At 40.7% G+C, this 272,398-nt stretch overlaps 13 protein-coding genes and 1 pseudogene across 19 annotated transcripts; 6 read left to right on the top strand and 8 right to left on the bottom strand.

Moving 5' to 3' along the window:
• The first annotated feature begins 14,015 nt into the window (after positions 1 to 14,015).
• Positions 14,016 to 20,015, top strand: LOC145442451 (uncharacterized). The gene is made up of 2 exons (XM_080320355.1): positions 14,016 to 19,269; positions 19,397 to 20,015. The coding sequence occupies exons 1-2, from the start codon at positions 18,862 to 18,864 to the stop codon at positions 19,403 to 19,405; spliced, it is 417 nt and encodes a 138-aa protein (XP_080176481.1). The 5' UTR covers positions 14,016 to 18,861; the 3' UTR covers positions 19,406 to 20,015.
• A 30,652-nt stretch (positions 20,016 to 50,667) lies between these two features.
• Positions 50,668 to 141,312, top strand: LOC145443853 (uncharacterized). Of its 6 annotated transcripts, XM_080321810.1 has the most exons (14): positions 50,668 to 50,825; positions 94,666 to 94,860; positions 94,927 to 95,002; positions 95,062 to 95,185; positions 95,487 to 95,610; positions 113,806 to 113,929; positions 117,187 to 117,264; positions 117,458 to 117,577; positions 117,819 to 117,887; positions 118,152 to 118,265; positions 122,388 to 122,492; positions 123,101 to 123,517; positions 125,391 to 125,468; positions 127,554 to 141,312. In XM_080321810.1, exons 1-14 carry the CDS (start codon positions 50,697 to 50,699, stop codon positions 127,661 to 127,663), a joined length of 1,863 nt encoding a protein of 620 aa, XP_080177936.1. In that variant the 5' UTR covers positions 50,668 to 50,696; the 3' UTR covers positions 127,664 to 141,312. The 6 variants fall into 6 exon arrangements, with proteins under 6 accessions (XP_080177936.1, XP_080177938.1, XP_080177939.1 ...); XM_080321812.1 differs by lacking the exon at positions 117,458 to 117,577; XM_080321813.1 differs by lacking the exon at positions 118,152 to 118,265 and having other exon boundaries at positions 122,406 to 122,492.
• Positions 51,536 to 53,651, bottom strand: LOC145443403 (uncharacterized; annotated as a pseudogene).
• LOC145443844 (uncharacterized) lies at positions 70,242 to 75,306 on the bottom strand. Its single transcript, XM_080321799.1, has 2 exons — positions 70,570 to 75,306; positions 70,242 to 70,489 (listed from the first exon to the last, which is right to left on the bottom strand). Exon 1 carries the CDS (start codon positions 74,862 to 74,864, stop codon positions 71,496 to 71,498), a length of 3,369 nt encoding a protein of 1,122 aa, XP_080177925.1. The 5' UTR covers positions 74,865 to 75,306; the 3' UTR covers positions 70,242 to 70,489; positions 70,570 to 71,495.
• LOC145443851 (galactocerebrosidase-like) lies at positions 129,080 to 143,019 on the bottom strand. Its single transcript, XM_080321807.1, has 7 exons — positions 140,508 to 143,019; positions 139,233 to 139,470; positions 138,947 to 139,172; positions 136,668 to 137,231; positions 135,214 to 135,383; positions 132,156 to 132,398; positions 129,080 to 129,565 (listed from the first exon to the last, which is right to left on the bottom strand). The coding sequence occupies exons 1-7, from the start codon at positions 141,014 to 141,016 to the stop codon at positions 129,323 to 129,325; spliced, it is 2,193 nt and encodes a 730-aa protein (XP_080177933.1). The 5' UTR covers positions 141,017 to 143,019; the 3' UTR covers positions 129,080 to 129,322.
• On the bottom strand, positions 140,741 to 145,522 carry LOC145443864 (solute carrier family 52, riboflavin transporter, member 3-B-like). Its single transcript, XM_080321826.1, has 4 exons — positions 145,188 to 145,522; positions 144,258 to 145,128; positions 144,117 to 144,199; positions 140,741 to 143,308 (listed from the first exon to the last, which is right to left on the bottom strand). The coding sequence occupies exons 1-4, from the start codon at positions 145,404 to 145,406 to the stop codon at positions 143,099 to 143,101; spliced, it is 1,383 nt and encodes a 460-aa protein (XP_080177952.1). The 5' UTR covers positions 145,407 to 145,522; the 3' UTR covers positions 140,741 to 143,098.
• A 1,911-nt stretch (positions 145,523 to 147,433) lies between these two features.
• On the top strand, positions 147,434 to 148,368 carry LOC145443885 (U6 snRNA-associated Sm-like protein LSm1). The gene has a single exon (XM_080321850.1). It carries the CDS (start codon positions 147,538 to 147,540, stop codon positions 147,949 to 147,951), a length of 414 nt encoding a protein of 137 aa, XP_080177976.1. The 5' UTR covers positions 147,434 to 147,537; the 3' UTR covers positions 147,952 to 148,368.
• LOC145443876 (translational activator of cytochrome c oxidase 1-like) lies at positions 148,340 to 155,597 on the top strand. Its single transcript, XM_080321841.1, has 5 exons — positions 148,340 to 148,622; positions 149,571 to 149,680; positions 149,742 to 149,866; positions 153,693 to 153,861; positions 155,273 to 155,597. Exons 1-5 carry the CDS (start codon positions 148,340 to 148,342, stop codon positions 155,501 to 155,503), a joined length of 918 nt encoding a protein of 305 aa, XP_080177967.1. The 3' UTR covers positions 155,504 to 155,597.
• Positions 155,402 to 161,038, bottom strand: LOC145443875 (oxidoreductase NAD-binding domain-containing protein 1-like). The gene is made up of 7 exons (XM_080321840.1): positions 160,883 to 161,038; positions 160,768 to 160,825; positions 160,555 to 160,704; positions 159,794 to 159,946; positions 159,338 to 159,477; positions 157,591 to 157,678; positions 155,402 to 157,533 (listed from the first exon to the last, which is right to left on the bottom strand). The coding sequence occupies exons 1-7, from the start codon at positions 160,942 to 160,944 to the stop codon at positions 157,267 to 157,269; spliced, it is 918 nt and encodes a 305-aa protein (XP_080177966.1). The 5' UTR covers positions 160,945 to 161,038; the 3' UTR covers positions 155,402 to 157,266.
• Positions 161,039 to 162,393: 1,355 nt separating this feature from the next.
• On the top strand, positions 162,394 to 175,977 carry LOC145443870 (RING finger protein 150-like). Its single transcript, XM_080321833.1, has 9 exons — positions 162,394 to 162,948; positions 164,358 to 164,552; positions 164,618 to 164,693; positions 164,753 to 164,876; positions 165,695 to 165,824; positions 167,656 to 167,801; positions 171,251 to 171,347; positions 172,310 to 172,372; positions 173,855 to 175,977. The coding sequence occupies exons 1-9, from the start codon at positions 162,805 to 162,807 to the stop codon at positions 174,023 to 174,025; spliced, it is 1,146 nt and encodes a 381-aa protein (XP_080177959.1). The 5' UTR covers positions 162,394 to 162,804; the 3' UTR covers positions 174,026 to 175,977.
• Positions 175,978 to 176,968: 991 nt separating this feature from the next.
• On the top strand, positions 176,969 to 187,287 carry LOC145443873 (uncharacterized). 2 transcript variants are annotated; one of them, XM_080321838.1, is made up of 4 exons: positions 176,969 to 177,104; positions 181,989 to 182,165; positions 183,520 to 183,873; positions 186,442 to 187,287. In XM_080321838.1, the coding sequence occupies exons 2-4, from the start codon at positions 182,101 to 182,103 to the stop codon at positions 186,641 to 186,643; spliced, it is 621 nt and encodes a 206-aa protein (XP_080177964.1). In that variant the 5' UTR covers positions 176,969 to 177,104; positions 181,989 to 182,100; the 3' UTR covers positions 186,644 to 187,287. The 2 variants fall into 2 exon arrangements, with proteins under 2 accessions (XP_080177964.1, XP_080177963.1); XM_080321837.1 differs by lacking the exon at positions 176,969 to 177,104 and adding an exon at positions 177,159 to 177,570.
• Positions 187,288 to 188,502: 1,215 nt separating this feature from the next.
• LOC145443858 (hemocyanin 2-c chain-like) lies at positions 188,503 to 196,939 on the bottom strand. The gene is made up of 9 exons (XM_080321820.1): positions 196,688 to 196,939; positions 194,308 to 194,424; positions 194,083 to 194,241; positions 192,353 to 192,459; positions 192,157 to 192,292; positions 191,836 to 192,013; positions 190,392 to 190,524; positions 189,699 to 189,911; positions 188,503 to 189,044 (listed from the first exon to the last, which is right to left on the bottom strand). Exons 1-9 carry the CDS (start codon positions 196,923 to 196,925, stop codon positions 188,661 to 188,663), a joined length of 1,665 nt encoding a protein of 554 aa, XP_080177946.1. The 5' UTR covers positions 196,926 to 196,939; the 3' UTR covers positions 188,503 to 188,660.
• A 6,873-nt stretch (positions 196,940 to 203,812) lies between these two features.
• On the bottom strand, positions 203,813 to 226,136 carry LOC145443860 (hemocyanin 2-c chain-like). The gene is made up of 9 exons (XM_080321823.1): positions 225,775 to 226,136; positions 224,672 to 224,788; positions 224,445 to 224,603; positions 222,852 to 222,958; positions 222,656 to 222,791; positions 222,329 to 222,506; positions 209,280 to 209,412; positions 208,613 to 208,825; positions 203,813 to 204,899 (listed from the first exon to the last, which is right to left on the bottom strand). Exons 1-9 carry the CDS (start codon positions 225,968 to 225,970, stop codon positions 204,516 to 204,518), a joined length of 1,623 nt encoding a protein of 540 aa, XP_080177949.1. The 5' UTR covers positions 225,971 to 226,136; the 3' UTR covers positions 203,813 to 204,515.
• A 3,693-nt stretch (positions 226,137 to 229,829) lies between these two features.
• LOC145443861 (hemocyanin type 2 unit a-like) lies at positions 229,830 to 253,153 on the bottom strand. The gene is made up of 9 exons (XM_080321824.1): positions 252,944 to 253,153; positions 249,702 to 249,818; positions 249,475 to 249,633; positions 242,935 to 243,041; positions 242,739 to 242,874; positions 242,413 to 242,590; positions 233,127 to 233,259; positions 231,468 to 231,677; positions 229,830 to 230,376 (listed from the first exon to the last, which is right to left on the bottom strand). Exons 1-9 carry the CDS (start codon positions 253,128 to 253,130, stop codon positions 229,993 to 229,995), a joined length of 1,611 nt encoding a protein of 536 aa, XP_080177950.1. The 5' UTR covers positions 253,131 to 253,153; the 3' UTR covers positions 229,830 to 229,992.
• Positions 253,154 to 272,398: the final 19,245 nt, after the last annotated feature.

The following is a 272,398-nucleotide window of genomic DNA, read 5'->3' as shown; positions in this document are numbered from 1 at the left end:
ACGAATCTATTTTCATTTCCTCACAAACTGTCACATACAGAAAAATAAATTTTATTCCGCCAAAACATACTTGTAACCAATCGCTTTCATTAACCACACAACACCATAAAAGTATTTACTTTCTACAACATAGACATTCCGATGTAGTCAAGAAATATTTTTATTAATCAAAATCATCGACTTCTGTTTACGGCGTTAGTGTGTGCATGTCATACATGCGGGATCCGTATTAAAATGGACACGACACGACTGAATGTAAGGAGATAGAAGTCTATCGCATAGATTTACATGTGGTCTTCGCTACGGTTTCAAAAAACGAATCATCTCTTTTGCATTGATCGAGACCGAGCAAGTTAGTTAATGGCCATGATTGTGTTTGTCATATGCGAATGATAGGGTTACTGTCAAATCTACATACAACAACCTTCTGGCACTCATAATAGCAATTTCATTCTCTCCCTTCGTAATTGTAGACTCACGACAAGTATATTGTACAACTCGACAGCTACGTTTAACAACACCAACGACACTAAACATACGATACCTACCCAAGTAAAATTACCATTTTCACCTGGAGGTCAGTCGTTACCTGAGTAAAAATACCATTATTCTTTGGAGATTTATCGTTTAATCAGAGTAACAAAACATTTTCACTTGGGGGTCTATCGTTTCCAAGAGTAACAAGCCCCCCTTTTCTTTGGAAATATATTTTTTCCCTGGGTAACAAACCTTTTTCACTTGGAAATATATTTTTTCTCTGGATAACAAACCTTTATCACTTGGAAATATATTTTTCCCTGAGCAACAAACCTTTTTCACTTGGGAATATATTTTTTCTCTGGATAACAAACCTTTTTCACTTGGAAATATATTTTTTCTCTGGGTAACAAACCTTTTGCACTTGGAAATATATTTTTTCCCTGAGCAACAAACCATTTCACTCGGTGGGTCGTCGTTTACCTGAGTAAAAATATCATTTTCCATTGGAGATCTGGCGTTTACCCATTGTAACAAACCTTTTTCGCTTGGAAATATATTTTTTCCTTGAGCAACATACCATTTTTACTTGGAAATATATTTTTTCCTTGAGCAACAGACCATTTTTACTTGGAAATATATTTTTTCCCTGAGCAACAAACCATTTTCACATGAAAATATATTTTTTCCCTGAGCAACAAACCATTTCACTCGGCGGGTCGTCGTTTACCTGAGTAAAAATATCATTTTCCTTTGGAGACCCATTGTAACAATACATTTTCACTTGGAAATCTGTCGTTTACCTGAGTACCAATACCGTTTTCACTTGGAAATCTATCTTTTCCCTGGGTAACAATACCATTTTCGTTTTGAAAACTGACAACCACACCGGTCAATTTGATATTTTTTGTATATTGTTACAACAGACAGCGACAAAATATACACCAACAACGACTCCGATACATTTGTCTAATCAAATATTCACTTGCTCTGATGCATCCCATCAAAATCATTGGATACTCGCATGCAATAACAATGTGCTGTTGTACATCGACATGTATGTTTTCGGAATTGGTGAATAAAGGGGTTTCCGATATGTCCGTGATGTCCGGGTTCGTGCTTTGGATTTTCCAGAGTCAAAATGTCTGAATAAAACACCTTCTCGACTTTGGTAACTGGTTGATACATGGATAATGGCGTTTGGAAAACGGATGAATTTATGTTCCCCATCGCGCTGACAACATCGGGTTACTTGTGAGTTTCCTCAGATCTGTTTACTATATTGTGTCTTTACTGGTCAATACATGTCGCTCCAGTCAGCTGAAACCGGATCACTAATATGAGAAAGTGTGTGGACCGGATCCGGATATTCACTCATGACCCAACGACCGATATTCAAGTAAACATGTTACAGACCGTGTTTTGTCTCCATTAAAAATACCAATGCATACACCATCACATCAAGTACGTCACGATTGTTCACAAGTATTCGCGTAAACCAGGTGTACATACAATGTGTCGGTGTACAAACATCACGGAAAACAAATTCACGTTCTCAAGTCTCATCATGCGCCGACTCTGTACATTTAATGTGGGTATAGATGACACATGGCATGATACAATGAACAGGGCATTGTGCATACCGATATATTCTCAGTCAAATATGCGAACCATACACAACCATATACCCTGATTTTCGCTGAATATCCACAACACCAACAAATCTGTACATTTCTTTTCCCCCGATCTCGACGATAGAGTTGTCCTCCCAATGTACCAATCGAGTGTATGGTTCATCAGGTGTAAAATCCAAATCAAATGTCACCAAGGTATCGTTTTTCATTTTCAATATTTTCACCGCTGCATCTTGTCTGTGTCGTAAAACCACGGTGTGGGGCCAGAGGAATCTATGGAACGTTACGCGTAGTCCCATAATTACTCGTGGATATGGTCAGGTAACGACAACGTTTTCTCAGTGGTCTGTGTGGGTGCACCGTTTCAATACGTAGCCGGATCAACTTGGCCAAAAGTTTCCAACTGCGTTTTATAACGACATGTGGAATTACGAGACAGCGCCCTCTTGCGGAGTGGTTAACACGAAATCAGTCTTCAAACCGCAAAGACACACCTTGGATTACATTAGCAAATCGTAATTGAACTCGAGATTCACACATACACAGAATACCTGTTTACGATTTTAATCCGAGTCACTGTTCACGATGTTTAGCTGGAGTCGTTATGTGGGAGTAGCGACATCCGATATACTCATCGCGTGAAAGATTGATAAGGATGGTGATCGCCAAATACATTAAACCAGGTGAAACACTGCGGTCTCAGTAAAAAAGTTCACAGGTTATGACCAAGAATACGCGGGGATTGAGTGAGTAATTGAACTACGCAACCCGATGATGAGACTTGAGAACGTGAATTTGTTTTCCGTGATGTTTGTACACCGACACATTGTATGTACACCTGGTTTACGCGAATACTTGTGAACAATCGTGACGTACTTGATGTGATGGTGTATGCATTGGTATTTTTCATGGAGACAAAACACGGTCTGTAACATGTTTACTTGAATATCGGTCGTTGGGTCATGAGTGAATATCCGGATCCGGTCCACACACTTTCTCATATTAGTGATCCGGTTTCAGCTGACTGGAGCGACATGTATTGACCAGTAAAGACACAATATAGTAAACAGATCTGAGGAAACTCACAAGTAACCCGATGTTGTCAGCGCGATGGGGAACATAAATTCATCCGTTTTCCAAACGCCATTATTCATGTATCAACCAGTTACCAAAGTCGAGAAGGTGTTTTATTCAGACATTTTGACTCTGGAAAATCCAAAGCACGAACCCGGACATCACGGACATATCGGAAACCCCTTTATTCACCAATTCCGAAAACATACATGTCGATGTACAACAGCACATTGTTATTGCATGCGAGTATCCAATGATTTTGATGGGATGCATCAGAGCAAGTGAATATTTGATTAGACAAATGTATCGGAGTCGTTGTTGGTGTATATTTTGTCGCTGTCTGTTGTAACAATATACAAAAAATATCAAATTGACCGGTGTGGTTGTCAGTTTTCAAAACGAAAATGGTATTGTTACCCAGGGAAAAGATAGATTTCCAAGTGAAAACGGTATTGGTACTCAGGTAAACGACAGATTTCCAAGTGAAAATGTATTGTTACAATGGGTCTCCAAAGGAAAATGATATTTTTACTCAGGTAAACGACGACCCGCCGAGTGAAATGGTTTGTTGCTCAGGGAAAAAATATATTTTCATGTGAAAATGGTTTGTTGCTCAGGGAAAAAATATATTTCCAAGTAAAAATGGTCTGTTGCTCAAGGAAAAAATATATTTCCAAGTAAAAATGGTATGTTGCTCAAGGAAAAAATATATTTCCAAGCGAAAAAGGTTTGTTACAATGGGTAAACGCCAGATCTCCAATGGAAAATGATATTTTTACTCAGGTAAACGACGACCCACCGAGTGAAATGGTTTGTTGCTCAGGGAAAAAATATATTTCCAAGTGCAAAAGGTTTGTTACCCAGAGAAAAAATATATTTCCAAGTGAAAAAGGTTTGTTATCCAGAGAAAAAATATATTCCCAAGTGAAAAAGGTTTGTTGCTCAGGGAAAAATATATTTCCAAGTGATAAAGGTTTGTTATCCAGAGAAAAAATATATTTCCAAGTGAAAAAGGTTTGTTACCCAGGGAAAAAATATATTTCCAAAGAAAAGGGGGGCTTGTTACTCTTGGAAACGATAGACCCCCAAGTGAAAATGTTTTGTTACTCTGATTAAACGATAAATCTCCAAAGAATAATGGTATTTTTACTCAGGTAACGACTGACCTCCAGGTGAAAATGGTAATTTTACTTGGGTAGGTATCGTATGTTTAGTGTCGTTGGTGTTGTTAAACGTAGCTGTCGAGTTGTACAATATACTTGTCGTGAGTCTACAATTACGAAGGGAGAGAATGAAATTGCTATTATGAGTGCCAGAAGGTTGTTGTATGTAGATTTGACAGTAACCCTATCATTCGCATATGACAAACACAATCATGGCCATTAACTAACTTGCTCGGTCTCGATCAATGCAAAAGAGATGATTCGTTTTTTGAAACCGTAGCGAAGACCACATGTAAATCTATGCGATAGACTTCTATCTCCTTACATTCAGTCGTGTCGTGTCCATTTTAATACGGATCCCGCATGTATGACATGCACACACTAACGCCGTAAACAGAAGTCGATGATTTTGATTAATAAAAATATTTCTTGACTACATCGGAATGTCTATGTTGTAGAAAGTAAATACTTTTATGGTGTTGTGTGGTTAATGAAAGCGATTGGTTACAAGTATGTTTTGGCGGAATAAAATTTATTTTTCTGTATGTGACAGTTTGTGAGGAAATGAAAATAGATTCGTGGTTTTAATTGAATTGCGCTGTTTTAATGTACGTTTCAACAGGTAGACTTGACACTGAACAACAATTCGACCCACAAAACATATTCGTTGTATGATCTGTCACTGGTGTGTAAAGGGTTAGGAATATTTTGAATGATAATATCTACTAGCTGTTTTGTTGTGAGGGCGATCATGTGATGACTCAGCACTTTTCGTTAGCAAAGTAGATTGATCTATGTGAAAGATGTAAGGATCGTGGCTAGAAACATATGGACTTTGTTGTTGGAGTAGCTGATTTACTGCTATGGTGTTGACATAACCCTCTGGAAGTGAGTATGCTTTTCTTTCACGAAAGTTTACGTGGCTCCGTTGTAATAAATTTGTGTTGACTAAACTCGGATGGATACTGCAATTGTGCTGGACTTACACATGGTATTCGCATACTGTACACATACAAACTTTTGTGTAAACAACTCTCTGATGTTTCTGTTAGTACTAGTTCTGTGTTGAACTATTTGATTATTAAGATACATGAACACCCATTCAGACAATAAAGTTCTTGTGATATCGAAACAGTTTGAAAGCACCACCAATCATTGCGTATGTTCGTAGCATGAGCGAATATTTTCATGTGTCGTGAATATCTTTCGTATACACTTAGTATGAAATGAGATGTGTGGAACAATAATTAGTGTCGTACAAAGTGTTGTGTTTGATTGCCTACTTTTTATCAATGCCTTTGTGATGTTAAAAGACGGCTGAGTTTGCATTTACATTAAGCGGAGAAACTCAAGTAATAAATTTTACTCGTTTGAAAATATCGATCAATGGAGTAACAGTATCAATATGAGTGGTATATTATTTTTCGCGATATGCAACCAATCTTCTAAGCATAACTTGTCAAAAATTTATCATATCGTAGAAACGCCGGTTGTTACGAATTCGAAAGAAATGTACTTCGATTATCACGATGATGGAAATTACGATCAATGCAGTATTTCGAAGTCGTATGTTCAACAATCACTAAATGTTGGTTAGTTAAACGATACATTTACAAGTTTACCGAAATCTTGATTTACAAATAACAGCTTGATGATGTAAACCTCAACCACTCAAATGTGATCATTGTAAAGTATTTGACACAAACAAAATATCGAATGGAGACCATCACATTGGTTTCATTTCGAGTGAAAATTGTTTTCTGGTGGCCGGGTAGGATACATTTGACAAACATCGTACACATTGTTTCTTCGTGATGGTAACGACTTCCAGTGGCTTGGTTTCATGTCGGGAATTATTATTTGAGGGTTCAAGAACAATCAATACTACAAATGAACAACAATGCAAAACACGTTTAGCAAATAACAGTGTAGCAAGTACTTTTTTGATATTACGATTGTTGTGCACCAGACATTTCTAACTGAATTGAATGCATCTAGCAAACATATTCCAATTTACTTTTGTAATGATCAAAGTATGTGAAATGGTGCGAACGGATTAAGCATTAATCAAGCGGCGATATGTCAATTCACCTAGTGTGATATCTTGACACCGGGAAATGTGCGAAAGTGTTTCAATTCCCACTGCAGATTACGACGATAAAGTATTGTACCGGTTATTGTTCAACAAAGAAAATTGTTGTTTCATCTTTAGTCTTGGTTACTGGAGACAATTACATTTGTAAATTATTTCCTGATTTCCACAATACGCTGCGTGGTTTTTACGAACACGGCTTAATCTTCCCAATCAAAACATTTCAGACATGTTAATCTAGTTTTACAAATCGATATGTCAATAACAATGTTTCTGAAAAGTTTGTTGGTATCGTAATAACCTTCAACACAACCCTGGTCTAATAATGTCATAATTTAATAATCAATTCATGATCGACTATTACAAAATCTCATATGTCAAAATCAATGTGTCAATTCGTGAAAATTTTGAATATAACACCATCGTTCGATTGTAAGAATTCTCAACTACGTTGGTCAGACATTCAAATCTCGTATACTCAAATGTAATGTGTTAATCTCAAACCGCGCGCCAAGTAGTAATTACTTCATCTTACAGTTGAATAAAAAATATGGGAAATGGATACAACTGAGTTGGTATGTTTGTGGGTTGTAGTGATTACTCGCGTAGTCTTGTCTACTTTTCATACGGACACTTTTTGTTTTGGTTTGGTGAGTTACTACAAACGGATTGACTTACCAAGGTTTTTGTATTTTACTCGTTTGTGCATGGCGAGATGTTAAAATGTTGAGTTGTCATAGTGATAGTATTTCTGAAACTCTATTTTACAAACGGAAACGCGGAGTCGTGAATAGAGTTGTCAGTTTCAAGGATTGTTTCAAAGTATAATCTTGAAATGTGACTGGGTGAAAGTTGGTAGTCATGTTTGTCAAACCTATTTCAATTCACGCAATGTCAAAGTCCAAATATTTCATTCTGGATTATTTGGATTTACCTTTAGTATATCCCGCGAATGGATTTAAAGTTGGTAAATTACCAAAATGATTGAATATTATCGGGTTAGAGATAGTTGGTATTGATTCTATAAGTGTTAAAACAGCGGCGTGGAATGTGTGAATGATCCGATGCGGGTGAATGTTGGCGTCAGTAATATTCAGGTTACGTTTGATTCAACAGATCGCGTTAATAGGATTTGTCAAAGGATTTGAGTAGGGTCGAATCAATACTTTCAAATACGATTCAACTTGATTTGTGTAGTGAGTTACATTTCAAGTTGACAAACTAACACATTGATTGAATATTTTCATGGATCTTATCACGCAACTAAAGTCAGCCACTATTCGGGAGGCGTGAAACGTATAGCGATCGCGGGAAAGTGACAAATTGTTGGTTTTCGAATCACCGTCTGCGACGGCTCTGGGACAAACTAATTACCGAAATATTACCTTGTGAGCGGGTATGAGGGATTGCTATGTCTGAAGCATTATCCGGTGAGTGGTCGTTGGATTTTAAAATGATATCACACCCTTTTGAATAAGCGTTCACTTCACAAAGGATTAGGGTTAGAGCGGAAATAAGTGACAATTTGTCGCTATTCAAGTTACCGACACTGGCGGTCTATTATTCGTTACTTGTTAAATCTTACCAGCGAAATCAAGTTCTGTGACAAACTGATTACTAAAATTTCATCGCGTGAGCGATCGGTATGGTTATGACACCAAGTCGTGAAAGATGGTTATGTCCGAGACATTATCTTGTCAGTGATCGCGGGGTTTTGTAAATATTTCACACCTTTTTGAATAAGCGTTAACTTCACAAAGGATTACGGCTAGAATAGAAATAAGTGACAATTTGTTGGTATTCAAGTCTCGCCGGTGGTGTATCTGTTATTCGGCACTTATTACACTTATCATGAAATTAGAGTGAGAACATAAAGCATCAAGTTGTTGTTTTCGAATTTTGATGTCGAGGTGATAAATTTATGCATTCAATTACAATTCAACTTCGGTTGTGTATTGAGTGATAGATTGATATGCGGAAGTGGTATCTTGTGAGCGATCGTAGGATTTTACAAATATTTCACATCTTTTTGAAGTGTTAGTTTGCGAACGCGACTATTGTTGATATTCGAATCGCCGTCTGTCGCACGCACTGCTTAATCCTCACAACAAGCCACGTTTCCGTTTGTGCGGTTATTGTTGGTGACTCGTACATATTCAACACCGCGCGAGAGATGTCTATACTCGAAAGTACGAATCACCGCCACACCCGTAAGAACACATGGTAAATCACCAGAGATCCCGTAAGAATACACGACAGGCGAATCGCCGCCACCGCCTATAGCAAAGAAGGTGAGTCACGACCCCGAGTTTTCACGGCGAATCACGACCACGCCCTATACCCGAAAAGGCGAATCACGACCGCACCCATAAGAACACATGACACCTCACCAGAGATCCCATAAGAACCAATGGTACACCACCAGAGATCCCGTAAGAAACAATGACACATCACGACCGATAGGGGGTCTGAAAGGGTTCCATCACCAACACGAGTTTTCACGGCACATCACCGACGAAGCCTATACCCGAAAGGGTACCATCACCAGAGATCCCATAAGAACACATGGCACCTCACCAGCGGAAGGGGGGGTCAAAAGGGTGCCATCACCAACACGAGTTTCGCGGCACCTCACCAGAGATCCCATAAGCCACAATGGCACATCACGACCGATCTACATAACTACTGGCATGATGTGAGCTAGACCCGCAATCACACAACAGCAAGATCGAAATACACTACATGTAGGTAGTCAGCGAACGATGCTTATTCAACCAATCAATGAAATTGATATCTGGTGTGAAAAATGTAGCAGCCGTACAGGGACAATATTGATTTCACGGGTTTTATTGTATCATAAAAACCAAATCCGTGCGATTGGGGTATTCGCTAGGCTACTGCTGTTGTGACTTGTTAATGGGGTAAATCGGTAGCAAGTATAGAAACAAGTTTTACATTGTGCTCAATATCAACGGAGCAATACTCAGAAGCCGAACACGGCCCGGTCCGGTCGGTTAGGCGTAAGCTTATATTCCCCTGCAAGTCCTCGTTGAAATTGTTGGCAAAGCGACGAAAGATATTGATTTTATGGGATTATTATATCATTCGATTGCCCCCGTTGCTATATTTGGCGACGTTTAAAACGTCAATATGTACTTCAGCATTGTAGTATTATGTGGCCCGAGTCGTCGCTAGGTATCGTGCACAATAATGTAGGCTATCACTTCACTGAAATCTAGGGTTGGAATCAGCAATATGACGTCACAAGGTTCACTCCATCCCAAATCGAAGTTTTCAGTCAACATGAAGCGTTCCTTTAATTCGGCGAAAATTTTCTCGCCGCCGGTCTTTATGGTAGGAAACATTCACGGAGTTCCATGTTGACCTAATAACATCATTGTGTTGTAGCGCGGTAATGGCAGAAATGCCTATTAATATAAATCGTACGTAGGCTACTTTGGTTCAGATGCAGTAAATACCTACTTTACACGGGGAACACTGAATGTAATTCGAGAGAATATGAGACAAAGAAGAGTAAAAAGTCTGAATATGACGAAGCATGAATTTTATGGAAGTACACTTGATCTCATATGGAACAAGTGCATTTAATACCAATAAGATTTGACGTATAAGTGTAAAGAAAATGGTGTAAATGTAGTGTAGAGTAATCTGAACTTGAGGGTATTAATTTAGAATACGTGTACCAATAATACTTGGCGGAAACAAACAAAAATGACGGTTGGAATAAGTCGTCGGCCATTTTGATTAAAGCAAAGTTTGAACTCGCCTGTTAGTAATTCACGGCAAACACATATTTCAAACTAACGTCTAAATGCTTAACGGGCGAGGCAAATTCAGGAAGATATCAGGGATCAAATTTCATAATAGAGGCCATATGGTAACTTGAATGGGATGCGACGAACTATCGTTACAGCAAAGTTCACATGATGGCGTTCGGGCGACTTTTAATTTACCGAGGTAATCTGACCTGGAGTTGCGTTTTGTCTCAATACGTACGGGAATACATGAATTTTGGAATTGCTGTAGAAATGAGTTCGATAAAATCGCGTGAGAAAAAACGACAATTGTACGAGATTCTAGATTAGCACTCGATTTGAATCTTCATTCACGCAGGTGAAAACGCCGTGTGCTGGCTATTGTGAGCGTACGTTGTCAAGGTTGTTTAACAAAGCGCGTAGGAAAATGTGAATTATGATTTCATTTTTATAAGGGAGATACAGTAATAGCCTGATCATCCGCGCAATATAATCTGTGCCCTCCCGTATACACCACATGATTGATGTTAATTCCGGTCTGCCTTGAACACTGGATCGATTGGTCAGTATGGTAAGCGTTTGCTCTGTAATTAATACTGTGCAGAAGTGCATTATGCGGTGCTTGGCGTTGGGTTGTGCTGTCAGGTGCTGATGAGGCGCGAAATTCGCGGCGGTGCGAGTTCTGAATTAGTTCAAGTAGTTTTGCTGAACGGACGTTTTCGACACTGGCTTGCTGGTTGGTGATGCAACATGATTACCATATGGATGGCCGCGTAGTGAAAACCCGCGTGAGCCTACCACCTTTTGATCATGAAACTCGAGAACAATCCATCTAAGGTAAACACCCAGCTACGTATCTCGTGCGGCCGATATAAATATACAAGCGAAGATATATCTGACGTGATACTGTATCTATACCAAAGTAATGTGACCTGTAGTTGTATTTTGACCCTTTTAAAACTCCGCAATTTTGCAACTATTCGGTGAAAGAAAACATAAAGTTAACTCGACGTTGAATTTCAATAAATTCACCTTAGGAAAATCAACAATAGTCCGGGATTCTAAACTCGCACTAAATTCGGGTGATCAACGCCGTGTGTTAACAATCGTTGGCATATGATGTCGCATGTATTTGACACAGCGCGCAAGAATATATGTATTCTGGTTTCGCCCGTACAAAGAAGATACAAATTATTCGTGCGGTACTCTCTATGCTATAATCCAGTTTAGGAGAACCTCGAATGAATTTCGTGTGCGCATAATGAAACAACAGCGCCCGCTGGCGACCTAAAGAAATATATGAACAAAAGTCGCCCTTTTAATAAAAAAGGGGGGCTATTTGTGATGCGCTAGGTCGTCGCTTCGACCAATTATGGGCCAGCCAAGCTAAGGTCGTACAGGGTATGCCTCTGACGCCTAAAAATACTAGGATCCCGGAGTTCAAGCTAGGCTTCGCATGAAAACCCGAATTGAAGAATTCTTGTTGTTAGACGTTGTTGTGTGTGGGTTGCTGAGTAAGCTTGTAAAAGGACTGACAACCCAAAGGTAATGTATTTCTCTGAGTGGGGGAAAGGTGATTGCAGCGAGCGAGGTACTGCAATGTATTGGGTTGGCACAAAATCAAAAAGGGCGACCGATGTTTCTATCCAAATAAGGAGCCGAGGCCGAATCGTGACACTTAGTCATTTCTGCTAGTGCACGAAGTCGTTATAATGGGTCATTTATAATGATGAGGGAGATTAACTCGCACACGAAGCTGTGCCATTTTGGTAGCTGATAGAGCCGAAAACAATTAGTTAATGGCCGCGGCTGGAGCACGAACTGTGATTCATAAAAAGATTAAAAAGAAAATAACTCATCACGAACTGGGCCCGAAACTTATAGCCAGCTCTTGGCAGGGAAGACCTTGTTTGTTTTTGAAACAGAAATGCATATAAGCAGCCTCGAATCACCATCTATCCAGTCCAATTCGGACTCCAACACGAAGCGGAGGAATTGAAGCTTATAGACAGACCGCATCTACGCACGGACGAGGCTGGCATTGTTGCACCGAGGTTACGTCATCGAAGATCAGAGCGTATGTAAATTTAAGTTTATTCAGTATTTGATTCAAGATAAATGACCAATTAATTTGTCCTACACCCAGTTGGCAAAGTGTAGTGACTTTGCATCATCATGCAATCATGCATACTTCGAAAATTCAATTTGACTTGAATGATGACTTGACGGTACTTGGCTGGGCTCGGGTCGAAATGTGTAATGTCTCAAGGTGACTCGTGACTCGAAGGTAGTGGTTTGATCTCCACACTGTTCTGAGGTCACAAGAGTTTATGGTTATAGCTATTCTGGAACACAGTGCAACTGTATAAAAAGTGCTAGTCGATTTGAATTCAAAGAAAGGGAACGCTGAAAGACAGAGAGGGTCCGAATTGTATGACAATTGCTAAAGAAAAGAAAAACTGACTTGTGGATGATATCAGCAGAGGTGGTCAAAGTAGTCAAGAAAGCTACTCAAGTAGAAGTAGGAGTAGCGACGGAAAAATCTACTCAAGTACAAGTAGAAGTACTTCTTCAATAAGCCACCTAAAACTACTAGAAGTAGAAGTAGAGAAAATCAGATCTACCTGAATAAGTACTAGAAGTAGAGGAAAACTACTTGAGTACTTCCAAAAAGTAGATGTACTTCGTGACTGACCACCTCTGGATATCAGTCATATTCTGTTGTAATTCGAATGGGTGATGACATATGAAATCCTTTGCAAATATTGCCGTTTGTTCTCAGACATGCGCGGTATATAGTCCTAGTTGCCATGGATGAAACAAAAAAGGCTACACCATATTAACACATTTTATCGATAGTATTCAAAACGGATCATGCTTGATGGTATTGATCCATGTCTGCGGAAACCCGCTCGAATAATCAATACGAAAAGTATGTAATTCATTTACGCGAAAATTTGAGTAGGACAGTTAGTATAGTTTAATTAAAGTCCAGAGATACTAATGTCTAGAGATATAAAAGCAGGAAATGACGAGTGCTTATGCCGCGTTTAGTCAATCAGTTTTAATAATATTTTCATCATTTCAAAACACCACGAAACTGCGATCCAGGGCAGTCGTACTAACTATCCTGCCGCGTGTAGTAATTGGCTGCGACAGATTTGGCGCGATGAAAGTGTCTAGTTGAAAGTGAGCCTGACTCCAGTCAAGATTTGAATTTGCCGAAAAACACTCTATTATTTCGTGTAAGCTTACATGGGCCGAACTAGGACCAAGAATTAGTGAGGATGAAAAATAATCACTAGCAGCGATAAAGTTTCCGTAGGGTATGTTGCGGCGTTGTAAATGTGTGGTATCGCAGTGCGTCAATAAATATGTGCCGTTCGCTGTGCATATTTATGCCGACAATAAGGCGGGTGCCTTTGTACCTAGATATTCCATGGTTTTGTCAGCATTTTAGAGCATTCTTGTTTAGTGTTTTTGAGGACAATTTACCTCGCTGACGTAAGATGAAACGCACTAACTCAAGAATAGCTTCAGAAATATACCCACTTGTCGCATTAAGTAATAACAAGGACAAAGTCAAATTGGATTTATTATTGGTACTGCAAGCAGGCGACTCGAACCAGGCTTGGACAACTAAATAATTCTAGTCGTCTAATCTCACGGAATTAGAGCGAAATGCCAGTAATATAATTCTAACATAATTTGAAAAAGCTGCGTAGCTCTAATTCTAATTTTAACATAATTTGAAAAAGCTGCGTAGCTCTAATTCTAATTTTGACATAATTTGAAAAAGCTGCGTAGCTCTAATTCTAATTTTAACATAATTTGAAAAAGCTGCGTAGCTCTAATTCTAATTTTAACATAATTTGAAAAAGCTGCGTAGCTCTAATTCTAATTTTAACATAATTTGAAAAAGCTGCGTAGCTCTAATTCTAATTTTAACATAATTTGGAAAAGCTGTGTAGCTCTAAATCTCACCAAATTCGGAAAAGCTGAAAATTTTCTAAAGTTGTCTGGGTATGACTCGAAATGAAAATATATTTACCTATATCTGAACGTCACAAGCGCTACTATTTCGGCAAGGTCAATACACTCAATACCATTCTGATCAGGACATCAATGCCCATGTGGAGACGCTGTAAATGGTCACGGAGCAGCGAGCCAGTTCGTTGGCTACTGTGTCCGTTTTGTGTTGTGATGTATATCGGGGCCTTGTGTTGATTTTACGACCTAGCGCTGAAGCGCCAGTATAGTTGCCGGCTATCTATCGCAAACATCACAAATCGCAAACAACAATATCAGCGGATTTCAAATTGCTAATTCGATACCTTTGGTGCTAGACCTTGGAGAAGATCGATTAATATTCCAAAAGTTTAGGGCTACTATTGTGATTAATAAACATCGATACCTTGGTCACTAACTAGGATTAATACAGAAATATTATACAACCGGAATTACTAGGCCTATAACATTAGGAATACTTCAGGCCAGTACTGCTAATATAAAGACCTTAGAAAAGTAACCCCTGGTTGAACTTATCCACACATTCGTTTTTCGAAACTGATGTGTCGATGATGGAATATGACACTAGCCTAAAACCCGCTTTGTCCGCGTATTCACTTTACGAAGTGAATGCGCCTGACGAGCGCCATTTTGTCGTATTGCAATCATGACGAGTATGAACTATGAAGTTTACTGTATTGGCAAAAATCAATCTGCAAAAGGGTATTTTCATGGGAGGGTTTACTATGACGTATTATTGCAACGTGACGCCTATCTTTCTTATATTGTTCAAGTACTGCATTTACCTAATCTTTGACATTTACCATCATATTGCTTTAAGATGACGCTAACATGTCTTAAATATAGGTATAAGTTATGAACATTTAATATGAGAATAGTTGGTTGTTACTGCAGTAATTTAATAGCGAGTACTGCAACTGTAGGTATTAATAAGGCGTCATAACAGACCCCGCCCCTATACTAGTGTCAGGACCCTTCACCCCAACGGGACAAAAGTTTGAAAATTTGATGTGTAATGGACCATAGGACAATAGAAACATGGGTATTTAAAGACCTCTCGGGGTAAGGCATTGGAGCATATGTGAGTTCGAAATTCGCGATAAGCCTAGTCTATTGCCTATGAAGCACGATATATACGAATGAATAAAAAAGCTTAAGCACACCAATACTGGAAATTAAGGAATATAGCATGATTACAATTAGGATATTGGTTCACATATGACTATTATAAGTGAGATGGTATCATTTTGTGCTTATCTGGGACTGTGTCGTATGCATGTTAAGTGTTAGCTATACCATCAGTTTGCTTAACCAAAAATGGCGCCACCATTTTTTCATGTATGCGAGCTTTTACAGTGAGCCGAAGTATGACTGATATATGTATGCATATCTATGCCATGTATGATGTCCACATGAATTGTACACTCAGTTGTAGTATCCAATTATTGCATATAAAGACGACATCGGTGCGTCCGCTAGTTTCGGCGAACTTGTGACTCTATGCCAAGTAAATCCGCCAGTCTGAAACAGAGCCCCAAACGAAGCATCCAGTAGCAGACTATATCCAGAAAACCGGACATTGACGGAGGCATTGTGGAAGGGTTTGACGTATTTTGAGATTGAAGGGTGATGTTCCGATGTCCCTCTAAAAAATCTTGACATGCTATTGATTGGGTCGGCTGCTTGCCGCAGTTGCAAAGTATACAGAAATAAAGCAGTGCGATGAAATGGGAGCGACTGCTAACCGAAATCGCAAAGTATACAGAGATGGAGAATCTCGATGAAATTTGCTGGAATCGCTCCATAAAGCCGATGAGCTAAAGATACAAAGAGCCAAGAACATAGAGGTATTGCATTCGGAATATCGTTACGACTAACCCTCAACAAACCCAGCGTTCTGTTGGACTTGGAATGCCCGATCTCCGAATCGACACGCAAGTACTTGATGATCCTAAGTAGTAACGACTCAAACAAGGGGTCAGTTCCTGGACTAATTGCAGTTTGATATCTTCATCTGGAAGACTGGGGAACTCTTATAAACAAGGTGGTCGGCAAATTGGTCAACTTGAACTCTGTGTGGTATTGTTTTTTTGTGGCATCGATTGGCATATTTCTTGTATATTATATGCATGTATATTGTCGGCAGGAAATACCGTCACATTTATGGTGTAAACACACCTTAGAGTATTGAACTGTTATTAATCGTGCATGAATATGAATAGGTTAAATCTTGACTCGTGTTGTGATTGAAGTATGTTCCGTGTGCTAACTTAACCGAGTTTGGCATAGATACTTCATTGCTGCCTGCATGATAATTATTGGAGTATGTTGGTTGTGTTAAGCCAAGGGGCTTGTCTATTGTATGAATAGTTTGAGCCGCTGGACCTTCCAAGGTCACTGCTTCGTTCGATCAATCTACAACCAATGCTTCAATCAACGTCGACAAAACCGGGTTGTATAAGGGGTGTGGAAAAATGTGGAAAAGCCAGGAGATGGGGTTGAGCTCTGTGAAGTAAATCGAACCAAGTGTGGAACACTTGCATGGCAAGCGCCATGAAGCTACACTATAATCAAATGGAGGCACCAACTGGTCTTCTGGGGCTCAGCGTCATTTCTTGGCAATTTCAGTGGACGGGGGAGAGTCTGAAGACGAACACATCGATTACCTCCTTACTATCTGCGAACGCCAATCTATGAAAAGAAAAGATCGTCGAAGGATCACAACTGGGGTTTTCTGCGCCGACACGGGAAGCGTCCTCAAATTGAAAAACGTCGTAGAAACCTAATACCCGCCAAGCTGGGAGGAGCGACAACCTATAGACATGAAACTACGTGATATAGGTGACTCCTCCCACGTTGACTCCTTAGTAATAATCAATTTCGACGGACTATCGGCTCCATTTGCGATCGAGGAAGGAGACCTCTCAATATTGTAGGTCTAAAATGGATTGATCATGTACAACAATTACCAAACATAGCGACTGAATTTGAATCTCCGCCTAATGCAAACGAAGGGTTGTCTTTAGTAACGCTTCATGACGGGATCTCGTGTGATCAACGGGACGGAACCAAAGTCGGAAGCAGTCTTCGCGACACTGTAACCGATGATGGGTTGATGGAAGCTGCAAACCAGATAAGCGTCGAGCCGGCACGTTGTCTGTGTCGCCGCAGGCCGTTGCCGCTGGCGCAAGTGTCGAGATGGTAATCACCACTGGCGCGAAATGTGTCGAGTTAGGAATCCCTGCTGGCACCAATCATAAATACGCCGATCTTACGACGGCAACTGTCTTACCTTCTTTCCCAAAAGGTCAAAAAAATATGGGAAATCCCTAGTGTTGGGTCAGGTAGCCCCTGCTGGCACTAGTCGAGAAAGTGTCGGGTCAGTTAGCACTGCTGGCACTAACTAAAGATGTGTCGAGTCAGGAATCCCTGACGGCACCAATAATGAAGACGTCGAGCGCGGAATCCCGGCTGACGTAAATAAGGACCTGCACGAGAAAACTGGTCCTGAAAGCTCTCGTGGATGCACTTGTCCGAATAACTGTAACAATTCGGCCCATAGATGCATGACGACAGCCACAGTTATGAGTAATTTCCCAAACAAAGCAGCTGTTACCGGCTAACCGGACACATGTCCGGTCATGACCGGCAAGGAGTCTGGGGATTTTAAGATGCACGTCTCCCCAGAAACGGGCCCCCGGCGGCGACTGAATCCGCCGGCGTGACGGTAGGCGTGGGCACACGCCGAGATCAGAGGTCAGATTGAATAGGTTGGGAATCCCCGCTGACAACGAAGAACCTCGCCCTTCTCTCCACCAACACCAAAACCCCGTTCATAACGAGATTCGCATTGGGCCAATAACTGGCCCAATTACTATGTAACCTTACAACAAGACACCAGTCCCAGCGTGAAGACGGAACTCGAAAGTCTCTGTGCACAATCGGTAGCACTGGCGAAACTGTCATACAAACCTCCTGACTTTTGACTGGCCTAGAAAAAATCGCCATTCCTGAAGGAGTCTTGACAGCCGTTTATGATCCATTTGCTTCCGAACTTGATAGCCTGCGGGGCCAACTCAGCGCCCCCCAATCCATGAAATACCAATGCGACATCGGACGTAAGGACCCATCGACTAAGCCTTTCGTTTCTGGCCCTTATAACCCGACGCGGGAGGGTCAGGCGAAGGCACTAAAGGAAGCAATAGATATAATACCTTATTTTGGTATTATTGAACAAGGTTTTGCCGAATGAAAATTGGCTATTTTTGTTGTTCATGAGAAAATAAATGAAAGACTACAAGACAAGGCGTGTCGCTTTCGATAGTAGCAAGACGGACGTCAGAGGTAAACCCCCATCCCAAGAAGTGTACATGATCGCTTACTACAGTCCGACGTGGGTAACTCCAGCGGCGAAAGACTATGATCCAAGCACTACAGCGCTGAAACATCTGCCTCCCCTAACAAAACAATGGCGGATGAAAGCGAGGCTGGTGCAAGGAAGACGATCGAAATCGATGGCTAACAAAAAGGGGGAGTATAAAACTGTCAAACCAACTGATGCGACTTATGGGAAGCAACAGTTGCAAACTCTTCGCGCGTGAAACCAAACCTACGGAATGAAGAAAATCATTGGTGAAACACCAACAACGACGCGAGTGCATCCGGTCACCACTGCGAAGGCTCTGCAGAACTCCACGGAAGACGGCAGGACCGACATCGGAACGGACTACCAAAACCCAGACCACAACCGCAAGGTAAGTACCGAAACAACTGTTTTGTATTCAACAGGAGACGACAAAGACGACTCGTCCTCGAAGAGTGTCGAACTAATGAATATTACCTTTGAGTCAACGATGGCTAACACATCGCCGCAGCCCGGGCAGAAAACCCGAAGTTTGGGAACACCCGCTCCTGAGTATTCCCGAATATCAAGAACCACCGTGGGGAAGACAACCACAGATTTCGTTGACCACAACTATACTCGATGGCTGCACGAACTGGTGATGATGGAAGGTGGATATAAGGTAAGTGGATTAAACTTGATCGATAGGATGATTATGGAAGGTGCGAAACTGATACCTACACTGAAACCGGTTGCTGTGATAATGATGGTAACCGGGTTGATAGCTCTGGTGATTGTGTTATGGGTAGGTTGTATAAGGTGTCGTCGACGTAGAACCTTAAGTCGTATGAGGAACACGAGGAGACGAAACGGAACAAGTCAATAGATGGCGATAAGAGTAATACGGAACACAACGGAGAATGACTAAATCTGAAGGTAAGAATGGGTGTTTAAGATTTAGATGTAAATACGGGATTTTCATAGATTGTTATAGGGAAGTAATGAAGTGTAACGTTATAATTTTGGTAAATCGTTAAGAAAAATGGTGATAGGTATCATGCGTATAAAACAAATCCTTTGGCGCATCGTTTATGATGAGTCCCAAGCACTCCGTGTTTCACGTAATGGGCGTTAAAGGAAAAAAACTGTGAGTCATGGTAAGATAGCTATGTAACGAAGCATAAATGAATGGCAGTGCATCGTTTATAATAGGTATCAAGTGAATTATTTTACGTAATGGGCGTAAACGGAAAAAACTGAAACCTCGCAACTAGAAATCTGTTGAGTAATGAAATATCAATTCGAGAGAGCAATAAAAGAAAAAGGTTGACGTGTGAAAAGATTGAGTCAATAAGGTGATTACCATGAACGGGTAATGTTGGTGTATAGTGCACCAGTTCCGCTACTTTTTTTCTTGGGTCGAGGTTACCCATTAATTCGTGCGAAGCGCAAAAAACATTTGAAGAAAAATTACATAAATCTCCAAAAAACAACCTCTATCACTTATGTCGATTCATTCGAGCTCGATCCTCCCAATTGCGGGGGTTTAGGGCATTGGCGTAGCCAGGGAGGGGCGAAAGGGGCGATCGCCCCCCAAAAAACTTTTGAAAAATTTTCGTAAAATCAACAAATATTGGAGTATTTTGGGGCAGATGAATGCAACCTGAAACTTTTTTTTCGCGCTTCGCGCGATTCAGCGTCCATAAGTCTTGATTTTATCGGTTTACCGAAAAAAAAAATTTCGAAAATAATCATAATTCAGTTTAGCTGCATTCTCAATTATGAGAATACAACAGTACCAGTAGATACACTTGAATAGCCCGAGGTCGTTGGGTTGATTGAGTCTAGGGGTTTCAGTTCAGTATGGGGGGACTATTAGTTTCGGCAATTTCCGTTCCGGGACAGACGAAGACATGAATACGACTTGCACAGGAAAATATCGCCTCCTCCCGTTGTTAAAAAGTGCTAATTTGAAATCGCACGAGTTTGATCCAAGGATTTTTTTAAATTTGGTCTGATATGTATCAGCGATTCCAATGTTTATAGTAGCGTCAATCTTTACCAGAGGTTACGAAATAACCCTGCTTCAACTAAGTAATTATTCAAAATGGACACCACTTGCTCATATACATGCACCGATATTATTGATCAAATTCATTCATTTATTCAAAACAATTTTGCGCTCCGCGCGACTAGGCCCGAAATTCACACTGATTTCTCATCACTTAATGTCAGCGATTTGGGCTCGTCCGTCAATCGATCTCCTATAATACAAGCTATACTTGGAACTGGAAGCTTCCATAGGGTGTAGGCTATGTGTGCGTCTAAGAATCGCATGTATAATGGGTAGTGATGAAATTGCGCATGGAAAGATGTACGGTCCCATGAGGTGTCCCCACGGGGAGCTCCCCTAAACTCATAGAAAATTTGCCCTCTCCCTCACAAAAAAAAACGACCTTGAGTGTGGGCGATCTTTTGAGTTGTGACAGCTTTCTCCGCAAGTCATGAAGTAACTACAGCAATAAATGAAAACTATCCCGCCCGGCGCATACCCTCTAGCAACTCATAAATGGTCATGCCATGTGCAGGACCGCAACTGTCGCACCCCAAATTCCCCAATGGGGGGGCGAGCTTGAGCCCAAGGGGAAATTTTTTTCGTAAATTAACATATATTATAGAGCAGTGCTTTTCAACCTGTGTGACGGTTCGCACTTGTGCGAATGAAAAAATTTGCAGTGCGAATGACGAGCATGGTGCGAACGGTGCTAATGAAAATCCCGGATGAGTGCGAATGACCAAGGTGGTGCGAATGAAAATCCCGGATGAGTGCGAATGAAAATCGTGAATAATAATTGCTTTTCAAATAAACATAATACGAAATTCAAGGGCAGTGTAACTTTAGTTGTTGCGACGCAATTGTAAAAACTTGTTTAACTTACGACGCACTACTAGTCGTAGCTCTCACAAGCCGCAATGACTTGATATTTTCGCACTATAATTATTACGTAACAAAAACCCTGGTTTGGAAGCTGGTGTAGCTAGTGACAGACATATGGCAGCCCGTCAGAGGCTGGGAAAATGACGTTAAATTCACTTTCTGCTTACTTTCGCTAAACAGTGATCAATACTTCCGTAATACCTGTTCGATTAGTGCTAGGCACGAGGACAGTAGTAAATATTATCATTACAGACTGCCATTTGCAAGTTACAGTAACGCAAATTTTGCCCTTTCATGGGTTATTAAAGTATAGACCGCAAAGAGTATAATTTTGGGTCGACACGGTGCCAGGACTATCTGTCTGTTCGGCGTAGCCAGCCGAAAAAAGGGGGGGTGGTTGAAATAAAAGGGCGGGTTCGATTTTTACCGAATTTAGTAATATACAGGGCCGTAACAGCACTTCGTCAGCCTCACAAAACGTTGGTCCTGGGCCCCCATATGGTGATAAACCGAACTTCAGTGAGCCAGCGCCTAGCGCGAAAATTTTCGATAATTCATGATAAAATCGGTCAATAAGATCGGGAATTGCATATATATTGCTATCAATGTCTTGTCCTCTCTGCTCACGCAATGAGTTTTACCGGTAGAGCTGAGTGAGGTGTCTTTGAAACTGTACAGTCCGTAAATAATGATTGAACATCTTCGGGCGGGCGGACCCGTTGGTATGACTTCGTTACATGATGTTATTTCGTGACCTCCTGTCTGCTATATCAAAAATATAGAATCGCTCAAACGTACTAGACTGAAAGATCATACGGTTTCGGATTGGTATTTCTTCAATGGCATATAATTTTTTCCTGCAGGATGGTATGGCCTAAAACGTTATATGTCTTTGTGCTTCGTGCCGCGGTAATGGCCAACGCCGATATGCCCATTTCTATAAATCTTGCGTAGTTTTTCTTGGGGGAAGAGCACCCAATAATCAAGATATTTCGCGACTTGAAATTGCGCTTAGCGCGAAATATTTTTGAAAATATTGCATAAATTGGGTTTGGGGTGCGGCAGTTACGGCCCTTGTAATACAGCATCAATTCATTAGGGTCAAGTACATGGGTAAATAACGATTATACAACATCCTCGTGTTGACGATTATACGCGTATGATAAGCTTGTCGACGAGTCCGAAAGAGCTGTTAATTAGCGACTCCCTGATCTGTCGTGAACAATTGAATACCCGCGCTTATCAAGGCATCGAACAATAAAATACGCGCGCTGACGAATGCGTCTTACGTACCCCGGCCAAAGTATGGTAGGCCCAAGACGCGGTAGTTAGGCTAGCGATATCTTTCGTATACTAGGCCTATTGCAGATGCGATTGTGCAGGCCAGCGATGATATCGTGCGCACCAAGCCAATGCAGATGCGATTGTGTAGACCAGCGATGATATCGTGCACACACGGCCAATTGCAGATGTGATTATTCAAGCCAGCGGAACTAGGCTTGTTGGAGACGCGATAAATCAGGCTAGCAACGATTGCCGAGCACGCGGGAATATATGACCTGATTTCGCAATTATCTCAGCGGGACGAATCTCGCTAAATGGTGAACTGATTTCGCAATTATCTCAGCGGGACGAATCTCGCTAATTGGTATCACGCCTTTCGTTATTTGGCCGCGCGCATCACTGATAATACGACTTATTGAATTGCAACCGATTATTAGGGTCTGAATGGATGGGGTTTCACGTTTAAGGAGGGGGTTTCGCGTTTCTAAAGGGAGAATAGCACATTTTGAACAACGTCGACAATATTTTTAAACAGCAATGAATTTCAGTACTGGGCGTTCTTCTGAAAACAGATCCCGGGCCGCAAAATATGACATCGCGGGCCTCATGCGACCCACGGGCCGCGTGTTGGTGACCCCTGCTTTAAGACCTGACCATCCAAGCACTAGTTAACTAGTAAAAGGGTTTTAGTGAAATAGCTGAAATCAAAACGAGCGAAAATAATAGCATTTTTCATGAGACACTTGATAGCTTAAGAAACATAGTAGCCAATTTGTTGCACATCTGAGCAAATAAATGTTGTATTTTCATCTTCTTTTATGTATATCAATATTCGGTTAGTTAGTGCGAATGAAATTTATTTTACAAAAAAAGTGCGAATGAAGCTCAAAAAGGTTGAAAAGCACTGTTATAGAGTATTTTTTTTAAATTTATGCAACTTTTTCAAAAAATTTCGCGCTATACGCGATTTCAATTTGCCAAATATCTTGATTTTTGGGTACTCTTCCCCCAAGAAAAAATACGCAACATTTATAGAAATGGTTATGTCGGCGTTGGCCATAACAGCACCACGATTTAGCAAGACATATAAAGTTTTAGGCCATGTAACATGCGACTCCAAGAAGTGTACCAGAACGATCAGCAGCGAGAAAACCTTAGCCGAAAAGTACTGCCCTCATGCTGACCGAAAACGTCGTTATATATACAAAATACATATAGGATTAATTGTCCACAGTCGCCTAAATGACTGGCTACGAATGTTCCTGTCTTGGCAATCTGAACCTCACAACACAAAGACCATCGCGCAGGGAAAAATTATATGCGGTGAAGAAATACCAATTTGAAATCGTGCGCGTCTTTTAGTTTAGTAGCCTGCGTTTGGGCGATTCTATATTTTCTGATATAGCAGATAGGAGGTCACGAAATAACATCATGTTACGGAGTCATACCAACGGGCCCTACAGTTTCCAAGACACCTCACTCAGTTCTACCTGTAAATCTGATTACGTGAGCAGAGAGAGGATAAAAATTGATAGCAATATATATGCAATTCCCGATCATATTGACCGATTCAATCATGAATTATGTAAATTTTTCGCGCTTCGCGCGACTAGGCGACAAGAGCTGCCTCAGTGAACGGCCCCCAATCTAGATGACAAGTTGCGGTAAACAGCGGATAGCCTGAGGGGAGCGAAGCCCCCCAGAAGTTCGGATTATCGTCATATGGGGGCCCAAGACCAACGTTTGGGGGGGCTGACGAAGTGCTGTTACGGCTCTGTATGAACATGAACATGCAGTTCCAGTTGCATAAATCTGATAATGGAAACGTATTTGCAATATGCAAGTAACAATATAATGAACCAATTTCATTCATTAACCTTGAAAAATCGGCGCGCTTCCCGCGAAAGTGTTGGCGCCCGAGTTTTCCACAATCGTATTATTATAACATCACTTTATATGTGTTAGTGGAATATATGTATAACGATCGCCCCGGATGTTGTGGTAATCATCCAATAAGGCCCCAAAACCATCGTTTTTTTACCTATTTTTCCCTTATCTTCAAGGGGGGGGGTTCTTTTACGTCATCGAAATTTTCGCCCCCCCCAAATATTTTTTCTGGCTACGCACTTGGTTTAGGGTACAGCAGTAACGACACAGATCGTATCTCATTCTCAGACTATATGCTGCTACTCGGATGGAAAACACGCTGCATATTAATCTATATCAAGTTAATTATTAGCCAACAGATGTCTTTTTTATCGTCTCACAATGACTTGACTTGACTTGACACATATAAGCCCGTGTATTTCAATTATGTGTAGTCTCAAAACCATCGTACTGTATATAAAATTGCGCTTATATTCTCAATCAATCAATCAATCAATCAATCAATCAATCAAGCGTCAGATTATATTTACATCTGCGCAAGGCACACACCAGAGATGAGCAATGAGCATGGATTAGGATTAGGTTTTGAAAAAATAGGATTTGTGAAATTTTGTCGGATTTGGATCGGATTAGGATTGGAGATTTTTTTCTGAATGGATTAGGATTTGGATTGGATTTACCGATTTTCTGGGAGATTGATATGTCGCGTGGCGAATGGCGACAAACTTTATTCAGATCAGTTAATAATCTACTTATGACACACTACACTATGGTACACTCGGTGCCAATGAGCATGAGAGGTGCAGCCATATGCCAAGTTATCGTAAATCAAGAGAATTGCTGGTTGTGAAAGAAAAAATCCCAATTCCTCCCTCGCATAAATTAGCATTTTTTCTGAATTTCAAGTTGGAATCGGATTAGGATTGGACATGGACTTGAATATACAAAATTTCTGGATTAGGATTTGTATTAGGATTTGAAGCTTCGGATTTGGATTGGATTAGGACATAGAAATTCCAAATTCGCTCATCTCTGACACACACACAATATATATGCAAGACACACAATGCGATGTAATGAAAAGATAGGGGGATGCCGAACGACCAACCAGTTGGGGTCTCTTGAACTGACATCCACCTCGACTTAGTGCCCGATGTGTCACTCTTCTTCGATGTTATTCTTTCTCCATCGGTCCTTTTTAGAAGTTATTTCTTGCTCTTTTTCTTTCTTTATCGTGTTTTTTCTGGGCCTTTTTTTGTCGCCGTAAGAACAGCGACACGGGTGACGATGAGCCCAGAATAACCTGGGCCGCCTACTTGGCTGGTGGCGACGCTCACCACTATGCTATCTCATTCTTATTCATTACGGCCAATATAACTATCCCACACTATACCGCGTCGTATATATCGCACTATCGTGGTATTCGACATTTACTATCGCAAAATATGTCAGACAAATCGACCTTTATGGTTTATCGCAACCGACAGCTCCCAAAATCCGTGTTATGCGGATCGCTATGGGTGAATTGCGTGTTCATTTTGTTTTTGGTACTTGCATCCAATCTTTATTCTGCCATTCTTTGCTCAATATTTGAATTTTGTGAGCATATGGTGTGTATATTGTACGAAAATCGGCGGGGCTGGTAAATCTTCAGTAATAACGTAGCTCAATGGATCAAACAAATGACGTCATAATTTCTCGCATGGTGTTATCTTATCCCAATACTTTGTCTTCGGACGTGTTTACATATAGAATGTGACCAATTTATTCACAGTTCAAGGCTCAAGTTCAAAGAACCAATCTTACTGTAATCGTGATTGCGTTCTCAATACAATCGTAATGGTAATAATCGACTACTGAGAGATTTGCTATAATCGTAAATCGTAATACGTAATATGTTCAAGGAATAGTCGAAATCACGGTCGATTTCATTGATGCAGTAAATCGCCACATCTGGATTTGCGAGAATAAAACAATAGAGCCCCGTCGTACAGGACTTGAAATATAGCGTGGTGTTATGCCACAGCTTCATTTATTGTATTCTGTGGAACCCAGCATTTTAGTTCATCAATTATAACCGTATAAAAACTGAAATGACCTCGAGAATGATGATTCTATACGTATACATCACGTGGGGTTTCGCACTTTTGCTCACTCTGAATATATATGAACTATATAAGACTGACACACGGTTACGTCGTCGCGACGTTTATAAGTTCCCTAATTATACATAAAGAGTTCATAGTCTGAACTTCAGACCCTATAAAGGCCTACATCAGGTGGATTTTAAAACACTGTGGCGAAACGTCTCCGCGAACTATATGCGACTGATGTGAGGTTACGTCATTGCGTCGTTTATGAGTTCCTCAATTATATACATCATAGATAGACCATAATAGGCAAACACCACGTGGATTTTACTCCGCCTTGTTGACATAGGACATTACGTCATCGCTTGGTCCATTCATTCATGGGGTATATATATAATGACCACTAAATGTAATCTATCACTGTGAGAGGGTCTTATAGTCGACACATCAAGGTCAGGGCGGCAGTTTAATTTTCAGAGCACGATATATATGCGGTACGTGATGATCTTTAATGGTTCAATATACTGTTGTTGACTGTGCCCCAATTTACATTGCCTCTAGTCATCACCTACGCCATAAATGACGCGAACTCTTAATTACGACGGCAAGGTCGACTAAAAAGGCCAAACATAATTAAGCGGATCTTTCGGGAGTTGAGATTAAAAATTACACGTTCCGTGAAATTTTTCAAAATTACCTGTTTTCTCGTCCACTTTTGTAGCTTGTAAAATGTGGCCTTTTCCGGATCTCAAAATATGGTAACCCTAAGTTATAGGGTTATTAACACGTATCAGTTTATCGAAATTTCATCAATTCAAAACGTCGCAACATTGCGATACAATGGAAAGTTTGGATGAAGTCGAAACGACTTGGAATCTTTTAATCAGACGACCACTGGCCTAAGATGTAAATCAAAGCCATGTTCAGTGCACAACTGTACAGTACATGCGCACCATGCGCACTAATGAAAAGCAACAGAAGATAGCAGGAGAGGACAAGTGGTGAAACTGGCGTTGGCGAGGTCGATATATCTCAGATCGTTGTCAGATTATATACTTTCATCTGATCAAGACACGCACAATGAACAATATTGCGATGTAGGCCTATTGAACTTAATTTAATATCGCTGGTTAATATCGCTGGTCAGCCCGTTTCCAACACATATAATGCCAAATATATCGGGGTTTTACTGGACTCGAACATGTCCTGGAAGAGTCATATTCAGTCCCTAGACACAAAATTATCACCGAAGTGCGGCCTGTTCTACAGCCTCAGACGCTTCATGCCAGCACGGTTTCTTCTGATACTTTTTAAATCCTTAATCCAATCGAAGTTACATTATGGCATCCTCTGTTGGGGGGCTGCCAGTAAAACTGCACTCAAGCCACTGCAAAAACTACAGCATAAAGTACTCCGAATCATAGCTAGGGCCCCAAAAGGGCCTGGCTGTCAATCCAACAAGTCGCTGCTGAAGAGATTCGGCGTCTAAACATAGAAGATATGCGGAAACTAGAAATCGCCAAGTTTATGTATCAGTTCCACTGCGGTCGTTGCCCCGAATATTTCAATGACTTCTTTATCTCGGAATCAAAAGCGCACAAGTAGCCTACAACACGCGCGCGTCCACGTCGTCCAAATATCATATATGATCGACCGAAAAGATCATCGCTCTATCAAATATGCCGGACCTGATATGTGGAACAGTATCCTGCTGGCCATCCGACAGTCGACGAGCATGTCCACATTCAAATCGAAATACAAGCAATTACTACTAAATAAATACAGTCCATCCTCAAGATTACCGGACCACGACTGACCTATCGATCTCGCTTTCCATGACATGCTGCCCTATTTCTGTCGCTTTTTTCTCTCTATAGTATCTTCTTTACTTTTATTCAGTGTGCATGCCTCCTCTTTACATCGCCTAGGCCGAGGTGGGTGTCTGATTCCCAGAGGTGGTCAGTAACGAAGTACTTCTACTTTTTCGAAGTACTCAAGTAGTTTTCCTCTGCTTCTGGTACTTACTCAAGTAGATATGATTTTCGCTACTTCTACTTCTACTTCGTAATATTTTGTGATCTATTTACTTACTTTTCGCTATTTTCAGTTTGTCAAGTAGAAGTAGTTCAATCCCCCAATAAGAAAGGTAGCCTGAGGAATTTCGGGTCTGTTTCACGGAGTCCCAACAATTAATTTTCATAAAAGTCTAGTAAAGCCCAGGACTTTCGTTGCGCTTCGCGCACAGTATAATTATAGAATGACCAATATGTTTTCACGAAAGCATCGATGAATATAATTTAGGTAGCGGGTTGCGTGGTTCCGTTCCCACCGCATTGTCGCCCATATGAAAGATTTCATCGCAGTATATATGGCTCATCATGTGTGAAACTGATGTTTCGCAATCTAACATTAACCTATCATATCGTGATCTAGCAGTCCATGGCGTGTCCTAATCTGGAAAAGTGGACTCTGACTTATTTTAGCTTTAGACCAGTTTTAGCATACTACCTTTGAAACTTTCTGGACTAAAGACATGAAATACATTTTCCGCTTTTAGAAGTAGTATTTATATTTTACTTTCAATCCCCAGTATCATACTTCGAGTTCTAATTAGTATGAGTTCCTTTGTCAGGAGAACATACATGTTGAAGGATACAAGCAAGTGTCTTGAATTTTCGGAATTTAGAGCTAACAATATGGCATTTTTACGATCCAGCATATTTTTTATTAACGTTTACTAATCGCCCAAAGTGTTTGCACCGTATCCGATACAACTTCTCTGTATTGCTCTTCGATTAATCCACGGGCCTTATAAGATGGGGGAGGGCGCCATATCATGATATTTTCTAAACGGGATGTTCGAGTAAACAGAGGATTAGTATCATATTTCCATATCAATACTATCTACTACTAATACTACTAATGTCGCTAAAGTGTTCTGCTGCATTTCCTCGAAATATATTCTTAGAACCTTATAGCTCTCACATATTTCTGGTACTAAACGAGTTGTATGTTACTTTTAAACAATTCAAATGGTTCAACGCTTGCAGCATGGTGGGCGAAATAGCGTAGTAGTAGTATAATCCACAGCTACAACACCAATGGGTTGTGCATGGGCTCGAGTCCGACCGAGGTCGACTCTGGAATTTCTATCTAAGTGTTGGAGGTTTATCTCGGCTCCTCCTCGCCATATCATCCGCGTAAGCGGTGCCTTACAAAAAGCCTAGAAGTGAGCCGTGCTACAAGTCGGCAGTTACGGAATAAAAAGATAACGAAACACCATGGTGTAAATGACCATTGTAGTCGACAAACACCATGAATATCACAAACAATAACAACTATCATTTTCATCCCATGATGCGGATGAATGGATACCTCCTGGTATGCATCAATATGAATCAAACTGTGTACCTTTCGCATAGCTCAATTTGCAGCTTTTGACTATCCATGCGAACGAATCACGATCGTTTTCACAACTACTTACTATTACTTGAGTAGATTTAAAGTCAGTCAATTCTACTTCTACTTCAAGTAGTTTTAGGTTGCTTATGGAAGAAGTACTTCTACTCTGCGACATCAGGTAATAGCCGTCAGTCAGTCTGCGATAAGTATACGGCAAGTCCGTGGTCAACGGATATCCGCTTATAGTTTATACTTAACTGGCACTTCCGCAGTAGCTGACACGAACGTCCTGTGTTCTGCGTAGTTCTTGACTGTAGTTCAATAGACACAAACAATTGCCTTTTCCAGATATATTGTACGGGTTGATAGTAATTTGGATAGTTTAAGCAGTAAGTACAGCGTACATGAGTCTCGTATAAAATCTGAGTCAATCTTTGATATGCACTGGGTTATAACTATGCGATAAGTCACGTGATATAGCATTATACCATAACAGATATAGGAGAGAGAAGGGGCCAGAGCTCCAGAACTCGTACTTGAGTAGATTTTTCCGTCCCTACTTCTACTTCTACTTGAGTAGCTTTCTTGACTACTTTGACCACCTCTGCTGATTCCACAGACTACTCCAAGTCGCTTCGACATCTTCCTGTCTTTTCATTGTATCGCATTTTTGTGGTGTATTGAACTGATAAAAATTGCTAATAAACCAATGATGATGAAGGAGGATGCTGAAACGATCAAGTAGCCTACTGCCTCTGCAATTAACACCCTCCTCAGTCTAGTGTCCGATGTAACCCACTTTAATCACGATCTCTTGGAAACTCACGCAAAACTGCTAATAAAATAAAATTGATGCTGAAATCTCATATTCTGGATTTAGTGGTGTATAACCCAACCAATGCTTGGTCTCTCGAAAACACTCTGAAATTACACGGAGAAGTCCCATGTACCCTTTATCTAGGGTTACCAAATTCTGGAATCGGGAAAGGAGGACACGGGTATATTTTTCCCGACTTTGTGGTTGGTTGACTAAAAAAAGAAGGTCGTCACTTACGTTCGAATCACGAATTTCCTGTTTAGCGTAATTTATGCCCATTTTCGCTCAAGGAGGACGTATGGTAACCCTATTTTATCACTATTTCAACAGTAGTTCATTCAGTTTTCCATGGTAGTGCGCTATAGTAGCAGTTTAGCTTTTCTCTCGAAAACACGCCGAAATTACCTGGGGATTTCCCGGTTATGTCGTAGTTCCGTTCCGTTCCGGGTGTTTCTGTAGGGTATATTACCACATACGTATCTCTCGTGTTTATTGCTACAGGGTTGGTGCGATGACATGCAAAATAAGGTCAAAAACATGCAAAATAAGGTCAGTCGCGACATGCAAAATAAGGTCAGTCACATGCAAAATAAGGTCAGTCGCGACATGCAAAATAAGGTCAGTCCGCGCATAAATCCAAATCTATATTTCAATTCCAAATCCAACTCTTTTTCTTATGAAAACGAAATTCAAAATATCTTTCCTGTATAGTAGCCTACGTTCAACAGTGAAATTTCTTATCTATATCCCAAGTCTTAGGATGTTTCAATCAAAAGATAACCATGATTATCTTGATTACGAAGTCAGTCGCATGTAAAATATTATTATCAGTCGGCGCGTAAATCCAAATTCATATTTCAATTTGAAGTCCAAGTCTTTCTCTTATTAAAAACAAATTAAAAATATCTTTCCTATATAGTAATTTCATGATTGAGATTCCTCATCTATATCCTAAAGGTGAATATGTTTAAATAAAACATGATCAGACGATTATTACGATTACGGGGTGATTATAGTCGCATCTAGAATATTAACAGTCCAGTCCGTGTATAAATCCAAATACTTACTTCAAATCCGACTTTTTTCTTGTGCCACTGACCTTACAGTCTGCAATCTGCATGTGGCGACTGACCGTATTTCGCATGCGACTGACCTTATTTTGCATGCGACTGACCTTATTTTGCATGTTTTTGACCTTATTTTGCATGTCATCGCACCAACCCTCCTCGACTGTAACGACCGCTGATATACCGATGGCTACAGTTGGCTATAGCGCAGGGCCGGCCAACCCGTGGCCCGCGGGCCACATGTGGCCCGCGAGAAGGTTTTAAGTGGCCCGCGAGGTAATTTCCGAAATTTCTAATATCATCAAAAATGGATTGCACAGATTTTGAACTTGTAAGGCCAACCAAAAATTTGATTAGTCTGGCCGCAACACTTGAGATGTTATGGCTAAAATATCAGTTCCGACGCATTGACAGATCCATCGGCCATTCACATATTGGTATATATCTTCTTACACTACGATAAAGCAGAATAATTTGCGATAGATGTATCAAAGGTAAAAAATTTCTACAAGCTTAGCGCAATATGTTGTCACTCGATTGCTTGTTTTTAATATTGTTGCCATTTTGTGAAAATGGAAGAGCACCTAATGTATCAGATTGAGTCTAACTATATTCGCGATTACGAGACAAAGTGTCGTTCACCTTGCGTTTGCGCTCGCGGTAAGACCGTAGACTTTGAAACCTAGGCACGAAATGCTTGACCCATCTTGGTCGCAGCTTTTGATATCGATATGTGCATGCGCCGAATATCCCAGTCCTCGCAAACTTAGCCGAGCGATATACAGCAGGCCCGCAGTATAATCAAATGACAACATTATTGATCTATGAAATTCAAAAATTTTTCGCGCTTCGCGCGGATAGTGGCCCGCGCAAAAGTTCGTAAATCGAATGTGGCCCTTTGGCCAAAAAGGTTGGCCAGCCCTGCTATAGCGCGATTGATGCCAGGCGTCTCGCATTCAGCGCACATACACGAGCCGCGTGTTATTGTAGTATTGACGACGTTCATTCAATGATTCAATTCACAGTGCCGGACGCCGATGTATGTAATCGCTTCGTACGAGTTACTAAGTACTATATAGTGCTTTATCGAAACACACCTTGCTCTTGTACAACAAGTAGAACTGAATATATATTGGTTGGATTGACAGGTAGTCATACCTGCAATATAAAATGCAGTGTTTCACTGCTATTTTACTGGGCATTTGAAGAAAGATTAGGTCATACTGGGCCTACGATAACTTATCGTAGGCCCCGGGTCATATTATGCAAGCCTTTCATCGACAATGGTGATGTAGACAATCGCTTTGAGACAAGGGCTGTCTATTGAACCAATAGGCATCCTGATAACCCAGCTATCACGACATGCGCATCGCAGCAATCAGTTTCGAAGTGCACAACTCGACCGCCGACTCTACATACCTATTTATTCGCTAATTTGACAATGGACATTGAACATTCCACCATATTTAGGTTTTGTTCTCTACCATGGGCCAGATCTGAAACATTTTCACCAGAAGTGAAGCCATTTACGGACATAAATTTTCTGTCATATCGATTGCGCTTTGGAGATCTTGTAGCTCGCTGAACTGAATACCATCATGTTGGTAATGCTGTATTAGTATGAAAAGCAGCAATCGATATGCGTAATTGGCAACAGCGAATCTTCGCTAATCACAACAGCAAATATATTACGGCACCGCGTGTTATTGTTTGGGTAATAACATAGTATCGCGGACGTTGAAATGATTCATTTCACAACGCCGGTATATGTAATCGCTTGTCCATCCTTTGTACGAGTTAGTGCCATGTGTTGAAACTAACATTGCTGTTGTACAACACGCGCATCGCAGCAATCAGTTTCGAAGTGCGTTCGTGACCGCAGACTCTACAGCAGTGGTTCCCAACCTGTGGTACGCGAAGGTCTTCCAGGTGGTACGCGAGTAGATTTCTATTTTCTTTTTTTTAATGAAGAGAGTTATTAGTTCAGGTGGGGTTGATTTTGAGTTTTTTGAAGCCGTCGTCGTCGTGGGATGGTACGTCCGTGGTAAGGTACGTTTTTTCTCACCACTGTGACATGTTGTGCCTACATGACCGGTATATTCTCTGTTGATCCAGCCGACCTGCCTGTCGGGACTGGGGAGCAAGAGGAGCTCATATATATCCAGGATGACCAGACACCAAAGACGAAACACTAAGATTTTTCTCGAATAAACTGCTGGCTTAGCATGGACTTCTCGTACTCGGCGCTAGCTTCTCACGCTATTATTACCCAGATGCTAATTTCCCCTTCTACGTGGGAGTGGGAGCAAGGATTTTCATCCCTGATGACTTATCAAGTCGAAGAAACGAAACCGACATGTTGCGCTCGTGCATGACTTTCGATGCGCTGTCAGTGTAGTGTCCTATATGGTGTGGACACAAGCAAATCTCAGGGCTCAGTGAAATTGGTCTCCGCCACATTTTCCATTTGGCAACAAAGGCAACTTTACGGCCATTTTTGACCGGATTGTCGAGCGCTAAATTCGATAAAACGGGTATCAATGGAAAGCTGTTGCTGTACTGATTACGAAAATATAAATTTTATTCTGTTCCTGGTCCTGGAATCCCGAAAACCAGCCTCGAATTTTGCATTGTAACCGAGTTTTGACATTCTGACACAACAATTCTGTCCGGCAAAACGAGAGTGAAGTTAAGAAAAAAAGAGCCGGGCAGCATTGTTGCGTCACAATTCGAAACTCGATCACAATGCAAAATTCGAGGCAGGTTTTGGGGGGTTCCGGGACTAGGAGCAAACTAAAATTTGTATTTTCGTGTTCACTACAGCAGCAGCTTTCCATTGGGCTCGAAAGTCACGTGACTTTTGGTTCGCTGGGGCCAAACAACTATCCTAGATAGCCGCTCCCTGTGTTAATTTGCGATATTGGTCTGTTTTCAAATCGTATTTTCTGTCTCAGTGAGGTTGTTTGAAGTACAGTTCTGGGTTTTATCTTATCTTCGATGACTTATTAGCTAGTTTCAGGACTTTTAGATACTAACTAGGTAGGTTTATGTTGTTTTGCAGCCGCGCAAAATGCCAGGGTATAACGTGCCAATTTGTTATAATGGATGAGAAAACAATTCGGAGTAGTCTTTCCATCGACTTCTGAATTGCCAGAAAACGACAGGAAAGTGACTGAAATTAATAAAGCTAGTGGGAATGATAAATATAATTAACATTTGAACTATGTTGACTTGTTTGTTTGGTGGTATCAAATGTCATACCGGTATCTTGTTGGCCCCAAGACAGCGTATTCGAGTCAGCTTCAATAGCAAATGATTTAAGATAAGCCACGATTATTAGATTTGTTTAAATGTGTTTATATAGTGAAAGGGTCCTTAGAATAGATGCATCAACTGCAGGCATCGGTTAGCTATTAAGATATCTGTGCCATTTATCGAAAAAGATAATCAAGAATTTCGGTCAGCCAAATTTAAGTTTAACCATGCCAATCAGAAGGAAGTTATTGATTGTTTCAAGGATAGTGCTGAGAAGACTGCTACTGCCGAACAAGGACAAGAGTACCGTACTTTCGACTTGGTTTTTGTGATGATGCAGCGATTTACAATTTGGTATCATTCTAACTGGAATGTAAATATTCTTTTAATGGGAGACCAGGTCTTGCTGTTACTCATGACACTACTTCGTATAATTTAGTACTGGCACTGTTGCCAATGTTTTTTCTAAATTTTGGTCAAGTTTCTATACATCGGTGTTGTTCGAAAATAACGTGTTTTTTTTCCAAATTTCACTGGCTCATGAACAAAATTGTTAGGTTGGCTTGAAAAAAGGTTGCACACTAGATTTGGCTCAATTCTAACATGCAGAAGTGAAGCTATCAGATTTGAAAAAAAAATTATTTATTGAAAAAAATAAAATAGTTTTATTAAATTTTACTGGCTATGCCATGAAATGGTTGAGTTTTCAAAAAAATGTATCGCAAATTTGGCTGTTAAGCCAAATTTAAAATTTTCTACCTTCAGTAGCTTTTGCATTGCTCTATACAAAATTTACACAAATTTCTTGAACAATAATCAGAGGGTAATTCATAACCATTTTATTCTCTTTATAGATACTTTTAGATGTTTAGCAAATCAATGCAAACATTGATGCTAGCCTCACTAATCTGTACCTGATTGCTATGCTAGTGAAGTTGCACTGTGCGCTATACGTAAACCATATCCGGGGCATCTCTGATCCCGGCATCTTGCATGATGCAATTGGTAACTCTGCCACAAACTGCTCTCCAGAAGACACCATCTCCTTTATCGCAAGAACGAGAAGCACACGCACGATATTTACCCCTTGAACCGTGAGAAAATGCAGCTCAACTGTCTATGGAATGACGTCACCGTAGGGAGGTGGAGCGAACACTTCAAGACGCTACCGGCCTTAAAAGTCGGGACCACATATACTTCCTGAACTTGGTAGAAATCCACCCAAAACGCTGGGAAGGAACTGACATTGTTGTCGACATACGGTACATCAACGCTTGTTTTGTATCCCTTACCGTCGTTCTCAGTGCCAGGGCCAGAGCACCCTAAATTTACACAGACGCCGTTCAGGATCTTGGCTTGTCAATGGAAGATACTGACGTCGACGCGATGCAGCAACGCAATAACTACAGATTGCCATGGAGTACTCACAGTTACACTGCTTGCTGTTACTCTCGTTTACGTGAATTTCGATATACCTGCTGCTGCTACCAACACAGTCCTCTCAATTGTATTGCTTATGCCTGCCCATTTTCAAGCCAACTCTGTGTTTAAGTGAGTCGTCAGTTTAAGACTACCTCCACAGTAGCAGTGTAGGCCTATAGCTTAAGTCAAAACTGCATCCGTCTATGGCAAGTTGGCAACATTAATCAGGAATACCTAATCTGTGACCAATACCTACATTCTATTTGTTTCATTCTCGGTACAAAGGAAATACATTCTCAAGTTGTGAATTTGTCGAATTTATTGGCCAGTTATTGATTTCGTCAGCACTCTTAGAATCAAGCGAGAGTATGCAAGATTAGGAAAGTATTGTTGTGGAAATATTATTATATCAGAATTAGGTAGTTTTTCGATTCAGAATCTTAGGGTATCATCGGATCCAAAACGAATAAATGGCATACGTTTTGAGTATGCAATGAACAAGCTGCCCTGCACTTGTCAAAGTACTTGTGATGCTGGGCAAGTACTATAGTATCACCAACTCATTTCAAAATGAAGACTTTCTTCTAAACGCTCGAGTCTATTAATGATCTTGATTTGGTAGAATAGGGACACTTGATATCTATCAATACACACATCACAAAAGTGCCGCAAACATGTCCTAAAACTACTTTCAAAAATATAACACTCTAGCAAGTATGCAATATTACATAGTACTCTGAAAAGGTGGAAATACTATCTTCTTTACTTTCATTCAGTGTGCATGCCTCCTCTTTACATCGCCTAGGCCAAGATGGGTGTCTGATTCCATAGGCTACTCCGAGTCGCTCGACATCTTCCTGTCTTTTCATTGTATCGCATTTTGTGGTGTATTGAACTGATAAAATTGCTAATAAACCAATGATGATGATGATGATCGTCTGTTTGCACCACAACATGAATGCTTTAAAGTTTAAAGGTCTCTTTGCTTTTTGATAAGCTTTTTCTGATGAGTTCCTGTCACCCATTCGTTCACCATCTTTCTTCTCTTGCTTGCTTCCATACGTCCTCGTCACTCGTCAGTGGTGCCGATTTTCGAGCCTCATCGGCTTTACTTAGCCATCTGGGCTTGATTACATGACGCTGCTCATGTAGTTAGGTAAGCAGTGGTGAGTCCAGATAAGCCTCCGACCCACTTGCATCAAGTAAGATTCGAACTCAATTTCAACGCTTCTCCAATCTTTCAGGTAATTTTGCAGTTACCAACCTCTACGTCATAAACTTTCTTTCTACTCATGGCTGAACTGAATATTTTCCAATTCTCTGCCATCACCACCATACATTGCTGATATTGGATGGTCGTTGTCTAAATCATTTTGACTTCTTCTGACCAGATTCGGATTAATTTTGAAGAACTCGTAATTCGTAAAAGTAGCTTAACCAAATCCATCTGAAATCAAATTTAACACGGTACAGTAATGTTACAATATTACTAATCTCCGATGTTGACTGATCACTGTCTCCGTGTCGATAAGTATACACTTGAAGCATAATAATGCTGCAGCCAAACGATGAATAGTTAGTAGGTCCAGTTGAAGGTACTAAACCATGGAATCATGTTAATTGAATACTATACATTGTCATCTATCTGCACGAAAAAAAAAATCAATCCTATTTTAGCCACAAACACATAATGTGACAGCAAAGACCAGCGCAGTAGCAGAAATTGCGACAAACAAATGCATTACTGTCGCAGAGAAGATGATACCAGAAACGCGCTTGGCCCCAGACGGTGGTTGCTATGATGAAAAGTCACGTGACTTTCGAGCCCAATTGATACACGTTTTATCCAATTTAGCGCTCGGCAAACCGGTCAAAAATGGCCGTAAAGTTGCCTTTGACCAAATGGAAAGTGTTACGTCGACCAATTTCACTGAGCCGTGAGAGATATGCTTGTGTCCACACCATATAGGACACTATATATGCTGTGAGTCACGCATCGACCAGCTAGTGCAGTGGTTCTCAACCTTTTTGTCTTCGCGGACCCCTTTCGTACCGTGGCGGACCCCGCGGACCCCCTCAAGTTTTATTTCAAATTTAGCTCAATTATCGTGCAACCGTCATCTGTCTTGTGCCAATATCAATTCAAGGCTATTGATAAACAGCAACGAAATGAACGTTCTTGAAAACAATATCATACTATATGTAGAAATACGGATAGCGACTTTGATTATTTCGAAGGGCCTTATGCAGCTGTATTTCTCATTTCTTGAAATATCTGGCCGTGTCTTGAAAATTCACGTCTTCGATTTGATATGAACGATTACCGAAAATCTATTTCTACAAAGGTAGCTGGCGGCGAATGTGATATTAACGCCTGACGCTTCCAACGACACCTTTGAGCATACATATGGCACCAAAATTGAGAAACTTTTTTTTCCAATGAAGTTATCACTTCCAGACTAGTCATTTCTATATAGCAGCTCATCTTCAAGATACTCTGAAATAGTGGTTATGTATATCACAGCATTAAATCGATTCCGTGATGAAGTTTTAATCCCTTTGTTGAGAAAGACTAGAAAAAACTATTTTTAACGAACCTTAACAAAACATCCTTAAACAGCAATATGTTTGTATCAGTAGGCTATTGGCAACCTGGAAAATAAAATGAGTTTACACCAGGAGTGTGAAACATACCGCCCGCCAGACGATTTTATCCTGCCCGCGAAGCCATTCCGAGAAGATCGAAAAATGCTTGTATTATCCAGCACATTTGTCACAAATGTTGATTTGTTTGGAAGAAAATACGTCCGGTAAATACTCCCGCAAGACTGCAAATGCCAAGTATGTTCGTAGGCCACATTATAATCACCAGACTACGGTGATTCAGTTTCACACTTGTTACCACTATAGGAACAAATCGGTGACATTGACACCCTATTTCGAAAAGGCAAAAAAGTGCACACTGAGTTGAGTTTTATGGAATAATGTGCCAAAAAGTAGTTATTCACACTAGCGAAAACGAAAATGCCGGACTGTTATATGAAGTTTACAGAGATAATATATCATTTACACAAAAACTTTAATTCAAATGTCAGTGCATGGTCGTGCTGCTGTATCATTTCTGACTCAAAAAGTACCCGGAATATAGAGAAATCTGAATCGTGATTTAGTAAGAACACAACAAATTCAAAAATCCGCGTTTACAGTTTAATCTCTTGTATTCCTCACAACGCATAAACACGGCGGACGCCAGATTACGACTTAAGCAAAGAAATAAGTGAACTTGTGTCGTCGTTACCACCACTGTTTTCGCAGCGGTTCATAAGTGTATTCAACCAGCCAATCATCATCGTCAATTCCATTGTTCGCGAATAAAGGTGTTGCTACTTGTTCGAATGAAGCCCCTATGATCCGTGATACAATTGTAGATACCATTGTCTATATATGCTCGGTAATAAGGTGTTCAAGTGAAAAGTAAAGCGTGCGGCCCGCGAGCGTTAGGAATGTTTGAATCCGACCCGCGACGTAATTTGAGTTTGACCCCCCTGGTCTACACAGTAGGATATTTAATCCCATACTGCCATTCTGTATGTGCTTACTGAAGCATTAGCAGTTTGAAGCGACACTGCTTCGTGATTTCTCTAATTTAAAAAAGTTACAAATTCGTTCCCAATCATTTTGCAAATTAAGAGGTCTCGCGGACCCCCTGAAAATGCTTCGCGGACCCCTAGGGGTCCGCGGACCCCCGGTTGAGAACCACTGAGCTAGTGAAAAATAAACAAATGCAGCCATCGCCTTAAATTTCATTATGTTGTTCTTCTTGTCACTGGTGGTGAATAAACAATGCCATGCACTCCATCAACCCTGGCTGATAATGCCTAGTTTAACAGAATTTGCGATTACACCTCGCATAGGTCAAATACGCGATTATGACATCAAAATTGTGGAACATATGTAGGTGGTACGCGAGCACTGCATAAAACCTCGAAATGGTACGTGGGCCGAAAAAGGTTGGGAACCACTGCTCTACAGTCTACATACCTCGATCCGCTAAATTGAAAATCGACATTCAACCATATTTTTGTAAAATAATTTATTGCGTGGCGCAATATATGCCATTGGCTTTGCTGGTCGTCAAATTTTCATGAATGACCTGCGCGATGTGGACGGAAATCTCGAGCAGACTCGAAAATACCTTTCAATACCAGAATCGCGACCGGAGCTTTGATGTGCCGGTGCATTTCGTTTTATTTGCTAGGCTACTACGGGAAAGACGTGAAACATTTTCACCAGAAGTGCAGCCATTTACGGACATAAATTTCCTGTCATATCAATAGCGGAGATCTTGTAGCTCGCTGCATGAACAACATCATGGCAGTGTTGGTGTATTAGTATGAAAAGCAAAAATATTCAATATGCGTAATCTTCAACAGCAACAGAAAATACATTGCTAAAACCCGCGCATGTTATTTCGTAACATATTTTTACTTCCAGTTCGAAGAATCTTCTGTGCGACTAATATTTGATTATAAGTATTCCAATAGATGGGCAATGGGCATAACCAACACATGTTAGGAGAAAAGATCTACAAATGAATTTGATGTCTCGGAGATGCGCTGATTTAGGTCACGGGCGCTGGTTTATCTCACGCGCGCACATTCACGCGAACGTCGTGGCGAATTGTATTTTGCGCAAAACGTTTTTATGTATTAAATCTGCATTTTGAACAGGCTATTCGATAGTATAAGATGTTATTTATGGCTCGGCGTATGCGTATTGATAATAGCTATCCATCTGTAATAGTTGTAATTGTCTACGACCAGAACAACCCAGGAAATTTTGGATTAAGTAAAGCGTGTTCGTGAAAATACGCTCAGTTATCATTAATGAGTGTGCCGTTTCGATCGGGTTAAATGACCTGTATGTCTGCGATTTTTGGTGATAGCTGCGATAGCTGTGATAGCTGAGTAGTGAGTATATCCACGGGGCCGCCTAGAGTGCCCGTTGTCACAGTTTTTTTCGCTGTTGATCTTATTTGAAGCCGCGGTCCTTTCTACTAGTTCTTTCCATTCCTTGTGATAGTGCTTTCCTTCTTCGGGTCTTTTCTCTGGGCCGGGGGAAGAGGAGCCCAGATGAACCTCCGATGGGAATCGAATCCGGTCCACCGGCTTAGTAGGCACTTATCGTTACCACTACGCTATCTCCCCCGCAACAGACAGCGTGTAATAGCGCGTCCTACCTGGTACGGCCTTATGTTAGGGTTACACTTTTTACCATGCGTCCTTCCTTAGGAGGATTTGTCCTCTTTCAGGAAATTGAAGATATTCTCCTTTTCAGTTTTAACAGCTAGGATAATGGACATAGGCAACTGAAAATTGACGTAAATGACGTGAAATAGGTAATTCAAGTGGGGCATTCAGGAGTCGAATGAAAGTTATGATCGACCTTTTTTAGTCAACACCGCGAGATTTAAAGTAAATATTGCAAAATCAGCTGTTTTCAGTTTCGGTCAAATATTTTTTATGGTTTAGTAAAAGTGTCCTCCTTTCCGTTTCCAAAATATGGTAATCCTTTATGTGAATTTGAAGATTAGCCTATAATTGTTACTGTATGGCTCGTCATTTTTCACCATAATCACTCATCGGGTCTCAACACGAAAAATGCCTACTACCTCGGGGTTTTACTAGACTCGGACATGTCCTGGAAGAGTCAGATTCAATCACTGGACAGTCTGGACACATCGAAGTGAGGCCTGTTCTACAGCCGTAGACGCTGCATGCCAGCCTGGGTTCTTCTGATACTCTTGGCAGAGGTGGTCAGTAACGAAGTACTTCTACTTTTTGAAGTACTTAAGTAGTTTTCCGCTACTTGAGTAGGCCTACTTACTAAAGTAGATCTAATTCCCCGTTAATTTTACTTCTAATACGTAATATTTTGTGATTTACTTACTTACTTTTCGCTATTTTAAGTTTGTCTTCGATGTGATGGATAACCGGCATTATATTCTTTGTGGATTGCATAAAAGGTACTTATGTGAACTTTGACTTATTACATTATGATGTGACGTCATAATGAGCGATACTCGACTCGAAGCATTTTACGTGATTCAGAATCGAATCACTCAGGTACTCGATTTTGCCCAGCCCTAGTCGCGACCCAAACCTCACAAACATCAATAAGAATGTATTGGTATGTTACTCTTTGTCGGGGATATGTGTGACTGTGACATATAGACCGCGCAGACAACAGTTGTATGGAACGCATCTCTACAAAACATGTCTGAAGCATGCGATTTCGCGGTGCATTATTTTACTCTGCGACTCGCATTTGTACGCCTTCTGTGTACTCAAAATCCAAGGTGCCAACCGTTTCGACGACCGGACATCTATCGAAGGTTTTAGCCAACCAGAGACGTTCATTTTTGGCCAAGGCTCTATAGCCCCCCATCTTTTTGGCATCGCAGTTTGCCCAGTCGTATATTGTCCAAAACTTCATGTCTTCATGTGTACCGGCGCGGGAGGGTTGGCCTTGAAATACCTGTGTCTCATTAGTACCGCACACGATCGTTAAGCTTCGCTAGGGAGATTTTTTTTGACATGTAAACAAAGTCAAAATTAGGTCAAAATTGTAGCGTTAGGTAAAAAAATGTCAAATTTCTTTACAAAGTTTAAAACATTTTTGCAACCTGCATTTCTTTGTATCGCAGCTTTTGCACTGTCGGTGAACTTATCATTTGACTTTTACAGCTTGTAGCCTACTTCGTAGGTCTACCGTTGTAGACGGTCCCTACTTCAGCTCATTGTGATATGGTGTTATGTACCGCAATATCCCAACTGCAGCAAGACGGCGTGGGCATTGCATGGTTCTTATATCAAGAGAGAGAGAGAGAGTCTTTATTTTCATCCAACCAAAATACATAACAAACTCCAGTGATGGTGGTACAGAAAATATGCAATTTATGCATGCACATTATTCAGTATTAGATAGGAATGATCGATAAGACCGTGAAGGTCATCTAGTCTGATCACACCAGCATCAAACAGGTACACTTGACTCTGAACAGTATGGCCGTAAAAAAATGTTTAGTTAAAAAAGGAAAATAGAATAAAAATCAAACGATAGTAGCAAATGATCAATGAAGCAATGTCTGGGCGAGGTAGGGCAACAGTGTTAGTGTAATGACAAGAGGTGATCAAGTAGGGCTTTTTTGAATCTATTATAAGGCAATTCACCGATATGTGTTGGTAATGCATTCCAGATGATAGGTCCCGAGTAGTCGATAGATCTCTTCGTTAGGTTGCTATTGGGTGGGGGTAAGTAGATATTTCCTTTAGACGAGGATCTCGTGTAGTGGGAGTGGACATTTTAGCAGGCATGAAAAAGTCATCAAACACAGGAGGCAAACTATTAGAAAAATATTTGTGAATGACTTTTGATACTTCGACGCGATACAGTTTGTCAACTTGCAAAATTCGGTGCTTACGGTAGTAAGGCGATAGTTTGGTACATAAAGGTACTGATGAGATCAGCCGTATCGCACGGTTTTGCAGGGTTCATGCACTTCCCCATACTACGATTCCATATTGCAGGTAAGAGTGGAAAAGAGAGAAATAGATGATTTGTAGTATTGATATGGAAACCAAAGATTGCAGACGGGTCATTATTCCCATGCGCCGAGCTAGTTTTGATATTGTCGCAGCTATGTAGCGGCTTTGTGCATGTCGACTATGTCGGCTATGTCGCAGTTATGTAACGGTTATTTCGGCTATGTCGCAGCTATGTAGGCTATGTCGACTATGTCACAGATATGTCGGAGTCATTTGGACTTTGTCGCAGATATAGTTCGACTATGTGACAGATGTCGCAGATATATGTCGACTATGTCGCAGCTATGTTGCGCGGCTATGTCGCAGCTATGTCGGCTATGTAGCAGCTAGGCCTATGTCGACTACGTAATCAACTCCGGGCATGCAGAAGTGGATTTTGCAATAATTTTAATTTTGACATTGGCTTACATATGTTTCAGGTAAAGTATTAAGTGCCGAAGTCTGATCCAGAAACAGATGCTAGTTGTCTTTATACGTTGCAATGTCATAACATTTGTAATGCAAATACAATAGACGAAAAAAGATTGGGTTCCTGTGTTGTCTAGCTTTCCTGGTGGTCAGTTATAAGTATTTGAATATAAAGTATATTCTACGGTATAAGTTCGTATATGTACCTACATTAGGTCTGTTCAAAAATAACTTTTTCGGATTCCAGCCATTAACTGATTAAATGGTCAGGTTACCCTAAAAAACGCTGCACACCAAATTTGGTTCAATTCTAACAAGTATAAGACTCCGCAGATCCGATTAAAATTTTTAATTTATTAGGGAATATTAAAAAAATAATTCAAATTTTTCTGTCAACCCCATGAAATTGTTGAAATGTCTTCAAAGACGATGCAAAATAAATTTGAGTCAATTTCAGCTAGTAGAAGCGGAGTTATTTGAGTTTTTCGTCGATATTCTCGGATTATCTACCAGTCAAGGATCAAGGAAACATAGCTGCGACATAGCCGACTTACTCGACATATATCTGCGACATCTGTCATATAGTCGACCTACAGCTGCAACAAAGTCCAAATAGCTCCGACATATCTGTGACATAGTCGACATGCACAAAATAGACGGACCCGTCGCGGGGTATCGGTTGCGCGAACTGGTCGTGTTTATATAGCTCAGTGGCCGTGTTAGAGACGTCATAACTTCTGGTGGAGGGGGTTGATGACGTCATATTTGGTGTGACGTCGGATGAGATTGTAAATCATACGTATGTTAAGTTTGGTGCCTATAGGTTGTATAATAAGGTAGTAAATAAGGTGTGGAAAAGAAAGTAGACTAGACCCCACCTCTGTGATATTATTTCATGAACTTGAGGTAAGAACAGAGAACAGAAATATATATTTTGCTATTGAATTATTTTACTACTAGTTTACAACAACATAAGCCGTAAGCTTCGATCACTTCATTTGAGGTCAATTTATTTGTGAGACTACAATGGAGGCTCTGTAAAACGCACGATCAGTGAATGATTGGTCGCTCTCACGGGGGTTACACCAGCGTTTCCGATCCGAACAATCCGAACATATGCAAGAAACAGTGATTTATATCGACACAGATTACTTGATGATTCGAAATTGACTCGTGAATTTTGCTCCGAGTCACGAGTCAATCCACATTTCTGATACGCCGAGCCAAGTCAAGTCATTTTAGCAAAGTGACTCAAGTCAAGTCATATGCAAAAGGTGACTCGAGTCATCCCAACACTGACGCCTACCGTTGTAATACAATACAATACATTGGGGTTATAATTTTCATCTGAACAAGCTACACACAATGTACAAGGCGATAAGACACAATGCAATGTAACAAATGGATAGTTCTTTCCATTCCTTGTGAGTGCTTTCTTTCTTCGGGTCTTTTTTGTCGCTGTAAGAACGGCGACAGCGGGGGAAGAGGAGCCCAAATGAACCTCCGACGGGAATCGAACCGGGTCCGCCTGCTTGGTAGGCGCTTATCGTCACCACTACGCTATCTCCCCCGCCCCTCCCCCTCCGTAAACAGCTAATTGTCTGCTCATTGTGAATCATAAACGGTCAAATAATAAAACAAATAGGTAGACATGGTATTATGGTCAACATACCGCAATAGCCTAACTGAAAAAAGATTTCTTGTGCATCTTATATTGAGAATCGCATGATGAAAAATTGCGATGTACACATCATTGTCAGAATGAAGCAACACGGTGTGTCACCAGCAGTGTACGCACAACTTGAGTGTTGTCAACCAACAACTGCTGCTGTTGAATGTCCTTGGCAAGTTTCTTAGTAAGGACATGTACTTTCTACCCAAAAATATGGGAAAGGATTTCTTGTACTACAAATTTTTTTAAATATTTTCACCATAATACACATTGTAGCCACTGGAATTCTTCATAGGGCCAGATTTCTTTGAATTATTGGTTTTTTTCATGTAAAAAGTTGCCCGTTTCTAAGCCAAAAACGTTTTTTCAGGCCAAAGTACTTCGTTAGGACAGCCAGTTCCAACCAGAAATGAAGATAAGCGGTACAATTTTAACATTATGTGGGAAAACACCTAATTTACATACGTTAGGTCAAAATTCAGTTTGTTTAGGTCAAAAAAAGTCAAAATTTCAATTTTTTAGGTCAAAATTTTCTATTTTTTAGGTAAAAAACCCCCGCCCTAGTGATTGTAACACGAGAAATGGTCAAGTGATTGTGAGCCTCACAGCTCAGTAGTGCCCTCTCTGGTTGGATTTTCCCCTCGTGTCTTGATAGTCACTTGTTGAAGTTTAGTCGCTTTGTTGCTTGTAATATCATTGGATCAGTGATTGAAGTTAGGCTAAATTTGGGGATATAATGTACCATAGGGCATTATTTGTATTGTGTAAGTATTGTATAAGTTTAGGCTATCATTCAGGTGATTGTATTTTGTTTAGATTGTAAGTTTAGAGCCTAGAGAGTTAACTGTTGTTAACCGCTATTGTGACTATTGCCTCGACGTTGACGTGATCTTTCTATGTAGTAAATTTGTTATCCTATTCTGTAATTTGTTGAGTTACATTTGACCGGGTCTCAGGGGAAGGCTCGGATTATAGGAAGCAAAGAAAGTGAGGTGGTAGTCTCAATTCGAGTTGGCAAGCTACTCGACAAGCCTAAAATTGTTACAGCCAAAACTCTAATCAAGTAAATATAACGAACTATCGTTTGAGCTAGGCAACGACCAAAACGTCCGTTATATTTAAGTTAACAACAATCTCAGAAATAATTTGAAGACTATCAAAACGGCAACCTTTGATAGAAACGGTCGTCCACAATTTGATATATCCAAGTCTATTGTATAGACTTGGCCATTGTTGAATATCAATTGCTGCAAGTGGAGTACCGGTATTGTACCATTGACAACTGCTAGTTGCATTCGAAGAGCTGACATTAAATTGATTGTTAGAATCAGCTTTAGTAGCAGTTGATACAAATTTGTGAGACTATTGCGGCTGGTGTTCCCAATAGAAAATTTGACTGCTAAGCCAAGGGTTCTCAGCAGAAGTATTTTGCATTTGAATGAGATATAGGTTCTCATATGAGGCTAGTGTCCTCCATACATGAAATTGTCCTCGTTGTAATTGAAAGTAGAAGCAAGTTCAGGAGTTGTTGATTGGCCCAGCCCTAGGTAAGCAAATAGTTAGTTCACGTCAGTCAAAACGGTAATGTGCAACTGAGGTTTCCAACGTCTCTCCAATTCGTAACTGATGAAAAACAACAATGACCATGGCAAGAATTAAGTGTGTGTCTGAAGAAGAATTGATTCAGAAGTTGGCCGGACTCCATAGAAGATATGAAAGCATTGAACACGAAATCTCGACCCAAGACGTAAATATCAATCTTCTGAGACATCAAAGTGATCTACAGTGTATGTTTCAAGAATATTCTACACTCTGGAGTTTATATCTCCTCGGAGTCGAAGATGATCTAGAAAAGATTGCATGTCATAAAGATCATGATAAACAAGTGAGATTTTATCATGAATTCCAAACCAAGTTGGAGAGATGCATGCAAGAAAGATCGAAACATACACGTTCGAATTGTATTGGAAGCAGTCGTCATGTGTCTCGGCGATTTGGAAATGCTTATTCTGCCAGCATACATGATAGTGTAAACGTGAAGAGAAAAGAAGCAATCATCCAAAAGAAAATGGCTCATTTGAAATTGGCTCATCAGTTCAATCGCGAAGTTTTGGAAGATGAGAAAGTAATGATTGAACGTAAAACATCACGATTACGATTGAAGCAAGACTTTGAACTTGCTTGTGTTGAAGCAAGTATTTGGAAATCCTCAGCTAACGTGCACAAGCTACATTCATACTCGCTAAAGAATACGGAAGAAATGGCTGTTTGTCAAAGTACTGCTCTGAAGCAAAGCAGTGTAAATACAGAGAATCCAGTTTCTCCTGCCCTCGTTGGACTTGCTGTGAAAGGCCTTGGCAACACTGCGCAAGTATTTGTCAATGGGACAAGCAAAGACAAATGTGATGCGAAAGGTCAGGATGTGGAATGTCCAAGTAATTCTGAAGCTGCAGTATTCAATTCCACTGAAGTCGATGTTATCGTCGATCCTGTCCATGCGCCACACCCTATTGAAGATTGCATCAATGCAAATACTTGTGTTCAGGACCTTGGTATTTTGAAAGGAAACTATGACAACGTTGAGGACTGTGACACAGAATGTTCTCAAACCACAATGGTTAAATTTGACAGTGCTAGGTCTTGTAAATTTCCTGATATTGGAAAGGCGCTGAAATGTATTCCGGAAGACGTTCTCCATGTGAACAGAGTTGATAATTATATTCCGGAACATACATTGTTGTGTGAACACTCGGGTTGTTCACGTGATGCAAAGTTTGAAGGTGAAACCGAATCACCTAATGCGCATGATGAAGTATCAATACTTCACAAGTCAAGCCATCCTGATCCAACTGGTGATGGTCAGGTAGCAAAGATGCCTGTGCAATTTGTGCATAGAGTAGTGACAGGAGATCAATTCACATTTGAGAAACGATATTTTCTTGATGCCAATATTGAAAAGTTGATGACACAGGTGTCAATGGATTGCGCATTGGATTCAAAGATTGAGGCATGCTCTCGTTCCATAACTGGTGACGATGGGATTCGCAATGTGAGTGCTAATTTTCCATCGCAATTGTTGAAGGATCCACAAGGGTATTCTGACAGCACTGAGTTTGATGAAGAAGCATCTCTTTATAATGTGCCTTGTCTTCAAGAGCTTGCTCGGTTTGGTAGCATGGACAAATCAATGTTGGAGTTGGCTGCCATTTGGATTGGCACTGACATATTGTCATTATCCTTCTTCTATAAGGAGGTGCAAACCGAAACAGCTTTGGAGACCTTGAAGAAGATCGAGTGTCTGGTGAATGCCATTGTGCGATGTGGATCGAACTCCGATGTCTCCCAAAGAAGAAGAGTGGAACCTTTCCTCATGGAGTTCCAGTTTTTCGTTCGTACTTGGTTGATTGTACAGCCAGTAAACAGATGGTTGTTCGAAAATGTTACTTGAAGAATGTTGATATATTTGAGAGATTTACTGAAGTCTCACCAACCTTTTGAAGAACATTTGACCTATATTGATAGTGACATTGTGGCATGAGTTGATTGGTAATTTGAATTACTTTTCTTTGGCTTGATAATATCTCGTGCTATTAGGTTAAGTCGATGTATTCTCGTAATTCCTACATCTGTGGGGGGGAATGTAACACGAGAAATGGTCAAGTGATTGTGAGCCTCACAGCTCAGTAGTGCCCTCTCTGGTTGGATTTTCCCCTCGTGTCTTGATAGTCACTTGTTGAAGTTTAGTCGCTTTGTTGCTTGTAATATCATTGGATCAGTGATTGAAGTTAGGCTAAATTTGGGGATATAATGTACCATAGGGCATTATTTGTATTGTGTAAGTATTGTATAAGTTTAGGCTATCATTCAGGTGATTGTATTTTGTTTAGATTGTAAGTTTAGAGCCTAGAGAGTTAACTGTTGTTAACCGCTATTGTGACTATTGCCTCGACGTTGACGTGATCTTTCTATGTAGTAAATTTGTTATCCTATTCTGTAATTTGTTGAGTTACATTTGACCGGGTCTCAGGGGAAGGCTCGGATTATAGGAAGCAAAGAAAGTGAGGTGGTAGTCTCAATTCGAGTTGGCAAGCTACTCGACAAGCCTAAAATTGTTACAGCCAAAACTCTAATCAAGTAAATATAACGAACTATCGTTTGAGCTAGGCAACGACCAAAACGTCCGTTATAGTGATCACTGATCACAGACCAAAGATACATTGTGATTTTGCTCCGTTTAGATATTTAGCAAAATATGATACAATGCGATTTTATATTTTTTGCTGTCTTCTCTCAATCATGGGATGTGTATATCTGCACCCTAAGGATTATTCTGCGAGTGCAACTATTGTCTTCAACTTTACCAATCCAAGGACAAACGAAAAAACATATGTAAGTACTAATGCAGTGTAATTTTTATCTAGAAACAGAATCAAATTATTCTGCTTTTATCCTGAATTACACCATGTTACACGAGTAAAATTTTTTATTTATTGTGTTTTGCTATTCCAAACCAATCACTAAAATACCAATATTTCTTCTGAAGTGTCCCTAGTCTTTGAAAAATGTCACTTTTTCTGATTTCTCGTTTTACTCAAAATTGCCATGTAATAATCCGCTATCAGCACAATTCCTTATTACAAAAACACTAGGCTAACAAAAAGGAGTATGCACAAATATTGGCTACCATCGATTATGAAAGGATGCAAACACTTAAAAAATCTTCAGAAGCGGTTTTGTTTCCATGGTTCGCGTCTATAAACTGGGAAATCGGTTAGTATTATGGACCGCTAATAATCCCCCATTATGATGCAACTCCACCTCCATTAGAAACTTCTTTCCAAATCATAAATATCCTGCTGAAACACTTCACTATGCTCCTTGCTTACACTTACATCACCTATATTTCAATTAAAAAGATCAAGGTGACAGTGCAGGTAATACGTTTTCAAGGACATGCTCTCATCTCGATCATATTGTTTAGCCTACCAGAGGTATATTTATTCATTGCTTCGTTTATTTTCAAGAAAATTTTCAACTACTTATCAAAATGCTTTGAATATGCTCTTGCTTCTCTTTCAGAAATTTTATTGTCAAGTTCTTTACAAAAGATTGTCAACATTACCGCATAAGCAAAGAGAACATGCCATGCCACAGAAAAATACCGTGAAAATCGTTCATGCCCTTTTCTCGACAAAGAACATTGACACGATGAATCTAACAAGTGCCCTAGTTTCAACCTCAAAGTCGGAAGTTCCACATTTGATTTAGGGAGTCCTAACTAAATCATAAAGTTCGTGTTGGTTCGGGATATATATCAGTATATATGAGAGATGTTGAAATCTTCATCGGAGTCATTTTCTGCATCTTTAAACCCTGTCGAGTCTTCTGGAGCTTTTTTGCCTGGTAGTTTGGACAGTGACAACTTACTGCAATACGTAACAGGTGCTTAAGCGGTTGACATAGAAGGATATGCAATGTCAAGTCATTTGTTAGTTATTCGGAACCTTGGAATGTCACTCATACAGAAATATCAGTTATCTTCAAGGTTTCGAGTTTCCCTTCAGATTCTTTAATAGCAAATGACATTGAATGGCGATCTCCATTAAGCCAACCATCCATATTTCATTGGCCTGTTTCGCAGATTACATGAAATGCCCAGTGCTATAGATCTTGGTTTCCAATTTTCATGCCAAAGTAAAGTTAATATGCATAAAAAAACCTTACTTCTATCAATATTTTGTACTTGACTTGTTTCAAACTGATATACAGACCACAGATATAGCAAAACAGCCACCAGGCAGGATACATTTGTGATGTTCACGGTAATGACGAGACTATACTCACTATATCCACAATCAATGCATTAACCGAACAAAACAAAAAGGAATTTGAGATTTCTTGCTGTAGTTAATACTGACTAACTGAGACTGAGGATTACCAGAGAACCCGTCCCTTGGAGAACCCGTCCCTACCAACTCGGCCCTCGGAGAACCCGGCCCTTGGAGAACCCGGCCCTCGGGAAATTTTGCATATCAAGCACGCGTGGTCTACTTGCTGTGGTATTCACGGTGTTTTTCGACTACTCTGGACCTCGGAGAATGCGGCCCTCGAACAATTTTGAATTAAAAATGCATTAAATGTGAAGCCGGCCCTCGGGAAATTTTGTATTCACCAGCAACCCTAATATCCCACCTCCGGCAACCCTAATATCCCACCTCCCCCAACCCTAATATCCCCCTTCCCCAACCCTAATATCCCACCTCCCCCAACCCTAACCCACCCCGGCAACCCTAATATCCCACCTCCCCCAACCCTAATATCCCACCTCCACCAACCCTAATATCCCACCTCTGGCAACCCTAATATCCCACCTCCACCAACCCTAATATCCCACCTCTGGCAACCCTAATATCCCACCTCTGGCAACCCTAATATCCCACCTCCCCCAACCCTAATATCCCCCTCCCCCAACCCTAATATCCCACCTCCACCAACCCTAATATCCCACCTCTGGCAACCCTAATATCCCACCTCTGGCAACCCTAATATCCCACCTCCGGCAACCCTAATATCCCACCTCCGGCAACCCTAATATCCCACCTCCACCAACCCTAATATCCCACCTCTGGCAACCCTAATATCCCACGCCGTGACTGCGTGACCTACGCATGCCCTGAGCTCCTTACAAGACCGACAAATCAGTTGATAATACCATTATTACTTTATTAATTCATATTAATACTTGTGAATACACTTAATTTCTAAATTTCCCGAGGAATTCACCGAGGGCCGGGTTCTCCGAGGGCCGAGTTGGTAGGGACGGGTTCTCCGGCAACCAGACTGAGAGGATGATTGTTACTACCAACTAACTATTATGAATTGAATGATGGCTCAATGCGACGTCACAGTTGAATGGGAATTCAATAAATGAGACTGAAAACATGGTGCGCGAAGTTAAAAAAGCGTAAAATGACATTTTCAAACGACACTCGTGGCAAAAAATGCCAGAAACATGTTTTATCAAAGAATATGGTATAGGTGATATCAAAAAATCGGCTCAACCAAATTTTAGTTACATGATGTTACATATGCAAGGATCATAATTCAGGCCTATTTTGGACTATAAATTAACACTGAAATATATAATTGACCACATAGAGCTAATATTGCAACATTGCTCATTTTCTTCCCCAGACTACTTACTGCCACTAGCATCTCCACTAGCTCTGACCGAAAAATCATCAAAACAGTGATCATGTCATTAGCCCTGACGAATATTCATCAAATTGCAGTAAATAATATGCCCATGGCGCCAGTGACTGACTGCTTGAGAAAAGATGTACTTAGGCTACATTATACATATATAGAGGCCTACATTATAAATATCCTACACCAGTGGTTCTCGACCTTTTTGTCTTCGCGGACCTCTTTTTAACCATCATGGACCCCACGCGGACCCCCAAGGTTTAGTTCAATTATCGTGCAAACGTCATCTGTGTTTTGTGAATATTACCTGCAGGCTAGTGACAAACAGGAACAAAATGACTTTTCTTGAAAATAACATCACACTATTTATGTGGAATTTGGATAGACGGTAGCGATTTCTGCAGCTGCATTTCTTGAAATACGTGGTCGTGTCTTGGAAACTCGCGCCTGCGATTTGATATGAACGGGTGCCGAATATTTATTTCCACAGATATGGGTGGTGGCAAATGGTAAAATAACGAGCAACGCTTCCGACGTCCCTTTTGGGTACGATCGCAACATATATACCACCAAAATTGAGACACAGCTTTTTAATTGAACATATAATGTTAATCCTAGTCATTTCTATCTAGTAGTGAATCGTTATGTTGTTCTGCAATAGTGGATATGTATATAACAGAAAAAAATGGATTTTTGCAAACATTTGAAACATTTGATTGACCGTACTATTCCAACTTTTTTATTTTTTCCACAAACCACAACAAAGCATCTCTAAACAGCATTATGTTTGTATCAGTAGGCTATTGGCAATTAAAATGAGTTTGCATAGTAGGATATTTCATCTGAGACGGCCATTCTATTCTGTTAATGCGAGTCATGAAGTTATAGCAGTAATGAAGCGAAACTGCCTCGTAATTATCAATCCTGTTGCAAATTTAGAGGCTTCGTGGACCGCTAGGGGTATGCGAACCCCCAGTTGAGAACCACTGTCCTACACTATATTGTAGAAAGTGTTCTGTTCAGGGCTTGGTATGCCTGGTATGGTATGGAAATTTCTCAAGTGTGGTATGGAATATCCTTTCCATACTTCCATACTTTTTCCATACTTTGACAGTTTTGCCAGAATCATGATAATGATCATTTTCTTTCGATTTGTCAAATTGATTGCATACCTCAGAAAATCGCTCACCGTCAATGTTTATATCTCAAGTTGTGATTCATGACTCACCCATCCCAGTCGACATCTATTTGAAGACAACAAAGTTACGCAACGCGCATATGAAGTAAAATAATATTAATTGTTTCGATCTAAATATCATAAAAATGAATGATATTCGACCACTGTAACATTACAACTTGCATTTCGCTTATCGTAACTTCCACTACGTAAACTACCAAGGGAGTTTTAAAATCGTAGACTCTGTGAATGTAGAAGTCACAGGAATATTTTTATCAGTTTGTTGAACTTGGAAATAATTTTCTGCGCTTTGGTAGGATGATCATCCTTCAGAGGTTGGACAAGTTGCGAAAGTATGGAAAAAGTATCAAATATGGTATGGAAGAATATTGCTATGGCCTGGAAAATTGTTAATTATGGTATGGAACGATTTGGGCGGGTATGGAGTATGGAAAATTCCATTCCATACCATACCATGCCCTGGTTCTGTTGGCATCAAATGTGATATGCACTTCAGAAAGTTATTCTTGTCTAGGTTCAATTGGGCTACTGGTATCTATCAGTGTTAATTTACAGTTTCTGCATCGTCCAGTCACTAATAGATACTGGACTTGTCGCTTCAGACCATATTATTCTATACAAACAATGAGGGCTTTTCACTCATTGTCGAAAATGTGATCAAAATCTAAAAGCTAAAAGTTTCAGTATCGACCATTCACTAACAGGTAGTGCACTTTGTTATATCCCGATTCTCGCTACAGCGAACACACAAGATTTGCCTCACAACTTGCTGTTGTGAAGACCGCTTATATGCGTTGCCGCTCGCACTTACATTAGTGCAGTAATCTTACGAAACGCGTACAGCGTGGCCCCGAAGAGCGCAATCGAAGCTCTAACAAGCCCAGATGCAAATCGATCTCATCAAGAGAAATTTCCGCCTCTAACAGTGACTCAAAGTCACAAGCATCACCCAGGCAGAGACCTGTCTGGAGAATGAATCAGGAGCCTCAACCGGAACACAAGAATATGTCCGAGAAGCCTGATTGCAGCAAATCACCCAAATCAAAACGGGTGCACAAAGTGCAAAACAAAAAAAGGAATGCCTCCGACAGACTCTCGTCACAAAGCGCACAGAAAGCGGTCAGCACTCCAGCCAGCAAATCCGCCCAACTGGCCTGTTATTCAGTGCACCACAAAACCGAAATACACAGTCAAGGTCATCGTTGCTGAAAAATGACTGACTGTCTTTGCTGACACAGGCGCCGATCTGAATGTCGGAAAGGAAAGCGGAGAAGCTAGGACAGACGCTGCGCAAAACAGCAACGAGGATTCAGCCGTATGGTTCTAAGCCTGTAAAATGCGTTGGCTACTACAACGGGGTCGTCACCTACAATGAGCACAGCTGCCAGACACGCCTCTACATAGTACCACTGAAAGTTGAAACTTTAATGAGTGGGAAACTCTACAAATGGGAAAAGACGGAATTATTGAGGAACATCACGGCCCGGCTCCATGGGTCTCAAACGTGGTCCTCACTCCAAAGGACGACGGCAACATCCAGGTCACCTTTGACATGCGAGAAGTAACCAAGTGCGTAAAGCCAACCAACATACACATCCCACGTGTCGAAGACATCAAAGCCAAACTTTCAGGTTGCAAAACCTTCAGTTAGCTGGATTTTCCAGTCTGTATTCCACCAGCTTGAACTCGATGAAGAATCCCGCACACTCGCAGTGTTCCATGCAGGGCACCGCCTGATGCGTTACCGAAGGCTTACAATTAGACATGGGGTGATTACTTCATCAATGTAATCGATTGCGATTGCGATTACTTCTCAATGACGCGATAACAATTACAGGAAAGGTGACATGAAATGGTGACATGACATGAGAAAATACATTTTGGATCTTTGCCTTATCATCTGGTGAAATTGTGTATTCGAAGGCAGATCGCCGTGTAGTGTTTGTAGCGTCATATTCTCGTCATCACTCGATTCGGTCTCAGATTTCATCTGCTTCAGACATGTATAGCACACTTTCAAAGCTGGTATAATTGCTTCATATTTCTTTCTTAATTAAATCGCCAGATCCAAACTAATAATGTATGTTCCTTTCGAGGGTTTTGACATTTTTCTTAAATAAATTCCAAGTAAATCGCAACATTGTTTAGACGAAACTTTTGTAAATTTTTGAAGGTAATAGACTTCATGATGAAGGCATGTGTTCACACCAACCTTTCCAGTTGTGCTACCTATGCCTTATCGCCATAAAAGCAATTTTTTTTCCGTTGCCGAAAGCTCGTTCAGAGGCTCGAGCAATTTTTTCCTGCAATAGGTCGGTGAATGACAATGGACAATGCTATTTGTGAGTGAGCCAATTGTACATGGGCCAAGTTCCGTCTCTTCTTTGTTTTCTTGCAACATAGTGTAGTGTTTTGATTAGGTATGTTGCCTAGCCTATAAAAATCAAAGAAGCACATTAGTTGCCATTGTAGCAGCACTCGGAACCATGTTTCTAGGTGGCGCCAAAGAAACACCAAGTTCCAAATATTGTGAAACTGTCTAATTCATGGTGGAATAAAGATGAAATTTAAAATCAAACTTATTATCAACCATACTGCTCTAAGTACATTTTGCACCAATTTTTTGGCACTTCTTCGATAGTAGGTAGACATCGAACAATGTGCACCATGATCACCAATGAATGTTTCTCATGAACACGTCAAACTTTATAAACGTCGAAATATATTGTTTTTGCGTTTGGAGAGACGGATATTTGGGTTGGGAAGGGGCTAGGGCCAAAGTTTGGTTTATGGTATCCCAAGATTAGGGTTGGAAGAGGTGGGGTAGTAGGGTTCGGGGAGGGGGATATTAGGGTTGGAGGTGGGATGTTAGGGTTCGGGGGAATATTAGGGTTGGAGGTGGGCGATATTAGGGTTGTGGGAGGGGGATATTAGGGTTGGAGGTGGGTTAGGGTCAAAGTTGGGGTTATGGCAGGGGTGGGCAACATACGGCCCGCGGGCCGGATCCGTCCCGCGAAGGGATTTTGTCCGGCACGCGGACAGTTTTTCGTCTTGCATGATAATGTGGCCCGCCGGCCCCAGTCTTCCGAGATTCCCCGCTACTTGCTCACATACATTTTAGTGATGTTTTTATACACATGTATGCACACTGCACAGCGAGCGAGGGTGGAGCTTACGCGTAAGTTCGTCGAAGCGAGAACACTTGCATTATCGGCATTTACGATGTACTGAACCCTAATGTCATTTGTGGTAATAATGGTGTTTGTCGACCACAATGGTCATTTACACCAGGCCGATATTTCTTATTTTTGATTCCGTAACTGTCGACTTGTAGCACGGCGCACACTTCTAGGCTTTTGTAAGACACCGATTATGCCAAGTGTCGCCAACTGAAAACGGGTTGCGGGCCAATTTCAAATTTCGAGGTCGCGGCCCGCATGAATTCAATATCGAGATAGACAGGCCGTACAGTTTAACAACCACGCTATCTCGTCACCTACTTAATCCTAATGCATTGATATCTTGGTAAATTTGGGGTACCAGACGCCCCATCGACCACAATCAATTCACCATCAGATTCGGACCAGGCACCATCCAAGCCAAGACCTGCGTACGTAACCTAGGTATTCACTTTGACGGCATGCTCTCAATGGAAAAACATATCGACTATACATCAAAGATCTGTTTCATGTATATCCACAAGATCAGTCGAATCAGGAACTACCTATCTGAAGATGCATGCAAAGCCATAATACTGTCGCTGGTGATATCACGGCTTGACTATGGAAATGCTCTGCTTTACGGGGTAAACCAAAATTGCATCGACAAGCTACAAAAGATCCAAAACATCGCTGCTCGTTTGGTAACTCGGTCAAGGAAGCGTGATCACGTAACACCGATTCTTAGATCCCTTCATTGGTTACCCGTGAAATTTAGGTCTGAATACAAGCTTCTTCTGTACGTCTTCAAATGCATGGAGGGAAGTGCACCAGCGTATCTTCGTGAGCTAGTGTCAATGTATAATCCCGGAAGAGCGCTACGTTCTCAGTCGCAAAAGCTCTTGTCCGTTCCAAGAGTCAGAACATCGACCTACGGCGAGAGAACCTTTTCTTCCTCGGCCGCCATTCTGTGGAACAATCTTCCAATTTCTATCAGACTATGTGACTCGCTATATGTTTTCAAACGCAAAATCAAGACCGTTTTATTCACACGAGCGTTCGAACTAGAGTAGTGTTCATTCCGCCCTACAACTATGCACTTCGTCTTTTATACATATCGTTTACTTTTATATTTTATTGCCTTTTATGTACAGCGCCCTAGTGTAGTAATGATATATTGTTATATTCGGCGCTCTATAAATTATTATATTATTAATATTATTATTATTATTGAACGCCTTGAAATCTTAATGATGAATTGCACCGTGTGTTGATTGATCAGAGAGAAGCAGACATGGTGGTACCTGTATGACAGGGGCGACCAACCTGCGGCCGTAGAAGCAAATTTGTGCGGCCGTGGACACGTAATTCAATTAGTAGGTTTTGGCGGCCGTCGACGTGGAATTTGAATTTACGAATTGACTCCCGATTTCTTGAAAGATTTTAATTATTCTTGAAAGTTTCTTCGCGCAGCGCACGATTCAATGCGACTTCATTTTTCAATTTTAATATAGTTGCGCACTTTGCAATCAGAGCCCCACAGTACAGTTGCGAACAGATGCGCCACATATAGAAATACCAACTCGGAATCGTGTGCTCCTCACTATACCGACAATCCTGACGGGAGGGCAAGTCATGCAAAGAACAGCATGCAACAAAGTGACTAATATTAATTGGCCTGCCCTGACCGACCCTCCACCAACTCTACCGGTGAATCTGATCACATGGGATGAGAAATAATATGTAGAACTACTAATTTTAATGACGAAATTCATGAATGAATCTGAAAAAATTTTCGCGCTTGCTGCGACTATGAACAGCCTACATTATTTAATAGATTAGTACGGAGTTCGCCGGAAATGGACATAGACACTTTAACGTGAGTATTTGGCGTCCTGCTAGTTCATTACGACTAGGCCTATTCCCTGGAATGCAGCCGTAGGCTACATGAGTAGTCGAAATGCGGCCGTGACTGGCAAAAAGATTGGCCACCCCTGCTGTATGACAGTGCTGTTCTCAAATCCACATTGTCTTCGTCATTATTGGCGAGAAATGGCTTTGAAGTTGCATCGCTGTCGTTAAAATACATTCATTAAATACGATTTCTTCCTTGTATACGTGGATAAATGGGCGAATAATGTATCGATTCAGCAATCTGGCCCGCCAAGTACTTAATTTTCTTATATCCGGCCCGCCGACTTGGAGAAGTTGCCCGCCCCTGGGTTATGGTATCCTAGGATTAGGGTTGGAGGATATTAGGGTTCGGGGATGGGGAATATTAGGATTGGTGGTGGAGGATATTAGGGTTGGAGGTGGGTTAGGGTATCCCAAGATTAGGGAGGGGCATATTACGGTTGGGAGAGGGGATATTTGGGTTGGATATCGTCTCTCCCCACAATAATCTTGGGATACCCTAACCCTAACTTTGACCCTGACCCACCTCTGACCCTAATATCCCCCAACCCTGATACCCCCTCCAGCCCTCCTCCAAACCTAATTTCACCCCTCCCCAATCGTAATATCCCCCTCCTTCAACCCTAATATTGGGATGCCCTAACCCCAATTTTGACCCTAACCCACCTTCAACCCTAATATTCCCCAAACACTAATATCCCCACCATAGACGCCGACTTTTGTTTTTGCATGGGGTGGCGGCAGGCGCGTAGCCAGGGGGGTGTCGAAACCCCTTCCTTTTGAAACGCAAAACCACGTCGTCCTTTTGAACTGACCATTCTGACGCTAATATTCAGTTGCAATTCAACAAGTCGTATTATCAGTGTTACGTGGGGCCGCGACCAATTTGCGGGATTCGTCTGTGCACTAGGGTTGTTCAGATTTGAAAAATTGTCAGGAAACTTTGACCATTGTGATCCAAACGATGGTTTAGTACTTATGAGCAATTTTGGTCATCTTGACATCTTCATCGTTATCTTCCTTTTCCTCAAAGATCCCGAGGTCATTTCTCCTTACTACAGCTGATACACCAGAGTGCTTACGTTGACGTAGTGCTCTGTAGTGTTGACCGTGTAACCAGTTAGCTTTTCTGATGTTATCAGTTGAAAACGGTTGTGCAGAAGTAAGGAATTGCAAGGTAGTATATTTGTTTTCAAAATTGTACCTAAATGTTGTCTTATAAATATCAGATGTATCTCCGTTTTCCTGTTCAAAACCTGTCTATCGTGTTCACGGGAAGCATTTATTAGTTGCACGGGTGACACTGGTTTGTTATGGATCGTACTTCGAAGGAGCGCCGTTGGGTTGCAAAGTCGTGAACAAATGCAGAGATTTGCAGCTACTTTTTAGGCAGTAAATGTATTGAAAGGTGTATGATATGTAATGTCATTAATATGTACCTCAATTTTAGTTTATCTGTAACATAACGAGTAATTCTATTTGATGGTAGAGTGCAATTTAGTAGAAGAAGAATGCCTGACACAAAGCGGAGAAAGGTATTGCCGGATTCACCAAGAACAAGATCGAAGTCTGGTTACTATTCGAGCGGATAGTCATCTGATTGTATCAGTCACTCCCAGTTCTAAAATATCTGCTATATCTGAAAGAAAACTGCCCTAAGATTACCAAAACACAGGAATTTCTTCATCAAACTGTGGGAAGAGGTTGCCAAACTTCATGCCGCTTGAACTTAATAATCTTCAAAAGAACATGTCAATTGTGATGAACTCGATAAGTTGGGAGACCTTGGACATTGCGACGCAGTTGTCGCCATCTCAGAAAAATGAAGACATCGCATTTTATGAGGACCAATAGTATTATCGCAGTGCACGACTCGCAGGAAAACATGAGACCTTTGAAAGAAGCCAGGCTGAGATCAGTGAGGAACCTGTTTCAGCATCTGCGAGCATAAGTTCCAGTGATGAATTTGTTACATTAATGTCCTCGTCACCTGGGAAGGAAACCAGTACACCACCCTCTGATTATGATGCTGCAATCAAATATCCTTCATTTATTGAACTTCAAGCTCCTCGAAACCTGTTAAGAAAGAAACATATTACTGATGAGCTGGACCGCCTAAAATTGACTGATAACCAAGCAACTATGGTACTTAGTGCTTTCATGCAGGCATGCGGAGGGAATATTGAAGCCTTTGTGCTATCCATATCAAGTATAAAAGAGACATATAAAGGCTAATCGCCGTAAGGTTCCACATAATATATATTTGAATCATTCCAACAAGACCTACCCAATCATGCTGCTATACACTGGGATGGAAAGTTGACAAAAGACAGATTTGGAACAAATTATGAAGCATTGGCTGCAATATTGTCTTCTTATCCTCAGCATACAGATAGAAAATTACGTGGAATTCTCAACATCTTTTCAATGATAATACCAATTGTCGCAAGCCACGAAAATGTTATAACATGCTGATTATTTTTTGCCATAATCTGCTTCATAAAGTTTGATTATTCAAAATGTTCTCACAATAAATTCATTGAGTTTCAGAAACATACATTGCCTTCACTTGACTCTCTTGTTGTTACAAGAGCAAGTCTTGTATCATGCACTTGTTGGATTTTCACAATGTTGCTCAGTAGGTACCCTTGTCATATTCCTCACTATGGCAACCTCTTAGACTGTTTGAACAGGACAGTCCTGCGTTTTGGTCGTCTTCGGGCAATGAGCGAACGGGAATATTGAGTAGTGGACTTGTGTCTTGTTCTTTGCAGTACAGGTATAACCCTTCTCCGCTTTGTTTCAGACATTCTTTAACTAAACTCCAGTCCTCCATCAAATTAGACAACTCAGTATTTTACAAATGAGCTGAAATTGTCCGGAGGCACTGGCATTGCACATTATATTCCTACTTAATAGATCTTTCACCAACGCTAACAAAATAAAAGCAACCTGGAAATGCATGCAATTGTCTCATTCATATAGCCTGACTAGCTGTAGCAGTGGGCCTATAGAGATAACGACACATGTACCAGAAGGTCGCGCTGGCATATGTAGTTCAATACGATAGTAGTATATACGATCGCTCGCGAACGGCTATGGGGCTCTTATGGCGGGGTGGCACGGTGCCGAGAAAACCGGGGGTGGCACGGTGACCCTTATCTCTTATGGCGGGGTGGCACGGTGCCATTGTGTCTTATGGCGGGGGTGGCACGGTTACTTTTTCGGGTATAGGCTGCGGCGGTACGGTGCCGTGAAAACTCGTGGTGGCATGGATACCTTTTCAGGTATAGGCGCGGTGACATGGTGACCTTTCAGGAGAGATGATTTGACTAACGTTGTGGGTATAGGCGCGGCGGCACGGTGTTGAATATGTATCAAGTAAATAGTCATGTGATTGGTCTTTAGTTAATGTGTATATTCTAAATTACGGTGAGTGCGACAATGATATATCGTTATTCTTATGGACGCGGCGATGATTCGTACTTTCGAGTATAGACATCTCTCGCGTGGTGTTGAATATGTACGAGTCACCATTCTCATTTCGTAGTTTAGTCGTGACAAATGACCGATCGTGTTCTCTTTCGTCGCTATTGATTGCTAGCTGAATAGTACTTTCAGATCGGATTATTCGCACCTTCCATACCGCTGTTTCGCACCTACAGAATAGTCTGCTGTTCACAGTCGCAACAAGAATCACAAGTATACACATTTACACATTCGTTTATTACTCTGAAATCAAACTCTTCACAAAAGCACGCACAATCGTATCATTCACTTTTTTATCATCACCAAAATTATCCAAGTATTCCTCGGTTGAAAACCCTTGAGCTCTTTTTATCAAGAATGCGATAGCATGATCTCCACACACATCCGAAGTTTTACTCTGTAGCTGTTTCCCAGTCACGGAAAATTCATCCGGCTCCAGGAATTCGATTATCTGAGGTTTTAGCGGTCCGAAACCTAGCGAATCATGAAAATGAGTATCGTCATCTCTGTATATACACACCCAGTGAGACCCAGGCAAACTCGACTCGTCGTAATTAATGATGATAGCGAATTTTCCGCTAGTTGGTTTCTTTGGTAATTGGTCTACTGGATAAGTTCCTAGATATAGACTTCGCGTATCGGGATGGTTATAGAGAATATCATTGATCTCAGACGTATTCATATTTCGACGACTTGTCTTTTTTGATTCAACTGTAGAAGATGTTGAAACTCCTTCAAACATAACAAGGTTACGGAGGTTGGTAAAGGCTTCGACGTAGTCAAAACCAGATGCACAGTTCCTGTCTTATGAAGTTGATAACATCCCAAACTATTATCGGGTGTCAAATCAAACACAAAAAGAGTGTATCCGTTGACATAATCTTTGCGTGAAATATTTAAAGGTGCCTCGGATTCCCAGCGACCTGTCTGAGAGAATAGTGTCATATAACCTTCGAGTCCGCCATGTTTATCAAAATCGAAATGAAATTCGCGTCCGTTAATTTGACGCCCATCCACACTTAACGAAAGATTTTGAACATCAAAGTGTTTAAAGTTGAATGGGTTTTTGGTCCGAACACCGTTAAATGTCGTGGTCTCGACTAAACCAATTACGATCTTCTTTGGCATGATGCCGCTAACTAACTCTCTATCAATTTTCGACAAGCCCGCCGCGAATGTATGAGTCGACATTTGTAAGCGTATCCAGGGATACTTTGCAGTATTCTTCTGTAATACAGACTTGTGTGCTAAGCTTACACTTTCGGCGATCTTCATCTGTTTGACATACACTTCCATTTCGAGTAAAACAATTTGCACATCCTCCACATCACCGAGCAGACAGAAATTATCTTCGTTACGTGTAAACTTTAATTTCATGTCGACATTATCCAACATACATCTAGACTGTTCAAAAAGACCCATTCGAATTTTTCCGATCAACTCTAGCGGAGTGCTGTTTTTTGTAAGGTCTTTTCGTTTAACATATCCAGTATTCGCTGCACCAAGAACATCCATAGATCCAGCGACATCTTTATAAAAACCTTGACCTTGCACAAAACTCTCCGAGGCACCATGTGTATCATTCAACAACCGAGAGATATAAGCTTTGTAGGCATGACAATTATCCGAATTTGTGATAACCTCATTTGAAATAGTTACATCGATTTGTTTGAAAAGAGAATCCAACATGTTATTGACCAGGCCCACTTGTGTATCGTTTGCTAAATCAGTTCCATCGCGTTTAGTGAGCTTCAAACGTAATCTCAAGAACGTGTTTTGTAGATCCATATATCGATCCGTCCTTGGTAATTGTACTTCCATGACATTACCTAAACTATGGGGTTTGACGACGACATATTGCGATTCCTCAATACTGGTTTGTGTGTGGGGTATACTAAATATGTTTAACCCCGAGTTATGACATTCTCGGGAACCCGCATGCATCAACATATTTCTTAGTCGAATATATCCTGTTGTTTACGACGACGTTTGGATGAAGTGTTCTTTGACTTTGTTTTTTTCCTTTTTATAGCTTTTGGGGTTAAAATTTTATCAATCACTCGACCACCAGCTTGTTTACTTCTCTTGACAACACTAGACTTGATTGAGTTACCCCGTAATAGATCTCTCGCTATTTCACCGCCAGTCCGTAACAATTGACCACCGGCGTATTTCGCAATAGGTGTCACTAAACGACCGAGTGATTTAAACAAACTCCCGATACCGGAACCGGCTTGAACTCCACCACTGAAATATCCATAACCATCACCTGTCTGGTTATAATGACGATGGACAGAATGATGATCACACATGAAAACAACTTTCATAATCGCTTCCTAATGTTAAATGTAGCTTGCAATGAACGACTTATTATATTTATAGGTTCCCCAAACTCATCCCTGAGGTAAAGACATACAGAATCTACAACATCTTTTGAAACAGGGGAATAATACGGATTTGTCGCTACCCAATTATGTGTGACATCACCAGGTGTCAGCGGTATAACTCGTAATAAACGCGCTAACGTATCTCCAAGTAAGTGAGGGTGAATAATATCGCAATACACAAACAAATATTGACCAATCGCCGGTTCGGTTAAAGTGAAATCGATCTCCATGAGGGCTAATTCGCAATATCTCGTCGGGATGTTGTTGATGGTGAGTAGTCTGTGTTCAAAATCAGCACCAAGCATAGAGGTGGTTAACGTCACTATTTTCATCGTGCGTGGAGTGTCAATGTGGTCTCTATATCATGTACTAACTGACCGTATTGGTCTCGGATGGTGATTTTTATATCTCGGATGTGGTTAATCGACACTGGGAAATAAAACGGTTTTTCATATACAACTTCTTGTCTCATACACGTCTCGTTATTTACTTGGATCACGCGAAGCAATTGACTCATGTAATCACCCACCGGATGATGTCGTAGTACATTGATATACACAAAAAGATATCTGAGGTGGGGTTGAGTTGGTTTAGGTTTGATCGACGTGACATTACATACCGGTGTCGACACTTGATCAACTACACTGAAATAATTCGTGAATATATCCGTGGGGTGGAGTGTGATACGTTTCGAGTAACGAATTCGGAAAAGTTCATCGTTGATTCTTTCGGTGAAACAGTGTTTGAAACTTTCAGATAATATTCTTCGCGTCAACTCGAGGTTGTTTGCATAATTCCCAAGTGGTGCTAGGTACGCATCTACTATTCGGTCTTTCTCATTATGTAGCTCCCAGAGTGCTTGATCGTGATTGATTATAATTCGAGCAAGAGATTCACTGACAAAACTCATATCCATCAACGCGAGTTCATTACAAATAATTTCATTCGGTAACACCGCTGAGAATTCGCCCTGGGTGCCAGACAACGTGATGTAACTCATATTGAATCAACAGCTCTACGACGGAAGCGTAGGGTCACTGTCACTGGTGCTTTTCGAAATTTAATGGGGTTGCCAGCCGCATCACGTAGATAAATTCGTATTGTTCTAAAATTGTTTTTCGCTAAAGCAAAGAAGTATGGTTTTGGGAATATGTTGATTTGGTTTTCATTCGGTTTAGCGGTTACAGTAACCACCCGTAAAAGTTGTTGCAGCTTGTCACCGTGTGGTCTTGGTTGTATCAGATCACAATACACATAAACCTTATCAATCCGTTCCAACTTTATCGCGGGTGTGAAGATAAATTCTACCACTCCACGGCGACGAGATACAACACGTCTAAATGTTATTGTATCCAACACAGAACCAAGTGGTATCAATCCGTAAGGCTCGGGTGAATCATGCGTGGTACGGGGTATGTGTTTGGCGCTAGAGTCTGCGGTATCGGTATTTATGGGTACACCCCGCTTGTGTCTTTTTTTACTCGTGACTAATCTTCTGAATGTGATTCTAAAGTCTCCGAATCCTTGTAAAATGAAAATGTCCCCCATGTAATATTTCTCGTACGATTCTAACATTTCACCGATGCTGTAATACGAGCCTTCGGGAATATAATACCGATCGGTGTATCCATTCGCATCGACAAATCCAAAACCGATACTTTTCGCTGTCACTTCAATTCGCGGTTGAAAATCATGGGGGAAGGTCAGCTCACACAATCCCAGCTCATGGCGATTCATTTCTAATTCTTTGTAAAGTTCCGTTTGAAAATCTGTGCTAGTATTCGGAAATTTATCCAAACTCGCATTCGAAGGTAGAGTCAACAACATTTTATTGTTTCTTTCAACATATACGGTGAGGTGATGGATTCGGTAATAAATACCCAAGTGAAGAAGACAGTAGCGTTAAATATATTTCACGATCCACCCCGACAGAAATTTGATATAACGAAAACACGATTACACACACTAACATACAAATCTGTACAATAAACACAATCTGGTTTTTCAGACTGTTCGAGACTTGACCCATGCGAGATGAGACGGAATCAGAATCCATAGTTTGGTTGAACAACATTTTCGGTGTCTATTTATACAAATCCGAAACCCAGGAATTAAATTTAGACGGGTAACCCAACCATTTTACAAGATATTGTGTTTTCTTTCCTTTCCCGCGAGTAGACAGGATTTTTTCGATATTGTAAATATTATTATTTTTAGTTATTGGTTGTAATTCTTCACGTTGGAAGCGACCGTCTATAACTTCACCATGGTAGTCTTTCAATTGATAAGTAGGAGGGTCACCTTTACGACATTGAGATACGAAAAAGATTTCTTCGGTCCAACTCGCCAAGGCACTTTTCACAAAATTACCACGTGATTTCGAAATCCTGACGGGTGTGCCGATAGTTAGTTTGGGTTTTTTAGGGGTCATGTCACCGTATAACCTATGGAAAATTTGTTCTTGATTTGAATAATTAACATCCACTGGAGGGCACCCTATAGCCACGTGAAAAGTAGTGTTGTACCCCTGACATATCTCGGACAGGACACTGACATAATTCAAAGTCTTATTATGCGTGAAATAACGGTATAACACTTGCTTCACAGTACGAATAACACGCTCGCATATCGATGCTTTCAGTTCACTATTTGTATGAAAATGTCGCACATTGTTATCTTTCAAGAAAGTCTGAAACGCACGGTTAGTAAACTCAGAACCCTGATCACTTTGAATAACATGAGGTATACGATCCTTAAATATCTCCTTGAATCCGCGAATAATACCTTGCGAGGTTTTGTTTTTGAGTGGATACAGATATAAAAATCGGCTGAAACAATCGATCGTCACCAAAACATATTTAAAATTATCGTTTTCTTTTGAAAGATTTTGCATATGCATGAGATCGGTTTGATACTGAACACCAAGACCGGACGTAATCACTCTAGGTCTCTTAAATTTCTTTCGGTAGGGAAAATGTTTTGTGTACGCGTCCTTGCTCGAAAGAAACTCCTTGACTTTGGCTCTATTCCGCCCTCTAGAGAATACGTATGCACCGCGATAACTACCGGGTAGCCCTGGCGTGAAATACTTAGTATGGCTCCCATCCGTATCGTCTCGGGGTCTTGGGTGTACGACCGCTTTTCGTCTTGGCATGCTGAGTCTTTACTTTGCTTCGTTGGCTACTCGATGATGGTGTAGGAATCCTTGATGGTTCACCCTTGATCAGACGTCGCAGTGCGTCCAACTCACTAGCCGAAAATAGATTCCTTTGTTCTGATATATCGATTTTCATCGGTTGATTCAATGTGTCGTGTTTTATTTGATAACGATTTAGCGCGTCGTTATATAAGGCTAATTTTCGTTCTTGGGGTATGTTCATCTGTAATATGTCGCTCATACATTTGTCGATATCCAAATTCAATTTCTGAACGTCAGCTCCGTTGATCGGGCTCGGATTTATGAAGATTTTTTTAAAAGAAGTCATTTTTTGAAAAGATTACCGAGTAAACCAGTGACGACGGGTAGGATGCTTGATAATAGAGTCATAAACATACCCCCATGCTGGTTAACCATACGTTTTTTATGTCGAATGGGGATGTCTTTCCTGACAAGTCGACGTAAACTACATTTATGAGCTGATAGTCGCTTTCTTTTATACTTTGAAAGAGGGATGTTGCCGTTTAAAATGTTCTTTGTACAATCGCATATACACTCGATCAATTCTTTGCTGGCTCCCGATATAATTTGCTTGCGTATCTCGGGTTTACTTTTATGTAGGAACTCTAGTGTGGGTATATGCCGCCGTGTCCGAGCTGGTACCTTGGTCATTTTGAGTTTAAAGTCGTCTCTGTGCCTGGCTATTTATACCATCGGGCTATAAACCACCATGGTTTCACCAGGAAATATATTGGTCATAACTCGTCGATTTTCAGGCGCTTCTTGCGTGACATCAAGAAATAAATAACCATGAGGTCGTCTAGCAGCGTCACGATAAGCCTCTGTTAAAAATCTAGAGTTTGGGTACATTTGTCGACCAAGAAAACTGATCTGCTGTTGGTCGCGCGGATTCTTGAAAATCACCATATACGAGCTTGAAAGACTCAAGTCACGTGCTCCTTTACCCTTGTGATACAGGTTCTGTGTGATATAGCAAATTGACTTTGCCGAATGATGAGAAAATCTTGTGAAGTAGTCTGCAATTTTCGCTGTCTCAGTCATGAAATCATCCACTATAATCAAGGTGTCTTCAGAGCAAACCTTCAACTCTTCTAAAATATCTAGACCGGCGTGGAATTCTACGTTATGCATCGTCTTGAAAACCTCCTGATAATTATTGTAACAATACACGACCCTGGATACACTTGGTTTAATCATGGATGTCGCATGCTGAATCAGCTTTGCAACAAAAGTAGTCTTCCCACTTCTCGAAGGACCACTCACAATACACGCGAATGGGTGGATCAATTCCATCGTTTGTTGTTTATTGAAAACTCGATAAGTGCATTTGTTTATATATCAACAAGATTGGGAATATCCACTGTTGTAGTCATCTTGTTCTAGCGGAATATACAATCCCAGTAAAGTTCGATTCAACAATTTTCCCCGGGTTATGAAATCCTCATCTGTCCCTCGTAATTTCGTCAGTGGAAGTCGTAGTGTTACGAATGCTTTATTCAAGTCGTCAAGCAGCTGATCCCAATCTGCAAAATAATAAATCACATAAGAGGATTCATAGCGCTTTAAAATCTAACAGTGTTTCTATAACAACTATAGACCTCACCTTTTGAACACTCTTTTAAATCTTTATGTTGTCTCGATACGCGTTGTTCGTATAATTCATGCGATATCTCTCGTTTCAAATACAGCTCCACGAAGTGTACATGATCGCGGCGTTGTACAAGTGTCTTTTCGTGTAACCGAGTCAGACCTGCTTGTTCTAGAACAGATATTATGTAATTACTAGCCATCTGTAAAAACAAGACACAGATACCAGGAAATGTTGTTACTAAAATGTTATAGTTACATCATTTCGAAAACACCCACAGATTGTAAACAAAGTTTCACCTAAAACTATCAGGGTTCACCACAAGATTATGTTCACAATGACCAAACGCATCATGTTCGCAAAAATCATCGGTTGTAGCATCGCTACTTTCAGAGTCAGAACGAGTTCGTTTCAAACTGTTTGCGACTCTATGTTGATCAAGGAAAAATTGGAATTTTCGATGTCGCTTGCGGGTTCTCAAGTAGGCTTGTCTCTCTTCGTGACCGAAAAGCGGTATCCACGAACAATTTTTTCCCAAGACCACATAATTTGTCAGCTTTGCTCTGTTGAATAGGATGTGGTTATCACTCGGCGTCTTTCGATCAGGAAATTGTAGTTGAAGTAGCGCTTCTATGCAGACACTTCGGACACGGGTCCATTTCTCGTCTAGTTCCCGACGGCGCGCCTTGGATCGATCGGGTATCGTGCGGTCTTGTGAGTTGTCGTCGGTACCGTGAATCGAGAGCTGTGTTAATTCCTGCTCCAGTTCAAGCGTCTCTTTGTGCAAACTATTTAAATCCAATTCTGACATTACTGACTCAATATATGAAATAGCGTTATCCATCTGGAAAACAAATGACGCATTAGCACATAATAAATACAAGTAAATCAAAATAAAATCAAACACACAGATAAAATACAATAGCACACAAAATATACAATTACACATTTAATGGTAGGGTTGACACACCATCCTCGAGCACTCGGCGTTTGGCATAGAAATAGGAAAATGTTTTACGCTGTTGTTTGTACGTATAGACACCCCTATCTCTGCACCGAAACCCCTTGTTCACACCCCCCGCGGTCTCCTTAGATGTCAAGACATCCAGAAAAGTTTCGAAATCGACTGGGTTGGATTTCTGGAGACCTTTGGAAGCCAATTTTTTCTTTGGACCATCGCAAAAGTAATTTTTGGATTGGAGACCGCAGAAAGATGTACCACCTTCATACTCCACTTTCATCAAACCCGGTTGACGAAGGTAATACGCATACGTGTCTTTGCAACACTGCCTCGAGCGATCAAAAGAAACCGGATCATCCAAAAACTCAGTTCGGTGCTCATCACAAAAATAGCGTGGAAACCAGTTCTCGTATTCAAGATAAAATTCATCCCTTTTCTCGGGGATAAGAATATCATCGAATGAGGCTGAATGCGAAAGATAGAGGGAGTCTGTGTCCATCATTAATAGCATGAAGCACTCGTCACGGAAATATTTACACAAGCAGTCATAAAAAAACGAGAGCATCTTGAGCTTAGCATTGTTATACACCCAGAATCCCACTTGAATACAGTTACCCCACTTGATCGTTTTAGGTCGCTTCGTTATTTCAAATAGATCGGCGTTCAATTCGTCACATTTCACAAAAAAACGATCCTTCACATTGACACCCAATTCGCTTTTATCACAGTAGGAGGTTCGTTTGAATTTACGTGGGTTCATCAAGACGCGGCCATAGCTGCTATTTCCGGCTAATTTTTGGGTCAGGGCAATGATCTCTAGGCTAGGGTCGCGGTCCCCAGCTCGTCGACAATCTGAGACATTTTTCGCAAAGTTGTCAAAACAGGTCTTTTTTGTGAATTCGACCGCCTCATGAATTTTGGATATAATCAACCCGTGCTCTACATACCACTTGATCAAGTCAGAGGTCAACAAGATTTTCTTGCCCCAGTATGAAGCAACTAACATGCGCGTGGGTTTGGTGAGTAATTTACGGTCAATGGCAAACTGCTTCATGTGACCTGTCAAATGCTCGCGAGACACCATCGTATTTTTGAATATCGGACATAGTTCAACAAACTTCCTTTGCAAATGTTTTGGCGTAAAAATATCAACTGATAAACATCCGAAGAATGTACCAGTCATTACCATCTCCATCAATTTTTGTGCGGTGACAGACTTGGTTCGAGTCAATTGTGGTTGAATACCATTAAGATATCGCACAATATCAGGATTTTCCTGTTTCTCCGTGCGCCAGTCGCATTCCCATTTACATACGACTTGATAATTGAGGCTTTTGTAATAATCATGAACACGTTTAGTCCGTTCTCGACGTTCCAAATCATCACAGCCAAATCTGCACTGATGTGCATGGAAATGACATCCAAGAAAAGACAAGATTACCCCTTGACCAGCTGAATTACGATAGAACCCATCAGCAGGATAATTACGAGCTCCTACGCGGATTTCAGGTCCATTCAAACCATGGTGGACATGCACATTATTGATATACGAATACCAGTTTAGCCATTGAGCTGCTGTCTCCCCCCATTTCGGTGTGGTCTTTACAGGTTTGAATTTAGTACACTCAGCATCAAGTGGTTGCCAATGTACCGGGAAACCAGTTGGACTAGGTTCACTCAAAGCAAAAAGGTATAACGAATTGCTGTCCAGCCCTGTTACATGTTGGGTAATCTGAGCGTTTTCCTTATAAAAAAATTCTTTGATTCGAGTTTCACCCTGTTTTTGATATCGATGAAAAATGACCGACGGTCCGCCCACTAAATTGTCTCTGAATAGCGAAACCAGATCCCGGTGTTCATCATTGAACAAGGTGAAATCACGTGGGATACTATTGAAAAGATGTCTTGATACAACCCCGGGTAGGGAGACAGCTTCCTTGAATATATCCACACTGAATTGACTTTTGAAAGATTGAAATTGTTTTTCTAACCCCTCAATGAAGTAATGAGTATCGATTGCGTTGTACCATTTGAGATAATCACGTAAAGTCGTCATTTTGTTATCGTTCCAAACCTTCAAACAGTTTTCATATTCAGCTGTGGATATATTACGACCTTTTAGCGAGCTGTAAAACTCATCGTGGCTAGGTAGACTCGTATAATCCAACTTTTCCAAACTAGTCAGAAACTCATACGGAAAATGACCTTTAGCGGCGCTACATTTGAAGGCTTTCAAATAAGCATCGTACGAGAACCCGGGTGCCAAGTAATTTACAATGTCCAAAAATTTAAGTCTGTTAGTTGTCAACGAGAGGAAGTTGTTACCACGCTTCAATACACTCAGATTTTCATCAACGAGTAAACCCATCAAGTACTCTTTGAGACAGTTCAAGTCATACCGACCGCCATTGAACGACAAAACAGGGATTTGTTTTAAATATCGCATAAACTCCTCTTGTAAGCGTTCAAGTGGTATTTTTCTCTCGGCGGGGTCGAGTGCCTTCATTTCGGTAATTTTACATTCGAGCATGTCCAAGTAGTGTTGATATTCCATCTGTAACAACCTAAATGACTCACTTTGAATATCATGAAAATGATCAACCATTTCCGCACACAAGTCGTTTGGGTCACCGTTCGAGACAATTACATACGGTTCCAAGAACCCTTCCACATTAGATGATATGCTAACAGAAATGGGAATATGTTTGCACTCCCACGAAGTTTTGGAGGAATCCGGAATATCACACTTTTCAAACATGCTCTCTATATCGAACGCGATACGGTATTTGAAATAACGAAGCTGATGAGGAACAAACACCCCTTCTAGATCAAGTTTTTCAAATATATTAAGAGGAGGGCTATACACGCCGCCGGGAAACACTTCAACAGGTTCTGTTGTACATTTATGTCTGGTCAATTCATACTGCAAATTGAAAAATCTTTCGCAAACATCACATTGATAGCTCTCAGCGTAACGGAATATATCAGTAATCAGACAGAAATGGTTGCTTTCTAAATGTAAATACACAGGTTTCGCTTCAAACGTACTACGACGGAGTGCGACAGCTTTACCCTCAGTTTTTGTGTACACAAATACGGCCACATTAAACAAGTCCTCGATATCGTCCAGCATGTCGAGAGTCACACCAGATTCTACATTTACACTATACACCGAAGTAAACTGCTGAGCCAGTGCTTTTGTATCTTTTCCTAGTGAGTGCGCGATACAGCGAAAAGCGCATAAATTATCCTTGTACCTCGTGCCGTTTTTTCGACGTGTAAATGCCATGATACATCTCGCTCTCGCAAGCCATATCGGTAGCTTAATACCAGCACAACCAATCAACATGCCGTCGGTAGGATATACATAAAACTGTACATTAGTCAGACAGACCGGCAGTGACTTTGTGTTTGGTCGAGAATTTCGTAATAAATCGAGTGCCGTTTCCAACCTTATAGACTCAACAAATTCATTGAATTTAGCTAGTGTTGAAATCGCCGCCGGTGTTTCTAATACACTATCAACATTCGCCGATGCATGAAAATAACGAAATCTCAAAGTCTCGATGTGGTACAAAATAAATGCATACGCGAAATTGATTTTGAAACGAGTCGACTCTGAGAAAAATATAGCTTGTATATCACGGAAAACATCCGCTAGCTCCCGACCGATGACTCGAATATTATACACATGGTTAGTCTTGTTCACTACATACGATTTTATCGCTTGCCAGTTCTGATTTAGAACTTCTTGGCGTTCGTCCCCAATCTCTGGTGGTGCATTCGGTTCTTCACGAACACGATTTCTCCGTCGTCGACTCATCTGTAAAATTGATAACACGCGGTCAAATTCAGCACTTGAGGAACATTAAACTAGTTTTACTTACAATCTAGTTTCTTCACCGGTGTCTTCCTTGATTCTTTATGCTTAATAAAACAAGTAACACATCAAACTATGTTCGCTAACGTAGTGATGCGGCAGATAACTCACCAGTAGACTCGTGTTTTCAACTTGAGTTGCTCTGTCTGTTCAACAACAAAATCATTACATCATGTTCACTAGTTCTGAACAGTAATAACTCACCTATGTAATTCTTTACTTCAATTCCGACGCTTGTTTTGTCTGTAGGATACACGAATAACATATTACGTTCATAAATCAAAGTAATCGTACCGAATAACTTACTAATTAACTCCTTATCCACCAATTCGCGATCGAATATACCCAGACAGTAAGCCACGTTGTTCGCCGCTCGACACCGGGAGAGAAAGACCTAAACCACTGATTCGAGATTACACGAGCGCCGGCACCACTAGTGGTTGAATTTCGGAAGCTATGATTTATGGCTCTAATGTAAAATCTGAAACGGTAAACAGAAATTGAGAATACACACGCACAACAACGAAAATCATACAGCACAATCACAAATTATACTTCAATTTCGTTCTAATTTCTAGAAGTCGATGCAAGTACTCATCGGTTGCGGTATTTAATTCAAGCTGAATCTCATCAAGACTCCAACGCTGACCCTTGACAGTAAGCAATCGTTTGATGTCAGTCATGAGCTTTGTGACTGTCAAATTTTTTTTCTCCGTCAACGAATCAACATAGCATAGTATTGAACCTAAATGCGGCTTAACAACATCAATAGTCTGGAGGTAGGTGACCATCTTGTCAACTGTGTATTGACATAACTTTTCTTCCTGCTTCTTTTTTCCCTTCACGTCGTCGCGAAAATCATCGTCACTCACGGTTTTAGACTTCGCCGGTTTCTTGCCGGCCTTCTGTCTGGGTTCAGTACGAGTCGAATTTTTCAATTTATCATTACGAAGCTGTTTAGCTGGTGGTATGCCTACCCCCACAGTTGTCGATATGGTTCTTTTTCGAGCCAGTTTCCTGTTTGATGCAGATTTAGGAGTATCAACCACCGATAGCGACTCAGCAGAGCGTGGTAGCGTCACTCCGGAAGTCGACGACTTCTCGGTACTCAGTAATTCGGGGTTAACGGCCGCCTCATCGATCGGTACACACGGTGTCGTCACCAAGTTCGTGAGATCATTAATCACGCTTTCTCTAGCTAGTTGACCCGACTTCAGCCACGCCTGGTGCGCTATATCTGTATGGTTTGGTCGCATTTCGATCGTTGTCGTAGAGTCGCGTTCTGCGGCTTCAACCCTTAAATCAGGCGTCATCAGATCACCAGGATTAATCGCATCAAAGATATCCGCATTCTCTTCAAATTGCGATTCAAATGCGTTTGGTTCATAACCAAATTTATCAAGATTATCTATCTGAGCCTCGGCCATTGTATAATAATTAATCTAACTGCTCCAACGTTTATGTCTGCGACAGTGAAGTATAACAACCGAATCTCGGTGGTGTCTATTTATAGATTTAATTTTTCACACGCTAACACAGACCCCTTCTTTCTAGGTGATCGAGCGGTATATTTCACCATTTTAACACCTCGCGGTGTCATGGTTTACTTTTTCAGTTGATAGTTACTCGTTATGACGACTAGTGTGATCATTGAGAATTACCTTCTGTATTATCATAACTTAACAACCCCCACCTTGAGCGAAACGGAAAAATTCATCCACAGAGTGCTAGATTTCTATGTACATGGAGAAAACGTGAATCGTGTTCGAAAGTGTGATTTCGCTGCCTTGGTTAACTCGATTCGATCATATGGCATCGACTGGAATGGTGTTTTTAGTGTCATAAGCATTGCAGCGATGAAAAGCGACATTCATAACATCGCGGTGTACAGAGATTTAACAACAGACATCTTGAATACTCACTACAGTACATTGATAAGTGACTGGGTAAGAAGAAAATTCATTCGTGTCCTTTACCACTTGTGAATGGTGTAATTTCCTACAGAATTCCTGTAAAGTCTACTTCAAACCAAGTCTATTCGCACGGATCATCAGCGTTATACAAAGGCTGTTAACCTGTTTTATAACACGTGGTTAATTCTATAAATGACGATTGATTTGTTGAGGACTCTCACTTTACCAAACGATATGACATCGAACAGCGTCAACAACATGCAAGTCGGATCAACTTCAAATTTTCACGTCGGCGTCAAATTCGTTTCATCGCCCAAAAGAGGCGGTGTTTGTCAATATCTCAAAGGTATATTCATCGACGGTAATAATGAAGAGATATCTTTCACGTGTTTCAATCGTGAATTGTTCGGGGCCATTGAGAAAGCATTCAACAAACGAAAAAAACTTATGGTCAAATCCGGTTGGGTCCAAATTGACAAATTTACTGGAAAACCTGCTGTATTACTGGGACGGGCTTCGTCAGTAACCCCGCATGGAAAATCGAGACATACGACTGAAGAATACCCATTATTGACCTGTGAATCGGTATACGGGAATAAAGATGAATACGTGTCGATCGCCGCTACGTGTGTTTCTCGAGAGGAGAAGATGGTCAATTCTGACACCGGAAAGGAGTTGAAATTATACAGTTTTACGTTGAAGGATGATACTGGCGAGGTGGTTTTGGATCAATGGAACAAAGCCTCGCTCGTATCCGGGAAGAAATATCAACTCACTCGTGTTAAAAACTGTGTCGACAGATTGAGAATCGATCAGTTAACTAGACTTGTTGAATTGAAAGAATAGTTTGCGTATTTGTACTCTGTAATACAATATTTCATCCACAAGAAATGTTTGATCTATGTGATTCGACAACTGGGTTAGCGCGGTGTTGTTTTACTGATCGCGGTGCGAAAATTGCGCTATCGCGGCGAAGTCACGGCTGTGAACAGCAGACTATTCTGTAGGTGCGAAACAGCGGTATACAGGGTGCGAATAATCCGATCTGAAGTATTATTCAGCTAGCGATCAATAGCGACGAAAGAGAACACGATCGGTCATTTGTCACGACTAAACTACGAAATGAGAATGGTGACTCGTACATATTCAACACCACGCGAGAGATGTCTATACTCGAAAGTACGAATCATCGCCGCGTCCATAAGAATAACGATATATCATTGTCGCACTCACCGTAATTTGGAATATACACATTAACTAAAGACCAATCACATGACTATTTACTTGATACATATTCAACACCGTGCCGCCGCGCCTATACCCACAACGTTAGTCAAATCATCTCTCCTGAAAGGTCACCATGTCACCGCGCCTATACCTGAAAAGGTATCCATGCCACCACGAGTTTTCACGGCACCGTACCGCCGCAGCCTATACCCGAAAAAGTAACCGTGCCACCCCCGCCATAAGACACAATGGCACCGTGCCACCCCGCCATAAGAGATAAGGGTCACCGTGCCACCCCCGGTTTTCTCGGCACCGTGCCACCCCGCCATAAGAGCCCCATAGCCGTTCGCGAGCGATCGTATATACTACTTACGATTGCCAAAAAGATATATTACCATGATATTTATTACCTATAGACGGTCGTTTCCAACTGCAAAATCCACTAAAGGTACAATCATCACCTCAGAGCACTGCTTTACAATAAGAGCTAGGTAAAAAGTCTGGGGAATCCCCAATAATTATGGGAATTGGCCCCTGATCTATGGGAGCTTTGAGGAAAAGGAAGATCACGATGAAGATGTCCAAAATTGCTCATGAAATTGTTTTTGTGTACTAAACCATCATTTGGATCACAATGGCCGAAGTTTCCGGACAATTTTTCAAATCTTAACAACCCTACTGTACACGCATATCGCATCGCACAATGTAACGCGACGCAATTTCCCCCTGAGGTGATTGCGAAATTAGGTCAGCTCAGCATTCGTCGCTGGACTGAGAAGTAACGAGGCGCGACAATTCTGTAACACGAAAGACAGACAAACGCTCGCGGCCAATCAGTAATTTAATTATGTCTTTCCGCCAACACGACGGGTTTTTACTTGGTATTGAGTAGCTCGCACCGCGAGAATCGGTTGCTGATTAAGACATCGATTTTGACTGCATTGCTGCATTTCTCGATTTACGTTCGCAAAGCATAATTGGATTAATATTATGTGCACTGGAATAAATTCCAACTAGTAGGCACACACAATAAAACACTTCAACTTTGCGCTAGCTAACTTGATGAAATCAGTCTTAGTACACTGTGCGAAATACATAGTATTGATCAATTTTATCAGACTGTACAATCGGCCGGCAAGGTTGCGCTGATAACGAAATTGCAGATGTGGTGACCTTTCGAGGAAAGCGTAGGTAGACGAAGACGAAACTGCTTGACAGCTTTCTAGGTTTTTATTAACTGAAATTCGGCTACAATCAACTTCACGAAACTAGGACATGCACTCGACAACACAGATATAAGCAACTGAGGTACGAAAGGAATGAACAGAGCAAAGTAAACTAATTACAGTAATCAGCACTTATACAATCACAACAATCACCACATTCACCCCCACCAAGAAAAATAGGGACTAGCTTTTACGAGGTCCCTTGCCCGTAACGTTCGGGAGCGCGCCTTATGCGCGTGGATCGGCGCAGTGGAGGTTCTTCGACATCTACACTGCTACTGGGCTGCACTACTTCGTCGCGACGCGGAGAAAATGTTTTACAAGCAACGCCATCTTTTTCGCTGCTGGACGACGTGGTATGTTCATCGGAAGACGGCTCCGTTGTGTCGCAGACAGAGGAAAACTCTTTTTCCTTTCCTTCAAGCGCCTCAGAAGACTTTGTAGAAACAGGGTAGGGTGCGAGATCTTTAACGGAAACCGTAGATTCTACGCCGTTTCTGTAACGTATTGAGGCGTATTTAGGATTGGCATCCAATAGTTCTACCTCATTAACGAGGGGGTCGCCTTTGTTCCGCACAAAATTTCGTAGAAGTACGGTGCCGCCATGAAGAAGCCAGTCGGGAATGGAGTCGCCCAGCATGGATCTCCTTTCAAACTTGAAGAACCTGTCATGAGGAGAACAATTAGTTGCCGTGCATAAGAGCGACCGGATGGAATGCAGAGCATCCGGCAAAACCGATTCCCAAAGTTTCTCCGGCAATCTCCGACTTTCCAAAAGCAACTTGACGGATTTCCACAAAGTCTGATTAAGCCTCTCGCATTGCGAATTGCCTGTGGGGTGATAAGGAGTCGACTTGCTGGTGGCAATACGCTTGCGTGTCAGGAAATCGGTGATTTCCTTAGATAGAAATGAGGCACCCCTGTCACTGTGTACATATTCCGGTACACCGACAAGCGAAAACAAGGATGAGAGACAATTGACGACCGTTGACGACGTCATGTCGCGACAAGGATAAGCAAATGGGAAGCGACTGTATTCGTCAATAATAACAAGTACGAACTTTCTGGGTCCATCAACGGGACCTTTGAAATCGATGCTAATTCGTTCCCATGGTCGAGTAGCTTTTATCAACTTGTTCGTTTCATTAGACATGAAGAACCGAGGTTTCAATTTAGCACATATTTGACAATTAGCACAAGTTCTTTTAACGTCCTCCATGGAAAAAGGTAGATTCTTGGATCGGACAAAGTGATCAAGTCGTCGAATCCCAGGGTGACTCAGCGCTTCATGGATCTCTTGAAGGCTCATGTGTGGCTGGCCTGGGGACGAACAACAAACACGAGACAAAGTATCAGGCCCGATATTCTCGGATCCAGGGCGGTGAATTATTTGATACTTTAGCGGACTTAACTCGAGTTTCCACAGAGTGAGCTTTGCATTTTTAATCTTACTCGGATGGTCTTTTCTGAATATGAAAGATAATGCCTTTTGGTCCGTTATCAATTTAAATTCGTTTCGGTTCAAGAGATAATCCCATTTTCGAAGAGACTCGACAATGGCCAAAGCTTCCTTTTCTACAGCGGGGTATTTCATTTCACATTTTGATAGCGTTCGAGACATGAACGCAACAGGCCGGCCCTTTTGGCTTAAAATAGAGGCGATCGCAACTTCGGAAGCATCGCATTCAACTTGAAACGGTTCGTCATCATAGATGCAGCTCAAACAGGCGCGAAGTAGATTCTGTTTTAACGTTTCAAACGCGTTTCTCTGTTTTTCAAGCAATGGGAACACGACATTTTCACAGAGGGGCTTCACTTTGTCGGAAAAGGACGGAATCCATTTTGAATAGTACGAAAACATGCCCAAACAGCGCTTCAGACTACGAGTATCGCTTGGAGCCGGCATTTGCGTTAAGGGTCGCAAATGATCCGGATCAGGTCGAATATCATTATGGGATATCAGATGGCCGAGCAGTGAGAGCTTCGAAACCCCAAACGCACATTTATTTTTATTTAGAGTCAGACCTGTTGAATCAGCTGCGGACATGAACGAAGAGAGCCTCTCATTGTGCTCTTTCTGATTCCTTCCGTATATAGTTACATTATCCAAGTAAGCTACTGTGCCTTTCAAGTGGTTGTCTGCTATGAATTTATCAATGAACCGCTGAAATGCAGCGACCCCATTGGTGATGCCGAAGGGTAGGCGACGAAATTGATGCAGACAGCCATCAGCTTCAAAAGCTGTGAAAGGTCGGTCGGCCGCAGAGAGAGACACCTGGTGATATGCAGACTTGAGATCGATCGTGCTATAAACAACACCTTTTGCAACTTCATTGACAATATCATCAATTTTTGGTAGCGGATAAGCATCCAAAGGGGTGTATCGATTTATCGTCCGCGAGTAATCAATCACTAACCTTTTCTTATGTCGAGGGCCCTTGGTTACCAAAACTTGAGCTCGCCAGGGAGATACCAACTTCTCTATAACGCCTTCATCCAGGAGCTTCGACACCTCGCTCCGTACGAAAGATCGATCCTCTGAGCTGTACTTTCTCGACTTCACAGCTACAGGCTTTACAGCTGGATCAACAAATTTGAATATCTCAGGCGGATCACTCACTTTAGCGGCAGCTACGGCACAATGCTTGCGTCCTATTACGAGATCTCCCTTCGGCCCACCGAATTCAAATATAACTCTCTTATGCTGTTTGAGGAATTCCAAGCCGATAATTACGTCGGCGCACAATTCATCAACGACGCAAAATTGAGTTGCACCGTAATCTTTATCTTCAATGCGAAGTGTCGCGTATGCGTGACCAATAACTCGAGCAGAAGATGACTTTGATGCAAGGGTAATAGTGTAATCCCGAGGAGTAAGAACGAGATTGAGAATTTTGGCGAACGATGAGCTAATGTAGCATTCGTATGCTCCCGAATCTACAAGTACTTTGACCAACCTCTCAGCAACAAAAACTTCCAGCGTCGAACGCCTCAAGGAACCGGGTACACCGGCTAGCGAAGCCAAATTGAATTTGCAAACTTTGGCAAAGTGACCCCGTCGGCCACATCTCGAGCATTCGCTGTTTCGGGCTGGACAAAACTTGCGAAGCATCGTATGGAAACCGCCACAAAATACGCACTTATTTTTTTCAGGAGACTTCTGTAATGCGCCTGCGTGTCAGGAAATCGGTGATTTCCTTAGATAGAAATGAGGCACCCCTGTCACTGTGTACATATAAAATTGTGGTGACCTTTCGAGGAAAGCGTAGGTAGACGAAGACGAAACTGCTTGACAGCTTTCTAGGTTTTTATTAACTGAAATTCGGCTACAATCAACTTCACGAAACTAGGACATGCACTCGACAACACAGATATAAGCAACTGAGGTACGAAAGGAATGAACAGAGCAAAGTAAACTAATTACAGTAATCAGCACTTATACAATCACAACAATCACCACAGCAGACATGCCGCAAACCTGCAATAATTACAATTACAGGGTGCGCTAGTCATACTAAATACCCAGATTCGGCAATGGCAACGAGCACAATTGGTTCAGACGTGGGCATAAGTTTTAATCAAAAAGATACATGAACACAAACAATATTACTTTCCGAAAATGTTACTGTCTGGTGAAAGTGTTTCTGCGGACGGCAGCAGGCCCGCATGCGGATGAGCTAAACCAAACCATCGCCGATAGTGAACTTGAGATATCGATAACCCATTTCGCATACAAATGATTCTCGCTAAGTTGCAGTACGCAGCATCGATAATACGAATTAGTTAATTGGCATTTCAAAGGGACGGGATTTCTAGTTATAAATGAGAAACTCTCTGGCAACGCACCTGGGGTTGTAATGCTGGCCAGTCGAATTTGATCGTAAAATGGTGCGCTTTGAATTATCCACGTGTTATTGCAGTAAGAGCAATATGGGCGTATGCCGCGACTTTATCAATAGAAATACATATCCCAAAGGTTTCAAATTCGATCCGCGATATGGTTGCGCTCGATAGAGTCCGTCCAGTAATGAAGTTTATTGGAACATAGAAGGTTCCCGTTCAAACTAATCGAAATAAATTCAGAATTTGCGGCACCGACAATCTCGTGTTGCATCAATATTTGACAACGTAATTCAACGCCGTGCACTGCACAATGCACAGTATAAATAACAACTCAAACACTGACAAGCTCGAAGCCTCTAATTAAAGAGACTATCACGGAACTAACTCAAGAATTATTCTGTAAACGAATATGGGTGCAAATACAATTTATTTAGGAGAAAGGGAACGTGAATTCGCTCCTCTGGCCGAGAGAGAAAATGGTGTTTCTCAGCGCAAGCGTGTCGAAATCTACGTCGTAAACGTGGTTGCTTCAATTGTCCGATTACTTTATCACGGATTACAATTTATTGGGGCATTTCAAGCACTAGTTCGTCGTCGCCGACGAAGCTGCGTATTCAATTATTCGCACGCGTATCGGTTAATGGTAAATAGTTGGCATTTACGCGTTATCACGGACTCGCTAATTGACAGCGCTGATGATTTTAAATCGCAGACGGCGGGCGTTTATTCTTATTGTATGGGGTGGCCGCCACCCCATAAATGTGTCATGGGGTGGCTGTGCCACCCCACCACCCCGTAACTCGGCGCCTATGTCCCCCACCCAACTCTAATATCCCTCTTCCCCAACCCTAATACCAAAGCGAAAAAAAAATTATTTTGATGTGTAGAAATTTTACCGTGGCCATGAGAAACATTTATTGGTGATCGTGGTGAACATTGTTCAATGTCTACCTACTATCGAAGAAGCGCCAATTTTTTTCATTCGTAACTTTTTTTCTTCGAGTTTGGAGCGAAACAGTTGATGTTTTTGAATTCCTTGGCCCCAGAATTGCTTAATTAGACATTTTAATTGGTACTCAACCGTCATTAAAGTGAAAAATATCGATTTTAAAGATTTTTGCATGTAGCGCCACCTAGTGACAAGGGGATTTAGAATCGCATTATTTTTTAACTGCTGAATATTTTTCAATTTTTTTTTAATTCACTCAGAATTAAAAATATTTGTGATGTAATAATGAACAAAGAAGTTAGAAAACTCGAAGTTTCTGCTATCAATAACCTGATATAATATCGCATTATTAGCCTACTTCTTCGCAGATGTTCAGTTTGTGTCATAGTCGTTGCCGTAGTAAAACGTAATCGTTATTTTACAAAGAAATTGATTACACTGGTCAACAAAATGAAAACAAATTTTTTTAGGCAGAACATCTGAGAGCCGTTTCTGGGGTTTTTGAGGTTGCTGATTACGAATATCACATTAGTTTTGTCGGATTGGCTCTTTGACAGAAGATATTTATACCCCTAAAAAAGGCCAAAATTACTGTATTTGTCCCTAAATATTTCACTTGGTAGGAAATCGTAGTTTTTTCTAATTTTATACTGCGTATAAATAACTAATTGACTATGAAGTACCCTCATGTCATTCTCAGTCATTCGATCATCGGTCATCGACATGATGCGAAATATTTGTTTGTCAAAAAAGCAGTTTGTCAAGCCTAAAATTTGTACTTCTGCACGATAGAAATACATATACTCCTGTATCAATTGGTCATACTACCAAGATTAAAGATGAGTATAAAACTATAAAATTTGTCCTTTGAAGGCTTAACTACAATACTCATAGCCGTCTCCTTTCATTTGAATGGTTAATGGATATTTTCCTGCTGAGTGGGTATACCTAGTAACCCTATCAAAGAAGCTTAAATCTGGTATCTGGTATATTCGAATACCGATGAAAGATTCCAATTTCACTTTAGGAAGGAGTTCACTACATGTAATTCCTCCTAAGATGTAGTAAATGAAACTTTCAGATGATCATAAAGCACCCAACCACAAACAGTTGGTCCGAAAATTCGTATCTACATATCGAACACATGAGCACAAACATGAGCATAAAAGTTCACTTCCTGTTCAGAAATCTTGATATATCTCCTGATCGTATTGTTGAATAGCATGGGGAGAGGTTCAACCAAGACATCAGAACAACAAAAGAAAGATATCAGGGCAGATGAGATGAACAATTGAACTTATTATGTCAGACCATTGCCGCAAACTTTCAAAAAACTGCACTAATTATCTTACAGGCGAAAATCTTACAAAATAACAATTGTGATTAAAATATATCAATAATATTGTATTCCAACTGATCATTAAAATTTACAATAGCTGGTTGACGTAAAACTGATTGAATTAATGCCACATTATTTGAGTATCAAGGTCAATACTTACGTACATGACTGGAGTTTATTTATGTACTTGTACATGTACATGATATCAGTGAAAATCTGTAACTATGGTAAATCTATTACCCCTAAATATAGTCCTGTTGCTGTATTTTGATTTAAAAGAGTCTTCTGTGTGTAAAAATAACCAGTAGATTGATTTTCGAAACTTTATAGTACGACTGAGCCGATTTTATATCTAGTCATTACCGCGAAAATGGGAGATTTTGCTCAAAATAGCCCCATGGGTTATCTCCACAAGAGCCAATTTGAAAAAACTAAGGTCATATTCGGAATCAGTGCCCTTCAGAACCCCCAAACCACTCTTACTTTGTATGCCTAAAAAAATGTGTTGACCAGTGTCAGGTATGTGAAATAATCGATTAAGATTACTTCGATTTTTTCCGAATGTGATCGATTGCGATTACGGTTACTAATCACGATTACCCCATGTCTGCTTACAATGGGTGTAGAACCCGCCCCCGGCAAGCTCACCAAAGCTCTCATCCCCATCTTCAACAACATATCAGGTGTCCATGTCATCCATGACGACATCATAATAGCTGGCAAAAGCAAGGAAGAGCATGATGAATCCCTCTATACAGCTCTCCGGAAAATCGCGGCCGCTGGTATGACTCTAAATCCTGACAGGTGCATCTTCAGCCAGAAAGAAATCCCGTTCTGGGGGATGATTGTAACTAAGCATGGGGTGAAACCCGATCCAGTCAAGATTGACGCTCTCCGATACGCGTCGTCACCAAAATCAAAGGATGAAGTCATGTTCTTTGTGCAGTCATTTGGGGAATTCATACCCCTGTTATCTCGCAAGACATCAGCCCTACGCCAGCTCACAAATCACAAAGATTTCAGATGGTCAGACAAATGAGATTGAAGCAATTCAACGACCTTCAAAATTGCCTGCAGGAAGGCACTGTCCTGCGCTCCTCAACACACATCTGGGCACATATATTTTTGTGGATGCTCATATCGCTCATTGCTCACGTATCAGGAATATCAGCAATTCTTGCCCAAGGCAACAGCTCTTCGGATTGCAAACTAATCATGTTTGCCAGTCGAGCCACAAGACAAGAGGAACAAGGTTACCCACAGCTAGACCTGGAGGCCATCGACTTCGGCTTCAGACGCTTCCGCAACTTCATTGTGGGCAGTCCTCAAGTACATGTGTGATAACGAACCACAAGCCTCTTGTGAGCATCTTAAGTAACACACGAAAAGGATCGATTCGGACAGATAGAATCAGACTCCTTCATCAAGATATCTCATTTGAAGTCATATAGGAGGCAGGAAAACAACCCAGCCGACTACCTCTCCCGCCATGCGCAGCCACTGGATCAAGTTCCTTCGTCGTGGCAAGATGTAGTTGACAAACTCTAGCGCACAGTGTTCTGGCTCCGAATTAGCCCATACACAGAGGCTATATCTTTGGACAATATTCGGGAAGAAACCAGAAAGGATCTAGTGCTCCGCAAGCTCACTAAATACATCAGAAAGGGTTACATACCCAAATCAGAGCTCTCCAGCTGTACCGTTAATTTCAGGATCAGCTCACCCTGTTAAAAGGCTTCGTCTTAAAATAGGACAAAATCATACTGCCTGAATCTCTGTGGAGCAAAGCCATAGATAATGCTCACCAAGGCCATCACCCGGGTATAACGATACTGAAAGCCTGTATCCGAGAGCACTTTTGGATGCCAAACCTCGACAAAATGGCTGAAAATAGGTGAAACAATGCAAGATGTGCTAGCTCTTCACCAACCCATTGTCGAATCAACCGCAAAAGATCCTGACACCGCCCGAGCGCCCCTGGGTGTCAGTGTCGATCTTTTTGGCCCAATACTAGACGGAAGACATATTGTGGGGGTTCAAGATATGATGACCTGGTTCCCCGATGCCAACATATTGAAAAGTACTGCAGCGAGATATGTCATTCCAGCAATGATTGACATCTACAGACAATATGGACGGCCAAAATCGCATAAAACTGACCACGGACCACCATTCAATGGAGTCAAATTCAAGGAATTCTCAGAGCCGTACTACATTCAATACGAGACTGCCTACCCCAGCTATCCGCAAGCCAATCCAGTAGAAACCTACATGAAAATTCTTGAAAAATCGATGGAGATCTGTCATGAACAGGGGCAAAACAAACATGAAGCCTTGAATCAACTACTCAGCAACTACCGGTCCTCACCACAAGCCGCAACCGGCCAATCCCCGGGTAATGTTTCATGGGGCTACCGACAAGAATTTCCATAGAAAATCTTGACAACACAGCATGTCATGGCGGCCAGAGATCTAGACACAGAAACTAAGATCACCCGTCAAACATTCGTGAATAGCTTTCTTCTTCGACAGCTATCAAGCATTAGAGAAGGTGACTACATCATAATCAGAAACTACCACAACAATAGGAAATTACCGATCTTTGGACCGGAAGAGTACGAGGTAGTTGCTGTGCTTGATGATGGTGTGAAACTGCGTAAATTAATTGATGGCAGGCACACCACCTGTCACATGAACGACGTCAAAGTAGGAACGTACGAGTGACAGAAGTCATGTGCAACTGATCAAGCAAATAAATTTAGACAATGATGACTGGGACTTCGACATGATAACAACAACTACTACTAGCAATACCAACTATTCTGCAGCAGAACCTCTACAACACGACGAGGACAACGCCCCCCATGCACAGGAGAATGTCTCCAACACGTTGCCCAGAATCCCGCTATCCTTGAGTCGCCTAGCGGACTATAACCAGGCTACTCAGAACTTGGACTGAGAACTTTTTGAAATCCAAAAAGGGGGGATTGTTGTTATATCCTGATTCTCACTACAGGGAATTCAGAAGATGTGCCTCACAACGTGCAGTTGTGAAGACCGCTTACATTAGTGTAGTAATCTTGCTTCCTCGCATAGTTTCTTTCTACAGGTGTAGTTGGAATTATTTACTTATAATCTAATAAATCTTCAGCCGGAATAGTCCGTCTATAATCTCTCATCAGCATCAGAAGACGAGACTTATCCCCACAAACCATGTTATTCTATGCAAACACCGAGGGCTTTCAACTAATCGTTGTAAATGGAAAAAAGCGAAGAGCGATTATACATAAGGTACAACAAGCATTGAAAAAATCTCCCTAGATGAAGAACTTGAAATCACACCTTTCTTCATGTTTGTTTCCAATCGCACATCACTTTCAGCCATCAGAAATTTGTATTATCAGTGTTACGTGCTGCCAATCAGCGATAAGCGTGTTGCCAATTAACAAGAGTCGTCAGTACAGCACGCGATCTCCTGCTGAGTTGGTTTGCCGTTTGTACAGCGAGTGAAATTAGGTCATTGATCCAATCCTCGCCAATTTGTCGCGTCAACGACAGGCCTGAACAATCGCATATACAACAGGCCATGTGCGTAAGATATCATCGCCAGCCTAAACAGTCACATCCTCTCCATCAGGCCTGGTACGCACGATATAATCGTTGGCCAGAGCAATTGCATCTGTACTAGGCCTCGTGCGCAAGATACCGTCGCTGTTCTGAACTATCGCTGGCTATCGCTTGGATGATATCAACAATCGTTCAGAGACAACGCCGTTAACTGTATAATGATTAGCGATTGTTATGTCGTTATTGCTCAACATTGTCATCGCAAAACAGAATGACATCGAATACTAAAACATACCATAAACATCGCTGGTTAGTTATCATACGCGCAAGTTTGTCAACATGAGAAGCTTTTATAATCGGCATTTGCGCCGATTTGCGCCATTTAAGGGTGCGTGTTTTAGGCTACATGGGAAATTACGGTATATTCCTGGATCCTCAAATTAAACTTTTCCGAGATTATCATCATTTTGTATTATAGATGTTGATGAAAAACTGCAAGTGTTTTGTCTAAATATAAACTTCATATTCAGTGGTATTTCCCATGCCATTAGTTTAGTTCAGTGGTTCCCAACGTGGGCGATATCGCCCCCCAGGGGGCGATTTGTCCGTCCAGGGGGGCGAAAATAGCCAAGGGGGCGATAGGGGGGCGAAAACGGACGAAGGGGGCGATAGGGGGCGATGGAGCGTTGAAATAGCTATATTGGCGTTCATGACCATAACTGGCATACCCAAACTCGCAATTGGGATGGGGGGCCCGAGCTCCAAGGGAGCCCACATTTTTTTCGGGGATAAACATTAATTATGAAGTATTCTTTTGGAAATTAAGGCAACTTTTTCGAAAAATTTACGCGCTGCGCGTCATTTTGTGGTCGCATTTTTATTGCCTAATGCAGGGGTCGGCAACCTTTTGCTAGTCGCGGGCCAAATTTCGGGTGTACAACCTTTCGACGGGCCGGATTTTTTCTTAGTACTATATTTTACGCTCACTTCGGTATATTATCCTACATTGCTGCAATCTCAATCATACCAATCCGAAGAGACATGTATTTACACTTCAACGACACAGAATAATTGTGACAATTGACGCAGCTTGCTTTGTGAAAGGTTTTCAACTTCTGGTAACAAGTCAAATAAAACAAGAATCAGACCCTTTTCAAAATGGACGTCCGAAATACGTGATCTTAGCTTGCTCTTCGAGAATTTCATTGTTCAAAACTATTGCTCACATGCGTACGTGCTACCAAAAATCGATACAATTTCTTTTTCATTGCTGGTCAAGCTGGGATAAAGACCAATTTCAAGAACGGACTCTTTCTCAAAGTCATGCAGCGATATGCTCTTTGTATGAAATTTGTTATTCAATTCAACTGCATCGCATTTCAGAAAGGCCATTTGAAATTTTCAGGCAATGGTATTGGCGTTCACATTAAACAGAGTACTGAATAGTCGGAATTCATTTTGTAGAGAAGGAATGTCGGAAAAGAGGGTGAATATTCAGTAGTTAAATTTCGTATCACAGTTACAAATGTAGTGTTGGTACCAGGTTTTCTCTCCTCCAGTATAGGAAAGTGAGCATAATTTTCTTCGTACTGTTGACATTTCCAGAGTCAGAGATTTGTTTTGAATGCGCCTCAACATCTCGTGTATGTAGTTGTTTTCCCCCTGAAGTTGCAAGTTCAATTTGTTCAGATGTGACGTTAAATGTACCAGCAAAGCAAGATGAGATACCCATCTTTGATTACAAGATTATGGATGGGCGATATTTTTATTTTCGAGGAAAGTTGCTATTTCCTTTCTCAGTTCATACACTCGTGTAAGCAAGCATAGCTGCTCGACTCAATGAGCGAACATGACAGATATAGGCCTACATGACATCGCCATATTGATTCTCTGGTTCTAGTAATATCTGGCGTCACTGATTCAGTTGATGAGACAAAAATCATATTAACAGTTTTCACTATTGTGGCCAAAACACTATTCAGGTTTTTTGTCTTGGCACACAATGCCTTCTGGAAAATCAAACTATAGATAGGCTAACTAACAGGCTAGTTATCTATAATTGAATAGTTTGAAATCCCGTCATTTCGTCCGAGATGCTCCAAGCGTTTTTGGAGCAAAGGAAGAACACATTTATAACTCCGTTAGAGTGATTAACCCTTTAAAAAAGCATGGAACACCTTCGGTTGCGAGATACACCCGATTGATAAGCACTGATCCAGTCTAGTCTATCTGCATCTCCTACTTCAACCACCTTCGTTTTATGGCGTAACAATAGACTAATACGATGTAGGCTACTATTATATTGGAGCAATGTCGCATTATTTTTCATGCAGCGCTGCACTGCAGATTAAAACTCACTATGAAGCGGCGGGCCATATTCTTGTGATAACTAATTATTATGTCGCGGGCCGGACGATTTCGCTTGGCGGGCCGGATCCGGCCCGCAGGCCGTAGGTTGCCGACCCTTGACCTAATGGTTACCTTTCCTCCAAGAAATAATACACATGAGTTATAGAAATGGGCATCTCGGCGTCAGCCATTATCGCACCAAGACATATGAAGTTTCAGGCAATGTAACATGCGACTCCGAGAAATGTGCCAGAATGAGAAAACCTTGGCAGAAAAAGACTGCCTTTATGCTGACCGACTTCGATATATATACTATATACAATACATATATATATTTAATTGTCCCATGGGTGCGTAAATGGCTGGCGCCAAATGTTTCTGTCCTGGCAATCAAAACCCCACAAAAAATGCCATCTCGCAGAGAAATATTAATTGCCAGTGCAGAAATACCAATTTGAAATCGTGTGCGTCTTTTAGTTTAGTACGTATGGGCGATTTGAATATCTTTTGACATAGCAGACAGGCCACGAAATGTCATTACGTAAAGAAGTCATTATTTACGGGCCCTACATTTTCCAAGACACCTCACTCAGCTTTACCGGTAAATCTGAATACATGAGCAGAGAGAGGATAAAAAAATTGACAGCAATATATATGTAATTCCCGATCATATTGACCGATTCGATCATGAATGATAGAAATTTTCGGAGCTTCGCGCGAATTAAGCCGACTAACTAACGCAGGGGTTCTCAACCTGCGGGATGCGCCCCCTTTGGGGGGGGGCGTGAAACATCTGAAGGGGGCGCGAATAAGGGGTCACCTGACAAAAAATTCTGCTTCGCGCGATTCACCTCCAACGCACGTGTGTTTCTTTCTATATAGACCCACTTTCATATTTTTTGTTCTCTCATGAACATTTATAACCGACCATACCACCAACAAATCTTTTGGGGTTGCTAGCATCCCAGTTGGATTTTGTGATATGACGATAAGGGGGGGCGCGAAATTTTTCACTATCAAGAAGGGAGGCGTGACTAAAAAAGGTTGACAACCACTGAACTAAAGAGTCCAAAAATTTGTGCTGAGAAGTAGCGGTAAAGAGGTATCGGGAGAGTTGGGTCTGAGGGGTGCATGAGTTTGCTTTATCGCCCTATGAAGGAGGGTCAAGACCAACGTATTGGGTAGGGGGGGGGGGGGGGGTGACGAAGTGCTGTTACGGTCCTTTGGCAATCAAGTCGAGTAAATCACCTTTTTTGTTAGTCAACTCTCCAAAATTAGCTGGAAAAGTGTAATTTCTAGGTCCAGCCGAAAAGTTGACCTTTTTTCTTAGTCAACTCGCCGGTGATTTCAATCTGTAAGGCCATTTTTCGGTTCCCAATATTTTGGGGGGCGATGACCGGTGTGGAGTTTGAAAAGGGGGCGATGAGTCGAAAAAGGTTGGGAACCACTGGTTTAGTTTCTTGTTTCGTATAGTTAGATTGACAGCAGAGATATGTCAAATCATATATTATGTATACAGATACACATATATGTGATAGATGGAAATGATGTTGCATAAGTGGCGTATCCAGCCGAGATTAAAGAGGGAGTGTTCACATTGAGTAGCATGTTTTGTCTTTATGATGTCACAGAGAATTCGCGGTGCGTGTAATAACACACATAATTAACCATCGCATAGAAGAGGATGACTGTGAGCGCCACGGAGAATTGTGCACGAATGTGTGCTTTTCGATGGCTTTACTAGTCTTACGACCGAGCGTGCTGCACGTGCGAAGATAACCAGACCTTGATTGCTAGCACGCGCGTCAGTCAGTTAGTCTACTATATAGTATAGGCCTACCCACACACCCGGATAATCACTTGAGCAACAGAGAATATTTTCAGCTGATATCATTAGGTCAACTTTTCTAGGCTACTAGACCTACTAAATTCTCTAGTTCAGCGCCAACACCCGACATAGGCCTGTATTTCAACGACATCAAGCCACCTAACAATCGGGAATGTGGATCGATAGGCTTGTAATTTGAAATGTAAATGTCAATTCGTAAGTCATTTCTCGCCGATAAACATGAAGACAATGGGGATTTAGAATAGCAACGTCATACCGGTGCCTCCATGTCTGCGTATCGTTGATCAATCAACACAATCAGCACGTCTGCAATAATTAGGATTCCAAGGCGAGCGAGAAGTCAGGTACAGCGAATTCGCTGTGATGTTGATTGCCGACATCTTAGTTTATGAATGCAATTGGATATCGCGCCATGAAATGCGTCTCTCGCAAGGCGAGAGAGAAATCAAGGGAAGAAAGTCTGCAATTGCCACAGTTGAAATGTAGCTGACCTTGAGATTTTGAAAAGGGGGCTCCTACGCCCTGAACCCCCCCCCCTTGGATACGCCACTGTGTTGTATATATAGAGAGAGATATGGTATTCTTTTTCGCCTGCACCATTGAGATGCTTTGACGACGGAGTTGCGATACAGCCTTTATAGTAAGGTCATCTAGTCTGCACCCCCGTTTTTTTTCTCCTCCATGCTATCCGTGATTGCCGAGCGCCTAGCAGGATAGCCGCGGATACCAGTTTTCTAGTCTTTGGTCTGACCCGGCCGGGGATCGAACCCACGACCTACCGACCGAGAAGCCGGACGCACAACCATTACACTATCTCGCTCGGCCTACAATATATAGGCCTATATATGATTATATAGTGTATAAGGCGGCCAGATGACCTGATTGATGTGTCGCTGGCCACCATTTCACCGCATTATTTTCATGCATTCTAGAAATAAACTTCTGTCTGTATGTCTGTCTGTTTGTCTGTCTGTCGATCTTTCATCACGCCTAAACCTTTCATTTCAGAAATCCATCGGCATTATTTATTATGTAAGCCATTTTCTCCATTCGAACGTAAGCGGTCGCGTCGTTCTTACTGCATTGGAGAACGGTAATTATTTCGGTTGCCTGCCCAATGCCTATGCTGGACGTGCATTGCAAGATCCTTGGATTGCGTTAGTGGAGCAGGGCAACTGCACATACGTGGAAAAAATATATCAGGTTAGAAGCAGACAGTCTGCAAATAGGATAGGATATTTATAAATATATATGTGTTGCAAATTGCAGGCTGCTCTTGCAAATGCATCAGGAATCATAATGTACGACTCCGTGACGGGTAGCATTCTCATATTGGGTATTGCGGGTAGGTCTGGTTTGTGAGATGCAATTAGATTGAAAATGACATATGAAAGTGTCTTTCAGACCAAAATGACTTCGTTGCTGTGAATGTTCCTTGCGATAATGGCCTGCAAGTTAAAAATGAGATATTGTCCGGATCCCTTGTTACTGTGGATATAACAACTGGCGATTCTATCTTATCCTTCAGGTGCGTGCCACTTTACGGATCACAACTTTTTCCATAGTTAACCTGAAATTTATTTCAGATTATGTGCTACAATCTTACCATTATGTGTCGTCGTTACTGCATTTCCTAAAATTGCTGTGTGGATTGGCCGGGCACTATTAATCTCTATTCTTTGTGTGTTATGGTTCAGTGCTGCAGTGTCTTATCTTGATTGAAGCACATTTTGGCAGTTATGGACAACAAGTGTATTTTTGAACGGCCGCAGTAAAATTAGTGAAGGATCAACGCTTCGACATCATCTATATTTTTAAATTTCTTTCAGCACAAGATACCACCCAATGACCTCTGTCATATTTGTGTCGTCATCAGTCGTCATCATTTATTGGCTATTGGTCACTTATTTCATGCATCGATTTCTAATATTGAAGACTTCAAATTCGGCACAGGTGATAAATCTATTTACTTTTAATCATCTAAATATTCAGAATCATGTCGGACAATATCTGACTTCCATGCAAACCCCTTCCCAGGCATTGTGTAGAGCTCTTAAATGTAAACATGGCTTTGGCTTGGTTTCGACTTAGTTCGCTATGGTCTGCATATTCAAGAAAGCAACAATCCATTTCATTGGTATAATTCTGTCCACTTTATGTCCTACCGGTATTTAAACATTGTTTGCTGTCTAAGAATTTAGTGACTGGGTTGGTTCAAAATTTGGATCGTTGGTAACATCATCCTTGATGCCAATCGCTGGTTCCATTTGTCATGATAAAAAGCCGCAATATCACTTTACCGGGATTCCGATATTTTTTTACATGGTGGGGAAGTCTTGTGACGTCATCATTGTTTCATATCGATGATGACGTCATCGTTGCACTAAACCGCACTCTACTACTTGCTGCTGGTGTACGTGCAGCGTTAAACCATTTGTGTGACGTTTTAATACCGGCCCTGCACTCATTAATATCAAGCCATGCAATCAAGGTATTAAATGGAATCTTAACACGGCAAGATCATTCGAAAGTGTAACTGCGCTGCCAGTCCGTCTGACGGTATGCATGAACCAAAAAAAAGAATTTACGTCACTGAGAATTTGGAGCTGCATCAATGTCATTCACACCCAATGCGCATTGCACATGCACCATGTGAGTAATGAAATACACTACGCACTGGCACGACAACTCTCGCATATGAGGTTTCAAGCAGAAAATAATGATGATTACAAACGCGAAATCGCGCAGCCAATTAGTAATTGTCCCTTGCGGCTTCTGGCTTCGCGTTGAGTAGCTCGCATCGCGACAATTGTTTTCCAGGGTTGGTTCGATTTGTTTGAAATAAAGATAGTCATGTTTGAAATAAGGTCAGTCTCATGTTTGAAATAAGGTCAGTCGCTATATTCACTATAAGGTCAGTTGCAGTACCAACATATCCAAGGCACGATGTCCCAGTGGTAAGCCAGTCCCAGACATGATGTCCGAACACGCTTCAGACACGATGTCCGAATGGCAGCACAGGCCGAACACATCCTAGACATGATGTCCAAACACGCCCCAGACACGATGTTCGAGTGTTAACTCGGTCCGAACACACCCGAGACACCATGTCTGAATGGCAGCACAGGCCGAACACATCCCAGACATGATGTCCGAACATGCCCCAGACACGATGTCCGAGTGCCAACGCAGTCCGAACACACCCCAGACACCATGTCTAAACGGCAATACAGACCGAACACGCCCCACACACCATGTCCGAATGGCAGCACAGTCTGAACACACCTCAGACATGATGTTCGAACACGCCCCAGACACGATGTCCGAATGGCAGCACATGCCGAATACATCCCAGACATGATGTCCGAACACGCCCCAGACACGATGTCCGAGTGCCAACACAGTCCGAACACATTCCAGACACCATGTCTGAACGGCAATACAGACCGAACACATCCCAGACATGATGTCCGAACACGCCCCAGACACGATGTCCGAGTGTCAACACCAGGGTTGTTATGACTCGAGTCATGACTCGACTCGAGTCCGACTCGAGTCAAGATTTTCTGATGACTCGACTTGAATCGAGTCATTTTCGCAAAATTCAGAAATGACTCGACTCGACTCGAGTCAATTTGTGTATTGACTCGACTTGGACTCGAGTCATTGCGCATGACTCGAACCAAGTCATATGACTCGAGACTCAGACTTCGAAGACCGACAATTCATTGTAATTTCGAAGAATAGTAAAGTTACCACGCAATTGGGATCTCAATTACTGGTACTGGTACTTGAAAATGGCGACCACGAACTGCTAAAAGTGAGGGAAATTAGTATATTATAAATGCGAACCATTCGATATCATCAAACTGAGTTATAAAGGGTTGGTTTAACAAGTCATTGACAGGAATCTGAGCAGTCAACACAATGACTTGGACCCGACTCGAGTCATAATACCGTGACTCGGACTCGAGCCCATTTTCGCTGACTCGGACTCGGACTTGACTGAATTGAAAATGACTCGACTTGACTCGAGTCAAAACTATAAAACTGAGATTGACTTGTGACTCGGTGCCTTGTGACTTGGTTACAACCCTGGTCAACACAGTCCGAACACACCCGAGACACCATGTTCGAATGGCGGCACAAGCCGAACACATCCCAGACATGATGTCCAAACAAGCCCCAAACACGAGGTCCGAGTGTCAACACAGGCCGAACACACCCCGGACACCATGTCCTAATGGCAGCACAGGCCGAACTCACCTTAGACATCAATCAATCAGTCATGTTTATTAATATTTTCATCGTTTCAAAACATCACAAGACTGCGATAGGAAGGTATCGAAACAACTTGGAGCAGCCTTCAAGATCAGACAGCCACCTTAGTCGAAAATGCCCCACACACGATATCCGAGTGTCAACACAGGCCGAACACGCCCGAATGGCAGCACAGGCCGAACACGCCCCTCACCAAGACACGATGTAAATAAGGTTAGTCATGTTTGAAATACGGTCAGTCTCATGTTTGAAATAAGGATAGTCATGTTTGAAATAAGGTCAGTCTCATGTTTGAAATAAGGATAGTCATGTTTGAAATAAGGATAATCATGTTTGAAACAAGGTCAGTCTCATGTTTGAAATAAGAAAAGTCATGTTTGAAACAAGGTCAGTCGCTATATTGACTATAAAGTCAGTTGCATATCAACATATCCTAGGCACGATTTCCCAGTGGTAAACCCAGTCCTAACACATCCCAGACATGATGTCATAATGGCAACGTATAGTCCGAATATGCCCGCGACCACACCTATTGGTCACAGGGTTGTACGACTCGAGTCATTTTGTCAGAATATACGGATATGACTCGACTCGAACTCGGCTCGAGTCATTGTGATTGACTCGAGACTCAGACGGCCAAGACCGACATTTTATTGTAATTTTGAAGAATAGTAAAGTATCCACACTGTTGGGATTTCGTGTATTGGTAGTGGTACTTGAAAATGCCACAGAAACTGCTAAAAGTGAGGAAAATTAGTGTATAAAAATGCGAACCATGCGATATCACCAAACAGAATTATAAAAAGTGGGTTTGACAAGACTTTAACAGGAAACTGGATGAGCTGTCAACACAATGGCTTGGACTCGGACTCGATTCATAATACCATGACTTGGAATGGACCCTCTGTCCGCTGACTTGAACTCGGACTCGACTCGTTTGTGAATTGAAAATGACTTGACTCGAGCCGAAACTATAACCCTGATTGGTCACGACACGCCGCAAACTTGTCCCGGGCGTTATGTCCGAGTGGAAAAGCAATACCAACACACACAAATTTTTATGACATCAGTAAACCAGCTGCTACTGATTTGTCAGTCATTGTTTCAACACAATTGGCCAAAGCATTTGACTTTTGTAGTAAAACGGATTGACAAAAAAATTTGAATCGTATCACTGCTTGCCGCCGCTATAACAACATAACTGAATTTCTGACCTTTTGTTTCGTTAAAATTTTTAAGAAAAACCTGCTTCTTGGGTCAGTTGTGTGCATGTGCATTTGTGCATGCAACTAGTAGTTCGCACCTGTAGGAAGCATATTGATGGGTCAATGCAGGAGAACTAATCAGTTGTTCAAATCCTTCTCTTGTTGCAAGTATCTGGCTTAGAGAAGGAACAGCGGACTTGGTCAGTAACAAAGTACTTGTACTATTTTAGAGTACTCTATAGATTTTGCTTACATTATCCACTTACTCAAGTATAGTTCATTTCAAACCACTTCTGTTTGAAGGGCGTTTTTGGCAAAATGGTTCACTACTTTACATTTAGAAAAGTAGAAAGTAGTTATTTTGTGAGTCTGCAATACTTTTCTCAGCGAAATTGCCACCAGCACCGCGTGGGATAGCTCCCGTATTGTGGTAAATGAATTGATGTTCAAAAACGGTACCTACTTTTAACATGTAACTAACATGTATCTTCTCCATACAAAAGAACTGAAACTATTCAGAACTCGAAGTATGATACTTGGAATTGAAAGAGAAACATAATTACTATTCTAAAAGCGGAAAATGAATTTCATGTCTTCAGTCCAGAAAGTTTCGGAGGTGGGATGATAAAACAGGTCTAAAGATAAAAAAAAGTCAGAGTCCAATTTTCCAGATTAGGACACGCCATGGAATGCTAGATTACGATTTGATAAGTAAATGCTAGATTGCAAAACGTCAGTTTTAAAGTTATGATGGGCCATATATACTGCTAATGAAATATTTCATATGGGCGACAATACGTGTGTGAACGGAGCCACGCAACCCGCTACCTAAAGTATATTCACGGATACTTTCGTGAAATCATATTATTCGCTCCATATCCATTATCCAATGTGCGCGGCGAAAATTCTGGGCTTTACTAAACTTATATGAAAATTAAATGTTTGATACTCCGTGAAAACATCTTCCTGATCGCAGGATTAAACTACTTCTACTTGACAAACTGAAAATAGCGAAAAGTAAGTATGTAGATCACAAATATTGCGAAGTAGAAGTAGCGGGAAATTAGATCTACTTGAGTAAGTACCCAAGTAGCGGAAAACTACTTTAATACTCCAAAAAAGTGGAAGTACTTCTTTAATGACCACCTCTGCTTATTTCAAACATGAGACTGACCGTATTTCAAACGTTAACAACCTTATTTAGCATTTACATCGTAACTTGGGTGTGTGTTCGGCCTATGTTGCCATTCAAACATGGGGCCTGGGGTGGGTTCGGACGGTGTTGACACTCGGACATCATGTCTGGGATGTGTTCGGGCTGAGCTGCCATTCGGACATCGTGTCAGGGGCGTGTTCGGTCTGTATTGCCGTTTAGACATGGTGTCTGGGGTGTGTTCGGACATCATGTCTGGGACTGGGTTACCACTGGGACATCGTGCCTCGGATATGTTGGTACTGCAGCTGACCTTATAGTGAATATAGCGACTGACCTTATTTCAAACATGAGACTGACCTTATTTCAAACATGACTATCCTCATATCAAACACGAGACTGACCTTATTTCAAACAAAACTGACCTTATTTCAAACAAATCGAACCAACCCTCCAATTGTTTGCAGATTTAATCAGTGATTTGGGCGGCATTGGTGCATTTCCCGATATACATTCGCGAAGCATTTTTGTAGTACATCGCAGTGTTGCCAATTTAGCGATTTTGTATCTAGTGATTTTTCATTCGGTTTAGCAACAAAAAATATCGATCTAGCGTATGTTGAAAAATATTAAGCAATATTCTAGCGATTTTTTTCAAAAATATCTGATATCAATCAGTTTTGAGCAGCAAACATCATGCAGCACGCTCAGCGTTCACCATATCATATATGCGCGTCACATCCTCAGCACGCATCGCCGATCTGCATTCAGGTCGCGTTTAGGGCTGGGCATAATGATTCGAGTACCTGAATCTGGTTGCAGTATTAATTTTAACGATTTGAGTAGAGTAGTTGAAGATGATTTTTTCGAGTACTCAAATTATGCGCTACTCGCAACTGAAAGTTAATTTATCAACGAGAATTGTAGTTTTGATACTATTTTCCGCAGTGGAATCCTTGATTGGCCGTATCGCAGCATACGAAACATATAGTAGAGCTACGAACGTTACGGGAAATAACATATTTCCGAAGTCATGATCATCTCAATATTGTCACAAGTGCAATGATATCGGTATAGTTGGAAAATGCATAAGTATCATAAATGTGCTGGATAACAGGCACTGTATTCTTTGTGGTGGCATGAAAGTGCATATTTGATCTTTGACACATTAAATTATGTCATGGCGTCATAATGAGTGTTACTCGAATACTCGACTCGAATCAAATCACTCAGGTACTCGATTTTGCCCAGCCCTACTGTCGTGTTTGCGTGCATGGACAGGGACGTCAACTGACTTGTGAAAGAGTGAAGTTGGCCATAACTTTTCCAGCCATAAAAATCCCCAAATTCGCCGAACTCGTCCAGATTCCAGATCCTGCCCATCTGACCCCCAATACATTATTAGTAATCACAATCATGCTCACTCAATGAAATTTGCTATACAAGGTCCGATATCTGAATTAATTCTTCACGCCTACACCGGACGAAAATAGGGTTTCCCATCACTCTAAAACTGAAATTGCAAGTTACAAGATAACTGATAAAACTATTTTGCATCGGACCTTTGACACCTGCATTAGTCCAGTAATTTCTAATTCTAGATATCCCTGACGAGACGTATCCGTACTATAACACTATTCGTACCAATATCGAGATCCAACGAACGGGTTGATATCGCCCTCCCCCAAATTGCTTGAATACAGTTTTACGTCAGATTCATGTCAGATAAATCAAAACAATGACCGGTTACGTTACTTTCGACTTCAAGATCAGATGGATGACAGGGAATTAAAATAATAATTAGATGGTCAGCCGCTAGTATTATTGTCTGAAGTGCACATCGCTACTTATAGTGGCAGGCAAACCCGGTGCGAGTCATGTCGTGTTCAAGTACTCCCATCCAGTTAAGGGATGGCAAGCACGTTTCCGCAGTTATCAGTATATCGCATCAATGTATATTATATATCATTGAAAGCATTTCGCGTATTCACGGACGCATCGAGCAAGGCACTTGTATGTCTACGATGCTTTTCACTTCAACTTCCCTTCAGCTAGGGCAGTAGTTCTCACCCTTTTGTCTTCGCAGACCCCTTTCGGACCCCCGCGAAGCTCAATTATATCGTGCAATCGTCATCTGTATTGTGCAAATAATAACTGTAGGCTTAGTGATGAACATCAACAAGATGACTCTTCTTGAAAATAAGATAATATCATTCAAGTAAAAATTGGGTTGGCTTCTATTACTTCAAAGCATATTCTACAACCGCATTTCTTGAAATACGTGGTCGTGTCTTGAAAATCCGCACCTTCGATTTGATATTAATGAGTGCCGAAAATCCATTTCCACAAATATAGGTGGTAGCGAATGTAATAATAACGCGCAACGCTTCCGACGACACCTTAAGGGTATGATTGCGATGAATATGGCACCAAAATTGACTAACAATTTTTTTCAATGAACATATAACCTCAAGCCTGGTCATTTCTATCTAGCAGCTTATCTTGAAGTTATTATGGAAAAATGGTTTCATATATCACAGGACAAAATTGATTTTTGTATACATTTTGAAGTCGCTGTGATTGACCTTACTCATCGAACATATTTCTCCACAATCCTAAACAAAACATCTCTAAACAGCAAAATGTTTGTATCAGTGGGCTATTGGCAATTTAGCAATTAAAATGAGTCTGTACAGTGGGATATTTCATTTCACACTGCCATTCTGTTCATGTGAGCTCTGAAGTTTTACTGGCAATGAAGCAAAACTGTTTCGTGATTTTCCGAGTTTTAAATAATACAAATAAACTATTTTGAACTTTCGTGGACCCCCGGTTGAGAACCACTGAGCTAGGGTTACCATATTTTGGAATCGGGAAAAGAAGGACACTTCAAAATTTTTCATACTTAGAATTGTGGTGTAAAATTTGGAAAAATGGTAGATTTTCCCGAACTTTGTGGTTGGTTTACTAACGTCACTTACGTTTAAACCACGAATTTCCTGTTTAGCGTCATTTATCCTCATTTTCGCTAGAATCTATTCATGAACTTCGCTCAAAATGCTGTAAAGGAGGACGAATTGACAGAAAGGAGGACATTTAGGCGTCCTTGAGGACATTTTCAAAAACCAGATAAAGGAGTACAAATCCTCATAAAAGAGGCCGTCTGGTGACCTCAATTCAGCAGCAATTTGTGTCACTATTATACAGTGAGTGATGACTGGCAACCTGGTCAGTGTTCACGCAGAGCGATATGGTTTGTTGAAATGTACCGCACATTTTGTCCCGTTTTGAGATGACTGACATGTATCTGGCGCATTATAAACTAGCTAGAAATATGATAAGAAATATAGCTAACAAAAATGTATGGAATATATGGATAGTCTGGTTAAATTTAACAACTTCAGGAATTAAATCAGATTTAGCGACTTTTTCTAGCGATTTGGTTTCAAGATTTAGCGACATCTAGCGATTTTCGAGACCAGTTTTTGCGACGGCCGCATTTCGATTGCTTGTGCAGCCTACGGCCGCATTCCTGGCATAGTCGTAATATGCTAAGTAGACGCCAAATATCCATATAAAACTGTCCTTGCCCATTACCGGTGAATTTCGGACTAATATATGTTTTCATATCGGATTATTATACACACCTATCTCTCAAAAATTCAGGAGTCAATTCATAAATTCAATTTGCATGTCGACGGCCGCCAACACATACTTATTGAATTACGTGTTAACGGCCTCACAAATTTCCTTCTACGGCTGCAGGTTGACCACCCCTGAGCTAGAATTAATTCCACTTCCGGGCGCACGCAGCGATCTTGTCAATAGAAATCCACTGTCTACCAAATGCCCAAAGTTTAAAATTTGATACCGTATTGTTGTTCTCGTTACGAGTACGTCCAGCAATCAAGTTTATCGGAATCGAATAAATTCATAATTTGTGCCACCCAGAATCTCGTGATGCATCGATATTTGACAATGACATGGCCTACTGCGCGTTAATAACGATAGGAACACTGAAAAATGACATCGTGTGATAATTTCGGAGTACAAATGTATCGAGCAGACAACAAGAAATATGGATGTTGGCAAACGAGAAAGCGTGTATTCTAATCAGTATCGCCACGAATGGGGTTGGAGTTTGACACCGCATTGAGTAATGTCGTCGCGACAGTTGGTTTTTCATTATATCGGTGTCTAAGCTGTATTGCTGCATTTCCGATAATGTCACTAGCAAAGCCTCGTTAGAGAAACGAATATGCGCAGAAATGAATTGCAATTTGCAGGCACGGAACAACACACCTCCAATTGCGTGCTCCGATCACCAAGACTATCACGAAGCTAGCTAGCTCAATAATGGTTTTGTAAAGGAATATGGGCGCACATAATTTAGATTTTAGAAAAGTAGAAGGTCTATTTGGGCGCCTGGTCGGGAGAAGAGATCTAGGATGGTGCTTCTTACCGCTTGCCGAGCGAGATAGTCTAATGGTTATGCGTCCGGCTTCTCGATCGGTAGGTCGTGGGTTCGATCCCCGGCCGGGTCATGCCAAAGACTCGAAAATTGGTATCCGCAGCTATCCTGCTAGGCGCTCAGCAATCATGGATAGCATGGACGAGAAAAAAAACGGGGGCACAGACTACATGACTTCACGGCCGTATCGCAACTCCGTCGTCAAAGCATCTCGATGGTGCTGGTGAAAAAGAATATCATATATATCTCTCTCTCTCTTCTCGACACACGCCAGGCGCGTAGCCAGTCGAAAAAGTAGGGGGATTCAGATTTTTTCAAATTTACCAATATAGCATCAATTCAATTCGGGTTAAGTACATGTGTAAATGACGATCATATAATTCCTTCGTGTTGACGATTTTAGGCGTGTGATAAGCTTGCCAAAGAGTCCGGAAGTGCTGTCAATTAACGAGCAGGGTTGTAACCAAGTCACATGGTTCCGAGTCACGAGTCAATTATACTTTTGTGGTTTTGACTCGAGTCGAGTCATTTTCAATTCATCACAGACTCGAGTCCGAGTCCAAGTCACCGTTTAAAGGGTCAAGTCCGAGTCATGGTGTTATGACTCGAGTCGAGTCCAAGTCACAGTATTGAAGTCATGTTCAACTCATGTTTTCAATCCTGCCTGGGTGATATCGAATTCCCTGTTTACGAAACATGCTCATTTTGTCCCTATCAGAGTCTTGGCACGTGTTTACTTAGGCAGATAACGGACAGGTACTGGCCTCATTTACCGATGCTAAAGATAACTTTACTAATCTTAGAACTTAAAATCAAATATCTCTCTTGTCAGTCTGATACATCACCAATACAAGCATTCAGTTTTTATTATGAACACATCGACGATAGCTCACGAAAAGCTGATAGAGAACCAACGAATTCACATCTACATACTAGGGATGGTGTGAACCTCATGACGTCACGTGACGTCATATTGCTAATTCCAGCCCTATATTTGAATGAAGTGATAGCCTATATTGTACACGATACATAGCGACGACTCGGGTCACATAATGGCACAATGCTGAAGTACATATTGACGTTTTAATCGTCGCTAAATGTATCAACTGAGGCAATCAAATGATATAATAATCCCATAAATCAATATCTTCCGTCGCTTTGCCGACAATTTCGACGAGGACTTGCCAGGGAATATAAGCTTACGGTTTAACGGTCCAGGCCATACCGGAAAATGTATTCGGCGTCTGAGTATCGCTACACGGATATTGAGCAGAGTGTAAAACGGGTTTCTATACTTGCTACCGCTATTACCCCACTAACAAGTTATACAACAATAGCCAACACCCCAATCGCACGGATTTCGTTTTTATGATACAGTAAACATATGAAGACAATATTGACCACGTTAGCTTGCTAGATTTTTACATCAGAAAACGATATCAATTGAATAAGCATCATTCGCTATCTAGATGTAGTGTATTTCGCTCTTGATGATGTGTGATTGCCGGTCAAGCTCACAGCAGAGAGTCACTAAATATTCACAAACGGAAAGCTGGATATTTCGAGCAAACTTTTGTTAGAAAGCAAGTAGAATTTTTAAAATTTTCAAGGTGTTGTTTATGCTGATAGTGCCATGCATAGAGTGGTCCGCAGTTGAAATGCAATAAATTTGAACCAAATAAGTTATAATGCAGTAAAATTTGTAATATATATGAAAAGGGTTCACAGTGCAGAACCTACCAAGGTTCTGTTGTGAACGCGAACCTCAAAATTTCCGAGGTTCACACACAGAACGCGAACGTGAACCTCACGTTCACACCATCCCTACTACATACTATCTGATAGAGAACCAACAAATTCACGTCAAGATACTAGTTGATAGAGAAATTTAGAACAGGCCAGCATGCTGTAAAAGCGTGCATGCAACTATGTGCATTGTGCAGTGACAACAGAACAGATACCTTTTGATTATACTAAAGGTTTTCCCAATTGCATTACAGACTACATCGCAGTTACAGCATTGGAGAAATAATTGTACAATGGGGCTGTTCAAAAACATTTTTTCAAATTTTCCGGCTACTTCTTAAAATTGCTAGATTGCCTAAAAAATCAAATTTGGCTTAATTCCAACCAGTAGAAAGCAATGCTATGAAAGAAAATTTTAGACTAATTACAAATAGAGATTTTCGAATTTTACCGGCTATCTCATGATATTGTTACATTGTGTAAAAATATGATTCATAGCAAATTTGACTCAATTCCAACTAGAAAAAGTGAAGTTATTAGAGTAGAATGTTTTGGATATGAAAAAATAGTCGGCTTACTACTATGTAATTATATTATATGAAAGAATTTCTCACTAAAATACTCCATTTATTTTCAAATCCAAAATATTCTCCTCTCACATCATTGATTCCACTTTTTTCAAATTAAGCCAGATTCAGTGTTCCTTTTATGCAACATAACAATTTTATCATGTAACCACCCAATAAAATAAAAAAGAAGTTATTTTAGAACAGGCATATTGTACAAACATCACACAACATTAGCCATTCATTATTACTCACGTGCACAATGCTCATATCTAACAAAACGTCAAATGGACGAGGGGCATTGTGTGTTTTCACAGACAGCAGATCAAATCAATGAGTTACACCTCAAAAATACTAATGTGGAAAGGAGATCCTCAAATATGTTAAAGCGGCATGGCCGTAGAATGAATCCACATCTACTGAATACACGTTGCACTAGTGCACTAGATGCAGGAATTGACAAGCATTTTGGAACCACACTGAAGAGCATTGAATACTCATTCTTTCTAGTCGCCCAAAATGCAAAGAATCATCGCCTTCAAATCTACACATGAGCTTATCAGTCTCTTCACCATCTGAGTCATTTCATTGGCTCTAATTGAACTTTGATTCAATTGTTTGCTCGCATAATTGAAAAGTCTTGAGTACTTTAATTGCGGAGGATCTATTACCTCTTCATCACTGGACGATTTTGTACAATGCATTGCTACTATGTATCATTTTCTGTTGTTTTTACGGCGGCATATCTGATATCAGACAAGTGCAACGAAAGCAGTGGTGACAAATAGCGATGTCGGCAGAATTCGTCGGATGCGTTGATCTAGCCATTGTGATTCGCAAATTTCTTCATCTTCAAGTCATATAAAATAAGCCGAGTCAATGACTTGGGTCGAGTCATGCGTAATGACTCGAGTACAAGTCGAGTCAATCCAAATATTGACTCGAGTCGAGTCGAGTCATTTTCCCATTTCAAGAAAATGACTCGAGTCAAGTCGAGTCATAAAAAAATCGTGACTCGAGTCTGACTCGAGTCGAGTCATGACTCGAGTCATTACAACCCTGTTAACGAGTCCCTGATCTCTGGTGAACAAATAAATACACGCGCATATTATGCAGCCTCGGCGACAGTTTTCGCGAATCAAAATGTCCGAACCTGATGGCACCGATTTCAGGTGGTTCAGACCTTGTTCATCTTTTAGAACTCAAGCATTGATACACATCTTCTGACCAGTGCAGATGCGATTGCGCAGGCAAGCGATGGTATGGTGTGAACTGGGCCTATTGCAGATGCGATTGTTCAAGCCAGCGGAACCAGGCTTCTTCGAGACGCGATAAATCAGATGGTAGTCTCAAAATCTGCTTTAAGGTTAATAAAGTGTTATGAACTTTCAAGTTAGATTGAGCTGCAGAGCCGAACAGGCAGTATGGTGACTCTATTTGCTCTTCTCATTTACTCGTGATAGAGAAAATGGGAGATCGAAAAAAAAAAAAAAAAGAACACAAGTTGACGTAACATATCATAAGGTAGCGACCTCTAATGTGCCTACTAGGGTTAGTTCGGATATCCATAATTTTCACTATTCGGATAACGGATATATCCGTATATTTGGAATTTATCCAACTGGTTAACCGGATAATAACTGCTAAATGAGACAATTGATCTCATGAGGTCTGCATAAAAAATGGATCACAAAATCATTACACAGTGTTATTGTAGATCTATACGTACACGCGCAATACGAGCGAATACGAGAAAAATCACTAAAATATAATGTTCACTGCCTCTGCAATGCCATCAATATAAAGAACAATGCATCAATTGTGGAATCCTGTAGTAGTATTTTATAACAAAAAGTCCACAACTCCACATGCATTGAATGCTCTTTCTGCTTCCACAGAAGTGGGCTGAATAGTAAGCAGCGCTTCGTAGAGAGTCAGAAGGTTGGCAGGTCGTTTCCCGGAAGCTACATTACATCCTTTTTTGACCATTCTTCTGTTCAGGTGTGGAGTACTGGAAGGACGGGTGGCTGATAGGCCCTAATGGAGTTGATGCCGACATGATATCTCACTCAAATTCCTCCTTGAGAAATTCACCTGATCAGACGCGTAGCCAACCGAAAAATAAGGGGGTGTTTGAAATAAAATGAGCGGGTTTCAGATTTTTTTCGAATTAACTATTAGCGGAGATCAATTACTCTTGCACTCACGCACATGTTTGCGAACATTCGATGTCATTCAGTTTCGCGATGTCACTCTTTAATCATAATCATAATACACCCAACGGCATATTGTGTCCAAGCCATCGAGAGACAGGAGCCAACGCATGCTAGGTCCGAGACGCTATGGTTAGGCCAGCGATGATATCTTTTGTACCAGGCCTATTGCATACGCGATTGTGTAGGCCAGCGATAACATCGTGAGCACAAAGCCAATGCAGATGTGATTGTGCAGGCCAGCGATGGTATAGTGTGCACAGGGCCTATTGCAGATACGATTCTTCAAGCCAGCAGAACTAGGCATCTTGAAAATGCGGTAAATCAGGCCTTCGACGATAGCCGAGCGCGCGACAATTAATTACCTGATTTCGCGATCTTCTCATCTTCTCTCACTTATTGAAACCTACTAAAAAGTGTTAAAATGTATTAGCAGCGATACTCTTGTATCCGGTTAACCGGCAGAATTAATTACATCTGGATATCAGGTATTTAAAAACCTGCGATTAATCGGTTATTCGTTATCCGGATAATCCAACCTTAGTGCCTACTCTTCCTGATCGTTTTAAACCTTATTTTCCAAGACATCAGGCATAATCCTCAACACAAACGTGTGAATTTTCTCACCCCTTAGACCAGTGGTCGGGAAGCTTTTTTGTCCGAAGAGCCATATTGGTAGCACTTATATAACTCACAACCTGGGATTCCTCGTGTGCGCCATGTTTTCTCTGTAAATATTGGTATTTACTGTTCGAAAATACAGCTCAAAACGAGAGGTAAGGCACAGATGGGCCAAGCATCACCATTGATAACGAAATTCATCGTAAGTAGCTTAGAATTTAAAATAACTGATATTAATCGAATGTGACCGTCACACTGATTGCAAAAATCTAATTACGTATCGACTTCTCAATTCTTGAAGTATTCGGCGGTAACCAGAGGTTGTCAAAGTAGTCAAGAAAGCTACTCAAATAGAAGTAGAAGTAGTGACGAAAAAGTCTACTCAAGTACGAGTAGAAGTACTTCTTCCATAGGCAACCTAAAACTACTTGAAGTAGAAGTAGAATTTACTGACTTTAAATCTACTCAGGTAAGTAAGTAGTTGTAAAGAAGATCGTGATTCGTTCGCATGGATTGTCAAAAGCCGCAATTTGAGCTATGCGAAAGGTGCAGAGCTTGATTCATATTGATGCATACCAGAAGGCAGGGATATCTAGATAATTCTAGATAGGTATCCAATTTTCGACAGCATAAGCATTCGTCCGCATTATGAGATGAAAATGATAGTATGGATATGGAAATGCGATACTAATCCTATGTTTACTCGAACAGCCCGTTTTAGAAAGTGTCATGATATGGCGCCCTCCCCTATTTAATAAGGCCCGTAGTTTAGTCGAAGAGCAATACAGAAAATTTGTATCGGATACGGTGTAAACACTTTACGCGATTAGTAAACGTTGATAAAAAATATGCTGTATCGTAAAAATGTCATATTGTGTAGCTTCAATTCCGGAAATTAAAGGCATTACCATACACTTGCTAGTATCCTTTAACATGTTTGTTGTCCTGACAAAAGAACTGATACTAATTAGAACTCAAAATATGATACTGGGAATTGAAAGTGAAATATAAATACTAATTCTTAAAGCGGAAAATGTATTTCATGTCTTTATTCCAGAAAGTTTCAATGGTGGTATGCTAAAACACGTCTGAAGATAAAAAAAAGTCAGAGTCCACTTTTCCAGATTAGGACACGCCATAGACTGCTAGATTACGAAATGATAAGTAAATACCAGATTGCGAAACATCAGTTTCACACATGATGGGCCATATATACTGTGATGAACTATTTCATATGGGCGACAAAGCGGTGGGAACGGAGCCACGCAACCCGCTACCTAAATTATATTCACCGATACTTTCGTGAAAACATATTTGTCATTCCATAACTACTGTGCGCGAAGCGCAACGAAAGTTCTGGGCTTTATTTGACTTCTATGAAAATTAAATGTTGGTACTCCGTGAAACAGCTCCGAAATTCCTCAGGCTATCCCTCTTATTGGGAGATTGAACTACTTCTACTTGACAAACTGAAAATAGTGAAAAGTAAGTAAGTAGATCACAAAATATTGCGAAGTAGAAGTAGCGAAAATCAGATCTACTTGAGTAAGTACCAGAAGTAGAGGATAACTACTTGAGTACTTCGAAAAAGGAGAAGTACTTCGTTACTGACCACCTCTGGCGGTAACATAACGTTGCGCTATACCAGTGGTTCTCAACCTTTTTGGCTTTGCGGACCCCTTTTGACCGTCACGGACCCTCGCGGACCCCCTCAAGTTTTAGTTCAATTTTAGCTCTATTATGGTGCAGCCTTCATCTGTCTTGTGCAATTATGAAATGTTGGCTTGTGATAACAGCAACAAAATCATGATTTTTCTTGAAAATAACATCATACTATTTATGTAGAGATTGGTAGACTTTTATTATTTCAAAGCTAATTTTGCCGCTGTATTTCTCTAAGTACGTGGTCGAGTCTGGAAAATCCGCGTCTTCGTTTTGATATGAACGAGGAGTGCCGAAAACCATTTCCGCAAAGATAGATGGAGGCTAATGCAGTATTAACGCATATCGCTTCCGACGATACTTTTGGTGTGATCGCAACATTTATGGCACCAAAATGAAGAAACATATATTTTATGAACATATCACGTCCAGCACCTAGCGCAGGGACGGGCAATATACGGACCGCGGGCCGGACTCGGTCCGCAACGCATTTTGATCGGCCCGCAGAGAGTTTCTACCGTCAAAGTGAAATCCTAATCTAATAGTATAGACAAATTTTATACGCCAAAGAATGGAACCAAGTTTTCCGACCTTAGAAAGACTGTCATGAAACGACTGGTTCTGTTCGGGTTTACATATATATTTACGACCAAACTTTTTCGACCATGAACAATTGAACATTAACAAGACAAGGCTGCATACCAATATAATTGGTGATATAAATTTCAGGGTTGGAGCGTAATGCTTTGATAGCAACGAAACACTCCTTGTTCATCAAAAAATCAGCTTTGCCGATAGGGCATCCGCAACAAGAATGCGCCAAATCTGATAGCCGAGCTTTAAGAGCAGGTATATCATCGTCCGATTTATGACGAGTGTCAGCCGAAAATATTCGGGTTCATTTCAATATAAATACACTATTCAATTGTATATTGAAGTTCTGTACCTCCAAGAGGCTGTTCAAATAGTGGTTATGTATATCACAGGATAAATGGATTTCGTGGCGAGGTTTCAATCCCTGCATTGGGACAAAATAATGAAATACTTCGGAAATTTTTATTTCAAACGACTGATCACTAATTTGATGAGACTGACAACTTCAAATCGAGAAGACATTACGAAGTCATCCTGATTGACGTTACTATCTCCATTTTTTAATTTTTTCAACAAACCCCAACAAACGTCTCTAAACAGCAATTTGTTTGTATCAGCAGGTTATTGGAAAATTGGCAATGAAAATGAATTTCCACACTACGATACTTCATGTCAGACGATTATTATGATGATATGAGTCATAAGGTTTCAGCAGTTGTGGTGTGAAATTGCCTCATGCTTTCTCAAATCAAAAAATAAAATAAAAATTACGTTATTACGTTATCAACCATTTAAAAAATTTAGTGGTCTCGCGGACCCCCTGAAATTACTTCACGGACCCCCGGTTGAGAACCGCTGCGCTACACGCATACATATTATCACCGGTACTACACAGAGCTATACGAACGTGGATAGCTAGAACGTTGTTTGTAATTCTGAATGTCACATCCACAACAGTTCATTTCGCACCGTAGATCAGTAAGATAATGTGTATTTGAAAACTGCGTTTTGAAGTAGGCGTCGCCATGTCTGCTATGCTCTTTGATTAATCAACGTATGATGGGGTCCGAGCCCCTAAACCTGAAGACGGCATTGTCTTTACCTCTCAAAGACATGTTTATACTGCCACGAGAATATATATTTTGGCCGTGATGAAAATTTACCAACAACTTGCTGCAATATTGATCTATTCAGTACATAAATAAATATTTGGTAAAGAGCCATATCGTATACGCAAAAGAGCCATAGGTTCCCGACCACTGCCTTAGACAAACCGCCTTTTTATTGAGACACTTGATAGCTTAAGCTATAGCAGCCAATTTGTTGCACGTCTGAACAAAATATTCTCAGGTATCTTCATCTTTTTATCTGTATAACAATTTTCGGTTAGTTTGTGCGAAAGAAATTTATTTTCGAAGAAAAGTGCGAATGGAGCTCTAGCTCATATAGGTTGAAAAGCACTGGTCTAAACATTTCTAGTCAACAAACTGCGTGACCTATAAAATCTAAGGTAGGGTATTGTATGAGGGTGGGCATAACTAAAATCCAATATCCGTGACATTGCGTTTGGGGAACATCGTAACTAGAAAATTGCTGACTTGTTCCAAGTAGGAAATTTTGTTTTGAATATTTCCAGCTTGAATTGAAGAAAATTATCAGCAGTAGTCTGCAGAGCTGGCTCGATGCAAGGGATGAAGAAATTTGGAACAATGAGATTTTTATCGCAGAATATGTAATGGAAGACTCTGGGAATGTAGAAAGTAGGTTTGAGATTGCTTTGTATCGCTTTTGTGAGTTGAAATTATCATATTAAATAGGAGAACTAGCGCCTGTATCATGGTAGCAAACTATATTTCCTAAACAGCTCTATTAGTCGAATCATCAGTTATTCTGCCTCGTCACAAAGACTCCTTGTGCAAGCTCGAAAGCAACCTTTTTGCAACGTCTCAATCAAATCCACTTTCAAAACTACTTATCTAAATACTTTTCAGACTTTCAGTTTTTACTTCTAGTTGAAGTAATTTTGGAACAATTTGGAAATCTTCACTTCTTATTGTGATTGAGTAAAAATTCACAGCATCACTTCTAGTTCTACTTGACTAGAAATCAGGGTTGTAATGACTCGAGTCATATTCTTGAAAATAAAAATGACTCGATTCGAGTCAATTTGTGTAATGACTCGACTTGTACACGAGTCATTGTGCATGACTCTGACAAAGTCATATGACTCCAGACTGGGTCTACTAAGACAGGCATTTTAATGCAATTTTAAAGAATAGTAGCCTAAAGGTTAAGCATTTGGCGCCTGCGGGGGTATTTTTACCCATCCCGGTACAAGGCAAGCGTACTGTAATATAACCATGATATATCTCGTTCTAATCGTGCTTGGTCGTTGCTGTTTATTTTTACGAATATATATTGTTCATGCAAGTTAATTGCTACCATATAATTTGATTACCTAAGACCTCGAAATCGGATATCAAACACCGTACATAAATAAGTTGCAAAATACGCTGTCCCGGCATCGCGCGTCATAGACCACTCTCCCATAACGTACTGTATGTTTCGTTCCAGCCGTCTTAGGGCATAGTTGTTTCTTTTCTGAAAAGCTAGTGTCCATACAAGTCTACACATATCTTCATATCTGATATTAGTTACATATAAGGTGTTCAAAAGCTATATGATAGGCCGCATGACAAAAATATCAGCCGACCGCATCATTTCGCGGACTCGCTCGTTCCCGATCCCCGTCATATACACTGTCGTATATTTGGTTTTATTCGTCATAGCCAGTTGTAGTTTGTTTCTATGAATAGCGCTTGTCAGCTTCTGTTTTTAATGCTAAAACAACTGTACAATATATGTCTACACCGCTCAAGGATGCATTTGAAAATAGGGAAGAGCATTCTCGCAGACTACCGTACCGGCTTCAAGCAGATGGATGAATACTCGTCACATAATGGGATATATTTCTAGTTCTAATAGTGATATACCTTCAAAGATTGTGTCTGTGAATTGTTTATGCCCATACGATTCTAGATAACGGCTAATAGTAAAGTATAATTAAGGATAAATACAATATTACCCGGCTCATATACCTAGGCAGAAGTGTGCGTCTGGTTATACAGAGAACTGTTGTATAACGATATATATCTTACGTTGTAGTAATGATAAGCATTTGCGGTTTGTCTCTTTCAATAAAACTAGTCGATCTCCACCTACAAGGCCAAAATAAACAACATTAGTTATGCCTAAGTCACCCCAAGGCTGCTTCTCAAAATCGCTAAGAGAATTCTTGCAGACTACCAGGGTGGTGTCAAACGCAGGGACGAATATCCGTACCGCCTAGGAATACTAAAGGGGCCGATTTAGGTTCACAACAATTTCTGTTCTAAGCCTTCGAAGTTACCATACGTGCGCACTGCGCACCATTCACTATGACTCACTCTCTCGGCGGGCCTGTCACAAGTTGACTAAAATGGTCGGGTATTGTTTTGATTAGAAATTATCGCCTGCGAGACGTAGAGTGTCGACTCAGGGCTCTCTAGAACGATGAATTCTGTACCTATGCAAAACATCAGACCCTATCGTCGTCGAATACCTATACTAAGGTTCATAAGGTATGCAATTTAGGATTTCTATTCCCAACCAACGTTTTCTCGGCTTGCTCTTCATATAAGTAATCAGACATGAAGCCGGTATCGAATTGAGTGGCGCAGCCGGCTGCGCGTTGAAATTTTGAATCGAACGATACCTTGGTTACCTTGTTCGAATCCCAGGAAAGTACCATTTTTCGATTTTGAAAAATGAAGTAAAATTTTTTCCAAAACTGCAGCGGTGCCAATCGGTTCAGCGGGTAACAAGTTATTGCAGGCAGCACTTGAGCAAACTGACCAAAAGCACAATCAAACATCTTTATGTATAAAGCGACATGACAATTAGAGAAAACACTTCGCTTCAATGACCACAGTGGTCCAGAAGCGGGCAGTTAGGCCTGGTACCGTTGAGGAGGCTGAGTGTGACGCCGTGGTATTCCTCGTGGCTTTGGTTGAGCTACCGCAGGGGTTCTCAGCCCTTTCATGGCCGTGGCTCATTTTCAGGTTTGAAAATGTGCTGTGGCCCATCTCTTTATCTTCGAGTCATAATCCTGTTCAATGCATCGTAATCGACGGCGCCGATATGCTTATTTCTCTTAAATATGCGTATTTTCTCTTGATTTACAGATGATATTTAAATCTAGAAGTCTCCGACGAAAATTGTCAAGTTGAATAAATATACTCCAACATACGACCAACGAAATAATCTTGGGCCCCTTCCAGCTCCCCCGATTCGGGGTTTGGGTGCAGCAGTTACGGCCCTAGTAGATCATAGGCTAAAACTCTTGCGTATATTATGATCGTCCGCTGCTCCATTCGAGTCGCGAAACACAATGATCGTGATTGAGATTTTATTTCCACTATTGTGGGAATAATATAATCATTCTGGGCCCCGCAAACAATTCATTGGTGAATGGGGTACTACAGAGAAGTGGGAGAAAGATTTTTTTATTATGCATGCTGGACAATGTACATTGTATGTCTTGTACCTAGCCAACTGAAGTTGCGATGTCAGAATATTCAATCCAATGATACAATCGATTCATGTGACTCTTACATTATCTACAAAGATTTCCAGGCCAGACATTTTAAGCCGACTCCAAAGATTTTTGCGCTGCGCTAAATCCTCCATCCATAACGATTCGTTGCGGTGGTGCAGTATACTTCCACCAGAAGTTGCTTTTTAATTTGCAATTATGGCTGTTTTTATCTTACAATAATACGACCTACCGAAGTACAGTAAATCTACATCACTTACACTTCATTCCGAGTTTATTGCACATCCCTTTCAATAACATACGTCATATGACCATGCCGGAATACTTGGTTACTTCAGCATCACCGTCCAGTTATTATATACTCGAAATTATTTTAGTTGCATTCTCCGAGTTGACCATTAATTAACAATTAAACATTTCAAGATCCTCCGGATGAAGACATTATGACTCCGAGGGGTGAAGCCAATACTAACTGTGGAGCAGAAGAAACCTTTGGATCAGGTTACAATTCTTGCATTATATCATAATCAAATTTCACATCTTTAAATAAGAATGTAGGCTGCTGCTCATCTATCTACCCAGTAACAGTAATTTGAAATATCATCAATCTCATAGTGATGGATTTCTATAGGCTGCTTGCTTTATTCCATGTGGTATTTTCATACAATTAATATCAGCTAATGATCGTTTTCAGGTGTAAATAAACTGAATTCTGCTAAGAAATGGCAACAAAAAGAAACGACCGAGCAGTACCAGTTTAGCGATACTCCGCCCGAATCTAAATTACCGCTAACATCTTGGCCAACGTTATTGGGTTTGTTTGTCTGATTCTACTTTCCGGTTAATTCTAGTTCTGAATTCAATGAATTGGATGAGTGCTTTGAAATCATAAAATTATAATTCAAAATATTTATTGAAATATTGACTAGACTACGCCCGCAGTTGAATATCAGTAATTATGTGGTATGTTCGCCTGTTATTGGAGAAATATTCCAGTAGGCTACTGACAGTAGTGTAAATATCTACTGACATTACAATCGATTGACATATTTTAGATCTTTCCAATACAAGCAACTCAACTCCTGGTAGCATAGACGGCAAAGAACGAAGAGCTTCAGAATCAGGTTTTTACTCGGGCATATATATAATTCAGTGGTAAAGGAATGTAGACATGTTATTGCATCTACGAATTATTGAATGTGCAAATGCACATGTCGGCACTGATAAGAATGAAATAGAGCCACAGTACATTATTAACTAACTAGTTACTGTTTAGCTCACAGCTTTTGCAATTGCTGTGAATTCCATGATGTCGAATTTCCGTACCATACCCGTTTGACAATGTTGCTATACTCGTCCAAATTCAGTTACTTGCAAACTGTTTTCAGGAGAAAATTATCAGAATGATGCTAGAGCATTTGAACAATGCCAGGAATCAACTGAAAAATGTCCCCTGGCCAATGTTTTCCCTGGGTTTACGTCACCACTTGATCTACAATCAAGTGGGTTATGAATCTAAATCACGGGTTCTCAATCTTATTTAGACACGTCTTGTTTGATGATAATGAATAATCTCAAGCCCCCATTATCGTCATAACAAAAATATTAAGAAAAGCAACCAGAATGTTTGCAATCTCTATTGAATGTTTGGTAGGGTTACCATACGTCCTCTTTTAAGAGGATTTGTCCTCTTTTTTGACTTTTTTGAAAGTGTCCTCGGAGGTCGCCCTTTTGTCCTCTTTTGAGATTTTGTCCTCTTTTTTGAAAATTTAGGTCATATTTAGAGCAAAATGCGAGTGATATGCCGTAAATTAGCACAGCAGTGACGCTCTGGCTGGGCGAAAAGTTGAATTTTTTTTAGTCAATCGAACACAAAGTGGGAAAAATTCACCGATTTTTGAGAATTCTTCTCTAGTTTTGCAAGTCTCAAATTTCTGAAAAAGTGTCCTCTTTTTACATTTCCAAAATATGGTAACCCTAATATTTGGTGGCATGGAAGCTACTAGGACTGTTGAGACACTTCTCAAATATCGAATTCGGACTATATACAGAGCAATAATTACCAGCTGGATGCGTGAAAACATTTCCAGTGGAATATTTTGTTGAACATAATCATGTACAATGGTGGCACTTAGCACATAGATATTTTAGCTATTTTGGTGCCTAATACCTTCTAGTAGGACAAAAACACGAAACACTCGTTCATTGGAGGGCAAAGTTCAGAAAAACTGCAAGCTTCGCTAAACATAAAAGCTGTTTAAGCTGCTGCACACTACTCGGAAGGCAGCGACCAAGATAATAAGCTATGTAGGCTACTGCATATACATTTCAGTGCAGTGGTTCTCGAACTGGGAGACGTGAAAGCATCAGAAGGGTGGCGAAAAGCCGAGCTTATATGTTTTGCTCTGTGTTTTGTCCGACTTGATATTTCACAATTCTGCCATCAACAGCCATAATCCTCCATGCCATCAAACTGCCCTTTAGGATTGCTAGCATTCTGGTTGCAGTTTTTAATATTTTGTGATATCATGATGAGAGGGCTCGACATTGTTCACTATCATAAAGGAAGGCATGCCTAAAAAAGTTTGAGAAACACTGTTTTTGAGTCTTAATAGAGTAACGTGGATAGGGGTTTAAAGAGAGCTAAAATGTATCATGTTTATATTGCTTCGAATCATAACTGGCAAATAGATATATTTTTTTAATTAATCGCCACTTTCTCGTTACCAGATATCAACACATTCACTGAGCAGCATTTATTAACAATGTAATTTAGAAATAAAATTAAAATACTCTGGAGAATATAGCTAAAATTTTTCACTCGCCCCGCCAACGTATTTCTTTTTCTCATTTGGCCCGCGTAGGAAAATAATTGCCCACCCCTGAATTAGTGGCTCGGTATCAGTCAAAATCTAGCATCAGTGTGTGGGGTGTGGATGGTACGACACAATTATGACATTTAAAATGAAAATATAATTAGGATTATTGCCATTGTTAAAAATTGGAAGTTTCAGCACAAATTTAACTCAGTCCACGTTCACGAAACATCATTTCTCTCAGGCGGCTTCGAGCCTCCCCTCAGACAAGAGATTCCCAACCGCGGCTGTCTACGATGTAGCCTTCTTGCGGTTCTAATTGACCTCTAAATATGCCACAAAATATCATAGACGACAGTTGTTGTTTGTTTCTATGAATTTTATAGTCGATTTTTGTATATGAAAGCTAAAATGACAGATAGACGGATGTCTAAAGCCGCTTCTGAAAATTGGGAAAGAGAATTCTTGCAGACTAGCGTCAAATGCATGGGTGAATGCCTGTCAGACCAGGATCTATCTTGAGTTCTGCTGGTCATAGACCTTTATATATCATTTCTGTGAACAGTAAATTTCACCACAATTTTATTTTTATCAAAATAACGGTTCATAGTCAAGTATGAATTGCAATAAGTCCAATATTACTCAGCGTATAATTCCCCGTGAAGTTGTGCATCAAGTGCTGGAATGATTGAAGAGCTATCACAAAACGACACAATAGTATGTTGTTATAGTAGTGATATACATTTTCAGTTAATTTAATGTATAGCACTCGCCAATCTGTGTCTATCAATGCTAAAATAATCGTTAGAATCTAAGTCTATGTGTAATTGTGCAATGTGCATGCTGTTGAATTAGTTGGATAGTGAGATCCAGAGGTAGTCTAGCTACGTTATGAGTAACCTACTGAAGTGTTTTAATGCGGCTCCATACGTACTCTGAAGTTTGAAATGCGGCTCCGACATCCGAAAAGTTTGGGAACCACTGCCTCAGACGTTTTCATGCCCCCATTCTGAGAACCACTGATCTAAATAAGGCTGTATAATATATCATACATTAATATCATTCCTAAGCTAATTATTATATCTATTCATAATATGATTAATAGGGTTGTCCAAAATTTGGAAAATCTTAAAAATACCCCGTGATTGTGTCTCATTCCATAGATTATTGATAAAAAACAACATTGAGCCTGAAAGAAGCTCACTGGAAAGCCGTTAAGATTTCGGGCAAAGCGTTTGAAAGTAGCTGCCCAAGAATGGGCGTGCCTCCAACCATAGAACGGCGAGAAGACTAGTAATCAAATAACCACGGCTCTTGATTGGCTAATCGGCTATGCTTCAATGATCACCACAGCAACAGCTTGCTGATTATGTGTTCAAGGAGTCTGCTACCGGTGGGGATTCTGAAAGCGCGTTGTTGGTAGGTTGGCAGATGATGATTTAAGATTAATTCAGGACATGTTGAGGTACGAAATGCATGATGAACAAACAACAGCTGCTTCACAAAAACTTTTACAGTATGACTGCTTTATTGTGAAGGAGAGATGGCTGTAGCCTACATGCCGTGTTTTCATCGAGGGAAACCAAAGACGCCTATGCAAGTGGTGAACGAATTCCCTGTTTCAGAAGGAATCCATCATCAGTGAATACAAATATAAAGCTTGACCATGACACTAGCTATGCTTCGTGTGATCTTATTGGACCCAAGTTGTAATATATGGTTGAAGTTTTCAATGCTCTAGGGATCAGCTGAATCAGGCGGTTATGCTTGGCAGTTATGCTTACAGCAAATTGAATTCACCTGTAAGTGTTGTCCAAGTCCTTGATGATGCTGCAGAAAAGAGGTGTAAAGTAAGCACAATGCTGGATATGATATCCAAACTATGCTGGATACTATGCAGCATTAGTCTGTGCTTTTCTTTACACCTCTTTTCTGCGGGATCAATACGGACTTTGACATACCACATCCAGCATAGCCTGTGCAAGTGTGCGTTATCATTCGGGACTTTAGCAGCACTTACAAGTGAATTCAATTTACTGTAAGCATCTGATGAGTGCCAAGCATAACCAGCCGATCCCTATAGCATTCAAAACGTCACCTATATATTGCAGCTTGAGCCTGATAAGATCACACAAATTACGGTATCGTGTCATTGTTAAGCTTTATATTTGTATTCACTGATGATGGATCCCTTCTGAAACGGGGAATTCGTTCACTGCTTGCATAAGCGCCTTTGCTTTCCGTTGATGAAAATACGGCATGTAGGCTACAGCCGTTTTCTTCCAATAAAGCAGTCATGCTGTAAACGTTTTTGTGAAGCAGCTGTTGTTTGTTCATCATGTATTTCGTACCTCAACATGTCCTAAATTAATCTTAAATCACTGTCTGCCAACCTACCAACAATGCGCTTTCAGAATCTCCGCCGGTAACAGACTCCATGAACACCTAATCAACAAGCTGCTGCTGTCGTGATCATTGAAGCATAGCCGATTAGCCATTCAAGAGCCGCAGTTATTTGATTACTAGTCTTGTCGCCGTTCTATGGTCAGTGACACACTCATTCTTGGGCAACTACTTTCAAACGCTTTGCCCGAAATCTTAACGGCTTTCCTGTGAGCTTCTTTCAGGCTCATTGTTGTTTTTTATCAATAATCTATTGAATGAGACACAATCACGGGGTATTTTTAAGATTTTCCAAATTTTGGACAGCCCTAATGATTAATGATGAAGTCAATGCACTTTGCATGATTCATTACTATCAAGCAGTACTTGCTTTACATTTTCACATTGCCACAATTTCATTTATAGGCACCAATTTTGGTTCAGGATTGATCATGAGATATCCTGACAGCAATCAGCCAAACTATAACCCGGAGCAAGAGTGTGCTTCGTTGCTGAGAAACTGGCGCTTCGGTGAGTTGAAATCATTTAGGCAGCTTCGTTATGTACTTTTCTGATGATGAGACATCAGACATTAGAGGTGTGTAAGTCTACATTTTGGATAATCGCAGAATTGTTAAAATCAACCGAAAGCCATGATTTTATAGCAGGTCTGATTAAATCCGCAATCTGCATCATTTTTGTGTAAATTGTTAAGCGCACTCTGCCAAGCGCGTCTAAAAAAGTCGCTAGTCACACAATATGCCTCCTGTTTTGGTTGAGCAGTGAAGTAGTCTTCACCTGTTTTGTCGTGGACTAGTCCACTTGCTATAATTCTTTAGCGGCTTATACTGGTATGCTTTTTTTTCTAATTGCATCTGATAAAGTAACACAGGTAGTGACTTAAATTTGCAAAATATCTAATCAATTGCAAGATCTATATTGCATTCTATTCCTACACCATCGATATATACAGAATATATCCACAAAAATATTATTTAGATATTGATCGTTTAGACATCACTCTATCTGTTTATTCTATCGCATTGTGTCTTGTGTATTGCGTTGTACAATAAATGTCTTGGGCAGATGAAAACATAAAAAAGCTCATGATTAACGCAAGTAAACCAATCTCATTACAGGCAACATAACAAAAGAACAGTGGATAAAGTTGCAAATATTCTACGATGAATGGAGAAATGTGAAATTTCTTTTTTGGATTGGTGATGTCAATAAACATGATGCTCTGTTTTTATCTGAGGGCTATATTAAGTCTGGCCCCCTTCCACAATCGGTATACGTTAATCTTCAAGACAAGTTACAGCTCCATTTCATGCCAGATAAAAAATGTTCCCGATTCGATGACAAAAACAAATCCAGGGAAGTGGATCTTTATGAAATTTATGATCAAGGTTATTCCATGCATGGGCTTGTTATTTATCTTGATCCCAAGGAAATCAAAGATAGTTATATTGTGATCCACTATTGGCTTTCAAGAAATGGTGAAAAGTTGAATTGGGAGGATGAAATTCGGTTGAGGATTCGGGAAAGGCACAATGGTAGGTTTGAACTATCAAATTTAGATAGTTGGTTACGCCAGATATTTTATGAAGTAGACCAGTGGTTCTCAACCGCCGGTGCCGGTTCGCGACGACTTTGCAGCCGGTCCGCGAGGTAATTACAATTTTATACCTTAATTTCAAGATGCAATGTGTTGAAGGCTTGTCCAATGTCCATTGATAAAATAATTTAAACATCAAATTTTAAACTCATTCAGAACTTCATGAAGTAACGTTAGGTATGGAAACATGTTCGATTTGATCCGTGTCATTTGACGACATATGAACGACAAGTACGAGCTGACTCGCTAAATCGCTCCGCACCCCAAACTCCCCAATTGCAGCGGCGCCCAAAATCATTTCGTGAATGAACATAAATTATATATAAAGCATTTTTTTGAAACTTTATCCAAATTTTCTCGCTTTGTGTGGTTTGGTGTCAGTAAATGTATTGATTATTTGGTGTCCTTCCCTAAGAAATACTCATGATTGATGGAAATAGGCATTGCGGCGTCAGCCATTACCGAGCCACGACGTGCCAACATATAATGAAGTTTAGGCTAACTTATGACTCCGAATAGTGGGCTAAAAATCACCAGCGAGATAATTTTGGCCGACAAGGACTGCCTTTTGTTGACCGAAAACTTCGATATATATATTTCTAACTGTCCATAGGCTCCAAAATAGCTGGCGCCGAATCCCCTTGTTCTGGCAATCTGTACCACACACGACGAATGCCATACCACAGAGAAAAGTTATTTGCCAGCGAAGAAATACCACTGATCTATACCAATCTGGAGTCGTGTGCCTCCTTTGGTTTAGTACGCTTGGGTGATTTCAATATCTACTCAGTGTACTCACTATATAACAGACAGTAGGTCACGAAGTATTGACATGAATATGTTTAATTGTTTTTAGTTACGTGCCCTAAATTTTCCAAGAAGACACCTCCGTCAACTCTATCGGAAAATCTGATAATTCTGAAAGCATAAAAAATTTACAGAAATATATATGCAATTACCAATATTATTGACCGATTCAGTCATGAATTATAGAAAATATTTCGCGCTCCGCGCGATTATGTTACATAAACTCACTGCATACACAGAGTAGAGGGAATATGTTCACAAGTAAGCCTACTGGTGAAAACCTCCAATCAACTGTGGGGTCTGGGGGCAAAGACCCCGGAAGTTTGGTTTATCACCCTGTGGGGGCCCAAGGCCAACGTTTTTGGACTGGTAGGCTGACGATCGGCCCTTATTTTGTGGATGGCCAGATATAGCTGTTGTCGGGTGTTTTCCTGTGGTGCATTGTATTCATAATAGCTAGAGTAGCCTACGTCTGGTGGTAGTGGGCAATGAGCAAGATAGCATGACAAGGTGATTGGTTATCGACTCCGAATGATCGTTCTCTCGATAATGTTGAAGAGAAAGAAAATTATTTGAGTTAGCGAGGTCGGTTAAATCTATTGCCTTCGCCGCGGAAGACTGTTTACGACTTCCGGCGCTAGCACTATTATCTGGGAAAGGCAATATTTACCTCGACTCATCAGACTCACTACGATAAAATCACATACCTGCTATCATGAACATAATTAATTGCGATCAAAACCCTCAAATGTCACTCTCTAGCACCATATACTTGCAAAAAATGGTTGCATACTTCACGTTTTGAGTTGATTTCAATTTTTGAAAGTCCACCGGTCCGCCAAATATTTTTTGAAATTTTACCGGTCCGCGAGGTGAAAAAAGTTGAGAACCACTGAACTAGACTTCAATCAAATCGTTTCGTAAGGAATTTCTAGCTACCGGCAGCACATAGTTTGGTGTTATATTCCAATACTTACACTGCATATTGTTGTTTGATGTAACAGATTTTTGCATTCATCCATCGAAAAAGCTAGAAGCTCCACACCACCTGACTGCCTCAAATCTCATTTACATCATTTCGAGTGAGTTCTAATTACAGTGGTCAACATTTCAAATCAAAAAATGAAAAAAGAAATTTGGCAGAACATCTGAGAGCCGTTACTGGGGTTTTCTGGTTATCTCATTTCACTAAATCAGAACGAAATGCCAGTAATTTAATTATAATCTAATTTGCGAAATGTTTCCATGCTCTAATTCTAGTTCTAATCAAATTTGCTAAATGTTTCCATGCTCTAATTGTAGTTCTAATCTAATCCGTGAAATGTCTCTATGGTCTAATTTTAGTTTTAATATAATTTATTGATTTTCTGAAAATACCTCTTTGTCCGGGGCATTTTGCAGCGAGTTAACAAGAATATCCCTCTCGCGCAGGGAAATCCAATGCCAAACCGCCATTGCCTTACTTACACCGTGCTGGCAAGCAGTCATAGTAGTTATTGTGACGAAAAATAACCTGCTAGCAACATTCTATAGTCTTTGAAACTTTACATTAGTACAACGCCGTGCTGACTAATATGGGCGATGCTCATGGTTTCCACAAAAGAAGTGATATTTTTTTAAAGTAGTACGAATACAACAAGAGATACCATGATCATTAACATCATTTTGTTTTGAACTATGAGCTGCGCACGATATCCGACAATGCTTTCCAACAACTAATGAATCGATATTGGGGCTAGCGAGACATGTTACTAGCTGAAAGACTATCTCATCCCAATGACTGATCTTGTGGGGACGTCCTATGTCGTTTTCTATGCGTCTCTGTCTTGGCAGTGTCTGGGCCATTACACGTCAAGGCAATATATGCTTATTGATATCAGCAGACTCTCCATAGATGAAATGCTGTTGTCATCGTCGAAGCCGTTTCAGCTAGTGTGGAATAGTGTGGTTGGGTACAGGCGAATAGCTTATTTTGAAACAACAACAATTACAATAATAATTTGAAACTGAAATCAATTTTAGCATCTCAAAATGCTTTATTTCCAAAATCTCAAATCAGATCGCCGGCGGCGATTACAGTGACCCCTGGTATAGTAAAAAACGAGCCAAGCTTTTTGTACAGACGTTAACCATTCTCACGGCAATGGGAATGCACTGTGATTTGATATAAACTAATTTTTGCTGTATTCATTTCACATTCACAATTTCATCAAATTTCCAAGTTTGCGTGAATTCTGTAATTCTAATTCTAATCTAATTTTGAAAAAGCTGTGTAGCTCTAATTCCAATTCTAATGCAATCCAGAAAAGCTGAAAATTTTCTAGTTGTCGATGTCTGCTTCCAGTGTACTCTATCTAGCTTATTGGTCTCGATCATCCGAGGTCTTCACTTGCGCCCCGTGACCAATGTTCCCTCTAATTTTTGACGAGTCTGCGCACACTCATCAACTCGCTGCGCAGACTCTTGGACAACAGTGCGGAACGACTAAAAAAACAGGTCATCACTTCGGATTTTTTGTGCTCAACTTAGATTTTCTGTACGCAGAGACTGTGCCACTGCGCATTTGCGCAGCTTAGAGGGAACATTGATCGTGACTTGTTAATCATGTATCGTTTCAATTTGCTTATTGAAGGGTGGGCCTTAATTTTCAAGGTATCGAGCAAGGCCCCATGCAATACTTCTCCAATGCTCAGCTTAGCATCACTAGCCTGATTTTACAAGCTGTTGTACCCATTTCAGTAAATTAATTGGCCAGTATCCTCCTGTCCAGTAATTACATGCAATGAACTGTAATTTCTTGATAAATTCAATTTGTCATCGATTGACCTGGCTGATAAAGCAACAAATGCTTTGCGATTGATGTGCCTGACTATATTGGGGTATTATGTCACACCTTATTTTTACAGTAATATTATTAATACTATTTAGTTCAGAGTCTTCTTTCCTAATGCTGATGCTTAATTCATTCTTGTAGTGTTTTATTGAAATGTTTTATCAGGCAGGGATATCCCTGTTATTAGTCTTATGTAATCCGAGTGAAACTTTCACACCAATATGACACTGATAGATGCGTGGTAATTTCAACATTGAATGCAGAGTTGATGGTACTATATGTATATATATGAGAATGCGTAACACACAAATTTACAAATTTGTGGTATTTTCAGACCACAATCAATCAGAGACTACTATTGGAATGCAGGTCACCGACCATGCCACTGTTCACCAAGACAACAAGAACTGCAAAACATTTTTCAGAGGGCAACATCAGCTGTAGATGTAGCTATCTGGTGTTACCTATGATCTTTTGGTCCCAGATGATATGACGATATGTTTGGCATTTTAAAATCAGGTGCGTACAGTATCACCGACCTGACTGCAACATGGAAGGATCAAGTTAAGTTGCTAATTTCAAGATGTGCAAACTGTTGTCGCACTTTCCTGTTACAGGATGTACTCCTACCAAAGCTTGCGAGCAAACTGTAAAAATCTCGCTTTTGTACAGAAGAAAATATGAATATCTACTATTATTTTTACTTGTGCAACTGATTTTGATGCAATTTCATATTAATATTACTTGTTATGAATTTCTATCTATGTTTTTTCTATCTATGTTTTTACTTCGGTGCCAAGTAACACTCAGTTCAAATATACATTTCTATCATTTTGTATTTAAAAGATGTCTTAATTGTTTATCTTACTGTGCGATACCGTGGAAAAAGTATATTGTTAATTAGTGATTTCTAATTTCTAATTCTTCAATTTGAGCTTATTAGATCATATCGTTTAATGTCGCTAATATGCACAAGTGGTGTTGCATGGGTACTGAACAAATTTCAATGACTTCTTTTCCAATCTTGTCGTTTCTCGGAATAAAAAAAATAGAATATGGTGTATTGACAATCTGCTCGTGTGACTGACTGTATTTGAAGTCGTTAATTCTTCTTATTCGATAGTTGTACTATAATAGCCACATACGGGGTTCTTAACTGGGATTCAAAGAAACCCGACTCATACCAATTGTGATGACACGCCCGTCTTGGCTATCATTGACTATACAGAGAATAAGGCTTTATTAGTAGTCGAATTGTGACTGTTGTGTCATGTGCAGAGGTTGGGGTTCTTAATCGAAACCCCGTAGTTTTGAAATTGGGATTCTCAGTTGCAATTCAGCAATTCGTATTAGGCTGTTGCGAGGCACTTTCCAGTGAAGTCTCCTATTTCTGAACTGGTCTCTGAAACTGCAGTATGTATTCATATTTTTTGTTTTTTTGGAAGATAATGTTTCAATGGTTTTGTTCTTTCAACACTGTTGTTGATGATGCACAGTTCATTTTGTGCAGCAGTGTGGTATAGTGATTAGATTGTATTAGATGTGTAACATTGCTTTCAGGAATACATTCATTGCAGTAAAATCTAGTAACTCAAAGATTTTCTTCATATCAAGAGTTAATGTCACAATAAGCAGCATATAATAGAGATTCAGTCATGCCAGTCACCTATTCAAGTAGATATTTAATGTGGTAGGTTTTTTTTGTGACTCAGTAAAAATTTGGGGCTCGTCGAAGGGTTTGCCAGGTTATGGAAAAAACCACTGATCTACATGAACTGCTGCACACTAAGCAAAGCAATGGCAAGTGATCACAAAGATATGTCTGTGTACGTCTACCATAGCTGTCTTAAACACACCATACGAAATGGAGATTATTTATTTGCATGTAAGCTGCCGCAAGGTGCCTGGAACGGACAACCATGCTAATTTGGCGCGGTAATCGTAGACTGCCGACTCCCAAACAACAGACTTTTATATCAAACATTTGCATAATTATAGTGTCAGTGGAATTGAAAACTATTTGTCAGAAACGATTTAAAATTATGCATAGGCAGATTCATAATACATAATGAATTGAATGTTGAACCGGGCAGCATATTAAAATTAGGCTTTTGTCACTGCAAAATTATCAAACTGCGCGTAGTCGAACGTTTTAACGCCGAGAGCAGCCCAACCGTTCTTCGGAACATCTGGAAGACTTGATAAAGATCTTTTAAAAAGTAAAGCAGAATTCAGGTATCCATACAGGGTAGACTTGTTCACCGCAAGAGAAAGCCTGTTCCACCCTCCTACATTGTACGTTAACCCATTCCAACAAGCCCAATCCTTCTTGCACTGAACCGAATACTGGAAATAAAATATGGTATGTTGTTATAAATTTGGAGTAATGTAAAAAGCAGCCATGACCTGCTCACAAAATCGATGTATGTCTATTTATTAAATTCTAACAAGCCACGGCACTTGCACCAGAAAGGCAAAACTAAAGCATTCCAATTGCGTCTAATTTTCCAGCGGTTTATAAGCCTATTTGTGTTCTTAACTGTTATTACACACTGGTCCTGCGGGTCTTCAACCAAATTTTTATGGGTTTTGCCATCCTATACCGCTCTCCCTTCTACGTATCATTTCACCAATATCCGTGACATATACACACACAAACATATTCCACTTTGTTTATTTGTGAAATAATTTTGGGCCTTCTCCAATTGTGGGGTTTGGTGCACCGCTGTTACGGTCCTGATTTCCATAAAACTAATACAGCATGAGTGGGCCTTGATGGATTCAACAGATGGGTTGGTATGACCATGCGTAATCTATCAATGCAATTGAAGTCTATCGAAAAGTCATTACTTTGAGCCTTGGCAAGGCACTAATACAGTCTCTAAAGCAGTGATTCCCAACCGCGGCCCTGAGGGCCGCATGCGGCCCCTAGCTAGCCTTCTTGCGGCCCCCACAAAAATATTGAGAAATCGACTTTTGCTTGGCTTGGAGTCTGGAGTTTTCAATTAGGATTGCAGGAAAGTTGTGAGTAGACTGCTAAGATTACGTCACTGCTGTTTCAATGTAATGTGCGAAACTGTCCTGTTGAACGAGCTGTAGGCCTACCTACCTATAGGTATAGATATAGGTATTGACAGGACCGTAACTGCCGCACCCCAATTGGGGGGAGCGAGCTCGAAGGGTGCCCAAAATTAATTAGTGAACTAGCATAAATTTTAGAGTATTTTATGAAGTTTTATGCAACTTTTTCAAAAATTTTCCGCGCTGCGCGCGATTTCAAGTCTCGAAATACCTTAATTATTGTGTATACTCTTCCAGCAAGATAAAATACGCAAGATCTATAGAAGTGGACATATCGGCGTCGGCCATTACCGCGCCACGACGCACTAAGACATATAAAGTTTTATGCCATGTAACATGCGACTCCAAGAAGTGTGCCAAAACGATCAGCAGCGGGAAAACATTGGGCGAAAAGGACTGCTCTTACGCTGACCGAAAACTTCGTTATGTAGATACAAAATACATATAGGTGGCCTTTTATTGACCACAGGCGCCTAAATGTCTGGCGCCGAATGTTCCTGTCTTGGCAATCTGAACCTCACGAGACAAATAGGGTCCATCCCGCAGGGAAGAATTATATGCCAGTGAAGAACTACCAATTTGAAATATTGTGCATCTTTTAGTTTATTACGTTTGGTTGATTCTATATTTTTTGATATAGCAGACTGGAGGTCACGAAATAACATCATGTAACGAAGTCGTACCAACGGGTCCGCCCGTCCGAATATCTTTAATTATTATTTACGGGCCCTACAGTTTCCAAGACACCTCACTCAGCTCTACCGGTAAATCTGATTACGTGAGCAGAGAGGACAAGTAATTGATAACAATATATATGTAATTCCCGATCTTATTGACCTATTTTATTTTGAATTATCGAAAATTTTCGCACTCCACACTGGCTCACTAAACGGTGATCCTGATTTCGTGGCATAAGCGAACAACGGGACGGGGGGGTCGGTTTATCACCCTATGGGAGCTCAAGACCTAAGTGTTTTGGGGGGCCTGACGAAGTGCTGTTTCGTTCCTGCCAACGGGTATACGCCCGAATATGTTTAATTATTATTGAGTGGTCTTACCTATTCAAACACAACTCACTCGGCTAAACCGGTCAATCTGATTACGTGAGCAGAGAGAGGATACAAATTGATACCAATATATATGCAATTGCCGATTATATTGACCGATTCAATCATGAATTATAAAAAAAATTTCGCGCCTCGCGCGAACAGTCGAGAGAAGCTGCCTAAAACGGACACCCGATTTAGATGATAAATAGCGGTAAACAGCCCTCTAGCCTGAGGTGGGGCTGGGGGGCTTCGAAGTTCGGTTTATCATCCTATGGGGGGCCCAAGAGCAACGTTTTTTTTTTGGGGGGGGGGGCTGACGAAGTGCTGTTACGGCTCTGGGTATTGATAACTAATTTACGGATAGATGTTCAACAAGTGACTTACGATTGAATAGATACGTACTGATTAGCCGGAAAAAAGCAGCATAATTGGTAGTCCTATAGCTCGCGACCCAAGCGTCCGAATAATTCATTGATATGTCGGTGTTTATCGAAAGCAAGTGTCGCACTGATTGCAAAAATACGAATTGAAATCTCGCCAGGGCATTAAAACTACTCCGAAATAGCCAGCAAAGGTTGATTGTTCTGAACAATGGGAGCGCGGCAACACAATGGCCAATGGCGTCAAGCGAATGATCGGAACAATGCCAATTTTCATATTTTGGTGACTATCTTGGGTTCCTTTCATTGCCCTGGTATTCGTGCGGCCCCGACCGTACTCTGAAATTCCAAATTTGGCCCTGCCACCAAAAAAGGTTGGGAACCACTGCTCTAAAGTCTCTAACGCACACAGTTAGCAAAACTCACCTTATTTCTTTCTAATGTGGTTGTCAACGTCCATTCTTCATCGGAGTGTAGCCACAGAAACAATCCTTTTGCGTTTCGAACATTGCACCCACCGCTGTCCACCCTCATCGCTACGAAAACGCCTTGAGATTGCTCCAGTAAAACAGCCGCCGTCACATTCACGTCGGCCCACGAATAATCTCCGATCAGAGTTATGGGTGAATCTGAATCGTCGCACCACGTTATCGGTCGTGATGTTACAACCTGCAGAATATGATATGACAGTTTTGTTCACAAAGTGGTGCTACGCATCAAGTAAGCGTAGTAGAATTGCGTACACGAGGGATTTGATTTCCAGTATTGTAAAGTAGGTAACGGATTGATGTGATGAAGCCTATGTTACATGCAGAGGTGGCCAGTAATAAAGTCCACATACATTTTGGAGCTGTCAAATAGTTTTTGCCCACTTTCACGTTTTACTGAAGTGGTTATGCTTTCAGACTATTTCAATTCAATTTGTTATTATCAATTTCATCATTTCAAAAACCCACAAGACTGAGATACAATGAAACGATAGAAATGTGCCGAAACGACTTGAGTAGTCTTTGAAATCAGACACCCACCCGATCTAAGCCATGCAAAACATAAGAAGAATGAAAAATATAAATAGAAAATATAAAAGAACAGGCGACAATAAGAGGTGGCATGTGTCGGAAGGCAAGATCGATATGTCAGGTCCTGGTCTGGCAAGCTTGAGGGCTGATTAATATTGATTCTACTTACACTTCTCTTCAAGTGAACAATTTTTTCAAGCAAAACTACTTACTGTATAGTTCTTAATTAGATCGATTATGTCAAGTAAAAAGCAACTTTGGGACATATTTGCATCTATGTTATGACTGAAATTGTCATAAGTGATTGAAATGCACCTGTGTCACGGTACCTGAATATAATTTAGAAAATTGCAGCCATTTGTAGAGTCCTTAGTCATATTACTTTAGTCGCAAAGACGCAGACTGTGATCCCAAAAGTAGTTACGGTACATCCGATTAACCAGTAAAACGAGTGGCCCCCTTAACCAAATTTACTTTTTGAAACTACTAAGCACTTTTCAACCCTATATTTTCTACTTTGTTGTGCCGTATCATTGAAATCACTACTTCTACTTGCAACAAAGTCGAAATTTGTTGCGTTACTTCAATGTTTGCTACAGTACAAAAGGTGACTACTTTGGTCATATCTGTTTAAACGCCACGCTGTGCCCAATACGTTCACCGTTCATATTGAAATAGACCCGAATATTTTTGGACGGCACTCGTCAGGGGTAATCGTCAGCAACTACTAGAGAATTTGAACACTTGGATGAACAGAACTTCATTATACAGTTGAATGATATATTCATATTGAAATAAACCTGAATATTTTCGGCTGACACTCGTCAGAGGTACCTGTAATTGTCAATGACTAGTTGAAAATGGGAAAGAACATTGTATATCAACAATCATATTCTCTAGTACAGAGGTCTCAAACACGCGGCCCGCGGGCCGCATGCGGCCCGCCAGGTTATTTTGTGCGGCCCGCGACGACATTTTAGATTTTTATTTATTTCACAATATATAAGTGTCACATATATCTTTTCAGGTTATAAAGTGAAAATTCCCTCTTAAATTGCCCCGAAAGCCTGAAACTATTCATCACACTTCAGTATCACATCAATTGCAAACGCTACCATGTAGTGGAGGATTCACTATTTCTCCACATTTCCACATCATGATGACAAAACCTGACCCTTAGACGATTCGTGTCTGATATTTGTGAGTTGGACTTGGACGCGACTTTTCTTAGAATTACTCAGACTCGGGCTAACTCGATGGTAAAATGAAAATGACTCTAGTGGACTCGTAGTGACTCGGAATACCGTGAATTTGTTACAACCATGAACACAACAGACTAAACGCGAATCAGGGGAATAGTAACATATCAGAAAGTCGCAGCTTGGTATTTCGCTAACTAAGCAAGTAGTTATGACAACCATTGGCAATCTGTTAGTTACATCTTTGGTCGCTAAACCATGTTATCAAAACCACTTAAAGGTACCAAGTACCGTAGTGGTACGCTCCAACGATGTAACAGCAATGGGCCGTTCGGCGTTCCGACATTTCAATCCCTAGGACACATTCATTAATATATTTATATCATATTTATATTTTTTCTGCTCCTATTTGAAGATATTTGGCCATGAGATTAATACCCTACTTATCAGAAGCATACCCGAATCCTGGATTAGAATTACAATGCCAGACCTAAAAATGTTTTGATATCAGATCACTCTCTATAATCAATCTGTTAAATTCAAAACTTTCATAGTAGCGGAAAAATCATAATTCGATAGCTTTTATGATTGCATCATACATTTGTCCGCCCATATGGTGTATATGTCTTATAATTAATATATATCAAGTACAAAAACAATTCTATTCAAATGGTTATAAATGCGATGATTCTTTTCGTGCCAGGCCTAAATTCATGCAAGAGTAAATCAAATTTTGACGATGTGTGTTTACTGTCAGTCTGCTGGATCGACTCACTTTCAATAGGACATTTCACTCCTGCCAAATAAGGCCTACTTGGAAATACAGAGAATACCCCTATAAATGCTGCGGCCCGCGGCGTCGTCAAAACTGGAAAAATGGCCCGCGAGCACATTTGAGTTTGAGACCTCTGCTCTAGTACTTGCTGAAGATCACCCCTGACGAGTGTCAGCCGAAGATATTCAGATTTATTTCAATATGAATACATTATGCAATTGTATAACATTGCAGTTATGCACCTCCAAGAGTCTCTTCAAATACCTAATAACAGTCAGATGCCAGAAAAACAGACAAAAGCATTCTTAACAACATCCACTTGGAACACAATTGCGTGCCATGCATGTTTGCCATGCTACAATGTAAATAAATCAAGCATGCACAGAATCTCTCACTTTCCTGCGTAAACACAGACTACATGGCCACGACACGCGAACCGTGGCCACATGTGCGTAAATAGCTGTTTGCATTTCGTCATGCTTGCGTGTTACCTGTCGCATGGTGTTCCCGTGTGATGTCCCGCTTTTATGAAGTTCAAACACGCCCGACTGATCGGCGAAGTTGAAAGCTTCCATAAATTTCTGGTTGCCGTCAAAATTATCATTGTATGGCAACGGAAATGGGGCGGACGTCGGAATTGATCCAAAATCCCCTTTTTGTCCTAGAATGAAAATATCATCGCATTACGTAAAGGATAAGACCACAATCACAATTATCTAATACTGAATTTTATTAAAGTTGTATTTGTTCACGTGCTAAATTGGGTAGCAGGAGACAAATTACAGTCGGTAGATCTCTGCCAACTTCTTGAACCTAGCGAGATCATGAGGCATAATACTTCATTCAAACAAACTAAACATGGTGTATTGCAAATTTTTAGTCAGGAGAACGACTGCATGCATTGCATACCCACATGAATGGAAAAAGTCTACAAAGCAAAAATGCTAGGTTCAAATTTTGTGTAACATAGCCTATAAAGAAACTTCACGGTGAAATGACCAAATTTAAACAAACATCTACCACACACCAAGGCTGTTAGAGTAGTCAAGATTGCTACAGTATGGTACTCAAATAGAAATAACAACATCAATCTATACGCATTCCATTATCAAGATAAGGGAGGGTATTTCACACGCACACTATGTCAATTTCACACAGAAAGTGATGCACCTTACTTTATAGCTTTAAAATCCTAAATGTAAATGGTATAATGAATTGAAGTTAGCCTGGCTTCAACAACTTTCAAGTAAAAGTGAAGGCAGCCTAAAACCATAATAAATTTAGGAAGCACCACAACTAGGCAAAGCCTACCTTATTACTACAAAAAGTACTTTGTTACAGGGTTGTAATGACTCGAGTCATGACTCGACTCGAGTCAGACTCGAGTCACGATTTTCGGATGACTCGACTCGAGTCATTTTCTCAAAATAGGGAAATGACTCGACTCGAGTCAATCTGTGTATTGACTCGACTTGGACTCGAGTCATTGCGCATGACTCGAAGCAAGTCATTGACTCGAGATTCAGACGGCGAAGACCGACATTTCATTGTAATTTCGAAGCCAACACACTATTGGGATTTCGTTTGTTGGTACTGGTGCTTGAAAATGCGACCAGAAACTGCTAAAAGTGAGGAAAATTGATATATTATAAATGCGATCCATTCAATATCACCAAACAGAGTTAAAAAAGTGGGTTTAGGAAGACTTTAACTGGAAACTGAGCAGTCAACACAATGACTTGAACTCGGACTCGAGTCATAATACCATGACTCGGACTCGATCCTCTGTTCGCTGACTTGGACTCGGACTTGACTCGGTGGGAATTGAAAATGACTCGACTTGACTCGAGTCAAAAATATAAAAGTGAGATTGACTTGTGACTCGGAGCCTTGTGACTTGGTTACAACCCTGCTTTGTTACTGACCACCTCTGCTTACATTTCACCTGTATTCAACGTTGTTAACGTAATCAGTTGATCCGGCTCCAAATGAAGAGTCACGCTTCCGTTCACCACGGGTATTTCAGATTTGACAAAAACATCAGACTCGTCCGAGTTCTTCCCAAGTGTCGTCGTCCACTTGTACATTTTCGTGACCGTTTGCTTGTAACTACCGCTCAGCGTGAACGTAACAGTTTGTGAAGATACTTGATAAGGAGGCAGTGCGGGACGAATGCACAGAGAATTATCGTGCGTCATTGTTTCTACGATGATACTCAATTCGATCGATTTGAAATCGGTCAAAGCCACATAGCTGCCACCTTTCGACAAATGCCCCGACGATTTCAGGTACCGCCATCCGGGCGAAACGAATTGAGTGGTATGCGCCGTGGCCCAGAGGACCGCCGGTACTTCGTAGTGACCGCTCCAAGGCTCGTTCGCGGTCATGAGGGAACATCTCTTGAAAGGCAGATTGTCGTAGTAGCTCGCGATAAGGTTCCACGAAATAGAGGCCGTCATGTTCCCGTTGACGTAGTTTTGATTCAAGATACGCGCCCAACAGCCAGCACCTGAAGGATGTGCTCAGTTACGGTTAATTGGTAAGCGTTTTTTTCATGAAAATAGCGGTCACTGTCTTGATTATGCGTAATGTAAAATGCTGTTGCTACAGATACATGAAACTAGGATCTTGATAGCTTTCACACCTTATTTAACGTCCACTTACAAATTAATATTTTATTCCTTACCAGAGCCGTAGAACCGTTGCTCTTTCATCAGGTGTTGATGTCAAATCTTGTGTAACAAATAAAATATAGCTATAAGTGGACGTTAAATAAGGTCGTGAAAGCTATGAAGATTTTAATTATATCTGCATCGTCTTCTCATGAAGTATATATCGTCGTTGTGGAATGAAAGCTTATGTCCATTTTACACATTGTAAGAAAATTAACTTTATGAAAGTTTTCATTTCCTTTCGGCCATTTCTTGGCAGTGGTTAACTTTAAAACAATGTGATCAACATAAACATAGCCAAACATGACTGAAATAATATGAAAATTTTACAAAAACTTGATTTTCTATCAATTTGAAAAATGGATCTAAAATTTTTATAAAATGGACATAAGCTACTCTGATTTCGCTGCAACGATATGTCCATATAGTTTAACAAAGTATATGAATACATGAATGAAAGTCAAAAAATCTGCCGACATCTGGCAGCGAGCAGAGGTAATCAGTAACAAAGTACAGTAGTCTACTTATACTTTTTTGAAGTAATCCTGAAGGTTTTGTCTACTTTCACAGCTTACTCAAATGTTAACATTTTTAGACTGCCTATTGCAGCAGTTCTTGAAGACAGGCTTACTTAAATTCTCACGTCTCACGAATAATTCAAGCGGAAAGTAGCATTTGAATAGACTTGCAATAGTGTCGTGAGTGAAATTGCCATCAACACCTGGGTGATGGTAACAGATAGGGCTGGGCAGAATCGAGTACCTAAGTGATTCGAATCTGAATCACGTAATATGCTTCGAGTCGAGTAATCGAGTATCGCTCATTATGACGTCATAACATAATTTAGTACCGTCGACGTTCAAATATGTACCGTTTATGCCCCCACAAAGAATATAATGCCTGTTATATCCATCTCATAAATTATACTTTGGTATTTTTCGGCCATACCGATTGCATTCCATATTGGTGACAACGTTGTGGGATAATCATGACTTCGGAAATGTGCTACGTCCAGTAACCTTCATAGCTTTGTACTATATGTTTCCTATGCTACGATATCGCCAAATCAAGATTTCAAGGCTTCAATCGGGGCCAACGATATCGTAGGCTCCGCTTCAATTCAACAGTTAAAATCAGTATCGAAACTATAGTTCTTGTTGATAAATTAACTTTCAGTGGCGATAATCGTATAATTTCAGTACTCGAAAAAATCGTCTTTTACTACTCGACTCGAATCATTAAAATTAATACTCGATTCAGATTCGAGTACTCGAATCATTGTGCCCAGCCCCATTAACAGATATAGGTCAATTCATTGTCATTCTGAATTATTCGCGAAGATGCATCGTGCAATATTTTAAATTTGTAGCGGTTCTTCATCTCTAATGCAATGATACACTTCGATAGCTGTGAGCCTGTGACGATATGGTCCCAAGCGTTTTCCTCATGCCTACGTTATTTGAATCTTGTGGTTCAAGAGATGCTATATCATTTGTATTGCGTCAGTGATAATGTTGAGTGTACACTGGACAGTGCTGCAGTTTCATCTTACCAATGTTATCATTGAATGTACTGTAGTCTTCACTGGCCCATAACGTTTTTCCAGTCTTCATCGCATCTGCATTAGATGTTGTACCAGGGTAATGGGACCCGATAACAGATATGGAATCACTGAAATCTTTGTCTCCGAGCATATCTGTTGCAATGCTCCAGGATCCATCAGCAGCGACTATTTCGACATCATTCAACCCAGACGCGTCTAATGCTTTCCGTAAATGCTGCAAGTGTGCCGTGTTTGGTTGTGGAGTAGTAGCTTGTTAATGCATACCCAGGCTTACCTTGATGTATCCGATATCGTAAGGTCGTTCATTCCATACTCCTACATAGTTTACTGTCAAGTCAAACTCGGATTTCATTCCCTTCACCCAAGTGATAACATAGTTTGCAGTTTTGGTGTAGTTTGAGAATGGCCACGCCGTGCCGTCTCCAATCCACCCAGGCCATGCCCATGACAGTGCGGCAATTTCAATGTCTGGATTTCTAGCTTTTGCTTCTGTCATAAGCCACCACTCGTATCTAAAACATGAAGATTCTTAGCTTAGAAGTAAATAATGGTGGAGTACTCACATGTTTAGAATAGTATTGCCGTCAACAATGCGTTTCCCTGGAGCTCTCCGCTTTAACCAATAGCCACGTTACTTCTACAGTGGCAATATGCATTTAGCCTACCAATCATACTTTGTGTCAAGTTTACAATGGAGTCTTAACAAGTCTGGTTCTTGTTTAGACATCGTAACAATCTGTAACCAACATATTTCTGAGACCATCATAATTCTTGACCCCCTGTTCCCTACAATTCTTGACCCCCTGTTCCCTACATATCTACCATTGTCATATAGACCAGTGGTCATAAACTGGGAGTCCGTGGATCAGTGCCAACTCTCTGGCAGAATAAATTACTCAAATTTTCTTCTTGATTGCAAACTGTAAGAGGTTAAAGATTAGTCCTATACTTAGACTAGTCCATTAAAATATATCACCAAATTTCAAATTGATGTAGAATGCCTAATGTGAAATGGTTTGACGGTCTATTTTCTACTTATCCTACGTCTAGTACAAACTGCTTAGAAGTAGCAGACTATTTGATCAACCAGAAATTTGTGAAAGTTAGGAAGACTTAGGTAAGATTTAACTAAATTCGATAGTACAATTTAGCAATATTTGACAGTATAATCGAATCTAGTGATCGGCGAAGTTGCATTTTTTCAAATCCCACGAGTCAAATAATCAACAAGACTTTGCCTTGCAGATCTCAAATATAGCCACACATAAAAGGTGTAATATCACATATTTTTCACAAAATTAATGTTTCAATTTTGTTTTCAACCCCTTTGCCATAATTAGATTGAGTTGATACTGATTTAAGGTTCACCGGCTCGCAAAATTCTTCACGTAAGTTAGCGTTAAGCCAAAAACGACTGAGAACCACTGATATAGACCGTTTAGCATTACATCTGTGACATGCTACATGTTATATAGATCTAGATGTGTGGTTTTCATATCTTCAATCCACACGCTGTGTAGCATTTGCTAAAAGGCTCTAAACAGCTCACCCTCTGTGGAAATTGGGCGGGTCATGTTCATTGTGCATGTGAGACGATTCACACCCATCAGTAGACTGTGCATCACCCCCAATCTCCACTTTCAAGATCTGAAGGGAGGCACCAAATCCGGGTTTGAAGAGATAATCCAAAATTTGGCTCCGTTGAGGTTCCGGATAGTTCACCAGCAATCTTGACGTAGCCCCTCCCCCCGATAACCCGCCTATCCCATCAAACATGCGTCCTTGAGTGCTGTCAATCATGTATTCAATCGCTTTCTGCGATATGTCATATTTGACAGATTTCAATACGTCTCGACCGTTTACAGGAATGATGTAAACACACAAGGTAGCTAGCAACAACCTGGAAATACACATAGCTAGAACACACGAGAACAGTACCTGAGCACAAAAGTACAATGTAAGCATACCCAAGGAATTGATAGGAAATGATGTCCTTATTCTATGAAGCAGACGAAAAGTAAAAAAATAGTCTGCATAAGCGCAAGGATCAGCCAACATCTAATAGTAATGGGCAATGAATTGCACCGTTACAGGCACTTCATTTCAAATAGTTGTGGATAAGCAGAATGGCCTGTTGGCGTATTCAATCAGGACAACTCCTTGTAAGCAGTTTTGACTTTCCGCAGGCGATGCAAGTAAATTCAATGAAGGAAGTGCGCCTTACATGCAAGCCATCGCAGCATTGGAATTAACATTTTAAAATATCGCAGTATGCCAGCGGTAGATATATTCTCTGTAATACGGTTATCATTGAATCGAATATTGTCACAGGAATTTTAATGAATTAAACCTCAGCTCACAAAGATTTTGAATCGGTTCCAAATAGTGAGATATAATGACGATAAGGAATTTAACAGCAGAACCACAGTACGCATGCAATTCTGATAGGATTTGTCAAAGAAATATGACAGTGGGGATTCCATCACAAATTCTCCATCCTTCAATCCAGGATCCTTTCCAATTTCAGTATCATGAAAAAGCTCACAAATCTACGCTCATCCAGGCATGCAAACACCAAATTTATGTGACACTAATATACTATACTGCCTTACTCTGAGACTTCTGAATTCGAATTTCATTTATACAAGACAACATTAAAAAATATATTCAATTGACATAATTACTCGTGTACAGCACATAATTTTCAAACTAAACTTCTGCATACAGGAATAATAAACGCGTTCTTATTGTAGAAGCCCATTCACACTAAATTCAACAAAAATGCATGCAATCCTAACTTGAAGAGATATTTGAATCAGTGAAATGTGACATAGAGTGTGCTCCTCCGTAAAGTACCTCCGGAAATGACATGGACTTGGTCCATGGTTTCATGTTGAAATGGATGATTTGGAATAAGTCAGATCCTCATGTCTGATGGTGCAAACTGTAAGGTGCACAAACCAAAAGAATATTCATTGATTTGAGTCTAGACACTTAACATCACTAGGTAATAAGCATTGGCAAAATTTAGGGGTTCCGATTCAGCCTTCAACTATCATGAACACATGACCATGATTATAGTATTACAATCCAAATCGAGTATTGATGTCAATGATTCGAGTCGAGTTGTTGGAGCTGGATTTTTCCGAGTAACAAAAATATATGTATCTTTGCACGAGATAAATTATCAACGTTCAACGTTCCAGAATTACACGGCTTTTGCTACGAATGGTTCTTTTATCAATAAGAATTATCATTTCGATATATTCTTACCCGTGGGGAAGCCTACGAACATTGACCACAAAAAGTATGCTATTTCTTGGGAAAAACAGTTCTGCGACATAGTAATGGTTAACAAATACCGAGTTATTTTCGTGTATAGGCAGCTGACAGATTATTCTATTCGCAGAAGGTTGCATATTTGGTTCAAGGTTATTGATAATATGACTAACATGTCAAAAAGGTTGCAAAACCCTAATCTATCCATCAAGTGTGAACTTGGCAGACTACTAAATAGAAAATATGAGGAAGCGCTTTGTGCCAAAAAACACCATATTTTGCAAGTCAATCCCACAAATGCTTGCTATGTTGCAGATATCATGAGAAATTACAGATTTCGCCCTCCCTTAGTAAGAATGGAATTTGTGAAAGACCCCAATCATCACAACTCAAGTCATGTCATAGGCCTTACTTTCGGCGAACTGGAGAATCATAAATACCCCGTTACTACTCGACTCAAATAATTCCAATAAATGCTCGATTCAGGTATAAAATACTTGACTCTATGTAACAAGATTCGATGCAACACTCATCCATGGTGTATGCAAGGGACCTAGGGTACCATCGGGGTTGTTAACAACGAAATAAAAACTGAGATATCAACAATCAACAGCAAATACGGATAAGGAAAATACTGGTTATTTAAATAAGTAGCTCAATCAAAATGTACATCAAAACACAATGACATGAATATTGAGACAAAATTCAATGTAAACAACACACAGGTGGCACATCTGAATGTCACTATGCAACAAATTTAACCACAGTTCATGGTCTTCAAGTTGAAAATAAGGTAGCACATAAAAGCCAACAATGCAATAACTTATAAATGTAAAAATACGCATCGAGAAACGGACGTTTTTAGCAAGTGGTAATGCACGGGTCACCGGATTGAAAGAAATAATATACGTTGACAAGTGGGAACATTGTGAGTCCGCCGACGAGAGATCCCAGTTGGGTAAAGGCACCGTACCACACAAGCGAATTGTCTGAACCTCTCTCGCGAAGTATTTGGCCAATCGAAACTTTGGCGTACGAAGTCGTGAACACGAAGAGAAACTGTGATATAACCTGTAGGAAAAACGTAAAATATAATAATGTCGCATTTCATCATTTTGGTGTTACAATACTAATGACAGTTGAAAGTTAATTTCATGTGGATTGTGGTTACTGAAACTGCTTTAAATGAACGTGATTCGATATTGTTTGTAATTATGACTCGAGGCAAGACCGATATCTTATATCTGAGGTCTGAGCCTACCAACACCTTCAACGAAAAGCCCGATATATTCAGCCGATAATGCACCTAGTTGAAAGCGCATTTTGAACAGCTCAGAACATTCATTTGAACAGTTTTATAACCATAGCTATACTTGGACATGAACTATACTAGAAACGGTGCATCTACACCTGCAAACTATAAGAAATTATATCAATACTTCCAATCTAGCAGTCACTTTTTTAGCTCTTATACTCCTTATTAGTATTACCATGTTGGGATTTTTTATTAACTCTGACGGCAGATATCAATATTACTTTCGAAGTGTAATATCAACTTGATATTAATGGCGAACTTATATAATCAGTTGGTAATGAATTATGTTGATAATTTTCTGCTCACAACATATCCAGTGTTCACAGATGTGCCTTAAGCTATGCATACCAAATAATGTGATGCAAATGTCATTGCCTATCAAATGTGTGCTAATAAAACTTCAAATGAAATATATTAACCGTGAGAAGCTGTTCACATGACATGTATCTGTGGCTGTGACAGTTCGCATGCAGGATCAATAACCGTCACTCGCCCTGCTATAGCCTGCAAGGTATCATGTTACAGTGTTTCATAATGATCAAAAAAACGAATATGCTGTCTCACCATTACGGCAGCTCCCCAGTCCGAACCAACCAACACAGGACACGGACTTTGAACAGCGAGCAACATCAGATATGACGCGAATCCTACAAAATAATCCGGTGATGAAAACTTTGTTTTAAAAAGTTACATAACGAAAACTACCTGTGGTGATGGCGGTGATCACTCCAACAAGCACATGAGAGTGTACAGGCAGAAACAGAGCTATGAAACACGCCACGGGATTCGCCATAGCTCCTAATGATGCAGAGAAGTGATACGGTAATTGTCCATACGGCAATGCTGAATATGATGCCACCGACGGCATAACCCCGTTCGCAATGCAACTAATCCACGTCACAAGACTGTAGAAGTATATATAATCATTCCGATCGAGAGGAGTCAATATTTCTACGCCTTCCTCTTCATTATCGTCCACATCAGACAATGATGGTGCGCCAGTGTAATCTCCTTTACCATCGTCTCCCAACGATGACATTTCAGTCGATGTAGACTTTGCGACATCTTGAAACTTGCTGCCTCCTTGCACAAATCTTTTGGCCAGTTGCGAATGGTTCAACACGGAGAACGCGATAGAGCAGAGAACCATCATTAAGAACAAACACAGAAAGAAAATCTCGGCAGAAAAGCGCGGATCACTGTATCTGGTTTCAATTTTGTATGAAGTAGTGTTGGCAGTTTCGTTAACGACTGTTACATTGACGCAATACGCTTCGCTCGCGCCTTGCGCAAGGGCTATAATGCTAGGTAAAAATCCGCTTAATCCCTCGCCTATGAAATACGTGGTGAGAAAGACGTACTGAAACCTACGCACGTACGGCATGAAAGTTACTGAAGACGTGCAGTCAACGAATGCCAAAACCAGAAACAAGGAAAAGAAAGGTAAACTGTGTGGTTCTCCACCGATAACAACAGTAATGTCCCATACAAATATCAACAACAAACAAGCGACAGTCCCCAAAGCGAGCATGATATATATCAACACATTGCGATGGTAATATTCTGGGAAAAATCCCTGAAAAACAGAAACATGATAAATACATGTAAATTTCGACGATCAAAGTCTCAATTTACCTGCATGACAGTAACCACGAGAGGTCCCAGATTTGCGACTTGTATCAGAATAACCAGATACGACGGTAATCCCCATTTTTCAGGTAGAGCGTCGACCAGAATTGGTAACTCCACCCATACGCCGTTAATCGCAACCCACGCGCCGATGCCAAAAAGCATAACAAAGATATGCATGAGGCCTCGGCTGACATTGGACGCATCAGTTGGTAATAAAGCCATTCTGTGCAACCAGGGTAACTTAAACCTGGAATTTCAAAACACAACATAGGTCGTATTTGTGTTTCTCATGAAAGTCATTGGTTACAAACTACACTAGATTGTGATGCTTTAACAGGTAGACGTCAACAGCACAATATGATATACAGTATACTGAGTATAGTAAAATCAACTGATCGTATATTACGTTAGGCTTAAACCAGAAGTAGCACGCCATTTTGATTGACACTGCTTGAATCTTGATTGTTTTTAATGCTATAACTGTTATTACTTCTACTTCAGATTCATCATTATATTTTGGTTGTCTCAGATTTTAGCTGGGGTATATATGCTTTACTTTCTTTCAATTATATATTAGGAACCTTAGGTGTGTATATGCCACAAAAACAGCAAGGACTAAAATATATTAGGTCTATTCCTATACTTCAGTTCAAACGCATGCCTATATTCTTCTAAAGCTGGAGCCTGGAGGGAAGTACTGTAGTCTATTAAAAAAAGCTTACCCTGAGGGCGTACAGTAGAGATAGTTCAGATATACATTTCACAAGAAATTGAAAATAAGAGCCAGAAAACTTCGAATTTTATCACCTGCGTAATTCAGTAGAAAATAAACATTTCAAAATGTCACAAAATTGTGATAAAATGAAATATAGGAAGGATTTTAAACGACGGCCACCTTGGCGGTTGGCATAGAGAATGTAAATAAGAGGCATATGTAAAATAGGAGAAGCGACGGAAATCAAGTGACTACCGTACTGACTAGTATATATATCATGAACCGCAGTGTCGATAGACCGGGCGGAAGTATAAAACTCTATCCATTCGCGGTCCGGTAATCGTAAGCGCCGATTTAGTAATTGAAAAAACACAGTAGATGCATCAGGCCATACTAATGACCTTCCCCACTCCGCCCGTGCAGTGCAAATACGGGTCACGGCCTCCGGGCGCACCATACGCCATTGCCATTTGCGTAATTGTTAACTGTGATGATAACAAGTAACCAATGCGTGACCTGCCAATCAATCATCCAAGGAGAGAATATGCTGATCATGGTCGTATTCCATAATCAATCAATAATCGTCTGATTATATTTTTATCTGAACAAGACAGTGAAGACACGCACTGTACACTGCGACAACACACAATGCGATGTAATGAACAGATAGGATGATGAACGACCAGTTGCGGTTACAGCAAAGATAACTAACCTTCGTAGAATAAAATTTATATTTTCGCAATGAGTACGGCGGTAGCTTTCGATTGATACCCGTTTTAGCAAATTTCGCACTCGGCAAGCCGGTCAAAAATTACCGTCAAATTGACTTTAGCAAAATGGAAAGTGTGACATAGACCAATTTCATTGAGCCGTGAGAGTGAGATTTGCTTGTGTCCACATCCACACCATATAGGACACTGTGGTTGTAGTCTCTAAAACTGGCATCCGCCTCGATCGAGTGTCCAATGGCACAGTTCTTTTTTCGATGTTAGTCTCTGTTCCGTGGCTCTTTCCATTCCTTCTGAATGCGCTCTTGCATCAGGTCTTTTTCTGTTTTATTTGTCTCTGTAAGAACAGCGACGCGGGGGAAGAGGAGCCCAGATTAACCTCCGACGCGGAATCGAACCCTGGCCGCCCGCGCTTATCGCCACCACTACTTATCTCTCCCGCAAGAGAGGCTTCTGCAATGATTTTTCAGTTACTCAAGTTGCAAACTAGCTCCATAGCCAATGTTAACTTCGAGTGAATTGCATGATTAAATGGGCGATAAAATTCCAGCACACAAAATAGTCAGCAGCTTCACCTATTACCATAATCCCGTACTTGATTTGAAATTTATTTCCACATCCTAAGTACATGTCAGTTTGGGATATGACTATTATTAGTATCACAAGGTGCTTCAAATTAAATTCCTGCTGACTATGTGACTGATTGCTTCACCCAGTAAAGGTGCAACGTAGTGGACAATGAGTCTAAACAAGTGGACATACTAATTCGCGAACTGCACGATACATTCGATGCATGCTGCAATCTGCACGTTAGACGCCGGTTTGTTATTGTAGTGGTCGTTTTCGTTTAGTCAAGTAGCTATAATTTCGAGGGCCGGTAAATTTTGTCCTTGACATTGGGGTAATTGCGATGGATTATATGCCAGGGACTGCTAGTTTGATAGAAGAAATTGACAAGAAACAACTAGTAGTGCTCCGAGATGGAAGGACTTTGATAGGGATTCTTCGAAGCATCGATCAATTCGCAAATCTCGTGATGCACAAGACCATAGAACGCATCCACGTCGGCAAGCAATACGGGGACATTCCGCGAGGTATATTTGTAGTGAGAGGAGAAAATGTCGTTCTGCTTGGGGAAGTTGACAGCGAAATAGAATCGCAAACGGACTTGAAGTTGGAGAAAGTATCGGTGGAGGAGATACTTCTTGCCCAGAGACGACAGCAGGATGAAAGAGCAGAAGAGATGAGGGCTAAAATGAAAGCTTTGAAACATCGGGGGATTGCCATTGCGCCTAATGCAGACCAAACTGAGGAGGCATTTTGATTACATATTGCCACCAGTGTTCATTCCCAGTATGATGACTTTTAGGTGGGCATGTTAACGTATATGAACATGGTACGTAGTAGTACCTGTGAAGTCGCATGAATATGCCAAAAAGCGTCTCGTTTACCCAAAGATGAAAACATCATCAGTATATAAAGTGGATGACATATGAAATATCAACGTTCAAATCAACCCAGAGCCAGACTGTTATTTTCCAACCCTGTTTCGTATTCCTTGTCATTCTGTTACATATTTGAATAAGTTATCATTTGGTCTTCCCTGATGCATTTGATCAATATTGTTGTCACATCCATATTGGTCTTCAACATAACATGGGATACACTATTTATTGTCACTAACATACCTGCTCCAATAATTTTCATTTTGTATGCATCTCGCAAATTTCTTTCTCTACAGCACCATTAAAAGTATGATAAGTTCCAAATATTTTTGCCAAACGATATTGAGAACGTGCGGCTTCTGCAAAAGGGTGTTTGTCCAACGTTACAGCTCTAGATGTTTAATTCAAAGTAGACATTTATATGTCTCGTCCTCGAAGAATGCTGGACATTCTCATTGGGAAAATATAAGGCATATCAAATCAGCCAAGGATCAAGCACGGGCAAAAGTATTCTTTGGATTATCTCGGCGAATCGCCGCCATTATCAAAGGTAATTTAAACCAGAGCTGTTACCAAAGATATATTTGCTAATTCATGTAGCCTAGAATGTTGCACATGTTTTAATTTCAGGACTTTGTTGTATACACAATTAGGCCTTTAATTCAACAATTTTGACTTTGCAGATAATGTACTGGCGTTCAATATTTATGATTTGTTCTTGACTTTTGTCACCTCATGATTGATGGCCACCTAATCTAACCCCTCTTGATTTTCTTTTGAGGACTGAAATTTCACAGCACGTGTACTCAGTGAGAGCCACGTGCTAGTGGAAATGAGTAACACCACTGCTGTACAAATAAGATTCATCGCAACACTGTGCATCTCATAAGCCTAGGCCTATGTAATGAAATGGATGATACCGCTCTTGTTAGTAATTGTTATGACTTATTACTAGGGCAAGTTTTTGTTTCAGTCAAATTCGTGGAAATTTGCATTTATTTTTCACAAAAGTTGCACTAAAAGACCGCATTTTGGTCGGTCAACTTCCCAGTTCCACTCCCGAAAAGCAGTTTTCCATCCACATTCTCCTTTGGTTGACTAACAAAAAAGAGGTCAACTTTCCGGCTCACCTCCAGAAATACCCGTTAGAGCGTTACTTCAGTGCTGATTTACGGTACCGTCATTTCAGTCGAATAATCAAGCGATCTATTTACATATGCTGCCAAATATTTCCAGTAAAACATTGGTTGCATGAAAAATCGAAGAAACTTAAAAATGTTTCATGAAAAATCTAAAAAATTGTAAAAACTTGCATGAAAAAAATGGACAAAAGTTGCAAAAAGTTACACTATAAGATTCCTTCAAACAGCTTAAAACAGTATTCTACATACCTTCCGAGAATTTAGGAAGCTGCCGGAAGCTGTAAAAAAAAGTTGCAAAAACTTGCCCTACTTATTACAATTGAATTGATATGAATGTTCATTATTGCTCAATTCAGCTGGTGGTAACGACCCTAAGAAGAATGTAGAATTGTCAAAAGTGCTGGGCTTGTGCAGAACACAAAATATGCCACAAGCAACTATTGACAGGTGTTTACAAGAGAAGCAGGTATTCCCAACATGCATTTGGAATGTCAGCAGATATTCATTAACCGTGACTTATATTTTAGTACACTGATGAATTTGTGTACGGTATTGGCGGCCCTGGCGGATGCGCAATTGTAATCACATGTCAAGCCGTGCAGCCAAAGGTTTCGAAGCAAGCGATAACACGTGCCATCAATATCAGTACTTTGTGAGTATCATTCAAGATGTCTCCGTATTTTAGAAAGTTTGTGTTTGGTTAGACTTGGTTGAAATTAAGCTTGAGCGTGCCTTTCAACAAGGGTTACTTGCACGATAAAGGAAATAAGACCGAGTTCAATTAAAAACCAAATGACAGCGCAAAAATTTTGGGTTTTACAAATAATATCAATGGAATCCGAAGACTAGAAAAATGCAGGGTATAGAGCAGGGGTTCTCAAAGGGTGGGCCACAGGAGCATTTAAGGTGGGCCCCAAAGCTATTAAGAAAATTTTAGAATTAATGTAAGTTTAGTTATATTTTCTATCATAATCGCTAAAAATATATTCAAATATATTATCTAATTATACATAGGCTACGTGAAGCTTTTCATCTGACTCTGATGATAAGTAGTGGTACGTATGGAGTCAGCATGTTCAAGTCGATAATGGGAGGGAGAAACGGCGGCTTTTTTTACTGGCTATGAGAACCTACGACTAACAGCAACTAAAATAATTTCGAGTATATAATAGCTGGAAGGTAATATTGAAATATCCAAGTATGCCGGCAGGGTCATATGTTGTATGCCATTGAAAGGGGTGTGCAATAAACTCAGAATGAAGTGTAATTGAGGTATAGATTTACTGTGCTTAGGCAAGTCGTATTATTGTAAGATAAAAATAGCCATAAATGCAAATTATTAGCAACTTCTGGTGGAGGTATCTGCACCACCGCAACGAATAGTAATGGATTGAGGATTTAGCGGAGCGCATTAATCTTCGGAGTCCTGGAAATCATTGTACATAATGTAAGAGTCACATGAATTGATTGTATCATTGGATTGAATATTCTGACATCGCAACTTCAGTTGGTTTGGTACAAGACATACAATGTGCATTGTACAGCATGCATATTAAATAAATCTTCCTCAACTTCTCTGTAGTACCCCACTCACCAATGAATTGTTTGAAGCTGACCCAGAATGATTATATTATTTATTCCCCACAACAGTGGAACTAAAATCCCAATCACACAGCGGATGCGTGGATTTGATAATTGCGTTTCGCGACACGAATGGAGCAGCAGACGATCATAATATACACAGAGTTTTAGCCTATGATCTACCACCCAAACCCCCGAATGCGGAAGCTCGAAGGGGCCCAAGATTATTTTGTTGGTCGTTTGTTGGAGGATAATTATTAGACATGAAAATTTTCGTCACGCTTCGCGCGATTTCATTAACCAAAAAGTCTACATTTAAACATCATCGGAACATCATTAAGATGAAAATCTGCATATTTTAGAGAAATTACCACTTATTGGACAGGATAAGAAGTGGGCCACAGCATATTTTCAAACTGGAAATGGGCTACGGACAAGAGAGGACTGAGAACCCCTGGTATAGAGGATAGAGTGTATACTACTGCATAACAGTAGGCTACCGGTATGGTTGCAAATAGTATGTTCATTGATTGTGATACAGGCATAGGCGCCGACTTACGAGGTTACGAGGTGGCGCAGCCACCTCGTGACCATATTTACGAGGTGGCGGCCACCTCGTACAAAATGCTCAAACGCACAAGTGATTATTTGTGACCAGTGATTAGTAATAAGGTGAATCGATGCGTCCCCGTTTGAGACGTCTTCGATTTCGATACGCGCGTGTGCCAGGCGCGTAGCCACGAATAAAGATATCATTGCTGGCCCATGGCCTAACTATCGCGTATCGGGCCTAGCATGCTTTGACTCCATCTCTCGCTGCTTTCGAGACAATGCGGTCAAGTTTACGCTGATTAGTGATTGTTTTATGTCATATTGATTAAAAAGCGACATCGCGAAACTGAATAACATCAAATCGCTGCAAACAGACTTTAACGTGCGAAATTGATTCCCGCTAATACTTGAACGTAACGACCAGAAGATGTGTATCATGTCTCGAGTTCTGAAATATGACAAAAGTTTGAAATCGGTGCAATCAAGTTGGGACATTTGATTTGCGAAAACTGTCGCCGAGACTGCGTAATACACGCGCGTATTCAATTGTTCACCAGAGATAGTGACTACTGACTCTTTGGCAAGCTTATCATACGCCTAACATCGCCGATACGAAGAGATTTTATGATCGCCATTTACACATGTACTTGACCTTAATTGAATTGACGCTATATTGGTAAATTTGAAAAAAAATCCAAATCCCCCTAATTTTTCGACTGGCCACGCGCCTAGCGTGTGCCGAGAAGCACCATCCTAGATCTCCTCTGCCGACCAGGCGCCCAAATATACGTTCTGCTTTTCTGAAATCTAAATTATGTGCACCCATATTCATTTACAAAACCATTCATGAGCTAGCTAGCTTCGTGATAGGTAATCGTAGCGCGAAATTGGAGGGTGTGTTGGTGTATGCCTGCAAATTGGAATTCATTTCTGCGCAGATTTGTTTCTCTAACAAGGCTTTGCCAGTGACATTAATCGGGAAATGCAGCAATACAGCTTAAACACCGATATAATGAGAAAACACCGATATAACGAGAAAACAATTGTCGCGACGAAAGCTACTCAATATGGTGTCACACTCAAAACCGATTCGTGGCGATACTGATTAGATTACACGCTTTCTAATTTGCCATCATCCATATTTCTTGTTATCTACTTGATACTCCGAAATAGTCGCACAAAGCCATTTTTCAGTCTTCCTTTTATTATTAACGTGATGCATCACAATATTATGGGTGGCACAAATTCTGATTTTATTCGATTCGTTTGAACCTTCTACATTCCGATAAACTTGATTGCTGGATGTACTCGTATCGAGAACAACATTATCGAATATTATACTATTAGGCATTAGATAGACAGTGGATTTCTATTGGTAAGATCGCGGCATGCGTCCGGAAGTGGAATTAATTCTAGTCTAAGGGTGGCCAACCTGCGGCCGTTGAACGAAATTTGTGCGGCCGTCAACACGTAATTCAATTAGTGTGCGTTGGCGGCCGTCGACATACAGATTGAATTTACGAATTGACCGATGTACTCCCGAAATGCTTCGCGAACTTAAATCGGGAAATGCACCAACGTTTTATTCATCAAACAATTGCCGCGATGCGAGTTGGTCAACGCGAAGCAAGAAACCGCAAGAGACAATGACTGATTGGCTACGCGATTTCGCGTTTGTAATCATCATTACTGTCTGCTTGAAGTATTCGAGAGTTGTCGTGTGTTACTTGCAAGGCCAGGCGTAGTCGTTAGTCACACTGGGCATTGCGCGTGAATAACATCGATGCAACTGCAGATCCCGTCGGACGGACTGGTAGCGCAGGCACTTCAACACTTCAAATGATCGTACCATTTTAAGATTCATTCCATTTAATATCTCGACTGCATGGTTTTATATTAATGAGTGCAAGATCAGTATTAAAATGTCACGCGAATGGTTTAACGCTGCACTTACACCAGCGGCATGTAGTAAAGTGCGTTTTCGTGCGGCGATGGCGTCATCGATATGGAACAATTATGACGTCACAAGACTTCGCCACCTCGTAAAAAAATAAAAGTCGGCGCCTATGGATACAGGGGCTCTATTTAAAGTTGTTTATGACATAGTTATCCTTACAAACAATACATATCCGTTCAAATATACCAAGAACTCATGATTGTGACACAGGGGCTCTATTTAAAGTTGTTTGTCACATAATTATCCTTACTAACAACACAGATCCGTTCAAATATACTAACAACTCGAAAAAAGAAGTTGAAGTATGATTTTCTGCCCACCTCTATTCGTGGGGTTTCGCACTATATTCTACCATAGCTACTGACTTGTCACGATGATCATTTTGCAGAGACGCGAACTTTGAGCAAGAGAGAATGAACGAATTCACTAGGAAAAGAGTAATATTGGCCGACTTGGGTGACAGGGAAATGGACGAAGACGAGGCAACTGAAATTGCTTTGGAAATCGGTGCCGAGGACGTGAATATGTTTGATAAGACGGATGGAAACATTCTGGAGGTATGCTATTACTTGTGCAGATTCGATCAATTAGGGTAAGTGAGTAGAAAAAGACATAAATTGGCTTCGAAGTGCTGATGTCCGACTGTTCAGCATCAAGCTACAGGAGCAAATTTTGGATGCAAATATGCATGATCGCACATTCTATTCTGTGGTGCAATGCTGCCATGGTTTCTGTCTGGATATAGTAGGCTTACTGCTGTCAGCATTTTGCTGCTTGGCCAAGTCCAAATTTCTAGCAGTGGAGCAATGCAGGCAGAAGTCTGATTTGTCGCAATATCTTGTTACTTATTGAAGCAATAGTGAACTGACTCAAATTGTGACTAAATTCATATACCGCACACCAGTACTGTTTTTGTGTTGTGTGTCATAAAAAATGACCTAATGTGACTATTTGCATCAAAAATATTTTAGCTTCAAGATGTTGAACCTCCCCTTAGTTGCTAAATAATACAGGTTAGCAATCCCAGAATTACTCTCAATCCCCTTATCAACGGAAGACATCAATTTTGAGGCCACAACTAATCGGATAGATTGTTTAGGCATATTCAACATACTATAGTCCCCTAATCAGAGGTACCGTAGTCATGCCTTACTTTAAATGTGTACTCAAGTAGATTATGTTTACTTGATCCTAGCTTACTCGAGTGGATGTTTTATACTACTTCCACTCCAAACCACACCATTTTGTCAAGTAGAAAGCAGTGTTCGGATAAGTTCACATCACTTTTAGTGATATTTTGATAAAATCTGTCCAGAGTAGCAACTGGGCCTACCTATCAGTAATACCTTTATCACTGTAACACAATAAATTTAGGAATTGCAACAATTTTAGACGACAGTCCTCTAGGAAAGGGTGTAGTTTATTTTTGTCGGTGGTGTTTTTGCGGCATATACATCGACTCATGATAGACATACAACGATCTGTGCGTATGCTGCTGGACAAGGAAGGTACAGATATTGCTTTGAAAGGCTTTTCAAGTCTTGCACCACTCCTCCCATGTTTTACCAGTAATGCATGAGCACCAAGTGAGTGAATCATGATACCAGTGTTACTGATCAGGTCTTTGATCTGACTCGACCGGGGATTGAACCCACGACCTACCGATCAAGAAGGCCGGATGCTTCACCATTACGCTAACTTGTTTGGATCTACTATCACAAACTGGTTGCTTGAATATTCTGAGATATTCCATTTCTACTGTTGCTTGAATTGGTCCAGGAGTCTTGACCGCTCCTACTGGTAATTAGGTATAAATTTGATGCATTAATTCTAGTTGCGTATCATCATTGACGACGTCCGACCCCGACTGACCAGTGACACTGCAAATAAATTCAGCGGCTTTTTGTCCGACCTGACAATTAGTAATCAGACTCACATTCACAGCATGTTATTTGTGATCGTTTTTAGTTCACTTGCAACATCCAAGGGTACGGCGATGTTGAAACGGCGCTACAAAAGGAAAATCTCGCCATCATCTCGTCCAAGCTGGAGTACATACCGAACATGACGGTGGATTTGAGCGAGAGTGACAGCACGATGGTTGAAATATTTATTGCCGCGTTACAGAAGATATCCGATAAACCGGAGATTTTGTTCACTCTGACGGACATTCATCATAATGTTAGCAGCATGAGTTGATCGAACATGTTGGTTTTCTTGCGATTTCTATTTTATAGCGACTTGTCTAATTCCTAACGTCGTGGTTTAATAAAACGGAAACCTCATCACGTAATTGTGTCTGTTTCTGCAAATTGTTATCGCAAGCCTTAAATTAAATCTGGAATTTAAGACGTCTGTTGATGTAATACCATCCAGAAGCCGAATTTTACCAGATAACGAGTTTCCACAATGCTTCTACATAGCATTGCACAGACCATTCAGAAATCAACTACAAATTGTAGTTTTAGAACCCTAGTAATGAAAACCATTGATTGCTTATCACGTTCTGGTAAAGAGTTGGAAAGTTGAATCGAAAATAGCATGTTGAAATAGCGATTCATGTTCTTATTCAGAGGACTCAAACTCAAATGTGCTCGCGGGCCAATTCCCTAGTTTTGATGACGCCGCGGGCCGCAGCATCAATAATAGGGATATTCAATGTATAATTTCCAAGTAGGCCTAGGCCTTATTTGACGGGACCTTGCATACAGGCATTCCACAAACCTCGTCAAAATGTAATTTGCTATTGTACTATTCACGCTTCCCACGGAAAAATCATATTTTCAAATATTTGAATAAAATTGTTTTTTTTTTGCCGGGCATAATTTGTCAAAATAATGAGTTATAGACATCATGCGAGAGGACGCATCATGACATCGTAAAAGCTGTCGGGTTATAATATTGCAGCTAGCGGATCTTTGACGTGCCACAATTTTATGTAGAATATTTTAAAATTTACTGAAAGATTGATCTGATATCAGAGCATTTAGGCGGTGTAGTCTAATCCGGGATTCTGATATGGTCGTGATAAGTAGGCTATTGTTACTGTCATTGCCAAAGCCAAATTAAATCAGCGTTAGATTTGCCCTCGATTATTATTGAAACAGATCAATAACAACTTGAATATAATAATTATTGTGCCATAATAATATCATTATTGTTTCTTAATCTTATTTTAGCAATCGTACGCGATGTGCTTTCAATAAGACTTATCGTACCTCCTGTCCATTTTCAACACAATTTCTGATGGAAACTAGGCCTATATTAAAAGCAGAAATCCCAATCACATAAAATCGTGTGTAGCGCGAAGAATATCTTCCAGTTGAATAAATTGGCCCAGAAAACAAGTATATCTACAACTTCTAAATATCCCTGCCAGAAAATATTCCATAGCATACAGCCCTAATTCCACAATTGATCTCGTACCCCTGATGGGGTGCTTCGTACCCCGATGGGGTCTGCAGACCCCTGCATAGTTAAGAACCCCTGGAATAGAAATGTCCAATCGCCAAAATTCCATTGGTGTTACAGCTGTAGAACGTACTCCTACCTTACTCGCCACCGATAATAACATGGATAAAGAGGACACACAACACCCAGGATATAACCAACTATACGTCACGAGGCCACCAAATGCCGATGCCACAATTTTCTGTCACGAATCATGAACTAGAAATGTGACGTAATAGCTGGTCTTCTTTTACAATTCATGTGATAGTGAAATTTGCTGAGATTTCAGGTTTTTGTAGTAGTTTTAGGATGAACTTTAAGTTCTTAAATCTAAAAAAGATATGGCGTTTGAATATATCGTCGAATTCTGGAAATCCCAAAATGCCGTCGCGGGCCGCACAAAATGTTCTCGCAGGCCGCGTGTTTGAGACCTCTGTTCTAAATGTTGCAGTTAGAGAGTTGGAAAGTCACGTTGAATAAATATTTATGTAAAAATGGTGAATAAACAAACGCTACCACCACTTTTCATACTTAATTAAATCCGATTGCACACCTAGGACCGTCAAAAAATCAACCATGCTATCGATAAAATTCGGAGGGCCGCATATAAAGCAAATCGGAGGTCGATTAAAACAATTTAACGAGTCCCGTATATTTTTTAAACCTATCCTTCCGTGTAAAATGTTCTCTTCACTATCTACAACTTGCGGCCCGTTGTCGGTGAGGAAAAAATCTACAGTCATATTTCCAGTCGCGTCACGTACACCTTCGATATTCTCCTGCAAGAGGAGGCAGACATTGAAGTCGAGATAAATATTTGTTAGAAATGGCTTTACCTTAAATATCAGGTCTTCTTTGGACTTTGCGGAATACAGTAGTCTAGTAGATACAGTGTGTGCAGGGAAAAGTTCTTTTGACGCAATGCTGGAAATGTTATGCAGTTTGTCAATATTGCAAGCTATTTATTAGAGACGATATCAAAGACCACGAATTGGATAAGTGCGAGTATCGAAGAAAATGCTCCTTGCGTTCGCAGCACTTATGGTTATTGGCAACAAACAGATGTGATAGACATCGACTTTCTTGGCTTCACAACAAAGATGAGCATTGGGTTGGACTTGGATTGGACAGGATCGGACCGGATTGTGATTTTGAAAAAAAAATGGCGGGTCCAGATCGGGTTGTGATTTTGTAAAAAAAAGGTTGGACTTGGATTTTGAGCATTCCAAAATCCGGACTCGGGCACGCTGGTTTCGTAACCAGAAGTGAGGGGCGGCGGAGAGAAGAATTATTGCTAGTGTTGCCAATTGACGCATTTAGAAGCCAAATTACGGAATTTTTGCACATTTTCATGCTGGTTAGCCTCGCTGTTTCCGCATTTCGGTCTTTTAGGGATGCCCGTATGCACATTGGCACTTTCGAATTTCTTCAACCAGAGCAATCAATGTAAATTTGTAAACAGCACATCACTGTAGAATGTAGATCTTATCAAGTGCTGTTTACACGAGGAACTAAGGAATTATTTGATGTTAGAATTGCAGAAATATGGAATTGATGTTCGCATATATAGGTGCATATCGAAATATTACGTCCAGGTCACTTTATCTGCTGCCAAGTGCAAGTGGCGCAAGTGCAACAGCCTGTTTGGATCATGTTAACAATCCATCTAGGCTACTACATATGTTTCTCTTTCTCAGAGACATGGATTTAGGTCGAGTCGAGATACTACTAGGTTTGCTGATCCATAGGAAAAGTTAGTTCGTATGCTATATTCGTGCCACTTTCGCTGTTATAGACTTCTTGATTTAACTTGAGTTGAATTCAACTCTATATTAGTAGAAGAGCACGAATTCTACCAAGTTGTGGTGGTACAATCTTCTCTCTGCAGCCTAAAGGACCAATTTCTTACAAAACTTTATAGGGACGCGCAGCCACTATAAAAATGTGTATGCTTCTTAGTATATTGGAACTTTTTGTGTTGTAATAACTTCGCTTCTACAAGCTGGAATTGAAAGGAATTTGTTGTGCAGTGTTTATAACAGACCTAACATGTCCTTCTGTTTTTTCAGCTTTAGAATAGATACTTTCAATTTTGAAATTTTTTTGGATCAGGATGGAGTTGGACTGAAAATCTGGCAAATATTTTTGGATCAGGATGGAGTAGGACTGAATTGAAAATTTTCAGGACTGGACTTGGACAATAAATTTTGTAAAAAATTTTTGGATCAGGATGGACTAGGACTGAATTGAAAATTTTCAGGACTGGACTTGACCGAAAAATATTACAGTCCGCTCACCGCTGCTTTACAATGATCTGGAATAACTATCCGATACAGATTTGGATTTAGGCACAAGTCGAAATTCTATAGAATTTTGACTTGAAGTTCAAATCTAGAAATTGAAATGAGTTTGCAAATATAAGTAGGCCTACATTTTCCTACAAGTGCAAACTTCCTGTGGTACGTATCTTAAAGTTAAGGTATATACCGTCATTTCTTCTTTTTAAAGAAAAGCAATCCGTCTCTATAAAATGTTCATAAACACAGGATATATAGAAATCCAGTGAAAAGATTTTCTACTGACCTTCGTTCTTGTAAAATAGAATAGATCGGATTGATTCCAACTCCACCAGCGATCAATAGTACATTTTGTGCCTTCTGGGTACTAGGTTCATAATAAAAATCACCGCCAAATTTGATAGTCACTGTCGATCCAATGTGGCACTAAAAAGATGAAATTAAAAGTAATTGTTACCCGTCGTATGTAGTTCTTTTTGTCTGCCTATCGGTAAACTATTCCCAGCTGCAAAATTAAATATTGACATCAATAGTATATAGGAGCAGCCAATTGCGCTAACGTAAGCAAAGGCAGGATGGATAGTATTTCAAATTCATATTATAGTGTTATAGTGTGTGTCGAACAAATTTACTTCCAATAGAACTTAGTAGCTGGAAATGCTACTTAAGTGGCTGAATCAAAATGAAGCCGCAGAAATTGAAAAATTCCAATAACCGTTGACTTGGCACGTTATAATTTTACTTGCTCATGTATCCACTTTGCTGGAGGATGGTCCGAGTATTTGATGGCGAGTTCGATTTGACCATTGTTGGTGAATATATGTCGAGCACTGCAAACGGAAAATCCTCCAATGGTGGCGACTCCTGGAATGATCATATCCACCCATTGTCCGGCCTAAAACATGAGCAAATAACTGAATGTCGTACCGAATAATCATTGGCCACACTGATGTTTGTCAAACTTAATTATAAAGATAATCATTTCATTTCAGAACAACTGTTATACCGGTTTTCAAAAGTTTTTAGCTCCTGCGGAGATTGAAAAGGCATTGACTATTCTCACACACGGATCCAGATTGCTCTAAAGGAATAATCACAGAAAAGGCCATCAATTCCATAAGTGAAGATGGAATCGTGGTTAAATATATGTCCACAGTCAATACTTCATCTAGTACAGAGACCCACCAAGAAAATGAAAGTAGTATCAACACAATGTAAGTTGAGCTGTGTTATGAACAGTATACACAGATTCTCACAAAAGTATTAAAATGACCTCGCACGTTTCTTACAGGAATATTGTAAAAAGTTACGTGAAAGAACATAAATAAAAGCCTCTATGCCATAACACAATTTCAGAAAATGCTAAATCACAATTATAATTGTACCCGTAAGTAAATGTATAATAAGCTGTAATTACTATACAGCAACACGATACAGGGGTCATTTTCAATGGAACATGATATTGGTTAAAGCATTCTGTTACAGACAATAAACGCAGAGTACCCTGAATGTGACGTTTTTGTCGGAAGCAGTCACAAATTTCACTCCACGTACGTACTGAGACAGCTTCTCAATATCAATCACCGTAGCCTTCATTTCTTCATTTTGTCTAAAGCTGCCCTCTGTTCTGATCAAATGGTCTCTTTTATCTTGCTATGATACAAAACAATAACTGGATTGCGAAATGGAAAATCATTCCAAAGTCGAAGTATATACCTTGAGCTCGATCTTCGGACGGTGGTTGATGTATTGTTTATTTTTGGTGTACTTCGGCCTGGAAATGCAATACAGTGGTGAGTGGAAAAACAACTGTAAGAATTGAATCGCCTACCTAGTTGAACGTTCCAGTCTCGATACAAATCCTACGCAAGTTCTAGCGAATTTACATAACATTATTGTCCTAAGAATCGACTTATTATGTTAGCATGGAAAACTGATTTTCATATATTTACTTGGTGACCCATGTATTGCGCAATTAGTTTACAAAGGTATTCAAGCGTGATAAACAATTGATCACTGAATTGAACATGAACGAGCTTGAATCTGTATTATGTAGGAAAGAAAAGGACGTAGTTTATTTTTCTCTTGATGTTTTGCGGCAAATACACCGACTCATGATATACATACAAAACGATTTTTAGATTCTTGTCGGGGTCCACATTCAAGTCGAAATACTGCTAAATGAATACTAGTCCAGCCTCAAGATTACCGAACCACGACCTGACCTATCGATCTCGCCTTCCGTGACATGCCACCTCATTTTTTCGCTTGCTTTACCTTTTCATTCAGTGTGCACTCTGCATGCCACCTCTTTACATCGCCTATAGCTAGGCCCGGGAGGGCGTCTGATTTCAAAGACTACTCCAAGTCGTTTCGACTCCTTCGACAAGATAGCGTAATGGCGAAGCGTCCGGCTTCTTGGTCGGTAGGTCGTGGGTTCGATCCCCGGCCGGGTTGGACCAAAGACCTGATTAGTAACACTGGTATCCATGACTTCCCCGCTTGGCGTTGATACTTTGCTGGGATAGCATGGAGGGGTGGTGAAAGACTTAGAAAGCCTTACAAGGCTATATCTGCACCTTCCTTGTCCAGTGGCATATATGCACCTCATGAACTCATAGTATGCATATGCGCAGATCGTGTGTATGTATATCATGAGTCGGTGCATATGCCGCAAAAACATCAAGGACAAAAATAAATTACGTCCCTTCCTTTCCTTCTTTTCTTGCCCTTGTGTCGCAATTTTTGTGGTTTATAAAATTGCTAATAAAGCGGACCCAAACTGAACCAAACGTCGTGACTGAGCGACTTTGATTCAACAGACCTAATCTAACCAAGAACTATTTAAAATATATATTCATACGACAGCATTAACTTACTGCTGGTATCGATGGTCGGTTGATAATCAATGTAGTTTCTTCGGTGCTATCTTCTAGTACCACGGACTGCTTTCGGAATTTGCATACGGCGTCGGAAGACTAGCTACCCTGCTTTTCATCCCTGTTTGTTCGACAAAGTTATTGTATAAAATGGCATGTTAAAATTTTTAGAATTTATAAACAGCATCTATACATTTATCTGTGCGTTTATCTGTGCTATTTCCAAGAAAATCGTATCCGGTTGTGGATCCGGATGCGGAAGCTCAGCTGATCTTCTGGTCAATCAACAGCTGGTGCTGGTCTAGAGCTGGTTATTGATGTCTGACGGTCGTCTGCAGTGTATTTTGATTTCGCATAGTCAAAATCTTTTGTGCGATTTTAAAAAATTCCAGTTTCATCCGTGATACCGCGCGCTCCACAAAACAGACACCCACCCGGGCCTAGGCGATGTAAAGAGGAAGGCATGCACTACAGATTATTAAACTACGTAGGTTAATAATCTAGACATGGGCACTGGTCGATATGTCGGGTCGCGGTCCGGTAAACTTTCGGGCCTACTTATATATCTATTCAGTAGAAATTGGTTGTATTCAGACTTGAATGTGAACGTGTCCGCTGTCCGCTGAGACAAGTAACAGATGTCTATCTATATATAACTATTCCTATACTTACTCATAAAAAATTAGGGACTATTTTCAATTTATACCTGTATTGTATATAGCCTACATATTGACATACCGAATGGACACGATTCGGATTATGATTCAGTATAGAATTGACTGAAGTATGTCCGTTGTCCATTGTCAATTATAGTGATCACAGACCAAGGAAATATTGTGATTTTGCTCCGTTTTTAGCTATATTTAGCATAATTATGACACGCTTGCGATTATATATGTTATTCTGTCTTGTCTTGGTCATGGGATGTGTAGAATGTCTGCCCAATCCGGATTATTCTGTGAGTGCAACTGTTGTCTTCAACTTTACAAATCCCAGGACGAACGAAAACACATTTTATGTAAGTATTGATGTAGTGTGATTTCATTTTATCTATTATAAATTAACACTGAATTTTATGATTGATCACACCAAGCTAAAATAATGCAACATTACTCAATTTCTTCCCCAGACTAGGCTACTTGGGTTATCACCACTAGCATTTATCATTTTGGGTGCTTTGATAGAAATATTTCTGAAACCCTGCAGTATAACCCTTTTCATCATATTGAATTAAATAAATCGTGCCCATGGTGCCAGAAACTGACTGCTTGAGAAAAGATGTAGGCCTACGCACAAAATACATTTATCCTACATTATTATACAGTATTGGAAGTGTTCTGTTGGCATCAAATGTAATATCCATTTCAGTAAGTTTATCGTTGTCTAGGTGGAATTGAGCTATCTATCGGCCTGCATGGAATCGGTGTCCTGTGCTCACACTATGTTTGATTTTTTTAATTATTTTTTATTAAATTACTTTAACTTGGGAAATCATCGCTGCTCACCTGATATATCAGGCAAAACGGCCAGTGATTCGAGTCAGGTCTATCAGTGTTCATTTGTAATCTCAGTATCCTCCATTCACTAATAGATACTTGGCTTATCGTCTGAGACTATATTATTCTATACAAACGTCGTTGAATATGGAATCAAAGTGTAAAGTGTTTAGCTAAAAGTTTTAGCATCGTACAATCACTAATAGGTACTGGATGTGGAATTATCCCCCCAAACCATGTTACTCTATGCAAACACAGGTCTTTTAGATTATCGCTGTAAATTGGATAAGTGCTAAAAGTGATGTTAATGTGAGTTGTCGAGAAGTTCTCAAAAATCTTCCTATTTCGAGTTCTCCTTTCCACAGACATCATGTTGCTATTTCCGCTTATATATTCCTGGATTCTTGAATCAAACTTTTCCGAGATTATCATCGTTTTTTTATTATAAATGTTGATGGGAAACCTCTAGTGTTTTCTTTAAATATAATTGAATAGTATATTCATATTGAAATGAACCCGGATATTTTCGGCTGACACTCGTCAGGGGTAATCGTCAGCAACTAGTAGAGAATTCGAAAGAACAGTGTATATCAACAATCGTAACACAAAATATGACATCACCAGCATGAAATGTCGAATACGAGAGCGTTCAATGTACTATTTTTAGATGATACACGAATTTTTTTTTGTTGACACAGCCTTGGCTGTTGATATACGCTGTTCTTTCGAATTCGCTACTAGTTGCTGACGATTACCCCTGACGAGTGTCAGCCGAAAATATTCGGGTTCATTTAAATATGAATATACTATCCAATTGTATACTGAAGTTCTGTACCTCAAAGAAGCTGTTCTTAATAAATATATAGACGTCATATTCAGTGGGGTTTCCATCGCCATTATGCTTTCATCAGGCCCGAACCTTTCATTCCAGAAATGCCTCGACATTAGTTATTATGGAAGCCATTCTCAACCTTCGAATGTCAGCGGTCGCGTGGTCCTTACTGCATTGGAAAAGGGTAATTTTTTCGGTTGCCTCTCCAATTCTTATGCGGGACGTACATTGGAAGAGCCTTGGGTAGCGTTAGTGGAGCGCGGCGACTGCACGTTCTCGGAAAAACTGAAGCAAGTGAGAAGCATATTTTTCTGTAAATTGGATCATGTTTATATATATATATATGTTGCAAATTGTAGGCTGCTCTTGCCAATGCATCTGGAATCATAGTGTACGATTCCATGAGTAGCGGCACTGTCACAATGGTTCATGCTGGTAAGTCTGGTTTGTGAGACGAGATTGGACTGGATATGAAATGCCAAAGTCTCTTTCAGACCAAACTGACATTGTCGCAGTGAGTATTCCTCGCGATAATGGACTGCAAGTTCAACATGAGATATTGTCCGGATCCATCGTTACTGTGGATATAACAACTGGTGATTATATCATATCATTCAGGTGCGTGCCTCTTTGCTATGGCAAATTTTTGCAAACAACTTCCGGCAGTTTCCTGAATACTCAGAAGTTTTGTAGTGCGATGATTTAGGCTGTTTGGAGGAATCTTAGATTGCAACTTTTTGCAACTTTTCTAAAAAAATTTCATGCAACTTTTTGCAACTTCTTACGATTATTCATGCAACGTTTTGCAATTTTATTTGCAACGAACATTTTACTGGAAATAGTTTGCACTATATGCGAATAGCTCGCTTGATTATTTCACTGTCGTTTAAATTTGAGGTCCTTACCGATTTGACGTTCATTCAGGCTATACCTCCGAAAATTATAATTTCACTGTGGTTAATTTTTTCAGGCTATTGATTTTGTTGAAGTCGCCAACATTGAGTTTTGCTACAGTGCCTTGGATACGGAACGATTCGAGTAACTCATACCCCAATAATTTCAAGGAACTTGTCCATAAATGCAACTTTCTACGGATTTGACTGCTACAAAAACTTGCCCTACTCTTTGCTGATCACAAAATTTATCTAAAGTCACTTGAAATGTATTTAACGTTACCGTATGCTACAATCTTACTATTCTTATATTGTTGTTACTGTATTTACTAAAATTGATGTATGGATTGGCCGGGCACTCTCTATTCTATTCTTGTTGTGGTGTTATAGTTAGTGCTGCAGTGTCATATCTTCTTTGAAGTACTTTTTGGCAGTTATTGACAACGGGTGCATTTTTGAACGATCGCTGTAAAAATTAATCAAGGATCAACACTCTTGATTAAATAGGTTCCTTCGACATCACCTGTATTTTTAAATTTCTAGATACCACCAGAGGACCTCTGTCATATTTGTGTCGTTGGCATTTCTAATCATGCTCATTATATCAATGACTTGGCTTGTCATTTATTACGTGCAGCGATTTCGAATAATGGAGACTCCACATTCGGCAAAGGTGACAGATCTATTCGCTTTTACTCATCTACATATTCGGAATCAAGTCAGATCATATCTGACTTCCATGTAAACCCAACTCTCTCTAGCCTACTTCCTGGAGAGAATGGGGCATTGTGTAGAGCTGGTCAAATGTGAACACGGCTTAGGCTTGGTTTTGACTTGGTTCACTATGGTCTGCATAGCCGTAAAAAAGCAACAATTCACTTCCTCGGTATAATTTTGCCTATTTTTGCATTACCGGCATTTCAACATCAACTGCTGTCGAAGAATTCTGTGGCTGGCTGTTCTAAATTTTGGAGCTATGCTAACGTCCTGTTTTGACATGCTTGATGCCAATCTTTGGTTCCATTTGTCATGATAAAAAGCCGCAATATCACTTTACCGGGATTCCAATATCATATTACAAGCACTCAAGCAGTACCAACCTCGATTGTAGCTTCACTGCCAATTATTGTTTTGTGTCGTTTCAATGTGTCTTTCTACCTGTGCAGTTGATCTGGTGCTGACTCTCAGTTTGTCATTACTCTTATGTCCTTGTACAGTACCGGTGTTGTGTTTTATCTAAATATCGTTGCAGTGGAATTAAGGCTTGCTTATGACCATTGTGAACATCTTTGAAAAATCAAGTTGGTTTTTGTCACATTGCATCAAACATAAACATGGTCTAGATATGTCAGAAAGAAAATGAAAATATCAGAAAAACTTGGTTTTTCCAAGATGGTAAAAATCGACATAAGCTACTTTGATGCCACTGTGATGATATATTCTAGTCAGGTGTGAGTGACTTGTGTGATTGACATCTCCACAAGACAACGATCAACTCCTCTCAGCATGTTATGCATCAAATCCTTTTCCCTGGTCTATTGAAATGAAGTCACAATGAAATCACTTACGGAAATTATGTACTTCAGCCTGCCGTCGTTTCGACACTGCTGTTACTGCTGATTTCCAAGCATGATAACTGATTATAACACTAGTGCCACAACAAGTTACATAATACGCTATTCAGGACTTGCAGCATTTAAGCCATCAATAATGGCCTCAAAATTAATTCCACTCAGTATGCTGTGCAGCCTGTGCTCAATGCATTTAAGCTTCACGAGATCCCTATGTGCACTTGATTTAATTTCGGTAGAGTGCTAATCTGTTTAAAATTGGAATGCGGTGTGTTTGATGCTCTCTCGTAGATCTATCAGCCCTGATTCAGTTTCTCTGGTTGTGAAAGTTCACACAGGATATGAAAATGCTGGAATATACTACCCGGCTTTCTTAACGTCACTTCCTGGTATAATATCCTTGTATACAACTCTTGATGTGGAATGACCGCATGAGGAATTTCAACAGCAGATGTGATAAAGTCTTAACAGCCCATTTTCGAAATCTGGTTCGACGGTCACTTGACAACAATTCTTCAAGTGTGAACAACCAACAGCCGTCATCATTGGAATATGTGTGTGTCTTGGTTCACGGATAATGACAACATCTGTCTGTGTGAGAGAAATCAAATTTGTGGGTGCTTGCTAATTATGACACTCGAGTAGTGGTACTGGCAGGGCCTTTATTTTTAGTTGAACATAACCTGATAAACTGATGGTTTCCAAAACTATTCCATCACATTGCTTATAAGTCAGAGTTCATGTATCTAAACATGTCTACTCAACAAACTGCATGACTTATAAAATCTAAGTTTTGTGTGAGACTAAACGCTCAAAACCACTACCCGGAGTAGCCCAATTAAATCCAAATGTCTGTGGCATTGCGGGAAACACCGTGGAACTAGGAAATTGCCGAGTAGTTCCGTGTGGGTAATATGTTTTGAATATTTCCAGCGTCAAGCTATGGTGAAGAAAATTGTTGGCGGTCTCCCGAAGCGCGTGCTCGTTGCAAGGGATGAAGAAATTTGCAACAATGAGATCTGTCCGATTTGTATAGAAGTCTATAAAATCGAAGAACCAATTAGAATACTGCCGTGTCAGTAAGTTATTCAAAAATTCAATTTTAACTTGGGAAAATTGATTTTGACATTTCTCAGTCTCAATAATCGAATTTGTATGTTTTCTGAATAAGGTATCCACGTTTATAAGTCACTTCATATTAGAGATGGTGTGAACCTCTAAAAGGTTCAGGTTCATGTGAACGCGAACCTTTTTAAAAGTTCTGTGTGAACGTGAACGTGAACCTCACGACGTCACATGACGTCATATTGCTAATTCCAGTCCTACATTTCCATGAATTGATATATTAATGTACACGATACTTAGCGACAACTCAGGCCACATTATGCCATAATGCTGAAGTACATACTGACTTTTTAACCGTCGCCAAATGTATCAACTGGAGCAATCAAAATGATATAATAATCCCATAAAATCAATATCTTCTGTCGCTTTGCCAACAATTTTCATGAGGACTTACGAGGGGATATATGCTTATGCCTTAACGGTCTTGACCGGACAATGTCTTCGACGTCTGACTATTGTTACATTGATATTGAGCAGAGTGTAAAACAGGCTTCTGTACTTGATACCGATATTACTTGATTAACAAGTTATACAGGAGCCAACACCCCAATCGCACGGATTATGTTTTAATGGACAAAAAACATATCAAATCGAGATGGACCCTGTACGCCTGCTAGATTTTGTTACATTAGACAATGATGTAGCATAGTTGTTACATTAGACAATGATGTAGCCTATGCTTTATATCAATTTCATTGATTGGTCGAATAAGCATCATTCGCTGACTACCTACATGTAGCATAATTCGCTCTTGATGTTGTGTGATTGCCGGTCAACCTCACAGCAGAGTTCCTAGACATTCACCAACGGAAAACTGGATATTTCGAGCAAACTTTTGTAACAAAGCAAGTACAATTTTTGAGATTGTCAAGATGCATCCTCGTTTAGGGTTGATTTTTTTATGCTGCCAGTCGCGCTATGCACAGAGTGTCCCGTAGTTAAAATGCGAAGAATTTCAACCAAAGATGTTGTATCGACGTGGAAAATTGTAATATATGAAAAAGGTTCACAGTGCAAAACCTACCGAGGTTCATTTGTGAACGTGAACCTCTAAATTTCTGACGTCCACGCACAGAACGCGAACGTGAAGCTCACGTCCACACCATCCCTACATCATATGGTTCCTGAACCTTACCATATCTTTTTTTTTTAATTTGAGGTTTATGTAGGCGTGATGATCGTTTTAGCATCGATTGCGTGTTGGTTAATGTCGTTCTAAAATTCGAAACCTTAGATTTACTGGTCTATATGAAAAGACTCTTGGAGGTGCAATACTTCAATTCACGATTGAATGAGATATTCATATTGAAATATTTTGCTGACACTAGTCAGGGGTAATTGTCAGCAACTAGTAAAGAATTCAAAAGAACTTTCTATATCAACAGTCGTATCACTTATTAGTAAGGCTGGGCACAATGGTTCGAGTAGTCGAATCTGAATCGAGTATTAATTTTAATGATTCGAGTCGAGTAGTAAAAGACGATTTTTTCGAGTACTGAAATTATACGCTCTTCGCCACTGAAAGTTATTTATCAACGAGAATTATAGTTTCGATACAATTTTTCACTGTCGAAAGCCTTGAAACCTTGATTGGCCGTATCCTAGCATACGAAACATGTAGTACCAAGCTACGAACGTTACTGGATAAAGCACATTTCCGAAGTCATGATCCCACAACATTGTCACCAAGTGCAATGAAGTCGGTATAGGATCGAAAAAATACCAAAGTATCTTTAATGTGATGGATAACAAGCATTATATTCTTAGTGGTCGCATAAAAGTTACATATTTAAACTTTTACAAATAACATTCTGTTATGACGTCATAATCAGTGATACTCGATTACTCGACTCGAAGAATATTACGTGATTCAGAATCGAATCATTCAGGTACTCGATTTTGCCCAGCCCTACTTATTAGTGCTACGGAATATTAGGGTTTATTGCAATATGAATATTCAATTGTATGTTATATATGAATAAAATAGGCTTAATTCAACTGAAAGGCCTAGCCTGGGGGTACGATTCCTTTGACATATTGGAGGAACAATCGTGTGACTAATTAAAGACTGTCTACCTAATCTATAAATAGTCGATGATTAGATTTGCAGAGTGTCTGGCTTTGTGTGGCCACCATACTGAATTATACATAGAATTGTGGGGCAGGGGTGGGATATTCTTTCGTTGACAATTAGACAATGTCTGTTGAATAGGATAATGATTGACATGGATATTTGTCTCAACTGAAAATATCCGGTTCAAATTAAGGGAATTTAGTCACTGATCATTTCTGAAATTGAATATTTGATTTCATCGATTACTAATTACATATTCATGGCACTGTTTTGCGAAGTGGCTGATTCTTCAAAACAAATTGTTGCATTGCCGATACAGTTGTATTGTCTTCCTATTTATTGGGTGCTATTGCGTTTTTCAAAGCATTTACTGACCGATTGATACGTATTCAGAATGAGTCATGGATTACTCTGAACTACTGTTCATGCAGTTCAATGCCGCATCCATTGAATGATTTGAATGGGGATTTGTCACTGCATTGTTTCGTGCATTTCACAGGTTGAGATGTTTATGTCATGTTGGTCGTATGACCATACACGCCATACCCACCAATAGATTGCTTGTTTTATAATCTCTTGTAAATCCTTTGTGGAATGCCAGGATAATTGTTCAAAAAATTGGAAAATGATAAAATACACCGAGCTATACTGGCTTGTGACGGATTTCATTCATGAAATACATGACTGTTGTTCCCATAAGTAACCCCATAAAAACGGTCTCGAACGTCTGAAATCCCAAAGTTAGTTTTAATACTGCTCTATTTTTGCAAATGCAATGTTGACGGTGGAGGGGTAGCCTAAATATTTGCATAGCAAGGGTGCCCCAAGACAGTTATCTTAGAATTTCAGGTTTTGAATATTTGGATGTGATATAATTTCCAATTCTTAGTCACTGGCCTGACCTTTTCCCAATACTTCCTCTGCAATACGCTAACAGTCATATGGATTTCTTCCCCCTTATTGATTATAACTCTCCGCATCTGCGTACCAGCTTCCCAAGGGTTAAAATCGATTACTCATTTCATTCAAAACTTGTTACCCGTGTGGTTTGAATCGAATTTCATGAATTATAATATCAGTGTCATCAAAACAATCCCAATAACTGCTTTGTCGGTTTGTTCAGTCCAAGTATATTGCTGTGTCATATTTGGGCTCTTCGAAACTTGATAAACTCTCTCTCACTGTCATATTGTCATAATTGTGTGGTGTCTTGAGGTACAGTAACACTTTACTGAAAATAGTCATACTGCTGATTAGTTGCAAGTTTTTAGGGATGGTGATAAACAAGTTCAATTATTATGAGTCTGCGAATGTATATTTTCATAACAGGCATGTGTTCCATCGGAGGTGCGTCGACACTTGGTTGATTCAGAGAGAAACCTGTCCGTTGTGCAAGTATAACATTTTGAAGCCGACCAACAAGCTGGTAAGTCCAATATTTACGTGTGCATTTCTGGTATTGTTGCAGATATTCAACAATAATTATGTGGATTTCTATATTTATTCGCTTTAATCTCTACGACTGACTCGGTATGAGTAAGTGACGGTCAGTAAATGCAAAAAATCATGTTTAGTACCATAATGAGATTATTTGAATATAAAGGTAAAAAGGTAGCTTCTTGTCCAGATTAATTGTCAGGTTTCAGTTTCGTCGAGTCTCAACTTGTAAATAATTGCTCAAGTATTCAAAACCGTAGTTTTAAAAACGTTAGAAAATTATCATGAAAAGCTGATGGTTTTCCATCATTTACTCCTGTGCGTAGCTAGAACTGTTACTAATTCGTTTTGCCAAGTACTTCATGATAATTGAATTTGTTATTGAACTTATAAAATCTGTTAAGCCAGCATGACTTTCGAATTTGGATTTGGTTCTGCGGTCATTTGATATGCCATCATCAAATTTCCATCACCAATCCAAACATATCCTTGCTTGTTGTGATGGCTTGCCGACCACTTATTACCCATCCACTTGATATGGTTCTAGTGACTTCCTTCCTTTATTCTTGGGCATTGTGCGTTCGCACGAGGAATTGAGTGAAAGCATTTTTCTTGTGGTGCTTCATCAGAGTGTCTACACACGACAACGATGTAACAATCATATATGTCAGATAAACAGCACTTCAAATCTTGAATTATATTCAGATACGGTCTGAGATACGTCTCACGAGCTCATTTCTATCAAAAGATAGTGATTTTTTTGTAAAGAATCACACAAAACCTAAATGCTCTGTTCTGTTGTTTAAGGTCAGATGTGAAACCACTGTACTTGCCCGGTTTTCGTGTTCTACCACTGGTTTTTCCCATCCGCCCTATTCCAAAGTGCCTCAATTTCACCTGGGACCATTTGAAATCAATGTATGAATTTGTGAATATCCTATTAATTTTCAGTCATCGGCACGAGAAACTCCTGTCATATTGGGGATGTCTTCGCCGACCGTGGAAATATGGGAGGTACGGTGTCAGCATTGATTGGTTATATTAGGAATGCAAAGATTAACATCGCATTGTCAACGTTTTTGTGTTTATGGTCACAAAAGCAGTGCGTACAGAAACGGAATGAGATTGATGGCAACAAATAGCTACTGATTAATATCACCATGTAGTCATAGTACAGAATTGGTAGCGTAGCTCTATCTGTCATACCTGATTGATCGTATGCATTGATTTCACAATGTATAATATGATTTGATTTTGTGCTTCGTTGGAGCGTATTATTAACAAACCCTTCAACTCTCAACCTTAGATTGTCTTGAAGATTCACAATTTCTACAGAACGATTGCAATCAGGTCAAAAGGTTCCTAGTCCTAAGTCAATCTCACTTTTACAATTTTGACTTGTGTCAAGTCTAGTCATTTTATATTCACCGCCGAGTCAAGTCCTACTCAGGATGCAAAGGGCGAGTCCGAGTCATAGTATAGTGTTCACTGTTCAGTCGCAAATTCAAGTCTTGTTCAACTTGCTATTTTACAACTCCTGGGTGATATCAAATGCCTCACGCGCATTATTTACTCAATTTTCTCACCTTTGACATGTTTGTTCAAAGAGGTAAAAGAACCTACAGTCGAGAAAGGCTATCAAAATTATCATTTGACTCTGGTCGTATCGAATGTCTCGAGCGATATGACTTGGTCGAGTCATTCGCAAATACTTGAGTACAAGTCGAGTCAATCCACAATGTGACTAAAAAGTCAAGTCAAGCCGAGTCACCTAAAAATTGTGAATCGAGCTTGTTCTATATCAGGTCTGGGCAGACCTGCTTCATGCGCGAGCCACATCACAAGAATTCAAAATATGAATTCATGACGTCACAATGAAATGTTGGTTGTCGAAGTTGATTGTTGTGTGGTGATGCGACGCGTCTCCACCTGGGCCGTAATGTGTTTGAAATCTGGCTAATATTACGTCGAAGCCGTGCGGAGCGGTCCTCCAAGTGCTAATGAGTATTTGAGGAAAATTTCAGCTCGGTAATCTTATAGCTCGGTAATCTTATTACTCCGAAAATCTGTCTTCGTTGGGGTAACTTGTGGCAAAGTTTTGGTGTTTGGTTTCGTAATGACGTTTCAAGTCGCTGATCTATTTTCCTGTTCATACTTTCTTTTATTGCAATTGTCGCTCGACCACATTTCCTCGGCCAAATCCCGCAGTTATTGCTAGCCTTTACAACACAAATGGACGCTCCCTACTCGCAATTGCTAGCCCGGAAATGATTGTGACTTCAACGTCAACCCATGTACAATCGTTAACAAGCCGCAACCAAAGCCTGAAAGCAAGTCACAAGCCGCAGTTTGCCCACCCCTATTCTATATAGTCTGCAGTCGGTGGTTGTCCTGACCGATCTAGAATTTGGTTTCGGTGCACACTGCACGTCGCTCGAGCCTTTGCTTGGAATTCCAAGCCCGTTTCCAATGCTAATATGCCAATCTTCGTTCCAGCCCGACCAGAGTTCTTCCACATCCACGAATACTCTGTTTCAAAACGACCCGGCCAGTGACCGCACACGTAGCGATGAACAATTGGATGACGAAACTCAGTCTTCTTCGTTTTCCATCGAAATACCAGCCGAGCAAAAGCCGTTGAATCATATCGATACGGATGTAGTCTAATTACAAAAGACGCAAACGGACTTGGCATTGTTTGCCTTTATTTCCGTATGCGGCACTCGTATTTCAGGTTGAAGTACTCATTGTTATTCGAAAGCAACTGTGTACTGTTGAGCATGCCCTTTCTTTACTGTAAGCTACTTATTTTCGTGATTGTTTCTCTTAAATGTTTTCGTCAAGACACAGATCCCGACCAGATTATGAATATAACTTTTGCTACTTTTCTCCTTGTTTGCGCGAGCCCGTAAGTATTTTACTGCTGTATTTCTGGAGTCGTTGTATCTCTGTCACCGTTCACCCACTTTCAAATCGAGATGGTCATGAGTAAGGCTGGGCACAATGATTCGAGTACTCGAATCTGAATCGAGTAATAATTTTATTGATTCGAGTCGAGTGGTAAAAGACGATTTTTTCGAGTACTGGAATTATGCGCTTCTCGCCACTGAAGGTTAATTTGTCAACGAGAATTATAGTTTCGATGCTAATTTTCACTGTTGAAGCCTTGAAACCTTGTTTGGTGGTATCGTAGCATACAAAACATATAGTACAAAGCTACGAGGTTACTTGACGCAGCACATTTCCGGAGTCATGATTATCCCACAACATTGTCACGAATTGAAATGAAATCAATATGGTCACAAAAATACCAAAGTATCAGTTATGAAATGGATAACAGGCATTATATTCCTTGTGGTGGCATTAACGATACATATTTGGACTTTGACGTTTTACATTCTGTTGTGACGTCATTGTGGGTGATACTCGATTACTCGACTCGACTCGAAGCATATTACGTGATTCAGAATCGAATCACTCAAGTACTCGATTTTGCCCAGCCCTAGTCATGAGAGATCTGCTCGCTTAACTTGCCTCGCGTTGTACCGATATTATACTCTGCTGCAGCAGATTTTTTCGAAGCTACAATGCTACTGTTTTACACACCACTGGTTAAAAGTACTTGGGATATTTTTTCGCTTGCTTTCTTCTTTTGTCTGATGGGAAAGCACTCTTTTAATTTGTAAGCACTCCTCCCCCCCTTGAGTATTTTGCCAACTTATCTTGTCACTTTTAACTACTTGATACTACGTAGCCTCTGGGGAGAAATACATTTGAAATATTGTTTCTTCTCAACCTGAATTCACCACATGTGGGGATTACATTTTACATTAACAGGTTTATAGTATATATGTGGAAAGGGTCCCTGGCGTGTTTCCGTTGTGATGTCGATAATGTTTGATCCGTTTTGGGCAGTTATCAGCACCTGACTAGCTCGCACTAACAACAGCCGAACTTTTTTCGAATTTGTTACCGTTTTTGCCGATTCCCAGGCACAAAAAATGTAAAATATTATTTTAGGGCCACTCCACTACACATTTGATACCGATTTTTTGGAGTGTCGGATTTGATGACTGACGAGACGAATTCTTACACGTGCCGACGTGTAACATACTGTACTTTCTGATTGATGTGCAACGTAGGGCACACTAAACTGCAACGCAGCTTGCTCTGTATATTGTAACAACACATACCAATAAATCACAATCGAGATTTATGTGTAGCCTAGGCTGCGGTCGCGATTTTCGTGTTTCGAACAAACTAGCATGACTGCTTTTTCCTGAGCAAAAACCATTCCGTACTGATTCATTGCTAAATTAAGGATATTGTCTTGCATATCAAAATTGTGACTCCGCGAGACTCCTCATAATGAAGTGATACGACTGTGACAACAGTGAGATTTACGATGAAATGTATTGTTAATGTTTCTTGTCGATGTAACGATGTATTTTCGATGTTTTGTTTTTGTCTCTTCATCTTCCCGTGTGTCTTGTTTAGGCCTACATTGTACCATCTCTCTCTATCGTATTCAGGTTTCCTAACCTTCTTTTTCTGTCTTCCTTTCTTGAATGTGGTGAATTTTTGTGAAAAGCATTTTTAATATGATCCCATATTTCGAACAGTCTGTTTCGTAGCGCCAGGGTTATGCAGGAATAACTACATAACTTGAGACGTGTAGAACGCATTGCACAGTCCATAATGATTCGTAAGCGCGTAAGTCCACGCGCTTAGGAGAAGTTTGCCGTGCTGAAATACTTTTGAGCCACCAGCGGCATTTCGTCTTATCCCGACCCGTCTTAGCTATATTCATTCGCACTAGTGCGTGACCCGTGCTAATATCATTATAGGTACTGCGGCATCCATTTCATGGCGTATTAGATTTCTCTTCTGGCACCTGTGGTTATGTCGGTGTCACACGGGTCAGGTTATCAGTAGCCGAGTTGTTCATTCAAGAGTCTCGATTCTTTGCAGCGACAGATTGTCCTTATTACTAATGTCAGCAATGAATGTGTCAGGCATGTGCTGCTTATGCTCGTGTCAAAGGTAGTTGTGGTTCGACGTTACCCGCTGTTTGGATCATGAATTATTCTGGGAATGTTCGTGCAACAAACATGACGTAGGATAGCGAGCGTGCCACTCTCGCGATTTCCTGTTGGAATTAATGGCTGGCCGAAACCAAAGTGACTATAGTTAGAGCGGCAGCTAGATTCAGATTGGTGTTGGCAGAAATCGTGTCGACGTTATTGTGGCACATCGATCATGCTACCGATGTTTGTCTCGTGATTGTGATACGATGATGCGAAATGGCTCGCAGCAGAAGAGATTTCGGACTGTGTTTTCATTCAAGGACTTCAGGCCTGGATTTTAAATTATCGCGAAATTTTATCTTGCCTAGAGCGCATGACGCGTATAATGATTGGCGTATTGCTGGTTTCGAATTAGCACTGCCCTGGCCGACTTGCGCTCGATCGTATTGGGAACAACGTACAGTACATAGAAAGTTATTAGCGTCTTGACGGGCAGAAAAAGAGCGAGCTGCTTTCTAGATACGATGGTTGGTTATGGTTAACGATGCTGAAAATCGCTGGTTGTCGGTACGTGTCATGAACAATATGAGCATACTTTAGATCTCTGAACGGATGCTTGAAGGCCCGCTGCGTATTCGTGTACTTCTACAACGCAGCATTATTTCCTATTCTTCGCGAATGCCAGAGCCAGATGCGATTTATGTGACTGCATATCAATGGTAAAGAATAGTATTTCGCACGAGATCGTGATAGAAAGTTGTAACGAGTTCAGAGAAAACACAGAGATAGGCTACTATACTCCAGGAAATATTATCCAGTTATGATAGTATTTGTCTACCTCTTGCATTGATCATGCTTAATGAAATTTTGTAGCGGTTTTATGAATTACATAATATTCATGCGATGACAATAACCTCCATCGAACTGTCGCTTGCGTTACCTATTGATCAGCTTGATGATGTTACGTCCGTGGAATCAATGGTTATGGTTATGGACTATTATGGTATGGATAAACGTGGCAGTTGCAAATAGAAAATGCAAAATAAGAAGTAGCCCGATGCATAAAGGACTAGGGGGAGGTACCGGGCCGCTCTGTGTGAAGGACTACGACTTTGAGAATACAAACGTGCAAAAAGTGTGCATTCTGGCACAAATGCAAGCTGCTATACATATACGGAATAATAAGTTAGTATATGGATTCCATATTTTATATGTATGACTTGTGTGAGGTGGAACATTGCATGATTGCAATTGCAATGTGTAATTGTGTAGGTATAACGATAGGTTTTTGACAGAAACTTATTTCTCGTCTTGTCATAATCCTAACTACGCATCGATAGGCATATAATCATAATCCCCGTGATTCTGTTATTTCTATCCGCTCAAGACATACCATGTACAATACGATGTAACGGATAGACAGGAGGATGTCGAATGGATCGGGTCTTTGGTCTGAAATGCATGCATGATTTTGAACTTGTTCTGAACAGCGTTGAGCCACTTTTTACCATTTAGGTCAGGGGTCGCCAACTCAAAATGGGTCGCGGGCCACTTTTCCGAATGCCGAGATGCCGCGGGCCGCAGGACATCAATATCGATATAAAAGTAGGCAAAGCAGTTCAGCAACCACATCTGATAACTCTTCGTTATTACAATGCTGTGCTCTCTAACATGGGCGACGGTTATAGTCACCACAAAAGAAATAATATTTTATTGAACAAACACAAATACAACAAAAGTATCATGATCATCAATTTCCAATTTCGTTATATTTTGAACTATGAGCTGTACACGATACCTGACACTCTGTAGCCGCTAAAACAGGGGTGGCCCACATTTTTGCTCTTCATGGCCGCTTTTCGATTACTCATGTAGCCTGCGGCCGCATACCGGTTGTTATAGTCGTGATAAACTAGCTGGGGCCAAATGCCCACGTTAAACTGTCCATGTCCATTGCCGGTACACTCCGAACTAATCAATTTATGCACATCGGCTTACTATGCGGACCGAAATCGTTAGTAGTTATGTTGTAATAGCCACAGGACACCCCAGTCTGTAGTCGCGCGAAGCGCGAAAAATTTTTCATGTTTATTAGTGAATTTCGTCAATATTCGTATGGTTTCACATATTACTATAAAATATTTATCCTTTCTCGGCCAATGTGATCAGATTCCCCGATAGAGCTGATGCAGGGGGTATCTTAGAAAACGTAGGGTTGTTATCAAAAGTGTCGACAGCCGCATAATTTCCCTTCTACTACCGCAGATTGGCCACCCCTGGATTAAAGAATCAATATTTGGATTAGCTAGACACGGTAGGCCTACTTGCTAAACAACTATCTCCTCGTAAAGCATGGTCTTTTGGAGAGCCCGAAGTCGTTTTTCACGCGTCTCGGTCTTGGCAGTGGTGGGCCATTGCACGTCAAGGCAATATTATGCCCATTCGTACCAGCAAATTCTTCATCCATGGAATGATATTACCATGTCGAAGCCGTATCAACTAGTAAGGAATAGTGATATTGGGAACAGTGTAATGGCTTACTTCGAACAACAACAACATTATGTTTCAATTGAAATAATTTTCAGCGTTTAAAAATGATTTACTAAGCGTTTTTCTGAAATTTGTTCAAATCAGGTCGCGGGCCGCAAAATAGGACCTCGCGGGCCGCATGCGGCCCGCGGGCCGCGTGTTGGAGACCCCTGATTTAGGTAGCCTATTCGCGGTATCATAAATGACAATCTTCAACGCTTATTTTTCATCGTAGACTACTATTGCTAGAAGGCATGAAATCAGGCAACCCACCCGTTCATTCATTCATTCTCTATACCTGGGAGCAGGGATCACTGTAATATATAGATGGCGGATTCGCTTTCCTTTACACCAGGGGTCGCCAACACTAGGCTTACCATATTTTGGAAATCTAAAAAGAGGACACTTAAAAATTTGAGTCTTGCAAAACCGGAGAAGAATTCTCAAAAACTGGTGAAATTTTCCCACATTGTGATCGGTTGACTAAAAAAAACAACAAAGGTCTTCTTTCCGCTCAGACCTCAAAATACCGTTTTTCTCTCCGCATTGCTAGGACGATGACTAAAAAAAAGGCCTTCTTTTCGCTCAGAGCTAAAATCACCGTTTTCGCTCCGAAATACCCGCCGGAGCGTCACTTCTGTGCTAATTTACTGCATATCACTCGCAATTTGCTCTAAAACTGACCTAAATTTTCAAAAAAGAGGACAAAATCTCAAAAAAGAGGACAAAAGGGCGTCCACCGAGGACACTTTCAAAAAAGTCAAATCCTCTTAAAAGAGGACGTATGGTAACCCTGAAATATATAACACAAAAATGCATAACGTGAAACACACAAATGAGGAAATGCTGTTCAGTCACTCTAACAAGTACTGTGAAATATTCGATCGACGCCCCGAGAATTCAGAATTCAGAGGTATATTCCGTTTCCACGTAGGCCACCATACCTTTTGGGCGTGAATATACACTCCTTTCATTAAGATTGTATCCGGAGATGAAGTTGAATGGTCTCAAATGAAAAAAAATGGTGCGATTTACACCCAATTCATAATGATTGCTCTGTATTTAGTCAGAATTTCGTATTTAAAAATCTCTCATCACAGTCGTAACCTCTCCATGCCATCAATCTATCCGTTAGTTTTGCCAGCATCCTGATTACGTTTTGTGATATGACGATAAGGGGGGGGGGGGGTCGCGAAATCTTTCATCATCACAAGGGGGGCGTGTCTTAAAAAGTTTGAGAACCACTGTTCTAAGGAAATATTTCCTATTCCTATATTTTTATGTTTTACTTCTTGGCGCGACAGCTCGATCTCAATGCCCACGCAGTTTGAAAGTTTTCAATTGCTAAACATCACATAAATCCTAAACGAGATTGACATAATTCGGATCACGAGTGTGATTTCAGATTGGCAACTTCAGTGTTATTTATTTCAGTGATGTGCGTATAAAAACGATTCGCGCGTGTATTACGTAGATTCGTTCTCTGTATGAGAAGAATTAGGGTATTTATATTTTATCTAGACATAGTAGGAGCGTGTTTGAAGCTAACATTGTTATGATGCTGTCAGCATTGTGTTCCTGGAACTGAACCCAAAGTGGAATTAGTAAATCTATGATCAGATCGCTGCCCGCAGATTTAAATTTCAATCTGTTCTAAGAATCGGGACAACCGCCTCTCCTAGGGCAATTGTTTGCAACTTTTTTTTACAGCTTTCGGCAGCTTCCTAAATAGGCTACTCAGAAATTATGTAGTATGGTGTTTTAAGCTGTTTAGAGGATTCTTATATTGCAAATTTGTTCAACTTTTCTCCATTTTTTCATGCGAATTATTGCAAGTTTTTTCGATTTTTCATGCAATTAACTTTTTACTGAAAATATTTGGCGCTATATGTAAATAGATCGCTCGATTATTTCACTGTCGTTTATATTTGAGGCCCTTCCTGATTGAACATACATTCAGGCTGGACCGCCGAAAATTATATTTTCACTGGGTCATTTTTTTCAGGCTATTGATTTTGTTGAAGTCGCCAACATTGCTACACAATGCTACAGTACTTTGTATACGGATCGATTCGAGTATCTCATACCCTAATAATTTCAAGGAACTTGATGATAAATGCAACTTTTTAGTGCAACTTAGGAAAAATAAATGCAACCTCTTACTGCAACTTTTGTGAAAAATATATGCAACTTTTCACTGATTTGACTGCAACAAAAACTTGCCCTAGTTATTATAAAACATGAAAACGTTTTTATTTCAAAATCCAATCGAAGTTACAATATGGTATCCTCTGTTGGGGGACAGCCAGAAAACTGCACATGAGCCACTGCAAAAAAATACAACATAACGTACTCCGTATCATAGGTAGGGCCCCAAAGGGGCCTGGTTGTCCATCCAACAAGTCGCTGCTGAAGTGGTTCGGTGTCCTAAACGTAGAAGATATGCAGAAACTAGAAATCGCTAAGTTTACCTATCAGATCCACTGCGGTCGTTGCCCCGAATATTTCAATGACTTCGTTACCTTGGAATCAAAAGCGCACAAGTACAACACGCGCGTCCACGTCGTCCAAATATCATATGGTCGACCGAAAAGATCATCGCTCTATCAAATATGCCGGACCTGACGTGTGGAACAGTATCCCGTCGGACATCCCACAGTCGACGAGTATGTTCATGTTCACATTCAAGTCGAAATACCAGCAATGTCTACTAAATAAATACTAGTCCGTTCCCTAGATTACCGGACCACGACCTGACCTATCGATATTGCCTTCCCATGACATGCCACCCCATATTTTGTCGCTTGCTTTTTTTCTATACTATCTTTTATTATTCAATGTGCAATGTGCATGCCTCCTACTTACATCGCCTAGGCCAAGTTGGGTGTCTGATTCCTAAGACTACTCCAAGTCGCTTCGACACCTTCCTATCTTTTCATTGTATTGCATTTTTGTGGTGTATCGAACTGATAAAAACTGCTAATAAACCGAACAAACGAACGAACGTAATCCAGCATTACACGCTTTTTCTTGAATCATCCTTTTGATAATATTATCTGTTTTGCCGTACGCAGAGAACCCCAGTTTGAAATCGCGTTACCGTCGAATCCCACGACCGAAGGAAGCTACTGCAATAAGAACTTCAAGTCTGTTCTTCAACTAAATTTCAACGGCGACACAGTCAAGATGACATTCAACAGAAGCTACGACGATTCGGCGCACGAAAGCAAAGTGGCGACGTATTGCAGCGAGTAAGTGATGTGTATTTCACAGTCGACTCTCTATCCCGATAAATATCCCCGCGAGGCTAGCTGTCATAATCGAAATGATGTCATGATACGTGATAATATTCCGAGCCTGATCTTATTTCAAGTGGTGTGGTCTAGTTGATGTTTAAACTGGATATTGGTGCATAGAGCGGAGCTATTGAGGAATAGTAGCGTTCTCATCAAACGAACGACGCGCGAGTACGAGAGATGGAGAGAGATACTGAGAGTTGGAACAAACTGCGCAGGAAAAGACACCAGGAGCTTGCCAGATGCCAACTTGTATTGAAGAAATGGACAATTACAACATACGTGTCACGGGCAATGTTCCTTCTAAGCTGCGCACGTGCGCAATTGCGCAGCGCTGACACGGTCTCTGCGCACAGAAAATCTAAGCTGCGCACAATAAATCCGAAGTGACGACCCATTTTTAGTCTTTACGCACTGCTGTCCAAGGGGCCGCGCAGTGAGTTGGGGAGTGGGCGCAGACTCGTCAAAAATTAGAGGAAACGTTGGTCACGGGGTCTCTATGCAGAAGACTACGTGGCTATATTTCGGATTTTGTATACTAAAAAGTAGTTCAGAGATATGTTTCCATCGCGAGTGACATTGTATGAACGACCTAGTAAAATAGCCATATAATCGATATTTCAGAAGGACGTAGTTTCAGGCTAGGAATCGACCCCGAAAACTCATCCTATGGCTACGCCACTGTTAGGAGTGACGACTCTGAGGTAGTAATTGCTGCACAAACATCATTAAACAGAACACCGGTATATTGTCACCTAGGGACATATAGTTCCATGAATAAACACTATAACAGGCATGGTGCAAAAGACCTCAGTTTGCCGAGATGCGCCCCTCCCCTATACATACACAGACTACGTACATACCGGTTTCTCGATTCACGCAAAACGGCGGCACGTACTTTCTAGTTGTTCGGCTACTGCTATTTTTTTCAAATGTTGAACTAGAACTACTGAATTTTGAAAATCTGCGACTAGAACTAGAACTACTCACTTTTCAAACCCCGCAACTATAACTATAACTAATCAAGAAACGTTAGTTAGTTGACCGTCAACTAACTAAACGAGTAGTTTGTACAAGTCTCACCCAAATCTACTTTTGGAAAGTACTTACTTGGGTATTTTTGGAAGTTTCATATATTTACTTCCACTTGACTTACTTTTGACATGTCTAAGAAATCGGTAATTCTGGTTTTAAGTGAGTAGAAATATATGGCGCTACTTCTACTTCTTGAATACTAACGCCGAGTAATTTGACCACAGGCCTATATATATTTATAACGTATATGGGACGTGTGGGCTTCCTATTTCAGCTGCTACTACGGGAAATGGTACCTCCGCGAAATATCGTTCAAGATACATCGCAAAGGCATGACATTTGCCGCGTGTACCACGCCGAAACAAATAGAACTCAAGGCACCGACCGTGTTAGTCGGCGGTATCACGCTGAGACGGGCGTTCGTATGCAGCGTAGACGACCTCGACAACGGTCTAAACATTCCGATGCACGTGACTAAAATATCGAACGCCACCGACGGGCGTGAGAGTCACGCGAATAACTGGACCGCGGAAATTCGATTCGTTTCGGTCGAACTGCAGCCATTTTTGGTCGGGAAGTTATCGCGGAAACGGAATGAGTACAGCTTCGCGGATCCTGTTTTATGCAAGTATGTCCGGTTAAAAGCCCGACTGTAAATAGCGCAGTGTAATAGAGGCATTAGTGGTAATTACTAATTATCACTTCTTCATTCCAGTGGTTCCCAAAAGCTTAGCCTCCTGATCGCGTGCCACCTGGCAGCGTTCAGGGTATCTCGATTGTATATCCCGATCTTGCTTACTGGCACTATAAATTCATGTGGTTGTGATTTTTGACTATACTTCTACTTGACAGCAGCGTTGTAACCAAGCCACAAGGTTCCGAGTCACGAGTCAATTTAACTTTTATGGTATTGGCTCCCGTCAAGTCGAGTCATTTTCAACTCATCACCACCGAGTCGAAGCCAGAGAGCAACGGGTCAAGTCCGAGTCATGTGTTAAGACTCGGGTGCGAGTCCAAGTCATAGAGTGTACAGTTCAGTATCGAGTTCAAGGCAGGTTCAGCTAACTTCTCAGAAACTCTGGGGTGATATTGAAGATCTCGAAGTAATAATATACTCATTCTTCTCGCTCTAAACAAGTTTTATCAAAAAGATAAAAGACAGTTCCTGGGCCTATTTTTCAATTGTCGGTTCTGATGTACGAAACTTGAATAAGTCGTGTAGAATGTGTCGACTCATACGGCCAGGGTTGTAACCACGTCACAAAGTTCCGAGTCACAAGTCAATCTCACTTTTAGAGTATTGACTCGAGTCCCGTGGAGTCACTTTCAATTCATCCACGAGTCAAGTCCGAGTCCAAGCAATCGAGCAGAGGTTCGAGTCCGAGTCATGGTATTATGACTCGAGTTCGAGTCCGAGTCCAAGTCATTGTGTTGACTGCTCAGTTTTCAGTTAAAGTCTTGTTAAACCCACTTCTATAACTCTGTTTGGTGATATCGAATGATTCGCATTTATAATATACAAATTTCCTCATTTTTAACTGTTTCTGGTCGCATTTTAAAGTACCAGTACCAGTACCAATAGACGAAATCCCAATAAGGTGGTTGCTTTACTGTTTTTCTAAATTACAATGAAATGTCGGTCTTGGCTGTCCGAGTCTCCAGTCATATGACTTGGTTCGAGTCATGCGCAATGACTCGAAACCAAGTCGAATCAATACACAGATTGACTCGAGTCGAGTCATTTCCGCATTTTGAGAAAATGAGAAAATCGTGGCTCGAGTCTGACTCGAGTCGAGTCATGACTTGAGTCATTAGAACCCTGCATACGGCTTGGTCGATTCATGCGCAATTCCATCCCATTCAAATTCATTTTAAGTAAAATGACTCGAGGCAAGTCGAGTTGACGAAAAATCGCGTTGACTCGAGTCATTGCAACGCGGCTTAACAGTTTTCGTTTTTTACGATACGTACTTTTTTAATTACGTGGAAATTGCCACTTTTACATTGAGTACCAACGATGACTACATCGACCATCGCGGCTGGTATATATATGTCATAGATTTTGGGATAGGTTTGCATCTCTTTTTTAGAGTGACATCGTCATAGCAACTGGGCGGAATGGCCCGTAGCCACTGGATGACGGTAAACTGAACATGCTCTGGAAAATTGCCCCCTATCTGTATACTTTCAATGGTCCTTCTGCGAGGACGCTTCTTACAATTTAGAAATTATCCATCAATTTATCCATCAATTACGAAAGGTGTGCGACTCATCGATCACATCTGATTTTTGAAACGTTTAACCTGAGTACTTTTCGGACCTTGATTTTGGTTACTTGACTTGACCCCCATGCAGCTGACATGGCGCTATGTACCACCTCTAAGAATAGAGCAGGCCGCAATCACTTTGCATCCGAACCTTCATTTTGTGTTGGTATGCGTAGTGCAGATTCGGACAACTAGATAAAACTGGATAATTCTAGTTGTCTAATTAGTAGAATAATTAAAAGTCAATGCCGGTTATCTATAATTCTAATGCCATCTGTGAACTGTGCCTATGCTCTAATTAAAATTTTAATCTAATTTCTGGGTTTCCAGACAATACTGCAGGAAAAATGTATACTGCGAAACGAACCAAGCTCGGTGTACGGACATTTGCCAATCTCGTGCTTATGGAGTGAACACCTATTTGATATGAACCGAACTCGATTTTTGTTGCATTTCTTTCAAATTAGAAATGTAATTCAGGTTCCAAGTTTCTGCGAATTCAGTAATTCAATTCTATCCAATAGGGTCCATCAAACCACTAGGTGTCGCCAGACTTTGGGTGATAACCGCAGTTGTTACGTACGCGATACCGTTGTCAGAAACCTGTAGGCTGCTTTCCCGACTGTAAATAATGGCTACAACGTGCTCTACTTGGACCGTGAGCTCGTTAAAGGATGAATTAAAACTTCTGAACAACGGCGGTTAACACCCAAAGTCCGGCGACACCTAGTGTTTGATGGACCCTATTTGGAAAAACTGTAGCTCCCTATTTGTCCGTGTTTGGCGAAGTCTTGTGATGTCACAATCACTCTAGATCAGTGAGGTTACAGTTGCACGAGAAGGCATTTGACTACATGACATTAGCGTAGACGCCAACATGAGCAATCGCACAACTTCTTATTGCTTATAAACTTCCTTCCTTCACACAGGGATGTGACCGCGAGCCACATCGCCGTCATACTGATTCCGTTGGCGTACTTCGCGCTGTTGATCGCGTGCTATCACTTCCGCGCCAAGTACGGATGCCCCTTACTTCCGTGGAGAATGAAGAAGTCAGCGGCCAAGAACGACGACGGGGCAGACCAGCAGTTTTTAACGAGGGACCTTACCAGCAAAGACGATTCTGTGTAAGGCACTGTGAGATCTAAGACGAGAGGAGAACCTGACCGAGGAGGCGGAAACACCCTCCCGCCGTCTATCCACGAACACCCAGGACCGAAGCTAGAAATTGAAGACTGTTGTATTCGTGACTACACCAACGAACCTGTAGCGTCTTCATGCAGTCGGAGCACTCTGCCCAGAAGCTGTCAGTAACGAAGCAATCTTAATTTTCTCGGGGAGTATACTCGAGTAGCCTTTCCTATAATCGCACTATCCTCACAGAGGAGGTCGGCAGCGAAGTACTTCTACTTTTCGGAACAGTCATACTTAGGAGCACTTTTGCCTAGTTGCACTACTTCCTCATGTGGCTATGACATTCTTCTACTTCTACTTCATCGATTTTAGGCAAAACTGCGCCTAGAATATATACTCTTATGTACTTGGACATCGTTACTTGTACTTCAGCCGAAATTTTCGACGTAACTTCTACTTCTGAGTGTTTGTTTATCGTTTTATGCCAGGGTTGGGCAATTAGTTTTCTTCGCGGGCCAAATGAGTGACAGAAAATATGTTGGCGAGCCGAGTTAGAGTGTCTAGCCATATTCTTAGCGTAGTAATTTTGTTTTTAAATTGAAAGCAGTGAATTACATTGTTATTAAATGCTGCTCAGTGGATGCGTTGATATTAGATAATGAGAAAATGACGGTTAATTAACAAAAAAACAATAATTATTTATTTTCAGACATAATTTGAAACAATGTTAAACATGATACATTTTGAATTCTATTTAATCCACGTTTTTATATTAGGACATTGAAAAGGTATTTGGGATACTACAAATCTTATTGTCTTGATCGCTGTCTTCCGAACAGTTGCGGCATGGTGAAATCGACATATATATTTATCGGTTTCGGCCAGTATGAGGCGGTACTTTTGGCCAAGGTTTCGCCACCTCGAGCTTTTTTGCAGCACACTTCGCAGAGTCGCATGTTAGTCAACGTCTTGGTGTGTCGTGAAGTAGCAACGGCCGACGCCGAAATGCTTATCTCTATAAATTAAATTTTTCTGGAAAGGGGTACCCATATTAATACCAAGATAGATAGGATAAATTGCGCGAACGCGGAGAAATTTGAATGAAAGTTTTATAAATACCTGAGTAATACTATATTATTTATGTTAATATACGAAATAATTTGGAGCCCGCTCCAATTGGATGGGTTTGGGGAGCGGCGGTTACGGCCCTGTGTTTAGCGCTCCATACCGTCTTTGAATTTTAGCTTTCGGTTGTCTCTTTTTGCTGAACCCGTTCATCTTTTATGGATGATGATGTCTCATAGTAAAAACGAGCACTAACTGACTTGCTTCACGAAATTTGGAAATGTAGCCTATCACGAGACAATTTGAAGCACAGACCGTGTCACGCGTAATGTGACAATGGCAACAAAGAAGGTTTGAGCTACACTATATGGAAAGAATGACTTCTTTCGGACATCAATTTTTACGACATACTTTGCTGCATTGGCGTTATTTTGAATCTGGATTACGCAAGCGAAGCTGCGAGGGACGTAGGCCGCGTAATCGCGGCATATTGATGAACAGGCTTGGAAAGTAAACGAATTTCCGTTCCGGTTCAGTTTATACAGCGTATGGTTTTATTCCTCGCAGCAATATTAAAAAGTAGGTTTTATGTTTTAATTCCAAGCAACGGACACGTGGGTCGCTTAGAATAGGTCCGCGGACCGCATTTGGCCCGCGTGCCGCACTTTGCCCAGGTCTGTTTTATGCGATACCGAATTCCATCAACCCTGATGTCGTCCCCCAGTCTAGTCGTATCACGTATCTAGTCCCGACCCCGTGGTCTTGGCTTAAGATTCACAAGGCCATAACAATCTGATTGTAGATTGAACTGTATTACCTAATTCGTGCACTCAGTATTACCTAGGAATGTGACCACGAATTGCTGGTCGCGATGTGAAAATATCTTTGGCATCTGCCCGTGCTTTCTCTGATGAATAAAGTGACTATATCTACGCTTGTGTACAACTGTTCATTTCCAAGTTATCGATGTGTTTAACGGCGGGTTGGAGTATTTCGTCGTGCAGCCCATGACCCATTTTAGATTCTTCGAATTATCAGGATACAGCATCCCGATCTTCGTGTCGAAATACTCGTCGTTCCAAAATCGCGAATCCACCACTATTCTTTTGTAATCCTTCTTCAAATCCTCCCACGAATAACCGCCTCCCAAATTGAAGTTGGTGTACTTGTATCCAAACAGCTGGGTGTTGTAGTACGACTTGTGCGCCGTCCATCGATATTTTCCGAGCGTGAGAGGATTAGGATTCATGCTTTTATTGCAGAACGGAGACATGGGCCAGCGGAAAGACTCTGTGACATCCTTTGGCACTATGTAGCCGATACGATGCAGTCCCTGAAATATACAATCGAATAATATATTCATATTAAAATACGGCCTCATGATTTCGATTGACAATGGTCATGGGTAGCCTAATCGTCAGTAACTACTAGAGATCTCAGAAGAACTTTGTACATCAACAGTCGTAGCACCAAATATGATGTCACAGGCATAAAATATGAGCCATATTATTTTTGTATATTGAAGTTCTGTAAGCCTACCACCAAGAGTGTCTTCACATAGGCCTACGTTCACGGATACGTGCGATAAAGTGATGGCAACGTAGCTGGGTCTTACTGCCATAGGTGGTCAGTAACAGAGCATTACTGCTTTCTCCGAGTACTCAAGTAGGATTTTTCCACTTGAACTACTTACACTTCTTGATATTTTTACTCTCGTCACTACTCAATGTTTCACTTCGTATTATGTTAAGTAAAATGTAACAGGAGGAATCCCATGTAGTGAGTTCGGTGCTACCATGTTACCATTGACATGTATGGCTCTTTGGGAGTTGAGATGAAAAAATTGGGACAATATGGCTCTTCGGACAAAAAAGGTTCCCGACCACTTTACTAAAGTGTCGTGTTACGGATGCATATATCATTTTGGTTAAGTACAATCGAATTTTACCCCTGATGTACATCGAATGCTGTTTTGCCAAATCTTTACCTTTGCATACTGTCCAGCAATACGGCTCGAAGTCCAATCGGACATTCCATTTTCTTCTTCCAGTAGTCTTCTCATCACAAATAACCGATCGATCGCGCTATGATGAAGTAGGAATGCCGGATCGAACGCTGCATAATCAACGGTAGGCATGCCGTAGCTGCAGCGAAGTATCCCGTAATATGTTTCGTAGCTCCAGCAGAAGCAATCGTGTATCTGAATGGGATATGTGCGAACTAGGGAAGTGGCTTTGCCGAAATATCTACGCGCCTCCACGTCCTACTTCGCCAAGATTCCAAATGACTCCGACCCACGACTTCATCTTCTTTCGGATTTGGACTCATAATTATACTCCAACACTGCTTGCAAAAGTGAATTTCACGACTCAGCCAGATTTGAAATAGCTACTCCGATTGTTAGTTTAAACTGCAACCCTGACTGTGACTCTCAATATACGAGCTATAATTTACCATACGGCGCTACGCTGTACAATATTATAGGCCTACTGTATTATTATACTTAATTGCTATCCAGTCAGAAGTCGGGGCCTAAGTCGCTAACGTACAATATGAGTCGAGTTGAATCGAATATCAAATTCAAAACACCTGCGACGCATATATTGCTTGGGGATTCAAGTCTAATTATGAAACAAACCTCACCATTACATTATAGCTTACGTCAAGTAATTGAACTTACTTGATCGTGAGGATTTCGAGAGAGTTGCTCTGCGAAATCGTAATGATTGTGACTTAGTAATGCCCGTACCGTTCCTTTCAAAATATATTTCTGCATCAACAGTCCCTGATACCAAGGATGACGCTGAGTGTATCTATAACCAGGAAAATGATTAGAAAGTTATACTGGCTCTAACCGGGCAACCTTTTAGGCTTGCACTTGGAATGAAAAATTAGAAAGGAATAGGATCATAGAAGGTTCACATCTAGCCTAGGCTGACTAATTCAGAGAAGACCCAATTATGTCGAATTAACGTCCACGATATCATTTACATGCTTCGATGACCGACTGACCGTTTATTGATTACCAAGGACAAATATGTAATATTTTGAAATTATGATAATGTGCAATTTGAACGGATTCAATGGAAGTTGATGTTGCTTGGATTCTTTTGTAAGATTAATGTTGATATATTCCAATTATCACAAAGCATTATAAACCGAACGGACTGAAAACATACCATATATATTGCATAATAAGTCGATCATTGCTGAAGATTGTCGTTTATTATTTTCTTCGTAAATTATTTGTAGTCAAACTTGAATCATTATAAGTAGTCAACTTCGTACTATATTGTCTCACTAGCGGTTATATAAAGTGTCTGTCGACCACTTTTCTATAGGGTATTTTCCCTTGACCCTTGTAAAACCAACTCCCTGACTCGCCACTTTTGGATCGTATACATTTGTTCAGAATATGAGTTGGGCGTTGGCCGGCACTGTTCTTACGGCGACAAAAAAGCCCCAAAAAAGACTCGAGGAAAGAGCGCACTCACGAAGAATGAAGAGCAAAAAAGAGCCGCGGAATAGAGACGAACATCGAAAAAGGAAATGCGACATTCGGCACTAGGCCGAGGTGGATCCAGTTTAAGAGACCGCAACTGGTCGTTCGGCATCCTCCTATTATCTGCCCATTACATCGCATTGTGTCTTATCGCATTGTGTGAGTCTTGTTCAGATGAAAATAGAATATGACGATTTATTGATTGATATTAGTATTATAACGATTTGCGTTTGGAATATATCCGATTAGACAGGCTTCTGCGCCTGGAAACCGGTATCACAAGAATTTGATGCCGCTCAGAAACAGTCATAAAGCCTAAACTGTAATATGGATGGGCGTGAGTGACGCATATAGTCGTCAATTAACCACCGGTTTTGACCAAACTCAGAATTTCCTGCTTTAAAGTGTTGCAGGCCGATATTGATTCCCCATCTGTAGCCTATCCAAGAGAAGCACTGTCACACAACCATGTACCCGGCCTATGCCATACAGCAGGAAATGAATCTGATACTGGTCCTAGTCAAATCGGAAGTGTATATCTATTATCTACGAGAGAATTCTTGCAGAGCATGTAGTTAATAACTGAATCGGTAAAAGTAAAAAGCTTTTCTAGTGTACTCACAAATGATGTCCATGCAGTTGTCTAATATATGTACTGTGAAATGGATTGTGAACTGATTTCTTCAACACCGGGTCATATATTGGCTGATCTCTCAACAAACCAGGAATATCCTCCGCTTTTTCAGTCCAGTCCCAAAACGGTATTCCCAGAGTCTTGTTGTGCATAAAGCGAGAGAGGCCTAACAAAAACAATTAACTTTAAACAATGAACAATTGAACACCATGATGCGTCCAAACGATATAACGCTATAGTTATCCACGAAGATGAGGCATGTAAGCTAACTGGAATAATGTGAAATATTTTCAAAAAACAGTAACTTGCCATCTTCAAGTTGAACCGTAATAAGTCTATGCCACGGAAGAAATAGGGGATGATGATGCCAACTGCAATGGTTGTCTTTGTGTCTTTTGTGATACCAAGGACACCGACCTGGCCACCCATGCCAAGATATGATATTCTGAATAGTAAGGTGATGTAGATAGTAACCTAATACAACATATAAACCTTTGATTCTTACCCGGTATCCATTTTTTGAGGTATCTCTCTTAAACTTTGTCATGGCTTGGATGAGGTCGTGAATTTCGTAATCAGTAAGCTCTTTTAGATTTTTCCGAATTCGAAAACCTTTTCAAGAAATGCATGATTGGATATTTTTATATCGATCGTTTCTACTGACTATAAGAGAATATCATTCTCAAGACTGGGGCATTTCTTACGCCAGCCAGAGCATAATATAATTTGCATGCGTTATAATCCGAGATGGTCAAAGTAGTCAGCGTTGCTACTCAATAAGTAGGAGAACGCTATAAATTATATATAGCAGTAATGATTTCCAAGATTTGTTAACACGGCTTCGCTTTGACGTAGAAATGAAAGGTATGAAACGTCCTTAGCAAGTCAGTAGTTTCGAAAGGTACATTTGGTCGAGGATTCGCATGATATAGCAATTAATCGGTGGTATTATCTTTCGAAATACCTTGGTGCATCTTTGCTACCAACGCAAAATGACTAGGTACAATCTACGAAAATATATTGGAGCAGTAATTATAATGGACATTTCACGAGGAAACCTATCACAATACTACTTTTCACTTTCCAAAATATAAAATGTAACAGGTAAGTAGTTTTATCAAAAAAAGTTTTGTAGTAGAAGTGGAAGTTATCGAAAATAATAACCACTTGAGAGTATAGGTAGGAGATCCTTGAGTACTTTCGTTTTACGATAAAAAACAACAACCAGTAAGCCTATTCACCGTGACGGACTGTGAAATTTGCTGGGTCCAGATACTTTTCGCACCCTAATGTTCATCAAACGCAATCTAACAGTTTTTGAGCAAGTGAAAATGCGAATGCGAATCAAAATTTTGTCATTTGTAGTTATCTGGAGCTTCTCTCCTTTTGCATTTATTCTAATATTACACAACGTATGGCTATCATCCTTTTCGCTGACTCCTTACCAATTACATTTCTTCTGCCTTACTCAGCTTTGTATATTCGTTTTATTACATTTCATAGCCCGTCTTGTAGTCTATTCGTTGTTAGTTGTTTCCAGTCGTTCAAACTTTTGGTTGTTAACAACCGCATATAAAAATTTTCTGTGTTTATATTTTTCAGTACTCATGATTAAGAATAGTTCGAAAAAGTTCGAGTTTTTTTAATCAAAAGGTAATATGCGTACCAGGAATGAAACTGAATAGTTTGTGATTGTTGCGAATTACGCCGCTACAGCTGTCAAAGAACACCTTTCTACGGAAGTTGAATTTATGATTATTCAATTACATGTTTAACAGTAATTTTTAGCATGGAATAATTGTAATGTAATTGAAACATGCAAGGGAGTAATTGTAATCTTAACGAAGGGAGTGCGTATTTCAGCATGTGTACCACCCTAATATACGGGTGTGAGTATACATACACCCATTGCAAGCGAAGCCAGAACCTACCTCAGTCTTGTACCGCTATATAAATCGAGTACAACATATTAATCCAAATTATGCATGCGCGTATAGGATCGTAAGAAGGTATGCAGTATGCACCTAGGGACGTAGGGTTTACGACTGCGATATAATTCTGAGTTAGGTTTTGCTTCAGAGTATCATCCTTTCAGGCCCTTTGGAGGTGAATAAATCACACTTTTTTCGTATACCACGTGAATCATTGGTGGGTCCTTGCACCACATCGATAAGCCCATATGCATTCAATTTTCAGGAAGGCGACTACATTGCGACGACCAACTTCTTGACTTACTTTTCTTCACTTCTGAACACGTTCGTGACATGCTTCCGCGCCCAACGCACGCTCCAGCCGCAATCGTGCCGGATGCCTTGCATTTACGTTCTCTAGTTTGTAAACCTCCCCAACCAGACTTGATACAGTTACTCCACGACGCCCAGGTCGTCCATTTCGCTGCGGAATTCATGGTAGTGTAGCATGCTCGGCAGAGTGATTAGCTCGCGAGATATCTATTCGTACCTCTAATACACCGAGTTTGATTAAGAAGCGCGTAATTTTTCTTGCAAATGCACACGCAACAGTCGTCGTGGTAACGAATTATCCCTTGGTCGCATTTTACGTCGCAGGCATGTTTGTCTATAGAGGAGCAATTGCACGAGTCAGGATTGAAAACGGCTTGCAAAAATATTTTTCAACAAGGCTGATTTTCGATTACTTTGTAGTAGCACCCTACTGGGTATCTACAGAGTTGCGTATGTCAGCAGAGGTGACCAAATTAGTCATTGACAGGGGTGATCAGTAACGTAGTACTTCTACTTTTTCGAAGTACTCAAGTAGTTTTACTCTACTTCTGGTACTTACTCAAGTAGACCCGATTTTTCGCTACTTCTACTTCGTAATATTTTGTGATCTACTTACTTAATTTTCGTTATTTTCAGTTTGTCAAGTAGAAGTAGTTCAGTCTTCCAATCAAGAAGATAGCCTGAGAAATTTCGGGGATGTTTTCACGGAGTATAAACATTTAATTTTCACAAAAGTTGAGAAAAGCCCAGAATTTTCGTCGCGCTTCGCGCGCAGTGGATACGTAGTGACCATCAGTATGATTTCACGAAAGTATCCGTGGATATAATTTAGGTCGTGCGTTGGCGTGTTCCGTTTACAGCACTTTGTCGCCCTTCGCCCATATGAAGTAATGTTTGAAACTGATGTTTCACAATCTAGCATTTACTTGTCATATCGTAATCTAGCATGTCCATGGCGAGTCCTAATCTGGAAACGTGGAGTCTGACTTTTTTTAGTTTTATAGCTGTTTTAGAACACCACCTTTGAAACATTCTAGGCTAAAGGCATGAAATACATTCTCCACTTTTAGAATTAGTATTTATATTTCACTTTTAATTCCGAGTATCATATATAATTATTATCAGTATCAGTTATAATTAATATCAGTTCTTTTTCTAGATAACATACATGTTGAAATATAAAAGTAAGTGTAGTAATACCTTTAATTTCCGGAAATGAAGCTACACAATATGGCATTTTTACGGCATTTTTACGGTTTTATTAACGTTTACTAATCGCGCAAAGTGTTTACACCGTATCCTATGCAACTTCTTCGTATTGCTCTTCGACTAAACTACGGGTCTTATAATATGGGGGATTGCGCCGTACCATGGTGTTTTCCAAAACGTGCTATTCGAGAAAACAGAGGATTAGTATCGCATTTCCATATTAATACTATCATGATGTTGATGAATGCTTATGCTATTGAAAATTGAATACCTGTTGGTATGCATCAATATGAATCAAGCTCGTCACCTTTCGCATAGCTCAATTTGTACCTTTTTACGATCCATGTGAACGAATTAGGATCGTTTTCACAACTACTTACTTACTTGAGTACTTTTAAAGTCAATCAATTCTTTTTCTACTTCAAGTAGTTTTAGGTTGCTTATGGAAGACGTACTTCTACTCATACTTGGGTAGATTTTTTCGTCGCTTCTTCTACTTCTACTTGAGTAGCTTTCTTGACTACTATGACCACCTCTGGTCATTGATACTATTCTATCGAATGCGAAAGTATAAGTGATGTAAATTTATGATTTGTGACAAGCCGAACATGTGACTTCCTAATCGTTCCAAATAAACTTCAAATAAGCAGAAAGAAAACAGAACTCGGTTGAATGTAGATTTGGAATCACTAACGATGCCACAAATAACTTGGATTTGGAAGCTATATTTCGTTATCGTGGTAGGGTCTATGACTTCCGGCATCTATAACTTTGTAACTGGTCAAACTATTTATACAATATAAAAGGACTTAACAGACACAATACAAATTTTTAGGCAATATGCCACTTGCTTTAGAAACCGTGTTAAGTTAGGGCTAACATATTTTGAGATACGGAAAAGAGGACACATTATACAAGTTACCAAAGTTACAATAATGTACGAAAAAGCGGGTAATTTGAGCATTTCTACGTGGAATATAAGCCTACTATTGTGTTGACTAAAAAAAGGTAATTTTTGAACTAGACTCACGAAATACCCGCTCTAACATAAAATCTGTTATGTTTGACCTTTTTTAGTCAACCTGGCCGTCACTGCTATCGCAATCCACATTCCGCATCATTTATATCGTGTCACTGTACAATAGCCTGGCTGTCAGAGCTATGGCCAAAAAGAAGGACATTTGGGCGTCCTTGGAGGACATTTTCAGTTTCAGGAAAAATGAAGACAAATACTCCTAAAGGAGTACGAGTGGTAACCCTATGTTAAGTCAATGTGGACGCTGGATGGAACAAAATCCTTAAAGTGAAAGTAGACGTGATGTGTGGCAGCGAGTATAGGTATGTCTTTCCCGCACCAAAAATATTATAACAGCAAAGTCTGCATTTACTTTTCCAGTTACATTTCTCTTTGTGTACCGAGTAAAGAAACTTTCGGTAGACAGTCTTCATTGAGTATAGTAAATCCTCCAGTCCACGTAATTCCGCTGATATAAGAGAACCATGATGGCGATTCGCATCACAAAATTGCACCAATAGTAGCGTTAACAAGGCAGAGCTGGTCGCGCAGTAACCTACCAACTTCATCTCGCCGCAACGACTTTTGCTGAAAAAATGACAATGTTGCATGAAAATCCGCGGAATCCCGGACCATATGTTACGATATGGAAAACTGACTCGTGATCCGGAGTAGAATTTGTCAATATCCGAGGAAACAGGAAGGAAGAATAATTTTCGATATATACGTGCACAATCTGCACATTGGTCGTGCGTAAAGGCACACAACACATTTAAAATACGGCACTGTTACTCAGATTCAATTAATTGATTACGCTACCGTACCGCAGTTATTTTATTGTGCAACAGTACCGTTTGAATGCGTTGTGTTTTTTCACACTCAACTTGGACAAAGCCACTTCTCCACTTAATTCGGCCAAAAGTGAGCTGAACCAAAGTGTCCGAATTTATCGGAATCTCTTGATTTTTACATAACGCAGATATAGGCTGCTTAAATCACAATGGTACGAATAGTAATAATAGCTACCTTAACTTCATTGATATTCAAACTAGCACTGACGATTTGGATTAACTCCTATTCGGGATCGATTATTCCCACGTCGCAAAATTTTATGTGATCTTTCTCCTTTTGTTAGACTAGAAAATAAGAGAATGGCAAAACTGGTTTCGCTAGGACCTTGGTGCAAAGCTTTCACCGTTTGGAGAACGCGAAATTGCCGAGCTTGGATACAGATATTCTCAGGCTTTTCCGAGTTTGTTCGCTGAAACCAGACGTGCCAAGTAGGTGGCGCCTATATACTGTATATACACTTATACAGCCCTTTACTATTGACATTGCATAAATGGTTGCGGAGATGGTTAGCAGGGTTGTAATGGCTCGAGTTATGACTCGACTCAAATCCGACTCTCAATTATTCGTTGACTTATAACTTGACTCGAGTCAATTTGTATATCGACTCGACTAAGTCATATGTCTCTGCACAGTGCACACTGCACAGTAGGGCTGTTCAAAAATAACATTTTTTTTCGATTCCAGCCAGTCACTGATTAAATTGTCAGGTTACCCTAAAAAACGCTGCACACCAAATTTGATTCAATTCTAACAAGTATAGGACTCCGCAGATCCAATTAAAATTTTTAATTTATTATGGAAAATTAAAAAAAAAATTCAAATTTTTCTGCCAACCCCATGAAATTGTTGAGCTTTCTTCAGAGACGTTGCAAAACAAATTTGAGTCAATTCCGACCAGTAGAAGCGGAGTTATGTGAGTTTTTCGTTGATAAATCGCGGATTATCCATGACCAATCAAGGGGTTTGAACTACTGCTATTGCTAACTATTGCTAAATATCTTGATTATTATTGGGTACTCTTCCCCTAAGAAAATATACGCAAGACTTATAGAAATGGGCATATCGGCGTTGGCCATTACCACGCCCCGACGAACCAAGACGTATAAAGTTTTAGACCATGTAACATGTGACTCCAAGAAGTGTGTCAGAACGATCGGCATCGAGAAAACCTTGGCCAGAAAGGGCTGTCCTTCTTTTGTCCGAAAACTTCGTTGTATATTAAAAATACACATAGCTTCAACTGTCCATAGGCGTCTAAATGACTGGCGCCGAATGTCCCTGTCTTGGCAATCTTTACCTCACAAGACAAATACCATTCGTAGGACAAAATTATATGCCAGTGAAGAAATACCAATTTGAAATCGTGTGATCTTTTAGTTTACCACGCTTGGGCGATTCTAAGCAGACAGGAGGTCACGAAATAACATCATGTAACGAAGTCATACCGACGGGTCCGCCCGCCCGAAGATGTTTAATTATTATTTACTGGCTCTACCTACAGTTTCAAATACACCTCACTCAGCTCTACCGGTAAATCTGATTACGTGAGTATAGAGGACAAGAAATTTATAGCAATGTATATGCGATTCCCGATCATATTGACCGATTTTATCATGAAATATCGAAAATTTTCGCGCTGGCTGGCTACTCAATAATTTCCTGGCAAAAGCGAACAACGTGATGGGGGACGGTTTATCAGTGGCGGCACGTCCTATAGGGCAACTGGGGCATTGCCCCACCTAAAATTCTGTCCAATAACAATTCTTTACCATTTATAGACGCACAACAATCTATATATACCGAAATCACAGCGAAAATCGTATTCTTCTTGTCCTTTCGCTTGTAAATGCCCATATATAGCGAAGTCTCTGCGCAAATCGAATTCTCTTCTGTGTTTTCGCTTTGCGAATGCCTAGCCGGGGCATGCCCCGGTAGCGCTCATAACAAGCGTTCACTGTCTATTCTCTCAAAGCCGCGCACAATAAAGAAACGGTGATTTACTCTCTCCTATTAATAAAATTACCGAGCAACCGGGGCTCAATAGGTCTGTGCCCCTAAGGTGTATGCGTTTAGTCGACGTTTGCTGGTATAGGTCGATTTTGATGGTGTTTCACACTATGATAATTCTTGAAATTTGGTATGTCATGTCGTGATGGTGGTATTTAACATTGCTCCATTGATTTTGACGATGTTCAATACTGAGATCGGTTATGACATTTGGCACGGTAAGTCTTAATGTTAGTATCGAACGCTGTACCAAGTTTTAAGTTTGTCACTGAACTATGTTAGTGGTAATTTCGTTTCCTAAGTCGAGTGAGAGCTGACTCGTCTTTTATCGCTAACAGATTTTACGCAAAGCCGGTATTGGTCTCTATTGATTTTAACGATGCTCCTTACCTAGATCTGTCATGAGCTTTTGCACGGTGTGTTTTGATTTTAGTATCGAACGCTGTGCCAAGTCTCAAGGTTGACACTCAATGATTAGGGCAGTAATTTCGTTATCAAGGTCGAATATGGTAGAGATGTGCTCTGATCTGACACTTTAGCCTACAACGCATTGCGGATTTCACGCAAAAGCCGGTGTATCTGTGGTAACGTTAACTGTGTTCCATAGGTGACGAGATGATGATATCATTCTCATTTGCATTCAAATATTTACTTTGATATTATATTCTCCAATGTCAATTTCACCGTGAAATTGTGGCCTTCAAGCCATTTGCTTACAACCCCCTGTCAAGCGCGATAGCCAGGCCGTGTTATTTTTGGCATATGCCAAAACTGCCAAAAAGAACTTATTTTTGGCATTTTTCGATTTTTATTTTTGGCAGTTTTGGCATCGTCCTCTAAATAGATAGTTTCAGCCTCGAATTATTCACAAAAACGCTTTATTTGGGCTAGTTTGTCAAAAGACACCACACAATGTGCAGCATCCACTTATAATCAGTGCCACCAAACAATAGGAAGAAGAAAAAACCTAACGATTTCATAGGTTAATGATATCAAACGAAACCACAAAATGTGCAGTATTCATCGGAATCGGTGCCATGAAGCAAAAAATAATAATAAAGAAAAGCCTAACAAACACGCTCAACAGCTGATTGTTACAGCTGTTGAATAGACTTAAATCGTTTGCACTGTAACAGTGCTTCCAAACTCAGGTCAGCTAAGTTTCTCCTAAATTCATTTCTCGCCCAGAGAATCTGGGAAATATCTGCTTCAACAGTAGCCGTTGAGGGAAAGAATGTTGCCAGTCATCCACAAAAGGTTTTCAGAGCTTCAACATCTTTGGAGGGCCGAACCGGCTTCCATGCATCATGAAAAGAGATCACTTCGCCAGTGCCATCGATCTCGTCGCGGAAAGATTTGTCTTCCCGATCCTTTTCCAGGAGTTTCCTGTGTTGTCTCTCAACACATTCTATTTAGTAGCCCGACTATCATTTCTCCTTCAGTCTACTGATATATTCACTTCAGGTGGCTTTAATATTACAAACTCGCATGGAAGAGTCCTGGGAAGGTTAGCTTATTTAAGAACATTGACGCAACAAGACTGTCTGGCAAAACGAGACTATTCAGCTCAGAAATAGCCAGACAGTTTGTTGCGTCACAATGTTCAACTCGATCACAATGCAAAAATCGTGGTTGATTTTGGGGGTTCCAGTTCCATGAGCAGAATATAATTTATATTTTAATAATCAGTACTGCGGCAGCTTCTCATTGATACCCGTTTTATCAAATTTAGCGCTCGACAAGCCGGTCAAAAATGGTCGTAAAATTGCCTTTGGACAAATGGAAAGTATGACGTAAACCAAATGCAGTCAGCCGTTCAATCTCGCTGTGCCCACACCATTTATGACACCATGCTTTCACCCCTAATGGGTGGGCTGGACCCAGATTAAGAAACCTGCCTTTCACAAACGCTCTTCTCGCTTGTAACGCGGTCCTGTTAACCAGGGTTGTAACCAAGTCACAAGGCTCCGAGTCACAAGTCAATCTCACTTTTATATTTTTGACTCGAGTCAAGTCGAGTCATTTTCAATTCCCACCGAGTCAAGTCCGAGTCCAAGTCAGCGAACAGAGGATCGAGTCCGAGTCATGGTATTATGACTCGAGACCGAGTCCAAGTCATTGTGTTGACTGCTCAGTTTCCAGTTAAAGTCTTCCTAAACCCACTTTTTTAACTCTGTTTGGTGATATTGAATGGTTCGCATTTATAATATACCAATTTTCCTCACTTTTAGCAGTTTCTGGTCGCATTTTCAAGCACCAGTACCAGAAAACGAAATCCCAATAGTGTGTTGGCTTCGAAATTACAATGAAATGTCGGTTTCGGCCGTCTGAATCTCGAGTCAATGACTTGCTTCGAGTCATGCGCAATGACTCGAGTCCAAGTCGAGTCAATACACAGATTGACTCGAGTCGAGTCGAGTCATTTCCGTATTTTGAGAAAATGACTCGAGTCGAGTCGAGTCATCTGAAAATCGTGACTCGAGTCTGACTCGAGTCGAGTCATGACTCGAGTCATTACAACCCTGCTGTTAACACAACACCATGAACGAAATACACTATTTGGCACGCCGTTTTATTTTTGGCATTGGGCTCGAAAGTCACGTGACTTGTGGTTCGATGGGGCCAAGCAACTATCTTAGATAGCCGCTCCCTGTGTTAATTTGCGATATTGGTCTGTTTTCAAATCGTATTTTCTGTCTCAGTGAGGTTGTTTGAAGTACAGTTCTGGGTTTTATCTTATCTTCTATGACTTATTAGCTAGTTTCAGGACTTTTAGACACTAACTAGGTAGGTTTATGTTGTTTTGCAGCCGCGCAAAATGCCAGGGTATAACGTGCCAATTTGTTATAATGGATGAGAAAACAGTTCGGAGTAGTCTTCCCATCGACTTCTGGATTGCCAGAAAACGACAGGAATGTGACTGAAATTAATAAAGCTAGTGGGGATGATAAATATAATTAACATTTGATCTATGTTGACTTGTATGTTTGGTGGTATCAAATGTCACACCGGTATTTTGTGTGCCCCAAGACAGCGTAATCGAGTCAGCTTCAATAGCAAATGACAGAGACAGCAGCGAACAAAAACGACGATGGGGCCGACCAGCAGTTTTAGCGAGGGACCTTACGAGCAAAGACGATTCTGTGTAAGGCGCTGTAGGATCCAAGACGAGAGAAAAACTTGACAGAACCTAGCCGAAGAGGCGGAGAGACACTCCCGCCGCCTGTCCGCGAACACCAAGACCGAAAGAAGAAGACTGTTGTATTCGTGACAAAACCGACGAACCTGTAGCGCAGGGGTTCTCAACTTCCCTTGTATAACGAGCCGCATTTTAACAGCAAAAAACGCGGCGGGCCGCAGAACATTATTACGATGTATTTATGGGCTAATATTAAATTTATCCTACCGTAGCCTATTTACCAGTCGTATATACGGGCATTTTGTACATTGTTATGCATTCTAAAAGGCATTAATGGACACTGGTCAGTGTTCGTAAATTTGTGGTTGCTGTTTGTTTTGTGAGAATATGTTTTTTTCATCGGCGCAAGTAATGGAGCGTACAATGCATTCGTTGCCAGTTCTGTATATGAACTTTTAAACCAACCCGCCCACCATATAACCGAACTGTATGTTTCAATGCGTGAGCGAGAAAGTTTAAAAGAATGGTAGGCTAACTTTTTCGTGACAGCGGCCATTATCACTTTGAGTTCTCAGTGATATGAGAAGAAATCAGGCGTTCTGGGTCCTTTTTGAGCAAACCAATCAACCCTTCTCCTTTCCTTCCATGACTGGAGCCCTGCACTAATATAGTTACAGAAGTCAGCTTGGTCAAGTTGATGATTTACGCTGGTCCCCTCCCCACGTTTGACCTGCCAACATTTCCTCTGCAAATATGCCCACTCTGATAAAATGCACCCAGATAATTAGCTATGCAATGTTGGTGGATTCGTCAAATGCTATAGGTGGCTAAAGTGAATCTATATGCGGCAACGTGTTTCAGAAAATGCGAAAAAACATCGACTGACATTTCCCTTACTCTTCTGGTCACGGTTGAATCAATCAGATAATAGTAGCTTCGAAATTTGTAAGGCGATGTTGTCCTTGCTGCTAAGATTGGGAAACAGCGAATATTCGCACAGTATGTTTAAGTTTTATTGAATTTACACCTTCTCTAGCATATTTCTCGGATTTCGCGATGTACCAAGTAAGATTGTGACGTCGTCCGCAATTTTAACAACGCCTCTAAATATGGATTTCCGGTTTGACACCTATAGCTGGTAACGTTTTCTGAGATCCGGCGATATGTATAACTATACAGAAGAAACTGTTGCAGTATCATTTTAAGAGACAGCAGAGAGACTACTCTTCATTACGGCAGTTGTTTTTCGACAAATATGGCACATCTGTTTTTCATTTATATCTGAGAAAGCAAATTCATTTTTCCACGCAGAGATACATTACAGACCCAGTTTTTGCTGTTTTATTTCCCGTTCCTTGTTCTTGTTTAAATTTTTTTTAAAGTGTACTACACAACAGCGGGATTCTCTTGGAACAAGAGCACAGCCGAATACCGATTCAAAACAATAACAATCACGTCAAGCATATATCAGGAAACTAGAACACAACAAAGAATAAGTAGTCAATTACAATTACCAAATACAATTAATATGTAACAAATCAGCGCCAGTAGTAATTGCGTTTATAATGAAAGACACCGCGGGTTGAGAACCCCTGGTATAGCGTCTTAATGCAGTCGAAGCACTCTACCCAGAGGCTGTCAGTAACGAAGAAATCCTAATTTTCCCGGGAGTATACTCAAGTAGCCTTTCCTATAATCGCACTATACTCACAGTGATGGTCGGTAACGAAGTACTTTTACTTTTCGGAGTACTCATACTCAGGAGTACTTTTGCCTAGTTGCACGACTTCCTCATGTGGTTATGACTTGCTTCAACTTCTACTTCATCGTTTTTAGGCAAAACTGTGCCTAGAATACTACTTTTTTGTACTCGGACATCGTTACTTGTACTTCAGCCGAAATTTTCGACGTAACTTCTACTTCTGAGTGTTTATTTATCGTTTTATGCGATACCGCATTCCACCAACCCTGATATCGTCACCAGTCTTGTCTTATCACGTATATACTCCCGACCGCGTGGTCTTGGTTTAAGATTCACAAGGCCATATCAATATGATTGTAGGTTGAGCTGTATTACCGTACACTTGGCAATATCTAGGAATGTCACCACGAAGTGCTGGTCGCGATGTGAAAATGTCTTTGGCATCTGTCCGCGCTTTCTACGATTAATTAAGTGATTATATCTACGCTTGTATAAAACCGTTTAGTTCCATGTGATCGAGGTGTTTAACGGCGGGTTGGAGTATTCCGTCGTGCATTCCATGACCCGTTTAAGATTCTTCGAATTATCAGGATACAACATCCCGATCTTAGTATCGAAATACTCATCATTCCAAAATCGTGAATCCACCACGATTCTTTTGTAATCCTTCTTCAAATCCTCCCAAGAGTAACCGCCGCCAAGATTGAAGTTGGTGTACTTGTATCCAAACAGTTGGGTGTTGTAGTACGACTTGTGAGCCGTCCATCGATATTTTCCGAGCGTGAGAGGATTAGGATTCATGCTTTTGTTGCAGAACGGAGACATGGGCCAGCGGAAAGACTCTGTGACATCCTTTGGCACTATGTGGCCGACACGATGCAGTCCCTGAAATATACAATTGAACAACATATTCATATTAAAATACAGCCTCGTAATTTCGATTGACAATCGTCAGGGATTATCGTCAGTAACTACTAGAGATCTCAGAAGATCTTTGTATGTCAACAGTCGTACCACCAAATATGACGTCACAGGCATTTTATGAGCCATATTATTTTTGTATATTGAAGTTCTGTGAGCCTACCACCGAGAGTCTCTTCAGATACGTTCACGGATACGTGAGATAAAGTGATGGCAACGTAATAGCTGGACCTTACCGCCATATAGGTGGTCAGTAACGGAGTAGGCTACTACTGCTTTCTCCGAGTACTCAAGTATAGGATTATTCCTACTTGAATTATACTTACACTTCTTGACAGTTTTTTTACTCTCGTCACTACTGAATGTTTCACTTCGTATTTTGTAAAGTAAAATGTAGTTTAGGGTATGATTGGATCAATTTTATGAGTGAGAATGTCATGACGACTGAGCGAGAGAGCGACTGTATCAGGGTAACTGAATATATTTTCGCAAATTGCAGCCATTTGTAGCGTCATTGGTCATTTTGCGTTTGTCGATAACATGAACCCTAGGATTTCGAAATATTAACCCTCATCTGATGAAGTGCCAAAGGTATGCGATCACATCGACCAAATCTACGTAAATGAGCTAACATACTTTAGTTATTTCCGGTTCTTCATTTTCTACTTCTACTTGAGGTAGTGTGGGCATGTCTTTTGAAGTGCCACCTCTATATACGTTAACCATCTGGGCTTTCACTACCTCTTTTGCGGGATTCAGGCAGTGTTGGGATCAAGTCACGAGTCATTTCGAATCATTGCACATTTTGACTCGAGTCAAGTCAAGTCAAGTCAATTGATTTTCGAAGGTGACTCGAGTCAAGTCAAGTCACTCAATTTTTGGAGGTGACTCGAGTCAAGTCGAGTCAAGTCGAGTCAAGTCAAGTCAAGTCACGAGTCAAGTCATCATTCAAGTCAAGTTGCCTTTTCGGAGTATGAGGCATGATTACGTCATTGCATTTTTCGATGTGTCTGAAATATAGATTGAGTGGTCATTGATTCCGAACCGATGAACGAAAACAGACGTAAATGTAAACGCAAGAAGTAGCTGTATCGCTCGCATATACGTAGAACTGTTAAATTACGTAAGTAATTGCATAGCCTCAGTTTATCATAGTTACCAGTCAAAATAGAGAATAGACAAACAAATTGATAAGATGTAATTACCTTTACCAAATTGATTTTCCAAATTGATATGCGCCAATGGTTGAGGACTATATAAACCAGAGGTCTCAAACTCAAATGTGCTCGCAGGCCATTTCCCAGTTTTTGATGACGCCGCGGGCCGCAGCACCAATCTTAGGGATATTCAATGTATAATTTCAAAGTAGGCCTTATTTGACGGGACCTTGCAGACAGGCATTCCACAAACATCGTGGCAATGTAATTTGCTATTGCATTATTCACTCTTTTGACACGAAAAAAAAACATTTTCAAATATTTCAATAAAATTGATTTTGTGTCGGGCATAATTTTTTTAATTAATGAGTTATAGACATCATACGAGAGCATGCCTCATGACATTGTAAAACTATCGGGCTATAATATTGCAGCTAGTGGACATTTATCGTGCCACAATTCTACGTAAAATATTTTAAAATCTACTGAAGATTGATCTGATATCAGAGCATTTTAGCGGTGTAGCATAATCCTGGTTTTGATAAAGTCGTGATAAGTATCGGCTGTTGTTATTGTCATTGCCAAAGTCAAACTTAAATCAGCGTTCGATTTTGCCTTCGATTAATATTGGAATATATCAATAACCAATAACAACCTAAATATAATCATTATCGAGCCATAGTAATAGCATTGCTTCTTAACCTTTTTAGCGATCGTACCCCTTGTGCTTCCGATAAGATTTCTAGTAGCCCCTGTCCATTTACACCACAGTTTCTGATGGTACCTATATTAAAATCAGAAAGCCCATTCACATGAAATCGCGCGCAGCGCGGGGACTATTTTCCAGCTGAATCAATTGGCCCAGAATATATTCCACAGAATATAGGCCTAATTCCACAATGCATATCGTACACCCTGATGTGGTGCTTCGTACCCCGATGGAGTCTACGGACCCTGGTTAAGAACCCATGGAATCGAAATGTCCAATCGGCGAAGAATTCATTGGTGTTACAGCTGTAGAGCGTACTACTATCTTACTCGCCAACGATAATAACATGGATAAAGAGAACAAACAACACATAGCATATATTCAACTATACGTCACAGGGGTCACAGAATACCAATGGCTGCCATACTGACCTGATTAGATAGCTATATAGGCCTACCCCACGCAATTCATGCTACATCCTTTTTATATATATTACTATTCCCCATGACAGTATCACAGATTCTTGCGTCCATAGGCTTACCAACCAAGTCACCGATCCGAGTCGCAAGTCCTTCTTTGATTTTGACGTTTGACCCGACTCAACTCGAGTCATTTTAATTTAATCACCCAGTCAATCCAAAATCGAATAACGAAAAGGTCGCATCAAACCAAATCACAATTTTCAGTCACGAATCATCAACGGGTCATGTCGTATCATTATAAACTAGAAATGAGACGTAATAGTCGATCTTCCACAGCATGGTAGCTTTTAAAAGTGATGTGATAGTGAAGTTTGTTGAGATTTCGGTTATTTTATAGTAGCTGCACGTGAACTTTATGTTTATATATCTAAAAAAGATATACGGCACTGGAATATATTGGTGAATACATGAAATTCCAAAATGCCGTCGCGGGCCGCACAAAATGGTGTCGCGGGCCGCGTGTTTGAGACCTCTGATACAAACTATCTTCGAATTCAATTTCAATAAAACAAGATGTTTGGTTAAGGTAAGAACAGACAACAGAAATAGACATTTTGCTACTAAATTACTTTACTACTAGTTTATAACAACGTAAGCTGTAAGCTTCGATCACTTAGTTTGCGATAAATTTATTTGTGTAAGAACAATGGAGCTCAGTAAAACGCACGATCATTGAATAATTTGTCGCTCTCACGGGCTACACCAGCGTTTCGCGAACAATCCGAACATCATCATCATCATCATTGGTTTATTAGCAATTTTATCAGTTCAATACACCACAAAAAAACATATGCAAGATACAGTGATCTTCATGGATTACCGATTCCTTGATGACTTGAAATTGACTCTTGAATTTTTCTTCGAGTCACGAGTCAATTCACATTTCTGATACGTCAAGTCAAGTCAAGTCATTTTAGTAAAGTGACTCGAGTCAAGTCAAGTCATACGAAAAAGGTGACTCGAGGTGACACTGGATTCAGGATACGCAAATCACCCGGTCAGTCATATATTGATATTTTTTATCAATACAACAACAATACAAGATATAATGAATAGATATGAATGCGTCGAAACGACTTGGGGTATTGTCATTGTCTTCTAAATTAGACACCCACGGCATTGGTCCTTAGCCTTGGAACATGAACTGCACATCCTTACACACTGAAGTAACCGAAGCGGTATGTGTCGGAAGGCGAATTCGATTTGTCATATCCGGTAATGTAAAGTGCTGAGTATACTATCGTGTGACGGATACATATATCATTTTGGTTTAGTACAATTGAATTTTACCCCTGATTTACATCGATTGTTGCTTCGCCAAATCTTTACCTTTGCATACTGTCCAGCCGTGCGGCTCGAAGTCCAATCGGACATTCCATTTTCTTCTTCCAGTAGTCTTCTCATCACAAATAACCGATCGATCGCGCTATGATGAAGTAGGAATGCCGGATCGAACGCTGCATAATCAACGGTGGGCATGCCGTAGTCGCAGCGACGTATCCCGTAATATGTTTCGTAGCTCCAGCAGAAGCAATCGTGTATCTGAATGGGATATGTACCAACTATAGGGAAGTGGCATTGCCCAAATATCTACACGACTCCACGTCCCACTTCGCCGAGATTCCAAATGACTTCGACCCACGACTTCATCTTATTTCAGATTTGGACTCAAAATTATACTCCCACGCTGCTTGCAAAAGTGAATTTCACGACTCTGTTAGTTTAAACTACAACTCTGATAGTGACTCTCATTATAGAAGCTATAATTTACCATACGGTGCTGCACCTACACTATACTATATTATAGGCCTACTGTATTACTATACACAATTGCTATCCAGTCAGAAGTCAGAGTCAGAGTCGCCAACGTACAATATGAGTCCAGTTGAATCGAATATCAAATTCAAAACACCTGCGACGCATATATTGCTTGGGGATTCAAGTCTATTTAAAACAAACCTAACCATTACATGGTACGTCGAGTAATTGAACTTACTTGATCGTGAGGATTTCGAGAGAGTTGCTCTGCGAAATCGTAATGATTGTGACTTAGTAATGCCCGTACCGTTCCTTTCAAAATATATTTCTGCATCAACAGTCCCTGATACCAAGGATGACGCTGAGTGTATCTATAACCAGGAAAATGATTAGAAATTTATACTGGCTACAGCTTGGCAACCTTTTAGGCTTGCGCCACGAATGAAAAATTCGAAAAGAATAGGACAGGGGTCGGAGACCTTTTGTATGCGGCGTGCCAAAATGTGAAATTATTACCAACTGGCGTGCCAAGCATTTTTAATTTTGTCATGTTTAGCGTTTCAAGAAAGGTTATCTGCAGCTGGCAACGGCCTCGGTTACGACAGTGATTCTTAAAATTATTATAGGTCGCTATCGCATTAGACATATCGTCATAAGTAATGTTTGCAACATTTATTTTGACTAGCGCAATGATCGATCTTCTGTGGTTGCGTCGGTTGCTTCCAAGCCAACTGTGTTCGCTACCATATTCAATTAGTGACAGGCCAATCAATGTTGTTACGATGATATGTCCTAATGATGATGATGTGCCCGCCCTTGTATCAGTGCATCATACAAGTAGATGTGCTGTCACTTTAATGTTGGTCTGGCACTATAGATTTGTCTGCTAATCTCCAAAGGTCGCGGTAAAGCGCTAATGGTTGTTGCTGCTCCAGATACATCGGAATCGCTTACACGTACCAGACGAAACTAAAAGAATATCTCCTTTCGTGAGACGAGCATTATTCCAAATTCACATTTAGACACGGGGTGATAACTTTCCTCTGTGGGTCTCCATCGTGAAAGCATCTCGATGGTGCCGACGAAAATAAATCCGATCTCTCTCTCTCTCTCTCATTTGACACGTGAGGCTCAAGTTGCGGGCGCTGGTTATTTCGGACAGTGGACATATCAATGGCGAACGTTCTGGCCAACATGCGGCGGTTATATTTTTTTAGGGTTTTATCGCCGTAAATCGTTTTGACACCGCATACCACCGCATGGAGTCGCATGTTTCTCGAAACACAACGTCCATGTGGTGTCTTCTATAGCGTGAAATGTCCAGCATCGAAATGCCTACAATAGTCGCGCTCTCGCGGGCTGCACAGCGCACACTCCTAAACTATAGCATCCAAGCGGCTTCACGCAATGTTAAGTTGCCGTTCTTTCGTAATTGCTAATACGGTTGAACTCATTTCTGTACATTATGCCTATTGGGGGGGGGGGGGGGGTCCCACATTATAATCAATAAATTGATTTCCATTGAAACGCGTAAAGCGCGAAAAAATCAAGATAATTAAAATCTGAAATACGTTCGGGTCGCCTACGGGCTTTGTTTCACTTTTTGCTAAAACATGGTCATTGCGTCAAATCATTTGGCGTGCCACGAAAAATCACGCGTGCCAGGGTTTGCCGACCCCTGGAATAGGACTATAAGCGGTTCGCATCTAGCCTAGGCTGAGTTATACTACACATTATAATCAATAAATTGATTTCCATTGAAACGCGTAAAGCGCGAAAAAATCAAGATAATTAAAATCTGAAATACGTTCGGGTCGCCTACGGGCTTTGTTTCACTTTTTGCTAAAACTTGGTCATTGCGTCAAATCATTTGGCGTGCCACGAAAAATCACGCGTGCCAGGGTTTGCCGACCCCTGGAATAGGACTATAAGCGGTTCGCATCTAGCCTAGGCTGACTTATACTATAGATAACTAACCTACGGATAGATACGCAACACCCGTCGTCACGCTTGCTTGCCCGGAGGAAATTACTGCTCAGCAATCTGAACGCAGCATAATTAGTAAATTACTAATCCTATAGCTGATGATGACCTGTGCGCTCAAATTGAATAAAGTTGATCTTATTTGAAAACTACTGTCGCACTGATTTCGAAAATATACATTAAAATCTGATAATCGCAGCGGAACCCACTCAAAATTCACCTCAAAGTCTGAAAATCTGCATCGTTGTTAACAATCGCAACCATGCAAGGTCCATTGTTATGGTCATTGTGCTGCGTCTCTGCCATTGTTAGCAACAATGCCGATTTTCAGACTTTGCAGGCTATTTCGAGCTGGTTGCATTCCCCTAATGAACTTTTAATGTATATTTTCATAATGAAAGCGGCAGTAGCTTTTAAATAAGATCAACTCTATTTAATTTGAGCGCTCAGGTCGTCAGCTATGGGATTAGCAATTATGCTGCGTTCAGATTGCTGAGCACTGATTTCCTCCGGGCAAGAGAGCGTGACGACGGCTGTTACGTATCTATCCGTAGGTTAGTTATCTATACTTATACAGAGAATACTCAATTATGTCGAATTCACGTCCACGATATCATTTACATGCTTCGACAACCGACTGACCGTTTATTGATTTATTGATTACGAAGGACAGAGATGTCATATTTTGAAATTATGATAATGTGCAATCTGAACGGATTCGATGGAAGTTGATGTTGCTTGGATTCTTTTGTAAGATTAAAGTTGATATATTCTAATTATCACAAAGCATTATAAACGGAGCGGACTGAAAACATACCATATATATTGTATAGTGGCGGCTCGTGACAATATCGGCTGGTGGGGCAAGGGCTGCAAGCGACTTTCTATCAAGATGACGTCACAATGGCGTTTCCCAACGTAAACGAGTAACTTAATGATGGTACGGTAACATGAATTTACCGACAACAGTGATTGTAACGTATGTGCCGCGAGAGGTCTGCCGGTGAAGTGCGGTAACTGCGTAAACGGCGTACGGAACAAAGATTCAACACGGTTCATGTTCGCACTTGACCTGACTAATTATCTGCAGAAATGGAAATGACTATAACTCTGGAGATTGCGTAAGCCTAACTGGAAAGGTCAACGAGTTCGGACACATACGCAATTGTTATCTCGTAGATTGGGCCTGTCATATTGAGTCCAAAACATCATTCTGCAAGCAAGCTCAAATTCCTTTTCGTTTTGTTCTGATTGTGGGTCTGATTGTGGATCTAGTGAGTCTAATCTCATCATTAATGTCGACATCACAAATGTAATCTGCCTGCTGGCCGATTTTGATATATCCGTGGTCTGTATATCAGTTTGAAACAAGTTGAGCATAAAATAAAGATAGAAGTAAGGTTTGTATGCTTATTAACTTTACCTTGGCATGAAGATTAGGGACAATGATAAAAGCTGGGCATTTCATATAATCTGCGAAACATGCGGATGAAACATGGACGGACGTCTAAAGGGAGATTAAAGAAGCTGAAGGGAAATTGGAAACCTTATAGAAGACTTATTTCTCTATGGGTGGCATTCCAAGGTTCAGAATATCTAAGAAAGGACTTGACATTGCATATGCTTCTATGCCATACTCTGCAGCACCTGTTCCGTATTGCAGTAAGTTTTCTCTGCCAAAACTATCGGGCCAAAAAAAGCTCCAGAATACTCAACAGGGCTTAAAGATGCAGAAAATGACTCCGATGACGACTTCAACATCTCTCATATAGATTAGGGCAGTGGTTCTTAACCTTTTTTCCTGAAGCGCCCCCTTTCAAAAATTATCGTGCTCCAGCGCCCCCCAGCCTCATATTGTAAGGAATGTAATATAGCCAATGAGTAAGAGGGAGGGCGGTAACAGCACTTGGTCAACCCCCTAAAAACGATTGCCTTGCGCACCCATAGCGTGATAAACCAAACTTCTGAGGGCTTCGCCCCTAACAACCCCGTAGCATGGTTTCGATGGTCAGCAAAGTTTGTGTGGCCTGGTCGCCCTAGGTACCAAAATTTTCTATAATGCATGAATGAATAGGTGGTGATTACTAGGGCCATTTTTATATGACCTTAAAAAATCCATTATATGACTTTATTTTTGGGAAAATATGACTTTATATGACTTTATGCGAAAATCGTGTATTTTTACATGTAACCAACGTCACTCATGGAACTGACGAGTAAAACAGGAACAACATAACTGTAATTACACATCCATTTTTATTTTAAACCACTTTTGTAGTACAGTTTCATGTAGTGTGGAATGTTGGAGTCTTTAAAGTTACGATTTGGACGTAAAAATGACTTAAGTGAGGAAAATGAGCTCTCCACAGACGTTGATGTTGGTTGACACTTCTGCAGTTTTGCATACAGCGCTGCTGAAATGTCTTGTCTTTGTAGCTCCATAATTTGCTTCACATCGTTTTTGTCCAATCGCTTCTTAATGTAATTTTTGAGCTCAAGCGGATCTTTTCCGAAATCGAGGGCATTTAGATCAGCATTAGCAGCCGCTTTGATAGTGTACGCACAACTTTCCATTTTCAGTATCAAGTTTTAAATATTTTTGTAGTGGAGGCTATTTCTGTTGACTGACTCGTCAACTTTGCATCGTTCACTGAATCTTTGACGCCCTTTACAATAACTCCTTCAGCTTCCCGTGCGTTGACTATTTCTTTCACTTGTGGAAGTCGACGTCCCACTTCAGTGCACAGAAGTAAAACAGATTGTGTAGCAACACAATGCAATGTGTGACCTCATAATGCAATGTGTGACCTCATAGGTCTGCGACTGTAATGTTATGTAGCCTAACCCTACAGTTTGACTTCGTTCAATCAGAAATTGCCTTACTTTCTTAGTGCGTAATTGCTTCAATTGGCACTTTTTATTTAAAGTATACAACAATATGACTTTCTAACTCAAATATGACCTAACCAGGAAAATATGACTTTATATGACTTTATAACTTTCTTAATATACCCCATATGGATGCGGTTTTTGCGTTAAAATTGATTTCACGGCTTACTGATGCATAGAAAAAAATATGACTTTAAATGGCCCTAGTGATTACATATCCAAGTCGCTATAAACTTTTTATCCTCTCAGCCCACGTAATCAGATTTACCAGTAGCGCTGAGTGAGCTGTTGTATGTGAAAATAAAGGGCACGTACATAATAATTAAACATATTCGGGCGTGCCCGTAGGTACAATCAATTCGTTGCCAGGGCCGTAAAATCACTTCGTCAGCCCCCCCCCCAAATAAAACGTTGGTCTTGGACCCCCGTCGGGTGATAAACCAAACTTCCAGGGGGCTTCGGTCCCAGACCCCCCATTCGGATATCTGCTGTTTGCTGATACTAATCATCTATACATTGGGTGTCCATTTACTCAGCCAGTTATTCTCGCCTAGACGCGCGAAGCGCGAAAAATTTCAATAAGTATTGATTGAATTGATCAATATAATCGGGAATTGCATGTTTATTGATATCAATTTTTATCCTCTCTCTGCTCACGTATAAACAGATTTACCGGTAGAGCTGAGTGATGTATGATTGAAAACGTTGGACCCCTCAATAATAATTATACATCTTGGGGCGTATACCCGTTGGCAGGAACGAAACGGCACTTCGTCAGGCCCCCCGAAATAACTTGGGTCTTGGGCTCCCATAGAATGATAAACCGACCGCCCCCCATCACTTTGTTCGCTTTTGCCACGAAATCAGCTGTACTGTTAAGCGAGCCAGTGCGAAGCGCGAAAACATTCGATAATTCATGATGAAATCGGTCAGTAAGATCGGGAATTGCAAATATATTGCTATCAATTTCTTGTCCTCTCTGCTCACGTTACCAGATGTACCGATAGAGCTGAGTGAGGTGCAGTGTTCCCTCTAATCTGCGCACGTGCGCAGTGCTGACGCGGTCTCTGCGCACAGAAAATCTACGTTGCGCACACCAAATCCGAAGTTATGACCTTTTTTTAGTAGTTACGCACTGTCGTCTAAGGGTCTGTGAAGTGAGTTGTTGAGTGTGCGCAGACTCGTCAAAACGTAGAGCGAACATTGTGAGGTGTCTTGGAAACTGTAGGGCCCGTAACTAATGATTAAACATATTCGAGCGGGCGAACCCGTTGGTATGACTTCGTTGCATGATGTTATTTCGTGACCTCCTGTCTGCTATATCAAAAAATATAGAATCGCCCAACAGGGATATCGCCCAATAGGAATATCTAGTTTTAGGTATACCTGTCGCCCAATCGTACTAAACTAAAAGACGCACACGATTTCAAATTAGTATTTCTTCCCCGGCATATAATTTTGCCCTGCCAGATGGAATTCGTCTTCTGGGGTTCAGATTGCCAAGACAGGAGCATTAGGTGCCAGTCATTTAGGCGCATATGGACAATTAAACCTATATGTCTTTTGTAGGCTATATATAACGAAGTTTTCGGTGTTAATTTGCTCTGAATACTCATTAAGGTTATGTCCTACCATCACATCATCTACAGCGAAGCCATTTCTCTCCAGCACCCCCCATACCGCCCCCCTGAGCCCAGCGCCCCCCATATCGCCCCCTGAGCGTTTCCGCCCCCTTCAAAATCGCCAGCGCTACTTGGGGGGCGCTGGAGGCAAGGTTAAGAACCACTGGATTAGGGTTACCATATTTCAGCAACCCAAATTCCGGACACTCTTTAGCGCCCACTAGTGGATTTAAAATGAGTTATGACGTCACACTAGCAAAGCTTCGCTCATAGACCAGAGGTGTGGTCATGATCCGGTTCAGGAGTATGTGGCTGTGTGTTGTGTAATTGGGACTGCAACTTATGGGGGGATGGGGAGGCGGGGGGGGGGGGGGGGCTTTTTGAATCTGGTTTCTATATGCATCTGGTCGGTAAATTATTTGAATGAATTCTGTCGATAATATTGGTCGTTCCATATATTACTAGTTTACTACTACTCTCCGCCCACATCATCAGAGTTAGTATGGTAGAGCATGGAGGATGATGAGTTCGAATATACAGAGAGCGTAATTGCACATCGCTAAGTCATGTTCATGTCCTACCGATATGACCACGGAGCTTTATAGACACCCCACATCCAGTGGTTTTCAACCTTTTATGGTCGCGACTCCATCTCCAATTTGAAAATGTACCGTGGCCCAGATCAAAAGTTGACGAGCTGATTGCTGAAATAAGTAAGCACCAATGTCCCCTCTAAGCTGCGCACGTGCGCAAATGCGCAGTGCTGAAACGGTCTCTGCGCACAGAAAATCTAGGCTGCGCACAAAAAATCCGAAATGATGATTTTTTTTCAGTCGTTGCGCACTGTTGTCCAAGGGACCGCGCAGGCGCGCAGAAAATTTATAGGGAACATAGCCAGGGGAAAATAGTGCTATCGCTGAAGTCTGAAGGCGAGGCACAAGTGCTGCCCGCAAAGGTAGATATTGCGCTCCGTGAAGAAATGAGAATATGCAATCACGTGCGCCTCGCGAACGAAATTTTCTTTTAGTATGGTCTCGTACGCGTGAGCGATACTGATTTCATTTCAATAGCGCAATCTTTTCTGGAAATGGCGAAATAACATGGTTTAACAAAGTTATAAATAACAATGGGCTAGCTCAAAGTTAATCTGCGAGAAACTAACGAATAGTATTTTCCGCGTGGCATGAACATTGCGTAAGATTTACTGTACAATTACATGCCGTGAATTTTCGAAGTCATCACCTCCATCAGGCGAATCTGATCACGTATGGTGAGATAGGATAATGGCAATATGCAAGCGATTCGTTTAACATGAAATGGTTGTCTGAGCATGTGAAAACGGAAGAAAAAATTGTAAAATTAGTTGAGAATTGTTCTTTTTCGAGCGAGAAAGGTCTGCAAAATATGTCTAGAAGCAAAATATGGAAAAGAATAGCATACGTTTTCTTAGGAAAGCCACCGCACTCGAACTGAAGCCAAATGACCCTCAAAATATGCACCAAAGCACACGTGCGATATCCATGATGTCGAGGTTTATCGCCATTGCGTGTGAATGCTTCTTAATCCTTTGCGACACCACAGAGTCGCACGTGTGTTATGGTGCATATCCCAAAGATATTTAAACGCGGTGACTTTCTGAAAATAAATGCCCTCAATGGCTTAACTTCAAGTCGAGACCACATAATGTTTAGAGCGTAGTTCCCATTCTTCACTCATAATGTGATGATCTGGTGGCATGCAATAAAACTAAATGTAAATGCTCTACTTTGATTCTATCAATGAATCATGTGACTCGAATGGATACACACACGTCTGGGTTACCCCAAACCCCCCAATTGGGGGACCCGATCTCAAAGGGGAGCCAAAATTATTTCACGAATAAACATAAATTATGGAGTATTTTTTTGAAATTTATGCAACTTTTTCAGAGAAGAAATGACAATTTGAAACCGTATACGTCTTACGTTTGGGCGATTTCAATATCTTCTGACACAGCAGATAGGAGGACACGAAATAGCATCATATACCGAAGTCATTATACCAACGGGTACGCCCGAAGATGTTTGATTATTATTTAGGGGTCCTACCTTTTCGAACACACTTCACTCGATCAGCTCTACCGGTAAATCTGATTACGTGAGCAGAGGGAGGATAAATATTAATAGCAATATATATGCAATTCCCGATCATATTGACCGATTCAATCATGAATTATATAAAATTTTCGCGCTTTGCGCGTCAATGCTATACACCCACTAAAGGGACACCCAATTTAGATGGTAAGTGGCGGCAAAAAACGTAGGGGCCGAGGGGGGACTGGGGGGCGAAGGCCCCCAGAAGTTCGGTTTATCACCTTATGGGGGGCCTGGTTGCGCACTGTTGTTCATGGGCCTGCGCAGTAAGTTGACGTGTTTGCGCAGACTCGTGAAAAATTAGAGGGAACATTGGTCAGCACCTTTGCCCAGACTGACTCACGGGCTATTTTGGAGGCTGATTACGTTCAACATATCCGCAAACCCCAGAATAAAGGCAAGCGACCCCCGTTTTGAACCACTATCATTGAATAAAGCATATAAACTAGGGTTGCCATACGTCCGGAATTTCCCGGACATGTCCGGAATTTCACTGTAAAAACTGCGTTCGGGAGGAATTTCTAAAATGTGCCTAAATGTCCGGAATTTTGAAGGCCTTATAATTTTTTCGTAAATCAATATAAACAAGATTATTTTTGGGCAGATTTATGCTACATGAAATTTTTCTTCGCGCTGCGCGCGATTTAGTATCATATATACTGGTTTTAAAATGGGAACTACCACCCTCGTAAAAACTGCGATCAAAAATAAATAATAAATAACCTTCATCTACAAAAAGAAGTCTAATTCTAATCGCAATTACAGGATAACGGTTTCCTAATAGAGTCGGTTTAGATCAGGCCGTTTGGATGCTTTATTCAAAGATGGTGGTTCTAAACCCGGAGGTAGTTTGCCTTTATTCTAGGGTTCGCAGAGATGTTGAACGTAATTAGCTTCCAAAATAGGCCGTGAGTAAGTCTGGGCAAATGTGCCGACCTCTAATTAGTAATCGGCTCATCAAACTTTGAGCTGGACCGCGGCACCTTTTCAAATTGGAAATGGAGTCACGACCATAAAAGGTTAGAAAACACCGGATATGTGGTTTTTATATAGCTCAGTGGTGCAGTACGCATCGGCATTAGGCTGATAAATAATGTTACCGGCGTGACATGAACATGACTTTACGATGTAGAATCACGCTCCTTACATTTTCGAAGTCATCATCCTAATCAAGCTCTACCGCTAACTCTGATCATGTGGGCGGAGAGAGGATCAAAATTGTACAGCAATATATGGACGAACTAATATTATTGATACAATTCATTCAAATCATTTAACGACCAGACGCATATAGTTAGCCCCCAGCAGTTGGATCGAATAGCCTACCCTACGTCACGGTGAGCCCAAGATCAGTGTTTATTTGGGCGGGAGGGGGCTGAAAAAATGTGACTTCGGCCCTGGTTACAACTTACAATACACAACCATATACTCCTGAATCGGATCGTGACCACCTCTAGTCGATAGACAAGGCGTTGCTGGTGTGACGTCATATTATTCGACAATGTACTCAAACATGATTCGGAAATCCGCTAGTGGGCGCTGAAGAGCATCCGGAATTTGTGAAACGAAAATATGGTAACCCTAATATTTACGACCTTATCCATCTCTAGGAATATACCGTTCTCGTACAATGCGATTGCAATTAGGATTATTCCAGTAAATGAAGGTTTTTATGTTTAGATTTTATGGCAGCTTTTGCGAGGGTGGTAGTCTCCATATTAAAATCAATAAATGTGATAGTAAATCGCGCGCAGCGCGAAGAAAAATATCATGCATCAGCATAAATATTCCCAAAACATATTGTTTTTATGCTGATTTACGAAAAAATTATGAGCCTACGTCAAACTTCCGGACATTTGGCATATTTTAGAAATTCCTCCCGGACGCTATTTGAACAGTGAAATTTCGGACATGTCCGGGAAATTCCGGACGTATGGCAATTGGCAACCCTAATATATATATAAATCTTAAACCACACATTCGTAACCAACACGAACTTGATGATTTAGTCGGGACTCACTAAATGAAATGCGAAAATTCTGACTCCAAGGTTGAAACTAGGGAACGACGTCTTTCGTCGAGAAAGGGCATGAACGATTTTCACGGTATTCCGTGATACCAGCAGATTTCTCAGTTTATAGACCCAAATCATGCAAACAAAACCACTTCGGAAAATTTTTGAAGTGTTTCCATCCATTCAATTCATCATCTATGATAGCTACTATTTGTGCATATTCCTTCGTTTTGTTAGTAGATTTGTATGTTCCATAAGGAATTATGCATATTGTTACAGGACAATTTTGAGTAAAACGAGAAATCACAAGAAATGACATTTCTCCAAAGACTAGGGACACTTCAAAAGAAATTTTTGTATTTTAGTGATTGGTTTGAAATAGCAAAACACAATATATAAAAATTTTCACTCAAATAAAATTTTGGTACATGGTGTTATTTTTGGTCTATAATAAGAGAAGGTTTCTCATTTCATAGACGCAAGTGACGCAAACAAAACCACTTCTGACGAGTTTTAAAGTGTTGATTTGTTACTTGATGCATGAATAAGCTATATATTTGTTCATATTAACCTTTTCATTAGCGTTTTCTTACCTCCAACAAATAATTATTGTGATTAATACGGAGCAATTATGAGTAAAATCAAAAATTAGTGAAATTAATATTTTATCCAAATTTGGGACACTTCAGAAAAATTTTGGTATTTTTGTAATATGCAAATTGGAATACTAAAACAAAATACATAAAATATTCTAGTTAACTAAAGCTTTTGCAAAATTTTGTTATCTGGTGTTATTAGGAATCAATTTTGTACCGTCTGTCTCACTCCCGGTTATATAAAGTGTCTGCCGACCATTTTACTAGGGATGGTGTGAACAGTGCGAACCTCTGAAAGGTTCAGGTTCGTATGAACGCGAACTTTTTGAAAGGTTCTGTTTGAACGCGAACATGAACCTCATGACGATATATATGACGTCATATTGCTTATTCCAACCCAACATTTTAATTTAAATATTAACTATTACGTTTGTATCGTAGATTTTGCACTGTCGGTGAACTGATCATTTGACATTTTCCAGCTTGTAGCCTACTTTACAGGCCTACCGTTGTAGACTGCCCATTGTTTGCTCATTGTGAAGCATAAACATTCGAATGAAACAAATACGTTGACATGGTGATATGCTCAACGAATCGCAATATCTTTACTGAACCAAGACTGCGTGGGCATTGCATGGTTCTTTTATAGCAAGAAGCGCATGATGAAATATTGTGATGTTGACACCATTATCAGATGAAGCAATACGCTGTGTCACCAGCAGTGTACGCACAACTTCAGTGTTCTCAGCCAACAACTGCTGCTGTTAAACGTTCCTTCTCCATTCTTGGCAAGCTACGTAGTAAGGACAGACACTTTCTACCCGAGAATGTAGGAAAGTATCTTTCGTTGAACTGTACGGCAAATTTTAAATATTTCTACCATAATACGTGATGTAACTACCGGAATTCTTCATACGGCAGATTTCGATAAAATAAAGTTTTTTCATGTAAAAATTTGTCAGTTTTTGAGTCAAAAAAGTTATTTCAGGCCAAACTATACTTCGTAAGGACAGACAGTTCCAGCCAGAAAGGAATATAAGTAGTACAATTCTAACACTATGTGGGAAAACATCTAATTGGCATACGTTAGGTCAAAATTTGGTAAAAATTGAATTTTTCAAGGTGAAAAAATGTCAAAATTTTGATTTTTAGGTCCAAATCTTCGGTTTTTTTGAGTTTAAACAAATCGCCCTAGTAATAACCTATATATGTTATAACAAGGTACACTGGTACACGATACCTAACGACGACTCGGGGCATATAATGCCACAATGCTGAAGTACATACTGACGTTTTAAACGTCGCCAAACGTATCAACTGGGGCAATCAAGTGATATAATAATTCACTGTTCTAACAGCGACAAACAAGCCCAGAAAAAACCTGACGAAAGAGCGCACTCACAAAGAACGGAAAGAGCAAGAAAGAGCCGCGGAATAGAGACGAACATCGCAAAAGGAACATAGGGCACTATAGACCGAGGTGGATGCCAGTTCAGGAGACCGCAACTGGTCGTTCGGCATCCTCTTATCTGTTCATTAATTGTGTCTTATCGCATTGTGTCTTCGTGTGTGTCTTGTTAAGATGAAATTATAATCTGACGATTATAGATATTAGTATTAAAATGATTTGCGTTCAGAATATCTCCGATTAGACAGGCTTCTCCGCCTAGAAACCGGCATCAGAAGAAGTTGATGCCGCTCAGAAGCAATCATAAAGCCTAAACTGTAATATGGATGAGCGTTATCGACGCATTATCTTCATACAGCCGTCAATTCACTACCGATTTCGACCAAACGCAGAATGTCCTGCTTCAAAGTGTTGCAGACCGATCTTGACTCCCTATCAGTACTCAAGAGAAGCACTGTCACACAACCATGTACCCGGCCTACCATACAGCAGGAAATGAATCTGATGCTGGTACCAGTCAAATCGGAAGTATATCTATTATCTACGAATGAATTCTTGCAGAGCATGTAGTTACGTTTTTACCAGTTTACCACCATCATATAACTGACTCAGTAAAAGTAAAAAGTTTTTCTAGTGTACTCACAAACGATGTCCATGCAGTTGTCTAATATATGTACTGTGAAATGGATTGTGAACTGATTTCATCAACACTGGGTCATATATTGGCTGATCTCTCAACAAACCCGGAATATCCTTCGCTTTTTCAGTCCAGTCCCAAAACGGTATTCCCAGAGTCTTGTTGTGCATAAAGCGGGAGAGGCCTGACAAAAATAAAACAATAAACTTTTGACTATGAACAATTGAAAACAAATGAAGTGGCCAAACGATATAACGCTATAGTTATCCACGAAAATGAGGCATGTAAGCTAACTGAAATAATGGAAAATTTTCAAACAAACAAGAAACTTGCCGTCTTCCAGCTGAAGCGTAATAAGTCTATGCCACGGAAGAAATAGTGGATGATAATGCCAACTGCAATGGTTGTCTTTGTGACTTTTGTGATACCAAGGACACCGACCTGGCCACCCATGCCAAGATATGATATTCTGAATAGTAAGGTGATGTAGATAGTAACCTAATACAACATTTAAACGCTTGATTCTTACCCGGTATCCATTTTTTGAGGTATCTCTCTTGAACTTTGTCATAGCTTGAATGAGGTCGTGAATTTCGTAATCAGTAAGCTCTTTTAGATTTTTCCGAATTCGAAAACCTTTTCAAGAAATGCACGATTGGATATTTTTTTAAAGATCGTTTCTACTGACTATACCAGAATATCATTCTCAAGACTGGTGCATCTCTTACGCCAGCCAGAGCATAATATACTTTGCATGCGTTATAATCCGAGATGGAAGTAATCGAAAATAATAACCACTAGAGAGTATAGGTACGAGCTGCTTGAGTACTTTGAAAAAGTAGAAGTGCTGACCAGAGTGGAATCAATTGTAATTTGTAATAGAGCTGAATGTAATAATTACGTTTTTTCATGAATTTGTATTTTGATAAATTATTTGCCTAATTGCAATTTCAAATACAGTACATTGTTATCGAGACCTGACAAGCACAACCTAAAATAATTGACGCTGCTTCGTTTTACGATAAAAAAAACAACTGTATTCGCCGTGACTGACCGTGAAATTTACTGGGGCCAGATACTTGTCGCACCCTAATGTTCATCAAATGCAATCCAACAGTTTTTGAGCAAGTAAGAATGTAAATGCGAATCAAAATTTTGTAATTTGTAGTTATCAGGGGTTTCTTTCCTTTTGCATTTATTTTAATTTACACACCTTATCGCCATCATCCTTTTCGCTGACTCCTTACCAATTACATTTCATTTGCGTTATTCAGCTTTGTGTATTCGTTTTATTACACTTCATTGCCTGTCTTGTAGCCTATTGGTTGTTAGTCGTTGCCAGTCGCTCAAACTTTTGGTTGTTAACAGTCGCTTATAAAATCTTTCTGCGTTTGTATTTTTCACTTTTTCAGTACTCATGATTAGGAATAGTTCTATTTTGTTTAACCAAAGGGTATTCTACGAGTCAGGAATGAAACATGAATAGTTTGTGATTGCTGCGAATTACGCAGCGACAGCTGTCAAAGAACACCTCTCTACCGAAGTTGAATTTATGATTATTCAATTATATGCTCAACAGTAATTGTAATTGTAATGTCATTGAAACATACAAGGGAGCAAAAGTAATTGCGAATGATCTGAATTCATGTAATTGATCCAACTCTCGTACTGACTATATACCTCTGCTAGTACACTCGTAACCAAAAGGGTGCGTTTTCCACCCGCGCACCACCCCTTACATAGGGTGTGAATATACACCCACTGCACGCGAAGCCAAAACATACCAACGCCGAGACGCATTGTCCAATCAGAATGCGTCCTTACAAACTTCCGGTTTCAGCCCGTATACCGCGATAAAAATCGAGTACAACATCCACATTATGCATGCGCGTAGGGTCGTAAGAAAGTATGCACGTAGGGACATAGGGTTTATGACTGCGATATAATTCTGAGTTAAGTTTTGCTTTCTAGTATCATCCTTTTGGGCCCTTTGGATCTGAATACACGCTCTTTTTGTATACCACGTGGATCGTTGGTGGGTGTTTGCACAACATCGATAAGCCCATATGCATTCAATTTTCAGGAAGGCGACTACATTGCGACGACCAACTTCTTGACTTACTTTTCTTTACTTCTGAACACGTTCGTGACATGCTTCCACGCCCAACGCACGCTCCGGCCGCAATCGCGCCGGACGCCTTGCATTTACGTTCTCTAGTTTGTAAACCTCCCCAACCAGACTTGATACAGTTACTCCACGACGCCCAGGCCGTCCATTTCGCTGCGAAATTCATGGTAGTGTATAGCATGCCCAGCAGAGTGATTAGCTCGCGAGATATCTATTCGTACCTCTAATACACCGAGTCTGATCGACAAGCGCGTAATTTTTCTTGCAAATGCACACGCAACAGTCGTCATGGTAGCGAATTATCCCTTGGTCGCATTCTACGTCGCAGGCATGCTTGTCTATAGAGGAGCAATTGCACGAGTCAGGATTGAAAAAGGTTTGCAAAATGATTTTTCAACAAGGTTGATTTTCGATTACTTAGCGGTAACACCCTATACTGGATATCTGCAGAGTTGAGTATATGTTAGCAGATGTGACTAAATTAGTCATTGATGCTATTCCATCGAATGTGGAAGTATAGTGATGTAAATTTATAATTTGTAACAAGTCGAAGATGTGACTTCCTAATCATTCCAAATAAGTAGAAAGAAAACAGAATTCGGTTGAATGTAGATTTGGAATCACTGACGAAGCCACAAATAACTTGTATTTGGAAGCTATATTTCGTTATCGTAGTAGGGTCTATGTCTCCCGGCTGCTGTAACTTTGTAACTGGTGAAACTATTAATACAATATAAAAGCACTAAACAGACACAATATAAATTCTTAAGCAATATGCCACTTGCTTCAGAAACCGTGTTAAGTTATAGGGTTAACATATTTTGAGATACGGAAAAAAGGACACATTTTACAAGTTACAAAAGTTATAACAATGTACGAGAAACGGGTAATTTGTGCATTTCTATGGGGAATATACTATTGTGTTGACTAAAAGGAGGTTATTTTCCAACTAGACTCCACAAATAAACGCTCTAACATAAAATCTGTTATGTTTGACCTTTTTTAGTCACTGCTATCGCAATCCACATACCTCATCATTTATACCGTGTCACTGTACAATCGCCTGACTGTCAGAGCTTTATAAATGAGGATGAATTTCTAAAAAGAAGGACATTTGGGCGTCCTTGGAGGACATTTTTGGTTTCTTGAAAAATATCGACAAATACTACTAAAGGAGAACGGGTGGTAATTCTGTGTTAAGTCGATGTGGACACTGGATAGAAAAAATTCCTTATAGTGAAAGTAGGCGTGATGTGTGGCAGCGAGTAGCCTAGGTATGTTTTTCCCGCACCAAAATTACTATAACTGCAAAGTCTGCATTTACTTTTCGAGTAACATTTCTCCTTTTGTACCGAGTACAGAGACTTTCGATGGACAGTCTTCCTTGAGTATCGTAAATCCTCCTGTCCACGTAATTCCGCAGATACAAGCGAATCATGATGGCGATTCGCATCACCATATTGCACCAATAATAGCGTTAACAAGACGGAGCTGGTCTCGCAATAACCTACCAATTTCATCTCCCTGCAACGAATATTTCTGAAAAAATGACAGTATTGTATGAAAACCTGCGCAATCCCGGACGATATGTTACGATATGGCAAACTGATTCGTGATCAGGAGTAGAATTTGTCAATATCCGAGGAAACAGGAAGGAAGAATAAATTTCGATTGATACGTGCACATTGGCCGTGCGTAAAGGCACACAACACATTCAAAATACGGCACTGTTGCTCAGATGCAATTAATGCATTACGCTACAGTACCGCAAGTATTTTAATGTGCAACAGTACTGTTTGAATGCGTTGTGTTTTTTTTGCGCTCAGCTTGGACAAAGCCGTTCCTCCACTTAACTCGGCCAAAAGTGAGCTGAACCAAAGTGCCCAAATTTAGCGGAATCTATTGATTTTTACGCAACGCAGATAGGCTGCTTTAATGCACAATGTTACGAATGGTCATAATAACTACCTTAACTTCATTGATATTCAAACTAGCACTGACGATTTCGATTAACTCCTATTCGGCATCAATATCTTATGTGATTTTTCTGCTTTGGTTTGTATAGAAAATAAGAGAATGACAAAACTGGTTTCGCTAGGACCTTGGTACAAAGCTTACACCGTTGGGAGAACGCGAAATTGCCGAGCATGGATACAGATATTCTCAGACTTTTCCGAGTGTGTTCGGTATCATTTATTTTTATATAATATATAGAAACTTTCTTCTCCTGTAGCAGAGCGGTTACTGGCTGGAATTGAACCAAATTTTGTGTGTAGGCTTAAATTAGGTAACCTAACAATTTTATCAAGTAGCCAGTACGATTTAAGAAAAAAAGTCATTTTTGAAGAGCCCTAATGTACAGTACAGCTATATATTCAAAAATTCTTTCTCCGCTTCTCTGCCGTGTCCCATACACCAAAGAATTGTTTAGCTTACCGAGTCCCAATCCACACCATAGTGGAGCTAAAACCCACATCACACAGTGGATGCGGGGATTAGATTATTGGGTTTCGCGACGTGAGTGGATCAGTGGACTTCCATAATGTACACCAGAGTTATACGAACTATAACAGGACCGTAACTGCCGCACCGCAAACCTCCAATTGGGTGGAGCTCGAAGGGGCCCAAATTTATTTTTGGTCGTTTGCTTGTATTGGAGGAGATTTATTCATTGGAGTATTTGGCTGTATTAAGGTAAGCATCGCCTTACTGGACGCTGGGCGGTGCGAAACCCTCGTGGTACAACCAATACTCCCAATCACTTGCACACCCAGGAAGAGTATGGCCTTTCAGGCCTTCATATTCCGACCCCGGGATCTGTGTCAGCTTGACTGGCCAGTATCCCAGGCACAAGTATGGTGGCGGCGGGACAAGCCTCCGCAGACGCCCCCAGCCAAAGCCTGCTTGTGCCAACTGTTTGCACCAAAAAGTGAAGAAACTTATTGGTAGAAAAAAGCGAACAGGAAGCAACCTTTTGGGAGCTCTCGTGTACTTTGGACACAAGAGTGACCTATTAAGGCGCTTGTGGCAATAGTCCGGTGGTGTAGTGCCACATGGGCTGCCGCAAGCGTAACGGGGTGGAGGTTTACTGCGGTTCCTCCAGGTTACCCCTAAAAAAAAATAAGCATCGTATTGTGAGCCGTGAGCCCTTGCGATGTGCTGACCCTTACATATTGAACCAGACTCTCCAATCACTCTCACACCCAGGACGAGTATGGCCGCCAGGCTTTCATAGTCCGACACCGGGATCTGAAACCGCTTGACGGGGCAGTATCCCAGGCACAAGTACGGTAGCGGAGGGATAAGCGGCCACTGACGCACCCCTCCAAAGCCTGCTTGTGCCAGCTCTTTGGAGCCAACAGGGCAGGGTTTTTTCGCCGGGTCCTCCGTTTTTTCCCGCAAAACCCCTGTTGGTCGCACCCTAACCCGAAGAGAAACTAAAGAAGAAAAAGAAGACGAACCGAAGTAACTATGGGTTCTTCGTGTCCTTTCGAGACTTAGCAACCCTATTACCACCGGGGAGTGCCTACAGCTGGGTGGAATATCTCAGCTGTAGTCATAACTATCCCCACGGGGGGAGGTTGGCTGTGGCCCCTCCAGACCCCTAAAAAAAAAAAAAAACGCGGCCCTTTGTTGCTCTTTCCATTCCGTGAAAGTGCGCTCGTTCATCGGGTCTTTTTTGTCGCCATAAGAAAAGCGACGCGGGGAAGAGGAGCCCAGAATAAACTCCGTCACCACTGCACTATCTCCTCCGCATGACGGTGACTGTGAACATGCTTTCGAAAATTTCCCCTATTTGTAGTTTCAATCGTTATTCTGCGAGCACGCATCTCGCAATTTAAAAAGTATCGACCTCCGATCAATTGGTAAATGTGTGCGACTCAACGTTAAAACTTGCTTTTTGAAACGTCTTGCACCTCTGCAATTAACTAATGTACTAAATACTCAGAATTATACTTTCTCTCAACATCCTCCTATAACTGATTCAACCTCAACCAAACGACAGTTAACTTTGATCTCTCCTCTCGCTAATATTTCTTTTCCTTAGAAATGTATGACTTCGAAATAGAGATATTGGCGCTCGATGATTTAAATTGCGCGGTGTTATCATTTCTCGACCTACTGTACGAGGAATGTAGTAGTGTAGCTAGACCCGTACAGACGACATGACACTACTTACAATATAAAGAGCGGGCCGCGATCCTAGTGTATATTATATCACTTCGGATCCTAACCTTCATTTTGTGTTGGTATGCGTGTAGTGCATACTTGGACAGCTAGATAATTCTAGTTTTCTGATTAGTAGAGTACAATTAAAAGTCAATGCCAGTTATCTAATTCTAATGCCATCTGTGAACTGTTCCTACCGTCTAATTTAAATTGAAATCTAATTTGTGGTTTTCCTGAAAAGACTACAGGAAAACAGTATGGAATGAACTTGATTTTTGTAGCATTTCTTTCTGATTAGGAATTTTTGCGAATGCAGTAATTCAATTCTAATCAAATTTGAGAAAAATATATTGTAGCTTCGTAGTAGTCCATCTCGTAATGACTCTTATGATGTGACAACCACTCTGGATCATGTACAATTGTACAGCTTCTCATTTCTTATAAAATTCCTTCCTTTAGACAGGGACGTGACCGCGAGCCACATAGCCGTCATACTGATTCCGTTGGCGTACTTTGCGCTTTTGATCGCGTACGTTATCACTTCCGCGCCAAGTACGGATGCTCCTTACTGGCGTGGAGAATGAAGAAGTCAGCGGCCAAGAATGACGACGGGGCCGACCAGCAGTTTTTAGCGAGGGACCTTACCAACAAAGACGATTCTGTGCAAGGCACTGTAGGATCTAAGACGAGAGGAAAACCTGACCGAACCTGGCCGAAAAGGCGGAAAGACACCCCCGCCGTCAATCTGCGAACACCCAGGACCGAAACTAGGAATTGGAGACTGTTGTATTAATGCAGTCGAAGCACTCTGCCCGAAGGCTGCCAGTAGCAATCTTAATTTTCCCGGGGAGTACACTCGAGTAGCCTTTCCTATAATCGGTAACGAATCACTTTTACTTTTCGGAGTACTCATACTTAGGAGTACTTTTACCTAGTTGCACTACTTCCTCATGCGGTTATGATATTCTTCTACTTCTACTTCTTCATCGTTTTTAGGCAAAACTGTACCTGGAATACTATACTTTTATGTACTTGGACATCGTTACTTGTACTTCAGCCGAAAGTTTCGACGGACCTTTAAGTTCTGAGTGTTTGTTTATCGTTTTATGCAATACCGAATTCCACCAACCCTGATATCGTCACCCAGTCTTGTCTTATCACGTATCTACTCCCGACCCCATGGTCTTGGCTTAAGATTCACAAGGCCACAACAATCTGATTGTAGATTGAACTGTATTACCTAATTCGTGCACTTAGCAATATATAGGAATGTCACCACGAAGTGCTGGTCGCGGTGTGAAAATGTCTAAGGCATCTGTCCGCACTTTCTCCGATTAGTAAAGTGATTATATCTACGCTTGTGCAAAACCGTTTATTTCCATGTGATCGAGGTGTTTAACGGCGGGTTGGAGTATTCCGTTGTGCAGTCCATGACCCGTTTAAGATTCTTCGAATTATCCGGATACAGCAGCCCAATCTTAGTGTCGAAATACTCATCATTCCAAAATCGCGAATCTACCACGATTCTTTTGTAATCCTTCTTCAAATCCTCCCAAGAGTAACCGCCTCCCAGATTGAAGTTGGTGTACTTGTATCCAAACAGCTGGGTGTTGTAGTACGACTTGTGAGCCGTCCATCGATATTTGCCGAGCGTGAGAGGATTAGGATTCATGCTTTTGTTGCAGAACGGAGACATGGGCCAGCGGAAAGACTCTGTGACATCCTTTGGCGCTATGTAGCCGACACGATGCAGTCCCTGAAATATACAATTGAATAATATGTTCATATTGGACAATCGTCAGGGGTAATCGTCAGTAACTACTATAGAGATCTCAAAAAATCATTGTATATCAACAGCCGTACCATCAAATATGACGTCACAGGCATTTTATGAACCATATCATTTTTGTATATTGAAGTTCTGTAAGCCTACCACCAAGAGTCTCTTCCTATACGTTCACGGATACGTGCGATAAAGTGATGGCAACGTAGCTAGTTCTTACTGCCATATAGGTGGTCAGTAACGGAGTAGCCTACTACTGCTTTCTCCGAGTACTCAAGTAGGTTTTTAGTCTCGTCACCACTCAATGTTTCATTTCGTATTTTGTAATGTGAAATGTAGTTTAGGGTATGATTACATCAATTTTATGAGTGAGAATGTCATGACGACTGAGCGAGAGAGAGAGAGAGAGAGAGTGAATCAGGGTAACTGAATATAGTTTCGAAAATTGCAGTCATTTGTAGCGTCATTGGTCATTTTGCGTTTGTCGATAACATGAACTCTAGAATTTCGAAATATTTACGCTAATTTGATGAAGTGCCAAAAGTGTGCGATCACATCGACCAAATCTACATAAATAAGCCTACATACTTGAGTAATTTTCGGATCTTCATTTTATACTTTTACTTGAGGTAGTGTAGGCATGTCTTTAGAAGTGCTACCTCAATATACTTCAACCGTCTGGACTTTTTCTACTACCTCTTTTGCGGGATTCAGGATACGCAAACCATCCGGTCATGCAGTCATATTGATATTTTTATCAATACAACAACACCACAAGATATAATGAATAGATATGAAGGCGTCGAAACGACTTGGGGTATTGTCTTCTAAATTAGACACCAACATCATTGGTCGTTAGCCTTGCAACATGAACTGAACATCATTACACACTGAAATGACAGAAGCGGCATATGTCTGAATTTGTCAGATCCGGTAATCTCAAGTGCTGAGTAATATTTTCTCAGGTATATAGTATCGTGTGACGGATGCATATATCATTTTGGATAAGTACAATCGAATTTTACCCCTGATTTACATCGAATGTTGCTTTGCCAAATCTTTACCTTTGCATACTGTCCAGCAATACGGCTCGAAGTCCAATCGGACATTCCATTTTCTTCTTCCAGTAGTCTTATCACAAATAACCGATCGATCGCGCTGTGATGAAGTAGGAATGCCGGATCGAACGCTGAATAATCAATGTTAGGCATGCCGTAGCTGCAGCGAAGTAACCCGTAATATGTTTCGTTGCTCCAGCAGATGCAATTGTGTATCTGAATGGGATATGTACGAACTGGGGAAGTGGCTTTGACCAAATATCTACGCGACTCCATGTCCTACTTCGCCAAGATTCCAAATGACTTCGATCCACGACTTCATCTTATTTCAGATTTGGAATCAAAATTATAGGCTACTCCCACACTGCTTGCAAAAGTGAATTTCACGACTCTGTTAGTTTAAACTACAACTCTGACTGTGACTCTCATTATAGAAGCTATAATTTATCATAGAGTGCTACAGCTACACTATACTATATTATAGGCCTACTGTATTCCAGTGTTGGGATGACTCGAGTCATGACTTGACTCGAGTCAGACTCGAGTCAACTTTTTCGTATGACTTGACTTGACTCGGGTCACTTTGCAAAAATGACTTGACTTGACTTGACTCGACGCTTCAAAAATGTGGATTGACTCGTGACTCGGAGCAAAATTTACGAGTCAATTTCAAGTCATCAATAAGCAAACTGTGTCGACTAAATCATTGTATCATGTGTACACGTTCGGATTATTCGCGATACGGCGCTGACACATGTGAGAGCAACCAGTCATCCTTTTATTGTACATTTCACTGGCCCTCCATTGTTACATCACAAATAAATTGGTTGCAAACGAAATCATCACGGCTTACGTTGTCGTAGTAGTAGTAGATTAATAGAAACGTATCTCTGTTTCTTAGTCGACTCAGCGCTTACATTGAGCAGTGCTCACCTTTACCAACCCTCTCTAGGATTTAAATCGAAGGAATATAGTTTATGCGTTTATATTCTCACGGATATGTGTAGATGGGTAGTGTATTGTACTATATCAATTTTTTAAACTTCTCGAAGCTTCGTATTCGATCCTCTATTTTCGCTGATAATTACAGACTGTAGCATGTAACTAGTTAATCACGTATTTTATTAGCAGTTCTACGTGTGCGCGTGCGATACATCACCTTTTTGCTTGTATATTTAACTATATATTTGTTATTTGATTCAAGCTAAATGGCCAATTAATCTTTTTCACGCAGCTGGCAAAATATTATGAATTTGAATCATCACCTATACGTCGATGATTCAATTTGACTTGAATTGTGACGTGACTCGTGACTTGACTTGACTTGACTCGACTTGACTCGAGTCACCTCCGAAAATCGAGTGACTTGACTTGACTCGAGTCACCTTCGAAAATTGATTGACTTGACTTGACTCGAGTCAAAATGTGCAATGACTCGAGATGACTCGTGACTCGAAGGTAGTGACTTGATCCCAACACTGCTGTATTCCCATACACAGTTGCTATCTAGTCAGAAGTCCGAGCCAGAGTCGCCAACGTACAGTATGAGTCGAGTTGAATCGAATATCAAATTCAAAACATCTGCGAAGCACATATTGCTTGGGGATTCAAGTCTATTTGAAACAAACCTAACCATTACATTATACGCCGAGTAATTGAACTTACTTGATCGTGAGGATTTCGACTGAGTTGCTCTGAGAAATCATAATGATTGTGACTTAGCAATGCCCGTACCGTTCCTTTCAAAATATATTTCTGCATCAACAGTCCCTGATACGAAGGATGACGCTGAGTGTATCTATAACCGGGAAAATGATTAAAAATTTATACTGGCTACAGCCGGGTAACCTTTTCGGCTAGCGCTACGAATGAAAAATTAGAAAGGAATAGGACAGGGGGCCGGCAACCTTTTGTATGCGGCGTGCCAAAATGTCAAAAATGTGAAATTATTACCAACTGGCGTGCCAAACATTTTTAATTTTGTCATGTTTAGTGTTCCAAGAAAGGTATCCCATCGACCGGTTATCTGCAGCTGGCAACGGCCTCGGTTACGACAGTGATTCTTAAATTATTATAGGTCGCTACAGCATTAGACATATCGCTATACATAATTTTTGCAGCATTTATTTTTACTAGCGCAATGATCGATCTTCTGTGGTTGCTTCTTTTGCTTCCAAGCCAACTGTGTTCGCTACCATATCCAATCAGTGACATGCCAATCAATGTTGTTACGATGATATGTCCTAATGATGAACAATACGTCCGCCATTGTATCAGTGTATCATACAAGTCGGTCTGCTGTCACATTAATGTTGTTCTGGCACTAGATTTGTCTGCCAAGCTCCAAAGGTCGCGGTAGAGCGCTAGTGGTTGTTGCTGCTATAGACACATTGGACTCGCTGACACGTACCAGACGAAACTAAAAGAATATCTCCTTTCATGAGATGAGCATGATTCCAAATTCGCATTTAGACACGGGGCTGATAACTTTCCTCGGTGGGTCTCATTTGACACGTGCGGCTCAAGCTGCGGGCGCTGGTTATTTCGGACAGTGGACATATCAATGTCGAACGTTTTGGTCAACATGCGGCGGTTACATTTTTTAAAGGTTTTATCGCCGTAAATCGTGTTGACATCGCACATCACCGCACGGAGTCGCATGGTCGCATGTTGCTCGAAACATAACGTCCATGTCGTGTCTTCTGTAGCGTGAAAACGTTCATCGCCGAAATGCCTACAATAGTCGCAGTCTCGCGGGCTGCACAGCAGTGTTGGGATCAAGTCACTACCTTCGAGTCACGAGTCAATTCGAGTCATTGCACATTTTGACTCGAGTCAAGTCAAGTCAATCGATTTTCGAAGGTGACTCGAGTCAAGTCAAGTCACTCGATTTTTGGGGGTGACTCGAGTCAAGTCGAGTCAAGTCAAGTCAAGTCACGAGTCAAGTCACAATTCAAGTCAAGTTGCCTTTTGGGAGTATGAGGCATAATCACATCATTGAATTTTGCTACATGTCTGAAATACATATTGAGTGGTCATTGATTCTGAACCGATGAACGGATATAGACACGCAAAAAGGGGCTATATCCCTCACATATTCGTAGAACTGTTAAACTACGTACGTAATTGCATACCCTCAGTTTATAGTTACCAGACAAAATAGAGAATAAAGAAACGAATGGATAAGACGCAATACATACCCCTTTACAAATTGATATGATACAATTCGAACCTACGCCAATGGTTGAGGACTATATAAACTATATTCGGATTCTATTTAAATAAAACAAGAGGTTTCGTTAAGGTGAGAACAAAAATAGACATTTTGCTAACAAATTTCTTTACTACTAGTTTACGACAACGTAAGCTATAAGCTTCGATCACTTCGTTTGCGGTCAATTTATTTGTGAGAGAACAATGGAGGCGTTTCGCGAACAATCCGAACATATGGAAGATACAGTGATATTTATCGACACCGATTACTTGATGACTTGAAATTGACTCGTGAATTTTGCTCCGAGTCACGAGTCAATCCACATTTTTGATACGTCGAGTCAAGTCAAGTCAAGTCATTTTAGCAAAGTGACTCGAGTCAAGTCAAGTCATACGAAAAAGGTGACTCAAGTCTGACTCGAGTCAAGTCATGACTCGAGTCATCCCAACACTGCTGCACAGTGCATTGCCCACTCCTAAACTATAGCATCCAAGCGGCTTCACACAATGTTAAGTTGCTGTTCTTTCGTAATTGCTAGTACGGTTGAACTCATTTCTGCAAATTATGCACATTTGGGAGGGGGGGGGGTGTTCCCACATTATAATCAATAAATTGGGTTCCATTAAAACGCGTAAAGCGCGAAAAAATGAAGATAATTAAAATCAGTACCGAAAGACTCTATTTTATGTGAATTTATGAAATACGTTCGGGTCGCCTACGGGCTTTGTACATTTTAGTAACTTCTGTTTCACTTTTTGCTAAAACATGGTTATTGCGTCAAATCATTTGGCATGCCACGAATTATCACGCGTGCCGGGGTTTGTCGACCCCTGGAATAGGACTATAAGCGGTTCAACCGGCTAACCGGTTAACCGCAGGTATTTTTACTACCTGATATCCGGATATAATTCTGCCGGCTAACCGGATGAAAAAGAATCGTTGCTGATGCCTTTTACACTTTTTAGTAAGCTTCAATAAGTCGTAATCAGTGTTGAGCGGCCGATTAGCGTGAAGTGTGTTGCCAATTAGCGAGATGCGTCTGTGCACATTGCACAATGTAACGCGACCTCCTGCTGAGAAGATCGTTAAATTAGGTCATTGATTGCCGCACGCTCGGCTATGGTCTCTGGCCTGATTTATCGCGTCTTCAACAAGCCTATAGTTGCGCTGGATTGAAGAATCGCATCTGTAATAGGCCATGTGCAGTGTGCACACTATTCCATCGCTGGCCTGCACAATCGCATCTGCATTGGATTGGTGCTCACGATGTTATCGCTGACCTACCTACACAATCGCATCTGCATTGGATTGGTGCTCACGATATTATCGCTGACCTACCCACACAATCGCATCTGCAATAGGCCTACGAAAGATATCATCGCTGGCCTAACCATCGCGTTTCGGACCTAGCATGTGTTGGCTCCTATCTGTCGATGGCTTGGTGACGATATGCCGTTAAGTGTATTCTGATTAGTAATTCTGAGAGTGACACCGCGAAACTAAATGACATCGAATGTTCGCAAAAATGTGCGTGCGTGCAAGCGTAATTGATTTCCGCGAATAATTAATTCGAAAAAAATCGAAACCATCTCATTTTATTTCAACCCCCCTACATTTTCGGCTGGCTGCGTGCCCGATCACGTGAATGTGAGCGAGGTATCATGTCGGCATCAATCCCGGTATCAGCTAGTCGTCCTTCTAGTACTCCAAACCGAAACATAAGAATGGTCAAAAGGAATGTAAAGTCGTTGCAGTTTCCGGGATACGACCTGCCAACCTCTACGAAGCGCTGCTTACTATTCAGCCCACTTCCGTGGAAGCTGAAAAAGCATTCAATGAACGTGGACTCTTTGCTACAAAATTCCGGTCCCGGCTACAGGATGCCACAATTGATGCATCTGTGCTTTATAAAAAGGGCGTTGTAGAAGCAATGAACATTAAATTTGCGTGGTTTTTCTCGTATTCGCTCATACTGCGCGTGTAGGTAGGTACTCTGTAATAACACTGTGTAATGATTTTGCGATCCGTTTTACATGCATCCTCATGAAATCGATTGCCTCACTTAGCAGTTATTATCCGGTTAACCGGTTAGATAAATTCCAAATATCCGGATATATCCGTTATCCGGATAGTGAAAATTATTGATATCCGAACTGACCCTAGCCTCTCAGTTAGTCAGTATAGGCTACAGGAAGCAAGCTCGAATTCCTTTTCGTTTTGTTCTGATTGTGGATCTGATTGTGGATCTAGCGAGCATAATCTCATCATTAATGTCAACATCACAAATGTAATCTGCCTGCTGGCCGATTTTGATATATCCGTGGTCTGTTATCAGTTTGAAACAAGTTAAGCATAAAATGAAGATAGAAGTAAGGTTTATATGCTTATTAACTTTACTTTGGCATGACAATGATAAAAACTGGGCATTTCATGTAATCTGCGAAACATGTGGATGAAATGTGGACGGATGTCTAAAGGGAGGTCGGCATTCAATGTGATTTGTTATTAAAGAAGCTGAAGGGAAATTCGAAACCTTATAGAAGACTTATTTCTCTATGGGTGGCATTCCAAGGTTCAGAAAAACTAAGAAAGGACTTGACATTGCATATGCTTCTATGCCATCTACTCTTAAGCACCTGTTCCGTATCGCAGTAAGTTTTCATTGCCAAAACTATCAGGACGAAAAAGCTCCATAAGACTCAACAGGGCTTAAAGATGCAGAAAATGACTCCGATGACGACTTCAACATCCCCCATATAGATATAAATCTAAAACCACACATTCGTAACCAACACGAACTTGATGATTTAGTCGGGAATCACCAAATGAAATGCGAAAATTCTGACTCCAAGGTTGAAACTAGGGAACGATGTCCTTCGCCGAGAAAAGAGCATGAACGATTTTCACGGTATTCCGTAATACCAGCAGATTTCTCAGTTTATAGACCCAAATCATGCAAATAAAACCACTTCGGAAAATTTTTAAAGTGTTTCCATCCTTTTATAATCTATGGTACCCACTATTTGTGCATATTCCTTCGTTTTGTGGATTTGTACGTCCATAAGGAATTATGCATATTGCTACAGAGCAATTTTGAGTAAAACGAGAAATCACAAAAAGTGACATTTCTCAAAGACTAAGGACACTTCAAAAGAAATTTTTGTATTTTAGTGATTGGTTTGAAGTAGCAAAACACAATACATAAAAATCTTGACTCAAATAAAATTTTGGTACATGGTGTTATTTTAGGTCCATAAAAAGAGAAGATTTCTCATCTCATAGACGCAAGTGACGCAAACAAAACCACTTCCGACGAGTTTTAAAGTGCTGATTTGTTACTTGGTGCATGAATAAGCTATATTTGTTCACATTAACCTTTTCATTAGCGTTTTCTTACCTCCAATAAATAATTATTGTGATTAATACGGAGCAATTATGAGTAAAATCAAAAATTAGTGAAATTGATATTTTATCAAAATTTGGGACACTTCAGAAAAAATTTTGATATTTTTGCAATATGCAAATTGGAATACTAAAACACAATACATAATTATTTTTAGTTAACTAGAACTTTTGCAAAATTTTGTTACCTGATGTTAACCGTCTTGTCTCACTCGCGGTTATATAAAGTGTCTGCCGACCATTTTTCTAGGGTATTCTCTAGGGATGGTGTGAACCTGTGAAAGGTTCAGGTTCGTGTAAACGCGAACCTTTTCGCAAGGTTCTGTGTGAACGCGAACGTGAACCTCATTACGATACATGACGTCATACTGCTTATTCCAACCCTACATTTCAATGAAGTAATAACTAGGGCAAGTTTTTTTTTTGCAGTTAAATCCGCGGAAAGTTGCATTTATTTATTTATTTTTGACAAAAGTTGCAAAAGTTGCACTAAAAGACCACATTTTGCTCGGTTGACTAAAAAAAGGTCAATTTACCGGCTCAGCACCCGAAATACCCGTACTTCGGTGCTGATTTACGGTGTTTCAGTCGAATTTGGCCGTGCATTTCACCAAATCCGAAAGTACTATCATGAAAAATCGAAAAAGTTGCAAAATGTTGCAAAGAGTTGCATGAAAAAAATGGACAAAAGTTGCAAAAAGTTGCATTATAAGATTCCTTCAAACAGCTTAAAACAGCATTCTACATATCTTACGAGTATTTAGGATGCTGCCGGAAGCTGCAAAAAAAAGTTGCAAAAGTTTCAAAAACTTGCCCTAGTAATAACTATTTTGTTTGTATCGTAGATTTTGCACTGTCGATGAACTGACCATTTGACATTTTACAGCTTGTAGTCTACTTTACATGCCTACCGCTTTAGACTTCCCATTGTTTGCTCATTGTGAAGCATAAACATTCAAATGAAACAAATAGGTTGACATGGTGTTATGCTCAACGTATCGCAATATCTTGACTGAAGCACGAATGCGTGGGCATTGCATGGTTCTTTTATAGCAGAGGTCTCAAGCACGCGGCCCGCGGGCCGCATGCGGCCCGCGACACCATTTTGTGCGGCCCGCGACGGCATTTTGGAATTTCATGTATTCACCAATATATTCAAGTGCCGTATATCTTTTTTATGGTTGCCCGACACATGAGCATGCGACGCAATGGAAAACGACAGTTCAGCATGGAACACATCAGCATGCGTCACTTCAGCATGTGACTGTATAACCCAAAAACTTACCCTAACCCGAGACATTGCTCAACCTAACCTAACCTAGCCTAACCTAACCTAAACCCTAACCCTAACCCAACCATAAATCCAACCCTAACCTACCCCTAACCCGTAATTTAACCCACATGCTCATGTGTCGCATGCCAAATTGTCGCATGCCGAAGTCTCGCATGCTGTAATGTCGCATGCTCATATGTCCACGGACCCTTTTGTAGATATACTAACTTAAAGTTCACGTGCAACTACTATAAAATAACCAAAATCTCAACAAACTTCACTATCACATCACTTTTAAAAGCTACCACGCTGTGGAAGATCGACTATTACGTCTCATTTCTAGTTTATAATGATACGACATGACCCGTCGATGATTCGTGACTGAAAATTGTGATTTGGTTTGATGCGACCTTTTCGTTACTCGATTTCGGATTGACTGGGTGATTAAATTAAAATGACTCGAGTTGAGTCGGGTCAAACGTCAAAACCAAAGAAGGACTTGCGACTCGGATCGGTGACTTGGTTGGTAATCCTATGGACGCAACAATCTATGATACTGTCATGGGGAATAGTAATATATATAAAAAGGATGTAGCATAAGTTGCGTGGGGTATATAGCTATCTAATCAGGTCAGCATAGCAGCCATTGGTATTCTGTGATACCCGTGACGTATAGTTGAATATATGCTAGGTGTTGTTTGTTCTCTTTATCCATGTTATTATCGTTGGCGAGTAAGATAGTAGTACGCTCTACAGCTGTAACACCAACGAATTCTTCGCCGATTGGACATTTCAATTCCATGGGTTCTTAACCAGGGTCCGTAGACTCCATCGGGGTACGAAGCACCACATCAGGGCGGACGAGATGCATTGTGGAATTAGGCCTATATGCTGTGGAATATTTTCTGAGCCAATTGATTCAAATGGAAAATAGTCCCCGCGCTGCGCGCGATTTCATGTGAATGGGCTTTCTGATTTTAATATAGGTACCATCAGAAACTGTGGTGTAAATGGGCAGGGGCTACGAGAAATCTTATCGGAAGCACAAGAGGTACGATCGCTAAAAAGGTTAAGAAGAAATGCTATTACTATGGCTCAATAATGATTATATTTAGGTTGTTATTGGTTATTGATATATTCCAATATTAATCGAAGGCAAAATCTAACGCTGATTTAGTTTGACTTTGGCAATGACAGTAACAACAGCCGATACTTATCACGACTGTATCAAAACCAGGATTAGGCTACGCCGCTAAAATGCTCTGATATCAGATCAATCTTCAGTAGATTTTAAAATATTTTACATAGAATTTGGGCACGTTAAATGTCCAATAGCTGCAATATTATAGCCCGACAGTTTTACAATGTCATGAGGCATGCTCTCGTATGATGTCTATAACTCATTAATAAAAAAAATTATGCCCGACACAAAATCAATTTTATTGAAATATTTAAAAATGTTTTTTTTTTCGTGTCAAGAGTGAATAATGCAATAGCAAATTACATTGCCACGATGTTTGTAGAATGCCTGTCTGCAAGGTCCCGTCAAATAAGGCCTACTTTGAAATTATACAATTAATATCCCTAAGATTGGTGCTGCGGCCCGCGGCGTCATCAAAAACTGGGAAATGGCCCGCGAGCACATTTGAGTTTGAGACCTCTGTTTATAGCAAGAAGCGCATGATGAAATATTGTGACGTAGACACCATTGTCAGATGAAGTAATACGCTTTGTCGCCTGCAGTGTACGCACAACTTCGGTGTTCTCAGCCAACAACTGCTGCTGTTAAACGTTCCTTCTCCATTCTTGGCAAGCTACGTGGTAAGGACAGACACTTTCTACCCGAGAATGTAGGAAAGTATCTTTCGTTGAACTGTACAGCAAATTTTATTTATTTCTACCATAATACGTGATGTAACTACCAGAATTCTTCATACGACAGATTTCGTTAAAATAAAGTTTTTTCACGTAAAAATTTGCCAGTTTTCGTGTAAAAAAAGTTATTTCAGGCCAAACTATACTTCGTAAGGACAGACAGTTCCAGTCAGAAATGAATATAAGTAGTACAATTCTAACACTATGTGGGAAAACACCTAATTGGCATACGTTAGGTCAAAATTTGGTCAAAATTAAATTTTTCAAGGTGAAAAAATGTCAAAATTTTGATTTCTAGGTCCAAATCTTCCGTTTTTATAAGGTAAAAAAAATCACCCTAGTAATAACCTATTTTAAAATACAGTTGTACACGATACCTAACGACAACTCGGGGGATATAATACCACAATGCTGAAGTACATACTGACGTTTTAAACGTCGCCAAATGTATCAACTGAGGCAATCAAGTGATATAATAATCCACTGTTCTAACAGCGACAAAAAAAAACAGAAAAAAACTGACGAAAGAGCGCACTCACAAAGAATGGAGAGAGCAAGAAAGAGCCGCGGAATAGAGACGAACATCGCAAAAGGAACATAGGGCACTAGACCGGCGTGGATGCCAGTTCAAGAGACCGCAAGTGGTCGTTCGACATCCTCCTATCTGTTCATTAATTGTGTCTTATCGCATTGTGTTTTTGTGTGTATTTTGTTCAGATGAAAGTATAATCTGACGATTATTGATATTAGTATTAAAACGAATTGCGTTCAGAATATCTCCGACTATAGACAGACTTCTCCGCCTAGAAACCGGCATCAGAAGAAGTTGATGCCGCTCAGAAACAGTGATAAAGCCTAAACTGTAATATGGATGAGCGTTATCGACGAATTATCTTCATATAGCCGTCAATTCACCACCGATTTCGACCAAACGCAGAATGTCCTGCTTTAATGTGTTGCGTACCGATCTTAACTCCCTATCAGTACCCAAGAGAAGCACTGTCACACAACCATATACCCGGCCTACCATACACAGGAAATGAATGTGATGCTGGTCCCAGTCAAATCGGAAGTGTACAGGCCTATCTATCATCTACGGGTGAATTCTTGCAGAGCATGTAGTTACGTTTTTACCACCATCATATAATTGACTCGGTAAAAGTAAAAAGATTTTCTAGTGTACTCACAAATGATGTCCATGCAGTTGTCTAATATATGTACTGTGAAATGGATTGTGAACAGATTTTTTCAACACCGGGTCATATATTGCCTGATCTCTCAACAAACCCGGAATATCCTCCGCTTTTTCAGTCCAATCCCAAAACGGTATTCCCAGAGTCTTGTTATGCATAAAGTGAGAGAGGCCTGGTAAAGATAAAATAGTAAACTTTTAAAAATGAACAATTGAACACAAATGTTGTGGCCAAACGATATAACGCTATAGTTATTCACGAAGATGAGGCATGTAAGCTAACTGAAATAATGGAAATTTTTCCAAAAACCAGAAACTTGCCGTCTTCCAGCTGAAACGTAATAAGTCTATGCCACGGAAGAAATAGTGGATGATAATGCCAACTGCAATGGTTATCTTTTTGACTTTTGTGATACCAAGGACACCGACCTGGCCACCCATGCCAAGATATGATATTCTGAATAGTAAGGTGATATAGATAGTAACTTAATACAACATGTAAACGCTTGATTCTTACCCGGTATCCATTTTTTGAGGTATCTCTCTTAAACTTTGTCATGGCTTGAATGAGGTCGTGAATTTCGTAATCAGTGAGCTCTTTTAGATTTTTCCGGATTCGAAAACCTTTACAAGAAATGCATGATTGGGTATTTTTATATCGATCGTTTCTACTGACTATAAGAGAATATCATTCTCAAGACTGGTGCATTTCTTACGCCAGCCAGAGCATAATATAGCCTACTTTGCATGCGTTATGGTCAAGAAGTAGGAGAAACGCCATAAATTTCTACTCAATTACATATTATATAGCAGTAGTGATTTCCAAGATTTGTCAACGCGGCTTCGATTTGACGTAGAAATGAAAGGTATGAAACGTATCAGCAATTCAGTATAGTTTCGAAATGTACATTTGGTCGAGTATTCGCATTATATGGCAGTTAATAGGTGGTGGCATCTTTCGAAATTGCATGGCGCATCTTTACTACTGACGCAAAATGACTTGGTACAATCTAGAGGAAAATATATTGGAGCAGTAATTATAATGAACATTTCGCGAGGAAGCCTATCACGATACTAATTTTCACTTTCCAAAATATAAAATGTAACAAGTAAGTAGTTTTAATAAAAAAAAAACTGTTCTACTAGAAGTGGAACTAATCGAAAATAATAACCACATGAGAGTATAGGTACGAGCTGCTTGAGTACCTCGAAAAAGTAGAAGTGCTGACCAGAGTTATTATTATTATTATTATTAAAGGTTTTCAGTGGCACTTATCACCTGTTAAGGTCTTGTGTGCCACGGACGCAAATAAGATCAGGAAAAAATCAAGAAAAGGGCACTCAAGAGAATTCAAGAAAAGGGCACTCAGCATGACAACGGCACTCAGATGTATCTACCACTTGATAGAACAAATTCAGCAACAGCGGGCGATAAGGCTGGGTTAGACAACACGTGAAACAGAGTGAAATGAAGATTGAGCCTAGTACACTCGTCGCGCAGAAATCTGCGATAAAATTGATATTCCGGACATACAATAACAAAATGGTACACCGTTTCAGGTACGTGACAACGTTCACAAAGGGGGGACGGAACACAACCGATTTTAAATAGATGACTCTTCAGCTTGCAGTGTCCAGTGCGGAGCCGGAACATGATGGAGTCGAATAGACGATTGGAGAGCATCGGCGCAGGCGCGAGGATTGATTCTCGGAACTGACGGTAGTGCGACCCGGTGTCTGAAGAACGGTATTGTTCTTGCCAGAGGTCAACACACAGGGATCTGATTAAGGCCTTGGCTTCAGGTAGCGAAACTGTCGCTGCATCGGTTGGAGGAGGGCATAACGATGCCGTCCTAGCAAGTTCATCGGCTTGAGTATTACCCGAGATCCCACTGTGTCCTGGGATCCAAGCCAGAGTTACATGGAGGCGCTGATTGGTGATCTGAAGTAAGGATTCGAAAATATTTAGTAAAATAGCGTTGGTGCTGCACGGTAGCTGTGTTCGCGATACATTTGAAATAGATTTGAGGGCACCGAGACAATCTGACAGAATGATATACCGAGAGTGCGATGAGCCATGTTCTGTAATCCACTTCAAGGCATGAAGAATGGCGCTCAATTCGGCGGAATAACTGGAATATGCACTCGGTAACGCTTTGGATAATTGAACGGAGTGGGCGGGAATGAACAGGCCGTAGCCAACACCGTTCTCGGTCTTGGATCCGTCAGTGTACATCGTTAGGAAACCTGCGTATTTTTCAAAAATGAAATCCAGGCTATTAGATAGGATAACTGGTGGCGTGGAGCACTTCGATATAGTCTCGCAAAGTTCGAGATCGACGTTTGGACACGGCGCGGTCCATGGGGCGGGAAGAGAGGTTGGCTTGGTATGCAGTTTAACTGCTCGCAGTGAGGGTATCTGTGTGATTATATTAAATGTTCTGAAGTTGGGGTTTGTTAGATGATAAATCTCGTGCCAAGTTCCTTCTATGAGCTGTTCATGGTACGGAATCATCGATGGCACCGTTTGCAATTTACAACGGAGGTTGAGACATAGCTGGATATGACGAAGACTGAGCGGCATCTCATTACAAGCAGCTTGTAGCGCGCATATAGGTGAGCTTCGCATCGCCCCACAGCAGAGACGTAGTGCACGGTTCTGGATTGTTTGGACTTTCGCAAGGTGACACTTCGGGGCAAAGAAGTATGCTACCATCCCATACTCTATGACAGGACGTATCAATGCTCTATATAGCATCAAGAGGGATCTTTTACCAGCGCCCCATGCCGTCCCTGTAAGAGTTCGTATAAGGTTGAGTCGTTTGCTACATTTATCGACGATCTTGTCGATGTGGTATTTGTAGGACAATGTTTTGTCGAAAGTCACTCCTAAATACCTCACCGTATTTTGCACTAAAATGGATTTACCTCCGAGATGCAAGGACACCTGGGGGAATTTTCGTTTGCGAGAGAATATCATGGCCACGGTCTTGGATTCCGAAATAATGAAGCCCCACTTTTGGCACCAGTCGTGTATGGCGTTGAGGGATATTTGCACATTATCAGCGAGTGATGGGATAGACAATCCACTGTCCCAAACAGCAACATCGTCTGCATACATCGCATGGTCACATTTAATAATCTGTGGTAGATCATTAATCATAATCGAGAACAGAATCGGGCTAATCACACAACCCTGGGGCAAGCCATTTTCAAGGGTATATTCTGCCGAAAGAGAGTTTCCAACTCTCACTTGAAACACCCGCTCCGTCAGAAAGCATGTTACCTCGTATTCCCATCTGGGAAAGTTTATACAGCAAACCTTTTCTCCATACCATATCGTATGCACTCTGGAAATCGATGAAAACGGAAACAACTGATCTCTGATTGTTGATCGCTTTGTAGGCGGTATCGTGGAGACGCAGAATGTGATCGAGAGTGCTCCGACGTTGACGAAAACCGGATTGACTGGGAGATAATAGATTGTTCGATTCAACGTACCACTTCAACCTGTACACAATCATGGTTTCCATTATTTTACAAATGTGACTAGTTAATGAGATTGGCCTATACGACTTGGGTTGAGACTTAAGTTTTCCACTTTTCAGGATGGGGACGACAACTGATCGCTTCCAGGATTCGGGTATTTCACTTTTGTTCCACGATCTGTTGAACAACGCAAGAAGATCAGTGAGCGAGTTCTGAGATAAATTTTTAAGCATTTGATAGCAAATTGAGTCACCGCCGGGAGACGATTTACCACGTGAAGCAATTGCGGACATCATTTCTTCCCGGCTGAAAGGGATATTAATTGGGTTCGCAGTAGAAGAGGAAAAAATAGGCTGAATCATGCTATCACACATTTGGTGCGACCGGAATGCCTCTGTGTAGTGATTGGAGCTGCTGACATCACAAAAGAGTTTGCCGAATACATTAGCTTTTTCATAGTCGTCCGAAATAGTGATATTATTGTCAACGATATGTGTGATTGCTCGAGATGCAGTTTGACCGGAGATTGACCTTACCACATTCCATACCTTTTTAAAACCCGAGTGCTCGTTCAAGGATGCACAGAATTCCTCCCAGCATGTGCGTTTTGCTGCCAAGATCGTTTTTCGGCATTCTGCTCTCATCTTCTTGAACTGTACCACGTCTGCTGTGGAGAATGTCCGCTTCATTTTCTGAAAAGCTGCTTTTTTACGACGAATTGCTCTTTGACACGTTGCAGTCCACCAAGGCACTGGGTTCTTTTCGGGGGTCTTCAGACGCGGTATTGTTTCCTCAGCAGAGACGAGAAGGAATTTTGTTATGGTTTCGTTCAAACTTTCGGCATTGACATCTCGAAGGTCATATGAGCATAGTTGGTCGTTCACAAGTCTCGAAAATGTAGGCCAGTCTGCTCTATTAAACATCCATCTTGGCGGTCTTGGTATTCTGCGAAGGATCCTGTCGTTGTAGGTGGTGAAGACGACAAGATGATCGCTCCCAAGAAGTCGCTCTGATACCGTAGTCAGGCATTTTGCCGCAATATCTCTAGAGACCAGTGTTAAATCGATAAGGGACCAGCGATTCACTGCATTAGTTGAGATGTTGAGTCTGGTAGGAGACCCTGAATTCAGTAACACCATGCTATGATGGTCCATAACATCATAAAGCAGCGTTCCGCGTTGGTTGTTCATGTGGCTCCACGACGTATGGTGAGCGTTGAAATCACCGCATATAATGGCCCTTGACGATAAACTATCGAAAAACTGCAGGTCGCATCGATTCAACGTACAGTCTGGGGGTATGTAGACATTACAGATGGTAATATTGCAAACCTTCACCGCGAGAACTTCGAGTTTGGATTGTTTTGTAAAAAGAAGACTTGATGAGAGAGTTTCAACGACGAAAATGCATAACCCACCCGAGTGAAGAGTTTTGTCTTGCCGATATATGGTATAGCCATGTATCCTAGGAGAGTACCTTTCAACAAGATGCGTCTCCTGCAGAATTATAACGTCAGGTTTCGCTTCTAGCGTCGCGACATAATGTTTGAGTTCATGCAATTTTCGATAGATACCGCGACAGTTCCATTGCATCAGGTTCAGCGATTGGGTCAAGCTGAAGGCTGTTCTGATGCAGACAGAGCAGAGGACTGACAACGGTTGTTGCAAGTATCAGAGACTGATTTAAGGGTTGCACTCTCAACTGTGTACCCCAGGTATTTGGAGGAAACTTCCGCGACTAGGCTAAATACATTGCTATTCCCGTCTTTGCATGATGTAACAGTAAGTTCTACGATTTCCGCAACAAGCGCTAGTAGGCGAATTGGATCGAGTTGTGCTATTGCTGCAGCTGTGCTATGGACTTGGACTGGGGGTTCTCGGGGTATGGGCTCATTATCGAAACGTTGGTTATTACGAGGCACGAAGTAGCGTAGGTCGGCGTCGTTGGGGGCTGGTGTCGTAATGCGCGATGTATTCCTTCTACCATGTCTAAGCGCTTGCGAGTACGCGAGGTCTCGGCTTGGAACGTTATTACTAGCGAGCTCTACATCTGGCGTAATCGGGCTAGGATTTTCGCGTAGTAGTAGGGTTTCTTTCGCCTCGGAGTAGGAAACCTGATTGCGTTCTTTAATTATTTGTATCCGCGCTTCTTCCTTGTATTTAGGGCAGCCTGCGTAAGCGGCACTATGCGGTTTGTTACAATTGAGACATTGTACTAAATTTTTACAGTCGCTGTGCTTATGATCTGATCCCCCACATTTGGTACAGCAATGTTTTCCACGGCATTTCGTCGCTGTATGGCCGAAACGGTTGCAGTTGTAGCATCTGGTCGGTGGTGGGTTGTACGGTCGGGTTTGGAATCGGAGATAGGCGAATGTTAGAAACCGGGGGACTGTAGTGCTAGTGAAATTCAAAAGAACTGATTGGCAAGGTTCAAGGCCTTCGTCTGTCTTCCTACGAAATCGTTTGACATAGGAAACCTTGTACTTTTGGAACCCGTCCAGCAACTCGTCATCTGATATCTCTATGGGCACGCCCCAGATCACAGCCCTAGATGTTGGGGGTTTGGGTAAGAAAACGGAGGCCTTAATCGGGATGTTAGTCTTTGCGTGGGTGAGCGTATCGCATTCCAGGAGTTTCTTTACTTGCTTAGCGTTAACACAAGATATAAGCAGATCGCCAGAGTTAAGCATGCGAATGCTTTCCGAACTACCGACAAGGTGAAATATTGCACTGTTGACTGCGGTGGGGTGATATTGCCTTAACGGCCTATTTGTACCGGTCACCAAAACCTTTAAATTATTTCCATCGGAGCACAGCGCACCACTAGCTACGTTTTCAGCACTGTTGGACGATGAAGGTGGCGCATAGTGTCTGGCAGGAATCTTAGCATCTGTACTGCAACTCTCATCGCTATCGCCAAGGTTCTCGTCTTCTGGTCGGACCCGCTTCCTTAGGGAAGTGTGATCCGACACCTCCATTTTAACAACAAGGGATCAATGTATCTGTCCCTTCACTTAATGCACTTATCTGGGTACAACAAGCTATAAGCAATTCCACGTAACGACTTTCTTCGGTATTCGAACGCTTTCGGCGACCGATTATTTACCTGTAGCAGAGACAATTACGAGCTCCGCACGCGGCGACGATCACTCGACGAATGTGTGCTGACCAGAGTTGAATCAATTGTTATTTGTAATTGAGCTGAATGCAATAATTACGTTTTGTCATGTAATTGTAATAGTATTTTGATAAATTTTTTGCCTAATTACAACTTGAAATACAGTACATTGTTATCGAGACCTGACAAGCACAAGCTAAAATAATAGGATCGTATGCAGGTATGCACGTAGGCAGGTATAGGGTTTATGACTGCGATATAATTCTGAGTTCGGTTTTGCTTTCGAGCATCTTCCTTTTAGGCCCTTTGGGTGTGAAACTGTGAATACACGCTCTTTTCGTATACCACATGGATCGTTATTGGGTCCTTGCACCACATCGACAAGCCCATATGCATTCAATTTTCAGGAAGGCGACTATACATTGCGACGACCAACTTCTTGACTTACTTTTCTTTACTTCTGAACACGTTCGTGACATGCTTCCGCGCCCAACGCACGCTCCGGCCGCAATCGTGCCGGACGCCTTGCATTTACGTTCTCTAGTTTGTAAACCTCCCCAGCCAGACTTGATACAGTTACTCCACGACGCCCAGGCCGTCCATTTCGCTGCGGAATTCATGGCAGTGTAGCATGCTCGACAAAGTGACTAGCTCACGAAATATCGATATTCGTACCTTTAATACACCGAATTTGATTGACGAGCGCGTAATTTTTCTTGCAAATGCACACGCAACAGTCGTCGTGGTAACGAATCATCCCTTGGTCGCATTTTACGTTGCAGTCATTTCTGTCTATAGAGGCGCAATTGCACGAGTCAGGATTGAAAAAGGTTTGCAAAATGATTTTTCAACGGTTGATTTTCGATTACTTTGCGGTAACACCATACTGGGTATCTATAGAGTTGAGTATGTCAACAGAGGTGACCAAATTAGTCATTGATGCTATTCCATCGAATGTTGAAGTATAGTGATGTAAATCTATAATTTGTAACAAGTCGAAGATGTGACTTCCTAATCATTCCAAATAAACTTCAAATAAGTAGAGAGAAAATAAAATTCGGTTGAATGTTGATTTGGAATCACAAACGAAGCGGAATCCGTGGATGACCACAAAGTTGATTCAACTTATCCGTAAACGAAACCGGTGGCATAACCGACCCCAAGAACTGACCAGAACGAGAACGAGAAAGATTTCGACGTTTCAGGAATCGCACCGTGCATCTCACTTCCAAGGCAAAAGCAAAATACAATGAGAGATTTTTCAACAGATACAAAAATGACACTCGTAAAACTTGGTCAGGACTTAACTCTCTCCTACACCGGAAAAAGGACCATAAGTCTTTTTCCGAAATCGTGAATTCGGATACCGGGAACAAACTTTCAGACCCGGCGGTCATCGCGAATCACTTCAACGAATATTTTTGGAACGGATAGGCCCTAATATTGCTTCTCCTATTACAAAACCTGTGTCGATCAGGTCAGAGGTGAGATCGATATCCCGGTCTATTGTGCTCGAACCTACTACCAAATACGAAGTCGAAGTAGCCAACCACGAACTGAAATCGCACAAGGCCGTCGGCTATATGACCAAATCCCGTCATGGTTTTTAAAAATGATAAGCCTACGTATCGGACAGTATATCGCCTATTTTTCAACTTCATGATAGAAAATGGAGTCTATCCAAGCTATCTAAAAATAGCCAGAGTAGTCCCTGTACACAAAGCTGGGGATAGAACTAATGTCGCCAACTACCGTCCGATATCCTTCCTCCCATGCATCGGGGTTGTATTCGAAAAGTTGCTCCTCTCTCGCCTATCCTGTCATTTCCCCTCAACAATTTGGCTTCCGAAACAAACACCAAACCTCACATGCCCTCTTAACAGTGGCTGAACAGTCATTTGATATCTCAGAGAAGAGAAATGTGGGATGTAGCATTTTTATCGATCTAAAAAAGCGTTTGACTGCGTAGATCATAAAATTCTCATCTCGAAATTGGTGCGATACGGATTTCGGGGCCACAACTCGAGCTCATGAAAAGCTACCTCACTGGACGCCAACAAATGGTTGCAATCTCAAACAACTTGTCCTCTCCTCACCTGGTAACCTGTGGTGTACCCCAAGGCTAAGTACTTGGACCGGTCCTCTTCACCTTATATGTCAACGACATCTTTGAAACCTCCTCATTGAACACCACACTTGTTAGCTGATGATACTCACCTCCTCTCCTCCGCGTCTTCGACGGCAGAGCTGGATGCCCTGACTGGTGAGCAAATGCCCAAAGTGCACGACTGGACAGCCCAAAATAACCTTTGCATAAACGCCTCGAAATCCCGATTGTTGACAGCAAGTTCAAAAAATAACCTAACCGTTAACATCGCTGATCAGCCCATTTCCAACACAGATAATGCCAAATATCTCGGGGTTTTATTGGACTCGGACATGTCCTAGAAGAGTCATATTCAGTCCCTAGCCACTAAATTGTTACCGAAGTGCGGCCTGTTCTGCAGCCTTGGACGCTCCATGCCAGTATGGGTTCTTCTGATACTCTTTAAATCCTTAATCCAAACGAAGTTACAATATGGCATCCTTTGTTGGGGGTCTGCCAATAAAACTGCACTCAAGTCACTGCAAAAACTACAACATAAGGTACTCCGTATCATAGCTAGAGCCCCACAGGGGCCTGGTTGTCCATCGCTGCTGAAGAGATTCGGTGTCCTTAACATAGAAGATATGCGGAAACTAGAAATCGCCAAGTTTATGTATCAGTTCCACTGCGGTCGTTGCCCCGAATATTTCAATGACTTTTTAACCTCGGAATCAAAAGCGCACAAGTACAACACGCGCTCGTCCTCGTCGTCCAAATATCATATGATCGACCAAAAAGATTATCGCTCGATCAAATATGCCGGACCTGATGTCTGGAACCGGCTATCCGACAGTCGACGAGCATGTCCACATTCAAGTCGAAAGACAAGCAATTACTACGAAATGAATACTAGTGCATCCTCAAGATTACCGGACCACGACTGACCTATCCATCTCGCCTTCCTTGACATGCCACCCCATTTTTGTCGCTTGCTTTTTCTATACTATCTTCTTTACTTTTCATTCAGTGTGCATGCCCCCTCTTTACATCGCCTAGGCCAAGGTGGGTGTCTGATTCCATAGACTACTCCAAGTCGCTTCGACGCCTTCCTATCTTTTCATTGTATCGCATTTTTGTGGTGTATTGAACTGATAAAATTGCTAATAAACCAATGATGACGATGATGATGATGATGAAACGATGCCACAAATAACTTGGATGTGGAAGCTATATTTCGTTATCGTGGTAGGGTGTATGTCTCCTGGCTGATGTAACTTTGTATCTGGTAAAACCCTTTATACAATATAAAAGTACATAACAGACATATTACAAATTTTTAAGCAATATGCCGCTTGCTTCCGAAACCGTGTTAAGTTAGGGTTAACATATTTTGAGATACGGAAAAGAGAACACATTTTACAAGTTACAAAAGTTATAATAATGTACGAGAAAACGGGTAATTTGAGCATTTCTATGTGGAATATACTATTGTCTTGACTAAAAAGAGGTAATCTTCCAGCTAGACTCTCGAAATACCCGCTATAACATCAAATCTGTTATGTTTGACCTTTTTTAGTCAACTTGGCCGTCGCTGCTATCGCAATCCACATTCACATCTATCATTTATGACATAACGCTGTACAATCGCCAAGCTGTCAGAGCTAAATAAAGGAGGATGAATTGCCGAAAAGGAGGACATATGGGCGTCCTTGGAGGACATTTTCGGTTTCTGCAAAATTCCATATAGTGAAAGTAGGCGTGATGTGTGGCGGCGAGTATAGGTATGTCTTTCCCGCACCAAAATTATTATAACTGCAAAGTCTGCATTTACTTTTCGAGTAACATTTCTCCTTGTGTAACGACACCGAGTAAAGAAACTTTTGGTAGACAGTCTTCGCTGAGTATAGTAAATCCTCCAGTCCACGTAATTCCGATGATATAAGAGAACCATGATGGCGATTCGCATCACAATATTGCACCAATAATAGCGTTAACAAGACAGAGCTTGTCAATTTCATCTCCCCGGAACGACTAATCCTGATAAATGACAGTATTGTGTGAAAACCTGCGGAATCCCGAACTATATATTACGATATGGCAAACTGATTCGTGATCCGGAGTAGAATTTGTCAATATCCGAGTAAACAGGAAGTAAGAATAAATTTCGATTTATATGTGCACATAGGTCGTGCGTAAAGGCACACAACACATTCAAAATACGGCACTGTTCCTCAGATGCAATTAGTTCATTATGCTACAGACCGCAATTATTATATTGTGCAAGAGTGCCGTTTGAATGCGGTGTGTTTTTGCGCTTAACTTGGACAAAGCCGTTCCTCTACTTAATTCGGCCAAAAGTGAGCTGAACCAAAGTGTCCAAATTTAGCGGAATCTATTGATTTAGATAGGCTGCTGTAATGCACAATGTTACGAATGGTCATAATAACTACCTTAACTTCATTGATATTCAAACTAGCACTGACGATTTCGATTAACTCCTATTCGGCATCGATATTTTATGTGTTTTTTCTTTTTTGGTTTGTCTAGAAAATAAGAAAATGGCAAAACTGGTTTCGCTAGGACCTTGGTACAAAGCTTACACCGTTGGGAGAACGCGAAATTGCCGAGCTTGGATACAGATATTCTCAGACTTTTCCGAGTGTGTTCGCTATCATTTATTTTTGTATAATAAATAGAAACTTTCTTCTCCTGTAGCAAAGCGGTTACTGGCTGGAATTGAACCAAATTTTGTGTGTAGGCTTAAATTAGGTAACCTATAACAATTTTATCAAGTAGCCAGTACGATTTGAGAAAAAAAAGTCATTTTTGAAGAGCCCTACTGTATATACAACCCTTTACTATTGACATTGCAGAGATTGTTGCAGAGATGGTTAGCAGGGTTGTAATGACTCTCGAGTTATGACTCGACTCGAGTCGGACTTTCAATTATTCGTTGACTCATAACTTGACTCAAGTCGATTTTTAGATCGATTCGACCAAGTCATATGTCTCTGCACAGTGCCCACTGCACATTCTATAGGACTTATTCAAGTCTCGTATATCAGGATCGGTAATTCAAAATTAGACCCAGAAGCTGAGACTGAGAAAAATGAGTATATATTATAAATCCGAGGCCTTCGATATCACCCAAGTGTTTCAATAGTTTCACAGAAGTGAGTTGACCTGACTTGAACTCGACACTGGACAGTAAACACCATGACTTGGACTCGAAGTCGGGTCTTAAGCGTGACACTATGACTCGGACTCGATCCGATGCTCCCTGACTTCGACTCAGATTTGTCTCGGTGGTGAACTGAAAATGACTCTACTTGACTTGAGTCAAAACCAGAAGTGGTCAGTAACGAAGTACTTCTACTTTTTTGAAGTAGTCAAGTAGTTCCTCTAATTCTGTTACTTACTCAAGAAGATCTTTTTTTCGCTACTTCTACTTCTACTTCGTAATATTTTGTGAACTACTTACTCACTTTTCGCTATTTTCAGTCTTTTCGCTATTTTCAGTTTGTCAAGTAGAAGCAGTTTAATCCCCCAATAAGAATGATAGCCTAAGTCATTTCTGGGCTGTTTTCACGTAGTACCAACATTTAATTTTCATAAAATTCACGTAATACCCAGAATTCTCGTTGCGCTTCGCGCACAGTAGATATGTAGTGACAAATATGATTTAACGAAAGTATCGCCGAATGTAATTTAGATGCCGGGTTGCGTGTTTCAGTTCACACCGCATTGTCGCCTATATCACAGTAAGTATGGCCCTCCATAACGTTTGAAGCTACTGTTTCGCACTCTAGCAATTACCTATTATAATTAGCAGCCCATGACGTTTCCTAATACTCTCATGGGTCGGACCTGAAACGTACTCGCTCCTACGTAATTTGTTTGGTGCTGCTGATGTCAGTGCACAATCCTTCGACGCGCTGACTGAAAAGTTGTCTACACACTTCAAGGACTCAATTCATGTGCAAGCAGCCAGGTACGAATTTTACAATTGCAAAATGCAGCCGGGACAAACATATGCTGATTGGATCGCTACTCTACGCGGAATCTCCAAGGATTGCAACTTCACATGCTCAAGAGAAGGCTGTGATCAGAGCTACGTTGATGAGCTAATGCGTGATCTCATCATTAAAGAAACGCCGCACGCGGATGTGAGACGGCATTGTCTAACACAAACCAATCCATCCCTCGACGACGTTCTCAAAGTAGCCGCAACATTCGTGAGAACGCTGGAAACTGATAGGGTTATCCAGGGCGAGAGTAGCGGTAAAGACACTTCCATCGTCAACAAAATGACTGGAAGTTATCAGAAGGGGAAAAAACCTTCCAAATCCATACAAGGCAACTTCCCGGAAAGACTGAAATCCTGCAGCCGCTGTTTCATCGATCACCAGAGAAAAGACTGTCAATATCGACATGCAGTATGTCAGAAATGTGGTCGTAAAGGTCATATCAAACCTGAGTGCATGTCTACCAAACCTAGTGTCACGCAACAGGTCACATCCGTCAATTTCTGCTCAGTGCCACTCCTCTCCTTCGACATCGATCAACTATATCGACGCGTAGGAAACCAGCTCTGGATCAACTCCAGCATCAACGGCATTCCGTTGCCGACTCAGTGGGACACAGGTGCACCCTCCGCCATGGTGGGATTGACTGGGTACAAAACTTTGGGCTCTCCGAAACTCTCAGCATATCATTGCTCTTTCGTAGCGTATGGCGACAAGCCATTGAAAGTGAAAGGTATTTGCACTGTAACCGTGCAGGTGGGTTCTGAAGTTCGAGTTGGCTTAAAATTGGTAGTTCTCGACGAACACCGTGGGCAAAACATTTTTGGTCTCGATTGGAGCGATGCTTTCTCCATGACCGCTAAGGGAACGTCTGCTTTGGATGCAATTTCCTCGCAGATGGTCAAATCGCAATCATGTAATACTATCAACATTTGTGATTCGAACGACAAATTGGTATCTTTTCAGTCCAAATTTCCCTCCGTTTTCTCTAATGTATTAGGACGATGCACCAAGACAAAGGTGACTATTCACTTGAAACCTAATGCCAAGCCCGTATTTAACAAGCCACGACCTTTGCCTTTCGCAAGGCAAATCGCTGTTCAAACCGAATTGGATAGATTAGTCAATCAAGGTATCCTCGAACCAATCAATTACAGTGATTGGGCAGCACCAATTGTTGCCGTCACCAAATCAAGTGGATCAGTACGCATTTGTGGTGACTTCAAAGCATTGAATCAACAAATTCAGATAGATCAACATCCCCTGCCCTCCTTAGATGAAATTCTTCACAAGTTACAGGGTGGTTGTATTTTCACGAAAATTGATCTTGCCGATGCTTATTTTCAGCTAGAATTAGATGATGATGCGAAGAATTTGTGTGTCATCAACACGCAATTCGGTCTATTCCGTTATCGACGCATGTGTTTCGGAGTCGCATCTAGTCCCGCAAATTTTCAACGCTGTATTGATGCCATGATCGCCGACTTACCCGGTGTTGCTAGTTTTATCGATGACATAATCGTTACTGGCATTGATGAACGCGATCATTTTCGCAACTTATCGCTACTCTTTGAGCGCCTCACCGAATACGGTTTCACCGTCAACTTCGCTAAATGTGAGTTTTTCAAAAGTAGTGTCGAGTATCTTGGTCACATAATCGACAAGGACGGCAAACGCCCGTCTCACAAATCCGTTGAAGCAATCAAACAGTTGCCTAAACCTCAGGATGTTCGCCAGCTACAGGCATTCCTGGGCAAAGTCAATTATTATCGCGCGTTTATTCCTAATTTTACGAATAAAGCCGCTGCCTTGTACCGTCTTCTTCAAAAAGACGCGAAATTCATTTGGAATACGGACTGTGACGCAGCTTTTCGCATTCTCAAAAACGACGTAATCGACGCTACGCAGTTAGCTCATTATGATGTAAACAAGCAGCTCATTTTGTCAACTGATGCTTCTCAATTCGGAATCGGCGCTGTCCTCTCAATCGAGCACAATGGCGAAGAGAGACCCATCGCGCACGCATCGAAAACACTTTCTGATTCGCAAAAATCCTACTCTCAAATCGAGAAGGAAGCTCTGTCAATCATTTACGGAGTCACTAAATTTCGTCAATTCTTGTATGGTAGAAAATTTACGCTCGTAACGGACCACAAACCGCTTTTAGCTATTTTCTCGCCGGACAAGAAAATTCCCGTGATTACAGCGCAACGCTTACAGCGATGGGCACTAACGCTCATGGCTTACCAATACGATATTCGCTATAAACCGACTAATCAGCACGGAAACGCCGACGGTTTATCTCGCCTACCAAAGGGTCCAGACCCTGAGTTTGACGAACTGGAAACTCGTGAAAACGCGGAGATCGTTCACGCTATTAATATGGCATTCGATGGCTTACCGTTAACTCGCAATGAAATTCGCGACGCGACGCTGAAGGACAAAACCATGAAACTAGTAAAATTATCTGTCACTCATGGTAATTGGAATCCAAAGGTGCACATTGATGATTTTTCTTGGTTTTCGACTCGCAAACATTCGCTTTCTCTGCACGAAGACATAGTCATGCTCAATATTGATGGTTTTCAGCGCGTAGTAATTCCGCAGTCACTTCGCTCGCGAGTCTTATCATTGTTGCACGAAGGACATTGGGGTATCGCGAAAATGAAGCAGATGGCTCGACGTTACATCGCATGGCCTTCCATTAATCGCGACATTGAAAATCTCGTTAAGAGTTGCGACGCTTGCCGTAAGGTAATGAAAGCGCCTGATCGTCAGTATCGCGAATGGCCTAAAACTTCTGGAAGCTTTGAACGAATTCACTTGGATTTCGCAGGTCCAATGAACAATAAAATGTTTCTTGTCATCGTCGATGCGCATTCGAAATATCCTTTCGTCAAAGTAATGAATGTCGGTTCTACCACAACCTTGTGTGTGGTCAACGCTTTGAGGGAAGTCTTCTCTATCGAAGGCTTGCCCATAACAATTGTCACGGATGGCGGGCCGCAATTCACATCGAATGAATTCGATACGTTTTGCTCTAATTTGGCAATCAGCCATATCGTATCACCGTCTTTTCATTCTGCCTCTAACGGGGAAGCGGAGCGTTTCGTCCAGACTTTAAAAGCTGGATTAATAAAAAATTGCGACGGGGGAAAAGATCTCAACTTCGCGCTCCAAACACTTCTCGCTACGTACCGATGTGCACCGCACCCGGGCATAGACTGGAAAACGCCTGCCGAGATTTTACATGGTCGACAGCCGCGCAATTTGTTAAGTTTGTGCTCGCCCTTCGACAAATCGAAACCCGTTACGCCTGGACAATCAGTCACTCATTTTGAGATTGGTTCCTCGGTTTACGCTCGCAGTTACCGAAGCGGACCAAAGTGGGTTGCTGGCGTGGTGACGGAAATACTGGGTCGTGTTGTGTACATCATAAAAACAGATCATGGGTATTGGAGGAGGCACAAAAACCAACTCCAACCACGCTTGATTTCAGCTGGCAATAATACAGCCACACAGGAAGTTGCTCAGCCTCAACAGTCACAAGCTGAGCAACCATTGGTTAGGAACAGGGCACAAGGCCCTGCAGCTAGTCCTGCCCGTACGTCGGGTAGACGTTATCCTCTTAGGAACAGAAAGCCAACCGATTTCTACAGACCTAAGTAAATGTGGGCAACCCTCTCAACTTATAGGGGAGGACTGTTATGTTCGTGCATTTACGTTTTAGTGTCGTACAACTCTTTCTTTCTATAGGATTAGTAATTACAGCCAATCATTATTTCCTCGTGTGTCGTGCTTGTATTTATACCTTGTGTTCTGTTGTCTCGGGGTTCTTTTCATTTAACTGTACTCTGGATCGTGTCGCTGCCTTAAAGTCATACTGCTGTTAAATATACTGATTTCGTATTGCAACCTCGTCGTATTGAGTTATTGTTCAAACAAGATCAAGAACATAACAGTTAGTAACGAAGTAGGGGAGATGTGGTACCGATGAGACACTGGTACTGAAAATACTTGAAAAAGTCTCTATATTAATCCCATGATTACACTCCATGAATTTGTTTACATAGGCATGCTGGTGAAATCTTTATTCGCATGCAAATAACTTTGACCTGCGTGAGTTACGGGGTCTGTGACAGATGTTTTCTATTTTGGGGGATATAAAATAAATTTTGATCGACGTATACATTTTTATTTGTAACCACCAACACGAACAAATCAGCAATCCTTTTTATTGTGGAGAGTAGGGCTTGTATCAGTCTACATGATGAAACATATTTATTTATTCAACACCATACTTAAGTGGATTTTTTTCACTTCAATAACAAAATTTGCGTGGTGGTAGCAAAATATAGTTGGACTAACTAGTCAGTAGTCATGCTACAACAGAAACACGCATACAGATAAGGAGGCTGTATTTCATATTTACCTGCGATATTTTATCGAACTAACGAGCTATTTGGAAGTCAAAATGTCAATTTACGGGCAATATATGTATAAGTTCGAGCCTGAATCTAAGCGTCGTTTTCTGCCAACATTTGAGTTAACATTTATTCTATATTTCTAAAGTTGCGCCCAAACATTCTTCTGTGACTTTCTGTAGCTTAGATTATAGTAAAAAGTTCAATAAATATTCAAACATCTGAGTTTTTATCGTATGTTTCAAAGGTCTCCAGGTCGTGTGCCTTTGGACCTACCCGATGGGGGCCTATGATACGTTCGAGCAACAAACTTTAAATGTTCATAAATATTTTATGAAAAGGCGGATATTCATGTATATATCCGCGATAGGTAGAGCTTGTATCCGAGTGTTAATCCGGCAAATGATTCGCTGTTCTTGGCTGGACATTTGGGGGCTAGGGATAATTTTGCAATTTTTGATCCATCGGCACCACATCTCCGCTACGTCTACTTTTTCGGAGTAATCAAGTAGGTTTCGCTTGACTTGCGCCAGTTATTCAAAATGTTCTGTTTTAGGTAACTTCCACATTTAACTTTTTTTAATTTACAGGGAAAGTAAGCCTAGAATAGGCTATTTAATTTTTACTTTGAAATTTCTACTTTTCTCAATGAAAGGGTTTGACCGTGTGATACAGCGGTTCTCAACCGGAGGGGGGGGGCGTGATAGCATTTGAAGGGGGGCACGAAGAAGCGATCAACTGAAACTGAAACTGAAAAAGAAACGATTTACCTCTAATTCACGCGTGATTCTCTATATATGACATTTTTTCGGGTCTCTAATGTTCTTCCAATTCTCATGCAGTCTCTGTCACGCTCGCTTAATCATCATTTCTTTGCTGCCGACTTCTAGTTCGGCTCACTGTGATTGGGATTTTAAAGTCACTGCTACTGCTGTGACGTCGGCGATGAGGAGCCCTTATAACCTTCAACACGTAGAGGTTGGTCCTTACCGGGATCCGAACCACTGCCATTGGTGTCCTGACGCTGGTGCTTAATCAACTGCGCCACCCGCTTCCCCGCCCACGTATATGTTACCATGCAAGATAGGGAGTCGAAAGGAGTTTTTGTATTGAAGAAGTATTGTTTGGCGAAAAAATCCACGAAAGATTGCAGCGTTGAATAGAGCAACAACTGCTTGACCATCAACTTTGTTAATTTACTTTGGAGAGTGTTTGGGTTAACCGATTTTATCAATTATTTCCCCCAGATTCTTCCTCCTCGGTAATAATTTGACTACATATCATTACCAAGTTTTCGATTTCAGGGTGATAGTCTTTCCAAGCGCATAGCGACGATTGTCAAGAGCGTGACCAACTAACACTTAAAATATGACGTACACGTATCCAACGTAGTGAATTTCATGCTATAGTCATGACGTCATGAAACTCCAATTGTGACATCACTTTTGATTGATATTGTTCTATGCATCCTTGGGAATTACGATTAAAAGTATAGGGACAATATGGCTCATTTGACGAAAGAGGTCCCCGACCCATATTTAGACCATTTGACGTAGCCTAGTTATTCAACTTATGAAACAGAGAACAATATAACTTTCAATACAACATCCATTGTAGTAAAATATTTATTCAACTCGAAGACTTTTCGGGTGCCTCTTTTCAAGAGTTAACGGCACACTTCAAGTTTGTTATTGTTGCCATTGTTACATTGCGGACTTCACGGTATGTAATTTCTGATTGCTGCGTCATACTTCGCCTTTCTGGTTTTGCTTTTCATTCTGTTTAAATCCCTTCAGTGTGCCGTTAACTCTAGAAAAAAGGCACCCGAAAAGTCTTCGAGTTGAATAAATGTTTTACTACAATGGATGTTGTATTGAAAGCTATGTTCAAGTTCTGTACCACGAACCAACTGTTTAAGAACAATATAAATATTACCCGCCTCTTGTTTTAAATGAAGACTGAGTCGTAATTTCGAGTGTTTGTGGAGTTTGGTGAACAAATAATTTCGCGAAACGCTTTGGTAAAAAATATTTTCAATCTTGTAATTTTCAAGTATATAATCCACTGAAAATCGGGACTTGGTGGCCCAGGTAGCGGCTTAAGTAGCCGACATCAAAACATACAAAAAATAGGAATTGTGATTTATGAAGGTAGCGCAGTACAACAGTTTTCCTATATAGAGGATCAGTGGACCGTGCTAAGTCGTCAGTTCAGCACCGCGGAGATGTCATTTGAAAAGTATAATATATTCGAAATGATGCGAAGGATTGTGTTGTGCGGAGCCAAGACTCAACTGGACAAATTTGATGTCTCTACGAATCAGCCTCGGGGTTAGCTTCGAAATGGTGGTGATTGTGCAATGTGGAATGGTGTTGCGACAGTATTGTTCATTTTAAAGACGGGGTTAAACCCGTTCACCGCCAACCCACCACATGCCAAACGCTGTGTCTACGTGGCGTATGGCGTGTGAATGGGTCGAAACGCAGACCGGAGGCTGAATTGCATCTATAAAACACTACATATGTAGATATAGGCTGACGAGAAGGATCCTAGATAATCCTCAAACACTTACGTAAAAATTATGAAGTCAACATTTGTCGACCTCGCACTTAGTCGATCTGTCTTGATGCCAGGAAGTACACCTCGGCACTATCTCGACTCCCAGTGGCGACGGGAGCTTTACTATCGAACGTACATTTAAATAATATAGCCATTTACTATTAACGCAAAATGTTTTTAGGATTTTTTACCCTCCTACCAAAACCAAGTTTGTTGATCAACATATGTCAAGCGCGACAAAGATAACTATCCTTGGATTGTAATCAATCAAGTTGAAAAAGTTGAAATCGAAACACGGCGTCTGCGAAATTGGCATCAAACGCGAATCGTAAATGGCATATGCTGCATTAGCAAACACGCGCATCGGAAATTCTATCATGATGTCACATCCTACACCAAATCAAAATATTGACAAGATTGATTTTAGGGATGGTGTGAACGTGAGGTTGACGTTCGGGTTCTGTGTGTGAACCTCGGAAATTTAGAGGTTCGCGTTCACAACAGAACCTTGGTATAGGTCAGTGGTTCTTAACCTTGCCCCCAGCGCCCCCCAGGGGGCGCTGGCGATGTTGAAGGGGGGCGGAAACGCTCAGGGGGCGATATGGGGGGCGCTGGGCTCAGGGGGGCGGTATGGGGGGCGCTGGAGAAAAAGGCTTCGCAGTAGATGATGTGGTGATAGGTCATATCCTTAATGAGTATTCAGAGCAAATTATCACCGAAAACTTCGTTACATATAGCCTTCAAAATACATATATGGTTAATTGTCCATGGGCGCCTAAAAAACTGACACCGAATGTTCATGTCTTGGCAATCTGAACCCCAGAAGACGAATTCCATCTGGCAGGGAAAAATTATATGTCAGTGAAGAAATACCAATCTGAAATCGTGTGCGTCTTTTAGTTTAGTACGATTGGGCGACAGGGATATTCCTGTTGGGCGATATCCCCATTGAGTAATTCTATATTTTTTGATATTGCAGACAGGGGGTCACGAAATAACATCATGCAACGAAGTCATACCAACGGGTTCGCCCGCCCGAATATGTTTAATTATTAGTAACGGGCCCTACAGTTTCCAAGAAACCTCACAATGTTCGCTTCAAGTTTTGATGAGTCTGCGCACACTCAACAACTCACTGCGCTGACCCCTGGACAACAGTGCGTATCGACTAAAAAAAGGTAATAACTTCGGATTTGTTGTGCGCAACGTAGATTTTCTGTGCGCAGAGACCGTGTCAGCACTGCGCACGTGCGCAGCTTAGAGGGAACATTGTACCTCCCTCAGCTCTACCGGTAAATGTGTTTACGTGAGCAGAGAGAGGATAAAAATTAATCTCAATTTACATGCAATTGCCGATGATATTGACCAATTCAATCATTAATTAGTGAAATTTTTCGCGCTTCGCGCGACTAGCCGACAATAGCTGCCTCAGTAAATGGACACCCAATGTAGATACCTAACAGGCTTTCAGCAAATAGAGGACAGCCTAATGGGGGTCTGGGAGTGAAGTCCCCCGGAAGCTCGGTTTATCACCCGATGGGCGCCCAGGACCAACGTTTTTTGTTGGGGGGGGGGGGGGGGGCTGGCGAAGTGCTGTTACGGCCCTGGTGACGAATAATTGTGCCTGCGGGCACGCCCGAATATGTTTAATTATTAATTACGTGCCCTTTATCTTCCCATACAACAGCTCACTCAGTTTATCGCGACGTATATATGTAATTGCCACCTATTCATTCATGCATTATAGAAAATTTTGGTACCTAGGGTGACCAGGCCACACAAACTTTGCTGACCATCGAAATCACGATAGGGGGTTCGTGGGGGCGAAGCCCTCAGAAGTTCGGTTTATCACGCTATGGGTGCGCAAGGCAATCTTTTTAGGGGGTTGACGAAGTGCTGTTACGGCGCTCCCTCTTACTCATTGTCTTTATTACATTCCTTACATTATGAAGTTTGGGGGGGGCGCTGGAGCACGATAATTTTTAAAAGGGGGCGCTGGAGGAAAAAAGGTTAAGAACCACTGGTATAGGTTCTGCACTGTGAACCTTTTTCATATATTGGAATTTTCACTTCATTATAACATCTTTGGTTCAGATTTATTGCATTTCAACTGCGGGCCACTCTATGCATGGCGCTGGCAGCATTAAAAATCAACACTAAACGAGCATGCACCTTGACAATCTCAAAAGTTTTACTTGCTTTCTTACAAAAGTCTGCACGAAATATCGATCGAACCTGCCGTTTGTGAATATTTAATGACATCTGTTCTGCGAGTTTGACCCGCAATCACACAACGCCACGAGCGAAATACATAGTCAGCGAATGATGCTTATTCAACCAATCAAGGAAATTGATATCGTTTTCTGATGCAAAAAATCTAGCAGGCGTACGGGGTCAATGTTGACTACATGTCTTTACTGCATCATTAAAACCAAATCCGTGCGATTGAGGTGTTGGCTACTGCTGTATAACTTGCTAATGGGGTATTATCGGAAGCAAGTATAAACCCGTTTTACACTCTGCTCAATATCAATGTACATTGTCCGGTCTATCCTAGACCGTTAAGGCGTAATCTTATATTCCCTGGTAAGTCCTCGTCGAAATATTTGGCAAAGCGACGAAAGATATTGATTTTATGGGAGTATTATATCCTTTGATTGCCTCGGTTGATACATTCAGCGACGTTTAAAACGTCAATATGTAATTCGGCATTGTAGCATTATGTGGCCCGAGTCGTCGCTAGGTATCGTCTACATTAGTTTAGGCTATCACTTTATTAGAAGATAGGGTTGGAATTAGCAATATGACGTCACGTGACGTCAAGAGGTTCACGTTCGTGTTCACACAGAACCTTTCAAAAAGGTTCGCGTTCACACGAACCTGAACCATTCAGAGGTTCACACCATCCCTTTGATTTAATGAAAAGATAGGAAGGTAGTCTCGCAGCGACTTGGAGTAGTCTATGGAATCAGACACCCACCTTGGGCTAGGCCAGGGGTTCTCTGCCCTTTCTTGGCCGTGGCCCATTTTCCGGTTTGAAAATGTGCTGTGGTCCACCTCTTATCTTAGAGTCATAATCCTGTTCAATGCGTGGTAGTCGACGGCGCTGATATGCCTATTTATCTAAAATATGTGCATTTTTTTCTTAATTTACTGACGATATTTAAATCTAGAACTGCAGAGACAAGAAGTCGCGCGAAAATTTTCGATTTGAATAAATATCCTCCAACAAACGACCAAAGAAATAATCGTGGGCCCCTTCGAGATCCCCCAATTGGGGGTTTGGGTGCGGCAGTTACGGCCCTTGTAGATCACAAACTCCTGTGTAGCCTATATTATGATCGTCCGCTGCTCCATTCGCGCCGCGAAACGCAATGATCAAATCCCCGCATCCCCTATGTGATTAGGGTTTTCGTTCCACTGCTGTGGGGAATATTATAATCATTCTTGGCCATATAGCAGCTGCAAACAATTCATTAATGAATGGGGTGCTAGCAGGGCCGTAACTGCCGCACCCCAAACCCCCCGATTGATGGGGCCCGAGCTCGAAGGGGGCCCAAAATTACGAATTAGCATAAATTAGAGTATTTTTTGAAAATTTATGCAACTTTTTCAAAATTTTTTCGCGATTTGCGCGATTTCATGTTGACAAAAATCTTATTGGGTACTCTTCCCCTAAGAAAAAAATACGCAAGATTTATGGAAATGGGCATATCGGCGATGGCCATTACCACGCCACGACGCACCAAGACATATAAAGTTTTAGGCCATGTAACATGCGACTCCAGGAAGTGTGCCAGAACGATCGGCAGCGAGAAAACCTTGGCCGAAAAGGACTGCCTTTATGCTGACCGAAAACTTCGTTATATATTCAAAATCCACATAGGTTTAACTGTCCATAGGCGCCTAAATGACTGGAGCCGAATGTTCCTGTCTTGGCAAATTGAACCTTACAAGACAAATACAATTCCGCAGGAAATATTAAATGCCAGTGAAGAAATACCAATTTGAAATTGAGTGATCTTTTAGTTTGCTATGTTTGGGCGATTCTAAGCAGACAGGAGGTAACGAAATAACATCATGTAACGAAGTCATACCAACGGGTCCGCCCGCCCGAAGATGTTTAATTATCATTTACGGGCTCTACAGTTTCAAAGATGCCTCACTCAGCTCTACCGGTAAATCTGATAACGTGAACAGAGAGGACAAGAAATTGATGGCAATATATATGAAATTCCCTTCTGATTACGTGAGTAGAGAGGACAAGAAATTCCCGATCTTATTGACCGATTTTATCATGAATTATCGAACATTTTCGCGCTTCGCGCTAGCTGACTAATCAGTACACCTATAATTTCGTGGCAAAAGCGAACAACCTGATAGGGGACGGTTTATCACCCTATGGGAGCACAAGACTCAAGTTCCTCTGGGGGGCCTGACGAAATACTGTTTCGTTCCTGCCAACGGGTATACACTATGGTTACCATATTTTTGTGAAGCAAATTCCGGACACTCTATAGCGCCCACTAGCGCATTTACAAATGAGGTATTACACATTGTCGGTCAATATGACGTCACACTAGCAAAGCATTGCCATCGACAGTATACAAGAATAGAGTGAAACATAGGTCATGAACTATGTCATCTGTAATCTGTAATGTGAGCTCTTGTGATTGCTACTTGCAATGGTCTACAATGGATTTCTTCACGGGCCGGATGAAATCGTCTGGCGGACCGTGTCCGGCCAGTCAGGATTGTGTTTGACAGCCCTGCTATACTGTTAGGTCGGTGCGGCTATCTAGTTGTGTTCTTTAACCAATGACCGTAGTTTGCCCACCCCTGTACTAGAGTCTAATACGTCTGTGATATATTTGAATACATCGATCGTGATTGTGTTTGGTAGATTCACGAATCGAGATGATGATAATGCCGTTTCTAAAATGTTTGCCTTACAACCCTTTCGTAAGTTCGTTACAACTCGTTCGTAATGAATTTCTGAATACAAATATTAAAAACACGAGTTGAAGACGAATGATTTGTTTTTAATAAACTAAAAAGTAATTTTGTTTTGGTATTGGAGTTGCGTTCTGATATTGATAAATGTGTTGAGTAATATGCCTAGTTTATAAAATCTCGGTAATGTTTTTGGTACCTTAAGTCGGGTGATCAATTATAAAATCGCGGTAATTTTTCTTGCGTGTGCACGTTATCATCAAATTAATACGACTACATTTTACTGAAGGAATAAAAAACACAGGTCTGTGATATGTGAATACGACCGAGATTGATTAATATAGTTTACAGTTGTAATGATTGTGCCTATTACTGAAATCGTGTCTACTTTACTTTGAGTGAGTCGGTTAAGGTAGTAAGTCAATGTGGTAATAACAACGCCCGTGAAGATTTTCTCACATCCCGATGTCTCACATTATAACATGTGGATTCACTTGCGCGAATTGCTATCATTGACTGAGTATTCAAATCTCATCGTATGCACCGAGTAGTAATTACTTTGTGTTAGAGATTAGTAACGACTTTTACAGTTGAATAAAAATTATCGGTCATATGATAGGCTTACCATATTTTGGAAATGTAAAAAGAGGACACTTTTTCAGAAATTTCATACATGCAAAACTGGAGAAGAATTCTCAAAAACCGGTAAATTTTTCCCACCGTCATCACTTCCGCTCACAGCTCAAAATAACGTTTTTCTCTCCACATTGCCAGGTGGATGACTAAAAAAAAAAAAAAAAAAAAAGGTCTTCTTTTCGCTCAGAGCTAAAATCACCGCTTTTCCCTCCGAAATACCCGCCGGAGCGTCACTTCTCGGCTAATTTGCGGCATATCGCTCGCAATTTGATCTAAATCTGACTTAAATTTTAATAAAAGAGGACAAAATCTCAAAAAAGAGGACAAAAGGGCGTCCTCCGAGGACACTTTCAAAAAAGTCAAAAAAGAGGACAAATCCTCTTAAAAGAGGACGTATGGTAAGCCTATCATATGAATACAACCAGGATGAATTAATTCAAGTTGCTGCGAGTTGTAGTGATATAATCAAGCAAGTGAAAACTAGATTTTTAACACTTGCTAATGTTGTGAATAATTCTTTTGAGTATGGTAAGATGTTAAAATGTCGAGATGTCATAGTGATAGTATTTCTGAAACTCTCTTTGACAAACATAAAGTCGGATCGCAAATAGAGTTGTAATGTTTCAGTACTAGTTTCAAAGTGTACAATTATGCATTTAGTAGTGAGTTTTATACTCAAATAAATGATTAAGCTGTAAATAAAGCAACGAAAGACTTAACCGAAACTTGCACTTGTCACTATACCTTCAACTCCAGTGAGTTGACACAAAAGCCTTTGTCAGCATGAACACCAGTCATGCGTGACGGTATGAGCCATAACCATACATCCCCCCACAACTCCGATAAAGGCACAACTTAAGGAGTTGAAAAGAAAAAGGCGCAACAATAAACATGCATCAATATGAATACAACGCGCCAAAGACATAGTTTTGTGCCAAAAGTGGAGGATTTTTGACACGGTTTGAATTGCGGTCACCATCAGCGCTGGTTAATGGCGAATAGGGCTGGGCACGATGATTCGAGTACTCGAATCTGAATCGAGTACTAATTTTAATGATTCGAGTCGAGTAATAAAAGACGATTTTTTCGAGTACTGAAATTGTACGCTTCTCGTCACTGAAAGTTGATTTATCATTGAATTATAGTTTCGATGCCAACTTTCAATGTTGAAGCCTTGAAACCTTGATAGGCGGTGTCGTAGCATACGAAACATATAGTACAAAGCTAAAAAGGTTACTGGAAGTAGCATATTTCCGAGGTCATTATTATCCCACACCATTATCACCAAGTGGAAATAAATCGGCATGGTCGAAAAAATACCAAAGTATCATTTATGAGATGGATAATAGGCATTATATTCTTCGTGGTGGCATAAACGGTATATTTGAACTTTGACATATTATATTCTGTTATGATGTCACAATGAGCGATACTCGATTACTCGACTCGACTCGAAGCATATTACATGATTCAGAATCGAATCACTCAGGTACTCGATTTTGCCCAGCCCTAATGGCGAAGTACCAGGAGAGTCATCATCCATGTACAGTTGTACACTTCGTCAACATCATCCACGGGCTGGTCGTTGCACTCTTTTTCCTCATGTGCGTCATTGCGAACCCTCTGCGCGGGATTCGCACCATCAGCATGCGGTGACTCAGGTGTCGGCACGGGTGATAAAGTTTCCGTACCATGCTGCTTTTCAGTATATCGACAGAATGGCTGTACTTTACGAAGGCACTTTCTGTTCCGCAAAGTCAATCTCCCGGACCCATCAATCTTAACAAGATGCTTAATCATGTACAATTATGCATTTATTAGTGAGTTTTATACTCAAATAAATGATTAAGCTGTAAATAAAGCAACGAAAGACTTAACCGAAACTTGTACTTGTCACTACCTTCAACTCCAGTGAGTTGACACAAAAGCCTTTGTCAGCATGAACACAAGTCATGCGTGACGGTATGAGCCATAACCATACACAAAGCAATGTGCGTATAATCTCGAAATTATTATTATTATCATTGATGGAAAGTTGAGTGACGCTTTTCGCCTGTAAGACCAGGTGCGTCACGGACTAGAATGAGCGATCGATATACCAAAATGTGGGCAAGAACCGATTTACAAGTAAGTACCACAAGATAGAGCAAATTCTGCAACATGGGATAACATTTCGGGGATGATCAGTAGATTTTCGAGAGTTGCAGTGATTTTGAGCTCGCGTGCCCTGTCTAATAAATAGTTCCGATGAAAATCATATCTATAGCAGTGCAGCAAAAAGATGCCCGACTGTTTCAGGTACTGTACAATGGTCCAATAGGTCGGTGTCGCTACCAGACATCATGGGGTAATCGCGATTAGTAATCGTAATCGATTACGACGATTACAGCATTTTCAAGTAATCGTAATCGCAATCGATTACATTCGAAAAAATTCCGAAGTAATCGTAATCGTAATCGACTACTTCTCATATCTAATCGATTTTTTTGTGAAAGAGCGATTACTTTTTATTTGTAAAAGGATCATGACATAAACTAAACATTCGTGAACAAGGAAAATATATTATGCCAGGTTAGTGATAGCGCAAACGTATGATTTACAAACGCCACTGCTCATTATTACGTCAGAAGTATTAACTTTACTCGTGATTACGTAAGAAGTATCCACACAGAGTAAATAGATATTCGACGTTTGTAGTGTGATTGTAAGAACACCTACCGTGCGATATATCAGATCATCAATACACTCCAGACGTCACTACCTCGCAGCAGGATAATAATAATCACAATTCTGCCTAGTTGCAAATGGTAGCTTATGTATGTATTGATGTTTAGTTAATGGTTATGCTCAGTTAAACGCAGTTTGTCGGTTGGTGTTTGGCGAGCAGCAGGCCTATATGTAGTACGTACGTACACCGGACAAAGATTTGAAATTTTAACATTATAATTTCCACACGATGCATTAAAAAGCAGCAACTGCTGATATATATCATAACCGAACCATTCTTTGCCGTTTCTCGTAACGGCAGCTTGCAGTATCTGTATTAAGTATAAGGCAGAATTTTATGTTCACTTTATCTTATTCTCTTGAAACGGGCGCCAATCGTTATTTCGCAATTCTTTTCCTGCCGCCATAGCCATCCGCTTATATGCCATGGTAGCGTGGGTTGTAGCTAGGATTAAGACCATAACAGCAACTCGTCCCGCACTCCAACTCCAAATGTTGGTCTTAGGCCCAAATAAGGTGGTCAATTTTCAAGTTGACATCCAGTGTTGGGATGACTCGAGTCATGACTTGACTCGAGTCAGACTCGAGTCAACTTTTTCGTATGACTTGACTTGACTCGGGTCACTTTGCAAAAATGACTTGACTTGACTTGACTCGACGCTTCAAAAATGTGGATTGACTCGTGACTCGGAGCAAAATTTACGAGTCAATTTCAAGTCATCAATAAGCAAATTGTGTCGACTAAATCATTGTATCATGTGTACACGTTCGGATTATTCGCGATACGGCGCTGACACATGTGAGAGCAACCAGTCATCCTTTTATTGTACATTTCACTGGCCCTCCATTGTTACATCACAAATAAATTGGTTGCAAACGAAATCATCACGGCTTACGTTGTCGTAGTAGTAGTAGATTAATAGAAACGTATCTCTGTTTCTTAGTCGACTCAGCGCTTACATTGAGCAGTGCTCACCTTTACCAACCCTCTCTAGGATTTAAATCGAAGGAATATAGTTTATGCGTTTATATTCTCACGGATATGTGTAGATGGGTAGTGTATTGTACTATATCAATTTTTTAAACTTCTCGAAGCTTCGTATTCGATCCTCTATTTTCGCTGATAATTACAGACTGTAGCATGTAACTAGTTAATCACGTATTTTATTAGCAGTTCTACGTGTGCGCGTGCGATACATCACCTTTTTGCTTGTATATTTAACTATATATTTGTTATTTGATTCAAGCTAAATGGCCAATTAATCTTTTTCACGCAGCTGGCAAAATATTATGAATTTGAATCATCACCTATACGTCGATGATTCAATTTGACTTGAATTGTGACGTGACTCGTGACTTGACTTGACTTGACTCGACTTGACTCGAGTCACCTCCGAAAATCGAGTGACTTGACTTGACTCGAGTCACCTTCGAAAATTGATTGACTTGACTTGACTCGAGTCAAAATGTGCAATGACTCGAGATGACTCGTGACTCGAAGGTAGTGACTTGATCCCAACACTGTTGACATCATCGTCGATAATATTAGTAATTGCATTATATTACAATTCATTTTTAATCCTCTCTCAGCCCCCGATAGTCAGATTTAGCTGCAGAGCTGAGAGCACGTAATTCATAATTATAACATCTGGCATGTTGTTGTAATTACTTTACTGTATGTCGTAAATTGGTGACCTCCGTTCTGTCATATAATCGAAAGACATTGTATAGTCGCCCAAACGTAGCAGACGACAGCGAGAAAAACGTTTCGTGAGACACACACACAGATAATTGTCATGTCTTTATTCCTCTGGGGGTGACCTGGGAGGCATTTGTATTGTGGGCTCATATCGTAAGGCTGGGACTATTAGTCACGCCCACCCTGTGCGGCTATTGACATTGGACACATGCTCAAAGTTTTTGCCAAGGTCATTCTTTATTATTACCCTCGCATGTCGCATG

The sequence above is a fragment of the Botryllus schlosseri genome, chromosome 7 (assembly GCF_051294905.1).
Source record: "Botryllus schlosseri isolate E-star chromosome 7, Bs_hap1, whole genome shotgun sequence".
NCBI lineage: Eukaryota > Metazoa > Chordata > Ascidiacea > Stolidobranchia > Styelidae > Botryllus > Botryllus schlosseri.
This window is presented reverse-complemented; position numbering and strand designations above follow the sequence as displayed.

What these genes read in the sequence shown, in the direction of transcription:
- LOC145442451 (XM_080320355.1), top strand. Translation starts at nt 18,862, where the DNA reads ATGAAGAAAATCATTGGTGAAACACCAACAACGACGCGAGTGCATCCG.
- LOC145443853 (XM_080321810.1), top strand. Translation starts at nt 50,697, where the DNA reads ATGCGATTTTATATTTTTTGCTGTCTTCTCTCAATCATGGGATGTGTA. An exon ending in ACGTGGAAAAAATATATCAG is followed by an intron (nt 94,861 to 94,926) that starts GTTAGAAGCAGA and finishes TGCAAATTGCAG; the next exon opens with GCTGCTCTTGCAAATGCATC. An exon ending in TCTCATTTACATCATTTCGA is followed by an intron (nt 125,469 to 127,553) that starts GTGAGTTCTAAT and finishes TGGTATTTTCAG; the next exon opens with ACCACAATCAATCAGAGACT.
- LOC145443851 (XM_080321807.1), bottom strand. Translation starts at nt 141,016, where the DNA reads ATGTTGGCTGATCCTTGCGCTTATGCAGACTATTTTTTTACTTTTCGT. An exon ending in TACATTCAATGATAACATTG is followed by an intron (nt 137,232 to 138,946) that starts GTAAGATGAAAC and finishes CACATCCTTCAG; the next exon opens with GTGCTGGCTGTTGGGCGCGT. An exon ending in GTTAACAACGTTGAATACAG is followed by an intron (nt 135,384 to 136,667) that starts GTGAAATGTAAG and finishes TTTTCATTCTAG; the next exon opens with GACAAAAAGGGGATTTTGGA.
- LOC145443870 (XM_080321833.1), top strand. Translation starts at nt 162,805, where the DNA reads ATGACACGCTTGCGATTATATATGTTATTCTGTCTTGTCTTGGTCATG. An exon ending in GATTATATCATATCATTCAG is followed by an intron (nt 164,877 to 165,694) that starts GTGCGTGCCTCT and finishes TTAAATTTCTAG; the next exon opens with ATACCACCAGAGGACCTCTG. An exon ending in ATTAGAATACTGCCGTGTCA is followed by an intron (nt 167,802 to 171,250) that starts GTAAGTTATTCA and finishes TTTTCATAACAG; the next exon opens with GCATGTGTTCCATCGGAGGT.
- LOC145443885 (XM_080321850.1), top strand. Translation starts at nt 147,538, where the DNA reads ATGGATTATATGCCAGGGACTGCTAGTTTGATAGAAGAAATTGACAAG.
- LOC145443864 (XM_080321826.1), bottom strand. Translation starts at nt 145,406, where the DNA reads ATGGCTTTATTACCAACTGATGCGTCCAATGTCAGCCGAGGCCTCATG. An exon ending in TCGTGGTTACTGTCATGCAG is followed by an intron (nt 145,129 to 145,187) that starts GTAAATTGAGAC and finishes TCTGTTTTTCAG; the next exon opens with GGATTTTTCCCAGAATATTA. An exon ending in GATCACCGCCATCACCACAG is followed by an intron (nt 144,200 to 144,257) that starts GTAGTTTTCGTT and finishes ATTATTTTGTAG; the next exon opens with GATTCGCGTCATATCTGATG.
- LOC145443861 (XM_080321824.1), bottom strand. Translation starts at nt 253,130, where the DNA reads ATGAAATTGACAAGCTCTGTCTTGTTAACGCTATTATTGGTGCAATAT. An exon ending in GTGTTCAGAAGTAAAGAAAA is followed by an intron (nt 243,042 to 249,474) that starts GTAAGTCAAGAA and finishes TTTCTTGTAAAG; the next exon opens with GTTTTCGAATCCGGAAAAAT. An exon ending in CCTCAAAAAATGGATACCGG is followed by an intron (nt 242,875 to 242,934) that starts GTAAGAATCAAG and finishes CTTACTATTCAG; the next exon opens with AATATCATATCTTGGCATGG.
- LOC145443875 (XM_080321840.1), bottom strand. Translation starts at nt 160,944, where the DNA reads ATGTTATGTAAATTCGCTAGAACTTGCGTAGGATTTGTATCGAGACTG. An exon ending in GTCCGAAGATCGAGCTCAAG is followed by an intron (nt 160,705 to 160,767) that starts GTATATACTTCG and finishes TTTGTATCATAG; the next exon opens with CAAGATAAAAGAGACCATTT. An exon ending in ACAAAAACGTCACATTCAGG is followed by an intron (nt 159,947 to 160,554) that starts GTACTCTGCGTT and finishes CTCATGTTTTAG; the next exon opens with GCCGGACAATGGGTGGATAT.
- LOC145443873 (XM_080321837.1), top strand. Translation starts at nt 177,341, where the DNA reads ATGATGTTACGTCCGTGGAATCAATGGTTATGGTTATGGACTATTATG. An exon ending in ATACATATACGGAATAATAA is followed by an intron (nt 177,571 to 181,988) that starts GTTAGTATATGG and finishes TGCCGTACGCAG; the next exon opens with AGAACCCCAGTTTGAAATCG. An exon ending in GCGGATCCTGTTTTATGCAA is followed by an intron (nt 183,874 to 186,441) that starts GTATGTCCGGTT and finishes TCCTTCACACAG; the next exon opens with GGATGTGACCGCGAGCCACA.
- LOC145443876 (XM_080321841.1), top strand. Translation starts at nt 148,340, where the DNA reads ATGCATCTCGCAAATTTCTTTCTCTACAGCACCATTAAAAGTATGATA. An exon ending in GGTGTTTACAAGAGAAGCAG is followed by an intron (nt 149,681 to 149,741) that starts GTATTCCCAACA and finishes CTTATATTTTAG; the next exon opens with TACACTGATGAATTTGTGTA. An exon ending in GCCATCAATATCAGTACTTT is followed by an intron (nt 149,867 to 153,692) that starts GTGAGTATCATT and finishes ATCATTTTGCAG; the next exon opens with AGACGCGAACTTTGAGCAAG.
- LOC145443844 (XM_080321799.1), bottom strand. Translation starts at nt 74,864, where the DNA reads ATGTTGATTGGTTGTGCTGGTATTAAGCTACCGATATGGCTTGCGAGA.
- LOC145443860 (XM_080321823.1), bottom strand. Translation starts at nt 225,970, where the DNA reads ATGAAATTGGTAGGTTATTGCGAGACCAGCTCCGTCTTGTTAACGCTA. An exon ending in GTGTTCAGAAGTAAAGAAAA is followed by an intron (nt 222,959 to 224,444) that starts GTAAGTCAAGAA and finishes TTTCTTGAAAAG; the next exon opens with GTTTTCGAATTCGGAAAAAT. An exon ending in CGGCTGGACAGTATGCAAAG is followed by an intron (nt 204,900 to 208,612) that starts GTAAAGATTTGG and finishes TGTATATTTCAG; the next exon opens with GGACTGCATCGTGTCGGCCA.
- LOC145443858 (XM_080321820.1), bottom strand. Translation starts at nt 196,925, where the DNA reads ATGCAACATTGTCATTTTTTCAGCAAAAGTCGTTGCGGCGAGATGAAG. An exon ending in TACGGTTCAACTTGAAGATG is followed by an intron (nt 192,014 to 192,156) that starts GCAAGTTACTGT and finishes TGTTTTTGTTAG; the next exon opens with GCCTCTCTCGCTTTATGCAC. An exon ending in TTGCTGGACAGTATGCAAAG is followed by an intron (nt 189,045 to 189,698) that starts GTAAAGATTTGG and finishes TGTATATTTCAG; the next exon opens with GGACTGCATCGTATCGGCTA.